The sequence below is a fragment of the Cygnus atratus genome, chromosome 20, assembly GCF_013377495.2.
Source record: "Cygnus atratus isolate AKBS03 ecotype Queensland, Australia chromosome 20, CAtr_DNAZoo_HiC_assembly, whole genome shotgun sequence".
Classification (NCBI taxonomy): domain Eukaryota; kingdom Metazoa; phylum Chordata; class Aves; order Anseriformes; family Anatidae; genus Cygnus; species Cygnus atratus.
The window spans coordinates 4,818-283,612 of record NC_066381.1 but is presented as its reverse complement, the minus strand read 5'-3'; the positions used below and the strand labels follow the sequence as shown (position 1 = coordinate 283,612).

Here is a 278,795-nt window from a genome sequence, read left to right as displayed (position 1 = left end):
GTGCTGCACTGTGGGTGTGCTGTCGTTTACAGCAGGAAACTGGTTGTGTTTTCTCAGCCATTTCCCAAGGATTTGGGGGCTGTTCCTGCCCAAGCAGAGTGCGGAGTGCAAAGGAGTTGGTCCGGTGTGCAAACCTGCTCCCATGCTGAACCTAGCTTGACTTGCAAGCTGTCCAGCTTCCCAGACAGTTATTCGCAAGAGGATTTAAATGACTTCCCTTCTCATCTGGGGCACTTTGTGCGTTCTTTGCACTGAGGTAAATGGCTGCCCACAAAGCAGAGCTGTAAGGATGTAGTCACTCCTATCTGTGAGAAAATACACAGAGCACCTCCATATCTAATCCTCAGCAGTACCCACACTCTGTTAACATCTCTGTCACAACGCTGCCCTCAAATCATCCCAGATACACCCACACCAGCCTCCACCACACGCCTGCCAGGGCAAAGCACATACTTCCCTGGAGGCAGTAGAGCAAAACAGACAAGCTGGCAGAACAGTTTTTTTTCATCAATACAACACAGTAAAAAAAAAGCTCATGCAGATAGTAGGGGCATTTTCACGACTATCTGATTTGAGCACAATCACTTTTTGCTTTGGGCATTTTTTGGGAAAACTGTTGCTAGATTTTTAACTTTATCTCCCAGATTCTGGATTATCGATGTTAAAAACAAACAGTCAAACAAACAAACAAAAACACCATGATTTTGGTACCAAAATTTGCAAGAAATTGAGTATGAGCTGTTAGGACTTCCAGGAAAGGCTGTCATTTTTCAGCCAGCCTGCGGCCAGTGGGGTCCCTGCTGCCTGTGGAACAAGGGGGTTCTGGTGGCTCTATGGGGACCTGCTTCTGGCCGCTGTTTCTGTGTACTTGGGAAGGTCAAGCAGTCTCGTGCCTGCAGGAGGACCTTCAGCTTAGCCTTTCCCCTCCTGCTACAGCCCATTTCCCTTCAAGCAGCTCTGCATTTCACCAAGTCATTCCTTCCCCCTCCTCTTGGCATTGATGGAGAGCAAAACACTCATTTTGCCATGAAAGTAGGGGCTGCAATGCTTAAACTTCTGGGCAGGCTAAATGAATCGTGGAACAAACAGGTGCTACTGGCTGAGCCAGAGGTGGTGCTGGCCAATGCCAGGGTTGGTCACAGGGCAAGCTCCACTCCCACCTCACCCCGTCACACAGAAACCCCTTTGCCAGTTGTGGGGTCCAGGTCCCCATTCCTCGAGCTCTGCAGGGCAGCAGGACACATGAACTGTGCCAAGGCGCACCAGGGCATCCCAAACCTTTCTCATGGCTCAGTGTGGTGTTTGCATCCATCTCCTTGGGACATAATTTCAGGAAAGGGTGGGGCCTCTTTCAAGGCAAACCAGTGAGCAAAGATCAGCGTGATAAGCTCCAAAACTGAAAGGATCGTTAATGGAAGAAAAAGGCAGTTAGTGGTGAGGCTCACAGGCATCCCCTTTCTGCCTCCACGTCCCATGGTGCTTGGTGGCTGTGGCCCCACCAGCCTCATGCGTGGCCAAGGCACCCAGCTGCAGCCCTAGGGCTTGGGGCCACAGTCTCTGGCTGCTCCTTTAAGCTGGCTGGTGGCATGGGCAGCACTAGCAAGGAGTGTGGCTGGGTAGCCTTGACCAGCAGGAACTGGCCACGTGCCCAGGAAACCCGTCCTTTCCATTGGCTCCTCTGCTTGGCACCACCGCACTGTTTGCCTTGTGCCACCGGGGAAAGTTCAAAATCCCTGGTGATAGTGGAGTGGCCAATGCATAGACAAGTCCTTAACTCTCTGCGGGCCAGAGCCATGGGGATGTGGGTCCTTCTCCAGCCCCCTGGGGCCGTGGGTCAGGGCTGGGTGAGTGGCCAGCAGCCGTGGCTCTCCCTGGGGAGGGTGTCCCCCTCCACCCCTGTGGCTCAGAGCTCTAGCTCCCAGACATGTTCCTACATCAGGCTCTGGAGTTGTGGGGCACCTCGGGGGTCCCTGCGCCTTCTCCCAGCCCCAGCCAGAAGGCACAGGCAGCGCTCACCTCCCATCCACAGAGCCAGTTGGGGACAGCGTGGAGCATTTTGCTATAGGTACTGCTGCCTGATTGGGACACCTGTATGTAACAGCAGTGATGTCTCCCTGTTGCCCAAAAAGCCACCTCGCTCCGTGGGGCAGAGGGACAGGAGCACCCTGCAGTCTTGGCCACCGTGTCTGGCAGTGGGTGGCTCTTGAGGGAAGCACCATGGGGATGTGGCTGTGTCGCCAGCTCTACTGCACTGAGCTCCTCCTTGCCAAGTCGCTCAGCCACAGAGGGAGGGAGCCTTGCGGGCAGGACAGAGACAGCCTCTGCCATGGGACCCAGCTGAGCCGAGACACAGGAAGCAGATTTCAAGGCACAGTTAATGCAGAATTGGCCAGAGTCTTCCTTAGAGGGTGCACAACGGAGGTTTCATGAGTTTGAATGGAAAGTGTGCTGCTGCTTAAAGCATTAGCAGGGCTTAACTCTCCTCCCCCAGCACCTCCCCGTGGACACCTGTCCCATTATCTGCAGGGTACGTCCAAGGAGATGCTGCAACAGGGGAATATGCCCCCACACACCCAAGCCCAGCCTTTACCTTTCCTCTTCTCTGCACATACAGGGAATAAGAGGGACCTGAAGCAGAACTGAGATTTTCAAGGGAGAAACTTTTAGCTGGAGAGGGACAGGAGGAAGTGCAGCTGTGGCCTTTCACATGCACTGTGCTCCGTGTGTGAATGCTGCCCATGGGGAGCAGCCCAGCCTTCATGAAGCTGTGAGTGAAGCTGTCATCACCCAGGGCCATGTGCTGGCAGGTGGGAGAGCAGGAAGAGGAGGAAAGGAAATATTCAGGATCCCAAACCTGTGACAGAGAGGCTGGCCAGAGGATCAGGAGAGCCAGGCAATAAGGCAAAGAGACCCCAGCCTCTCCCACAGGGCCCCATGGGGCAGCATGACTTTGGGAACCTTTGTGCAGTGCAGTTGGGTGCACAGGAGGGTGATGGGTCCCTCAGCTGGAAGGAAATGAGCTGCAGTGCTGGCTTCGTGAAAGGAAGCTTCCCACACTGCAGGCTGTATGAGGGACATCACCACCACCATGGAAAGCTGCACAACAAACACTGCTGCCTCCAGGAGCCTGGAAACATGGAAGGAGGGAGCCCAGGCCAGGCTGGGAGACAGGGTAAGGGGGTGCAGGGTGGCACCAGGTGTAGGGTTGGGTGGAAAATGAGCCCAGGGCAGTGCTAGGCTGAGGACAGGGCTGGTCCTGTCTCTGCCCCTCCTAGGGCAGAAGTGAGTGTCCCGTAATGTCCTCAGGCTGCATCTCCTTCTGTCCCCAGACCCACACAGACAGCTGTCCCTGCCTGCCTTGCTGCCCGTGCCTGACCCTGGCTGAAGTGGTTTCCAAACCTTGCCTGGAGTTAAAAAGAGGCTCAAAAATAGCAGTCCCAGTGCTGCGATGAGTCAAGAGCCACAGTAACACATGCTCCCAGTGACTTGGCTGGGTGGGCGACTTCCCTTCCTGGCCCCTGGGGCTAGAATACAGCTCGGGGAAGGTGGGGTCTCACCTTGGAGCAATGTTTAGAGTCTCAGTCAGTGAATTCTCTTGTATGCTGTGCTTTAATCCCAGGGGCTCCAGAAGCCTAATGTGGGTCTGCAAAGCTCCTGGCTTAGGTCTGTGCTGCTCTCAGTGAACAGGAGCTCAGGGTGCTCCTATGGTAATCCAATGGGTCCCTGGCAAGCAGCCTGCAACAGAGCTGTGAAGCTGAGCCACATGGCTTTGCCTGCTCCCGGACCTGCTGGCAGCCCTCAGTCTGTCTCAAGGCATGGCCTCCTTGTAAGGCCCCAAAATGGGAGGGCTCTAGCATGGTCCCCTTCAGCCTCTCTTTTGCCTGGCATTTTAGTGGAAAGCTGGTGTCGCCAAAGTGGAAGAATTTCAAGGGGCAGCGGCTGCTTTGCCGGGATAAAATCCGTCTCAACAATGCTATCTGGAGAGCGTGGTACATCCAGTGTGAGTATGGGGCCAGACCCTGCTGCCCATGTCGAGTGCCGGGCAATGCCATGTGGGATGGGGCTGATGCTGGGGCAGCAGAGCTGCAGCAGGTGCCCAGCCCTACGAGTGCACCGGCTCCCTCCCCTGTGCAGGGAGGGGGCTGTGGGCAAAGCGGCTGTTTTCCCATGGGCAGATGTGGAGCAGAGGAAGAACCCCATGTGTGGTTTCATCACCCCCCTGGAGGGATCTGAGGCTGACGAGCATCGAAAACCAGAGGTAGGGTGTGGGCCCTCATTGCTCCTGTAGCCAGGAGCAGGTTGGGGGTATGTGTGTGCAGCTGGGAGCTGGGGACATCGCAGGAGGTAGAGCCCCCATCCCAGCTTGCTGGCTTTGCAAGATTTGCTGGGGAAGGCATTTACGATGTGGCCCAAGGAAAACCATTCCCATCTGTGGGGTGCCTGGGGTAGGCAGGGGCTGGCTGTGGGGTGCCAGGCTGGGGGATCAGCCCCCAGGGTGCCACATGGCCATGATGCCCCAGTACTGTCCACTCCCACAGGCTGTCGTGCTGGAGGGCAATTACTGGAAACGCCGCATCGAGGTGGTAATGAGGGAGTACCACAAGTGGAGGATCTACTACAAGAAGCGGGTGAGTGGCCCTGTCCCTGCTGCTCCCTGCCCCAGTGCGACGATGGTGGGACAGGATGGCAGTGTCCCTGGTGCAGAGACGTGGCTGCCTGGGAGCTGGCCAATGGTTGCCCCCATGGTGATGGTGGAGGGGACTTGGCGGGGTCCCGTCCCTGGCTGCCTGTGGTGCTGTGGCGCACTCTGGCAGTCTGACCTGGGCTGGTTCTGCCTTGTCTTCTGTATGGCCCGGGGCTGGGCTTGGCAGTGCACCTGCAGTGCACGTGCTGGGGTGGGACGAGCAGGGCTCACTGCATCACCCCGGCTGGGCCGCGATTCGCTGGCAGCAGCGGCTCAGCCAGGCAGCACGTGCCTGCAGGCCGGCTGGCCCGGTGTCACCCTGGGAGTCATTCCCGGGCAGGATAATCTAGCGGTGGCCCGGGTGGCACCGGCCTTGGCCGCCCGCCATGCAGGGAGGAGCATGATGCCAGCCTCCTCCCCAGCCGCTCGCTCAGCCTGAAAAAGGCCGGGGTGCCGCGGGAGGCAGTGTGCAGGCAGCCTCACACCACCGCGCACCTCTCCACCAGCCCCGCTGCTGCCCTGTGCAGTAAAGGCAGATGTGAAGGGGTGGTGGCCAGGGCCAGACCCCAGAGCAGGCAGTGCGCGTGGTCCTGCTGGCTGGCAGGAGGTGACTGAGGGGCAGGGCCCGCTGCCCCCTCTGCCCTGCCCTGGATCTGCCCACACCCCAGCTGTCACCTTCTTCTCCTTCCAGCTCCGAAAGTCCAGCCGGGAGGGAGAGCTCTCCAGCCCAAAGCAGGTGAGTCTGCTGGGGAAGGATGGGCAGCGGGGAGAGGGGCACGATGTGGAGCCCTGTGCCAGGCAGCTCAGGAAAAGCACAGTTGAAAGCCCCCTGTCCCCGATGTCTGTGGTGGCCACTGAAGGGGAGGCAGTTGGGATGCTGATTCACCCTCCAGAAGCACCAGTGTGCCAGGCTGGAGGCCCTGGGATGAGGGAGGCTGCAGTTGTCTGGGAACTGCTGGGGCAGCAGCCAGGGAGGCAGGCATGGGCCCTGTCTGCAGGAGGTGCCCACCAGCTCCTTTGCTCCATCTCACCCAGGACGAGGATGCCTGGAGACCAACGGAGAAATGGTGCAACCAGCTCTTCTGCAATGTGGTGCCCATGCTGCTTGGGAACGAGGAAGAGGAGCTGGGGGGCAGGCAGCACTTCGACTTGGACACCTTCCTATCAGACATCTCTGACACACTCTTCACCATGACACAGACACCCAGCACCCACCAGGCGCTCCCAGAGGATGGTAGGTGCCCCAAGCCATGCTGGAAGTGGAAGAGGAGGTCCAGGCAGACAGCGTGCCCAAGGCACATGTCTGCCTCTTGGCTTCAAAGCGAGAGCTGCTGCCTTTGGCAGACAGGGCCCCCACCAGTGCTGGACAACCCCAACACTGCTGCTGCCCTGGAAGCACAGAGCTCCCAGTGGCTGCATGGGGGCCAGCCCATGCTGTCCAGGGCAAGATGGGCTGTGGTGCCACAGGTGGCTGCCAGGGAGGCCAGGACTCGCCTCGCACCAGACTCCATGGCAGCTATGCCAGTCTGGAACTGCTCCTCATTGTCCCTGCCTGGCCCGGTTCCAGGCAGCTCCTGCAGCACCAGCCAGTGCCAGCTCCTGCACCCGGATCAGCCGTTTTTTTCTCCTCTTTCTCGGAGGGTTGTGAGTGGATGAGGCCCCAGACGTGCTGGTGGGCAGGGTGGTGGGATAGGATGGCCCTGGAGGCTGGGTTCCTGCAGGAAGAGAACCCATCTGGCTGGCTTTGCTCTGCTGTGGGGCAAGGTGCAGCAATGCAGTGTGGCAATGGTGTGTTGGTTGTGGCAATAGGGCAGGTGCGAGGACAGCCCTGGGGGAGGGGGGACACGGGATGACTGGGGGTGCAGTGCCCTAATGCTGTATCTCTGTGCTCTTCCAGCATATATTGGGAATGCTGACATGATCCAGCCAGACTTGGCACCCCTGCAGCCCAGCCTGGATGATACCATGGAGATCTCAGGTAAGAGCCAGCCTGGATGCAGAACCACATCCATACAGCCCGGTGCACTGTGCACACCATGGCAGCCCAAAGTGGAGGTGAGAAGTCTGGCCAGGACCAAGAGCTTCTGGGGGCAGAAAGTGCTGACCATGGAAAGAGCAGCAAGAAAGGGCCGGGGTGCCCTGGTCCACCATAGCAGGTGAGGAAGAGCTTGACCAAGAGCTGGTAAAGGGGACTTCTACAAACAGAGGGTCTTGCCAGGTGTATGAAACCACCTGAATTTGGCTGCAGATGGAGGAAGGACAATTGTCCCCATAAGAAAGAGGAAACCTCTAGAGAGCAGGTTCTGTGCTGCCACGTCCCTCTCCTCACCCCTCTCTTGCTGGCCAGCCCCAGGCACAGCAGCCTGGGGGCTGCATTGGAGCTGGGCCCCTGTGATGGGCTGTGCTACATCCCTTGATGACATGTCACTGTCCCTGCCAGGTTGGCCCCAAAAAAACAAAACTGCCACTGGTGTCCAGGCCAGACAGCTGGGGCAACGGGGCTGCTGAGGAGGATGAGTGAGCAACGTCGGCCCTCTTCCTATGGGGCTGCCATCAGTGCTGCCAGTTGTGGTCTGCCTGTGACACGGTGCACTCCTTTGTAGCAGTACAGTGTCTGTGAGCACTAGAGCATCAGCTGGGACATGTCCTGGTCCCATCTGTGCTGTGCCATGTACCCATGGATCATGCGAGGGCCAGGCGCTGCTGGCACACACTGCACCAGAGACCATCTCTGCCCTTGAACGTGCTGAAGCCAGTAGCCTGGGAGCACTTTCTAGGGGGAGCAGCTGATGTGGCCTGGTGGCTGCAAGCCTCCCATGTAGCTGGCGGCCTCAGACAGCACCAGCATCTTTGGACTCCTTGGTGTGTCTCTCAGTGCCCTGTGAGTGGAGCCTGGCTGGGACTCCTGGAGCTCCGTGGCCAGCCTCCATTTCCCACTTCCCTCCACTGGAGGAAACAAAGCGGCTTGCGCCATACAGCTGTGGGCTGATGCAAGACCAGATGCTGACGGGGAGCAGGGGCAGCAGTAGGCACCCTCATGTGCTGGGGCAGGTGGTGGGATGCCCCAGGCGTGGACGGGTTGGGAGGGCTCTTGCCAGCCCTTCCAGCACATTCGCTCCATGTATCCCATTGGGGCGAGCCATGCTGGGAAGAGGGTCTGTCCTCACTGCTAGCCATTGGCGTCCTGTCCCTGGGTGACCCGGGTGGGCACCAGTCGCTGGGTGGTGAGACAGCTCTGAAGGGGTCAAAATAACACGTGCCATTCCACAGGGAGGTCCTGCATGGCATTGGAAGGCTGCACTGACCCCTTTTAAGCAGCACCTTGCAGCAGTGGTGTCATGGCAGCAGCCCCAGTGCCTCTCTTTCACGGGCCACACTGCCATCCATGCTGCTGTTGTGCACCCAGTGCGGCACAGCCTCATCAGCAGCAGGAATTGTCAAGTGGCACTACCCATCTGAAGCAACATATTTCTATGAGCAGTCAAATTGTCTTTCTTTTCCTGGGTAAGAGGCCTGCATTTTACTCCTGGGTGCTGCCTGCAAATGGGCTGGGTCTTACCGCAAGCCACTAAATGGCAGGAAAGCCTCCACACGAGGATGTGTGAGTGTGCCAGGCGGAGGTGTGGGAGCAGAGAGGAGTGCGCACCTCAGGCTGGGCTGGGAGTCTGCACTTGTTTTAGACAGCACAGCTGGGGTGTGCAGGGCCCTAAGTGTGACCACAGGGCCATGGGGTGAGTAGGGAGAGGACATGGTGGTCCTTTTCCAGGAAGGGAAGGCTGATGCTGAAAGCTGGGTGCTGGGTGCCAGAGTAGCAGGTGCCAGTCAGCTTAGGACCCAAGGCTGCTTTTGCAGTGTGTGTGATGGCTGATGGTGGCTCGAGAGCAGGGATCCCTCGGCAGCCTTGTGCAGAGCAGCATGGTGTAAGCATGCGGGGTGGGCACTGCAACAGCCTTGTTGGGGCTGTGCCCAGAGACCACACATCTCATGAACGAGGCAAGCGGAGCAGAGATGGGGGCTCAGGACTCCTGAAGGGTCACAGGGCTGTCACTGTGCCTGGTGCCTGTCACAGAGCTTGGTGCCTGTCAGTCAGCAAGTGCAAGCCAATCCCCAAATGAGGAACCACCTCATGTCCCCAGTGGGTGCCGGAGCATGGTGTGGGGCGGATGGAGAAGTCCTGATGGCAGAGGCAAGGGAGCAGCCTGGTGCGGTGCCCGAGCTCTGCTGGCACCGCGCTCCAGGTAGGACCCGCTCTGGGCACTGGGTTACAGGGGCCAGGTTGGCCAGCTCGTGGGGTGGCATCACCCTGCAGCACTGCAGGGCTCGCAGGGCGCCCAGGGCCGGTGCTGGAGGGTCCTGTATTTGGGAGCAGGCTCTGTAACCTGGATCCCTTTGTAGAGCAGCCCCAGGATTGAGAAGGATGCCAAAGGCTTAGTGTGCTGACTGCACAGGCTCTTGTCCCCCAAGCAGCGGTGTGCCCTGGTCACACTGCACAGCCCGGGAGCAGATTGGGTCGATGTGACAGTGGAGAGGAGCGTGGGCAAGAGCTGCAGGGTGGGTAAGGGGCAGGAGAAGGGGAGGACAGAATGCCCAGGAGGTTGCCAGCTGCTGTGCTGGGCAGGATTCACCATCCATCCCGGCAACACAGTGAGAGGCACAAGAGGAATCGAATCTGCAGTGCTGGGCACCAGAAATGCCTATAAATACACACAGCTGCAGTGCTGGTGGCAGGGGGCAGCTTGGCATGGGCACAGAGAAGGGCCAGGGGCAGCATGGAGCTGGGTGCTGCACCTTGGGGAATGCTGAGACCCTGCCTGGCCATGCCACAGCCCACACCAAGTGCTGGCCCTGGAGGGGCAGGAGTGGCTCTGCCATGCTCCCAGGCATTTGCCATGTCCCTGGCCTCAGTCCAGGTGGGACTGGGAACAGGGTCTGAGGAGGATGTGCTGCAGCCTCCGAGGACAGTGGGGCCATAAGGATCCGAGCACCTCAGAGGCCGTTTCCATCATGAGAGCTCTGGTGCCGACAGCAGCCAACTCTGTCTTGCAACAACCTGTAGCAGTGGGCTGGGAAGAAGTGGAGTGTCAATGTTGCTGCCCATCCCTGCAAGGGGCACGTAGACAAATGCTGTCCCCAGCCTGGGGTATGTGGGCTGCAGCTCCTCTCTGCAGGGCTCATGGGGAAGGGGCAGAGTCAAGGAGAGCAGAGCGCCTGCCCTGTGTCACACCAGTGTTACCCTCAGCCAGCAGTGTGCTGTGCGGTATGGCACTGCTGGGATTGCCACGGCATCCCTCTCTGCTGGCATTTCCTCCGCCAGTGTAGACTTGAAAGGGTCTCAGGCTCAGAGGTTTTGCCTCTCCCAGTGAGGACACTCCAGGCACTGGAGCCTGTGCCAGAGCCCAGAGGAGTCATTGCAGGCCTCCTGGTGCCCAGGGCACAGCTGGGCAGGCTGGGCAGCCAGGGTCAGCCTGGATGTTCTTGAACTGGCTCTGCTGTCAGCAGCATGAGGGCCTGAAGGCAGAGATGCCCATGTCAGCTGAGGATTTGGCCCTGTGCTGGAGCACAGCTGGGTGCTCCCCAGCAGAGACATGGGTGCTTGTGTACTGGACCAGCTGCTTGGATGCAGAACCTGTGCCACAGGCTGTCAGGCAGCTGCCTGCAAGCCCATCCAGTGCTCCTGCTCCACCTTACAGGGAAACGTACATCCAGCAGCCCCATCCCCACCCCACAGTCATTCTCACTGGAGAAAAACCCTCCTGGTGGTCGTGTTTGGTCCAGTGCTGGCACAGGCAATGGTAGCCCCAGCACAGAGCCGAGGTGTGTGTGGGGCTGATGTGCCCCTGGAGCTTGTTTCACAGGGGAGGTGATTGCCCCAGGCATAATGCCAGCGCTTTGTGCCGTGGCGTCTGGGCCTGCAGAAGAAGCAGGGTTGTGGGAAGGAGACAGGAAGGGAGAGGGAGTCGCAGCAAGGTCACGGGGCTCGGCTTCGGGAAGGCCATGGGATGTGGTTAGCCACAGGCTGCACGCAAGGCAGCACCAGACCAGAGAAGCAAATGCTTGCGCCGACCCCAGCAGGACTGTGTCGCGTGGCTCAGGGACAGTGCGACCTGATCCTCTGAGTTATGTTGTGTTGGCCACGAGACCAGCTCCACAGCTGCCCCACAGCCTGGGTGGCATGGTCCCTGCCACCAGGGCTGGCTCGGGAGGAGTGGGAAGGGCCCAAACCCCCTGGGAGTAGCTGGAGCACGCAGCTCTCAGCTGGGTGTCAGGGACAGGAACGGGGATGGGGTCCCCACCCCTGGGTGGCATCCCTGGGCGGGTTTTCCTGTCCCAGTGCCTGTGGCAAGGCTGGGCCTAGGCGCGTGAGTTGCTTCTTCCCTCTCACCATGTGAAACTCCAGTGTTTCACAACAAGGGCACTGGATTTGCCCATGGAGCCAGCAGCTGTCCTGGCCCCCCAAGGTGAAGGTGAAACAGGCAAATCTCCACCAGCACCAGGCATGGCGTCTCTCTCCAGTGTGCCCTGGGCTTGTCACCCCTCTCCAGGAGCAGTTCATGGCAGCAGGAGCACTCCTCTGGCCCCTCACTGCCCACCACCATCTCTCTACTTTGTCCCGCAGATATTTTCATCAGCCATCGGCCATTGCCTGCACAGACACATCTGGGCTACCAGGAGCCACCCTGCTTTGTGACTATGGCTGAGCCCCTCTATGGTGGCGGAGGGGCCATGCCTGCCAGCCCCGATGCCCTGCTCCCTCCCAGCACCCTCCTCCAGGTGAGCGTGACCCCAGCTCATGGCCCACAGCTGCCAGTGCCCAAGCCACCCCTCCTGACACGTCCCTATTTCCTGCAGCCTGGCGGTGCCTCCCAGCTCAGCCTCCATGGTGCCTTCCTCAGCTCCGAGCAACCCCCGCCACCATTGGCCCCCGAGCCCCCTGCTGCGGTGCCTGGCAGCCTCAGCCCCCAGCTCAAACACAAGCCCTTGCTGCAGTACAACTTCCCTGGCAAGTGCATTGGCATGGAGCCGCTCGGCCTCCCCTACACACCCCCTAACCCATCCCCTGGGCCCCCACTGCTGGGCCCAGAGCCCCCATTTTCCCCCGCCTCCGCCCCCCGCTCCAAGTTTCCCTACACTGCCTCACCCAGCCCCTCACTCCTCGCCCACCCCGTGTCCCCACTCTCCACACCATGCTTCGCCCAGCACACCCCAGGCATGGGCTATGCTGTGGACATGGTGCCCCCAGGGTACCCTGGCCCGGCTGCCCCCCAGCACCTGCCCCACACTGCACCAGGCAGCCCCAGGTTTGCAACCCCAAAAGGGCCGTCCCCTGGCGGGAGCGGGCGGTCGAAGGCAAAGGCTGGCAGCACCAAGGCAAAGAGGCTGCCAGGGCCCTCCGTACCGCCACACCTGGCCGTGCCCAACCCCTGCCTGACCCAGCTGCTGACCACAGGTGAGGGGCCGCAGGAGACCCTGGGGGGGTCGCAGGGTTGGGGTGAGTCGGTGGTGGGTGGGGGTGCTTGGGGGTGTTGGGAGAGGGAGGCCCTGCTTCCTCCCTGGGATTTGGATGCTGGGGATGCGGGACTGGGTGTGTGGCTGTCCCCACGGTGAGGCAGGGAGTGGGCAAGCAGCGCCAAGCCCAGAGGCAAGGACACATGGGTGGGCGCCCCCGCCCTCTGCTCCTGGGATGGAGACGGGGGCCAGTTGGCTCCAGGGCTTCACCACCAGCACTGGTGCAAAGTCCCCGTGTCCCCAGCTTGGTGTCTACAGCCTAGTTGGTGTGAAAGGGCTGAGGGGCCGGCTGTGTCCTGCCCACCCTGCTGCCCACATGTGTGATGGGACAGGTGCCATGGAGGATGTTTCGTCCGTTCCTTTGTTTGGCCAAAGCTTGCTGGGGGTATGTGACTGCACCGAGGCTCCCAGCTCACAACACATGAGGATTTAAGGGGCTGGCAGTAGCCTAGTGGTTGCACTGCTCGCCTCCCCTTTAGCTGCATGCTGGGGTCGCGGGTTCGAGCTACACCCTGCGATGCTTTGCGGGCTTCTTTTTTGTAGGGTGATGGTTGGACCAGATGATCTCGAAGGTCTTTTCCAACCTTAATGATTCTGTGATTCCATAATTCTATAGGATGTCCCCGATGCAGGGAGCAAAAGCACCTCTCTCCAGTGGGTGCTTCAGTCTTCCCTGGAGCAGACGGGCAGGGAAGGGGCTGCAGCAATGTTGGTGCTCAGGGCTGGCACCCCCATGGGGCAGGAAAAGGTCACCCAAGCACTGGCAGCCTGATACAGAAGCACCCTTCTGCTCCCCTCTCTCTTGCAGCCAAGCAGGAGCCAGCCCTGGATACCTCGCCTGCGCATGGTCCGGCACTCCTGCCTGCATCCCCTGTCTCCCCGGTAAGCACTTGCATACCCCTTTACCAGTTGCCCCCTCTTCCCCCTCCAGGTTGAGAATTGCCCTCCTGGTTGCTGGGGAATGGGTAGGGCCACCATATAGCAGGTGGAGAGAAGGGGGCTTCACAGGGTCCCCATTGCAAAATGGAGCTGGATGCAGATGGGGCATGTGGCTGGGGTGCCAGGGAGGCTTGGAGCAGCGCTGGGTGGGAGTCACCCAAGCATCTTTTCAGGTAAAAAAAACTGGGCAGATCTGGCAAACATCTCACTTGCAAGGCCCCTGCAGGTCCCCCTGCAGTGTTTGGCCATTAGTGCCGGGGCGCTGACCAACCAAAGGGGCCCTGTGCTGTGGGTGAGGTCTGGTCCCTGGCACACACAGGGCACTGGCCCCCAACCTCCTGCTTCCTTCTGCCTTCTCTCAGCAGCAGAGCAGTGTCCCTGACGTCCCTGCCGCCTTCCTGTCCAGAGTGGCCCAGCTGAGCCCAGGGCTGTCTCCTGGCTCCAGCCCTTCCCAGGCAGTGCCAGTGCCAGTGATGCTGGCGGGTGCTGCGCCAGGGCCGCTGCTGGTCCCCAAGGTGGAGCGGCTGTCCCCCACATCATCTTGTGGTGAGTCTGGGCACCCCAAGGAGCCCCACTGGGAGCTCCCCCAGGGCACCCTGTTTCCTGCAGGGAGCCTGGACCAAACACAAATTGCTTCTGGGAAAATTTAATTTCTGCTTTGATTCCAGCTGTTTGCAGTTACCCACCTGAGTAGGAATGACTTCTTTCTGCTGGGGAGGGCACAGACCTTTTTATCTGACTCTTTCTCCAGGAAAAAAAAAAAAAAAAGAGGAAAAGACAAAAGCAGAAAAATGTCAGAGTGTGGTTTTGAAAACCCAGAGCTTGGTTTCTGAGTGGGAAGCACCCTGCTTTCACCCACAGAAACCAGAGTGGGGGCTGGAAAACAGGCTCCCGTGTCATGTCCAGTTTCAGTTTGGTGCTGCAAATCACAGCCTTACAGCCCTCAGGACTCTATCCTGGTGGTTCCCACCCAAAGAAACATTGGGAATTTAAAATATCACTTACCAAATGTTCCCATTTTCTGAGCAGTTGTAAAGTGAATATGATTTGGAAAAAGACAGGACAAGACAAGGTTGGAAACCAGACCACCAGCTGAGGGGGTAGCTGCCCTGGAGCCAGAGCAATGCTGCAGATTGCTCCCCACTGCCCATCCCAGCACAGGACCCTGGTGTCAGCCCGTCTTCCCCAAGCATCCTCTTTTATTATCCAGGCAGTGACTGGCCCAAGCCCAGACAGGCCTCCTCGGGACCCACTGCAGGGCTGGGCACTGGCATCTCCCTGCATCACCCCACATCCCGCAGGGGCAGACCTGAGTCCAGCAAGGTATGGCAGGAGCAGGCGCTGCCTTCTCTACGGGGGCAGCATCTCCATGTGCACCCCCTGCCCTGCTGCCCAACCAAATTCACCCCCAGCCTCACTGCAAGCTTTGGGTCAGCCCATCTCTGATGTGGCAGGAGGCCCGGGGCCACCTCCGCTGCCAGGAGGTGCCTGACAGTGCTTGCCCACAGATAGAAAGCCGGCGTATCACACACATCTCCGCTGAGCAGAAGAGACGCTTCAACATCAAGCTGGGCTTTGACACACTGCACAGCCTGGTGAGCACGCTGAGCACCCAGCCCAGCATCAAGGTAAGCGTGCAGGGCAGAGCAGACCAGCTGGCCAGCTCTGGGCACGGGGCATCTCCTGGGGATGGTGTGCCCCCAGGCTGCACCAGCACGCGTGGAGTCATGCCCAGGTTGCCTCGGATCTGCAGCCTGTTGCAGAGACTTCCAAGGCTTGGCAGTGGGGCGCACAAGACCTCGTGCCTTTTGCTGCCTCAGCCCTGCTCCCCTGCAGGTCAGCAAGGCCACCACCTTGCAGAAGACAGCTGAGTACATCTGCAAGCTGCAGCAGGAGCGGGCAGCCCTCCAGGATGAGGCACAGCGGCTGCGGGAGCAGATCGAGGAGCTCAACAGCTCGATCAAGTAGGGGGGCACAGCCAGGGGAGGTGGGAGGGAGCTGCTACCTGTGTCGGGGCAGCCAGGCAGGGCAAGCGGCAATGCCACGGGGCAGCAGCCATAGCAAATCTTCTGAGCACCTCCATGGACCTCCATTTGCCTGTCCCCCCCCCCCCCCCCCCCCAAACCCTACCTGGGGGATTTGCTCAAGAAGTAGAGCTGTGTGGGACCAGTGTGTGGGCATATGCCCCATCACTACCCTGAGAGCAGGACAGTACCGACTCGAAATGTGCAGGGCTACTGAGCCCCGCTGAGAGCTGAGGGCCTGCTGGAGCCTCTCCCTGCAGGGTGGCTGCCACAACTCCCAGCCCCCTGACTGCAGACTCACAGTGCTGCTTGTGCACCACAGCCTGTGCCAGGAGCAGCTGCCAGCCACAGGGGTGCCCATCACGCGCCAGCGCTTTGACCAGATGCGCAGCATGTTCGACGAGTACGTCCGCTCCTCCACGCTGCAGAACTGGAAGTTCTGGATCGTATCCTTTGGGGCTGGTGCCTGTTCCTGGCTCTGCTCCCTCCACCAAACACCGGGTCCGCTGGTCTGCCCACTCAGCCCACTGCTGTGTCCCTCCGGCTCAAGAGGCTCTGGGGATGACACACGGTGGGAGCCCGCTGAGATGCTGTGGCTAAGGGGAAGCTTCTGTTACAAGGGAGTGAGCAGAGTAGGAATAAATGATCAGTCCTTGGGGAAAAGGGAAGTCACCGGTGGAGCTGAGCTCACTGTTGCCATGCAGGGAAGAGCTCCTGGTGGCCTGAGGAAAGGACCAGGCACAAACCCGGTGACATGAGGACTTCACCTTGGTGGCCAGTGTAGCACACCCTGGAAACCAAGGTGTGCCCATGCCTGGGACACAAGTCTGGACTCCACACAGTGGAAAGGATGAAGGGGGCCAAAGGCCAAGGAGTGGCGGACGGGATGGTCAAAGAGCTGGGCCAGCTTCTCCATGAATGGGGATTAGACACCCTGAGACCATCAAGCCTGCAGAGACCGTGAGGTCTGCCAACCCCCAGGTAGCAGAAGCAGCTAGGGCAAAGCAGAGCTGGTTCCTCACACGGACTAGGGGAGGGCTTTGTGGTTCCTTCCACACAGCAGTAGGGGTCCTCAGGCTGACATGGGCATGCTCATGGTGGAGGAGGTGCCTGCTGTGGATTACTACACACACATTCACCAGCCCCCAGCGTTGTTCCCTGAAGCTGGGTATAGCTTGGGGAGCACACGTGCTGGTGTCATGCTCTGCTTTTGGGCACCCGCAGAGGACACAGCGTGAGCCAACTCCTTGATCTGGTCTGGAAGAGCTGTCCTTTGATTTCGGCAGCTCCAGCTGTGACGCAGGTTGTGCAGCTCTCCTGCCGCCTGCCCTTGGCTGTGTGATGCAGGCCACGAGCTGGACCTGGCTCCCCGGGGCGCCCACATGCCAGAGCTGCGGTGCTGCAGCATCCGGCCTGGCGGGGTGGATGGGACCGGGGTGCTGGGCCCTCTCCTGGTCCACGGAACGGTCCTGCTGACGCTCGCATCCCTGCCGCCTGTGGGAGGATGCTGCCCACACCAGGAGCTGGTGGGTGGGAGGCCATGACCAAGCTGGCCCTTAACTCCTCCGCTCCCCTCAGTTCAGCATCATCATCCGGCCCCTCTTCGAGTCCTTCAACGGCATGGTGTCCACGGCCAGCGTGGAGAGCCTCACCCAGACATCTCTCGCCTGGCTGGACCAGCACTGCTCCCTCCCAGCGCTTCGGCCCAGTACGTAGCCCTGTCCCCAGCTGGCCAGGTGGCCCGCGCCGACCGGCTCCGCAGCTCCGGCGGGGAAAGCCGGAGGGAAAGCGGCCGGGGCACGCCGGGGCCGGGTCTGCGGCACCGGCCGCGGGCACCGACGAGCCCCTCGTCTCCCCGCAGCCGTCCTGAGCTCCCTGCGGCAGCTGAGCGTCTCCACCTCCATCCTCAGCGACCCGGCGCGCGTCCCCGAGCAGGCGACGCGGGCAGTGACCGGGCCGCCCCGCGGCAGCTCCTCGTAGCCGCCCCGGGGCCGCCGCGCGGGGCCAGCCTGAGCCGGGCGCCGGACGAACGCCCGCCGGCGGCAGCGGGGAGCCCCGGCAGGGCCGTGGGGGGGGGGGGAACGATATCCGCGTGCCGGGGAGATAAAGGAGCGCGCTGCCGCACAGCCCCGGGCCTCTTCCTGCCGCGGCAAGGGGCGGGGCGGGCGGCAAGGGGCGGGGCCGGGCGGTGGGCGGGGCCAGCCGGCGGGGCGGGGCCGGTCAGCGGGGCGGGAAGGGGCGGGGGCAGGCGGGGCGGAAGGGGCGGGGCTAACCAGCGGGGCGGGGAAGGGAAGGGACAGGGCGGGAAGGGGCGGGGCCAGTCAGCGGGGCGCGAAAAGGGGCGGGGCGCGAAAAGGGGCGGGGGCAGCCAGCGGGGAGCGAAAGGGGCGGGGTGGGAAGGGGCGGGGCCAGCCAGCGGGGAGCGAAAGGGGCGGGGCTATCAAGAGGGGTGGGGGCCAGCCAGCGCGGCGGGAAGGGGCGGGGCGCGCCTCAGCCGGTGTCACCGTCCGGCGCAGGCGCGCTGGGCCGTGCCACGAGGGAGGGAGGCGGGAGGATGGAGGCGGCGGCGGCGCTGGGGGGATGGGGGCCGCTGGGGGCCCTCGTCCTGGTTCTGGTCGCGGTCCCGCTGCTGGCGGCCGCTCTCCGCCGCGCCGCCCCGCGGGGGCTGCTCGCCGCGCCGCCGGCCGGTGAGTACCGCGGGGGGCCGGGCCGGGCCGGGCCGCGCCGCGCCGGGGCCGCGCCGCGCCGCGCTGCCTCCTGAGAGCCGCTCCCCGCTGATCCCCGCTCCCCCCAGGCCCCGGGGCGAGCAGCGCCGCCGCCGCCAGGCCGGAGGGCTTCAGGAAGGCGAAGCTGCCGGCGCGGGCCCGCAGGGACAAGCCGCAGCCGCACAGCTTCACGCACCGGCTCCTGGTCGCCGCCCTCAAGGTACCGTGCCGGCCGCGCTGCCAGGCGCCCCTCGCTCTCCTCCTCCTCCTCCTCCTCCTCCTCCTCCCCCCGACCGTGCGCTCTCTGCAGGGCCACAGCGGCTCCGTGTCCTGCCTGGACTTCAGCAGCAGCGGCAAGTACCTGGCGTCGTGTGCTGACGACCGCACCATCCGCCTGTGGAGCACCCGCGACTTCACAGCACGCGAGCACCGGTGTCTGCGGGCCAACGTGGAGCTGGACCACGCTGAGCTCGTCCGCTTCAGCCCAGACTGCAGGTGGGGCCGGGCCTCCCCGCACCTCATCCCTGCCGCCCAGCCCGGGGACCGCGGGCGGTGCTGCTGCTCCCCGAGGCCCCGCGGATGGAGCCGCCAGACACGCGACCCGAGCCCTGGTTGAAGTCAGGGCTGCATCACCTGGGCTGCAGGGAGGCTGTACCCCTGCAGGAGGTCTCGCAGGGTTTTGACGGTCCCACTGATACGTGGCTTCTCCTGAAAGCAGCTGGCACTTCAGCATGGTGCTTGGGCATATATCCCAGCGTCCAGCTTGCTGCCCCCATGGAAGGTGCTTGTTAAGGTCTCTGTCAGAAAGCCAGCTTGAACTGCTAGGCCTCTCTGGAGAACTGGGGAGGGAGCTCCAGCTGCCTGGGGAGGTTGCTTGAAAAGCCTGCCTTGGCGTTTTGCAAAGTGGCCTCCTTTAGAGAGAGGAAGGCATCTGGTTTCCAGGTGTTGTTTTCCATTCAGTGTTGTGATTGAGCTAACGCAGGGAGAACTTGGTACCCTCATAAAACAAAGCTTTTTATCTGTCACTGTATATCCCTTTCTCCAGGTGTCACTGAATGACCGACCTATTAACTTACCTCAGTTCAGCCTATCTATAAGGTAACTTGTTTCTTAATGGTTCAGAGTGACATGTCCTTCCACTTAGGGCATTCATTGTCTGGCTGGCGAATGGCGAGACTATTCGCGTCTACAAAATGACTAAGAAGGATGATGGCAACTTCACCTTCACTGCGACTTCTGAGGACTTCCCAAAGAAACACAAAGCTCCTGTCATCAATATAGGAATTGCAGAGACAGGTATGGTGATGACCATCTGCTCACTTGTCAAGGCTCTCCAGATCTGCTTTTTCCTTTAAAGCAATGGCTGCTGGGTTTAAAGTGTTAGGGTTTTTGGCTTAATTAAGACCCACTTGATTCTCTGTGGTCTTCTAGATGTTATTTTTTAGCCTTTGTTTACTAGTAAGTAAATTGGAAGACATAGATTGCAAAGAAACAATTTTCATGTAAACACAGAATTACCTCCCTGATATGCAGAGTCTTTTAATTTAGTTTTTCAAGGATACTGTTGCAAAGAGGTCTGGTCTCAATATTGAGAGCATTTCTGTTCTCTGGCTCACTTGTCTCTTTAACCAGTCAGAAATCTCCCTAGTAAGTTCATAGATCAGGAAGCATAGGATCTATCTTGGACTTCTAGGATTTTTCAGGCCAGAGCCTGGGGGGGAGTTTGTTAGCAGTGAGGGAATTGATGGGTGCTTTAGGCATGTGACAATGGACGGCTGAAAGTGGGTAGAGACAAGTTCTCCTCTACAATAGAAGAGCAGAGAAAATGTTAACTGAGGCCCTTGTTCAGCTGTGAAAGTGAAAATGGAAACTGCAGCAATTAAGTTGAAGGTTAATATGCAACTCCGGCTGTTGCCCAGACTGAGGTGAACAAGGAGGGGTAAGCATTGCAAGCAAAAGTCTGAAACGTTGACAGCACCAGTAATCAGGGACAATACTGGTGTGACTCTTATCAGCTACCTGTCTGTAATCCATGACTTGTAAGCTAGAGATACCTATTCAACTTGTGTTTTTTTGGGGGGGGAATCAAGTCTGCTGCATTTCTCTTGTGGTTCCAGTGTGGTACTGAGCTCTGCAAATGGGATCTGAAAGGTCCTGGGGTGAGAAGAACACAGGGTCTCATGAGTACCCATTGCCAGCTGACAGCTGCTGAAGCCACAGGTTTGAGCATTAAGGTATTAACCAGGAGCTGAGCCTTCTGACACTGCTTTTCACTCTGTGCCAGGAGATCAGCACTCGAATTCTGGTGCTACTTTTGGTTTTCTTGATTGTTCTGGTGCAGAGAGAGATTGCCCTGCTTAGGGACTGTCCTAGTCCTTTGGTAAGCCTGTGACAGCTTTAGGCCTAGATGCTCTCCTGATCTCTGTCTTTTTTCCCCAGGAAAGTTTATCATGACAGCTTCCAGTGATACTACCATCCTGATCTGGAACCTGAAAGGTGAAGTCCTTGCCAGCATTAACACTAACCAGATGAACAATGCCTATGCTGCAGTGTCACCCTGTGGGAGGTGAGGTGCACACAGGTATTCCAAGCTGTTCCTGCTGAGAAGTGGGAGGCCACAAGAATAAACAAGAACCTCGCCCCTTCTCAGGGGAAATGATCAGACCAGATCATCTGCAGCTTGCCATTACTATAATGCAGTTTTCTGAGGGTTCCACGTTATTTTATTTTTATTTTTTAAAAATGATTCCTGCCCCCAAGAGCAGTCCCTCCAGGAGTGCTGACTCCCACCTGCACGGTCTCAGACACTTGGTGGTTTGTCATTGCGTCTCAGGAACTGCTGTTCCCGTTAACCATCTCTTGAAGAGCTGAGGGAGAGAACAGCATTGGCTTTGGGTGGCAAAGCGGGTGGGCCAATGTAAACGATCTGTACAAAGCAAATAACATTTCTAGTGCACAGTTTTTAACCTTTTAAATGTTAATTACAAAATTAAAATCTTTATTACCTAAAGGTTGTTTATCAGGAAAATCTTGTTCTCAGCTCTGTCTCTAACCTGTTGCTGTAGCAAGACTGTTAGTATGCACTGAGTTAGGGGGTCAGAGCACTTAGATTTTTTTATTTTGTCCGAGTAGTTTCTCAATGTTAAGTCGTGGAGTTGCTGCTCTTGTCCGTGGTGGCCTTCCTTAGCGTTCCCTTTACTAGACTGCTTTCAGTGAAAACTTTTTCAGCAGACCAAAGCAAAGTTCTGAATGTAGGTGTCCAGACGGGATTGACTTCACAGAGCCCTTTCTTACGCGCCCCTCTGCGCAGGCACCCTGTAGGACTGCAAGTGGCCTCTGCCTCCCTCAGGAGGCCAGAGGAGAGCTCTGTGTGGCTGTGGCTATAGAGCTCCATGGCCCAGCCAAAATAACAAATTTGTAACAAATACCCTGTCTCACTGCTTTCTTCTACCCAGGTTTGTGGCATCATGTGGCTTTACCCCTGATGTAAAGGTGTGGGAAGTGTGCTTTGGCAAGAGTGGAGACTTCCGGGAAGTGACCAGGGCTTTTGAGTTGAAAGGCCACACTGCTGGCATACATTACTTCTCCTTCTCTAATGACTCGAGGCGGTAAGTTAGTGTTATTTCACTGCCTGAAATAGCACCATCAGAACACGTGTGCTCACCCCTTCCATGTGCCCGAGCAGCTCGTCCGAACAGGCTGCTGCCCTGCACAGTGTGGGGGAACTCTGCTGTGTGTGTGTGCTCCTGGGAGCACAGGGATTGCCTTGGGCCATCTTCGTCTTCCCCAAGGGTTTCCTCCTGGTGGGTGACCGTTGCTCTAGAAAGGAGGATGGAGTACACACGTGCGTACAGGCTCACACCGCCCAAAGGAGCGCTCTATCCACAAAGGAAAGGATTCCTTCTTTGCAGATGTGGAAGGGGAATAGGTGGTACCCATTTTTCCTTGCAGTCACATGTGGTTTATGTCCTGCCTGTAGGATGGCAACTGTTTCGAAGGATGGTACGTGGAAATTCTGGGACACAGATGTGGAATATAAGAAGCAACAAGATCCATACCTGCTTCTGACAGGGAAGTGTGAAGTAACAGAACCGTGTCACATTGCCCTGTCCCCTGACGCTCATGTCGCAGCCATCTCCTGTGGTACAAGCATTATTGTGTACAACACTCGAAGAGGAGAAGAGGAGGAGCGCTTTGTTGGTGTTCACGGACAGTACATAACAGACTTGGCTTTTGACACCAGCAGCCGCTACCTGGTGTCTTGCGGAGACCGGGCCATCCGGGTGTTCCACAACACTGCTGGCTACCGGGCGGTGGTGGAGGAGATGGAGACCATGCTGAAAAAAACTGCCAACAAAGCCACCCGAGAGAGACTGGAGCAGCAGATCGCCAGTGCCAGGAAGGCGCTGGCGGCGATCTACGGCAGGAAGCACTAGTCCTCTTTGCCCACGGGAGCGGCTTCCCGTTCTGTGCAGCTGCAGGGAGCAGCGTGCTGCGGCTGATTTTTAATAACGCTGAACGACTTGTAATAAACGAGCGCTCCGCCTGCTCACGCAGAGCCTTCCTTCTGTGCGGTCCGACTGGGGTAGCGCAGAGGTGGACGACGCCGGGCTGCCGTGGGGGGGGCGAGAGGCGGGCTCGAAGGGCCTCCCGCTGGCTCCGGCTGCTCGGTCCCGCCTAGCGGCGCCCAGCGCTTGCCGGGGGGGCCGTTCCCGCTCCGGAGGAGAGGCGGGGGCTGCGTGCCGGCAGCGGGGCGGGGACGAGGGGGCGCCTCGCCGCGGCGGGGGCCGGCCGCCGGGACGGCTCCGCGGGCACCGGGCTGCGGCCCCGCCCCGGGCCGGCCCCAGCGCAAGATGGCGGCGGCCGCCTCGCCCCACCCTCGCGCCTCCTCCTCACGCGCCGGCGGGCGGGGCGAGGCGCGCAGGCGCAGTGCGCGCCGCCGCGCTGAGGCCTCCCCCCTCCCTTCCCCCGGGCGCGGCGTGACGCGGCGACGCGCTGACGCGGCTCGCCGGCGGGGCGGGGCCCGCGCATGCGCAGGGGGCGGCGGCGGGTGCTGCGGAGCCGGGGCTGCCGGGGCTGCGGGCGCCATGTCGGGCCGCTCGGTGCGCGCCGAGACCCGCAGCCGCGCCAAGGATGACATCAAAAAAGTGATGGCGGCCATCGAGCGCGTCCGCAGATGGTGAGAGGCGGGGCGCGGGGGGGCGGGGGCGGGGCCTGCCGGCCCGCGGCCAATCACCGCGCCACACGGCCGTCGGCGGAGGCGCTCCGGGGGCCGGCCTCCAATCGGAGCGCCGCGCGGGGCGGCGGGCGGCGCGAGGGGAGCGGCGGCCAATCAGCGCGCTCGGCTGCGTGGGGGCGGGGGCCGGAAGCGCCGGCGACGGGCAGGCGGCGGGCCCAGGCGCCGGGGGGCGCTGACGGCCGCGTGGCGCAGGGAGAAGAAGTGGGTGACGGTGGGCGACACCTCGCTGCGCATCTTCAAGTGGGTGCCGGTGGCCGACAGCAAGGAGGTGAGCGCCGCCCCGCGGCACCCCCCCCGCCCCGCCCCCCTCGCGCCGCCCCCCCCGGCCCCGCAGGAGCCGCCCCGGCCGGGCTCTGCCGCCCCCCGCCCCGCCCCCTCCCCTCGCTGCCGCCGGGGCTGGGGGGGAGCGGGCCCGGGCCCGGGCCCGGGGGGCGGCCTCTGCGGGGCTCGCGCTGCAGCCCGGCCCCGTCGCCTCGTCCCTGTGCTTTTCTTTCTCTCCTCAAGAAAGAGAAATCCAAGTCCGGCGGCAGCGCTGCCCGAGAGCCCAACGGCTTCCCGGCTGACACCTCCGCCAACTCCTCGCTGCTCCTGGAGTTTCAAGGTGAGCCTGGCAGAGCCCGCGGCCCTGTCGAGCTGGGGCAAGGCTCGCAGGCCTTACAGCAGGGGGGCTGTCGCCGGGTTAGGCGTGCTGCCTGTCGGGAAGAGCAGCGTGCATCTTCAGCGCGGAGCTGTGCTGTGCCGCTCCTGGGCGGTGCCTGCTTGTCGTGGCTTTATCCCGGCCGGCAGCTCAGCACCACACAGCCGTTTGCTTACCCTCCCCCCTCCCTCTCTGGGATGGGGGAGAGAAACGGGAAAGTGAAGCCTGTGGGTTGAGATAAAGACAGTTTATAAGAACAGAAAAATAATAATATTGATAATAGTACTACTACTAATAATGTGTCCAAAACAAGTGGTGCACAATGCAATTGCTCACCACCCGCTGACCGATGCCCAGCCTAACCCCGAGCAGCCAGCCCCCCCACCCCGGCTAGCCACCCCTATATATTGTTCAGCATGCTGTCAGATGGTATGGAATACCCCTTTGGCCAGTTTGGGTCAGCTGTCCTGGGTCTGTCCCCTCCCAGCTCCTGCTGTACCCCTAGCCTGCCTGCTGGCAGGGCAGAGCGAGAAGCTGAAAAGTCCTTGGCTTGGTGTAAGCACTGCTCTGCAACAATTAAAACGTCAGCATGTTATCAGTGCTCTTCTCATCCTAATCCAAAACACAGCACCCTACCAGCTACTAGGAGGAAAATTAACTCTGTCCTAACTGAAACCAGGACATTGCTGAAACTGCTGGTTCTTGCCATCAAAAAGAATCATAATCAGCTGCTTCTGGAATCTCCCTGTGAGCAGTTTAACGGGGAACAGGAGGAGTGGGGATTCCTATTCCCACTTTGCAGTCCCTGCTGGGGAAAGATGAGTAGCTGCCTGCAGCTGAGGCCCCTGGTTACTGTAAGGGCTGGCACGGACTTTGGGATAAAAGCGCAGAGGATCTTTGGCTGCTGCCAGACTGAGGGAAGGCAGCGTGAGATGATAAAGGAGAGGTTTTCTGCGAATGTAACACTACACCTCCCTTGCTGCCGGATGTGCTGCAAGATGGGCTTCTTTCCTCTTCCCTGGTACTGTTAGTGTGCTCTGGCTGGGTTGGCGTGGGGATGCAGGGCTTTGCCTTTAGACCTGCTCAGACCTTTCCCTGTGGAGCAGCATCTCTCTCCTGCGGGTCACTGCTTGTGATCTAAGAGCGCTGTAGCAGCCACGAGCAATCTCTGATGGAGCTGATCAGCGCACGAGCCCACAGCTGGAGCAGAGTGTATGCCTGTCCCCAGCCAACACAATCAACCCTCGTTGTGGCTAAGGGACGTCGGGCATTGTGTTGGTGCTTCCAGTAGATGCAGTTAACAAGTTAGCAGTGCAGGTCTGCAGTTTAGCCCACATGGAACCACTTTACCTGGAAAAACAGGATTGCCTTCCCTTGTGGGGCAGGTGTGGAGTCTTGCTCTGCTGTTAGTTTGCTGCCTTGCAAATAGAAGCGGTACAAAACTCTGGTACAGAAGCAAGAGGCCTCCTGCCCTCAAACGCCCAGGTGCAGGTGCCCACCAGGAGCTGCAGACATGAGATTTGGCAGTGCAGAGCTTTGTGTCACCCTTGCACGTCGTGCTCGTTTTGTTTCTGAATAGCACCAGGTTGCTTTCCTCTGCCCTGCTCAGCCTTTCCGGTTCCCTGGGCAGAAGCTCCCTCTCCTGTGGGGCAGCTGTGGATCTGGCGCTGGTTGTGTCCCAGCGGGGAGTACTGCGTCAAGACGCTCGGACTGTTGCTGAGTGCCTTTGTGAACCCTTTGTGTGAATGCCGCTGACTGTTCTTCCGTTTGCATGAGCCCTCCATGGCCCTGGCTCTCAGTGCTGCCTTTGGCTGCTCGTGCTGCTGGATCAAGGCACTCTTCTTCACTAGGTGCTGTTTCTGCAGATGAGAACAGTAACCAGAGCTCCCTGTCGGATGTCTACCAGCTCAAGGTGGACAGCAGCCCCAACTCCAGCCCCAGTCCCCAGCAGAGTGAGTCCATGAGTCCTGCCCACACATCTGACTTCCGCACGGATGACTCGCAGCCACCCACGCTGGGGCAGGAGACTCTGGAAGGTGGGCTCTGGGACACCTGGGCATGGCTGCTGGGCTGGGAAGAGAGGAGGTGGCCAGCTGAGCCAGGGAGGCTGGGGAAGGCACTGCTGGAGGGCCTTGTGACAGGGCTTGCATCTTTCTTATAAGGCGGGTGACTGAGGCACCTCTGCTGGAGGTCTCCTTTCCTGGCTCAGTGGGCTGGGTACCGCTGTGCTTCTGGGCCTGCACTGTTGTTAACCCTTCTGTTCCCTCCAGAGCCATCCCTGCCTTCCTCGGAAGTTGCAGATGAGCCTCCCACTCTCACAAAGGAAGAACCGGTCCCCCTTGAGACTCAGGTAAGGGAAGGATTGAAACCGTGTCACAATGTGTACGCACCCAGCTTGCCCTGTCTTCCCAGGGTGCCTTTACTATTTCACTAGCTGTCTATTGTAGCAGAAACATCAAGACGTGTAGACTTGCTCTGCAGTCCCAAACCGCCCCCAGGAGCTCCCCAAACCTCCTGGCTTCCTGTGGTTTAGTTCAGGTTTCAGGGCCTAAACTGTGTGTGGAAAACGCGTGGAGATGGAGTAGAATAATGGTTGTAGCTGACTCCAGGGCCGGGGTGGATTCTCACTGCTGATGCCCAGGAGCTCATTAACAGCCTGGTTCCTGCTGAGGCTGCCTCTCAGAGGAAAGCTCAGGGCGTCCCCGCAGGGTGAGAGGCGGCCATGTCCAGCAGGTCAGCGTGGCCTCGTGGGCGCACTCGGCTCCTGTCACTGCTGGTGACCTCTGGCTCTTGCAGGTAACTGAAGAGGAGGAGGACTCTGGTGCGCCGCCTCTGAAGAGATTTTGTGCCGATCAGAACTCTGTGTGCCACACGGCCTCGGAGAGCTAGCCTGCCCGTCCCCGGGGAGAGCCTTCGCCAGCCCCTCGCAGAGCCGCCTGCCCTCCCCTGGGGGCCGGGGTGCTTCCCCCCAGCCTGCCCTTCCTGAGGGACAGGGCCCTCCTGCCACCTCGCTCTCCAGCCTGCCCTGCCCTCTGGGGCAGGAGCCTCCTGCCAGCCCCTGCAGAGGCAGCCTGCAAACGATTCCCCCGGCCAGCTGGGGCTGCCACCAGTACCTACAAATTTGCCTCTATTTATTGGCTCCCGCTCTCCCTGCTGACCTGTACTATAGCGGCGTGGGGTCTCTGCTGGGTGGTCTGCATGTACAGAGGGAGGGATCCTTGGGGCTCCCCAGTGTCCATCGCCCCTACGGCGCTGGCAGATGCTGTTTGCCTGTTTCTGGGTCTCGTGTCTGCCCTCCACACCAGCCGCTGCGTGCTGGGAACCAAAGAGCTGTGTTCCACCTGCACGAAGCGATTTGTCTGCTCCCTTGTGACCGTAGGCTGGGGCGTTCCTGCCGTAGGTGTAAAGTGCAATGGAGGGTGGGGGGAGAGCACCCTGGGAATAGAGACCGCAGCCCTTCATGCTGCTGGGCAGGGATCCCACGCTGGGACGCTGTGCAATAAGCTACTAGTTTAAGCCATTCGTATCGGAAGAGAGAGGAGCGCTACCACTGTGGAGGGCAGGTACTGAACGCATCGGTGCAGCCTGCCTCTGCTCTGCCGCCGGGCCCTCACAGAGCCCCTGCTGCCCTCTGCAGAGGCTGGGCGGGGGCTGGAGCGCAGAGAGGCTGGCAGGGGAGAGGGGCAGCCAGCGTGGCCATGTCCCGGCTGGGTCTGCACCCCGCTCCCCTCCTGCTGCCCTGCACCTTGTGGCTGGCAGAGCAGGGGGAGCTGCCCCCGAGGTACACCCTGTCCGGGCAAGATGTAGGAACCCCCAGGGAGCCCTCCCATGCCCATGTCCCTAAGCTCCCCGCACCAGCACCCTGGCCCACAGCACCGCGCCGGGCCTCCCCGCCGCCACTGCATGTCCTGCCGAGTCTGTCTGTGATCGAGCCTGGCGAAGCCGAAGGCGCGGCCGCGCGTGGAAGTGAAAAGATATTTTAGCACTGAATAGAATATTTTTAAAATTAAACTATTTGAAATAACAGTGCTGGGTGACTGTGGGGGCAGGTGGGAGAGGAGCGCTGGGGTGGGAGCCTGGGAATGGGTGGCGGGCAGCACCGGGATTTGCGTCCCCCCCCCCAGCCTCACGGGACAAGCTGGTGTGGAGCCCTCACTCCACCAAACTGGGACTGGCGCCCCCTTCCCACACCACGGCTTGCAGGCCTGCTGCCTATCGCCTGTCTAGTCAAGCCCGGTGCCCTATGTCAGGAGGTGGGCTGGTGGCCGTGGGGCGTGAAACCCAGTGGAGCACAGAGCCTGCCCTGCCCAAACCCGGTCCCAGCACATCCACATGGTGCTACCACCCCCACATGCAGCTGCGGGGGGCTCAACCGAGGGGCTCGGTGCGGAGGCAGCTCAGCTCTACCATTGCCAGCGCTGTGTGGTGCGTGCAGTTCCAGTGAGCTCGCGAGCTGCTCCTGCTCCACCAGCAGGCTCCAGTCTGTTCCTGCAAGCTGCGCCTAAATCCAGTGGTGTCCCGCGTGGCCCCACAAGACTGCCGCAGTCGTGTCACAAAACTTGTGGCGTTTACGTCAAATGGTGATGAGGAGGAGGTTCAAGGTTGCTCTTTAGTTACGACAGTGCTGGAGATAATTTTGGAAAGCCTGGAGAAACCAGTTCTTTACATGGACACTTAGAGCAGCCTTGTGCATAGTCAAAATGGCTGGGTTGTGTTTTGCGCGCAGCTTTAAGATAACATTTAGAGATGGATCATGGATATACTGAAATGGCCATGCAGGGCCAGGGCAGCTGGACTGTGATAATTCATCAAGGACACAGCTGGGGAGGGAGCGTTGTCTCACCCAGCCAAAGGTGCTGTGGTGCAGAGGCTTGCAGAGGAGACTGTCACCTCTACCTGTACGGTGACTGGCACGTTCAAGAGCCTTGCCTTCCCACGTAAGCCTTACCTTATGCAAAAGAGCCCAATAAATTAGGTTAATTAACATGATGTCCCTGGGTATCTTTGCAACAGTCTGTCTCTGATTTGTCTTTGTGCATTGCAAATAATGTTTTTTATTTTCCATTTATTAAATGTAGTGTATAAGCCTAAACTACGGGTGTATGGTTCCTTTTGTTACACTGCCTTGTATAATTGCCAAGTGTTTTTAACAATTTCTCATTTCAGGATCCTGATGGCCAGACAAGAAGGGCAGCTGCTGGTAGATTTGAAAACAAACCATCCTGATGTAGTTACAGATATTAGGAAAATAGTTTTAGGAGAGAGATCCAGAGGGAAGACTTCTTGCAATCAGAGAAGGCAAAGAGAGGAGCTTTCTAAAGCAGTGTGTGTATTGCTGAATTCAGGAGGAGTGAGGGTGGAGACAGAGGACAAGAATTACTGTTGCCAATAGCATGGTATTGGCCTGGACATAGAGCAGTGCCTCAGGGAGTGCATTGTCTGCACAGAGACTGGTGAATACTTCATGAAGATGCGGCAGCAGAGTCACTTTCTGTATGTTATTAAAATGCAGAGCTGTGGAGGTCCAGAGCAGAAAAGTGCATCCACAAAGCCACATATCTATAGCATGAGCACTGGTTTGTCCCACAGGTCTGTCATTTCCGTTTTGCCTGTTGCTCCAAGTGGAGCTGCTAGACTTCTCAGGCAAACGGAAAGCTGTGCCAATGAGAATGAGCGAAGCACTGAGAAAGTTCTGCTGGATTTTGATAGGGGAGCAAAGGAGACCGCTTTGAGCACTGAGGAGCACCACATGCAAGATGCCATTGCCAGGTTTTTAAGGAGAGAAAAACTGATGGGTTGGAAAGGTCCTGGATTTCAGTGAGACAACACACTGAATTTAAGAACTCTATAGAGAATGTCTTGGAATATATTAGCAAAAAACATCCAAAGTATGTCTCTGTCTTTGCAAACACTCAGGGTGGTTATTTTTTTTTTTTTTTGGAGCAGGTGACAGCAGAAAAGTGGAAGCCATAGTAAAATACAGAAAAAAGCTTTAGAAGAAACAATAGCTGATGAGATCAAAGCCCATCTGTCACTTCAGACATATCCTGAGCATTTATGACAAAGAATGCTTGCAGGACCACATATGTGCTGTGAGAACTGGTTTGTTCAGCCTGGAAAAGAGGAGGCTGAGGGGAGACCTCATCGCGGCCTACAGCTTCCTCACGAGGGGGAGTGGAGGGGCAGGCGCCGATCTATTCTCTTTAGTCACCAGTGATAGGACCCGTGGGAACATTGCCAAGCTGCGGCAGGGGAGGTTTAGGCTACACATCAGGAAGAGGTTCTTCACTGAGAGGGTTGTTGCACACTGGAACAGGCTCCTCAGGGAAGGAGTCACGGCACCAAGCCTGCCAGAGTTTAAGAAGCGTTTGGACTGGGCACTTAGTCACATGGTCTGAATTTTTGGGTAGACCTGTGTGGTGCCAGGAGTTGGACTCAGTGATCCTTGTGGGTCCCTTCCAACTCGGGATATTCTATGATTCTATTCTATGAGAGTTGAACCATTTGGCTGTGTTGTTTTCCGTGACAACCCTGAATCCTGGATTGTGACAGGTGACAGTCGAAAGACTGAGCAGGAAAAAAACAGATGGAGCTCGTGACAGCTGCAGATTCAGGTAAAAATTGTGGGAAGTCTGCATTTATGCTAGTGCCAACTTAATTTCTGCCTTGGTTTGTAAACATTTGGGAGTGAAAACCAACTTATTTTGGTCTGTGTTCTCACCAAACCTAGAGAAGGGGCTTTGCCGTGTAGCACAGTTCTGTGCACTAGTGGTCACTGTATTTTAAATGGTCCCCAACCTCAAACCATTCTTTGAAGCACTGCTCTCTGAACTGTCTCAGCAGGACTTTCTGAAGCACTCCCAACTGAAAGAAGACTTCCTAGGGATCCCATATACCTTTAAGTGAAGTTGACAGATTCAAAATTGCCTAGGAGCTTCCATTAATTCTTAATGAGAATTGCAAAAGACTTCTGAAACTAGCTTTGTCTGTTAAGATGCTTAGCAGGGAGTGAACTCCTGCCTGGTGGAAATCTGGCCACTTTATGTGCCTAAAATTATCTATTTTGGAAAAAAAAAAAAAAGTCCTTACTGGCGCTGAGCACCATGGAGTGAAATTCCCAGTGCTTGATGCACTAGTGAGGATTAATCTCCATACCCTGGCTTGGTCAGTGTAGATGCAACAACTTGCCACAAGCTGTTTGGTGCCAGCTGTAAAACAAAATAGTAATTTTAGCTGTAATGATTGTGTCAAATGACCTGCCTGCAACTTTTCTTCTCCTTTTCCACATAAAATACTAATAACATCTGTAATGATGTCAGCAACACTGAAGTAGCTACTAAAGCCTCTTCAGTGCTCTATTCAGAGATCGGCTGGAGGTAGCGGAAAGTCCTTTTAATTCTACAGCCCAGCAAGCACAATGCTCAGTACACAGCAGGTTGCAAACTGCTTCCCCTTTTGAGGTGCTCACACATTTCAGGTGTCAATTGAAACTCATTTTGCATACCCAGTGTGTCTCCATAGTTGTTAAGAGCCATGTTTTGAAGGAGCAGGGATGTAAGGCTCTGCTTGTTTTAATCATGTTGTCCCACTTCATTTTGAAACCTTTCCCTTTCAAAAGCTGTGTCCTGCATTTTCTTCCATCACCCCACAGCAAGACCTGTATGGTAGGTCCTACAGAACTTAATCTGTTATTTGATAGTCCACAGGTTTGGATAAGAATTTTTCAATTTTAAGACAAAACTGGCCCTTCTTTCCCTGTGGTTCCCTGTAACATGAATCTCCCACTTGTGTGTGCTCATGGCAGCAATGGCACAAGCAAAGAATACACTGGCCAAATGGCACCTCCGTCCCTAGCAGACCCCAGGCAGCTTCTCATGTTGTGCACAATCTATCCTGCACTCCTGGTCTGCACATAGATCTGAGACGTCTTGTCTCTGCAGGTGGTTGTTTCCTGGCAGTGATGATCAGAGCTGCACATCTTTGACCAAGGGATGCTGTTCGCAGCCCAGCACAGGATTATCCAGAGGCTCAGGTCTTTTATCAAAGGCAGCAACTCTGTCCTTGCTGCAGTCCCAGACCACTGAGAGAAGGAGGTTCAAAGGACAGAGTCAGGTAAAACACCAAGAGGGTGATGCTGATGGGAGAACAAAAAGCAAGGTCTTTAGGAGAGGTGTATCTACTGAAGAAACTCATGGTACATGCAGGTAATTCTGGTAGGATGCTGGTGTGCTGAACCGGCATTTCAGGTGTCTCTTACTTGTGCACTGGAGTCTCAACAAACTCATCCGATGTGGGCCTAGATCTTGCCTTTGAACGTTGTCGTCTATGCTTTGAGCCCTCTTCTACAGCAAATCAAGATCATGTTGCTTTGACACAATATTGTCATTCTTAACTATGTATGCTGCATTTTCTTGAGCAGGATTGAGAAGGGAGGTTTCAAAATATTAATTTTAGTTATTTAGTGTTGTGTTTTAAAAGTTCACATGGAAGAATGCTGACGGATATAACATATTTTTCCATCCAAGATGTTTCAAATCTGCATGAGGAACTTGCAAATAAACTGAGCTTGGCAAATGGTCCTCCATGTGAGAGAAGTGTATTCAAAAGCACACATCAAATGTGTGTCTGAACTCCAAGAATGCCCCTCTCCTGGTATGCCATTTATTCTGGACATTTTTTGGAATTCAAGATTGTATTTGACAGAGCTTCTAAGAAGATAATGCAGCATAAAATTTAGGATTTAAAAAAAAAAAAAACAACACAACCACTGTTGAGGTATTTAAATGTGAAAGTGCTCCAAGAATGTTGATTTCCCTATTTTTTCAGGTATTTCGATCTCTTCTCCCCCATTTTTTCCACTAACTATAATCACAACTATGAGAATATACCCAATGTCACAGGGGTTTAGGCACTGGCTGCCACCTGTTATGCTCAGAAATCTTCTCATGGGCAAAATGTAAACAGAAAAGAGAGAATAATTTATTTCTAGTAAGTGAGATTTCAATAGTCTCATCAAAGAATTATTATTAGTCTAGATCTAATAATTACAGATAAAGAAAGGGGCAATATATGAGTACCACTACACAAATAAATTCTCAATAATAATAGTTGCCTGCACTTTTCCTAATATCCAATTCTGCTCCGGCTGTTATGCTCAGCCTTCCTCTGCCACTCGGGGTCCTAATGTTACAACTTCAGTCTGCCAGGGGCTGTTATCACAAGTTGTCAGCATCCACAGTTCTTTCATCAGGAGTAAGTACGTAGTTGAGTAATGAGTTGAGTCTTTTGTCAGGACTAAGTACATGCCTTTTCCTCGTTCCAGGTTCCACTTGAGGTCACTTGCTGTTTGTTTACTAGGACACTTTTACACCTTGTTCTTTCTTCACTGGTCTGCAACTTCACCATTGCATCTGAATTTAGTAAGCCCAGTGTGTTTCACAAAAGTTTGATGCTTGTTCTTTATTATCCTTAGAAACAGTTTTGTTGAGCTCTGGGGCAGCTCTTCTTCATCTGGCAATCTGATAGCTGTTTCTGGCCTTGGGATCTCCTGTGCCCCATCTCTTGCCATCCTGCACCTGCGCTCAGCACCACATCCTGTATCCTGCTTCTCAAGGTATCTGCTTTCCTACCAGAGCTGTATTTCTCTACTCCATTATGGTACAGGCAGAAATATTTCATGGTACACATGAGATGCAGAACACTTGCTTGTTGTTAATGTCTGTATAAAGCCATGGTTGCACTGCATGAAGATAAACAGAGTGAAATAAACTATCCATAGCCACCTGGCTGTTAGAAAAATTGCTATTAGAAGTCCCCCGACCTGCTGTCAACACTCTTCCTAATGCAGCTCAGGATATCATTGGCCTTCTTGGCCACAAAGGCACAATGCTGGCTCATGGTTAACTTGCTGTCCACCAGGACTCCCAGGTCCTCCTCCGCAGGGCTGCTTTCCAGTAGGTCAGCTCCCAACCTGTAATGGTGCATGGGGTTATTCTGCCCTAGGTGCAGGAGCCTGCATTTGCCCTTGTTGAACTTAATGAGGTTCCTCTCCGGCCAATGCTCCAGCCTGTCCAAGTCCCTCTGAATGGCAGCACAGCCCTCTGGTGTGTCAGCCACTCCTCTCAGTTTTGTGTCATCCACATACTTGCTGAGGGTTAACTCTGTTCCATCATCCAAGTCATTGTGAATAAGTCGAACAGTACAGTCCTGTACCTCTAGGTTTGGTTGTTGAACAGTGTAGTGAGCTGGGAACTTTTTTTTTTTTAGTGATGTTTTTGTTTGTTTGTTTGTTTGTTTTGGTCCTTTTTTGTTTTGGTTTGGTTTGGTTTTGGCAAATTAGTCTTCAGATGGGTCAGCTGCACCTGATCATTCAGCTGCCCAAGTGCTAGAGATGGCATGAAAGTCAGCAGGAATGTACTTCCTGGGGAAGGAAGCACCGCAGGATCACGGACTGCATTAGGTTAAAAGGGACCTCTGGAGGTCATCCTGCCCAAACACCTGCTTAAGCAGGGACACCTGGACCCAGGACCTTGTCCAGATGGCTTCTGACCATCTCCAAGGAGACTCCACAGCCTCCACAACTGGCAGCCTGTTCCAGTGCTCTGTCAGCGGCACAGCACACAAGTGCTTCCTGATGATCAGAGGGAACATCTTGTGTTCCAGTTTGTGCCCGTTGCCTCTTGTCCTGGCATTGGGCACCACTGAAAAGAGTCTGGCTCTCTCAGCCTTTCTTCATACAAGAGATGTTCAACTTGGACTCAGTCCCACCAGGACCCCCAGGGCCTTCTCTGCCAGGATGCTTTCCAGCTGGGTGCCCCAGCCTGTACCGGGGCCTGGGCTTGTTCCTCCCCAGGGCAGGACTCTGCGCTTCTCCTTGCTGAACTGCAGGAGGTTCTTGTACCCATTTCTGCAGCCTGGCCAGGTCCTTTGCTCAACACCTCCATCATGCTCCTTGCTTGTTACCTGCTCACGTTTCTACTCACTCAAGCTGTTTAGAAACTGCAGTGAGTCATGTAGATTTCCCATCTAATTGGGACTATTGAAGTTAACAATCTGTTGCAATATTGTGTCTATGTTGACTGCCCAATTCTTAATGTCATGTCAAATTTGATAAAAGCAATATGGCTATTAAAAGTCCAATTGTGCAGAAACCTGTTGAGAATCTACCACATAATTATGTCTTTTCTTTCTGTCTCAGATGCCAACAGTTGCCAGAGCTTTGCCAAAGTTTTTCTTGTGACATGGTCCCTGTTACCACTTACTTTATTAGATTTTTAAAAGCTGAAAAAATAGTCGCATGATAATGCCATATTTGCCCAGGAAAAAAAAAAAAGGATATTTAGGATATTTTGCTGTGACTTTTGTACAATTGTATCAGTGTCTGTTATATTTTTTTTCTGATTTTGCATTCTCTAGTATTTGTAACGGCCAGCATTCCAGATCTGAAAATGTAAGGGCCTTACAATACCAGCAGGGACTGCTGAGAAATTTCTATAACAACTAGTCTGAGAAGGTGAGGTATCTGAATCCTATCAGGGTTTATACTTCAAACTATGTGTGTGTGTGTGGTGGTTTTACCTTGTTAGGCAGCTGAACTCCACCACAACCACTCTCTCACTCCCCCTCCTCAAAAGAGGAGGGGAAGAAGAAAAGGAAAGAAACAACTCACGGGTTGAGATAAGGATATTTTAATTAAAGGAAAAAATAATTATTAAGGAAAAATTATTATTAATTAAATAATTTAACTGAAGGGAAAAAAGGGAAAGGGGAAAAGGGGAAAAAAAAATCAACAAGCGAAGGCTGTGTGGAAGTGCAGAGGAAAGAAATTACTCTCTACTTCCCACAAACGAGCAATGCTTGACCACGTCCTTGAAGCAGGGCCTCAACGCACGTAGCCATTTTTTGGGAGGACAGACGTTTTCACAACAGGAGCCCACCCCTCCCCTCTTCTTCCTTTTTCCACGTTTTATTGCTGAGTCTGACATCATATGGTATGGAATATCCCTTTGGTTGACTTAGGTCAGCTGCCCTGGTGATGTTCCTTCCTTACCTCTTGCCCACCCCCAGCCTGCTGGCTCTCTGGGGGTTAGAGGGAGTCCTGACGCTGTGCCAGCACAGCTCAGCAGCAGACACAACACTGGTGTGATACCACTGCTGTTCTAGCTACAAGTGCAGAGCACAGCACTGTATGGGCTGCTGCAGGGAAAGTTAACTCCATCCCAGCCAGACCCGGTACAGCATGCCAGTTTGATGTGGCATGTGTCATGTCAGCATTGCAGCACATTTAAGCGAATATGCCCTCCTGCAGTATTTAAACTTACCTTGACCAAAGCATCCCAAGAGTAGCAGTGGGAAGCAACTCCTACCCCAGCAGGCCTGTACAGGGGAACCCCTCAGAAGTGGGGTCCTGGCTGGCAGAGGTGGGTTGCTGAGCTGGGCCCCGCGCTCAGGCATGCCAGGCTGGAAGGAGAGACATATCTGAAGAACTGTAGAATCATCGAATGGCTTGTTTTGGAAGGGACCTCAAAGATCACCTAGTTCCAACCCCCCTGCCATGGGCAGGGACGCCACCCACTAGATCAGGTTGCTCAGGGCCTCATCTAACCTGGCCTTGAACACCTCCAGGGATGGGGCATCCACAGCCTCTCTGGGCAGCCTGTGCCAGTGCCTCACCACCCTCTGAGTGAAAAATGTCCTTCTGACCTCTAATCTAAATCTCCCCTCTTTTAGTTTAAAACCATTCCCCCTTGTCCTGTCATTATCTACCTGAGTAAAGAGTCCTTCTCCATCCTTTTTATAAGACACCTTTAAGTACTGAAAAGCTGCAATGAGGTCACCCCCGGAGCCTTATCTTCTGTAGGCTGAACAGCCCCAGCTCTCTCAGCCTTTCCTCATAGGAGAGGTGCTCCAGCCCCTTGATCATCTTTGTGGCCCTCCCCTGGACCCGCTCTAACAGCCCCACATCCTTCTTGTGCTGGGGGCTCTATAGACCTGGATGCAGTACTCCAAGTGGGTCCTCACAGGTGCGGGGTAGAGAGGGGCAATCCCCTCCCTTGATCTGCTGCCCACTCCTCTTTTAATGCAGCCCAGGATGCAGTTGGCCTTCTGGGCTGCAAGCGTGCACTGCTGGCTCACGCTGAGCTTTTCATCCATCAGAACCCCCAGGTCCTTCTCTGTGGGGCTGTTCTCAGTGAGTTCTTCTCCTAGCCTGTTACTCATGTCCAGGATTGCCCCGTCCCAGGTGCATCACCCTGCATTTGGACTTGTTGAACCTTATTAGGTTCATGTGGGCCAACTTCTCCAGCCTGTCCAGGTCCCTTTGGATGGCATCCCTTCCTTCTATCGTATCAACTGCACCACTCAGTTTGGTGTCATCTGGAAACTTGCTGAGGGTGCACTCAATCCCACTGTCTATATCGTTGATAAATATACTAAACAGCACTGGTCCAAGGACAGACCCCTGAGGGACACCACTTGTCACCAGCCTCTGCTTGGACATAGAGCCATTGACCACCACTCTCTGCATGTGACCTTCAAGCCAACTCCTTATCCACTGAATGGTTCTCCCATCAAATCCATCTCTCTCCAATTTGGAGACCAGGATGTCCTGTGGGACCATGTCAAAGGCCTTGCAGAAGTCCAAGTAGATGACATTGATTGGTCTTTCTTTGTCAACTGATGCAGTCACTCCATCACAGAAAGCCACTAGATTGGTCAGGCACGATTTACCCTTGGTGAAGCTGTGCTGGCTGTCTCGGATCACCTCTTTGTCTTGCATGTGCCTTGACATTTTCCATGATCTTGCCAGGCACAGAGGTGAGGCTCACTGGTCTGTAGTTCCCCGGTTTCTCTTTTCCACCTTTTTTTAAAATGGGAGTGAAGCATGAGAGACCCAGTGAGTGGGCCTCTGGTTAAATCATAGGATGGGGAAAGGTGGCAGTGAGGCAAGAGGCTGCGACTCAGGTGAGACCACAGCAGCTGCCTTGTGGTAGGACAAGGAGTGGCAGTAGGCCTATGAGAAATAAAAAATAAACCCAAGGAAGACTTCAACAGGTTGCAGAGAGACCTGAAGCAGTGGTGTGCAACTTCTACAGGGTGCCAGGCAGTCTGGGAAAGGAGTCAGGCACCTGGACGCAAGTTGCTGCAAATGTACTGACATGCCAGGTCTGTTGGAGATGTGGTGGAGGCACAAGGACCAGCGAGATGCGTGACCGCAGCTGGCTGTGCTGCGCAGCATGATGTTGCATGTCGGAAAGTATTTGGAGTGTGAGCATGTCAGTGAGCAGCACAGCCCCACTGGTTGAAATCCCAAGGCACAGTGAGGGCAGTTTGAGCAAAGTTGCATCGAACTGTGCTGCAAACACTGACCTTTTATAAAAGCCTGAGCAATGTTTCATGTTCAGCTAGGCATGGAGCTGTGGAAGAAGGTGGCTACTTTGCAACGGGGGACATCACACTGCCAGCGCCCACAGCGTGCTTGGCCCCTGCCTTCTTGCAGGAGCAACACAGCCCCACATCCCCCTCTGCGCTGCTCCCCTTCAGAAAGTGGAACTACATCAAGTGAAGTTTGTTTAACAGGTGCTGTTAAAAGGGGGTCATTTAGCTATTAACTCCTTGCATGCTGTACGCACACTGCCCAGAGACCCGAGAAAAGGGCAGACCTGGTTGCCACAGACCAGGTGGGTTCCCGGGACGTTTCCACCAGATCCCACCACAAGCTATGCAGACAGGGCAGGCAGGAGGCTAGGCTGGGTGGTACTGGGTGGGGGGCTGCGAAACGGCAGGGACGTGTGGTGTGCTGGCAGCAGGGTGCAGCCCCAGCTCATATCAAGAGAGCGGCCCGCTGCTACGTGGCTGCGAGGCCCTAGCTGGCAGCACTGGTGTCCCCTTGAAGACGTCCGTTCCTTAGGGAAGCGGTGGGCAGGAGCAGGGAAACAAGCAGCGAGAGGCAAAGGTTCGCAGTCGGCTCCTCACAGCTCTCGGCCTTCAGCTCTGCGTATCAGGCTCCGCGGCGTGCAGGCCGTCTTCTCTGCCAGCATCGTGTTATAAATGAAGATACAACTCAATCTGAATTTAGTAATATTTATAAAAGGCAAGTAAACAGCGCTGGGTAAGCGTGGAGTCTACGCTCTACCAACACGCACGCACAACCGTCGAACTTTCTAAATATATAGAACATTGCTTTTACATATTCATAAGAAACCCGAGTACGCCTATACATATGTACAATCAGAAAAGGTATCAATTGAAACATAAACATGGCAAGTTTTCCGAATTCTGGCAAGTGTTTAACGAACAATCATTTAAGTCTATTACTATTAATGTCCATGACTGGGGGAGCATAGCTGGAGATGGTAATCCTGGTTGAAGTGCTCCCATATCTTCCATGACTTCATTAATTTTTCTCAGATTATATAACAGTCTCCATTTTCCATTCCTTTTCTTGATTACAAACACCGGAGAATTCCAGGGCTAGTCGTGGGAACAATATGTCTCGCTTTAAGTTGTTAAGCAACTCGGCCTTCGGGCCTTATGTATCCTACTCCTCCCGGATCGAAGGGTAACAGATCCGACCCCTGTTCAGGGCCTATAGGGCCTGGATCAAAAGACACGTCCAGGTCACCAGGGGGCGTAACAGCAAAGGCCTGCGATGGCAGTAGCGGCGGGGGGGGCCGATGGTGTAGCAGAAGGATCGGTGGACGAGCCTGCAGCTCCCTCACTATCTGGCAAACCACCCGTTTCTCATTGCGGTCGCACACGGCTCTTTAAGGCCTCAGAGATTGTTCGCCAGGTGCCGAGCAATCCCACCGCAACCTTGTCGTTTTCGGTAGCGGAGTCCCACACCTTGACCTCAATTTGGTCCCATGTTTCAGGATCATAAACTGTCTGATTGTTAATAAAGGGAATAAGCTGTAAGGTTACCAGGACAGTCTTTGTTTCTAAGGACATATGATTCCCCATAGCACGCAACTGCTTACCTTCGGCCAGCGAGGGGCAGTTGTGTGCGCGGGTCCGCTTCTCTCAGCTTGAGCTTCCTTCCAGCTCTGGTGCGCCTATTTCCAGCGACTTTCTATACGAGCTTCTTTGAGCGGTTTGCTGAGTTTGGCCGAACCCATCTTCATTAGGCGATCAATGTCCCTGTTCCTGTCCTGGTCGCTGTTCTGTTAGCCCGTCCCTGTTCCTGTTGTTCATGTCCCTGTTTGGTTTTTTCATGTCCCTGTTCGTTTTCTTCAGGTCCCTGTTCGGGTGCCATTTGTGGCGTAACGACCACACGGGCACCAGGGTTCTTTTAGGATCAGTAACTGCTACTACTTTATTGATGACAGAACTTCATCATATCGTGTTGCATCCCATATTGAGGACAGGCTCCCTTCTTACACCATTCGCCCCACAGCAGTCCTTTTCCACTAACCATTCATTGGTCAAACAACTTTGCCCGGCAACCAGCAAACCCCCAGCAACTTCCATGCCTTAACGGCAGGGAGAACAAGCAACCCCAGACGGCATGGCGTCTCCTGAATCACCCTTCTTTGTTCCCTCTAAACTCTTTACATTCCTGATGGCCTCATCGTTAAGAGTCCGATGTTATCACCAACCATGGGGCTTGTCGACCCCCACGGCCACACTCCCACATCTCCCCCTTCTTTATTAACATCAACCATCTTCTTGACACGAATTATTACTCCACATATCACAATCGCCAGCGGGCGGCTGCGGGGGCTTCGCGCTGGGGGGCCGCGGGGAGCCCCCGCACACGGCGGCTGCGGACACCTGGCCTGCGGCAGCAAGAGCGCCCCGAGGCCGAGCCGGGGGCCCGCGGAGACCCGGGCCCTGCCGCCCCCCGGCTGGGGCGGAGCCACGGCCGCTCGGCGCCCTCCGGCCGGGGGGAGGCGCTGCGGCCGCCGCTTCCCCGTGTCCATGGTGAGGGGCCATGGCGGAGCCGCTGTGGAGCGCCGAGGCGGGCGGCGCCGTGTACCGCTCCCGCGACCCCGTGCGCAACCTGCGCCTCCGGTGAGCGCCCGGCCCGGCGCGGCCCGGCCCGGCGCGGCCCGGCCCGGCCCGGCCCCCGGGGTTGCTCCCTCTCACTCTTCCTCCCTGTCCCCCCGCAGGGTCCGCATCCAGCGGGTCACGGCCGCCGGGCCCCTCCCGGCGCAGGCCTCGCCGCCGCCGCCGCCGCTGTCCGCACCGCGCGGCCCCGAGCTCCTGGCGCTGGCCGCCCGCGCCTCGCCCGGTAAGTGTGGAGCCCCGCGGGGCGGCGCTCCCGGGCGCTGCCGGTGGTGACCGACCCCCCCACCGCAGGTGCACGGCGGCCCCCGGACGAGGAAGAGGAGGCCGAGGTGGGGTGGCAGGAGAAGCTCTTCAGCCAGGTAGGTGCGCGGCGGCGGTTTCTCCGCGCTGTACCGACCGACGGCTCTCCTGTGTCCCGCCGCCGCCCCCGTGTCGGGGCGAGCGGGGCCCCAGCAGGGCGACAGCTTTCAGGCAGATGTAGAGAGCGATGAGGTCTCTCCTCAGCCTTTTCTTCTCCAGACTAAACGGCCCCAGTTCCCTCAGCCACTCCTCATGCGCCCTGTTTTCTAGTCCCATTGCAAGCTCTGTTGCTCTTCTCTGGATGTGTTCCAGCAACCCAGTATCCTTCTTGTAGTGGTCTTACCAGTGTAGGGGACTATCCCCTTGTTCGACTTGGTGATCTTGAAGGTCTTTTCTCCCTAGTCCTGATGGCTATGCTGTTTCTGATGCAGGCCAGGCTGCTGTTAGCCCTCTTGGCCACCTGGGCACACCGCCAGCCCCCCCAGGTCCTTTGCAGCCACCCTTCTCCAAGCCTGTATTGCTGCACTGCGTTGTTGTGACCCTGGTGCAGCACTTAGGTGTCTCCACAAATCTCGGCTGAAAAACTTTGGCCCTTGTCATAAGTGAGACCACGCAATTTTCTGGTCTATCAAAAATATTTTATTAATTAAGTAAGCAGGCACAAGCAAAACAGCACTGGGCGGCCAGGGAGTCTCTGCTCCGCCACGGCACGCAACTTCCCTTTTTTTCGCGTCGCTGTTTTATAGCATCCAAGTTCCGGCTTGTCAAGACCTGTTGAATCTCTTGAGGCTGCGCAGTCCATTGTTGGGGGTCGTCGCTCCTCTCTCAGTGTTCACGCGTTGTGCTCGTGCTCAGGAAAGGGGGTAGTGAAGCGGCAAACAGGATGCCTTGCGACCACAGAGTCTTTATTTCATCAAGGATGTTTGCCCAGCACCCCCTTCCCCACTATCTACTTTCTTAATCCTCCCCCTTAACAAGGCCATAAATTGTGAAACCTTATCTTCTCAGCAAATTCTCTGCATTCCTTTTAGAGACAATGAACAAACACCTGCTAATTTATCACAGCCCTGAGCTTGCTGATGAAATGCAGCTTTTACATTTTACCTGTGGTGTTCTCAGTTTGAGGTAGATCTTTATCAAAATGAGTCAGCCTGTCAAACTCACCTGGACCGACAGTACCACGAGGAGATCCTGAAACTGGAGAAGGCTGGGGGTCGGAAGAACTATCGCATCTTCACCTACACTGATCATGACCGATTCACCAACCTAGAGGAGGTACCAGCTTTTTGTTTTGCATAATCTGTACAGCAGTATCTGTCAACAACACTAGGCCCACTGCAGAGGGAATGTTTGTCATTTCTTGGCCATGGAGAAGCAAGCCACATATCTTGGGAGCAGGAGAACATACTGCTTCTGCAGGCAGCTTCACCTGGCATTCCAGACCCAGGATGAGGTCTCCCTGTTTCAGTGCAATGGGCAGGGACAGGTTGAAGGGACTTGGCGTTGTTAGAAAAACGCTGGCTTGTTACCAACCAAGGTGGGAAGTCTGGACACAGAATACAGAATTACAAGGCACAGGTTTATTCATGTGCATGGGGTGACTCATGCACAATGCTTTCTAGCAGTCTTGAATCATGCTGTCTTGATGGCCCAAGGATGGGAAGAGACCCCTTTATCCTGTTTACTGTTCAGCCTCACTGGCAGGAAATTGTGAGGGGCAGCATGACCCTGCCTGGAAAACTGGGGACATTTAGATGGATGATTCGTAATGTAGCTGAGTGAAACTTAAAACAGCTTCTGATCCAGTCATTCCTGGATTGATCTTGTAATAGTTGTGACCCCAAATGTGGGGTGTGAGGTTACAAGCATATTTTAGAGGGGCTTAGGGTGCTAGGATCTTGATTGTCTGCAGTTTTGCTTCTTTGATCATCCAAGTAGCAGAATAGCAAAGTACTTATCCCCAAGGTTGGGCTGTCTCTGGACCTTGTGATGAGCAGGTGTCTTTTAGTTTGCATACTGTATGAACAAGAAATTCCACTCATGAGCATAAAATGCAAACTAATATATATACATACACACCGTATGCATACCAATAAAGTTACCACACATTCCTATTACAAGGACCGATCAGTAAAATAGTTAGGGAGGGAAACTTTCATCACATCTGCACATAACTTGCTGGATGGAGTTCAGCTCTGCTTTTCCACAGGAGCAGTGAATCAACTACAGTCTTTTAGCAGTTTGTCCATGCCCGTGTGTGTGTAAACACCTGTTCTGTTCTCCAGGAGTGGAGATGTGTTTGAGAAAGAAGTCCTGCTGTATTTAGGCTGGTTCTATTCTGTTTCTCTCCTCCAGCACTGCCAGAAGGTAACTGACTCAGATCATGAGGTGCCGTCATATCTGGCAGAGAGGATGGCCAATGTGAGGAGGAGAAGACAAGACCGTAAGCCAATGTGAGTGCAAACTGCGGTTGGAGCTTGCTAATGCAGGTTTCCAGAGCAGCCTGGTCCATGGAGGTTGGTGGCTTGAGCTGTGTTGCACTCAGAATCTGGCAGTTTGACTCCTCATCATGGGAGAGTTCATTGCTGGCTACCACAGTGAGTTCTGTTGACAATAAGTTGTACTTGTGTTGTTGACAGAGAAGCGAATTCTCTGAAGTCAAAAATCATCACCTGGGAGCCCTCAGAAGAATTTATTAAGAACAATCATGTGATTAACACTCCTGTTCAGACTATGTACATCATGGGGGACTTGGGACCTTATGGGAAGTAAGTAAAATCCCCAAATGATCTTAATTTCCCAGAAACAAACCCATCTCCTCTCCTTACTCAAATCTGTTTCTCTCAGTAGTTAAGGGGAGTGAATTCAAAGAGCTCAGTAACTCAAGCTGCTGTTTTCTCTCTCTGCTTCTTTGGAGGTATGGAATGTATACCTCCAAAAGGCTTCTTAAACTAATGTAGGGAAATATCGGTATGTTTATTCCCTTCTATACCTCCATGTGCCTTTACCAGCTCTGCTGTTCCGGAGCAAGAAAGTGTCCATGTGCTCTATTTAGACTGTCTCTGTGTTTCTTGATGTCTTTCATTAGGCTTGGTCAAAGGGAATATGAACATGTTCTTTGTACAATCAAGGTGGATGGCAATGGGGTGATCACAGTGAAGCCTGACTTTACTGGCACCAAAGGAGCCTACTGGTGAGCGGGACAGGGCTGGTACCACGTTTGGGACTGGTATGGAGGGCTGAAATTGCTGTCTCCTGATTACCCCTTAGGCAGTGAGTCTGCACTTAAATTGAGGGCTATTATTTAGGTTTATTCCAAAGGTTTCTAAGACAGGGCTGTTGTTTCCTTGTGCTTGGTGTCACTGTGCGTATGATGTGTGGGGCTTTGGAGCCAGTCCCTAGGGATACAGGTTATGTGTACAATGGACAAAAGCAAGTCTCTCTGAGTTATTGATGCTGTCAGGCACTCAGGAATGAGGAGAGGACCGTTAGTGACATTTTGTTTCTGTTCAGGCCTTGATGAGGGGGATTGGTGTGTTATGATGGCGCAGCTGATAATATTGCTGGGTCTGTTTTCTGCATAATGGGGTTTTCCCCATGCATTTTGGGGTTCTGCAGGATTGAGCTGGATAGACAGAAGCGAGAACTGTGGAAATACACCATTGAGAATGCATCCGTCCAAGTGCAGCAAGAGGAGGAGGAACGTGAGCAGCGTGTGTTCAGAGATGTAAGGACTGACCTCTACTGATTATATTGGCTAGTCGTCCTGATTTGACCAAGGGAATAAAGACCTTCACGTAGACATAATCGTTAGTTCTACCAAATGAATGTCACTGGCAGTGAGTTTCATCATGTTCAGTGATATAAGAACTCCAATAAATAATCCCTAACTGCTTCATTCCTTAAACTAGGTTGAGGGCCTTGTCTATCTGCCACTGGTAAATTTGTGGTGGCTATTGACTGTAGTTGATACATGTAGTAAGAGCTAATGCAAGAAACCACCAATAGTGTCACCTGCCAGTGGTTTTCCTTCCCTTTCAAGCAGTGGGCAAACGCTTTCATTGGGTTTCCTCTTGCTGCCTGTATACTTCCTGAATGATTTCTCATTACTCATAATGTTCCAGGATACTTGAGATACTCTTTTTGTGCCTCGACCTTTTTTCTTTGTCTTTTTGCCTGTGGCAGTCTATAAAGATACTTAGTCTGTTTTCATTTTTACTTTTAATTTGTACAGTTCCTTATTGGTTTTGTGGCCAATTAGGAAATCCTGATCTAGATACACTAATCTCCCATTATGTCATTTAAGAACTGCTGATTCTTTGGAGCTTCTTTTTACTTCGTATTGACCTTTGATGAGGTTTCTTCTGAAGCTGGAGTTTCATGCAGTGCTAGCAGTTATGCATCTTTTGTTCTATTAAATTCTTTTATTCTCTGTATCTACTGTAAAAGCAAAAAACTGTTAGTTGAGCCTGTCAACAGTTTAAGTTGGTTTTAAGTTACATATCCATTACAATTTTTGCAGTAATATAAGTAAAAATCTATAATCAAAAAGACACTCTAATCCACTTGTTCTGTGTTTTCAGCTGTACAGTCGGCACAAGGAGTACCTCAGTGGTCTTGTAGGCTCAGAATTTGAGGTGGTGAGTACCAGCGGCACTCAGCAGGGACCTGGAGCCCTGCGGCCTTTGCAGGCTGTTCACCTGGTTCACATGGCTGCCATCTGTACCAGTCTCCAAAGATTGTGTCATTCTGGGGGTGTGTTGGCAGCTTTTACCTCATGGCCTCCTACTGAAAGGGTATGATTGCAATGGATAAGGGGCCTGCGAAGGTCCAACATGCATCTGTCAGACCGGTAGCAGAGCATGCTGAACGCTACAGTCTCAATGAGACTGCATCCATTGTTTGAAGGTCTTTGACTGTAATAAGACAGAAAGAGGATTTATATCTTTTGGGATAGGGATTGCTGTTAACTTCTTGAATATCAAATCTATGTCCCACTTTGTTCAAGTAAACAGCCCCTCCCAACCTTCAAACTCACTAAATTTTTCTTTTCTCACGCACAGTTTTCCTGCTCACTAAGTTACCTAGGCTGCAATTTTATTTTTTTTTTTTTGCTAAAGTCTTGTTTGCCAAAGTGGGAAAGTTGTTGTACTCTTTGCTGCGGTTAGTTAAGCGAAGTGTTTTTCAGTTTGTCGTATGGATTTTTGGCTTTGTTATTTCAGTTGTTGTTGGTTTTTTTTTTTCATACTCTTGAGCAAATGCAAGAACACTACAGCAGAACCAGGACTATGATTTTATGATTTCTGCAAGTGACTTCTCACTACATTTTTATATCCATCTAGAAATCTGTAGAAGATCTGCTTTACAGAGTAGTGAATTCCCGCAGTACAGGAATTTGGTCTTAGTAGGGAGCCTCTATCCAGAGGGACTGCTGACTTCTGGAAAGGATGAGAGGTTGATACAAGAAGTGATGACTTCTCCCTGACCAGCAAAGTGAAGCATTCAAGTACAAATGTCTGTAGGATATCAATGTGAGACCCTGCTAGGGGGGAACTGAATGAGGTTCCACCAGCGGTCGCTGAGCCCTTTATCTGCTTGTTTCTACAGACTCTTCCTGGTACATTGCGTCTTTTTGTGAATGGAGAAGTAGGTGAGTCCTCATTATGAACAGTAACTGTAGGGGCAAGTCTGGGTGTGCTGGGATGGCTGAACCAATAATCTAAAGATTATTGGTTCGCAACCTGGTCTAGAGTAGGTGATTCTCTCCCTAAAATTCTTTACTTACTCCCTCTTCTCCACTGCTTTTGCAGACTAACCCCTCAAGTGGCATTTACTGATTGGAGGTTTATAAATACTGCAGCTTTTCTAGGAAGACAGGGTTCTGAATAAAGGACAACAGATAGGGGAATTAACAGACATTATAGCAATTTTGTAGAATTATAGAATTATAGAATTTTGTGATCTCTCTAATCTGGTTAGTTATATGAGGATAGGCTAGTCTTGAGAAAGTCTTTTCTGAGGTCTTATTCTTTATACTTAAGAGACCCTGCCTTTTCCCAGCTTCTAGCAGTAACTGGTTGTGCTGAGGTTATTTGTGATGCCTCTCCCAAAAGTCTACAGTGCGTAATGGAGGAGTTAGTGTGGAAGCGAGCTGCTGAAATTCATTCTCTCTTCTCAGTTTCAGCTCAAGGCTATGAGTATGACAACCTCTATGTTCATTTCTTCCTGGAGCTGCCTGACCGTGAGTATTCATGCTTCCAGCCGTATCACAATGATTTAAGGAATAAAGCATGCTTAAGCTGGTCAGTCAGATCAGCTCTGCTAAAAGTTATTAAAAGGTAATGTAGGGTCTGAGATCTAAATAGAAGTCTTCAGAGCTAAAAGTGCAGAACTCGGTGGTTTGAACTAAACTGACATGTTTGAGTATGTCAGCATCTTCCCCTCTTGTCCATTCCAAATTTGGCTGGATTTGGTCCATGGACTTCTTAACCAGAGGTGATCGTGTCCAGCAAACTACCCCAGGTTCATTACTGATGCTGCAGAGAAGAGCCTTCCTGTCTTTTCTGCCTCAGCAATGACCTTGTCTGATTTCGCTGCCCAGCATTGTGTTTTCATGTTTTGCGTTGACACTAATGTATTCAGTTTTGACTGATAAATAAGGTTCCCAACACTAACATGCACATCCTACTATGTGTTTAATCCCCCTGAAGCTATGGCCCTGGCTCCCTTCTGGTTATACCCTGATATTTGCCTGAGGAGATGCTGCTTTTGCTTCTATGTACGTTTCGATAAGGTTCTACCATTGTCCAAAGGTGGAGTTGGTGCTCTCATACGTCCAGGGTGTTCTGGAGAGCACCTGGGACAAGATGGAGCAGGATGCACCTGGGGAAATTCAGTGTGGGGGAACATCTGGGTCTGACTTTCTCCTTTGAGCTGCTCTGGTATATGAATCATTCCTCTCACCCAAAGTATTCACCCCTGTGCTCACGTTCTCTTCTCCCAGACTGGTCAAGCCCCGCATTCCAGCAGCTATCAGGAGTGACACAGACCTGCACCACCAAGACAGTGGGCTGGGTAAGGACGCTTTCAGACCTGCAGAGCAGAGTTTGAACAGTCATTCTCTGAAGTGAAATGTATAACAAGTTACAGATTTATTCAACAAAGATTCTGGCACGATAGCTCCTTTCAAAAGCAGAGCATATTTGGAATCCTCCTCATTGTTGTTATACTTGACGTTTTTCATGGTTCCACTGTATTCAAATAAAACGTCAGAGCAGTTTCTGGAACCTTACTTTTTCCTTCCTTCTGGCTGATTGCCCTTGGATCTTTGATTTTTGTGTTCTCAAATGCTCAGAGTCAATGGAGAATTGTTCTGGCTTGCCCGAGACTGGAGTGCACAGTCTCAAAACTGATTTCTCAGAATCAACCTTTCTTCCAGCTCCTCTCTGAGAGACAGTAAAATCTGAATTTTATAAACTTTTAATGTATTAATGTAATCAAATTTTAATGTATTTTTATGTATTTTGTGTGAACTGATTTGCATATTAAAATCATTATCATACAACATTTTGGTAGGACTGTTGTTTGAGGTATTTTGCTTGGCTCCTGTATAGACTGTGGCATTCTGTAATAGTTATGCAAATAGCTGAATGATCATTTGAGGTGTTTTGCTCTTTTTCATTATTTTGATTATTTTTTTATTTTAGCCTGTTCTATCAACGTGGCAGTGGGGATTGTGTGCAGATCCATCGTGCAGTCAAGTGTTTCTTAGTGCGATGTGATTGATCTTGTCTGGACATCATTAGTTCTCTACCATTATTTCTTTTCTCCCTGCTTTCTGTACCCCCTGTGATACCAGTGATGGAACTGTCTTCTCCAGGAATCTGATTTCTGCCCCATTCCTTTTCTAGGATGATGTGGCGTACTTCTGCTACCCCTTCACTTTGGAGATGTTTTTCTCCCAAGAAAATGAATCAGAAGGTATGTCTCCTTGTTTCTCTGAAATATAAAGCTCTGACATCTCTTGGTTGCGGGGTAGGCATCATGCTGTTTGGCGTGTTGATGGTCCCTTGCCAAGGTGAAAGGACAGCTGTAAACAAAGGGAATCACAGAATCATAAAACTATAGAATCATAGAATATCCCTAGCTGGAAGTGGCCCACAAGTATTGTCCAACTCCACACAGGACCACCCAAAAATCAGACTGTATTTCTGACAGCATTGTCCAAATGCTTCTTGAACTCCAGCAGGCTTGGTGCCGTGACCACTTCAGGGAAATGTTGCTCAATCAGAAGATGTTCACCCCAGCACCGCATAACCTCGGGACACATACTAAATTTGCCCTCCCCAGCAATGCGTTAGTATTTGTATGTATTCATTGACGTTGCTCTGCTTCCAGGTTATAGTCAGCTTCAGCCATATGCAAAACTACTTGGGTCTTAGCTTGTCTGTCTCAAAATGCCTGGCATGCTGGTCTGCATTGCCGTGCACGTTGTACTGCACAGAGCGGTGGAAGAAATGGGCCTATTTTTGTCCACAGCTAAAACTACGTACTGAATCTTAAGTTAGTAGACACACTCAGTGACCTGTATAATCTTTGTATTGCCTATGTCACTTTGAAATTTCCATCTCTATTTTAAGCTGGATCTCTCTGCTGCCTTTTCCTACCGCTTCACTGCGTTTTCACTGTTTCCTCACCAACCTCTATGCTCTTTGTTTCGCAATCACCAGGGACAGCTTTACAGCATGCCTGCCACTTGAATCCAGTGTATGCATTGGATTTGAGAATTCAGCCAACACTTTGGATTGGAGTATTCAACATTAACAAACTTTCAGCCTGGGATAAATATGATGAGTTTGTTTCACCATGGAGAAAATAAATGAATGCTTGGAGGAATGTAGGACAATCCAAGTTAATAATCCCCCAACAATGATGAGAAAGGTCAGATAAAAAGGTTCCCATGTTTTGCATCAATTGTTTGCAGAAGAGTGTCTTGTCTGCACAAATGATAGAGAAACCAGTTTGGACTTCCTGTCAGAGACTCATCAAAACAGAATTTTCCCAAATTTGTAGCATCTTACCAATAATTCTGTTTTCATTCTCAAGTCTGAGGGTTCAGCTTTTATAGGGGAAAATAATCACCCATACATCTAGGTCTGTCATTTTAGGAGAAATACAGAAAGGGCTCTTTGCTAGTGGAGTTAGTCATTTAGTATTTTTTTCCCCTCTGTGATAATCTCTCTCTACGGCTTTTAAAAAGTTGCAATCTGCTCCCTTTCCTTGCAGACTGTCTCCCTCAATGGCCTGTTCTCTACTTTGAGGTTCTGTCCCTTGATTTCTGGCAGAGATACCGTGTTGAAGGGTATGGTTCCTTGGTGCTGCCAGCATCTCCAGGTAAAACATCCTTGGGACATTATGTTAAGTGTCTAGGGAAATGAGAGTTAAATGGTTCTCTTGGGCATGGGTGCATCCCGTCCTGGCGTTGCTTCACCTTTGCATACTGAAGGGAATAGCTAGCTGTCTGTGAGGCAGCAAAGAGAGATTTGATGTATCATGCACTGTTATGCCTTGTTGAGAAGCATCACATGTTGCTGTCCTTTCTCCTTCAGTGGTTCCTTTGCAAAATTGCATGTTATGATACTTTTGTGTAGTGCTGCATTCCCATCTTTATACTAGCAATAGGCCCCCTTTGTCCCAGATGGAATCTGAGGCTCACAACTAGTCTGACATTCTCATGTAGTAATAAGTAGATGCTCCTCATAGGCAAGGGTAATTTCAATGCTGTCTGTGTGACTGGGGCTTGCTTATTGGGAAGACACTAGGAATCAGTAGGTATCCATCTACTGTGATGACGTCTGTGACTTTACATTGTTGGTCATAGCTGCTAAATTGTTCTGTTGTCTAAATTGTCCTGTCCTGTGGTCAGGTCTCCACATACTCACCATCCCTACCTGGCGCCCTGTGGAGCTGGGGACTGTTGCTGAACTGAGGAGATTTTTCATTGGTGGATCTCCTGAGTTAGAGGACATGACCTATGTCAGGATACCAGCAACCTTCAAGGTAGGCTCAACTGCAGGACATTGCTCTTGCTGGGAAAAGGTGGATTATGCTCTTGGAACTGCAGAATCATAGATTATCCCAAGTTGGAAGGGACCCATGAGGATCACTGAGTCCAACTCCTGGCTCCACACAGAACTACCTGAAAATTAAGCCATATGTCTGAGAGCCTTGTGCAAGCACTTCTGGACCTCCGGCAGCTTTGGTGCCATGACCGCTTCCGTGGGGAGCCTGTTCCAGTGCCTGACAAGCCTCCTGGGGAAGAACCTTTTCCTGACAGCTCCTGTCTGAGCCTCTAGGCCTTTCACCATGTCTGTTGCCCTTCTTTGGGACCTCTGTAAGAGGCTGATGTCCTTCTTCTCTTGTGGCTCCCCAAGTGGCACACAGCCCTCAAGGTGAGGCTGCACCGGTGCAGAGTGGAGTGGGACAAGCACTCCCCTTGACTGGCTAGCTCTGCTGTGCTTACCACAGCCCAGGATGCTCTTGGCCCTTTTGGCTGCCAGGGCACACTGCTGACTCAGGTTCCACTTGTCGTTGACCATAACCCCCAGATCCTTTTGCATAGGGCTGATCTCCAGCCTCTCATTCACAGTCTGTACGTATATCCAGGGCTGCCCCATCCCAGGTGCAGAATCTGGCGTTTCTTGACTTCAGATGTCTGTGGACAGTTTGGACTGGAGTTGAACAGATAATCTGGTGGTCATGTCCCTCTGACTAAAGAAATGGATCCCCTTTGATACTTGTGAGCAAGACAAGAATGGGCAAACCCTGAGATAGAGCTCTCTGCCTTTTGAGGTGTGTGTAACCTAGAGAAGTGGTTGTATGTGGACCAAAGTCTTGCCTTGCCCCTGCTTGTGCTGTCCTTGTCTGAAAAGTGTCTGTCAGGTCACCTTTTTTTTTTTTTTTTTTACCAAGTATAGACATCTTCATGTGTTTTTGTAAGGAACATGGGCTGTACTGCACCTGGAAGTGAGTTGCCTGCAGTGATAAGCTGATGGGTGTGAAGCAGGCAGAAGTTCCGCATTCTTAAGATAGCTGAAGAGGTGCTTTCTGGTGTAATGAGCAAGTTAGTCTTAAGTGGCTTCGAGTGAGAGTAAGCAGCTGAAACCTTCCTTCAGCACTGCACTATCAGCTTGCTAGTGTTTACGTCCTACTCTCAGCACAGCCTGGTACTATCTGCCCTTCTCTCCTGCCTCACTTTCTGTGTGCAGCAGGACTGGAAGAGACTCTGTGCCTGCAGGAGTGCATGCTTCTGGTGGGGCATGCTCATTTTTGCCAGGGTCAGCCTGCTGCAACAGGTTGCAGGCTGCTGTTATGAGAACTTTTGCTGTCTTTGCAGGGAGAGCGTCTGAGCCGCTTTGGTTTTCGCACAGAGACAACAGGGAATGTCACGTTCCGGCTTTACTGCCTGCAGCAATCTAAGTGAGTGCTGCAGTGATTGCAAGCTCCATCTTGACAGCAGTGTTCTTCCAGCCCTGACTTCAAACTGTACTTTTGTGCAGAGCCTTTCTGGAAACCAGTGCCTCGAGGCATCGCATGCAGAGTGTACTGGACCGGCTTGGAGGCTTCAGCCAGCAGAGCTCTGTCTACAACGTTTTGGGTAGGGCTTTTAGTCTCATTCTGCCTGGGGAGCCTCGGGCTCACTTTTTGCCCCCTTTTTACAGAGTGGGCAGAGAGAATCCATTGCTGTGGGGTTGATTGTCCCCCACTGTGAGCTCTCTTGAGTCTGAGTCCATAGCAGAGGTTAAATGTTCTGACCTGAAATTGCCGGAAACTTGAGGAGGCATCAGCCCTCAGCAGGCAGGAGGGATAGTCACTCCATGAGGGCAAAGCCTAGGCTGGGTTGCCTGGTCTTTCCTGGCACAAAACATAGCTTGTGGCTGTGGTGCACAGGCTCTGTCTCTGATTCCATTATGCGCAGAGCAAAGACAGGGCTGGAAGTGAAGAGAGCAGCAAGATCCAGGTGCTTTGTTGGTGGTACTTAGTGAGACTCCTGTTCTGAGAGAGATGATGTTCACTGGGCGGACTCATCCGTCCTCTTCTCTGAGGCTGTCTGATGCATTCTGACTTGCTGTCACCTGCTGTGTTGCAGAGGCTTTCCAGAGGGCACGGCGCCGGATGCAGGAAGCACGTGAGAGCCTTCCCCAAGACCTCATCAGCACCTCTGTCTCCACTGTGCACCAGACACAAGAACCGTGATTGACCACCTCCACTGCCTCTAGCCTGGGAGCACTTAGCATCTTCTGTCTGATACAAGCTTCCCTGGTTCAGGAGGAGTCCCAAGGCCAGTGCCTGCAAGCTTTTTGAATCCCTTCTTTTGCAGCTTTCTCTGGATGGGGGCAAGAGTCTGCCTCACATCTAGATCCAGAGTCTTTGTGTTTCCATAGGTATCTGTGGAAGGCACCCTGTTTTTTCAAGGCGTTTTGTTACCAGGCCCTAACGGTACAGCCAATTGTTCACATTTCTGATGAGCAGACTAAAATGGGACATGGGACCTGTGAAACCTTTAACACCTTTTCAAGTATTGAATAGTAAGTGATTAGAAAACATTTCAAGTCTACTTGACTTGGTAAATTTACTTTTCTTCTTAAAGAAGAGGTTACTGTTGAAGGCAAGGCATGAATATTGTTTGGTATTTAATTAAATGAATAGTTGACTTCTTGAGAAATGCTGATAGTTGTTGTCAGCACTTGTAGCTATAGTTCAGTCTTCAGTAAAATGAATCTGTCCAACTGTGTTTTTAAGATTTATTCATTTCTAGAGAGAGAGGTCTCTGCCACCTGTAATGTATGAAATCAAAGCAAAGTGATGTATGACAGATTCAGAACTGGAGGAAAGGGTTACATTCTGTATTTCTTTGTGTCTGAAATTTCTGGCTCTTGTGTCTCTGTATCAATTAGCAGAAGGACTTTGAGAATACAACTGACAACACGCAGTCCCTTTAGCTCATAGCAGAACTTTGGCTGGAGCTGGACAGTTTGCAGACAATGAGAGCAGATTGTAATGTTTGCACGAGAGCTGAACTTTGAACTGTTCAAGCTATTCTTTTTAGCTGTGGTTCATTGTATCATCTCTGATTGCAATTCATTGCTTTGCTTGTTTTTTACCCAGGTTCTTCTCCTGTTCTTTTCTCAGCCTATTTCATTTCCCTATTTTTGTTCCTCTCTTAAATCCATGGGAGCGAAGCTACCTGCAGACTGACAGTGCTGCATAGATTTGTACACGAGTCACATCTCCACATGTTCTTCTACTCTGCTCCTGACAGAAGGGATAGGAAGAAAAATCTCAGGCTGAGATCATGGATGTATCTGTAAAGGTAGAATTCACAGGCAGAATAAGAAATAGGAACTGGCTTTCCTCTGCATGTTCCTCACTAGCAGGGGGTGTGAGACTCATGGTTGCAGCCATGTGTGTGACTGTTAGAACATCCCACTCCTTCCTCATGCCCCATTGGTATCCTCACCTCATGCTTTCCATTTTGATCTTGTATCAGCCTTCACTAGGAAAACCAAACTCCCCGGTTTGTTCGTCTTTGGTTTTTGTCATAATTTCTGGCAGAATCGTCTGGCAACTTGAAATGTACCTGGTAATTTCACTTACAAAAGAGGACTTTTGCTCATCTACCTTGCCTGCTACCCCTGCTTTTTCATGGAAGAAACTGCCAGAATGTATTACATAGCTTGGCCTATTAAGCAGAGCAGTGTCCTTGGCCTAGAGCTGGCTGATGGGTCTTGTGCATGAGTCAGATCTCCATTTACGCTTTTTGGTGTGATGTGGCAGATAAGGCATTATAGTTGTGAAGGCAAACACCCAGTTCTGTAATAGCAGAATCAAGGCTTGTCTGGGTGTATGCGCTATCACAGTCTTTAATGATATGGTCACATTTCACAGAGATTGATTCACTCAGTGCCCAGGATGAAAAGTGTTCAAGGAATTTGTAGCCGCTCACCTTCTTTTATTTATTTTTTTAATCACAGTTCACTTCATGACTCTGTATGTTTACTGCATGTTCATTGCATGTTTATAAGCAATACTTAATTTCCTTTAGGGTGTTTCTATTGTGCTTATCACTAATAGCTGAATCTCATGTATCTGAAGCATGTTTCAGGATTGAGTTACAAGGTAAGAGAATATGCATTTTAGCAGTTAAGTAATAAAACACTTATTTGAGTGAGATGATGCTGAAGGCTGATCCTGAGAGAATGGGCTCTTCTAATTGGGTGACCACTTCCCCATCTTGTGCTTGTTGCTCAGAGTGTTTATGTGGCAGGATTTGGTGGGTTGAATGTTAAGGTTACACAGAGATACAGTAAGGTTTACATAATGATACTAGTTTTGATAGTTAAAACTCTGACTAGTATAAAATTTTACAGAAACTCGAGAGCAAAATTTAATAATAAAAATCAGTTATAACCAAAGAAATATTCTTTGGAAGCAACACATAGTTAGCAGTGTTTCACCTTCATATTTGCAGCCTCCTTGGCCTGACAGAACAAACTGACTGATGCTTGTAAAAAAGCCTTCAGCAAGTGTTCTTTGAATATGCCCTTTTATAAATGAAATTATATAATTTCCATATACATGTATCTGTATGAAAATATCACTGATCTTTTAAACAAAACTGACACCTGGTGCAGGGTTTGTTCTCTGAGCTTGCCAAGATGCCTGGCCAGTTGGAATGGGGGTTGTGCATACACCAGGTGTGCACGGATTAAATAACAGATAGTAAATGGGGATAGATGGGAAGAAGGGGATGTCAGTGTTTTTCCTCCAATGGTGAAGGTTTTCCCAGAGGAGTCTCCCTAGAGTTTTCAATGGAGGGGCACCTCTGCAGTGACATTGAGTTGAAACTCAACAGGAGAAGAGAGGGGAAGGGACAGAAGTTGTGGGCACACAAGAGCTTGGGGCAACAGAGCAGCACGGTTAGTGGGACTGCCCCAGGCACTCGTGGCAGGGGAGCCTGGCAGGCTGCAGGATGCTGTGGACTGAAGACAGAGGCTGGAGGGCAGGCGGAGCAGCTGACACAGGCTGAGCAATGCTATGGTCTCTGCAGGTGACCTCTGTGTCCAGCAGTGAGACAGGTCTGTGCTGTCTGTGGTGCGTGGCCAGCGGTCCCCAGATCTGGTCACATCTGCTGCAGTTGGTTTCTCTTGAGCATCAATGTCTTCTGCCTACAGGACAGATTAGAGCTGTAATGTTCAGCACCAGCCAAACTTCCTCGTGGGCACCTGTTGGAGGCTGAATCCTGCAGCCTTAGCAGTGATGTGGTCTGCGTGGGGGCAGGAGCCAGCTGAGAGTCCCTGGGGGTCTACCAGGCTTTTCATTAAGTAAACTACGCAAAAAAAGGATAATTGAAGAAATGTTGGCTCGGTGGAAGAAAAGGCTGCCAGCAGCTGGCAGAGCTTGCAGGATGCACATCAGCAGCCCTTAGAAAACCCAAAATTGCAGTGTAAATAGAACAGAAGAGGCACACGTAGAAATTAGTCATTTGTGTGACTGGAGGAACAACTTTGCACAAAAGTCAGACCGCAAAAAGGGGTTTCACTCAACTGAGGAAGACTCATAACTTCAAACTACAGCCTTGCTAGCAAACCTCAAATACCCCTTTGTCTCAGCCCTGACCAACCGCTTGTGGTGGACCAGGGGCTACCGAAGTCTTCTGGTGTGGCTTGGGGGGTGGGCTGTGCTGCTCGCCTTCCTGCCCTGTTCAGCTGGAAGCCCAGTAGTAACAAGGAGCACTGAAGCAGGGAGGGGAATGTGCTGGCAGGCAGGGGATGTGCACCTCAGAGGTGCGTTTGGGAAGGACAGTGGGTTGGCATGTGAAGGGCTGTCGCCGGCTTTGGGGAAGAAGAAGCTGCAGCAGACACATCCTACAGGGATTTGTCTTGTCATTGCATGGTACGTGGGGAGGGAGAAGTATTTTTTATCTGCACTGTGGGGCTTATGTGATCTTTATTAAATGACTGCATGTTGCTTGTTGTCTCGGTATGTTTTCATTTTAGCCAGGGGCTTAAGGTATCAGATGAAAGCTTGCTGCAAGCCCTCTCCTGGCAGTGAGGTGAAGGAGTGGGCTGCTCTGCCTTCCACCCCCAGTTACCTTTTTATTATGCTTGTCTTCTTAAGGTACAGCCTGTATTCTCTAAAGTCAATATCAACATTTCAATACAAGAGTGCAGGTGAGAGTACAAAAGAGTACAAAATCACACTTCATTAGATTAATCAAAAATAAATGTATACTTATTTTCCTGTATCGAAATCATTGCTTGAGTTGGAATGAATTTCTTTTACTGCTTTGTTTCAAGCAGTTTTTTTTAAGTGAACCCTAGTGCTGTGTAGACCACAGGTACTTCCCTTTCTCTCATCCGTCAAGATCTTGTTCTAAAGTAACACAGAAAATCAGAAAGTCTGTGATTGTATCAGTCCTATAATTCATTCACAATTTCTTAAACGTTGAAAAAAAATGACTTCCAAAACAGTTGTGAGGATGTCTGTAGTATGTGAAAGAGAAACTTTTATTTGTGTTCTTTTATATTTTCCAGGTCTTTGAGAATGTGGGGATCAGCCTTTTGGGCAGGTAGGAAAGGTGGATTTTTATGATCCGCTCTGACCTTAGAAAGCCAGAAAGGTCAAGGTGGACACTGAGATCTAGTGCAGGCAAGATCACCTTAACTTAATATCAGCCTGAGATGTTTGTCCAACCTATTCTTTAAATGAAGATGGAGATGATGGAGGCTGTCGATCATCCCTCACAGATTTTTTTTTCTCTTGTGAATTTTCTGGTGCACAGCAATTGACGGTGTCAGCTTGTGGATGAGCTGAGCAAAGCCTGTTGTAAGGCTGCTGGTGGAGGTGTGCGGAGGAGGGAGCGTGCCTTTCCTACTCAGTGGTTATTGTTTCTCTGGGGTGTTCCCATCCCAGGTTGCCAATGAGTCTGTGATACATTGTTCTCTCTGCTGTAAATCTTGTGAGCACTGTGGTGCTCTCTCATGGCTCTGAAGACGGCATTGTGAGTCTGAGAGATCAGGCAAGCTGTTGACAAAAGTGAATGGCCATTTTTCTTGCTGCTGCTGGAAGCACACTGAGTCTGGCTTGCTGGATTCTCTCTAGTTCTGTTCACAACATTTTCCACCTTAACTGTACCTGCAAGGGCTGGATTCCCTCCACGTTCCTTGGTCACCTCTCCTCCATCCTTTCTCTTCTCCGGTACCATGTACATAGATACCTGTGTTTATTCCTTTCTGGAATGAGTAGTGGCTTTAAACTAAAAGAGGGAAGATTTAGATTACACGTAAGGAAAAAAATCTTTACTCTGAGGGTGGTGAGGCACTGGAACAGGTTGCCCAGAGAAGCTGTGGATACCCCATCCCTGGAAGTGCTCAAGACCAGGCTGGACAGGGCTTTGGGCAACCTGGCCTAGTGGGAGGTGTCCCTGCCCATGGCAGGGGATTGGTACTGGAATGGTCTTTAAGGTCCCTTCCAACCCAAACCATTCTGTGATTCTATGAAGGTTTGGCTCTGCTTTGTCTTTTCTCCCAGCTACCAACCCTTGCCCTGATTATTAGAAAAGCCGCTCTGACCCCTTCTTTTGCACCACTGAAGCACTTCCACCCTGTGAGAGCAGCGCTGAGCTGCTCTCACCATGACACCAGCCTCTGCCATCAGCGCCTTCCTGTGGTTCCTTGCCTTGCCTAGCGTGGATTGTGCAGAAACACTGAGACAGTGCAAGGTGTGCAGAACATCCAGGTGATGTGGATCTGGGATGCCCTACCAGCATTGGCTAGGCAAAACAGCAACCTGGGGAGGGATCCCTCAGGGGCATAGCTCTTCTCATGTCTGGCGCAACAGATAATCACATAAACCTTCCCTCAACCTCTGCAAGTCTTAGCACAGATTCTCTCCCCTCCTTACCTCCTCTCTGTTGTTGCTGAACTCTCCCACTCCTTCCGGGCTGGGCTGGACTCTTGCCCCAAAGGCAGTGTTAAGACAGGAATCTTGCTATCATAAAAGAGGATGGCAAAACATCCTCCTGTCGCTTGGGCATGTGAGACAGTAGACAGTTTTAGCTTTTCAAGTACAACTTTTTAATGACTGTTGGCATGGAGACAAGTGTCTGGTGTAATCTCTGTTCAAATTCTCTCTGCTCTCCTAGCATGGGGAGTGGGAACCCGCAGCTCATTGGCTGGATCCACTTGTGACTGCAGTCCTGTGTGCCTTTCTCTGCACTGCTCCTCCCCAGGATGTCCGTGCTGGCATGGGCGCACACAGGCAGCAGGGCACTGGTGTGACGCTTACAGTGCATGGGGCAGCAGGTGGTGCAGTGGCATATCTTAATCACCTCCTGCCTGCTCTTGGCCTGTGTTCTTGGCACTGAGTGAGTCTTGTTGGCTCCATCAGCACTGCTGTGCTCAGTGGCTTCAGTCTTTACCCTCACTGAGCAGCTTTCCAGTATGTTCCTTGACATACTACTTCTGGCAGCTGTTGCAGGACTTCTGTCCTTTGCCTCTGAAGACAGTAGTTCCCCTGAAGTGGCAGCAGTGACTGCAAGATGAATGAACAGCTTCAGCTGCTTTCTAAGTCTCAGCCAAGCTGCAAGTCCTGCAAGCCCCTGCTTCTGTCATGCAGACTCTGGATTTCAGTCTTGTCTGCACCTTCAGCCTTGCTCAGGGCCAACAGCTTCCTTTTCTGTGCATGCCTGCATGCTTTGGCGAGAATTTATCCTGCACCACCTTGTTGTGCACATCCAAGCTCATCACTCCCTTTGCAGTCACAATCCAGTCTCTCTCTATGGATACAAGTCCTCAGAAACAGCAAGATCAATCTTAGATCAGTCTCATACTTCAGCAGCCATCCTCCTGCAATCTTTGCTCAAAATACTGTAGTAATTTTTCATGTATGACGGGTATATGAGCTTCCTTGGGTTTCTGTGCTGCATTTTCAGTTGCTGTCAGCTGCCTGACTCACCTGAAAGCTCTTGAATACATCAAGTGCTGCAGAAGTAGGCACTGTTAGAATTAAGGGGGTGTCTGACTTCCTTTATTGTGGTCCCTGTTGCTTGTACAAATGAAGTGCTGCTTCTTCCATTTAGTCTTTGTGTCTCCAGGGCTCTTGGGAATCCAGTCCCCCCCACGTCTGAGTCTGAATTCCTGGGGTCAGATGCTGCTCTGAGAGGGTATTTGATAGGGGTTTGTTCTGTTGTCTCGGTTCCAGTTCTCGCTGCTCAACAGAACAAGTTCCTGTAGCATTCTCTCGTGCCACAGATGGGAGAGAGCTCTGCACCTGTTGTGGCATGTAGCACTGGAGGGAGGGTGCATGGTCCGCAGCTGGCTGGAAGGGAGAGGGATCTGCAGTTTTTAGTGGAGGGAGCCTCTGCTGGGCTGCACATGGGAAAGGATGCGTAGGAGACTGGAAGGGACTTGGTTACAGAGTGGGAATATTGGCTTCTATGATTCTCTGCGGAGCTTAAGAGAGGAGGGAAATGTTTATGTGGTATCCTCTTGATGAGACTTAGCTAAAAAGGGTGCTTCATGTGGAAGCTCAAAGGCTGTCGTGGAGGAAGATGGTGAGCTGTCTTGCTAGCAGGGGTCCCTGCTCTGACATCTTGAAGCTGGTACTGGAGATCTTTCGGGCAGCAGCAAGGTGGACAGAGCTGAGCCATGCAGTGCCATGAGATGACAGGCAAAATGAGCTGTTCAGCATTAGCTCTAGCAGGGAAAAGGACTCTGCAGTGTGATGACACACAAAGCATGGTCAGACCGATCCACGATCTCAGCTGGGACAAGCAGAGCATGGCATCCTGGCTTTTGTGAGAGGTGAGGATTGGGAGCTGGGTTTGGAAGGCTTTTGACCTGCCTCAGGGAGGAGTGAGCACAGGGCATGTGGAGTTGTCCCAGGAGCAGCCAATTCCCACAGCAGGAGGCAATGAGCTGCTAGCCGTGGGGGCGGTAGGGACAGGGAGGTGTGAGGCCTTGTGGTGAGCAGCGGAGAGCTGAGCTGCCACAGTGTGCAAGGACAGCAGGCATGGCTAGGCCGGCAAAGAGTCTGCATGCGCCAGCAGGCTGGGCTTTCTTTGCTGCGTTATGCTGGCTTTGTGTGTCCTTCCAACAGTGGGTGAGACCATCCTTCGTGTTAGAGCGATTGGCAGCAACTAGGCCTTTTGTGCCACCAGTGCATGAACACACAGTGAAGTGAGACCCTGCCCTAACAAGCTGCAGCAAATCAGTGCAGTACAAAAATTTGAGAGGTGCTGTAACAGCTGATTGGTACAAGGTAACACATATAGTTAAGCCCAACACTTAAGCTCCACCAGTATGAACTTTCCTTTCAGTGAGACCCTTGTTTCTGTGCTCCCAGCTGAGGTGTCTACGATTTTTCCTTGATTTTAGAGCTCTTGAAAGGTACATGGATGTCTGGTGACCCAAAGACAGACCCAGATGCCTGTTGCACTTCTTTCTAATTGACTGAAGAACTGTTTTTGGAGCTGGTAGGTGTATGTGATGGGAGCAAGAGCTTCAAATCCTCTGAGAGAAAAGCTGGTCCCTTTACCTGCAGGAACACCTTGACCAAGACTGTCCGAGCTCTCCACAGAAGCCAATGGGCCGCAGCACACTCTGAACGACACTGGTCCTCTCTTGGAGTGATCAGGGCCCCAGTATGCATGGAGCAGATCTGCCTATGGAGGGGAGAAGGCTGCCCCTGGCAGCATGGGCTCTGGGGGATGTGAGAAGGCACCAGCGGTGTGTCACAGCACGCACACCATGCTCAGAGCTGTAAGCGGGAATCCTCGGGGTGGCTGGACAAGGTGCTGAGGATGGAGCGCTGAGATAATTGCACCAGGAGTGCTTTCGGATGGGTGCACGTTCACTTAGAGCCCAGGTGGGAGCGAAGCAGCCAAGCTGCACAGGTTCCCCTCACATTGAACCTGTTTCATGTGCAGTCGGTGGATGAGTGAGTGGGTCTGCACTCACTGCTGCAGCTCCTCCCAGATGAGAAGGGAGCTTGTGTGGGCAAGTGTGAGCCTGGGGACTAAATTAGCATTGCTCTTCAGGGGGAGCTGCTGTCAGTAGAGACAGCTCCTTGACGGGCCTGCCCAGCCTCCCCAGGCACAGCTTGGGGGTGGCAGAGAGAGAAGACAAAAGAACAAGAAGGTGGGCTCCACAGCTCCGGCCATGGGGAGGGCTCACGGGGGTGATGGCAGAGGGGGCGATTTCTCTTTTAGAAATGCACAGTGCTCTTATCACTTGATTAAATTAAGCCTTGTTCCTGTTGAAGAGAACTCTCCCTGCTGGTAGGTTGTGTGATAAAGCTCCTCTGCATACCCACAGAGGAGCGCAGGGACCCCAAGTAACACCCTGCAGAGCTTCTCTCAGGCCCCTCAGAGGGGCTGCCAGCCCATCGGAGTCTATCTCCGGGAACCCAGAGGAGCACAGTGACACAAAGGCAGGCAGGAGCCCAAACTAGGGGCTCAGGAAGGGCTACCCTCTCCAGGCCCTGCCTGCAGAGCCTCGGCCCCAGGGCTAAGGCATGAAAGCACAAAGTGTTATTTCTGCCTGGGGGCATGGAATACAGGGGAAGAGCATGTGGACATTGTACAGAACATGTTATATGATGTTTAAGAGAGGAACCAAAGGTGGGGAAAGGGGTGGATCTGGATGATGTGGAGAATACCAAGAATGGGAAAGTAGAATATGGGGGCAAAAAAGGCTGGTTGCATGTGGACAGTTTACTGGTCAGAATGCTTGTCTGTCTGTGTTTTATGCCAGTGATCAGCACAGTCTGTCTTATTAAACTCCATTTCTAACTTTTTTTGGGTGAGGGCTCTCTGTTCTGTGTACACATATGCGTATGGGGTGCGAGCGCAGCAGCCAGGGTCAAATGCAGCGGCGAGGGCTGGTGCGTTGGCAGTGCAGCCCCTGGGGCACATGTGCCTGTGAGCACCCATGGGGATGTGGGTGGACCTGGGTGATGGGTGGGGTGGCCCTGAAGCAGGGGCCGATGGTGAGGGTAAGTGTGAGAGCTGTCTCCGGGGGACCAGCTGTTTGTCAGGTGTGTGTGGCCAGCCATGCACGTATGTATGCGCCGTGCATGCGTGTGCTCAGCAGGAATGCATGCTCAGCCTCACTGCTGGCTAGAGCAGGGGCATGGAGCTGCAGCAGCCTCACCACCAGCAGATGCTGGATCCAGCCCAGCTCCCTAACACCTGCTTTCTCCTGTCACTTCTCCTCCCGGGTCAGTCAGGCCTTCACCTGTGCCCCTGCCCCATGGTCAGGGCTCTGAATGTCCCCAGAGACTTGCAGAGCAGACAAGTCCTGGGACAGCCTGCTCTGTCTTGCTCCAGGCATGGAGCCGTGTTTGGGACTGGGAGCAGGGTGGGGTGAGATGGCTCACCTGACAGAGCAACACGGGCGTGATGGAGGCCCACTGTATATCTTGTCTGGTCAAAACTACCATTTTCCTAACTCAACAATCACTGTTTCTCTGGCACAGATTCCTGCCCAGCACTGGGTCCTTTCTCCCTGTTATTTATCTCATGCCCCTGGCTAAACTGCCAAACTGGCAACAGACCCAAATCCACAACACCAGGATGGGCAAAGCCCTCCTGCTAATGTCCCGGCAAGGTGCCAGGAGGGATGTAGCCAGAAACCAAGCACCTCTTGTCTGCCCTGCTGAGCTCCCAAGGCTCCTGGCTTGGGCGACAGGGCTGAGGGTTTTCCCGGGCCCTTACCAAAGCTGGGACAAAGCTGGCAGGAGAAGGGCTGCTGGCCAAGCCCTGCCATGGGCTCCTGAGCACCCTGCTCTCCTCCACACACCTGCAGGAGAAGCCTTGCAGGCTCTGGATGCAGCTGTGCGGAGCAGAGGCCTCACACCCCGGCAGCTCGTCAGAGGGCCCCGTGCAAAGGTCCCTTTGCCTCGTCACAGAGCCCGCTGCTAGGGGCCGGGCCCTGCCGCTCATGTCCCTGCTCCGGAGGCGCCCCACTCCGAGACGTGGAGGGGGACGGGCACCGAGCTGCGCGGCCCGGGGGCTGAGCCCGGTGCCCGTGGCCACGGCGTTGGAGCCGGACGGGCCCCGCTCGGCGCCTCCGCTGGGTTTCGTCGCGGCCGCCAGAGGGCGCCGCGCCCCAGCACTGCCTCGGGGGGCTCGGCCCGGCTCGGCCCCGAGCGCCGCCAGCGGGGCCTCGCGCTGGGCGCCGGGGCTCTCGGAGGCCCCGGGGGGGTCACGTCCCCTTGTCGGAGCTGAGGGCAGCGCTGAGCGGAAGCGGGCGGCAGGGAAGAACCGCAAGAATCCAGCAAGACCGAATTCACCTGACAAAAAAATCTGTGGTGCAACAGAAAAAAAAAAAAAAAAGAAAAAAAAAAAGCTCGAAATGGCTGCACGGGGCACAAGCCAGTGGGCAGCGATGTGCCCCTGTTGGGGTGGTGGGAGCACTGCAGGGGACCCCTTCTGTGTCCCCCGAGCACTTGCACAGCACGTGGCTCTTGCCTGAAGAAGGCTGCAGCCCCCGAAGAGCCACCACAGGAGCAGGCCTGTGGAGAGAACTCGTGCTGGAGCAGGGGGAGAGCTGAGGGAAGAAGGGGCAGCAGAGACAAAGGGTTATGAGCTGACTGTCACCCCCATTCCCCTGCACTGCCTGGGGGAGGGAGGTCGAAGAGTCAGGAGTGCGGTTGGGGAAGTCCACCTTCCCCAAGCCAAGTCAGTTTTGCCCGTGATGGTAGTGAGCGACCTCCACAAACGTACTGCAAGCTACCAGCTTTATAACCTTCATTTCTCCCCCTGCCCTGCCAAGAAGGGGGAATAGTGCAGTTCAGGGACTGTCTGTGTGAGGTCTCTGTCATGGCACTGACTCGTGATGAGTGGACATTTCCCAGGGAACAGGCGCAGAGTTTTGCTGGGACGATAATGCCTGGCTGACATATGGCTGCTGCAACACACAGAGGCTGTTCCTGTAGCGCTGCCTTTTGCCTGGGTGCCTCTGGAGCTTCTCCCTGGCAAAGGACTGCAGGCAGGAGCAGACCCAGGCATCCTCACTGCGTGTACCCCAGCACTCTGCTCGTCCCAGGAATCCTGGGGAGCTCTGTCCCCCCTCAGGCTGCTCCAGGGCCTCCTGTTGTGCCCCGCTGGCACAGCGAGGTGGGCGGCGGGCACAGGGGAGCCTCCTGACAGCGGCAAGGCCCCCCCCCCCCCCCCCAGCAGCCACCTGGCGCCGTTGCTTTGGGCCTGGGTCGCCTCACGGCTCCTCGAGAGCCCAGCTCCGGGGCCCCGGGGGCCCCTGCCCCACTGCCGTCCCAGCCCCCGCGGGCTGCCAAGCCCCTCCTGCGGGCGCCCCCCGGCACGACCCCTGCCCGCGTGCCCCGCTCCCAGCGTACCCCCACGCGTGGCACCCCGCAGCGCGACCCCCCTCCCGTGGGACCCCCCCCCCGCCCCGGCCGCTCCCAGCGCCCCGCGGGGCCGCTCCGCTCTGCCGGGCTGCGCGCATGTGCCGCGCCCGCCCCTCCCCCGAGCGGCGGCCGGGCTGAGCGGCGGCGGGGCGCGATGAAGGACCGGACCGGGGAGCTGCGCGCTGTAAGTGGGGGGCACGGGGCAGGACGGGGATCGCCTCGCCCCCGCTACCGGGCGGAGGCGCCGGCGGCGTTCTGGGCTCCCGGGGCCTGCGGAACCTGCGGAACCTGCGGAGCGCGGCCGCGATCCCCCCCCCCCCGTCTCCTCGCCCCGGGCCGTGTCTCTGCACCGGCGGGGGGGGCCCCGGCCCCACCCGCCCCGGGGCGAGCCGGGTGCCGGGGTTGCGGGGCACGGAGCGGAGCGGTCCCCGCGGGCCGGGCGGTGCGGCCGTTCTCCGAGGGCTCCCGCGGCGCCTCTGTCCGCCGCTGCCGGCTTCCCCTCGTTTCGGGCGTCGGTGCCCGGTGCTCGTTCGAGGCGCTCGTCCAGCGCCCGCCGCCGCCCCTGCGGCCCCGCTGCTCGCCGAAGGCTTTGGGCCGTCGCGGCCGCTGCGGGCCGGCAGCTCGCCTCGTGGTCCTGCCCCGTGCGGCAGCCGTTCGGGAGGCCGGGCGAGCTCCCGCAGCCGAAAAACGGCCGGCTTCCCGCTGGACTGGGGGTAGGGGGTGCGGGGTGCGGGGGCTGTCCCACGGTCCCTGCAGGCGGGGGCCTCTCCTTTCCTCGCGCGTTTTGCTTTTTCATCCCTCTCGCTCTGCTGATGTCATCTGGCCTGGGAAGAGCCTGGAGCTGCGCAGCCGTTCAGGTGTGGCTGCGCGGGCGGGTGACATGAGGCAGCACCCTTGTCGTGGAATGGGCACTCGTCCCCCGCGGCCGGGCACCGCATTGTGAGAGAGGAGGGAATGAGATGGGCCATGCGGCTGTGCCACTGCGCCAGGGTGACTTGAAACGGTATCAGAAATGCACTAGGAGCTTCAGCAAACGTGCACCTGGCAGGTCCTGTGCTCTAAAAATAGCCGTTCCCAGCTTGGCTGCTGCAGGTTGTGTGCTGTGCTGTACACCAGGGGTTTTGCTCGGCCTGGCAGGTCTCGTAGCTCCAGACAAAGATGCGTACTGGGGCTGAGCGTTGTCTGGAGAGACCTAGCTGAGGCCACCTGAAATGGGAGTCTGGCTTTGTCTGGAAGGCGCGAGGAATACGGAGCTCTCCTACCGGTGACGCTAGTGAGCGGAAGAGGGGGTGGCTGTAGATGCTTGAGGAGAAAGGGACTATAAAAAGAAAATCTGTACCCTTCCTGCTCGGCCTGGGTGCTTGGAAAGCACCCAAACAAGGGGCTCTTTCTCCATGAACAGCGCAGGTTGTGGAAACAGAATTGGAAAATAGGCTTTTTAATAATAATAGTGAAACCCAGCTCCGTGAGCGTCCTCTTGGCAGCCAGTGCTGGCTGAGAAGTGATGCTGTAGAGTATTTTAAAATCTCTCCATTTCTTTAGATATCTTAAAAAAAAAAAAAAAAAAAAAAAAAAAAAAAAGGCACATGCCGTTTTTTGCATCAGGAGATTTTTGCGTCTCTCCTGCAGATGATCCTTATTTGGCGGTAGCATGAAGTACCTCCAGCCGTAACACTGAAGGGTCTGCAGCCCTCACATGCAGGAGCTTTCCTGGGGCTGTTTCTGGCACCCGCTGGGGGGAGCGGGGAGGGGGACACACTGCCTGTGCCCATGCACTCAGAGGGGTCCGCATGGGGCTGTTGGGTGCAGTGCTCGGCTTGGGGTGTGTAGATGCCCCGGGGGTGTGTGCTGTGGCTGGCCCAGAGCCTGGCAGGGCTGCATGAGCAGGGCAGCACATGAGAAGCTCTGGTTTAGGGCCGTGCTGGCAGGAGGGGTGTGCTCCCGTATGGGACGTTGGGGCCCACTTTGTGCTAATGATCTGGTGCCTGGAGCCAGCCTTGTTAACAGCCTCAGACAGTTCCTTCCTGTTGTAATACAGCATCTAAATTCTGCCAGGGAGATGATTTAAAAGAAGAAAAAAGCTGTATTTTTTGGGGTTGAGGAAGGGATGCAGGGCTTTTGCTGCTGTGCAGAACATGAGCTTCCTATCTTAATGGGATTTTTAAAATCATGCTTGACATTCAACACGCTGATCTGTGTCTTTTCTGAACCTTTGGACCCTGATTGTTTTCAAACTCATTTTAGTGTATCTGGTGCTTGGGGGTGGCAGCACTCCCAGGCCTGCTCTGAACTGCCTTGGAACAGGGAAACTTACATTTGCAAAGTGTACCCTGCTATGGAGGAGGAACAACCTGCAGGCATGATTGTGGAAGATGACCAGCAGAGCTCTGTGCTCTTTGCAGGTGGTTGCCACATGCCATTGAGGCCAACAGGAGCAAACCTGTTTGCCCTGAGCCTGGATTTGGCCCTCTGCTTGACAAGCGCAGGTTAACACCTGCCCTGTGTGTCCTCCAGTAGTGTGTTGAAGTCCTGGCATGTGGGGTGTCCTCGGTGGCTGATGGCACAACCCTGTCTCCTGAGTACTCCCCAGCCTGTGCTGCACCAGCGCTGTGCTGCTTTGTTGGGTGTTTTTGGGGCTGTTTGGCAAGCCAGGTCCTCTCGTCGTGCTGTCACCTTGTTGTAGCTGGGATTTGTCCCTGTGTTACTGGGCAGGAAGAAATGCGCCCCGCCTTGCTGCATGAAGAGATTCAACGTGACATCTAGGTCAGCCCTAAAGACACTCTGGCATCCTGCAGGAGGTGCGTCTTCCCAGTGACAGAACTGCGTCTTCTCTGCAGCGGTGTTTGTTGGGGATCCCCCGCTGCTGGGGTGGGGAGCAGCTGCCTGTGATGGGGCCAGGCTGCTGCTGCGGAGGGGAGAAGGGGCCTTCAGATGCCACCGATATGAGCCTGAGCAGTGGTTGTTCAGGGGGGTAATGCCAGCACGCCAGGATGGCCTGTCACTGCCGCACAGTACGTCTGTGCTGGATGCACGAAGCTCTGCCGTCAGCAGGGCTCAACATCCAGGGTGCCGTGGGGCCCTGAGACCAGGGCTGGCGTGTGTGTGCAGGGCTTCAGGAGTCCCGTGGTGCACCATCCCACCGGGGAGGCGATGGGTCTACTAGGGTGTGAGGCCTTGCGATCTCTGGGGTGCAAGACAGGTCCAAATGGTAAAATGAATATGAGCAGTGTTTTGAGAGGGAGCAGGAGGAGGTGAGGGATAGCAAGCATCAGGCCATGAAGGTGGTGTTTGGGAATTCCTGGTCCCTGAGTGCCCCGTTTCTTGCTGAGTGTGGCTTGCTTCCCCTCTGTTGAAGTGGAGAGGTGGCTGCGCAAACCTGGTTGGGTGGGGGTCCCTGTCTCTTGACGAATGCCATGTACTCGGCACTACGTGCAGTTAAGAAATGTGTGTCTAGGTGATTTCAGGAGGACAGGACTCAGCTTTCAGCTTTTCATGCGGACAATTAGGTTTTCTAATATTTATAGATCTTTGATGACCATGTTAATTGTTAGCCTCTAACGGGGCTGGGAAGGACCATTTGTCAGTTGACAGATCCTTTCCCTGTTTCCTACCAGAAGGTGCTTGCCCGATGTCTTATGCAGTGGCCTGAGAAAGTGGTCCCTGAGATGCTGAAATGGATGCTGCTCAAAGAGCATGTTCAGGTGCTGAGTGGGGAGAGGTCTGGCTGGGAGGCCGCGCTTGTGGGATGTTGTCCAGGCTTGTCGGGTTTCCATGCCAGCAGAAGCTTCACCAATGTGACAAAGACCTTCTTTGGAGCAGCATCAGGAGAGAAGAGCAGCCTGTGCCTGGCTGAACCCTCACCCCAGAGGCAGAGGTATGGACCTCATGCACACGGCGTTTACCTGCTGGTGGGACTGTGTGTCTGTTTGGAACTGGGTGCACATGCAGAGGTTTGTAGGGCCAAAGCCTCAGTGGTTGCTTGTAGCCTGCAGCAGTACATGAAGTGAGTGTAAAGTTTCTGGTGATCTTCTGATTGGGTCTGAAGACCTACCTTCCTCAAGTGACATTCACTGAGAACAACCCCGTGGGAGGTAGAAGAGTTGCTTTTAATGTCTAGTGTTCGTTTCCCATCACGCCTCATTTCAGAGCCGAGGCATGTCCCAAACTGCGGCAGTCACTTCCCTGGCGCTGGCTGGCAGCGGAGGGAGTGCAGCCCTCGTTCCCAGCCTGCTGGCAGTGGCAGCAGTGGGACTTTGTGTGGCTGGGGACAGCACATCTCTGGGGGCTTCCATGTCAGTGGGACAGATGTGGGGATGTGGCCCGCTTGTACGTGTTTCTGTTCCACAGAACCGGGTTTGCCTTTCTCAGGAGATGTCCGTGCATTTGTATGATAGCATCCTTCCCACAACAGGATGGAAGCACCTCATTCCTGTCAATGTTGCATCCCTGTTTCATGTGTGGCCTCCTGCTTGTGGAAGCTGTGGGGAGGAGTACGTTAAAATAAAAGCAGAAAGCGAGGCCAGCTTCAGGTCTGGCTCTGCAGATCCACACTCTTTTCTTCTGCAGCAGCTAGAATCTGCAGCTCAGCCCCCCTGTATGCTTTGACTTGCAACCAGGCCTTGTGCCATCTCTTGTCATTGGTAATACAGCGATGCTCCTGCAGATGATTTTTCTCTTGCAGGCACAATGGTAAAGTCGACTGAAGTTGTTCTTTTTAGCAGGAGTTGTGTGCCTTTGATCTCTGTTTGGACAGGGAGACTTTTCCGTAGCACAGAATTGTCAAACTCCAGTATACAAAATTCACCATTGGCCCTGCGAATAGATATATTTGCTTATTTAAATACTGTCATCTTTTCCTTAATTTTTAATAACCCTAATAACCCTATTTTTTTTTTTTTTTTACTCCTCTTGGTTGCATGACATGCTTTCAAGCTCTTCTGTTCAACCAGAAGGATGATGTCAGTAATTCAGCTCCACTCTGTCCTTCACCCATGTGGGAGCCGGGGTTGTTGCATGGAGCGCAAGAGCCGTCTGCTCCATGTGACATCTGCAGCAGCCAAAGCTGCACAGGCTGGCTGCAGCTTTGTGGTGCAGCTGGGGCGGCAGGTGGTGGCCCTTCTGTGGGATCTGGAGGGAAGAAAGCTGCTCAGGAAAGGTGTGTACTGACTACCTTTGGGCCATGCCTGGCCCTGCCGTGTCCCTGCTGTGCTGCTGAGTCTGCAGCAGGGCAGCTGCTGCATTGGCTTGCTCGGGGGGTCTGCAGAACAGGAGGAGGCAAAGCACGGGTAGTCATTGTTCCTTGGGGTCTACTGGCTGTATGAGCAGGACTTGCTGAGGAACGACTGATGTGACACGAGCGAGCCCGCAGCAGTGCGTGCGCCACCGGACTTGGGTGCTGTCCTTTTGGAGCGTGCTTCTGCTCCCCAGCAGCTGTGGGATCCCACATGCAGGCCTGTCTCTGCTGCTACGACAGCCCTGCTTAGGGCAAGCCAAGGAACACCTGAAATCAAGAAGACCCTCTGATATGCTTTCCATGCTCTGGTATGCAAAGCCCGTGTTGAGACCCCAGTCTCTGGGTCATCTCTGGACAATGTTTCATGCCCCCTTTCTGGGAGGTCTGCAAAGAAGTGGGGGCACAGGAAGAAGGATGGAGGCACAGGGGGGTATGGAGGCTTCAAGGGACCTGCCTGTGCCCTGCCCTCGTGGGAGGCACAGCACAGCCAGCACAGGGCGTGCATCCCTTTCACATCTCCTAGTCCCCAGTGAGCATCGCACTGTCACTGTGGCCCCTATGGGTCACAAGGAGTGGCCACATCCAATGGGCAGCTGCAGCCTGAATCCCGAGGTGCTCATGCTGTGCAGGGCAGCAGCTGGCACTGTCCTTGGGGTGGGCTGAGGGCCCGTGGCAGAGGGGATGCCTTTTTCCCTGTCTCAGCCTCTGCTGGCACCATCCTTGGAGGGGCTGGAAAAGCAGGATGCTGAGCCCCGGGGTCCTGGGGGAGGGTGGCACTGTCTGCTTGAAAGCTCTGGTCGAGACTCTGGGGGCTTGGTGGTCCTGCTGAAGTCAGCTGGAGGTCAGAAATGTCCCTTGCCACCTGAAACTTGGTGCCACAATGTGAATGTGATGTGATCTTTTTGGGTTTCAGTAAAGCTTTTGACACAGTTTCCCATAGGATCCTACTGGACAAAATGTCCAGCATACAGCTAAACAAAAACATCATACCATGGGTGAGCAATTGGCTGACAAGCAGGGCTCAAAGGGTTGTGGTAAATGGGGCTGCATCAGGCTGGCTGCCAGTCACCAGTGGGGTCCCCCGAGGTTCCATTTTGGGGCCAGTTCTTTTCCATGTTTTCATAAATGATTTGGATGTAGGACTAGAAGGTGTTTTGAGCAAATTTGCCAATGACACTAAACTTGGAGGAGCTGTGGACTCTGTTGAGGGTGGAAAGGCCTTGCAGAGAGATCTGGACAGATTGGAGAGCTGGGTGATCACCAACCGCATGAAGCTTAACAAGAGCAAGTGCTGGGTCCTGCACCTGGGACGGGACAACCCTGGCTATACGTACAGACTGGGCGACGAGATGCTGGAGAGCAGCCCCGCAGAGAGGGATCTGGGGGTTGTGGTTGATAACAAGATGAACATGAGCCAGCAGTGTGCCCTGGCAGCCAGGAGGGCCAACCGTACCCTGGGGTGCATCAAGCACAGCATCGCTAGTCGGTCGAGGGAAGTGATTGTCCCCCTCTACTCTGCGCTGGTGCGGCCTCACCTTGAGCAGTGTGCAGTTCTGGGCACCGCAGTACAAAAAGGACGTGAAACTGTTGGAGAGTGTCCAGAGGAGGGCAACTAGGATGGTGAAGGGCCTAGAGGGGAAGACGTATGAGGAGCGGCTGAGGGCGCTTGGCCTGTTCAGCCTGGAAAAGAGGAGGCTGAGGGGAGACCTCATCGCAGCCTACAGCTTCCTCACGAGGGGGAGTGGAGGGGCAGGCGCCGATCTATTCTCTTTAGTCACCAGTGATAGGACCCGTGGGAACGGTGTCAAGCTGCGGCAGGGGAGGTTTAGGCTACACATCAGGAAGAGGTTCTTCACTGAGAGGGTTGTTGCACACTGGAACAGGCTCCCCAGGGACCAAGTCACGGCACCAAGCCTGCCAGAGTTTAAGAAGCGTTTGGGCTGTGCACTTAGTCACATGGTCTGAATTTTTGGGTAGACCTGTGTGGTGCCAGGAGTTGGACTCAGTGATCCTTGTGGGTCCCTTCCAACTTGGATATTCTATGAATGCAGAAAATGAGGCATTGCGTTTGCAAGCCATATATGTTTGCTGTGCAGTGGAGGTCTAAAATGGTTTGAGCCAAAGGGGTTTAGGCTAGTTCTCGTTGTTTTAATTGCAAGTGTCTTTGCCTTTGTGTGAGCTGCTCGGAAGCTATACGAATGTTTGTTTTGCTACGTATCTCCCAGTTAACAAGATTGCTCAGGAAATATGCAAAATTACCACTACAGGCAGAACATGTATGGTAGGGCTCATTAAACTATGATAAATTGTTACTTCCAGAAAATTATGTATATTAACAAAAAGGAGGAGAGTAAGCACAAGTGCAGGACCCAGGAAGACTGAGTGTGCCATGCTGCCCTGGCTTCAGATGGCCAGGGTTGTCACCTGAGTGAAAATGCGGGAATGGTCATGTGGATGTCCTCTGACTGCTGAGTCTGCATTATCATCCTTAAGGCAGATACATGGGGAGCGGGTGGCTCGGGAAACAGAAACAGAGCAATATCAGACTAGGCATAAGGCCAAGGAGAGCGTTTTTACTTAAAAGAAATACAAAGAGGCAACTCTGGAAGGGCAAGGGTTGGATGGCTCTCAGAGCAGCAGGGGCAATGTGCTGCAAACAGCCTGTGCATGTGCCATCAGCAAGCGGAATGGCTGGCTGTGGCTGCAAAGGATGAGCCCCTGGGGGTGGCACTGTGGGACAGGGGATGAGCCCACGGGCAAGGAAGCGCTGCTGGCTTTGCCTGGGGTGGGAGCCTGGAGCAGAGTGGTGGCAGCGAGCTGACGTTGGGCTCTTCTGTCTCGCTGCAGGTGGTGCTGTCTGAAGGGTGGGCACTTTCCCCCAGGTGGGAGCCAGTGTGTTTGCTGACAGCTGAGGATGGGCATGTGGCACATCTCACTGTAGCATCTGGGTAGTGCAGGTGTGAATCCACAGGCACCATCTACCACTCCTGCAGCAGGTGCTGCCTTTCTTTGCTAGACTTCTCTGCACCTTCCCTGTGCTACTGATTGTGAAAGCCAGCAAGTCACTTTGGGGAGAAAGCTTCTTTGAGGCCTCAAATTTGCGGGACTGACACTGGCCCTGTGCACAGTGCTTCAGGTGACAGGCTTCCCTGGTGAAGCATCCAGTGGCATCCAGGGGTTTGGTCTGTGATGAATGGGTTCGTTGTGGTGTACTTTAGTTTTGGCACCTATCTTGAACTGCATACCTGTGTTGTCCGTTAGGAATGCTATAAATAAATATTATTATTTGCTTCTTTTGCAAAACTAAACAGCAGCACAGCAAGCTCTGCCTTCCTCACAGCACCAGGCGAAGTTCAAAAAACATTTTGGCTTTCCTGCAATGCTTTTCTCTGTGAGGTGTTGAGTGAGCTGGGCAGCCTTGAGAGGAGCCCGCGTTGTCCTGCCTCATTCCAAATACCGCACTGCCGTCTCAGTCAACTCCAGCTGGGATGGATTGGCCTCACTGTGAGTGGGTTGTCTGCTGAGTAGGACACTGAGCAGTGCGACTCTTGGCGTCATCTTCTGGGAAAGCTGTGCGCTGCTGTACAGGGAAGTTGATTTAGCTGATTGGGTATGGTGTATTTTTAGGCAAACATCTTCCTTTAGGTGTCAGATCTCAGTTGCCAAGCTGCGGTATTATGGTACTGGCACTGCCAATGGAGAAAGGACAAACTTGTCCAGGTTCTTTTTGTAAACCAGGAGAAGTTGGTGGCAAACCTCTGCACTGGAGGTTAGATTTGTAGAGAGTGTGTTAAAGCTGATGCATTTCTGGTGGAGTGGCTTCAGCAGTAGCTTTAGGTGACTTGTGTGGCAGAGGTCACAGAATGGCTGAGGTTGGCAGGGACCTCTGGGTACTTCTGGTCCAACCCTGCTCAAGCAGGGCCACCCAGAGCACATTGTCAAGGACCACATCCAGGTGGCTTTTGAAGATCTTCAAGGATGAGATCCACAACCTCTTTTGGCAGCTTGGTCACTCGCACAGCACACAAATGCTTCCTGATGGTCAGACAGAGCCTATTCTGCCTCTGGTCCTGGCACTGGGCACCTCTGAAAGGAGCCTGGCTCTGTCCTCTTTGAACCCTCCCATCAGGTATTTATGGACATTGATGAGGTCCCCCTGACCTCCTGTCAAACCTGAGAGTGTGTCACGTTTTTAGAGACAATTCACCACGTGGATGAGTGAAGCCACCCAGCTCAGGGGGTTACCAAGTCCACGTCTGGGTTTCCCAGGTCCTCCATAAGGCAACAGGCTGTCCCCTCATCCTGGAGGCCTGTGCCCTCTCTGCTGCTGGGTGCAGGGATGGCAGCACAGCAAATGTGGGAGAGGAGGAGCCCTGTGAAAATGTTCCTGAGGGGCAACCCAGGCTACTCTTGGCTTTGAACCAAACTTGTGACAGTAATGAAGACACTGAGCTGGGTGTGACAGTCCGTTTTGTCTCGGAACCAGCTCTCCTGGTCATTTTTGCCATCCCACGTGCTGACCCTGTGGCTGTTGCCGTGCGCACGTGGGCACATCAAGGCTGTGCCACTGCCCATGACCTCACTGACCTGTTTCACAACCACAAGCGATGTGGTTTGGCTTTGCTGCTATTGGACTGTTGTTGCAGTCCTGACTGGGTTGAGAATTCCAAATTTCCTGCCCAGAATTATTTCTGAGGAGTTTAATGCTAACTTGTTCTTACACCAGTGTTTCCCTTTAACTGGGAGAGGTTTCTCCTCCCTGCCGCATTCTGTGCAGAAGCCATTGGGCTGTCTTTGCTGCCGCCGTTTGGCACGAGAGAACAGACTGAGGCTGCGTCACGTCAAAGTCTGCTGCAGGGCAGAAATAAGCTTTCTTCATGAGTCTTTCCCTTAATAGTGCAGTGGTTCAGTTTTTAGTGGATGTTTACAGGCTCAAGTTTATTTTCATAAGACCTAACTTAAAAAAAAAAAAATCATTTGTCCATGTTGTGTGAGTTTTCTGATGTTCACTGTTAGCCTCGGCGATTTCCCATCCTGCTGTGATGTCTGTTAGAAATTCTCTAGTATTAAATCTTCCTTTTTGTCTGCTTTTATTTTCAGATCTTCCATCAAGTCCTGTCAGACATGCAGTATGTGATGTACAAAACAAATGTTCATTTCGTTTTTCCAGAAGACATTTCATCTTTGCCTTCTGGGAGGACTGGTGTCTCTCCTGGATGATGCTTAAGCTTCCTTTACAATCTAGACAAAGGCACCAAAGAAATTCATTACCATGCTTATAGCCAGTGCAGTCTCATTTGATGGTTGTGGGTTTTATGGACTGCACTGATTTTCTCATCTCTCCTGGTGAAATGAACCAAGGGGGCTGTGGTGCCAGCTGCATCGCTGCCTCTGGCAGAGGCTTTGTTTCTTGCTTCACCTGCAGCTCCTGGTTGCAGGTCCAGCCCTGCAATCACTGATGAGCGTCACCAGAGCTCAGCCTCAAGGAGCTGCAGTGAGGAGGATGTCTTCCCTCAGCATCATGTCTGAGGGAAGCCATATGTCTGAGAGCCTTGTGCAAGCACTTCTGGACCTCCGGCAGCTTTGGTGCCGTGACCGCTTCCCTGGGGAGCCTGTTCCAGTGCCTGACAAGCCTCCGGGGGAGGAACCTTTTCCTGACAGCTCCTGTCTGAGCCTGCCCTGAGGCAGCTTCCTGCTGTTCCCTCAGGTCCTCTCACTGCGCACCAGAGAGAGGAGATCAGTGCCTGCCCCTCCGCTCCCCTTGGGGAGGAAGACGTAGGCCACCATGAGGTCACCCCTCTGCCTTCTCTTCTTTAAGCTGAACAAACCAAGCCACATCAAACTCTCTTCCTACTCTGTGCCCTCTAGGCCTTTCACCATGTCTGTTGCCCTTCTTTGGGACCTCTCTAAGAGGCTGATGTCCTTCTCTTGTGGCTCTCCCAAGTGGCACACAGCCCTCAAGGTGAGGCTGCAGCAGTGCAGAGTGGAGTGGGACAAGCACTCCCCTTGACTGGCTAGCTCTGCTGTGCTTACCACAGCCCAGGATACTCTTGGCCCTTTTGGCTGCCAGGGCACACTGCTGACTCAGGTTCCACTTGTCGTTGACCATAACCCCCAGATCCCTTTGCATAGGGCTGATCTCCAGCCTCTTGTCCCCCAGGTAAGATGCCTCTTTTCCCAGGGCATTGGCACATCTGGTTTGAGTTGGTCCCCACTGCTTTCAAAGGAGATTTCTTTTCAAAAAGCAGTTGCAGACATGGTGTCAGTCTGGAAAAAGTGGGTGTAATTTGTTAGGGTCAGTAACTGGACTTTCATCGTTAGTGTATGGGGGAGCAGTCAGCCAGTGCTCAGCAGAGAAACCTGAGTGTTGCAGATAGTTGCATCCCTGAGTAAACAAGGGAAAAACAGAAGCAAAGTTTTCCCTTTCTCCACTATTTGAGAATAAATCTGTGCCTGAGGGAGGGTCCCTGTGCAGAGTGAAGGTCCTTGGAACAGAAAGCACCTCTGAGCTGGCTGAGCTCATTACAGCTGTGTCCGAGTTCAGTCTGCTGTGGGGAACTGAAAGCATGTTCATGCCGTGACTGAGTCCTTCCTCTGAATTTTTAGTAGCTACATGATTTGGGATTTTCTTAAGCCTTTCTTTGTGGCATTATTAATTCAGGGTCAGGAAGTCATTATTGCAACATTCTCTTAGTTAATTATTCCCATGTAGCATAATAGTGTGCTGTAAGACCTTCCACAGGGCAGGATGTTAAAAAATTAATTTCAGCTGAGTTAAGACTTTCAGCTGTTTTTCACCCAGATTATTCTTTAGCCATGATTGCAAATATGTAAAGGCATGGATGCCTTTCCAGTAAATCATAGTGCTGTTCGTGTTCTGGGACTACAGAAGGAGTTTAGTGAGCTCAGCTCCTTGCCTGTGCAGGACTTGTGGCACCTTTATTCTCTCTGACATTTGTTCTCAATAGTTATATGGAATTTAACAATCCTGTTTTTAAAGCTGTTCTTAGAAGTTGACCAGTGCTCTGACAGAACGGTTGGGCTTTATGCCAAAGGTTGGTAACAATTCTACAGTAATGAAAATGAACAGCTAAGGACAAAACTCTTGGATATCTTGTTCTCCGTTTTACTGCTAGTGTGGAAATTTGAAATGCTTACTGACTTACGCAGATGTTGGTGAATGCTGAAGTCATGATAAATGCCTTGAAGTTTTATTCATCAAAAGTTGTTAGCCCAAAATATGGGCTGGTTTCAGTGAATACTGGAATTGGACACTGAATTACGGCCTATGCACTATAAAATATTCAGAGCTATAAAATATTCAGTTTATCATGCTGTCCAGTTGTACTATATGTAGTCTGCAAAAAAATATTAAGACCAAGTTGATAACTTAAGCTGTCATCTCAGGAGGTTTGGCTCTACAGGGCTCTCTCCCGCGGTGCAGGCCCTCCAGCCACCCTTGTCCTCAGCCTTGATACTGCCTCCCTGAAAATGCTTCTGAGCAGGGCTTCTCCCTCTGGACTCCTGGACTTTGAAGAAAGACTTGTTTTGGCTGTTGCAAAACTCTGATGGTCACTGTAAGGTGTGAAGGTAAATACAGCTTCTCATGGTGGCTATTTCATGTGTAGGAGGTGCATGGGTGGTTTGAACTTTGTTCATGTGGCGTTTCAGCAGCAGAGCTTCAATGACCTGCTGTTTTGCTGCTGAGCATTGCAGAGCTGTGCATGCAGCTAGGCTGGGATGTTTCCAGGCATCTGTATGCTTTAGTGTGTGGCCTGTAGGCTTTTAATATGTCTGAGGAGAGATTTTCTTGCATCTCATTGCTGAATTATTCTGACCTCATCCGTCTTAGCGACATGTGCAGCCATAAGCTGGAGCTGCACAGAGCTGAGCTATGGCAGGAGCTTGCTGGATGCAATACTCTGGGCTCTTGAACTTGGAAAGGGAAAAAGCCATGTGATTTTTAGACATGTGCATGCAACTCACTGGTCCATGCGGCAGTGCGTTCTAGGCTCCTTCTTGGTCAGGCTTCCCTCCAAAGAGTAGAGGGAAAGCACGCTGTGTTGTGCATCATGAAAGATGCTCTGGTTTTGGTACAGAAAGTGCATCTGCTTTATAAAGCAAGTATAGCCCAGATGGCTGAAATTTCTTAGTCTGGGCAGTTCAGTGCAGAGGTATCCTGTTGATGAAAATAGGTAGGCCCTGGAAGAATCGTAGAATATCCCAAGTTGGAAGGGACCCACAAGGATCATTGAGTCCAACTCCTGGCACCACACAGGTCTACCCAAAAATCAGAATTCAGACCATATGACTGAGAGCACAGTCCAAACGCTTCTTAAACTCCGAAAGGCTTGGTGCCGTGTCTACATCCCTGAGGAGCCTGTTCCAGTGTGCAACAACCCTCTCAGTGAAGAACCTCTTCTTGACAGCCAGCCTGAACCTCCCCTGCCGCAGCTTGGCAATGTTCCCACGGGTCCTATCACTGGTGACTAAAGAGAATAGATCGGCGCCTGCCCCTCCACTCCCCCTCGTGAGGAAGCTGTAGGCTGCGATGAGGTCTCCCCTCAGCCTCCTCTTTTCCAGGCTGAACAGGCCAAGCGCCCTCAGCCGCTCCTCATACGTCTTCCCCTCTAGGCCCTTCACCATCCTAGTTGCCCTCCTCTGGACACTCTCCAACAGTTTCACGTCCTTTTTGTACTGTGGTGCCCAGAACTGCACACTGCTCGAGGTGAGGCCGCACCAGCGCAGAGTAGAGGGGGACAATCACTTCCCTCGACCGACTAGCGATGCCGTGCTTGATGCACTCCAGGGTACGGTTGGCCCTCCTGGCTGCCAGGGCACACTGCTGGCTCATGTTCATCTTGTTATCAACCACAACCCCCAGATCCCTCTCTGCGGGGCTGCTCTCCAGCATCTCGTCGCCCAGTCTGTACGTATAGCCAGGGTTGTCCCGTCCCAGGTGCAGGACCCAGCACTTGCTCTTGTTAAGCTTCATGCGGTTGGTGATCGCCCAGCTCTCCAATCTGTCCAGATCTTTCTGCAAGGCCTTTCCACCCTCAACAGAGTCAACAGCTTCTCCCAGTTTAGTATTGTCAGCAAACTTACTCAAAACACCTTCTAGTCCTACATCCAAATCATTTATGAAAACATGGAAAAGAACTGGCCCCAAAATGGAACCTCGGGGGACCCCACTGGTGACTGGCGGCCAGCCAGCTGTAACCCCATTTACCACAACCCTTTGAGCCCTGCTTGTCAGCCAATTGCTCACCCATGGTATGATGTTTTTGTTTAGCTGTATGCTGGACATTTTGTCCAGTAGGATCCTATGGGAAACTGTCAAAAGCTTTACTGAAACCCAAAAAGATCACATCAGCTGGTTTCCCTTGATCGACTAGATGGGTGATCTTATCATAAAAGGAAATTAAATTTGTGAAGCACGAGGAAGAGAAGATGGAGACCAGCAGCCTGCATCTCTTAGGGATAAGCCCTTTTTTTTAGTTAACTTAAAGTCTGTAAAGTTTCTTATTCAACTTATTCATCAACGACCTGGATGAAGGAACAGAGTTTGCTGATAACACAAAGCTGGGAGGAGTGCGCAATACCCCAGAGGGCTGTGCTGCCATTCTGAGGTACCTCGATGGGCTGGAGGGCTGGGCTGAGAGGAACCTCATGAAGTTCAACAAAGGCAAGTGCAGGGCCCTGCACCTAGGGAGAAATAAACCCAAGCACCAGTACAGGCTGGGGGCTGACCTGCTGGAGAGCAGCTCTGCAGTGAGGGACCTGGGAGTTCTGGTGGACAGCAGGCTGACCGGGAGGCAGCAATGTGCCCTTGTGGCCAAAAAGGCCGATGGTATCCTGGTGTGCATTCAGAACAGTGTTGACAGCATGTCGAGGGAGGTGATCCTCCCCAGCTGCTCGGCCCTGGTGAGGCCACAGGTGGAGTATTGTGCCCAGTTCTGGGCTCCCTGGTATCAGGGGGACATAGAACTACTGGAGCGAGTCCAGAGGAGGGCTATGAAGGTGATCAGAGAGAGGACTGGAGCACCTGTCATACGAGGACAGGCTGAGAGAACTGGGTCTGTTTAGCCTGGAAAAGAGGAGACTGAGGGGAGACCTCATCAATGTGTATAAATATCTGAGGGGAGGGTGTCAAGAGGATGGAGCCGGTCTCTTCTCAGTTGTGCCCAGTGACAGGACGAGAGGCAATGGGCACAAACTGAAGCACAGGAGGTTCCGACTCAATATGAGGGGGCACTTCTTTACTGGGAAGGTGACAGAGCACTGGGACAGGTTGCCTAGAGAGGTTGTGGAGTCTCCTTCTCTGGAGATAATCAAAACCCACCTGGATGCCATCCTGTGCAAGGTGCTCTAGGTGATCCTGCTCAGCAGGGGGTTGGACCAGATGATCTTCAGAGGTCCCTTCAAACCCCATGCATTCTGGGATTCTGTAAAAGGGGGCAGCAGCTGTTGTGGCCTTTTTTTTTTTTTTTTTCCTTCCTTTGTGAAGCTTGCATTATCTCTGGTGGACACGAGGCAGCACATGGCATGGAACCCCACAGTCATGCAGGACTTGTGGTAGCAGGAGGCAGGGAAGGGGCTGGCTGCCTCCTGTGTGCTGCCTGGTGCAGGCATTTCCTAGGAAGAGTTTGGCTTGCAGGCTGGGGGTGCTGCTGATGGGGCTTATCAGATGATGGGGCTTGGCACAGTCCCTCAGGGTGCAGAGGTGGCCAGTGGTAGGTAGCCAAGCCACTGCCCTTGTGCAGCTCTATTGCCAGCTCCACAGATGGATCCAGGCGCAGTCAAATTGATCTGTAATGCTAACAGAATAGAGCAGGAGAAAAAGCTTGCACGTGCCTCTTGCAGAGATGAGACCTCGTTGCTGTCACGTCACATCTCTCCCTGCCTGTTGCCTGGGCCTCTTGATTTTCAGGGGAAGGCAGGCTTTGAGTCTTTCCAGTTGCCTTGCAGTTCTCTGCCATCTTTCAGAAAGTGTCTGCTGAAGGAATGAGGCTTGTTTGAATCAGAGGGATGTAATCCGCTTGATAACGAATTTATTAGCAGTGTGCCTATTACAAAACCCACAGAGCCAGGAAGCCTAGGGCTCTGGACGCCCTTCCCATCCCCTGCTCTGCTGTGAGGGTTTTGGTGTTGGCTCTGCCCCTCTTGGGTTTCAGTCCTCCCAGGCCAGTATTTAGCTGTCTGAGGCTGGCGTGGGTGCGAAGGGAAATCATTCAGCCTCCTGGAGCAGATGCTCGTGCTTCAGAGCACACTCACTGAGCCTGTCTGGCTCAGGGATCAGCCTTACTCCCTGGTTTCCATGTGCAAAGGCGGGCAGTGCCAGTGACCTTGTCACATAGAGGCTGTGGGGCTTCAGGGTCACTGCTAAGCGTGGCCTGCTAGCTGGCTAACTATATGAATTCACTTGGGCTCATCGTCTGCTGTCAGCTGATTTTAGAGCTGCCCTCACTGAAAGGCACTTAGGCTCACTGTGCTTCATTATGGCTCCTCTTCCTCTCTCCCTGTAAGCCACTGCAGAGCTGAGGTGACCACGGGCTGGCTGCCTGCCTGCAGCACGGAGTCAGGTCAGGAGAAGCACTCAGTTGGGATAAGCGGTGTCTGCAGTGGTAACCCTGTGCTGCCTGCACCAGCTTTGCCCTGCAGTGGTGCAGTGGCAGCCAGGCTTTTGTGGCTCTCAGAGGCAGGGTGGCTTCTGTCACTGGGTGCTGCAGATGTGTCCTGAGCTGGGCAGGCGTGGAGTTGGGCAGGTGGTTGTTACAGCAGGGCGAAGCAGCGGTGGCATGCACAGAGCACTTGTGTGGCTTTGGGAGCATGTGTTCCTTGCTTGAAGCTGGCAAGACTGGGCTTTTTAAGGCAATGAATTGTTTGTCACCGGTGGTGAGTGCAGCCTGCAGGTAGCTTTGACCTAGACCAGAGCTTTCCAGGTTACTGGCCATGGCTTTGAGAATCCGGGATGCCTGCACTAGGGGTCTGTTTGTGGCAGCTTTTGGTAAGAAACCAAAATGCTGTCATCTGCATGGATACATAGGTTTCTATGGGGAAGTTTCTTTGGTTCTGTTTTGGGCTGGAGGCAGTGGGGCAGGCAAACAGCTGGACATTGTGTATTAGACATGGCATAGCACCGAGGGTATTTCCAGTGATGTGGTTTGGACAGATGGTGCCCTTATCCAGCCTGCAGTGACTTCACAGTAGTGACACATGCCTTTCCTGCCATCAGGCTCCATCCTTGTAATTTCCTCTTTGCAGGGCCCCCAGCCGGGCTTTTGTGCCGCTTTCCATGTGCGCAGTAGGGCAGCACCTGGCCTAAATAACCACCACCATGCTGCGTATGCATCAACACTGTGGTGCAGGAGGGGAGAAGGTGATTTGAAAATAGAAGGGCCTTTAACAAGGCTGTGTGTGGCTTTGCCAGAAGCCCTCTCTTTGGGTTGTGTGTTGCTTTCGACCAGGATTTATGGGCCTAACAAATGGCAGGATCCAATGATCAGCAGGGTGCGATGAGAACAGGCAGGGACGTGGCCTCCTGTGTGCAATGAGCCAGGACCATTCCAGATATGGAAGAGATGGGCTAGCGGCAATGCGGAAATGGGAATCTAGGCAGGAGACACGTTAACCTTCAGTGTTTCCTCCTCTGTTAGTACCCTGTAGCCTGTGTGGTCGCATTGAAAGTCTGCATTTAAAATTAATGATAGGGAATGCTTTCCTCACAGGCTTCGGTAAAGGGCTAAAAATTCCTGAAAATTAAGATACTCTTGGAATGAAAACAAAAAAATGCGGAAGGGTTCAGAAGAAGCTGTGATGGAGATGAATTTCCCTGTGCGGATCTGTAGAAGCTTGCTCCTGCTCCCCAACGTACATGTCCTGATGGCCCTGGAAGGGTGGGTGCTCTGGACGGATGGTGGGTGCGCTGGGTATGCTTGGGAGTGGACAGGCTGTGGACAGGACACATGGCATCTGACAAAGCTGCCCAGTATGCAGAGCCTTCGGGTGCTGTGCACTGAGTCTGGGCTGCAGCATGTGACCCCCATGCTGCGAGGGAAATCTCCAGGCAGGACAACTAACTGTGGTGGTGGCACATCACGGTGTGGAGGGCCAGCAGGCTGTGCACTGGGAGGTGCAGGGATGAGCCAGCCCCATGGTAAAAAGCAGCTGGGTGCTTTGTGGCATGGAGGTGGAAAGACCCAGCCCAGCTGGAAAGAGCACAGAAAAGGAGTGGTAGGACTGGGGAAGGAAGGGGCTGAATGGTGCAGGAGGTTAACTGGAGTAACAACCCTATTTACTGTGAGAAAGCTCCACAAAACACTGTCCATCAGCATAACAACTGCACTGAGTTAATGAGGAAGAAACCCCATAGATGAAATCCTCTGTGCTGAGACTGTCTTGCTGCTAGCTGCAGTGGCCAACAGAGATGACCTTGCTGGCAGGAGAGTCTGGGCAGCATGGTGGGAAGCAGACTGCCACGAGCCTGGGGCGGTGTTGGCACTGGAGGCTGGGCTTCCTGACCAGGGGTGTGTTTTCTGCCACTTGGTGCTTGTGTCCGCTGGATCTGGTTGCATTTTGTATTTCTGAGATCCCTGGGGAGAGCGTAGATGGGAGCTTATGACCATTTGCGCTGCTTAGGATGACACCAGCACAAAGAAGGCAGAAAATGCGCTCATTTTTGTGTGCCCGGATGCAGATCTTCTGACAAACTGACCCTTGGTCTGTGTAGGAGTAAAGGGTATGAGACTGCCACTGCCTCTGTGTTGGGCTCTGGACTCCCCCAGCAGCCGGCTGTGCTGGCAGTGCAGTCTGTCTTAATTAAAGGCAGACAGTCGATGCTGAAAATGAAGCACGGCACAAACCAAGCAGGATTTCTAGTCACGTGTAAACCAAAATGCAAACATGGGTCCAAAGGATTTTGATAGCTTTAGGAGATAATGCTTTTTAACCTCCTCAGTTGCGAGCCCTTCTGCTCATGTGTGGGGAGCCTGAGTGCAGGTGGTACCTGCCAGCTCATGGGGTTGCTGCGGGGCCAGGGAAATGACTGCACATCTCGGGGAGCAAATGTAGGCATTGTTCTGGGTGCACGTCACTGGGGAGGAGGTGACTGCACAGTGCATGGAGGTGGAAGGGCTCTTGAGAGGCTGCTGCTGGGCATGGATGGTATTTGAAAAAGGAAAACGTGTTTATCTTTTTGTTTGCATTTTTCCATTTTTGGTTTTCAAGCAGTGGCAAGGCAGGGGCTAGCCGAGGCTGAGGTCTCAGGGTGGCCATTCCCCAGGGCTGCAGCAGGTCTGCAGACCTTGGCGTACAGCTGCAAGGGCTGTGCTGGCCCTGCTTGGAGCGTCAAATGAATGAATAATACAATCGGTGATGGAGCTGGGAAGCTTGAGGGTGGTACCCTTTAGTTTACTAATGAGGGTTTGGGGTGAGGTTGGAGCAGCAATAGCAGAGGGCTGGAGGGAGGAGAGGATGCCGGTGCCAATCCTGCTCAGAGGTGCTCAGTGTAGGTGGTCGTGGTCTGGCTGCTTGGTGGCATTGGGGTATCATAGAGCCCATGCCCAAATCCTGCTTCTGGACACAGGGCTGCGTGGTCGCTGCTGGATGTAGCCCCCATGCTGCACTGCTGCTCTGGCTGCTGGAGCCTTCTTCCCTCACCTCCAAGGGAGCTGGGCTAGCTTCTCCTGCAAGCCAGTCCTGTGCTGAGGCACAAGTGGTGCTGCTGATGGGTCGGGAGGAGGGCAGCTGCCCTCCATTGTGGGAACCAAACAGGTCCTGTATGGCAGCCAAATCTGAGGCAGAAAGCGTGGCACCGGCCGTGGCCTCAGCTCTGTAGCAACCCTGGGAGTGTGTCCCCAGGGAGCCCCAACTCGATGCTTGGCACCATGTGCCCCTTGGTGCTATCAGGATTGTCTTCTGTCACGTGGAGCAGGGCCTGATGCTTTTTGGCACTCTTTGGCTGCGCAGGCTTGGGTGCACCTGGCTCCATGGGGAGCTGTGACCACGTGCACAGTGCTGGGAACAGCAATGTCTTAGTGCGTGGAGTGGAGGAGGTTTGCACAGACCTCTACTCCCTGGTGCAAGAGCGAACTATTGAATTTTGAAAGTGGAAAAACTTCAGGGAAGAAGCTGGATACTGCTTGTTGCAAAGGGCATTACCTTGTGTGGGGGCTTCCGGGCTCTCACCAAGTCAAGATGGGGAAAGGCTTGCCTGGTAGCCAGGGCACGTGCAGGCAGCAGGCTGTAGACCTTGCTCTCTGGGTCCATACTTTTAGCACAATGGTGTATTTTTACAGCAAAGCAGCAGCACAGGGAAGAGTCCATGTCAAAGCAAGAGTGAGCTCTAGGTGCTCATCCTCAGCTTAATCTTGCCCAGCTCCATCAAAATCTAAATGGATTCACCCATTCCCATTCTGGTGGCTTTCACCATGTCCCAGGCTGACTGTGCCCGCAACTTGTGCCTGCCGAGCCTGGGGCATGAGGGCCCGGCTCTGGCTGCTGCAGGAAGGAGGTGTAGGAGTCCAGATGAACAGCTCTTGAATTCCAGGCTTCAGGGAATGGAATCACAGGCTGGTTGAGGCTGGAAGGAACCTCGGGAAATCATTTGGTCCAACCTAGGTCTGCCACCCAGAGCAGGTTGCACAGGACCATGTCCAGGTGGCTTTTGAAGATCTCCAAAGAGGGAGACTCCACAACTTCTCTGAGCAGCCTGTGCCAGTGCTTGATGACTCGCGGAATAAAGTGTTTCCTGATGCTCGGAGGGAACCTCTTGTGTTCCAGTTTGTGCACATTGCCTCTTGTCCTGGCACTGGGCACCACCAAAAGGAGCCTGGCTCCGTCCTCTTTGCACCTTCCCTTCAGGTATTTATGGACATTGATGAGGTCCCCCCCAGCCTGCTCTTCTTCAGGCTGCGCAGTCCCAGCTCTCTCAGTCTCTCCTTATAGCACAGGTGCTTCAGTCCCTTAATTATCTTTGTGGCCCTTCACAGGACTCTGTCCAGTAGTTCCATGTCTCACTTGTCCTGGGGGACTCAGAACTGGACACAGGTCTCTAGGTGCAACATTGAGTGGAGGGGAAGGATCACCTCCCTCCACCTGCTGGCAGCACTTTGGCTAATGCAGCCCAGAACACCACCAGCCTTCTTTGCCCAAGGGCACGCTGCTGGCTCGCGGTCAGCTTGGTGCCCACCAGGACCCCCAGGGCCTTCTCTGCCAGGCTGCTTTCCAGCTGGGTGCCCCAGCCTGTCCTGGGGTCTGGTCTTGTTCCTCCCCAGGGCAGGACTCTGCGCTTCCCCTTGCTGAACTGCAGGAGGTTCCTGTCACCCATTTCTCCAGCCTGGCCAGGTCCCTCTGGATGGCAGCACGGTCCTCTGGTGTATCTGCCACTTCTCCCAGTTCAGTGTCATCTGCAAATTTGCTGAGGGTACACACTCCTCCATTATTGAGACTGTTAATGAAGATGTCAAACAAGACTGGACCCAGTATGGACCCCTGGGAGTACACTGGTGGTTACTGGCCACCAGCTAGACCTTGTGCCACTGATCACTACCTTTTGTGCCTGGCCATTCAGCCAGTTTTCAACCCACCTCGTTGTCTGTCCTTCCAGCCCATACATCAACATAGACACTTGAGGATCTAATGGAGGAGTGTGAAAGGCCTTCCTAAAGTCTAGATAGACAATATCCACTGCTCTTCCATCATACGTCAGGCTGGTCATTTCATTATAGAAGCTTATCAGGTTGGTCAGGCATGACTACCCCTTTGTGAATCCATGCTCACTACTCCTGATGATTTTCTTCTCCTTCATGTGCCTGAAAATGGTTTCCAGGATTAGCTGTTTCATCACCTTTCCAGGGATTGAGGTGAGGGTGACTGGCTTGTGGTTATTGGGTGAAAATTTTTTTCCTAATATCTAACCTAAACCTCCCGTGGTGCAACTGGAGGCCATTTCTTCTTGTCCTATCACTTGTTGCTTGGGAGAAGAGACCAGTCACTACCTTGCTACAACCTGCTTTGAGGTAATTGTAGAGTGATAAGGTCTCCCCTGAGCCTCCTTTTCTCTAGGCTAAATAATCCCAGTTTCCTCAGTTACTTCTTATAAAACTTGTTCTCTAGACCCTTCACCAGCTTCCTTGCCTTTCTTTGGACATGATCCAGCATCTCAAAGTCCTGCTTTTAGGGAGGGGCCCAAAACTGAACACTGTATTTGAGATGTGGCCTCACCAGAGAAAAGTGTGGGGGACAGTCACTTCCTTAGTCCTGCTGGCCACACAATTTCTGATACAAGCCAGGATGCTGTTGGCCTTCTTGGCCACCTGAGCACACTGCTGGCTCATATTCAGCTGGCTATCAACCAATACCCCCGGGTCCCTTTCCACCAGACAGCTTTCCATCCACTCTTCCCCCAGCCTGTAGTGTTGCATGGGGTGGTTGTGCCCCAAGTGCAGGTCCTGGCACTTGGCCTTATTGAACCTCATACTGTTGGCCTCAGCCCATCATTCCAGCCTATCCAGGTGCCTCTGCAGACCCCTCCTACCCTTGAGCAGGTCAGCATTCCTGCCTAACTTGGTGTTGTCTGCAAGCTTACTGAGGATGCACTTGATTCCTGGGGATGGTTTTACCCAGCTGGGCAGCTGAACTCTACCACAACTGCTCTCTCACTCCCCCTCCTCAAAGCAAATGGGGGAGAAAATATGATGTAAAGGGCTCAAGAGTTGAGATAAAGACTGGGAAATCATTCAACAATTCTTATCATAGGCAAAACAGACTCAGCATAGGGAGATTAATATAATTTATTACCTATCACTAACAGATTAGAGCAGTGAGAAACTCAAAACAAACTAAGAACACCTTCCCCCCATCCACCCTCTTCTACATTCTCCCCTGAGTGATGCAGGGAAATGGGGAAGTGGGGGCTGAGGTCAGTCCTTGATGCTTTGTCTCCGTAGCTCCTTCACGGTCACTCTCTGCCCCTGCTCCACGTGGGATGCAGTCCTTCCCGAACTGAGCCTGCGGGGGCTGCCCACAGGCAGCAGCTCCTCAAGAACTGCTCCCACACGGCTCCGTACCATGGGGTCTATCCCCCAGGAGCAAACTGATCCAGCACGGGTCCCCCACGGGCGGCAGCTCCCCCCAGACCTCCTGCTCCTGCGTGGGCTCCTCTCCACGGGCTGCAGCTCCGGCCCGGGGCCTGCTCCTGCTGGGGCTCTCCATGGGCCGCAGCCTCCTCCAGGCCACATCCACCTGCTCCACCTGGGGCTCCTCCACGGGCTGCAGCGTGGAGATCTGCTCCATGTGGGACCCATGGGCTGCAGGGGGACAGCCTGCTCCACCAGGGGTCTCTCCACAGGCCGCAGGGGAACTTGTGCTGCGTGCCTGGAGCACCTCCTGCCCTCCTTCTTCACTGACCTTGGGGTCTGCAGGGCTGGTTCTCACTCTTATTCCTCCCAGCTGCTGTTGTGCAGCAGTTTTTTTTTTTTTCCTTTCTTAAATCTGCTCTCACAGAGGCACAACATTGCTTACTGGCTCAACTCTGGCCATCAGTGGGTCCCTTTTGGAGCTGGCTGGATACAAGGAAGCTTCTGGAGTCTTCTAACAGAGGCCACCCCTGCAGCCCCCTCTGCTATCAGAACCTTGCCACGTAAACCCAATGCAATCCCCTTGTCCAGATCATTGATAAATATATTAAACAATACTGGCCCCAGTACTGAGCCCTGGGGGACACTACACACTTCTTTGTACCCACAGAGTGAATATTGGGTTTGGGCTGCAGCATTCCTGTGTTTACTTGTCAAGATGAGATTTTCATGTGAATCTTGGTATCTCTCAGATCTTTATGTTTGTGAATATGCCTTTCATGAACTGGTTACCAAAGCAAAAGGTGCCGTGAGCAGTGGCAAGAGTGAAAGCTGGGGCCTTCTCTAGAAGTATCCACTCAAATCAGTCATCCTAGGTTGAAAAGATGATTTTAGGGGGAAAAAATAGGCAGTTCATCTGACATTATTCAGTGTAAGAGGAATTCTCCAGAGTCCTACTGTCTGTATTGGTTAGATCTCTGCAGATGTGGAGTGGCCGAAGGGTGTTGAGCTCCTGGGTAGCAGCTGACAAAATGTGTGACAGTTATTAGATGAATAAAGACAGGCCTCTGTTTTAGGTGGATAAAGAATTGGTTGGCTGGTCGCAGCCAAAGGGTTGTGGTCAACAGTTCTATGTCTGGGTGGGGGCCAGTCACAAGTAGTGTCCCTCAGGGGTCGGTCTTGGGTCCGGTGCTCTTTAACATCTTTGTCAATGACACAGACGGTGGATTTCTACGATTCTATGAATCGAGTGCACCCTCAGCAAGTTTGCAGATGACAGCAAGCTGAGCGGTGCAGTCGATACAATAGAGGGAAGGGATGCCATCCAGAGGGACCTGGACAGGCTTGAGAAGTGGGCCCATGATAACCTCATGAGGTTCAACAAGGCCAAGTGCAAGGTGTTGCACTTGGGCTGGGGCAATCCCAGGTATTTATATAGATTGGGAGAATAAGAACTTGAGAGCAGCCCTGCAGAGAAGGACTTGAGGGTCCTGATGAAGGAGAAGCTGGACATGAACCAGCAGTGCGCGCTTGCAGCCCGGAAGGCCAAGTATGTCCTGGGCTGCAGTAAAAAAGGGGTGGCCAACAGGGAGAGGGAGGTGATTGTTCCCCTCTACTCTTGCGAGACCCCACCTGGGGCCCCCAGCACAAGAAGGATGTGGAGCTCTTGGAACGGGTCCAGAGGAGGGCCACTAAGATGATCGGAGGGCTGAAGCACCTCTCCTATGCAGAAAGGTTGAGAGAACTGGGCTTGTTTAGCCTGGAGAAGAGAAGGCTCCGGGGAGACCTCATTGCGGCCTTCCAGCACTTGAAGGGAGCGTATAAACGGGAGGGGGAACGCCTGTTTACATGTGTTGATAGTGATAGGACAAGGGGGAATGGTTTTAAACTAAGACAGGGGAGATTTAGGTTGGAAATTAGGAGAAAGTTTTTCACTCAGAGGGTGGTGAGGCACTGGAACAGGCTGCCCAGGGAGGTTGTGGATGCCCCATCCCTGGAGGCATTCAAGGCCAGGGTGGATGCGACACTGGGCAGCCTGGTCAGGGTTGGCAACCCTGCCCAGAGCAGGGGGGTTGAAACTAGATGATCGTTAAGGTCCTTTTCAACCCAGGCCATTCTATGATTCTATGATCTTAAATTTTCTCTGTTCCACTGGCTGCTTCTCTCTAGTGAAGATAGAGTAAGAAGAAACTTTTCGACCCAATTATTTTCCATTTCCCTCTGTCATCTGTCTGCTTTAGATGATATCTTTTAAATGTCTCCTTACACAGGGGACATCAAGACTAATTTTTCTTCCCACTGCAAGCTTGTGTTCTCTGCCTTCCAGGGATGTGAGGTGACAGTGACACACATGCTGCTCCAGACAAGGACACCCCCTCACTTGTCTGCTGTGGTTTTACTAGTTCTGATGTATTTTCTGTTCTGTCCCTTCTTTCCTACATTCTAACATCCGTTGTGTTTTCTCATCACTGCTGTTTGTGGGGCCATTGTGCTCGTGCACAGCTGAGAATAGCTCAGTGAGCATATGAAGTTCTTCCTTCAGGTATGCTGTAAATGCGTAGGTATCGTAAATCTTCCTTGCTTGACTCAGAAGGCCAAGTGGTGGGACAGCCAGCTGCAGCAGTGCTTTTTACTGTACTGTTTTTGCTGCAGCTGGATGTTATCTACTCTTCTGGTCTCCCTGCAGTGCTCTGATGTGGTAGTGCCTCTCTCACTGGTGTTTGTCCCAGCTCATGGGAGCAAGTGAGCAAAGGTGAAGAGGAAGATGCACCCAAGATAATCTCCTGAAATGGGTCTGCAAGATTTGCAAGAAGCACTTGTTGATACTTCTTTCTGTCTTGTTGCAGGCGAAGGACAGTGATGATGATGATGAAGTCACCGTTAGTGTGGACCGGGACCGCTTCATGGATGAGTTCTTTGAACAGGTGAGAGTTTTGTTTTTCCAGTGCAGCTTTTACGCCAGTTCAAAACTTTCTGTAAATGCTGGAGCAGACTGTGTGTCTATGATATGGGTTCCCATGGCAGGCAAGCAGCAGTTGAGTGAGGGTATGGGTGTTCTGCCTTGATCGATGCCTCTCAGCTGGTGCTCAGGCTCTGGGTTCTCAGGGCTTACACTGAGAGCAGTGACTAGTGGGAGCCAGGCTTCCACACAGACCTGAGGCTGTTTTGTTGTGTTGTACCTAACCCAAGGGCTGCTTTGCTGCTCCACCTGCTCCTGTAGAAACCAACAGGGCAGCTGAGCCAATTAACCACCAAGTGGTAGCGTGGGAGCCTGTGGACACAGACTGCATTGTAGGAGGCTTTCTTGTTGCAGTGTGCATGCCTCTAGACTGTCATGAAATCAAACAGTTTTTAAAATCTCTCCTGAAAGCACCTCTGCAGAGTAAAAATTTCTGTATGGGACTGATGTAATTTTGTGCCTCTCATTACCAAACATGAGGTTGTTTTCTGGCATGTGGGTGGCTGTAAGATATTCATGTGGATTTTTAGCATACCTTTAGTATGACATGTGTGTAGGGGGTGTAAAAATGTATCTGTGCAGGCAATGGAGTGTGGAATGGAAAATATGACATGCAGATGGATGAAGATGAGCAAAGTGGTGGTGTGAGTCGAAGAAAAAGATAGAGTTGGAGTGTGTGCAGCCTGGCAGGCAGAGGGCACAAGTACAGGTTCTCTGTCTCCATGGTGCTGGCATGTTTTCTTATAGTGCAGGGAAAATGCCAGTATGGAGAGGCACAGTATCATTTGGCTTCCCTACTATTTGGGGTGAGGCTCAAAACAGACTTCTCAGCCCCTGGAGCTGGGTGACTGAGCCGGGAAGAATCCTGACTTATGTAACTTGAGCAACACACTCCATGCTGGAGATGCTGAGTCTGGAAATTCATAGATCTGATGCTCATTTAGGTATACCCTACAAGTTTCTCAGTGTATGACAAAGGATATGGGAAACACAGTCTATATTACCTTGCTCTGACTGCAAAGCTGGTTGCTGTGATATGGAAAGTTGTCTGATTTCACATCAGTCCTACACTTTAAGAATCCAGCTGGAAAATATTTTTCCAGGAGGATGTTTGCTGTGGTTCAGACATGCCATGGTTGTTTTCGGATAGGGTTTAATAATCATTCCCCTTTCCAAAAGTCCAGGCCTCTCACAGGATACCTGTCTTGTTCTTTTCTGTCTCCACAGGTAGAAGAAATTCGAGGGTTCATTGATAAAATCTCAGAGAACGTGGAGGAAGTGAAGAGGAAGCACAGTGCCATTCTTGCTTCGCCCAACCCTGATGAGAGTGAGTGAGCTGGGATCTGCTTGTGTCTCTGCAGGCCTTGGGCCTGTGTGTGGCTGCTCTGAGCGGTGCTGGTTGTGCGGTAGATAGATACGGGCAGAAATCCTCTTGTCTCTCTTGGCCTCTCCCGCGTAACCTCGCTTATTGGCTCAGCTTTGGCCGGCAGTGGGTCTCTTTTGGAGCTGGCTGGACACAGGGCAGCTTCTGGACTTTTCTCACAGAAGCCACCCCTGCAGCTCCCCCACTACCAAAATGTTGCCATGCAAACCCAATACATGAGGGAGGAATGGGACCTATGTGGAAAGGAGATGGAAGGACTGCTGATGGCTTTCTGACCTTGAGAGAGAAAGTGAGGTTTCAGAGTGGCTGGTGGAGACTTCCTGAAGGACAGGGCAGCGTAGAGGCTGAAAATAGCAAATGACAGTTTTGTAGCCAGGTGGTTGTTTTCTTACTCTGCCCAGACAAAGTGCTTGTTCTGCATTCCCTTCTGTATCAGTTACACATAACTGCAGGCAGAGCTGGACCTCTGGGCTGTCACAACTGCAGTGGAAGCTGCAGGAGGATCTCTGGGATGAGGAGCACTGCTGCCTCCTGCTCCCGGCAGCACTTCCAGCCCCAGGGCTGCTTGGGAAGGGCAAGTGGCGAAGGCATTGCTCGCAGCAGGAGTCTAGCACTGCCTGCATGACCCACAAATGGTACAGGCCTTTGATCCCACAGGTGTGCACTTGTGGCCCAGTCCCACCCATCCTGAAGGACATTTTGTTGCTGACTGGCCATGGAGTCTATCTCTTCCAGACCTACTAACGTATTGCTGTTTTCCTCCCCAGTCATTTGTTCTTGAGAAGAGCTTTGTTGCCAAGAATAGATGTCAAGAACTAATAAGGCGGCAAAATTTGTCTCTGGGCTCTAACTCTGGCAGAGTTAGAGCTGTTGGTGGTGAACTCCCTGACTCCAGGTGCAAGCAATGCACTTGCTGCCGGCTGAGTGTATTACTAGAGAAGAGATGCTGGGGCAGTTGTAGGAGACACTGGCTGGTGTGGGCAGCTGGCCTTTCTTTATACAGAGACCTTCCAGCCTTTGGTGTCTGCAAACCCCTCTGCTGGGGGACCAGATCTCTGTCTTGCCATCTACCCTCATCCCATCCACTTCTCTTCATTTTCCCAGTGCATTTCCATGTCTGCTTGCATCCTTCCAACTTCATCTTATTTCTAGTGGTCCCAGGAAGTTGTCTGTATGCTCGTTTTCTTATGTCCAGTCCTACTTCAAATTAGTTGAAATTACTAATTGCATGGAAGAACCTGGCCTTTCCTAAATCGTCTCTCTCTCCCCTATCCTGGCAGCTGCTCCTCAGCTAAATTTAATTTGGCCCAGCCTGGAAGTGATGGAATTTCTCAAGGCAATTCATGTGTCTCAGACTGTATCTCACCCATCCTGTAGGCTCCTTTGCTTTGCACTTGCACTGTAGGCGTTAGTGGTGTTTCTGTTTGGATGTTTTCATAAAGAGATGTCATTGCTGTGCTTCCAGCTGCTGGGCACATACAGCATGCATCAGTATGGCGTCTGCCCAGGGCTGAGCCATATCTCAGGCTGCAAAGGGCACTCATAGCCTGAAAGTATAATCTCTTTAAAAGTCTGAGATCTGCAGCGAACAAGATACTGTGACATTGGTGTGACTTCCAGAACCAGCAACATTGGGAGTGCTTCTGGTTTTGTTTTACAGCATTATTGTGCCTTGGTATTGCAGAAAATTCAGTATATAATGCCAAAAGCGATTTGGGCAGTAAAGGAGAGCTTCTACCTTGTTAAATAATCAGTTTTCTGTAATACTGTGGTGCATCGAGAAGGTACAGGTGGAACCTGTGTCTTAAATGGCCGTACTTAGGCAAACATGACCTCAGTGCTATGCTGTATGTGCTCTACTTTTTGCAGAAGGCTCAGGTGGCCAGGACTCTGCCTGAGACCTGGATGTGCCCACCTGCCCTGAGCTGGGTTGGAGGTGCTGGACTCGAGCCTTGTGTCTGTAGAAGGGCTCATCTCTTCCCTCCTGCTGATCTCTCTTCTGGCTGCACAGACTGTTCTCGGATCCACGTTGCCACTGCTGCCTGTGCTTATTTTGGTGCCCTGTGGGTGGGCATCTGTCTCACTTTGCCATCATTCCTGTGAGGTGGCAGCCCACCCGCCTGCAGCTCCAGCACGCTTATGCCCAGGGCAGAGTGGTTGTGGGGAGATGGGGAACATCTCCCAGCTCAGCAGCTCTGCGCTGCACGGCCAGTGGTTCTGCAGCTTCACGTCCAGGCTTGGGATGTGCTTGGAGAGGCCCTTGGAGCGGCCAAGGGGCTGTATTCCTCATTGGAGAGGGGCTGTTCTCCTGATTTGAATCAATTCCTGCTAAATCTGTTCCTAAAATCCTTCTCAGTGGGCTGCTGCATCTGTTGCTACTCCTGGTGCTTGAAGAAGCAGGCTGTTGCTGCTTTGGTCCTTTGTCTGGGCTGGTTCCCAGAAGAGGTGGCTTTGAACAGTAAGCCACCAAATGGAGAGGAATTAAATGATGTTTTTCTGGAGCAGTCAGGAAGGACTTCTCTGCCATTCATCTTCTCTGTGCACAGCTTTCCTCCTTGCTTCCACGCTCGTGATTCCTCAAGTGCTTTGTTATATAATAGATGCCGTTTGGTGAATGAATCGCCTCTGGGAACATAAATCTTCAAATGTGAAGGTCTTTCAGCCTGTCAGCTCAGCCCATCTCCGCAAACTTCAGAAGACCTGATAAATATTTCAAACCTCGAAGCAGGTCCATTACTTATCTGCAACAAGAACAGAAGGGGAGGTTCAGTTGCACGTACATTTACCTTCTGTTTTTATAGATTTAAGCTGTGTGAACTTGAGGTGGTGGCTTCAGACACCAGGGTGCAGTTCCCATGTGACTTTGTTCAGATTCTGTCTGCTGGAGGAGTTGGGAGTTATTTGGTCTCTAATTTCTAATAGAACTACTTCTGGCAGAGGGATGTTCCAGGTGGTCAAGGAGATTAATTGTAGTTGTTCACCTCTGTCTAACATGATGAAGCAAAGCTATCCAGTGCTAAAAAGGCAATTCTGGATTGTCTTGATGTCTAGGCTCTGGCTAGATTTCTCCAAACAGGCTCTGTGCTTTCACTGTCAGTATAACCTTGGGGCTCACCAGGTCCTTTTGCAACCAGGTCCTTTTGCAAGGTGTCACAGCTGGAAGCCTGCTTTGTGTGGAGGAGATGCTGCTGGGGCATTGCCCGGAGGAAGGAAGGCTACTGACTGTGGTTGGTTTTTGCTGGAGCTGCCCTCCCCTGGCGCTGCTTTCTGTGGCCCCTTAACTTCTGTCTCCACTGTGCAGTCATTTTTCTGGGGCATATGTTCCTGCTGGTGCCTGGTTCAGCCTGGGCAGAGGGGAGGTTTCCCTGAAGACCCTGAGCTGCAGTTGTGCTGTGTTATACAACAGGTTGGAGGCTTCAGGCTCGTGTGATGCTCCTTTGGGAAAAGAAGTGTGAGATGAAAAAAGGCACAGGGATTTCTGTGAAAAGCTTGGTTTTGTTCTCCTGTCCTCAGAGCTGTCTTTACTCCTCTGCCCTCTGTGCTGCTGCTTTTCCTGGCTTCCCTGGGGCTGGACATCAGAGCTACTGCAGACTTCATCAGTCCTTGGAAGTGGAGGCACGGAGCACCTGCAAAACAGGCACGGAACAAGGGACCTGGCAAAGGATGTCTGGGCACATTCTGCGCCCAGAAAGCAAATTGATGTGTCCCTGCTGCTCATTGTGCTGCCCTCACCCCTGCTCTGCCACCTCGCTGGTTCCTCCCCTGCCCTGGCTGCACCCTGCTCAGGCCTGGCGGTGCATGGCGTTTGGCATGGGCAGGGCTGTGGTGTTTGTGCTTGGTGACATAAAGGGGCATGGTAAAGGCAGCCTCAGCTCCTGAGCCTGCACTGGGGTTGGTGAGGTGTGGAGTGATCTGATGGACATGAAGGGACCCAGAGGATTGGACAGCATCCACTGGTGCAGGACTGGGGAAGGGGATGGGGCACAAATGTAGCCAGTGGCTGACAGGTTCCCCCCTCCAGAAGAGGGATTCTTCAGCCACATGCTGTTAAGCTGGGGGGGGGGGCTCTTCACTGCAGGGTGCTGGTGTGCTAAAGGTTGTCAGGCTTGGGGTGAGCCTGGGCAGGCTCCTGGAAGGCAAACCACCACGGTGTGGGGAGCCCAAGCCAAAACTGGCCAGGAATATGGCGAGGTATTTTCTGTGTGCGCACACTCTTCTCTCTTTAGCACATGCTTTTGGCTGATGTGAAAGAGGCCCTCCCCGTGCAGAGTGCTCGCCTGTGGAGAGCCAGGTGCAGCCCTTCCGTGGAGCAGGGCAGGGCTCAGCAGCGGAGCTGCCCTCTCGTCACAGTCCTCGTTTAACTGAGCCCTGCTGATCTGGGGAGGGGTTGTGGGGAGCCCCATCTTCCTCCTCTGTAGCACCCTCTCTTGCTTTCAGTGCAGTGGACACGGGGCCGTGGTGCCTGCTGCTCATGTGCCACGTCCTCCTGCGGCAGGTGAGAGGTGCCAGAGCTGGAAGCTGCATCACTTTGCTGTGCTGGCTGCGCTGCGTGTGGAAAGGGCTCAGGCACTGCTGGGCACGGTGTGAGAGGAGGTGCCATCTGCTGCCCTGGTTCTCAGCATCTTGCCTGCCTGTGTCCCCAGCTCCTCTTTCTCCTCTGAGCATGTCTGTGAGGGGGAAGGTGAGGGTGATGCCATGGGGAGCAGGATCCTGACCCTACTATCAGGAGGGCAGCAGGTTTGCTCCTGACATCCATCCTGTGGGATGAATGAGTTCCTGTATTTCATGTCTCACTTGTCATTTTCTACAGATAATTTCCAAGTTCCTGTTTTGCGCGGCTACAGGGGATTTTGCTGTGCATTTCCTAGCAACGGCTTGGCCAAGGGGGAGTGTGCTTCCCAAGTGTCAGGGCTGGGATAGCAAAGGACTTTGGCCCTTCTTCAGTGCTGCACAGGAGGACGTGTCAGCCTGGCATCAGCGGCAGTGGAAGGGTGCTGCTCTCCACAGACCTTCTGTGTTGGGTTGTGCTGTCCCCAGGCAGCTCTGGTGCAGAACCCAGGGCTGGGGTAGGTCAGGCTACAGCCCCTGTGCCTGCAGAGGGGAAGGCTACTGCGTTTTGGAGCAGTGGTGGGTGGGTAAAGTGACTCTTCTGCTGGTAATTGGACCTGTGTGAATCGCAGGACACAGGATGAAGCCTGAGCTGCTTCACTGGAAATGAGAAAATCAGGTAGCTCTGCGCACTGGGAGAGCAGGAGTGGTCCCCTCTACGATCCCTCTGCTCGGTGCTGGTGCAGCAGGGGACGGGCCAATGGTTCTGCCCAGAGCAGCAAATCTGGTGTGAAACGGAGAAGCGTGAGGGGTGACTGAAGGCAGGGAGGGGGTGCTCCTTTGCAAGCTGGAGTTGGTCCAGGAGCTCCACAGCAATGTGGACATGGGAGCACAGCTGGGCTGGTAGGGGAAGAGCAGGGCAGAGTGGCACAAAGTGATCCCTGAGACGTGTTCCTGCACCTGACCTCACTGATCCTATCTCTAAAAAGTGTCAGTGTAGGACAGGGTCCGGTCGAGCCCTCTGTTGGGTGCTCAGGAAGTGCCACCAGATCTTGTGCTGCTCTCCTGCTAGTCCTGCACAGCACCTGGCCCTGGGGGCTGCTTGCAGGCACCTGTTCTAAGCATGCTATTCTTTAGGTAGGGAATCCTGCAGATGTCTTCTGGTCCCTTGGAGGCACTGGGAAGCTGTATTTCTCTACGCTAAAGGCTGCAGAGTGGAGGCCAGGAGCTGCTGATGCATTTGGACAATGCTCTCAGAAATATGGTTTGATTTTTGGGTGGTTCCAAAAAATTTTGCTCTGGCTCAGAGGAAGCCTCCTTTCCTCTGAAGCAGAAAATCTTCCTGGAAATGCAACTCTGGTCACCTGGTTGCTGCAGAGTGGCTCCAGGGCCTTGCTCTGCCTTCTCTCGGACGTCCTGAGCAGAGCTGTGCTCATGATGCCCATGGTTATTATGGCACTACTGTAATAACCTGGCAGGAACCTCCTGCAGTTCAGCAAGGGGAAGCGCAGAGTCCTGCCCTGGGGAGGAACAAGACCAGACCCCAGGACAGGCTGGGGCACCCAGCTGGAAAGCAGCCTGGCAGAGAAGGCCCTGGGGGTCCTGGTGGGCACCAAGCTGACCGCGAGCCAGCAGCGTGCCCTTGGGCAAAGAAGGCTGGTGGTGTCCTGGGCTGCATTAGCCAAAGTGCTGCCAGCAGGTGGAGGGAGGTGACAAACTGGGGTACAAACTGGAGCACAGGAGGTTCCCTCTGAACATCAGAAAGCAATTCCTTGCAGTGAGGGTGCTGGAGCCTTCTCACAGGCTGCCCAGAGAGGTTGTAGAGTCTCCTCCTTGGAGATCTTCTAAAGCTGCCTAGATGTGGTCCTGGGCACCCTGCTCGGGGTTTTCCTGCTTGAGCAGGGGTTGGACCAGGTGGACCCAGACATCCCTGCCAACCATTCTATCATCCTGTGAACGCCCAGGGTTCCCTAAGGAAAGGGCTTTGCTCAGGTATTGTCTCTGGGTTGCTGCATCTTGTCTGTCTTGCGCAGAGATGCTTTTCATAATCCTTCTGTACATTTCTGCATTTCTCCAGCTCCATCTTGAACTAGTTTTGTTTCTTGTCCCAGTAATTCTTGTTGAAAGGCCATTCTAGGACTTAACCTCCAATGGTCAGGATCCATCTTCTCATTTCCAGCCTGAGTCTATTTATGATCAATTTAAATACATACGTCATCACAAGAACAAATATACTTAGCTTAAATAGCTGTTTGCCCTTCTGGCTTCATCCTGTCAGGTCTATGCAACAGTTTGCTCATTTTACAAGGGCTTTACACAATCCCTGCCTTTCTGGTCTCCCTCCTTCTGCTGGAGGTCTGTCCTTCTTGTCCCCTGGAGCTCAGTTTGCTGGAATGGAGCTTTTCCCCTCATACTACCAGAATGTCTGCGCAGTCTGGGATCAGACCTCTCAGCTGCCCTGAGCTCCTGTAGCTGGCTGTTCCATGACAGTCTCCATGCCCTCTCTCTTCTTTGCCCATGTAGCTTTTCTGTTTGTGTCCCCTTGATGTGCTATGTGTTAGTCCAGGTAAGATTGCCTTTTTACCATGCAGCTACTGTACAGCCCCCCTGCATGCCTAGGCTTTGTGATCACTGGTGCCTATTGTCTGCTCTGTCATCCTGAACAATGCTGGATGGTCTGCAGCACTGAGTGAATGCAGAGTAAATATCAATTAACTGTAGTCTGATTCATGGCAACAACAACAACAAAAAATCAGCTGCTCTGTAATTATTTTTGGCTTAATGTAGACCAGACAGTTAGCGGTCCTCCTGGAAGATGTGTTCTCATCGTCACAAGGTGCTTGCAGTAAAGATGGGGTGCTTTGGTGAAAGTGCTTCTGCTGAGAAAACTTACCTCCTTTGGGCTGTGCACCCTCTTGCACCCTGGGCCCTGTTACACTGCGCTTCTGCTTGTCAGCATCCTTGCAGGAAGTATGTTTTGGAGCAGAAGCCCGCCTGTACTGCCGGAGGCATTGGTGCCCTTGTGGTAGCATAGGAGAGCTCCCATGTCTCTGGCTCTGTGCTATTTGCAGCAGTGTAAGCAGTATCATAATGCTGCCCCTGGTTTTGTCACTTCCTGAGCAGTTTAATCTACATGTTACTTTATGCCCAGGTCCCCGGGGGTTTCAGGAGCCCTCCTGAAGTGCTTGGTGCTGTGCTGGGTGTTTACCTGCTGGGCAGCTGCAGGCAGGAATGTGCCACCTGGAAACCTGCAGGACTGTTCTGGTAGTTTTACTGTTGTGCTTTTTATTCTGCTTGTGTTTGTGCAAGACGTGCCGGGTCCCAGACTTGCCTGCATGACAGCAGGATCATGAGCTGGACTTCTTATGAAATGGAGTGGCTAAGGTAATCCAAGTGCTGGATTGGGCACAGATTGCTCCCCTTCTGTCCGAGTGAAATAATTTTACTTACAAGTACGGGGTGAACTGTGAGGCAGAGTGAGTAAGACGCAGGGCAGAGCCAGCAGATCAGCAGCCCTGGGAGTCAGAGGGGACAGGGCCATCACTGCCTTAGGCCCTGCTGCAGTGTTGCTGGCTGTCACACATTCATGTGCCCCTCCGCTGACTCCTCTTGTTTGTGTCCCAATTAACCGCTGCTCCCCACTCCACTTCTGCTCCTCTTTGGCTTAGCTTGTGCTTTCTCGTGCTTGCTGCTCCTTGAGCCAAGCTGTACTTTGGTGCCGCAGCAGGGTGAACAAGTGGTCCTGCGTGCATGGCGAGGCAGTCTGTGCTCCCCTGTGGCCCAAGCCCAGGTCTGATGTTTGGCATGAGGAGGCTGGAAATAGGGAAGAAGAAGCAAAGGGGAAGAAAAATGAGGGGGGATGCTGCGGCTGCACCTCTTGCAGTGCTCACCAGAGGAGTTCAGTCATCTTGCTCAGTAGGTTGGCTAGGCTGGGGCTATGGCCCACACAGCTGTCCTCCCCTGTCCCTGATGGACTCCGTTGGCATCCAGGCAGGTGTTGAGCTGGGGAGCAGTGCTAGTGTGAGCAGGCAGATGTCGGGTGACATGGGAGCACATGCTACAGTGGCACGGTTCCTGTGTGCATTCGTTGCAGGGGCCTGCAGGAGCAGCAGTTGCCCTTTCAGCTTGTGCCTAGGGTACTGAGTGCTTGTGCCTAGGGTACTGAGCAGCATGTAGATCCAGAGAGGACAGACCTGCTAATGGTGTTTGCTTTGACTCTGGCCCACGGTTGAGTTTCTCTTGTCTGCTTATAGCAGCCTGGATTCCCTCCCCCCCCGCTTCTGTACTTGATGTAGCTTGAAAATTACTGTTATTCCTTGTGCTTTTAGCTGTCAGGCTCAGAGCTGGTGGGGGAGGCAGATGAGAGGTACATCCCTGTGGTACGAGCTGTCCTGTCACCCAGAAGAACGGCTCTGTGCCTGGCAGTGTGCCCTTGCTGGGGGCTGCCACACTGCGGGCATCTGGGGGTGCTGCCTGTGCAGAGAGGAAAACGGAGTCCCCGGGGTGGGGCATGGTGCCCTCCAGAAGATCACATCCAAACCCAGCAGTGTATCCTTTGCAGCTAGATCTCAGCTTTCTCTTGCTAAATCTCCATTGTTTCGGTGCTGACAGACGGGGATAATCCATTATTTGCTGAAATGAGTTCAGTAGGACTGAGATGAGCAAGCCGTAAATCCTGTTACCGTGGATTACTTTGGCACTGCTGCGTGTTGCAGAGCTGGGGAGGCTTTGTGCTTTCTAGGCATGCCAAGAGCAGAAGTGCAGCCTGTGTCTGGCTGGTGCTTGTGGCTGCGGGGTTGTGTGGCATGGCCAGCCACCTTCACGGAGGAGGAGGAGGAAGAGGGTGGCCAGAGACCCTGGGATTGATCGCCCAGGTCCTCATTGTCACCTGTGGTTTGGCTTCATACCTGGGGATCGTGTGGCAGGTGCTGCTGCAGTGAGTGGCTCCTGCCATGGGGGATTACAAGAACTGGCTTTGCAAAGGGAGAACTGATTTGTTTAGACAGGAAGTCTGGGACAATAAAGTGGAAACTGCTGGAAACAGCTTCTGGAGGAATTGCTGGTAAAAACATGTCTGGGTTGGGGCAGCTGGAAAAGTAGCAGCTGTGTGTGTGTGTCTTTGTGCAGTCATTGCTCAGAAAAGAAAGGCCAAGGAGAGTGTACCCCCTCTGATGGATGAGAAGGGTACTCTTTACTCGGGTAGATAATGACAGGACAAGGGGGAATGGTTTTAAACTAAAAGAGGGGAGATTTAGATTAGAGGTCAGAAGGACATTTTTCACTCAGAGGGTGGTGAGGCACTGGCACAGGCTGCCCAGAGAGGCTGTGGATGCCCCATCCCTGGAGGTGTTCAAGGCCAGGTTAGATGAGGCCCTGAGCAACCTGATCTAGTGGGTGGCGTCCCTGCCCATGGCAGGGGGGTTGGAACCAGGTGATCTTTGAGGTCCCTTCCAAAACAAGCCATTCAATGATTCTATGGTTTCCTGCCTGCGGCATGTGGCTGGGTGACGTACGTGGTTATATTTCAGGTGGAGAGAGGGGGAGGAGAAGGAGTGGACTAAAGTGGAGATTTTAGGTGATAGGAGGGAGCAGGTGGACAAAGCAGGAAATCAGAGTGCTGAAGGACCCTGAGAGATTTTAAAGTATGGAGATACAGGAGGAATTGTAAAGTTGCCATTTCGAGCAATCTCAATCTGGTTTTCCAGCAGCAAAAAAGATGTCATTATTTGTAGTAAAAGAGAGATGTGTTCAGTAACTGTGTGTAGTGTGGGAGAAAGCCAGGCAATGCCTCATGTGGTGACCTCTGGTGCAGACCCAGGGTCACTCAGGAGGGTGCCTGAGAGCTGCAGAGGAGCCAGGTGGGTGACGAGGGCCCTGAGCAGGCTCCAAGGTGTTTTTCAGTGAGCAGCAGCAGTCTTCTACAAGAAGTCTTCTGGGTGAAGGGCGAGGAGAAGGGTTGGTAGTCACTGGACTGTCTCATCTTACATCCTCCCCTAGCAAAGGAAGGGGACTTAACTCAGACCAGGTGAAGGAGGATGCTGTAATTAATGCATTGAACTCGTCTATGGAAGACAGCTGTTCAGCCCCTTGTTTTTTCAAATAAGATGTGAGTTGGTGCTTGTGGAAGTTTTGATGTAGTAGGTCTCTAGAAGTTGTTGGATTTGCGGCCACTGGCATTTGGATGTGTGAAGTGCAAGGCTACCTGTTGGAAATGGGAGTCATTAAGCGATCAGACTGTGGCAGCTGTCGGCCAGTGGGCATCAGCATGGTGTGTGGTAGGCATCTGCCTCCATCGGTGGTTGGGACAACAATGCCAACACCTTCCTGAGCACCGCAGCGAGAGCACGTGGGTTTGGCCTGGGAGGAACGTGGGGAACGGGGCTCTGGCACAGAGTGATCTGGATGTAGTATGCAGCTGGTTTGTCAGATGTGCAGTAAGGAGTAGAGACCGTGGCTGTGAAATGGGAGACTTCATTTGAGGAAGGGTTGGCGTTTGCTAGAAGTGGCCCCTTTTACCACTTGGGCTGTAGCCGAGCTGCAGCAGTCAGAAATGGGGAGTTCCTGAGTCTGCTGTGATTTCTTCTGGCGTGAATGTGGCTGGAAAGCTGTGGCATCTCACTGAGCGGCCTGGTCCAGTGCTTGACTGTCCTCATGGTGAAAAGGATTCTTCCTGCATTTCTGCATGAATCCTACTTGCTGCAGTTTATGCCTGTTGTGCCCTCTCTGCTGGTTGTGTATGACTGTTAAAAGCCTGGCCTCATCTTCCTAAAGGCTTTGTAGGTGTTGGCGGGCTGCTGTTAGGTTCCCCGGGAGCCATCTCCTCGCCTAGTGAGCAAGCCCAGCTCCCTTCGTCCTCCAGGGCAATTACTCCAGTCTGTCACCACCATGGTCGCCCTTTGCTGAACTTGCTTTGCCTTATCAATGTCTTTTCTGTGTCATGGGGAACAGACCAGTCTAGATGGGGTCTAAATGCTGAGTAAAGGGGGAGAACTGTTTTCTGCTGGCCGTGCTCCTGCTTGCACAGCCTGGGCCATGGCTGATGTCCCCATTACCAGGGCACGTTGCAGGGCCATTCCCAGCCCAGTGCTGCCCAACCTGTAGCCACAGTCAGGACTCCCTGCGTGGGACCGGGCTTGGCACCTTCCCTGGCTGAATGTGCCATGGTTTGTGCTGATCCCATGGCATGGTGGTGGGGCTGCGCAGCACCTGGATATTCATGCAGAGGGACAGAAAGCCCAGAGCTCTGGAAAGGGCAAGTAAGAAGAATCCTGAAAACAGAGAGAATCTCTGCTCTCAACTTGGAGACCAAGAAGAGTATTTTATCCAGTGCTCAAAAATCGTATATGGAAGTGTGGCCTAATATTACAATGTGATAAAGATAAAAATGTTTTTAGAAGAAGGTTTGGAAAATAATCATGTTTGTTTTTTAGAAAGCAGTTAGCACTGTACTGAAGTGTGTCTGGTTGAATTGCTGCAGTAATCAAGTTTTTAAATTTTTCCAAATCTTCCCGGTGCTTGTTTTAGGAGAAAATATTCACATAGAAAATACCTCCTATTTTCCTCTAAACTTCCCCCAAAATCCTGTTAGTTTATTGCCTTGCAACACCACCTACCTTCAACATGTAACTTCTGCCGACTCTCCCGGCATGTTGCAGCAGCCCCCTCTCTCCTGGGTCTGTGGCTGCCATGCTCCTACTGCATGATTTTGATCCCGAGGGCTGCTGCCTGCACACCTGGTGCTCAGTGTGGCTGCCCTGCCCTGGGGTCTGGGTGCCCCAGGCTGCACGTCCTGCGCTGTGGGGTGGGTGCACTGGCAGCTGCACGGTGGTGGTTGGAAATAACAACTTTCCTGCAATCCAGGAAGGTGATTAATCACTGTGGGGGGTATTGCTGCCCATTTGCTGTTAATGGGAACCCTGCAGAGAGCTCAGTGGTGGGGGCCTGCCTCCAGGAAAGCGCCTGGGAGCTGTGAATCTGGAGCAGTCACTGCTCCCTGTGTGGACGTCCGCCAACCCTCCCGCAGGGTGCACGTGGATATCCACGCAGGTGTTTGTCAGCTCTGCTGCCTGCATGTTGGCCACATGGCGTGGGTGTCAGTGGGACATTAACTGGGTGCAGCTGCAACCTCTGAGCTGGGCATTGGTTTTGGCTGGGAGCTGTCCAAAAGCTTGACTAGGACCTGGGATTTATTTTGTTTCACTTGTCAGGCTGCTATGCTGTCTTCCAAGGTGCCTGGACTGGGTGGCTTGAGTTGCACCTTGCTTCTGTTCAGTTTTAGGTGTTGATATAGGGGATCCAGGAATGGGAGGAAGTCTTCCAGGCCTGGCAGGGAGGTGCTGGTCTGATGTGTGTCCCAGAGGCTGGAGCAGTGTCCCTGCCTTTCTGCCCTGGTGTGGAGATGGGCTCAACAAGACACCAGCTTATCTTGAGTCTGATGTACTGCTGGTGATGCTGACACTGTTTGCTCAGGGAATGCACAGTGAATGACAGGGACTGTTGTTGCTTTTTAAGTCTGGGGGTGAAAAGGTGCCAGGGAGCTTGTAGATGGGCAACAACTTCAGGTGTCAGGGCAGCTTCGGTCTGTAGACTGGAAAAAAACTGAGTTCTGCTATTGTGCCAGTGAGATCTGGGCCTGAGAGCTACAAGGGTAAGCATTTATCTCTTTCCTTTTTGTCGTAGCCTCAATGCATTGCAAACTGCCTATTCAGAACAGCTGTAGCTGTTTCCCCTGCACTGCTCTGGGCTGGAACCCTGGTGCCTGTGGCAAGGCTGTGGGTCATGGAAATCCAAGTTGCCAACTTAGATTTTGTTTAAAGTCAGTTTATTTTGTTAGAGCCCTTCAAAATCCTGCACCTGGCTATGAAAGAGAAGGTCCTGCAGGATGAAGTACGAGCAGGAGCTTGTAGCAGCTTCTCAGCAGCGTACTGTGATGTGCACCTGCCTGGCAAAGCAAGAGAAATCCTGCTTTAGACATCGACTTTCTGAATGTCTAGGGTTTAATTAAACCTCTGGAGGGCTCCAGACAGGGATGACTTTTTGTAAAAGCTCAACATGTTTGGGATTAACAGTGAATTAGTGGCTTGTTGGTTAAACATGCCGAGCTGTGGGCCTTGGTCTCTAAACCTCCCTCCCTTCGCTCTGGTGTGCCTTTAATTCCCTTCACGTGTCATGGGTCGGCTGTGCCCGTGCCTACATCTGTTCCCATCCCAGCAGCCTCCATACCAGTAGGTGTGCAAATCCCCTCGCTCTCCCTCTGGCAAGAGCTCTGCTTTGCTGTCACTTCACACCAGCGGTGATTTAGCAGCCGTGCTGGAAGCCATCCTGCCTAGGAGAGCACCTCTTTGGCCTCCAAGGTCGTGTCCAAGCCATTGCCAGACAGCAGTGGTGGCTGCAAGGGGTCTGCAGGGACCCCCCAGGTCCCTACCACACGCACGGTGCTCCCCAGGGCCCATTGGTGCGGCTGCAGCAGATGACGGAGCTCCCTCCCCTCCGGCCCTGCCGGCTGCCTCTTTGGAGGCTGATGCATTCTTCCAGTGAGGCAATGCCAGGCACAGTGTTGTTTTTATTCTTCTCATTAGCAGAGAGCAGAGCCTGCCTGTGGGGATGCAGGCTGTGCACTTCTGCTCTAACCCCAGTGCCCCCCCCCCTCCTAAAAGCAACCCCAGCAGCACCTGGAGTACTATGTCATATTGTGGGCCCCCCAGTACAAGAGAGGCTTGGATGTACTGGAAACAATCCAACAAAGGGCCACCAAGATGCGTGAAGGGATGCTTTCTGATGAGAAATCTGGAACTCTTCAGCCTAGAGAAGAGCAGGCCCAGTCCATAAATACACAAAGGGAGGATGCAAAGAGGACGGAGCCAGGCTCTTTTCAGTGCTGACCGGGACAAGAGGCAGTGGGCACAAAAAGGAGCGCTGTAGGCTCCCTCTGAGCATCAGGAAGCACTTGTGTGCTGTTTGGGTAGCAGAGCCTTGGTACAGGTTGCCCAGAGAGGTTGTGGAGTCTCCTCCTCGGAGATCTTCAGAAGGCGCCTGCATGTGGTCCTGGGCACCCTGCTCTGGGTGGCCTAATTGAGCCACCCTCAGCTGTTTTGTTGTTCTGTTATTCTGTAACTCTCTGGGTTCTGGCTGGAGAGGAAGGGTCTCACAGCTTCACATGTGCCCCCTGTTGATGTGCTTTTTGGCTGTGATGCCAGGCCAGCATCACCTGCGGAAGGTGGCTGATTTTGTAGGTGCTGGCCCTTGACTTTGTTACTTCAAGCTAGAGCAGAGCTGCAGAAAAGGGACCCTTAGGTATTTTTAAGTTAGTTCATTGAACAGGTTTAAATAACAGATATAAGGGCAGGGCTGGTTAAATGAGACACTGGGAAATGAAATACCAAGGGAAGACATTGCCATAATTTGGGACGGTTGCTGGGTATGAGCTAGAGATTATTCAGAAGAAGAAAAAAATTCTGTTTAACTTGTCATTTGGCTTATTCCCCTGCATTTTGCTGCTTAACTATTAGGGCTTGATCTCTGTTGGTGATTAATTGGTGCTCACTGGTGCATGTTGCAGGTTCTCTGCACCTTTGTGTGCAGGGGGCTGTGTGGAGATGTGACTCTGCACCCCAGACACCTCGTCATCATGCGGTGACAGCTCAATGGGATTGCTGGTCGACAGCCAGCTGAACATGAGCTGGCAGTGTGCCCAGATGGCCAAGAAGGTCAATGACATCCTAGCCTGCATCAGAAATAGCACAGTCAGCAGGATTAGGGAACTGATAGCCCCTTGTATGCAGCGCTGGCAAGCCCGTGCCTCAAATATTGTGTTCAGTTTGGTGCCCCTCTCTATAAGAAGGATATTGAGTTGCTTGAGCATGTGCAGAGAAGAGCAACAAAGCTGATGAAGGGACTAGAAAACAAGATGTATGAGGAGTGGCTGAGGGAACTGGGGTCATTTAGTCTGGAGAAGAAGAGGCTGAGGGGAGACCTCATCACTCTCTGCAACTGCCTAAAAGGAGGCTGCAGCAGGGAGGGTATTGCTCTCTTTTCTCAGGTGACAATTGATATGATGCAAGGCAATGGCCTCAAGTTGTACCAGGGAAGGTTTAGATTGGATATCAGGAAGAATTCCTTCATGGAAAAGGTGGTTAGGCATAGTAAGAGGCTGCCTAGGGAAGTGGTGGGTTCACTATCCCTGGAGGTATTTAAGAGATGTGTGGCTGTAGTGCTTAGGGACATAGTTTAGTGGTAGACCTGTAGGGTTAGATAATGGAAGGACTTGATGATCTTAAAGTTGTTTTCCAACCTAAATAATTCTATGATTCTAAGTGTTAATGTGGGTCTGGAAAAGCTGTTTTTTTGTGGGTAGTGCTCTGACAGTGCTGTGGGTGAGTACCTGCCAGTGATCACTGACTCGGGGGAATTCTATTTACTGTTTGCTAAATGGAAACGTTTCTCAAAATGAATAGTTTATGCTGGGTAGGTGCCTAGTTCAGCAGCAAAGAGATTTTACTTCCCAGCACCTGGCAGATGCTGATTCTTCTGTCATCCAAGTCCCACGGCCTGATTGCAGTAGAAATGGTGACGTGCAGCAGCGTGGCAGGGACTGGCTATCCAGCAGCTACAGACTCCAGCTCCATTATGCGTGAAGTACCTCCTGCTGCCTTCATCCCATTTCCTGGGCCAGCTGGAATGCAGGGCAAAGCAGGGAGACAGGTAGCATAGCAGGATACGCCATGTAGGCTGCTGTTGAAGCCTACAGCCCTGCAGCCTGGGAAGATGCATCTTGTTTGATTTTGCTGCCAGTTATATTGACGTGGTGTATGCTGTCAGGGTCTTACCAAATATTTCTGTCACTGCCATATTTCACCATTATGGTCTTTTCCATCACCAGAGGTCATAGCTTGCTTGGTATTGTTCTCTGTTGTTTTGGGGAACTCCCCAGATGCACCTCTTTTACTACCACTTCATCAGGTTTTTCATCCCAGTGCCCTGATTCTTCTTCAGGTGTGCCGGATACATGCCAATTAGCTGCTCCACTCTTCTCCTTATCCGGCTGCAAGTGGTCTCCCTGACCCATCCTCAGCATGGCTTTGTGCATGTCTTGTTACTCTCCTGTGCTTGCATCTGGTACAGCACAAATACATGAACGGGGAGAAGACAGAACAGACTCAATCGCAGAGTTTAAAAAAAGCAGCAAGCATGCATTCTATATCCGATACAAAAACAGCCAACCTCAACACAAAATGCAAGCTGAGAGTTAAAGCAGGTGGGTGGGGAGGAAGCTGGTGCCGGCGGAGTGGAGGGCTGGTGTGCAGCATGGTGCTGAGGTTGTTCTGCCTGGCAGGAAGAGAGGAGAGCAGCTTGGGCAAGGGGGGAGGAGAGGTGATGCCGCACCTTGAGCTCAGCGGCATGGCCAGGGTGTTCTGATACTCGAGGGATACTCTACTGCTGAGAGATTAGAGAGGTATGGTTGCTTTGGGAGAGGGTGTCTTCTCCTCAGCCCCTCATGCCAGTAACTGGGTTTTGCCACTAGCTTGGCTGTGTCTGGTGTGTGGTGAAGCTGAATAATCACTGGCATGATGCATTTGGTGCACAGGAGGAAATGCACTTATGTTTTTCAGAACGAAGCATCTGAGGGCTGTGGTGGTTTTGCTGGGGAGGGAGCAAGCTCTGTGCATGCTGCTTGTGCTCAGGCTGGTACATTCAGTGCATGCTGGATCTGGGGAATTTGCTCTTGTTGGTGAGTTCAGCTGAACTGTTGAGAGTTGCAGACCGCCCCTTTCCTAGCATGACTGCTGTCAGCATAGGCCGTAGAGGCATGCTTTCCTGCCCAGAATATCCAGGGTAGAGCAGCGAGTGGAAACCAGATGTGTGAGATGGATGGGGACTTCATTCTGGTGTTGAAAGCACCCCTGCATGGTTGTGGCTGTTGAAATCATGGCTATTGTAGGGGTTCCCTCAGAGCCCAGGGGTGCTGGAGGACTTGGCTCTACATCTGCTTTCATGAGCAGGCTTGTGGTGCTTGTTAGTTGATGGAGACTTTGGGTACATGGTTGGTTCTCATGACTAATGCCAGTTGTGTCACTGGGAGACAGCAGCCACATTTCAAATGGAAACAGTTGATGGGGTCCATATGAAAAAAGGCATCATGTGTCCTGGGTGTCACGGTGTGTAGGGCTTGGCTGCAGGGTTATTTGGAGTTTTCAAGCAGCTGCAGAACAGCTGGGCATGCTGTATGGCAGAGAGGTGATGAAGAGGTGACACCCCCACCTCATTCACCTCTGTTTTTCATCATTCTGTTGTTGGGAGCTCAGCTGGTGGGTTTCCCCCAGAGTGCAGTTCACAGAGTTGGGGATCAGCAGCTGGTAGCATCTGTCCCCTACTTCTCCAAGGGCCCAAAAACAAATGTTTTGGGCTCCAGACAAGAAGGTGATGTTCCTGGGGGAAGTGGGGCTGAGCCCCACGTGGCAGCCATGTGACACCACAGTGCAAGCAGGCAAGGAGCTCAAATCACACACCTGGATGTGGGAAACCAAATTCCTTTAAAAATCCCAGTCTGAGTTCTGAATTCACTAAGCAAATAAAGCTGAGTGGTGTGTGGAAAGACCACACCTGTGTGGGAGTAAGATGGAAGGGTTTCTGGACATACAGGCACAGGAGGTGACAGACTACGAGCATTGGAGCAGTGCAAAGGGGCTGGGAGATCTTGGTACAGGGTTATTTGGGGACTTTTTTTCTCATGGCATTACTACCATCCAGAAAATCTTATGAGTCGTAACTTCAGATTAAGCAAAAATAGAAGTCCTTTGACAAAATAAAATGCAAGTATCAATGGATTCAAAAAGCTTTGGGGAATCTGTGCACTGCTGATGGATGCAGATGCAGTTACTTCATATGGGAAGGGGATGAGCTATATCATTGCAGCAGGAACAGCAGGAACCCGAATCATTTGGGGTGGACTCCAGGTATGTGCACCCTGCTGAGAGCTGGCAGACGTGAGTTCCTGACAATTGTAGCTGGCAGCCCCGCAGCAAAACGTACATGCCTTGTGCCAGCATCCACATGTGGAGCCTGCAATATCGAAGTCTGTACATGCTACCTGAAATGCTAACATCAATTTACTAGTAAGCATATTTGATTTTAAGAAAATAGTTCCCATATGTTGGGAAAATGGGGAAAAATTCTTGTCAGTTCAGGCAGGATGGCTGTGGAGGCTCTGGCTGGACTGCACCAGGTTTCAAGGCTCTCTGATGAGAGCACAGCTTGTATGTGGCCCAGGCGCTTCCATTTCAGTGACCATGCTTCTCCTATGGCCCTGGAGACTTCCCCACCAGTCCTGCCTGCCAGAGCTCATCTGGGTCTGCTGAAGAGAATTGTTTTCTGAAGACAGGCAGCATAAATCTTGAGCTTACTTTTAATGCCAGCTTTGCCTGCTTAAGAGGTTTAAGCTTCTTGCAATCTCTTAGCATTGTTAATGAGTTTCCAGGACCCACAAAGGTGGAGCAGAACTCTGTTTTTGTAATTGAGTTATCAGATTATTAGCAAAAATGCAAATAAAAGAGCTGTTTTGGTTATAAGTTTTAAAAAAAAAAAAAAGGCAGCATCTGGAGAATCACTCTGTTGTGAGCACCACATAGTGGATAATGGTGGGTCAAGCAAGGCCAAGTAACTGTCAGGGAAAGAAGATAAAATGCAGCTGGAATATGGTCTCCTTTGATTTCAGGGCTGGGACTGTCCCATGGAAGGTTTTGTTTCTTAATCATATGAAGCTGTAGATGCTAGAAGCATTTATTGAATCACTTCATGAGTGTACCCTACTGGTAAAAGAGCTCATGAAGAGTTAATAGATGATTAATCAGCATTGAGGTAAATAGTTAGTCAAATGGTGTAGAATCCAATAGGTCAAAACTTGGCTGCTAATCTATAAATACTGGTGTATGCACAGTTGAAGAACATCTTGTACAGATATGTATTACTAGCCTTTGCGAACCACTTATTTGTGCACCTTTAATACAAAGAGTGATCCATCATTTGATTGTTCAGGTAACTGCCAGAGGATTTCATGACCTTTAGTGGTATATAGGTAGTAGCATTTTGACCTGTAAGTCCAAAATAACTCTGCATGGGAAGGTAAGTGCAGCTCCTGTCCCATTGACAAGTCTGGGAATGAGGAATAGAGGAGCTGAAGACCTCCCTGGTGTCTTAGCACTGGTGGCAGTGCCTGACAGCAGGCAGTATAAATGGGAGTGAGTTGGCTGTAGTGCTGATGGTTGTACAGCTCAGTCATCAGAAAGGGGAGTAGTGCAGCATGGAGATGGGATGCAAAATGGCACTGAGAGATTGTGCTTAACATTGGAAAGTGGTTCACGTGGGAGAAGCAGCTTTGCTTTGTGTTTTGAGCGCTCTTACGCTCCGATTTTTTTTTTAAACAGAATTCTAGGGGTTGGAAGGGACCTCAAGATCATTAGGTCCAACCCCCCTGCCAAAGCAGGTTCTCTAGAGCAGGTTGTCCAGACGGGCCTTGAATATCTCCAGAGAAGGAGACTCCACAACCTCTGTGGGCAGACTGTTCCAGTGCTCCGTCACTCTCACTGTGAAGAAGTTCTTTCGCATGTTGGCCCAGGACTTCCTGTCATCCATTTTGTGGTCATTGCCCCTTGTCCTGTCCCCACAAACCACTGAAAAGAGGTTGGCCAAATCCCACTGTCTCCCACACTTAAGGTATTTGTAAACATTGATAAGATCCCCTGTCAGTCTTCTTTTCTCAAGGCTGAACAGACCCAGGTCTCTCAGCCTTTCCTCATAGGGAAGATGCTCCAGGCCCCATATCATCTTTGTGGCCCTCCGCTGGACTCTTTCCAGGAGATCCCTGCCTTTTTTGTGCCAGGGAGCCCAGAACTGCACACAGTACTCCAGGTGAGGCCTGACCAAGGCAGAGTAGAAGGGGAGGATCGCCCCCTTTAACCTGCTGGCCACGCTCCTTTTTATGCACGCCAGGATCCCGTTGGCCTTCTTGGCCACGAGGGCACACTCATGGCCAACCTGTTGTCCACCAGGACTCCCAGGTCCTTCTCCGCAGAGCTCCTCTCCAGCAGGTCATCCCCCAGCAAATTTGATGGGGGATGGTCGAGGGGATTGCCTGGTACCCTGAGTGCCACGTCTATCCGTGTTATACCAACAGGTGAACAAGCCTCCATCCTGGATGAGGTGAAACTTCTTATCTTGGATGCAAAGGAGGGAGCTGCAGGATGAGCAAGCAGGCTATGAGTGCTGGTTATTTGTTACCTAGCATTCCTCCACTTTATAGTGAGGGATCTCCTTATCAGATTCACTCTCTGACGTAGAGAAAATCACAGGTATTCTGTCCCCTTGGTAAAACATGGATAGTCTCTATTTTGGGTGAGTATACATCTTGTGGAAGGATTTTTGTGTGCCCAGTTATCCATAGAGCATTTTCATTTTTTCCATGTGTCCCCAGTCTCCTTGTTCGCTCAGAGCTGGAGCTGCCAGGGGACGTGGTGACCTGATAGCTTCCTTCAGCATCTGCTGTCCAGAGCAGGAGGCTGTGCTGTCTCTCCTCTGTACCACTCAGCCCTTCTCTAGTGCTGTTACGTGAAATAATCACTCATTCCATGCCTGTGGTTGATGCTTTCAATATTGCTTGACTTTTAATACAACATAAAAAGGTTTAGACTTGCATTAATACTTTTTAAATTGTGCTAAACAGTACAATTGGGCTATAACTGGCTGGGTTGTGTTGCAGGATTTTAAGTTCAGTGTTTTATCTTTGGGTCTTAATTTCCACTTCAAAAATGATTGATCTTTAATCTCTTAATTTAAAGTGCCTTCTTAAAAGATGTAATAATAAAAAGGCTCTGAAAAAGAGGGCTTACGTCTCAGATAAAGAGCACCTGGGTTCAAGAAGGAGGTGACCCACTGAGGAGTCTCTGGAGCTGTGAGGGCAGCTGGGCAGCTCTGTATGTATTAGTGTTTTTTCAGAGCAAAGAAGCATAGATGGGAAGATGGTGCAGTTTGTTTCTCTGGTTGATTCAATTAATTGGTGGATAGAAAACCACAAGTTTCTTCTTAAAAGTTACTGGGTCAAAAGCAGAGTAGAGGCAGACTCACTGGGAGTTTTGGAATAATTTCTTTTTCTCCTGTGTTCCATTTGTACTTGGCTTACTAGAATGACCTCTGATGCCACTGTGCTCTTCCTGGCGGCAGGCTGCCACTATTCCCAGACAGTCAGGTCTTGTCTTTGAAACTTTTCCAGTGAAGAAGTAAGGCCAAAGCTGTGAAACTGGTGGTGCAAAGTCACTGATGAGAAACCAATAGCCAGTGCTGCTTTCACTAGTCCTTTACCTTTCATTTTCTTTTTTAGCATAGTGAGAAGGTTTTGAGAGGAGCTGGCAATGCTTGAACTTGAAGGGAAGCCTCCTTTTAGAGGACGAACAGTAGAAGTAGCCAAATTCTAAATCAGCTCTCTGCATGCCAGCAGCAAAGCCCTGTCATTGTGTGGTGGAGAGCATCTTCCCTGTTGTTCCTCAGCTTGGAAGGAGTACCACAATGTCTGCTTCATTTCTTGTTGTCCTATCTACAGTTTTTTGATGAAAGACAATTCAAAGCACATGCTGAATCCCAGGTTTTTGGGGCTAAGGCCTACCTTTATGCAGTGTCACCTGTAAAAGTATCAGCCTGTGATGATGGGAGGAGATGACACTATTGTGTCCTGGAGCGTGGCATCCTAAGCTGGGGAGTGCTCTTTGTGAAGCTTCTGGAAATGATGTAGTATTGTTTTTTCCACTAAGAGCTTAAAGTTTTTAAATCATGAAGAAAGGCCAGTACTGGCTTGTCCATGCCTTTATAGTGTCCTTTTTGATAAGCATGTTGGGTATGTGAGAAACCAGGATTTTTCTTTATAGGTGTAGAATTTTGGAAGAATGCAGCCGAGTGACTCATGAAGCTATTGCATGTTCATCCCAAGCCAGAAATTAGGACAGTTTTATGCAAGGCATGTTAACATCTCTTAAAATGTTACAGCTATAAGAAGTGCCTTATTCTTGACATCCATCTGGGTTCTTGCAAAGACTGTGCTTATAGTAATGGCACCATGTGTGGATTATATATCTCACTGTGACCGAAAGGAACCTGGAGCTCCCAGTTTGGGAGATAATTCTGTGTCTTGAGAGTACTGCAAGGGCTTTTAATAACTTATGATGCTACAGGAAAGCAGCCTGGTGGGAAAGCAATTTGAACGTAAGCAGAACCTCACCCACTTTATTTTCCTCTAAGTTTTAGGAAAATTCTGCTTAATTATTTATAGTCCCAGTTCTGAAGTGTGAGCACAGTAAGCCCAGGTGGCAAATACCGTCCGTCCAATCTTCTCTTCCTGTGTGAAGTGTGTAAGACTGGATTAAACTTGGGCGAAGTTTGCAAGGCTCAGAAACTTTTGCATCTGTCCTGTTTCCTCTCCTTAGAACTGCAGGAGCTGCCAGACTGTGATAATTCAGTCCTGTTTGTGTGCTTTGTTGTGTTTCTGCTTCACTGTTTCTATGTCTAGAGATATGATCATTAGTTTTAACATGGAAGCCATGTCAAGATTTAGCAGTGGAAGGATGCAGAATTTTTGCTCTTAACTGCAAATAAAATGAAGCAATATTTAAACCCACAACCATATTTTTTGATTGTCTTGCTGCTCAGTTTAATGTGAAAAAACACTATCTAAATGGAGCCATCAGTGTTTGTCATTGTAGCTCTGTTTCCATTGTCGACCTGTCTCTGTACCAGCTCTGAGCAGTGTGCTGCTCGCAGTGTCTGGGCATTAAGCCCTCAGGAGCTCCTGCTCTCCTACCAGACAAGCTCTCAGCCTCTTTCTTCAGCAGTGAGGGAACTACTAATTAACTTTGCAGCTGAAGGGATTCCCCTCAGAAGCTGCCTCAGCCCTCATCTGAACACACCACTGGTGGCACCGTGGTGATTGATGTGCTGGGAATGGCATCCCCTCAGCTCGTGGAAAAGTGGATACCAGCTGACTGTTTGGGAGCAACAGGAGGAACAGAGATCAATCTGTTTTTTGTAATTTAAGTAATTTGTTTTGGGAAAAAATGGATTCACTTGATGGAAGCAAGTTTTTGTGAACTACTGGTAGTGTCTCCTGGCAGATGGCTGTTTCAGCGTCCCTGCCTGTGGGGAGGGCTGGTGCTAAGGCATGAGCCTGCGCTGTTCCATTTCTAGCAAGAACATGGGGGGTGTGTGTGTTTGTAATGTTTGGCAGTCAGGATTAGTATTCAGACAGTAAGCTCTTCCTATTTCCATACTTTGAATTCAGTTAGACACCACATTAAGTTACATGAAGACCCTAACTCCTGAACTGTTCAAGTTTGCCTAATGTGTCACCTGGATTTTTGAGCAGCATATCCAATCCTGTCGTGGCTGGACCTGGGGCTTGGAAACCTCTAATGCATTACATGTGCCTGAGGGTTGTAATTAACAGCACTGGATGTGTGGAAATGTGAAATTGATCCTGCTTTGCATACAGGTAAAGCCACACGCCGGATGGTTGGAGCCCACCAGCACTGTTCTGGCTGTGCATCCTAAGCTCTTGTCCTGGCCATGGTTCACGACAGTGAGATGTGACTTCACCCTGATCCAGTGAAGGCCTCTGCCTGCTCTGCAGGCTCCTGGCCTTCCTGCCAAGCTGCTTCTGCTCTGCTGCAGGCTCACCCTTTGCCTGCCCATGGTGGGGTGTGTGAGGATGCTGCCACTACAGCCTGGGAGTGAAGGGGGTGAGGCTTGCACTTCCCCTGTTCCTCTTTGGTGCCTGTGTACAGCCTGGCCCTTGGCAGAGAGCCCACCTCGAGTGGACAGAAATAGCTTCTGCAGAAGCCATTGAAATGTTAAGAGCAAGCAGGCAAAGCCCATTATGGTGCCGTCCCAGTGTTGACAAAACACTGCTGCACACACTACAGCAGCAGTGAGCATCTTTAGCTGTCACATGGGGACGTAGTACCTGCTGAGGGCTTGTTATAAAGTTCTCACAGCATAACTTGGAGTGAGCACTGGGAAGGTGCTGAAAAAAAAGCTGCTTGCCCTTCCCTGCTGAGCAAGGGCCTCATCTCAGAGCCCGGTCCTCCCCAGCTGCGCATGGGAACACCTGGCCTTGTGCTTGAGTCTTTTCGTAGCGAGCATTAGTGGTGGGAAAGAGTCCTGGAGCTGGTTTCTCCATGCTGTCATGGTGTGGGTGAGCCTGTCTGGGGGTGGTGGTGCCCCTTTGGCCATCAGCGGGAGCAGAAGCAAGGCATCCTCAGCACCATGGGGACAGAAGGTCCTGCCTTATGTGGGGAGGAGGGAGATGCTGAGCAATGAGGAAGAGCTTTCTAAGTAGTTCTTAAAACTTTGCCGGCTCCCTATTATATCTAATAGAACTTGTAATAATTATAAGAGCAACTCTGCTTATCCCAGATAAGATACTGGGTGCACCAGATAGTCAACTGCTCTTATTGCTGGCATCTGTGTGTGTAAACACTATCGAAAGGCAGAGCCAACAGTAACTGTTACTGCTCTGGACAGTGTTTTGCTGTGAAACTGCTGAAAGGTTTTGCCCAAAAACATTACACATTCACCTGTGCAGAGCTGACTGGACACAGAGTGCTGCCGGATCAGTAACACCTTTCCTGCTGTCACATGCAGTGTCTTTGTTGAGCGTGGTACTGCATATTCCCGGTGCAGGCTATGGCCAGGAGGCTTAACCTTTTGATACAATACACAGAAAGAGGCAGCCAGTTGGTTTACCAGCCTTAGACAGCTAGTATCCAGATAAGAAAGCTCCCCGTGCTTGTGTCCACCAAGGTGCAGGCTGCCCCACTTACTGATCCTTATTTTCCAGCTCAGAGTCTAGTGCCAGCGGTGCTGCATGGCAGCAGCTGACACTTTGCAGTCATGTAACCTTATGAAAGACAATTGCTTTTCAAAGATGTCATGGAGTTGCAGAATAGCACAGCAGCTTAGCTTGTTCTGGTCTGATACAGCACAGGCTGGTACAGCTCCTTAATTTTGCAGAATCACAGAGCAGTTAAAGTTGGAAAGGACTGCTGGAGGTCATTTGCTCCAGTCACCTTCTCAAGGCTGGGTCACCTACAGCAGGTTGCTCAGGAGTATGTCCACATGGCATTTGTATATCTCCAAGAATGGAGGGTTTCTGTGCCAGTGCTTGGTACCCTTATAATAAAAAAAAAATCCTTGCAAAACCACAGGATGGTAGAAGTTGGCGGGGACCTCTGCTCCACCTCTGGAGAGTGTGGCAGGTCAAAAGCAAGAGACCAGAATCCTCCCATGCCAAAGGAGTTGGGTGATATGTGCTCCATGAAAGAGAAAGGGCCCCACATGGTAAAAGTGCAGGTTTGGTGATTACTTTGGTCCTGACCATGAGCTGTGGATCAAAGACTTTTGGGGACACAGATCTTCTTTATTAGGTGGACCATGTCCAGACGTGGCTAGTGTATGGTCTTCAGCAGAAGTTCACAGACCCAGTTCACAGGCTGGGATAAACACAAGAAGAGCATGTCCCTCCCTAACCATTGTACACAGGTGTCCCACATTCTGCAACCCATTCCCTGTCCCAGCACCAGGCAGGCAGTCCTGTGGCCCAGCTGAAGGTGGTATGTGTTGCGTTAAAGTAATTGGGAGTGATGCCCAATTAGCTGTTATAAGTCTGGTCACATTTAGGGTACTGAATTATCGCTATTACGGATTCACAATGTGATACACCCTCAGTCTAGTTGCATTCCGTGAACTACCATGGCCACACTTAGAAAGAGTTTGGTCGTGCTCAATGAGAACTAGAACACGGCTAGATTTAATGAGCAGTGCAATTTATTAAAGCAACAGGTACAAAGGTTCTTTGGATTGCTGGTGATAAATTCACTGTCTGCAAAATACACACGAATACCAGAAGTATGAGTAACACAGCCTGGCTATAAACGTGTTAAAAGGTATAAATGACTCTATAAAGATTTCTTAAGTTTCCCAGGGAGGCACTTGGTATAACCAAGTGTTCAAATATTACCCAAAGGCATCTCAGTGAGGGGAAGAGAGGCTCAGCCCGTCAACTGATCCCAGAAGTCGCGATGGTATCTTCCCTAACATCCTCTCTCTCTTAAGCTAATTTAAATTATTTTCTATCTTTTAGGTGGAGCTTGAGTGACTCTAATCATGCATATCTTGGTTACAATTGGTGCAAAATTTTCTCGCTTTTGTTTGAAGGTATAGACTTAGAGAAATTCAAAGTGCATGCTCAGGGAGGGATGATCGCATCTTGGAGGTGGGTAGGTTTTGGGATGGAGGTGTGTTTTGGTATTATAATGATGTTATAATGAGAAAAGTTCACTAAAGTACAGCCTTTTGTCAAAAACATGACAGGCCGTTGGCTCACGGTAGCAAATGTGCAGTTTATTGGTTTCGGTGTGCCCAAGAACAATCCCATCTTATCAAAGAGCCTGGCCACGGTGTCTCCACTCTGCTCCATGCTCCGTACTGTTCCTCTTAGAGTCATCACACCAAGTTCCCCCAGTGTGATTAACATCTAAGGTTGGAAGCCTAGGGAACTGTAGTGCAGCTACACTCTGCCCTGGAAGCTTCTTCAGTGTTTTACCTTTCCTTAAAAATGTGAATATCTGTTTAATTTCCAAGTCACCTCAGGCAATTATTCCACAGTATGGGAAACCTGGATTTTCCCAGACCTTGACCCCAAAAGGAGGGTATTGGACAACGGATTAAGTATCAACAGACCACAAGAAACAAGCCAGCCAAGCATTAGTTCTCCAGCTGGAGAACTTCTTCCAGAAAATTGGATTAACTAGATCTTTTGCTGGGTGTAGGCACATTTCAGACTGCCATGTGTATGGTCAGCTTTTCCATTGGCCAGGACCCATATGCAGCAATCAGCCAGCATCTTCTTACCTCCCTTAGGTGAAATCCTGCTTCCTAGCGTCAGTGACACTTGATTTTTTTTTCTTCTTGGTATATCATCATCTAGGAAATGTGGAAGTACTGCTGGGATACAGGGTCAATGTTGTGTTTGGAGGTGGGATCATGACCCCCTTCTGTACTCACTGTCTACCCTCAGCATGCTGCAGGCCATTTCTGTCCTCCTGCCACAGCACTGCATTGAACTTGTGGGTGGGCAGTTGTCTACCTGAATCCTGCTCAGTCACTGTTTCCCAAGAATAACACACCTTCAGTTCCCACACATACTGTCTTGTCATCATCTGCTGCCTTCCTTACTGGCTCTCTGTAATGTCCTCCAAAGGGATGACCAGATATAAGGTCCTGGAGTTGTATATGGGCATTAGATTACTGCCTTCCTTGGGAACCAGCTGAGATTTGTCCTTTTTCAGTATTGCTGTAATTGGTTTTTAGCTTGGTTTTGTCATTAATCAAGTGTGTTTTTAAATCATATATGTGAGGCAAGCACAGCTCTTCTGTGCCTCCTCTGTGAGTTGATGTGGGTGGATTTTCTTCCAGCCTTACAAGCTCTTAATGAAAACACTGACTTGAACTTGACCAAGGACTGACTCCTGAATGGAACTTGTTCATCATTTTTTCCCAATCTGACTCTGAATATTTAATTGTCTGCTCTCAGTGTCCAGTCTGGCAGTGCAGGTGTGGTATACCCATGTTGCCCTGCTTAGCCAAACTCCTTTGTACTACAGGAATATTAAAGACACTCTCCTCACTGCTTTTCCTTCCTTGCAAATTTTGCTTTGATTAAAAACTTATCCTGGGCCTAATTTTCCTTCCGAGTAGCGTTAAATCCAGCCCCACTGAAATAGGCTCAGCAACAGTGCCTTTTGTGCCTCTGTAACAGCTGGAGGTTTTCTTTCCTGAGCATTTTCTGGGTGCATTAACGCAGTCTTTCACTCGTAGTTGAGAGTTATGCCTTGCAGTCTTTAGAGGAAAGTGTTACTTTCCCTGTGAGAGCAGGTGCTGCTGCATTGCAGAACAGCATGTGCATCTGATAAGGAAGTGGAGGCAAGGACTGTGTGCTTTGTGCCCAGAGCAGCCAGAAATGTGGAAAAGGCTAACATGGAAAAAGGCTGTTGCTGGGTTAGAGCCTCTGGGAGGGTTTGGTGTCAGTTTGACAAGGAGGGCTGGGATGCACCACAACTATAGTGTATGAGGTGGGGGACCACAGCCATGTCCTGTGACACAGAGTGTTCAGGATGCCCAAGGCACGGCCACAGATGTTCAGAAAATGTCCCAGTATGAGGATTCCCCCAAGGGAGTACAAAACCTGCTATGTAAAAGTAGAAATGCCACCCTTGCATGGAGAAGAATGTCCGTTCCTTGGCAAGCTGGTGAGGAGAAGGGCTCCTGTGGTCATGCTGGGGTTAATGACATCCTGTGGGAGTGTGAGTTTTGGTCAGTGCTCTTGTGGGAGGATGTTTTTCTGCCAGAAGTGTGTGACTGCACGTCCTTGTCTGAGTCCCTCAGAAAGTGGCTGGTTGAGCAGGAGCCATGCAGGGGCTGTTGCTCTGGAGCATGGAGGTGTTGGGCTGCAGCCAGGACTTTTGGGTTGTTCATCAAAGCCTCTGTTCAGGTTGCACAGCCCCATGTAAGCAGGGGAACTGCTGGGAGACTGCAGGTACTTCACCTTATGCAGATGGCTTTGCTTGCACAGTAGTTAAATTTTAAAGAGATTTTTAAGTTTGCATGCAAATGATTAGGCAGGTAGCAGTGTTTGGCCAGCCAGCTGCCAACACCAGATGCTTGTGGCAAAGTGTGAAAGCTTGTAGGGCAGAACCTGATGTCATGCTCAGTAATTAGTGAAGAATGAGCAATGCTGCAAATGGGGAAGCAAATCTTGGCAAATAAAGAAATCTGGAGAGTTAAGTGGCAGGGGAGGGTGAATTCCAGCATGCACAGAAAGAGAGGCTGGGGAAGCCATAATTAAGGGAGACAGACTGCAACTCCTCTGCAGGAGCAAAATGAGTCTGATGTAACTTGCCTTTCTCTGAGAGCTGCTGAGCAAGGAGGGTACCGGAGCTTTGGAGCTGTGAGACAGGGAGCAAGTGAGTTTACTGTTATGCTGCTGAGTTGCTTCCTGGGTTTGCTGGGCACTGCAGTCCTGTTGCTTTTGGCATTCCCAGTTTTCTCCTGAGTCTGGTACTCCTTGTTGCTGTCATGCTGGTGGGTGTGTTGCGCGCAGACCATCTATCAAGGCAGGATTGGACCTCCTGCTCTGGGGAAGGGACCATGAAGGCTTTGGCTGTGGTGCCCACGATGACTGCCATGAGTTCCTTGTCAGAGGAACTTAGCCATGTTGAACCTCATGCCATTGGCCTCTGCCCATCGACTGAACTTGTCCAGTTCCCTCTGCAGGGCCTTCCTACCCTCCTGCAGGTCGACATTTCCCCCCAGCTTGGTGTCGTCACACTCAGTCCCCTCATCCAAATCATCAATATAGATATTAAAGAGGATGGGCCCCAACACCAACCCCTGGGGAACACCACTGGTGACCAGACACCAGCTGGATTTCACTCCAATCACCACTACTCTCTGGGCCCGGCGGTTCAGCCAGTTCTTAACCCAGCAAAGAGTGTACCTGTCCAAGCCATGGGCTGCCAGCTTCTCCAGGAGAATACTGTGGGAGACCGTGCCAAAGGCTTTGCTGAAGTCTAGGTAGACTACGTCAACGGGCTTTCCCTCATCCACCAGGTGGGTTACCTGGTCATAGAAGGAGATGAGGTTGGTCAGGCAGGACTTGTCTTTCATGTACCCATGCCGACTGGGCCTGATCTCCCGGTTGTCCCGCATATGCTGTGTGATTGCATTCAAGATGACCTGTTCGATCACCTTTCCTGGCACCAAGGTCAGACTGACGGGCATGTAGTTCCCTGGGTCACAGAATCACAGAATGGTTGAGGTTGGAAGGGACCTCCAGAGGTCATCTAGTCCAACCCCCCTGCTCAAGCAGGGTCACCTAGAGCATGTTACACAGGATCGCATCCAGGCGGGTTTTGAGTATCTCCAAAGTAGGAGACTCCACAACCTCTCTGGGCGACCTGTTCCAGTGCTCTGTCACCTGAACCATAAAAAAAAGTTCTACCTCATATGGCAATGAAACCTCCTGTAGTTCAATTTATACCCATTACCCATGGTCCCATCACTGGTCACCACCAAGAAGAGTTTGGCGCCATCCTCTTTACAATATCCCCTCAGGTATTTATAGAGGTTGATAGTATCCCCTCTCAATCTCCTCTTCTCTAGGCTAAACAGGCCCAGCTTGCTTAGTCTTTCATCATAGGACAGATGCTTCAATCCCTTAATCATCTTCATGGCTCTGCGCTAGAACCTCTCTAGATGTTCTATGTCCCTCTTGTACTGGGGAGCCCAGAACTGCACACAGTACTCCAGCTATGGCCTTGCCAGTGCTGAGTAGAGGGGGAGGATCACCACTCTCGACCTGCTGTCCACACTTCTCTTGATGCAGGCTGAGATCCCATTGGTCTTCTTGGCCGCAAGGGCACACTGCTGGCTCATAGTTAACTTGTTGTCCACCGCAACCCGCAGGTCCCTCCCTGCAGAGCTGCTCTTCAGCAGGTCAGCCCCCAACCTGTACTGGTGCTTGGGGTTATTTCTCCCCAGGTGCAGGACCCGGCACTTGCAGGGTTGAACCTCATGAGGATGAACCTCATGAGGTTCCTTTCTGCCCACCCTCCAGCCTATCCAGGCCCCTCCGAATGGCCGCGCAGGCCTCTGGTGTGTCAACCACTGTGACAAGCTTTGTATCATCTGCAAACTTGCTGAGGGTGCACTCTGTCCCTTCATCTAGGTCATTGATGAATTAGTTGAATAGCAGTGGACTGAGTACTTACCCCTGTGGGACATCACTAGCCACAGGCCTCCAACTACACTCGGCACCATTGAGCACAACCCTCTGAGCTCTGCCATCCAGACAATTCTTGATCCACCCCACTGTCCACTCATGGATCCCACACTTCTGGAGCTTGCCCAGGAGGATGTTATGGGAGACAGTATTGAAAGCCTTGCTGAAGTCAAGGCAGACAACATCCACGGCTCTCCTTTCATCCATCCAGCCAGTCATGTCATCATAGAAGGCTATCAGGTTGGTTAAACACGACTTTCCCTTGATGAATCCGTGTTGACTGCTTCTGATCACCTTCTTTTCCTCCATGTGCTTAGAGATATCCTCGAGCATGAGCTGCTCCATCACCTTTCCAGGGATGGAGGTGAGGCTGACTGACCTGTGGTTTCCTGTGTATTCCTTCTTGAAGACTGGAGTAATGTTGGCTTTCTTCCAGTCCTCAGACACCTCTCCTGTTCTCCAAGACCTTTCGAAGACGATAGAGAGAGGCTTAGAAATAACGCTCTCCAGTTCCCTCAGCACCTTCAGGTGCATCCCATTGGGGTCCATAGATCTGTGGGCATCTGGATTGTCTAAACAACCTCTAACCCAATCCTCTTCAACCAGGGGAAAGTCTTCCTCTTTTCAGGTTTTCTCTTGTTTCTGGGCTCAGTAGTGCATGGGGGCTAGCCTTAGCAGTGAAGACTTAAGCAAAGAAGGCATTCAGTAACTCCACCTTCTCTGTATCCACTGTCACCAAGGCACCCACCTCATTTAGCAGTGCACCCACATTTTCCATAGTCTTCCTTTTGTTGCTGATGTATTTGAAGAAGCCCTTCTTGTTATCCTTGATGTCTCTTGCTAAATTTAATTCTAACCAGGCCTTGGCCTTCCTCATTGCATCCCTGCATTCTCTGACAATCTGGCAATGTTTCTATATTCCACCCAAGTGGCCTGTCCCTTCTTCCACATCATGTACACTTGCTTCTTCTGTTTAAGTTTTCCCAAGAGCTCCTTCCCCACACACGCAGGTCTCCTGCCCCCCTTCTTCCCCCTTGACTTCTTTCTCATAGGGATGCTCTGATCCTGAGCTTGGAGGAAGTGGTGCTTGAATATTAGCTTGAACCCTTGTAGGGCCCTGTCCCAGTGGATTCCTCCAGTTAGGTCCCTGAAGAGGTCAAAGTTAGCTCTCTTGAAATCCAGGGTTGCAGTCCTACTTTTTGCCCTGCTTCCTCTTTGCAGGATCTTGAATGCCACCATCTCATGATCACTTCAGCCGAGACTGCCCTCATCCTTCACGTTTCCAACTAGACCATCTCTGTTAGTACCAGGTCCAACAGCGCCCCTCTCCTTGTTGGCTCACCTACCACCTGCGTCAAGAAGTTATCCGCAATGTTCTTCGGTAACCTCCTGGACTGTTTGTTCTGAGCTGTGTTGTCTCCCTGGCAAATATTGGGGTGGTTAAAATCCCCCCGAAGAACCAGGGCCTTCCACAGTGAGGCATCTTGCAGCTGCCTGTAGAAGGCCTCATCCACTTCCTCCTCCTGATTTGGTGGCCCATAGTAAGCACCCACCACAATGTCACCCCTGTTGGCCTGCCCTTTAATCCTCACCCACAGACTCTCGACTCGGGTCCTCCTTATGACCCTTCTTATAGAGGGGTGTCACTTATGGATGTCACTCAAATGTCCTTAAACAAAAAGAAAACTATCAGTGGTTCTAGTGCAGTATTAAATGAAAATGGTTGAATAATGCAGAAAGGATGGAAATGTAAGGGAAATACTTTTTTTTGGAATGTTTGAGATAACATGATATATGATGATGATTAAATTCTTACATTCTCACAGCAATTTGGATGGTTGCTAAACATTAGGTACCAAAAATAGGCCCTGCTGGATCTAATCTACCTGCAATCATTGATTAGAAAGCTTTCAAAGAGTTGAGTAAGATGGTGCCGCTGCCATTAGTGTTGATTTCCAATAAGTCTCTGAATGCCTGATAGGCACCAGGAGCTCAGAAGGTGGCACAGCATTAATTTGTTTTAAAAAAAGATAAATGGAATGAGCTGGGTAATTATTGACTGATTAACCTGACATTGCTCCTGGGCAAAATAATGGACTACTTGAAGTGGAATTCGATCAACAGAGAATTAAAGGAGGATAATACAATTACTGCAGTTCAGCAAGGCATTTTAAAAATAGATCTGATCAGCTTCACATGGTACCTTTGCCTGCTGAGGATCAGGTCAGCTCTACTCTGAGTCCTTATCCCACCACTGTCTACACTGTTTGAGGAAGGCTTGAAGGAGGCATCCACCCAGCTCGTGGACACGGAAGGAGCAGGTTGCTTATCCACCAGAGGAGTACTCCTGGAATGGCAAGTGCTAGCAGGGCTGGAGACCTCTGACAGACTCAGGTTTGTTGGATGGTTGCATTTGCAGACAGTGGGAGCAGCCATTCAGAGATGTTTGTTATCTTAAATCTTTCTGTCTTGATCCAGTGCCCCTGGAGGAGATGGCTTCTGCATGAGTCAGGATGAATTACTGCCTGTTGAATCCCCAGGATTGGCTGATGGCAAATGTCTGCCCTCCCCTGCACAGCACACACCAGACCAGTGCTTCTGTACAAAGCTGCTGCGGTTTCATCAGACTCATTATCTGCTTTAAGCCACATTTTGGGAGGGTCTCACCACTATGCAAATAGAATTATGATCTTCAGTTTGCATTGTACTCTACTCTCTAAACAGCAGGTCCTATGGAGCCACAGACCAGAGTACCTGGCTTGTGATGTGAAAGGCTTGGGTTGCCAGAGGCAAGCTGTGGCTCCAGTTTGCTTTGCTGTTAGACATGAACAGTTCTGCTGTGGCTGTCCTGTTAGGTGGCTCCACAAGTGGGACAGAGCTTGGGAGCCCTGGTGTTACATGGGTTGAATTCCAGCTCACACAAATGTCCAGACTGGGTTATGGCATTTGCACGGTTCCCCTTCACTTCTAGCTCTTCATCACCAGACAAAACCTGTTGCTTTTGTCTCTGAGTAATTGGAAAGAAAATCAAGTCCCACCACTTTCCCAAAAGGAGGAAATGCAGCAAGGCACTGAGCTGCACCATCTCACCAGGTGTTTCCTCCACCTTTTGCACAAAAAAAATGCTTTTTTTACAAGCAAAATTCAACCTCATAATTTGTGCTGCTGTATTATAAAAAAACAGCCAGAGTGATTGCTGATGAAACAAATAATGTGTAGCACATTCTGAGGTTAAAGAAGCATTGGGCACATGGCACCTGGGTCAGCTTTGGCCAGACTCTCACTTTGTCCTGAGATTTGACAAAAGCAGCAGGAGCAGCCAGAGGATAGCCATGCATGGGGACTCCCCAAGAGCTTTATGCAATGCGTTTCTGGGTGTGAGGCTGTGCATGGTTGCAGATCACAAAGCCCAGGTATTGATGCAGAACTACCCAGCGTCCTGGTCCTGACAGTGAACCCATGTGGACACTTCCATGCTTGCCGTGGCTGCAGTTGGGTGTTTGCTTGGCTGAATGGGCAGCCTGTGATGAGCAGGCTGAGTTTCCTGGGTGTGTGAAACAGGATTCATCAGCACTCATATTTTGAAAGGGTATTTTATTAGTGCAGTCCCACTGGTAAGTAGCTTTGAATTACCTAAAAATATCAGTTAAACAGCTCACCTGCTTCCTTCATTAGTGACTTAAAAAAAAAAAAAAGTCAAAGGCTACAATTTTAATCTGTTGCAGATTACATCCAAACACTGTTGGACAGTACAGGCAAGGTGTTCAGGATAGCACCTTTAGTTCCAGGGGATCTTTAAGAGCTTTTTAAACCTTTGTGCCCATCATTGCTGTTCTGCTTCCATGTAAAAACGTTGTGACATTTTGCACTGACGCTGAATCCCAGCAGCACCTCTCCTTGATGCATCTCAAGCAGTATTTGTCCCTCCTGTAACACTGGAAGTTAAAAATACTGGGGCTGTTGGTCCGTCATGATGGTAATGGACATCTATACTCTTGCTCATTGCTGGAGTGTCACTGCAGCTCACATCCTGGTTCTGCACCTCAGCAAGCAGCTGGAGCTCCTTTTATTGCTTCTGTGTGGAAGGACAGGCCCAGCTCTGCCCAGGGCTGCAGTCATGCAGCTGTCTCCTGCTCACTGTCTATTTTTGCATGTCTATTTTATGTGTCTAATTTTTACTTCTTGTTTTACTTAGCTTAAATAAATAAGTTGCAATATTAGACTTCAAACTCGGTTTCCAAGAAGGAACATTGGCCTTTGAAAACTTAAGGACTGCATAGGGTTTGTTGGTATCCCAAATCTCTTTGGGCAAATGGGACTTTATCTAGAAAGTCCTGAGCTGTATACAAATGCAGGGCATTTACTTCTGAGTTACTTCTCACTTGGCATATCGCCCTCTTGGTGCTTTCCCTGCCAAGCCAGGCTGACCGGCTGCCCACACTTAGTGCTCGGAGATGCTCCCGGTAGTGACCTGGAACATGCAGGAACTCAGGAGACCTTTCCTGGAGGTGGGGAGTGCAGCCCAGATGCTACTTGTGTCCTGTTCCCTTGCCATGCTGAATGCCACCGTGTCTCAGGTCATGCTGGCTCTGCTGCACCCACTCCAGGGGTGGGTTCTTGCAGTGCATGTCCGAGGCTGCTCTTTCTTCATGGGCTTGGCCCTTCCCATTGGGAGCGGGGCAGCCAGTACAAGAGGTTTGCTCATTCCACACAACTGCGTGAAGGCTTGTGGCTGAAACAGCCTTTCTAGCCAGTCTCCTGATGTTTTCATTTTTATTACTTTAAGGCCATGAAACACTATAGAAGAAGTTCCAGCCAGCTCTGTAGGTCCCCAGGGAGGATTCCATCTTGCTTGTGGCTTGTCCAGAGACCAGGTCACTTGTGTGGGCTGCCAAGCCATCGCCAGGTCCTGTGCTTCATCTTTGTTTGCACTCTGCAGAACTATCCAATGTTTTGCAAATGTAAATGCCAAGATAAGCAGGCACACCAAGGATAACCTGCAAGAAACGAAGGAAGAGTTTTAAGACAAGAGAGGTTAGTTTTTAAAAAAATGTCCTTGCGGGAACTGTGGTCAGGATTTTCTTTATTTTTTTATTGAAAGAGTTAAATCTTTACCAAAAAGATCCTTTTTTTTTCTGGCTTTGTTAGTTAACTGAGGTATGAGTTAGTTTAAAATTGTGCTTTTGTTGATTGCGTTGGTTGGTTGTCAGTAAAGAATTCCAGGTCACAAGAGGTGATGTTTCATTAATCCAAATAAGAAGCAAGTGAGGAAGCTCAGATGCCTGAGAACCATACTGTGTGTATGAAGTCACTGTTGGGGTGATGCTCAGAAGCGCTGCAGGTTCCCAGCACAAAGGTGAGTGGGTTTCAGTCACCCATGATTAACTTTGAAGGGAAGATCTGGTGCTGTGGTGCCCTTGCTGTGCCACTGCTGCTATTCAGATCACTTTTTTCCCCCTCCATTATCAATGAACTTCAGTGTCCAGTGCTTGGCTGTAGGCAGAAGTCCCCTGAGAGCATCCCCTGTGGGTGCCTCCTCTTGCCTCCCAGGGGGGACTAGGGACATGGCCCCATGCTGTTGGTGGCCATTGGACATCCCTCTTCCTGTGCTGTCCTCCAGGCCAGCAGGAGTTGGACTCAGTGATCTTTTGGGTCCCTTCCAACTTGGGATGTTCTGCTATTCCACCATTCAAGGAGCGGGACCTGGCCCTAGGGCAGCAGCTCTGACCTCTGGGATGTGTGTGGGGTGCAGGGAGCCCGGCCCTGCCATTGGGCAGCACACCTTGTCCCTTTGTGCTGTGCCTGCTGCTGCAGGATGGCCTTGGCCAGAGCAGTGGTGATGTTGTGGTAGTTCAGCATCCTGTTGCTGAATGTTACTCTCCATGAACAGTTCAATAGACTTGAGTGAGTCACTTAAACAGACGCCATCAATGTGAAAATAATTGTCTGGGGAGCCTGTGCCTGCCAGATCGCTAAGTAATCCTCACAAGTCTTGTGACTGGAAGCCATCCAGAAGGAGTGTTTTCTCTTTGCTGTTCTGTTGAAAATGTGTTGAGGAAAGGCAGCTTCAGCCTTGCCCACAAAAGTGCGCAACCCACTGTCCCGTGCCCCTCCACCTATCACCTGGCCCATCACCTGCCTGAGCTGCTGGTACTGTGGGTGCCCTGCAAGCTGATGGCATTACTGTGGCATGTCCCTCACCCCAGATCAACAGGGGAAGGGGAAAGTACTTGGCAGTGAATTACATGAAGTTGTTTCATAAGATCAAAGATGGATACAGGTGGGAAGCAACCCCTGGAGGTCCCTGGTCTCGTGCACCCCAGCAGGGCCATTAGGTCAGGTTTTTCAGGCCTATGTCCAGCCATGTGATGAATTGCTCTAAGGATGGACGTCCCATATCATCTCTGAGTCCAGACTGTGTTCACAATGACAATCTTTTCCAATCTCTTTGGAAATTCCCATGTCGCAGCATGTTCCATCACTGCTTGTCCTGTTCCATTGCACCTCCAAGGAGAGTCTGGTTCCAGCTTCTATCCTCCCTCCTGCTGGGCAGTTGCAGATAGCAGTGGGATCCCCCTTCATGTTCCTGTTTCCAGGTGAACAAATCCAGCTCTCAACTGTCCTTGTGTTCATGGCAGCCCTTGTCCAACAGCACTCCAGGGTCTTTGTCTACAGAGCTGCTTCCCTGTCACCTGGCCCCAGCCTGTCCTGGTATATGGAGTTACTTGGCTCAGGCTGGTTTGGTTATCACATACAGGTTCTTTTAAGAATGGGGAAAAAAAAAAAAAAAGTAGTCATTTAAATGAGAACTCAAACTGAAAATGTTCTCTTACTTTCCGTGCCTTTGAGCTTGATCTGTATCTAATATGTAATCATACCACTTTCTCCAATGAGGCTGCTGTGTTGGTTTGTTTAGAAATACCTGGAGCCTGGGAGAAGGTATTTGCAGACATGCTCATTTCCTCATTTTCCCAACACTGCTGAAGCTTAGCTCTGAGTCAGAAAAGTGTACAAGCATCGATAGGATGTGACCTTCCCCCAGCACATTCCCATCATCATGATTTTCTAATTATGCCTGTGACTGCCAGCTAGAAGCGTACAGCATCAGAGCCACCACAGTCATTGAAATGACTCAGTTAATGTGCCTAGACTCTATTAAAGAAATTTTTATTTAATTAAGTCTTGATCCCCTCAAAATCAAGAGGGAGTGGTAGGATAGCGGGATTTCTGAGAAATCATATCCGAATGGCAGGTAGTTTGTACTTTCTTTAGTATCTGCATCTTGAGACACTGTGATGTGCTGGTCTTGCAGCTGAATTTTGGGGTCAGCTGGTCTCATGGTCAGGTCAGGGTTATGACCCTGTTGAGCCAGCTTAACTGCCACAAGCCTGTGGATGAGCACAGAGAGGGACTCACTGCGTCTACTCTGCACCTACGTGCTGGTCCCATGCTGAGGTGGGTTGCTGTTGGAGTGCAGGAGGTTCTTGCCATGTGTCCTTTTTGCAGGTGTGTGGAGCAAACGTTTGTGCAGGCCGAGCATAGATGGGTACCTGTGTGCTGGGCACAGGAGGTGTGCGACCTGCTCCAGCTTTCCTGCGGTTCTTGCCTGGGTCTGGCAACTTCTGAAATACGGGACCATGAGTTGCACATCTCAGCTCCATCAAGGACACTCTGGTTTCTGGGAGAGGATCATGGTGGAGATCAAGGAGCTTTGTTCTGATCCAGGTTTGCCAAGCAGGGATGGTTGCTTGGAGATGCTGTGGCAATGCAGAGAAAAGTCGTACAAGACACAAGTGTCTAGAGACATTATAGTAATTGCACTGTTTTTAATGATGAGTTCAGAGCATTACTGCCTTTTCTGACATTTGCCCATAAGAGAGAGGATAGATGGTCCTGTGCCAAACCTCTTCCGTTAGTCAGGGCTTTCTCAGCTGATTTACTGCTCTCAAGCGTGTCATATGCTTTAGTTTCCTTCTCCTTGTACCCAAGTCAATATTCCTGACAGCCCAGGAGAGTCACTGCTGTAAAAGCCTTTGCAATCTTGGAGAGAAGGACCTGGAGATACACAGGGACTCAATGATGGGCTCCCATCACTTGATAGGGCTGTTCTCCCAGTGGGAGCCTGAAGCCGCATGCACAGTGCTTTGGCCTGGTCACACAGGAGGATGTGGGTATGTAGGGATGTAAATGAGTACAGAGAGAAAGGACTTGCTTGCACTTGTTTTTATTTGCGTCTGCTGTGTCCCTGCACACTGAAATACGAGAATTGTTTTACAGTCCTGCTGCTGTTGTGCTCCCCAGAGCCATTTCTGAGACACAGGCTGTGGGACTGGGAGTGTTTCCCAGCACTGTGCCACTGCAGCCCACAGATTTTTGCCAAAAGCAGTGAATTCAGGCTGGGGAGTGAATATGCACAAACTGGCTATTATTAAGACAGTGTCGATGATAGCTGCTGGCTGCAGGGCAGAAGAGAGCCTAGGCATGGCCGAGCTAAATCCCTATTGCTGAGCAAAGGGAAAGTGAGCACAGGAGCACCAGACTTTCCCTGAGGAAGACATAACCATTTATAATGGCCTGGGGAGGGCTTGCCAGCGTGGCAGAGCCCTAGGGAAATTGTCCCACACTGTGGCACTTTGAAGGGCTTTGGTGTGCAGCCAAGGTTTTCTCTTCACTGCAGGAACCAGCACTGTCACTTGTGTCTCTCTTCCATTTCACTTTCTGCACAGCCTGAGCATGTGGGAGTTTAGCCTGGTGTGCAGGCAGGAGTCCTGCAGTACGGCTCCTCTGTCCCCTGGTTTCCCTGACCAGCAGCTGGGTTATGGCCAGGCTCAGGACTTGGGAGGAGAATCTGTCTGGGTCCATGGAGTAGAGGTGCTCCACCAACTCTGCCAGCCAGGAAGGGGCAGTGCTGTCGGCTCCGGGCCCCATATACTATGGGACTGGGGAACAGATTTTAGCAGTGTCTACAACACACCCATGTTTGCTCTTTTCTTTCTCCTCAGAAACAAAGGAAGAGCTGGAAGAGCTGATGTCTGACATAAAAAAGACAGCGAACAAAGTGCGCTCCAAGCTAAAGAGTGAGTATTTGCCTGTGATGCTGCTATGGGGCACCAGGTAAGGGGGTATGCCCACTGCACTCCTGCCTTACAGCCTCTGGGCTGGCAGGTTCAGCACAGGGGGGGGGTACCATTGCTGCCCTCCTGTGCTCAGGATGCTTCCCTGCCTCCTGCTCTGTGTCCCCAGGGCCAGCACTGCCTACTCATCCCTCTTGTGCTGTAACATTCACTCCTCTCAGCTCTCTTAACCACACACAAACTCATCCTGACAGCAAGCGTAACCCCAAACCCCAGTGGGCACATGCTGCTCTTCTCTCCCCATGGTTCCAATCTCACCTGGAACATCTGATTTACCCTCCATTTTCTCCATTTACCAAGAAATTACTTTTGCTGGGGAGTGACCACATTCAGAATGAGCTGTGTGCTGAGTGTGGAAACAATATAGTTTTTGGGGATGTGCCATAACCAGAAATGCCTGTTGGCTTGGCTCAGCTTACCATGGGGCCTTGGCTGTCATCTCAAGCCTGTGCCAGCAGCAGCTGGTGTTTGTTGCAGGCCAAGGGAATTTTGGGGTGTTTTTCTCTAGGTAGGAAAGGGCAGGTTACAAACAGAGCCCTGTAGCAGCCCAGTCCTATCTGTGTGTGCTCAGGCAACCTGGGGAAGGGACAGCCAGAGGTGGCTTCTGCCTTTGCTTTGTGGGGATCATGTGGGAATGTGCATCACCTTCCCTTCTCTAGCATCCTCTAGCTACTTCTGTTTGCCTTTTATGAAGTCATGCTATTGAGTCTCTGTCCCAGGACATGTCCCAGGGACATGAGCACCCAGCAGGCTTATGCACAAGTCTCTGCTGCGGAGTCTCGGGCCAGCCCATGCCAGTATTGGCAGGCGGGCCATTGGGCTCTCCTGGTGAGCCTGGGCTCCAAGCACACCTGTGGCAAGGCCAAAGGGGTTGGGTTGCCAGGGCTGGTCTCGTCATCCCTTGCTTTTCCATCTGCAGTGCAGACTGCCTCACCAGTGGCAGCAGGACAGCTCTGCGCTGAGCAGTGGGGCCTCCTGCTATCCCAGCTGTGCTGCCATAGGGTCCCGATGCAGAGGCTCAGTGGGGCTGGTGGTGGGCGAGAAAGAAGCTGTGGGCCTGGGCAAGGTTGTCCCGTCTCATCAGCATGCTCCATTGTCTTGGTGTGTCTTCTGCCATGGGTGGCATGGGGACAGAGCGTGGTGTGACTCACAGTTTCTGCAGTCAGAAGAATCAATCTCTTTGACAAACAAAGAGAGGACGATGTGTCTGTCAACCCGCAGATGTCTGTGGTTGCACTGGAGCACTTGGCTGAGCCCATTTTGCTTAGGGAGCCTGAGTACCCGAGATCAGACCCCAGGGATGGTGGCATCTTGGGGCAGGAGGCAGGTTGCACTGGCAGGGCTCGGATTTGTTGGCACTGGTCTTGGGACCATGTGGGATTTGGAAGAGCTCATTGCAGGAGACTGGCTGTACCTGAAGGGCTGGGCAAGGAGCTGGTGCTTCCCCTGCACCAACAGCATTCTCCTTGATCCTGAGGTTTCGTGGGAGCCCTGCAGTCACAGAGGACTTGGATGCGGCTGGAGCTATTCGTCAGATTTGTCTCCACTAGTGTGACTGTGGCCTGTCTGGATGCCAGAAGGAGCACTTACACCTCTGTTATTCCCTTGCTCCCTCTGTCCTCCTGAGACGTGATCTCATCTAGACCCAGGATGGAAACTGAGGTACCAGCTTATGTGTTTTGCAGACCAGGGGATCCCTTCCAAAGAAGCAGGGCCCCTCTGGGTGGGGAGCCTCACAGTACTGAGATCTCTGGAGCCTAGGTGGGGACAGGGTGTAGTATGTCCTGCTGCAGTGATGCCTGCAAGCCCGCATCCAGAGTACCCAAGGAGCTCTCCCTGCGCAAAGTGACAGAACAGAGTTTCTTCAGGGGGGACTCTGGGAGGCGCCTCACTGCTGTCCCCTCCAAACAAAGCAGTGGCACCAGCTGCTGCTGCTGCTCTGGTTACTTCAGATTTCACAGCAGTCACTGGAAGAAGAGCTGAGCACTAATGGTTTCTTATGGGGACATACAACGTACTCTATAAATCACAGGTTTTTATGCTATTGCACCAAAAAAAAATCCTTTTCCATACATGTTTTGTTTTGTTTTGTTTTTAAGAGGCTTTGAGAGCCTGAAGAATTGCAGAACAGGCTCTGATTCCTGTTTCCTTCTTCCAGAAAAGACTCACCAGTATTGTATTTACCTGGAGAAGCAGACTGTTAGTCCTTGTGCCTTGTCCCAAATCACCTCATGGCAGGCATGATCAATGAAAGAAAACAGTCAGGAATGATCAAAAACACCATCTGCTGACAATGGATTGACTTCTTTAGGAGAGATATTGCTCATGCAGTGGCTAATTCTAATTACCAGCTTCTTGGGAAAATGTGATTTTATTAATTATTATAAATGTACAATGTTTGCCAATACTGTTCCTTGGCAACAGGGAATGATTTATGACAAATGCTGAGGAAGACCAATTGCTGATGAAACGTGCTGTGCAGGCAGCATCCAGTCACTCTCCGAGGCAGGGGTATGCATGTGAGAAGTGCCACGGCTGCCTGGTTGTGTGGGATGGAACCTTTCAAGATACCCCAGATACAGACACTTGTTCCAGAAGAGAATAGGAGGAAATGCAGGATTTGTGCTGATATTCTCTAGCACTTCCCTGGAGCACACTGTGCTGTATGACTCCCTCTGCAAGCACCACGATATGTTCCCTAGGCCCGCTCTTCCTTAGAAGCTTCGGTGCTGCTGCTGTCTGCAGAGTGGTGCTGCGGGGCCACCTGCACTGACCAGCACAGAAATGCCCACATTGCTGGTGGTGTCCATGATGCACTGGCTGGCCCTGGGGAGCCCCTGCTGCAGGAGGGACCTGTCCTGTGCCGGGCTTGCAGGTTGTGCTGCAGCATGGAAGGTGCCAGGGCCAGGCTTGGAGAGCTGTGGGGATGTCTACATCAGGAATGGGGCATTTCAGCCTAATTCAGGGAGTGCCACCAGCTCATGCTCGTCTACCAGGAGGCGTGTAGCTCTGTACACTGTGCCAGCCTGCTGGTGGGAGCTTTCTTCCAGGCTTTTTAACTCCCTGTAAAGATTGTAACATAGGAGCTATTGAATTAGCATGTTCTGGGCTGACCATGAGGGGATTTGCACTGCCTTGCTCTGTGGCAGACCTCCTACTGTGCAACACCATTCCCTCTCCCTGCCTGGGCCCCAGTGGGACACTGAGTTGGGCAGCGCTCCTACGTGCTGTTATTTGTGGTCTTCGGGTAAGTGAAAAATTAATCTCAGTTAGTTGTACTATGGCATAATTAAAAGGACAAATCTCTGCTTTGCTGAAGGGGAATGTTCAGCAAGATGAGGCCTGCTCTCCAGCCTGGGCATCGTGGTCTCTCCTGTGCAGGGCTGACCTGCTGTTTATAGGGCCCCTGGAGAAGTCTTGAGCTTTGGTATTTTGCAGAGACATTTTAACTCTGTATTTCCTCATCCTGCATAGCAGGGGAGAAGAGCACTGTGTTCCATTTTGTTTGAATACCAGAAAGTACAGAGATCAGAGCTGAGCATCACATCAGTTTTGCCGAAACCCTTGCTTACCAGCCTGGGAGTGACTAATGCTTTTGACAGCACTGAGTCGGTCCTGTGGCCAGGCACAGCTGTAATGCAGGTAAAGGACAGTGCCTGCCAGAGAGATGAGTGCCCTCATCTTCTGAGTCTTCATTAACACTTCCTGGCATGCCTTCTCTGATCTGCAGGTTGGGCTGCATGACCTCCTGAAGTCCATTTAAGGCTGAATTATTCTATAATTCTGAATAGTTCCCCTTCTGCTCCCCTCAAAGTCAAGAAATAGCCTAGAAGTAGCTTGGGAGACCTTGCAATAAAGCAGCCTTCTGGTACCTAAAGGAGGCCTATATGAAAGCTGGGGAGGGACACTGCCTGGCATGCCTGACCACATGTGCGGGTGAAGCTGCAGGAGCTGGTGGTGAAGAGGACTCATGTTGGTCAGAACGCCTGTGACACATGTATGCCCAGGTGCCTGGGCACAGTCCTGCACCCCGCCTAAGCCCCCGCCACTCCTATGGAGACAGAGTCATTGATTCCTCCTGCCTGAATGGATAATTGCTGAAAATGGAGGGAGCAGGTTAGAAGTGGAATGTGTGCATTGCATTAATGAAATGATGCTGTGCTGCCCAGCTAAACCAACAGGCTGGAGTCAGAAACTGGGGATTGCTCAGTGCCAAATGCTCCCCAGTTCACAAGCTTCCATCTTTTAAAATCACTTTGCCATACAATCTCTTTTTCTTCTCTAAACAGCGTAAAATAATCCATGTCTTTCTTCCCTAATCAGGTATTGAGCAGAGCATTGAACAAGAAGAAGGACTGAACAGGTCATCTGCTGACCTGAGGATAAGGAAAACTCAGGTGAGTTTCTGCCCTGGTGTCACCGGAGAGGGTTTTCACTTAGTCTAAAAAGATGGGTTATCTGCCAGAGTGCAAGCCTGCAGCCTGTTGGAAATGTTCTTCCCTGATGGGGCTGTGGTTGCTGCTCCACCTCTGTGTGGCCTTGCAGTCTGTGAAATGTTAGACTTGAAGGGCTGATGCAATTTTCCCTCTTGTTCCAGCGAAACCACCGATAACGTGCACCTTCTTTCAGTGGGCTTCTTAATAGGGTTATCCACGGATGTAGAGGTAGAGACTTGGTTTATTGCCAAAGCTTTTCCAGGGGAGTGACACAAAATTGTTCCCTGAGAACTGAACATGTTACATGAGATTAACATGCTGAATTGAGTTTTGTTAATGAGACTGAGGCATGAAGGGGTGCACCTCCCTTTCCTCCACCCAAGTAGGTCCCGAGGCTGCTTTATGCTCAGTTTTGATGAGGGGTCATGCTTCTCTTGCTTTTTGTCTGCAGCCAAGGGAGATGGGTAATGTTGGCTTTACAAGAGATGGGGGTTGAGGGACACAGGGCTCTGTAGGTCCAACAACATGCACTAGAAACTGGGAGTCACCGACCCTTCTCTGATCTGCAGGTTGGGCTGCATGACCTCCTGAAGTCCGTTTAAGGCTGAATTATTCTATAATTCTGAATAGTTCCCCTTCTGCTCCCCTCAAAGTCAAGAAATAGCCTAGAAGTAGCTTGGGAGACCTTGCAATAAAGCAGCCTTCTGGTACCTAAAGGAGGCCTATATGAAAGCTGGGGAGGGACTATCAGGGAGTGTAAGTGATAGGGGAAGGTGTAATGGCTTTAAACTAAGAGATGGTAGATTTTGATTAGGCATTAGGAAGAAATTCTTCACTGTGGGGGTGGTGAGGTACTGGCACAGGTTGCCCAGAGAAGCTGTGGATGCCGCATCCCTGGAAGTGTTCAAGGACAGGTTGTATTGGGCTTTGAGCAACCTGGTCTGGTGGGAGGTGTCCCTGCCCATGACAGGAGAGTTGGAATTAGATGATCCTTAAGGTCCCTTCCAACTCAAACCATTCTGTGATTCTATGAAATGTTTAATCAAAGATATGTTGGAGTGCCTCGTAGAGAGGCTTTTCTCTCACAAACAGCTGATTACAGAAGTGCTGAGGGAAAGGACGTAGTGGTGAACTGGGGGCAGGGGAGATGAGCAAGCATCACACCCCACTTGGACATCCTGCGGCATTTTCACAGGTCTCAAGTTAACACAGAAGCATTTGACCACTGATGACCTGAGGTCTCATAAGACAGGGTTATCGTTGGTCTCCAACTGCTTTTGAAGCCAGGGCTTTGGTTCCTAAATAACATGTACCGTTAGAAAATGGGACATACTTTTACAGATTTTGTGTGGAAGTTGAAGTTATGCAATTGTGCACTGTCTTGGATGTCCCATTATTGCAGGGTACATTGGGATGGAGGCAGGAGAGACCAAAGCCACGGCTCCAGTGGCTTTGTTGGATCAGCCAGTGGTGCAGATTTATCTGGATCAGGCATAGGTATGTGTTGGCATTTTGGCCCCAGCACATCTGCCAGCCTTAGTGCTGACCAGAGCTGCTATGCTCTGTCTGTGGCATGCGCGGGAGTGTAGGTGGTTCCTGGCACTGCACCTACTAGCACATTGTTAACTCCAGGTCTGTACATTATGTCTGTACATTGTTGGCTATGTCTTGAGTTCTAAAAGTTGAACTAGTTTAACTTGATGAAATGGCACTAGACAAAGACAAGATAAATTATCTCCAGAAAAAGTGTACAAAGCAAAAATGTATTTCATTTACAGATGGTGTAACTTGGCCATACTACTCAGTAATGGGCTGAAAATGTGGGCTAATTTGCGTGGGGAAGTGATTTCAAAAGAACATGATCTTTTATAACTTTGGATCCTCCATCTCCCAGAATGAAAGTTAGAGACTTGATTACATGAATCATTTAATGAGAGATTCTCCCGTCATTCACATATTGTCCTCTGTGGAGCAGCTCCCTGCTACACAAATCTTAACTAGAGCTGGACAAGCAAATAGAACCCTAATGCTTCAAGAGGAAAAAAAAAACGTGTGCCTGCCAGTAAATCATCCCTAACCTCATTTCTTCCTGATAAACATGTGAAAGCTTTCAAAGGTGACATGAGAAGAAATATTTTGGTGACGTGCTCGCTAATCTAAAAGAGCTAAGCCTCTTTTTCTGAGCTGTTCCTGCAGGTCCTGCTGTTGGGGGCTGGATTTCTCCATTTCTAGCTAAGGGGAGGCACTGAGCCCTTGAAGGCTGAGACTCCCATACCAGATCTCGGAGAGTTCACGCCAAATAGATGTTGACAGCACTGGGCTGCTTTTATTCAGCCTAGCCAACCTTGTGACAAGGGGTGGTGTGTGCAGTTCTGGATGCTTTTGACTTCAGTTGCTCCTCAGGCCTGCAAGGGCAATGATTCCCATTAGCCTGTGGGGAGGGTCCCCCTCTAGCAGCCCCCCCTCCATCAGCATATGGTCCTCTTCTCTGTGGGCAGCTGCCTTCGTGCTCCAGCTGCTGAGAAGCCCTGGATGCTCTTGTGGCAGGAGGCATCAAGCCCTTTTAGAGAGGCATTAGGTGTGCTCGATGTTGGCCTCCTAGCCCCAAGCCCCCCATGCCTGTTGTGCCCCAAGCCATGGGCACAGTGGGGAAGTGTGTCTGCAAGGGCTCTCTCAAGCATGGGGTATAACACGGTGTTGTGGCTTAACCCCAGCTGCCAGCTGAGCATCAAACAGCTGCTTGCTCACTTCACCCCAGTGGGATGGTGGGGGAAGAGAATTGGAAAGGCAATTTAGAAAACTTGTGGGTCAAGATAAAGACAGTTTAATAAGAAAAAGAAAAAAGAAAAAAAAAAAATGGAGAGGGAAGAAAAAACCTCAGCCAAACTAAAACAAGTGATGCAAATTGCAATTGCTCACCACCAGCCAACCAGTGCCCAGCCAGTCCCCAAGCAACAGTAGCCCTCCTGGCCAACTCCCCTAGCTTCATTGTTCAGCATGACGCCGTTAAGTTATGGAATACCCTTTTGGGCAGTTGGGGTCAGATGTCCTGGCTCTGTCCCCTCCCAGCTTCTTGTGTATCCCCAGCCTCCTCACTGGCAGAGCAGCATGAGAAGCTGAAAAGTCCTTGGCTTCATGTAAGCACTGCTCTGCAACAACTAAAACATTGGTGTGTTATCAGCACAGTTTTCGTTACAAATCCGAAAGCATAACACCTTACCAGCAACTATGAAGAAAATTAACTCTATCCCAACCAAACCAGCAAGCACGGTTTCTCCCTTCCTCATGCACTGAGCTACTGCTGCCTTTGGGGTGATCGTCCAGTAGACTCACAATGAAGGTGGGTTTATCTGGCCCTGCTGTGTAAGGGTTATCTGGGCCAGCCAGTTGAGTGTTTGAAGCCATGACTGACACCTGGGTGCTGCTGCACCCCAGCATTGGGTCTGACTTCAGCACTGCCCTCTCTAAAGCAGCCTGGTCTATAAAGCTACTGGCTGCTGGCTCATGTATGGGCTGAAAGCTTCACTTTTGGCCTCGACCCTGTAAACCACCTCTTGTGCAGCTGTCGCAGCGGTTGTGCTGGGGGAGGTGGGTCACTCCGAGGTGACCCCAGCTGCCTGCTCAGTCCACAAGTTCCCAGCTTCTTACATGTGGTTCTTGGTTGTAACTTCTCTGGAGTGTTTACTTGCTTGGTCCTTGCTACAGAGGACCAAGGATTCTTGTTGAAATGTTTACGCCTCAGAAAGCTGCACAAGCGCTTCTTTGTCCTCTCTGGCCCATAAGAACTCCTTACCTTCTTTGTGGGTAGTCCAGCATGCAGTATTTTGCTCCTCTCTGCCACTTTGCACTCGGATTGAGGTGAATTAGCCTGACACCTCTGTGCTCAAAGATTTGGGATCTAAGATACAAAGGGCTGTTGCTTCTGGTGCACACCTTCCCTCAGCAGAGACCATTTCAGTATACAGAAGCAGCCAATTGAATCTGGTCCTGGTAGGTGATCTGCATTGGTGAGTGATGAAAACAAGAGCAGCTCTGTGCCTTCCCAGTCATGTAGAAGTGGTGAGTCTGGTACTGCTGCTCAGGATTGCCAGCCTGTGTGTGGCAGCTGGGAACATACTCAGCAGATCCTGCTGTTGTTCAGGACCCCCCCACTCTGTCTGGGTTTGCTATACAGCATTGCACATGGCTTCCTGTAGAGACAGGTAATAGAAAAATTTAGATAATTTGAATGGAAGTGTGTACAGGTGGAAGCAGAAGAGGGAATGGTGGAAGAAGGGATTGGCATGGGTTGATGGCACCTAACCCAGAAGGTTATCAAGATGCCAGCACAGATGCATACAGCTTCTAAGAAAGCTTAGGGTAGGTAGCAAACCATTGGGCAGCTTACTCCAGAACAGATGAGAAGGACTTCTAAAGGTCCTGTACAATCTTAATCATTCCATAATTATGTATCGGCTGTGCTGCCTAAAGACCCTAAAGACCCAGCTTCTTAAAACGAACTTGCCCTGGGCTGAAACTTTGTCTTTAATTCCCCACCACACAGTGCTGCTGTGTAGTTTTTATTGTGGGTTGGCCAACACACTGGTGAGCATTCAGTGAAAGAGCACCTTACAAAATGGAGCCGTTGCTCTGGTAGTGCTTCTTCGGCATTTGCCTCTTCTTTGCTTCAGAGTGAGCTCTGGTACTTTGTTCTCTCTGGTCATACTGGCAAAACATGAATGAAAAAAAAAAAGATAGAGCAGACAAATGAGTCCTTGTTCCGCAGCAAAGGTCTTGTTTTAGCAAACCATTAAACTGGTAATGCAAATAGCAGCTGCCAGCACTGCTCTTCATTGCCTATGCATGGGGATCCAGGCACCTCTTGTGCCTCTCTCGCAGAGGTTTTACACACAAATATAAATCATACTTTCTCAAAGCCCTTTGCAGGGAAGCAAGAGGATTTGGGGCATTTCTACTTTTGAGCCCATAAAGCCACTTGTGTAGCCTGCTCCCCTATGCTGCAGTCAATGCCTAATCAATACTACAAGTGACATTAACTAATTCTGCAAAGGCAGCTTCCAGCACAGAGCCCAGCATCCTCCAGACCCTGCACAAGTGGTGAGAGGCTGTCATGGCTGAGCCTCAGGCAGTGGGGAAACTGTGCTGTGCAAAACAGATGCAAGAGAAAGGCTTGAAATGTGTCTCAAGAGCAAGTGGAAATGACAATTGCTGGGGCTTGCTTTTAGCAGGACATAGCAAAGCCAAAGCAAAGCAGAGTGAAGCAGTATACAGCAAAGCAGGACAGCATCTGTGTGCCATCTCTTCTCTCCTAACTTTGGGAGGGGCTCTGGCACAGGCACAGCTCTGCACAAACTGGGCAGTGTGTGCGGGGATGTCAGCAGGTCTCTTCCCAGAAAAAAAAAAACACCTCTTCTTTCACCACTCCAAAGACACTGCTGTTGCTGCGTGCTTCCAGCAGTGCTGTGAAACCACCACCACCAAGCTTTCTTCTCAGCTCTGGTCCATGATGCGACCTTCAGGAGTGGTTTGCCATCTCAAATACAGGTGTGGGTGGCAGTGGCAAGAGGGTGGAGACCAGGCATGTGGTACGTGGGTGTGCCCAAACAGCCCGCAGGAAAATAGGAGCACACGGCTGCACAGCCCCAGGGACCGGTCCCAAAGGTCGTTTTCCGGAAAAGGGTTAGCAGCAAAGCTGGGAGCTCTTAACCGCCATCTCCCTTCATCCCCTGGAAGGAACTGAAGAAATTTGGGTATCTTTTACCTCCTCTTGCTCTCCTGCATCCCAGTGCCTCCAGATATGGTGAGGCTTCCTTCCATCAAAGCCTGGTGGGGACCCAATGCAGGTTGAAAGCTCAGAGCCCCTGCACTGCCATGCTGAAGTGGATGATGTAGCACAATGCTCCGCTTCCGGGCTTGGGCTTGTGATCCAGGCAGTCTCTGACTGTTTGTCTTCTCACGGATGCTGACCCTGTGCTGGGACCCTGTGCACCGCAGTGTGTGTGTTCAGCACGTGCTCGGGATGGTGGAGGCTGGGAGCAGAGCTGGGCACAGAGCAGCGTCATCCTAGGGCTGCATTGCTGGCTTTGCTCGTCATCATGCGCTGCAGGTGAGTAGGGCTGACGGCTCTTGTGGGCCTGGCAAGTGGCACTGCTGGGCTGTGAGTGCCTGACGGATGAGCTGTGCCAGCACAACTGTTGTAGCTGTTCCCAGGGAAACAGTGTGAGGTGAGCTTATGGTAAGGCAGTGACTTGGCTCTGAGTTGAGAGTTATCTGCATTCCAGTTTGTTGTAGATTTTGGGATGATGCTTATCCCACTTTCCGTACAGGGCAGCTCCAGCATCTCCCCTGCTAATCATTTGTATTTGTAACTTTCTGGCTGGGTTATACAATTAGTGTGAAAACGTCCATGGCCCTTGATGGTGTTGCCCTGTTATTTGGTGCGCTGCTGTGCAATTTCAGATTTTTGGTGCTATGGGACAGATTCACTGCCCCGGGGAGTGTAGTGGAGATATTGCAGCTGGCACTGTCTGTGAGCAAGTGCAGGTGTCCTCCTTGGACTCAGCCATCCAGCAACAAGCCAATGGCCCAGCTAGAAATCTGCCATCTGGATTTGTTCCTGATCATGGGATCACAGTATATCAGTGAGAGGGGAATCAGGAGATCTCAGTCCCTGCCCCAGAGCCATGCCAGCCGTATCAGGTTACTCATGGCCTTGTCAGGCTGCATTCTTGGTATCTATAAGGATGGAGATGTCATGGGCATCAGGTCCATGGATCCTCTAGGCCCTCGTCCAGTGTTTGACCACTCTTGTGATGATTTCCAGTTAAATTTCCTATAGGAAATTTTGCAATTTCCTATATTCCAGCTTGGTCCATCACCTCTTGTCCTGCCACTGTGCACCTCCAAGAAGAGTCTGGCTCCATCTTCTCTCTTCCCAGGGGGATTCTAAGATCCCCCTGAGCTTTGACACCTCTAGCTGACCTAACCCGCTTCTCTCAGCCTGTCCTTATTTGTCCTGTGCTCCACCCTAGACCATCTCAGTGGCCTCAACTGTATTCACTCCCATGTGACTTCTCTAGGGAAGCCCCTCTCAGAACACAGCACTTTAGGTGTGGTCTCACAATCGACAGGTGGAAGGAGTAATCCCTGTCCTTGCCCTGCTGGCTGTCCTCCTGCTCACTGCTGACTCCTGGGCATGGTCTTTTCTCCATCAGGACTTCAGGGGCTTTTGTAAAGCTACTTTCTGGTCAGCTGGCCCCTAGCCCATCCTGCAGCATGCATTCCTGTCCCCAGTGCAGGACCCTGCATTTCCCTTTGAACTTCATGGGATTCCCATCAGCCCCTTTCTCCAGACTTTTGAGGTCCCCCTGAATGCCAGCTCTGCCTTCCAAATTCCCAATTTGATGTCTTCTGCAAATGTGCTGAAGATGCACTCTACTCTGTCATGCCAGCTTGGTGATGAAGCTTCTTAACATATAGTCCCCAGCATCACACATGGAGGGATTGTCATTAGGAACTGGCCACTTGTTGGACTTTGTATTGCTGTTCACAACCCTCTGAGTCTAGCTGTCCAATTTTCCATCCACCTTATCCAGCCCATCTCTTATCAAAATGGCTGTAAGTGTACTGTGGGAGTCTGTGCTAAAGGCCTTAAACTCATGATATACACCATTCTTTATTCTCCTCTCATCTGCACAGCCAGACATCTCATTGGAGAAGGCAACCAGGTTAGTACAGCATGATTTGCCCCTGGTAAATCTACACTGGCTGTTTCCAATTATCTTGTAGTCCTTCCAGGAGGACTCAGGGGAGGCCGAGCAGACTTGGGTTTCCCAGATTCTCTTACCAAAAGATTGGTCTAATGTTTACCTTTTGCCAATCCTCTGGAATCACCCATGGTCACTGCTGTCTTTGGAAGATGATGGAGAGGCCCTTTACAGTGACATGGGCCAGGTCCCATGGACCTGTGTATCTCCAGCTGGTGTAAGCTCTCCCATAGCCTACATCCTGCTCTGTGGGTAGTTCTTCATGTCTCTGGCTTCTGGTCAGAGGACTCTAGGAGGCCAAGAGGCCTGAGGCAAAAGAGCAAAATTAAACTTTTGCCTTGGCCATTTCCCTGGTCACTGGGGCTTCTTCAGGCTCACTGGTACTTTTGGCAGCCCATCTTGCCGTCCTGCACAACACTCACACTGTTCCAGCTGAGCTTTGGCTTTCCCAGCTCCTTGTTGGGCACTCAGCAGCATGTCTGTGCTCCCTGGAAGCTGGCCCTGCTCCCAGCTCTCTCCTAGTGTCTGAGATCCTGCCTGCCCTCAGTGCAGCTGGTGCTGCAGATTGCTGCCTGGGCTCAGCACAGCACAGTGGAACCATCCAGTGTCTGCACCTCCCTAGTGCAGGAAAGTGGGAAGGGGTTGCGTGCAGGGCCTGGCATGTGGCCAGGCTCACCTTCACTTGCTTATGCTATCTGGAGCCAAGGAAACCAGTAGGAACCAGATTGAAATTAATTTTAAATCATCAGTCTGTGAGAAAAATTTGCAATGGCTAAACCTACCAATGTGTTAAAACTGTCATTTTAAAACTCTTTTCCTGCCATACTGCCAGAGCAGCATGCTCTGATCTGTCTAGAATGAAGCCCAAAGAAGCTGCCCTGCTTCTGAAAAGTGCTTTTGTGTGTGGGAGTTGGGACAGGTTGAACTGGAGATCTGATTTAGATGTCTGGTACATTAAGTGTGATCCTTGTGTAGGTATTTCTGCAACAAGGGCTTTACTCGTTTGTACAGACTTTGCTGTGAGCAAATCACTGAGTAAAAGAAAAAATGAGGAGCTAGTTCACCCTTGTCAGCATGTTGTAAAGTAGGAGTAGTGGTGGTATCTAGGCATTAAGATTATGGACTTTTATTCTGGTTTTGCTGTTGTCATTGCCAGCCAAAAGAGCCTCATTGGACCTGGAACCTTCATAGGAACAGCTTTCTCTTACCCCGTCCATTGACGTGGGCTGGGGTACCCCTCTGCTGTTTGACTGCTTAAATTGTCTGGGCTATGTTGAAGCTATGAAGGCAGGGAAGACCTGTGAGGATGTGTACTAGCAGATCGGACAGGGCTGGTCCTCCAGCTGTGGTCCTGGGGCAGATGAGGGTGCTGGCCTCTTCCACAGGAGCATGAGTCTATCCTTGGCGCTGGCTCAATCACAGGATCACAGAATCACAGAAGCATCCAGGTTGGAAGAGACCTCCAAGATCACTGAGTCCAACCTCTGACCTAACACTAACAAGTCCTCCACTAAACCGCATCACTAAGCTCTACATCCAGATGCCTCTTAAAGACCTCCAGGGATGGTGACTCAACCACTTCCCTGGGCAGCCCATCCCAATGCCTAACAACACTTTCGGTAAAGAAGTTCTTCCTAATATCCAACCTAAACCTCCCCTGGAGCAACTTTAGCCCATTCCCCCTCGTCCTGTCACCAGGCACGTGGGAGAATAGACCAACCCCCACCTCGCTACAGCCTCCTTTAAGGTACCTGTAGAGAGCGATAAGGTCGCCCCTGAGCCTCGTCTTCTCCAGGCTGAACAATCCCACCTCCCTCAGCCGCTCCTCGTAAGACTTGTTCTCCAGACCCCTCACCAGCTTCGTCGCCCTTCTCTGGACTCACTTGAGCACCTCCATGTCCTTCTTGTAGTGAGGGGCCCAAAACTGAACACAGTACTCGAGGTGCAGCCTCACCAGAGCCGAGTACAGGGGGACAATCACTTCCATAGCCCTGCTGTCCACACTCTTTCTGATACAAGCCAGGATGCTGTTGGCCGCCTTGGCCACCTGAGCACACTGCTGGCTCATATTCAGCCGACTATCAACCAATGCTCCCAGGTCCTTCTCTGCCAGGCAGCATCTAACCACTCATCTCTCAGCCTGTAGCGCTGCTTGGGGTTGTTACGCCCCAGGTGCAGGACCCAGCACTTGGCCTTGTTGAACTTCATACAGTTGGCCTCAGCCCATCGGTCCAGCCTATCCAGATCCTCCTGCAGAGCCTTCCTACCCTCGAGCAGATTGACACATGCACCTAACTTGGTGTCATCTGCAAACTTACTGAGGGTGCACTTGATCCCCTCATCCAGATCATCGATAAAGATATTGAAGAGAACCGGCCCCAGTACTGAGCCCTGGGGGACTCCACTAGTGACCGGCCTCCAACTGGATTTGACTCTATTCACCACAACTCTTTGGGCCTGTCTACCCAGCCAGTTTCTAACCCAACGAAGCGTATGCCAGTCCAAGCCATGAGCAGCCAGTCTCTTGAGGAGAATGCTGTGGGAAATGGTGTCAAAAGCCTTACTGAAATCAAGGTAGACCACATCCACAGCCTTTCCCTCATCCACCAAGTGCGTCACTTTGTCATAGAAGTAGATGAGGTTTGTCAAGCAGGACCTGCCTTTCATAAACCCATGCTGACTGGGCCTGATCTCCTGGTTGCCCTGCAAGTGCCACATGATGACACTCAAGATAATCTGCTCCATGAGCTTCCCTGGCACTGAGGTCAAACTAACAGGCCTATAGTTCCCTGGGTCAACCTTCCGGCCCTTCTTGTAGATGGGCGTCACGTTTGCTAGCCACCAGTCAACTGGGACCTCCCCTGATAGCCAGGACTGCTGATAAATGATGGAAAGCGGCTTGGCCAGCTCCTCCACCAGTTCTCACAGTACCACTGGGTGGATCCCATCTGGCCCCATCGACTTGCGTACATCTAAGTGCTGTAGCAGGTCGCCAACCATTTCCTTGTGGATTGTGAGGGCCACGTTCTGCTCCCCATCCCCTTCCACCAGCTCAGGGTACTGGGTATCCTGATAACAACTAGTCTTGCCACTAAAGATTGAGGCAAAGAAGGCATTAAGCACCTCAGCCTTTTCCTCATCTCTTGTAACTAAGTCCCCCCCCTGCATCCAGTAAAGGATGTAGATTCTCCTTAGTTCTCCTTTTCATGTTAATGTATTTATAAAAACATTCTCTGTTATCTTTAACAGTAGTAGCCAGATTGAGCTCCAGATGAGCTTTAGCCTTTCTAATATTGTCCCTACACATCCTTGCAACATCCTTATAGTTCTCCTGAATGGCCCTCCCTCTTTTCCGAAGGTCATAAACCCTCTTTTTTTTCCTAAGCTCGAGCCACAACTCTCTGTTCAGCCAGGCCAGTCTTCTTCTGCGCCGGCTCATCTTTAGGCACGTGGGGACAGACCGCTCCTGAGCCTGTAAGATTTCCTTCTTGAGGAGTGCCCAGCCTTCCTGGACTCCTCTGCCCTTCAGGACTGCCTTCCAAGGGACTCTGCCAACCAGTGTCCTGAACAGCTCAAAGTCTGCCCTCCGGAAGTCTAAGACAGCAGTTTTACTGGTCCCCCTCCTGACTTCGCCAAGAATAGAGAACTCTACCATTTCGTGGTCACTGTGCCCAAGAGAGCTCCTGACCACCACATCTCCCACCAGTCCTTCTCTGTTTGTGAACAGAAGGTCTAGCGGGGCACCTCCCCTGGTAGGCTCACTAACCAGCTGCGTCAGGAAACTATCTTCCATGCTCTCCAGAATCCTCCTAGACTGCTTCCTCTGAGCTGTATTGCATGTCCAGGATATGTCTGGGAAGTTGAAGTCCCCCACGAGGACAAGAGCCGATGGCTGTCCCAAAGTCCACAAGCCCCAGCAAACTGGCCAGTAGGGCAGCCTGGCTCCTGAGCTGTTTCTGCGCTGTGGAAAAGATGTTTTCATGTTCTAAATTCATTATATTAACACCACCCTATTTGTCCCCACATCACATCAGTAGTTTGAATAAAGCACCCTGCCTATCTGAAAAAGATACACGTATTTTAGGGTCACAGGGAGTTGTGCAGCTCCTGAGGGTATCCCCAGCTCAGAAATATTGCCAGAGAGGCAGGTTCACAGAAATGGTGCCAGTATTTTCAGTGTTTCTGTAAGTATGAAAGTTATTTCAAGTTCATAGCGGAGTGAACACTAGTATTTTCACGCTTCCAAATGTCAGTATTTGTTATTCAGAATAGCTTTTGCTTTAATTGCTTTTGGGCTTGGTTTATCCAGCTGATGCAGTGGAAATTTTCACCTTGGTTGGACTAGTTCATACACTGTGAAAGAAACCCAGTTGGTGGAAACTGAGGAGGAGGAACTCTGCTTCCCCTGTATCCCCAGCGGGAGCTCTGGAGGAAGGCTGGGGTGCCCCACAGGAGTCCACACAGGAAGAGCACTTCAGAAATATCTTTCTCTTAAATAGAAAAAGTGTTATAGGACAAGGTCCTTGGTTTCAGTATATGCTTTGTGGGTGTTTTGTACCACTCCATAGGTACCCAGAGGCTGCTGGTTCCGCATGAGCTCTTTGGAAATCCATCTTGGTGGTTCAGCAAAGTGGGTTGCTTTCCCAGCATTTGAGGAGTAAATTGTTACTGGCCCTAGGTGAAACAACCCCATTTCATAATGTTACTTAGTATTTTCTGTTTAATGAATTTATTTCAAATGCAAGGTACATATTGATGTGCTTTTTATTTACTCTGAATATTCAAGCAGTTTTTATTTAATGACTAAAAGCCATTTAAAATGCTTTTTCTAGTGCATTTTTCATGAAACTCTGTGTTCTTTCAAAATCAAATGCATTTTATAGACGTGGGATGCCTGTGGGAATGTAAAATAACAATCTGACAGAATAAACACTAAGTTGAATAACTTAAGTAAAAGAGAGATGGTGTGGTATACTGATTAGCAGAAAGGAGTGTCATTCAACACCTAAAGCTGTATTTGGCTGCAGATCAACATATGTTGATAGCTTTCAGCTGAATGAGAATGAACTGGATTTTAGGAAAATGATTTTGAAAAGATTTTTTCACTTGGACTGTATATCACATCTTTGCAGGATTTCTAGCTATGACTTGAAGATGATCAGGAGCTGTTCTGACCTTGCTTCAGGCTGGGCACCTCAAGCAGAGGCTGCTTGCTGAAGCTGACACTGCCAGGGTCTTTTGTGTGAGGTTTTCTAGCAGAAGAGGAATAAGATGGGCTGAGCCTGAGGCTCTGCCATAAATGCTGACCTGCCTCTTGCTTAGAATAGCTGCAAAGCAAATGTAAGTGTATCTAAAGATGTCTCCAGTGCTGTGCCCAGGAGGTAGGGGTAGGGGTGCATTAGCCAGGGCTGCTCAGGACACATGGACACCTGGTAGGAGCATCTGAATGCATGTGTGCATCGTGCATGTTTGGCCTGTTGGAGTGACAGTGCAGGGAGTGCAGGGACATGCTGTATTGAAGCTGTCCTGCTCATGTACAGGCTTTGAAGCCTCCTCCAGCTGGGCAGAGCTCAGGTACAGCCCTTTGTTTCAGCTGTCCATGGTATGTAACTCACTGTGAACTTAGGCCATTCTGGTGGCTTGCCAAGAGTTCTTTGTTTTACCAAGAGTTCCTTCATCCTGTTAGTCACTCTCAGTTTTCTCTCTCCTTACATTCTTTCTCATCCTTTCTGGATATCTTGTTTTCCTGTCCCTTTTCTGTCTCCTCTTCTCCTTTCTCCCTCCACCGTTTTTCCACATCACCTGTTGCTCCTGCTCCTGGAGTCTGGCTGCATGAGCAGTCTGTGGGGGGGTGAGACTGGGATAACACAGTTCAGTGGTTTCCCACCTTGCACCATTGGCTTCCCACCTTGCACCATCCCATCTGGGTACCATTGGCTGGCCCCAGCTTGTAGATGTCTGTCGCCTGCAGGTGGGATGCTGACTGTTCAGGCTGTGCGGTATATGTGGCCAGTCCCATCAATCATAGAATCATAGAATATCCTGAGTTGGAAGGGACCCAGAAGGATCATTGAGTCCAACTCCTGGCACCACACGGGTCTACCCAAAAATTCAGGCCACATTACTAAGTGCACAGTCCAAACGCTTCTTAAACTCCAACATGCTGTTACTTCTGCTGCATGGCTGAAGAAGGGCATGAACAGTTCTTGCCTGACACAGCATCAAATTTGGCTTCCCTTAAGACTCATGCACGAGAAACTCAGGTTCTGGCATGTTGGGGAAAAGGCTTGTTGATGAAGTGCAAGTGTTTGGATGTTGGATGCATGTGGTGCTCTGTCCTGGCTTTCCTGGAATATCTTCTTCGCTGTTTGCTGTTCTCTTGTTGGTGGGCAGCTGTATCATATGGCACTCCCAGCACAGGTGGGTTCTGGGTGGGTGAAGGGGGGTGAGCTCCCACCCAGGGGCAGCACCAGCTTTGTGGGCAGGTGATGCTTTGCAGGGGTCAGTATGTTTGACTGGCTGTGGTTGGGATCTGGTTGCCTTTCCTTGGAAATGGAAAGCAGCCAAATACAATGAGGGTGCTCTGTGTGCAGGGGCTGACAGCTCTGCTGTGACATCAGCCCCAGGTGGGCAGGCAGCTCTGCAGGCAGCCATTCGATTTGGGATGTGCAGCCATCCCCCTGTGTCCCCATGGGACCAGCGCTCAGGATGAGCAGTTTATGTGCGGAGCTGGGCTTAGCTCGAGTACTGTGTTCAGTACAATGTTTGAGTACTCACCTCGAGTACTGTGTTCAGTTTTGAGCCCCTCACCACAAGAAGGACATGGAGGTGCTCAAGTGAGTCCAGAGAAGGGCAACGAAGCTGGTGAGGGGTCTGGAGAACAAGTCTTACGAGGAGCGGCTGAGGGAGCTGGGCTTGTTCAGCCTGGAGAAGAGGAGGCTCAGGGGCGACCTTATCGCTCTCTACAGGTACCTTAAAGGAGGCTGTAGCGAGGTGGGGGTTGGTCTATTCTCCCACGTGCCTGGTGACAGGACGAGGGGGAATGGGCTAAAGTTGCTCCAGGGGAGGTTTAGGTTGGATATTAGGAAGAACTTCTTTACCGAAAGTGTTGTTAGGCATTGGGATGGGCTGCCCAGGGAAGTGGTTGAGTCACCATCCCTGGAGGTCTTTAAGAGGCATCTGGATGTAGAGCTTAGTGATGCGGTTTAGTGGAGGACTTGTTAGTGTTAGGTCAGAGGTTGGACTCAGTGATCTTGGAGGTCTCTTCCAACCTGGATGATTCTGTTAGCTGCACTGCAGTGGCAGGCAGCTTGGTGGTGAGACCCACAACACAGGTCAGGTAAAAAGTCCCATGGTTTATGAATGGCTGGAGGGGTGTAAAGAGTTATTTCAGCTTATTTTAAGGCTTATGGAAGACAGAGAGGTAATCGGAGATAGGCAACATAGCTTCACAAAGGGCAAATCATGCCTGACTAACTTGGTGGCCTTCTATGACAGCATTGTGGGGCAAGGGAAGAGCAATCAATGTCATCTACCTTGACTTGTACAAAGGCTTTGATACAGTCCCACAGAACATCTTTGTGTCTAAACTGGCAACTGTAAGCTAACCGTATCCTGGGCCGCATCAAAAGAAGTATGACCAGCAGATCAAGGAGGTGATTCTCTCCCTCTGCTGTGGTCTCTTGAGACCCCAGCTGGAGTACTGTGTTCAGCTCTGGGGCCCCCAGCACAAGAAGGATGTGGAACTGTTGGAGCAAGTCCAGAGGAGGCCATGAGGATGATCACAGGCTGGAGCACTTCTATGGAGACAGGTTGGGAGAGCTCTCAGCAGAGAGAAGAGAAGGCTCCAGGGAGACCATATAGTGGTCTTCTGGTACCTAAAGGGGCCCTACAGGAAAGCTGGGGTGGGTCTCTTGGTCAGGGGGTGTAGCGACAGGACAAGGGGTAACAGTTTTAAATTGCAAGAGAGTAGATTTAGGTTAGATATAAGGAAGAAATTCTTTACTATGAGGGCGGTGAGGCACCGGAACAGGTTGCCCAGAGAAGCTGTGGATGCCCCATCCCTGGAAGTGCTCAAGGCCAGACTGGATGGGGCTTTGGGCAACCTGGCCTAGTGGGAGGTGTCCCTGCCCATGGCAGGTGGTTGGAACTGGATGGTCGTTAAGGCCCCTTCCAACCCAAACCATTCTATGATGCGATTTGTAAAGGCTCTGTTGTCTTTGAAATTCCTGAAGTGGATGGGTGGACAGAGTTTGGGGGAGGTTTGGGGGGCATGGGGAATGTCTGGGCCCTCCAGTATGGGGAGGGAAAACAGGACTGTCCTAGAGCATGCTGCATGCTTGCAGCCTAGCCTGCTTGGCCCAGCCCCAGTGCTCCACGCCAGCCTGACCAGTGGCTGGCCCCTGCCTGTGCCTGGGGAGGTGCAGCAGGCAGGAAAGGCTGGGCAGCAGCACTGCCCACTCCCAGCAGGACAGCCAAGTTCAGAACCGGGTGGGCGATGTTTTGTCTGTCTGCTGTGCTAGACCTGCTTCTCTACCAGCACATTACCCATTTCTTCTGACAGACCACTAAAATGTTCTCAGATCGGTGCTGCTGTAGGAACAGCCAGGGGCATGGGCTGGGTGGCACTGGGGTTCCAGCTCCAGTGCTGCTATCTGTTGGCAGATGTCCCCTGCCAGGTAGCTACCGTGGGATCAGCCCAGGCACCTGTGTTGGCCTCGAGGGGGCTGCTGCCTGCCACAACCCCCAGTGAACCCTGGAGGCTGAGAGAAAACCCTGGACTGGGGTGCAGGGTTCAGGGTCCATCCTAGCCTTGTCGTGCACTGTTGCCCGCCTTGAATTCTCTTGTAGTTTGAGAGCGGCCGCCAGGCTGGAAATGGTGTTTGGATGCTGGAAGCAGCCAGGTTCTGAACCTGCTCTGTTGCTCTTCCCTCTGCAGCACTCAACGCTGTCGCGCAAGTTCGTAGAAGTGATGTCTGAGTACAACGCCACACAGACTGACTACCGGGAGCGCTGCAAGGGCAGGATTCAGAGACAGCTGGAGATCAGTGAGTAAATGCAGTGGGGAGTACAGCTGGGCGGCCAGGGGCTGCACCCTGCACTATCTGTGGCAGAGCCAGAGGTGCCCGCACCTGCGCACACTTCTGTGTCCAAACCCAGGTACCCATGGGCTGTGCATGCACTCAGGAGTGGCTGGGATGTGCTCCTGCTACAGGGCAGACAAGTGACAGTCCCTTGTATTTTGCTGTGTTTCATTGTTAAAAATATAGTCAGTAATGCTGGTGTGCCCACCGGAGCTGAGGAACCAGTGATTCCCACACCTGTGCAGTCCCTACAGCCAACATGGCTGGGCACTTCTGCTGTTTGGGTTTTCATCACATCTGGATATGTGCTCATGCCCCACTGCAGGATGCTGCTCACTGCACACCCAGCACAGCTCTGAAGCACCCCAGATTGGCCAAGCATGCTGCTGCTGTGGGCAGTTAAGACAGCTGGCAGCAAGCCTCATGCACTGCTGGGCTCTGGCAGGAGCACATGAGGGCTGCAGGCAGTGAGGAGAGCCATCATCAGCCCAAGGGTTTTCAGCTTAATCATATCAAACTTATTTAGCTGCCCTGGTTAAGAAAGGCAAATAGCAGTGCCTTACTGGGGAGTTGGCTCCATCCATCTAGCGTCTGCACAAGGTGGGTGTTGTCCTGGATGCTGTCATTCCTCCCAATGGTGCAAGCAGACTGCAGTGCGTGGCACCTCTGCTCCAGGCACTGAGAGCATTGCTTTGCCTGCAGGGCTGGCAAGGTGTGCCTGCATCCTGCAAAGCACAAAAACTCCCAAGGTTTTCTTAAATGCTGCATGGAGACCGCAGAGAGCACAGAGAGAAATTTCTCTCTCTCTTGTTTGCAGCTAATTTTGAACTCCAACAGGCTTGTGGGAGTTCCTGACTCCCATGTATATCTGTGGCATCAGTCCCTGCCCAGGTAGCAGCAGTGCTTGACTTTCCTCTGGGCGGTTTTCATTTCAGGTATAATGAAATATATATAATAACAGACAAGTGAGCTCTTGAGATGTGGGCACTTTATGCTCTCAACATTTTCCCTTATAACAACCCTGACCCAGGATGGTGGTAGTTCTCTGCAGTGGTGGTGTCTTCTGGCTGAAGGTGGGCCCCAGGTGACACCTCTGAGGCCGTTAGCCACTGTGGCACTAGGATCTTGTTAAGATTTCACTGTGTAATTCAGAGCCCATCACTGAGGAGAAGTCTGTCTTTGCCCACAAAATGTGCTTTCCTAGTGATTATTCTGGGGAATCAGTGATACATGGTTAGCTTTAGAGAAATGTGGTCATCTTCCAGCAAAGAAGAACCTTAACACCACCATAATTAGGGAAATAAGCAGACAAGGGGGAAGTTAGGGCGAGTAGATACTGAAAGACATTTTGCAAATAATTTCATGGGCAGAGGCGTGTCATGAGTTTTTGTGATTAAAATGTAAAAGTCTGAAGCACAGTCCATTTTTTTCTCACAAACAAATGAGCGTTTTTTCCTTTCAAGACTCAGCATGAATAATAAGGTAGATCTCTGATCATGGTTTCCTTGAAGGTCACTTGTGGAAACGTCCCTCGTGAGCTGCAAATGCCTGTGAATCTGGATGCTAGTGGGGTATGGTAGCTTCTGTGGAAGGACAGAAGGAGACTTGACTGTGCAAATCTTTCCTCTGTTAAGATTATTCTTTATCATGTATAATGATAATATGAATATTTCACACCGGCTGAACAGAAGATTGATTGACGTGAGGCTCAACAAGAGCTTGACATTTAATGTAAAGCAGGATGATGAATGTGTGTCACTGCTCCAGCTGACTGTGACTCATTTGTTAGCTAATGTCATTCTGTAGGTGATACCCAGCCACAGGGGTGTCGTACAACATAACAGGAATTTAAAGTATCCCTATTCCTCCCTCTTAAGAGAGGAGATTTGAAAGGATTTAGCCAGGTCCTTAATCATCTGCAGAGAAACCGTGAAAGAATCCTGAAAGAAACTTTCCTCTTGTTTGTCAGGTTTTAGAAGGACTCTGCTGCTCTGTTTAAGTTATGCAGTGCTTGGCTGTGCTTTGTCTATCCTAACTGGGCTGACCTTTAGAGCTGGCAGAGCATTGACAGGGCACGAGGAAAAGGCTCACAGTGGTGCAGTTGTTGGGTGCAGAGGAGGTGTCCTAGTCAGTGACAGTGAGGAACCTGCCTTCCCTTTTGGGGCGGAGATGTAAGGCAGATGCATGTGGAGGATGGGGGTCTGTGCTGTGCACAGCCCAGTGCACAATCCTTTGCAAAAGCTTGGTTCCTCTGGCTGGTGACAGCAGAAAATCCCTGTTGGCAAAAAGAAGTGACAAGCTTACTGGGGTTTTGTCAGGAGTGCTGTCTGGACAGAGAGCTGTGCTTTTCCCTGCATGTAACAGCCAGCACCTTCCATCTCTGCTGAACTGAGCTCAGCTGGGAAGTGGTGGCTGCACAAATATCTATGAAATCCGTAGCTCTCGTTTCCGCTGATGGAAGTGCTGGGAGCTCTGACAGCAAAGTCAATAAATCACTAAGGTTCAGAAAGTATGAGAGCAGAGACTTTTCATCTGTTCTGGGGAGGCTTTCCGGCAGCTGGTGAGCTTCTCTGTCCTAACTGCTTCTACATCTTGCTCCGGAAATGGGATAGTCACTCCAGCTTCTTTTCCTGGTCTGATGTTTGTGACACACTTCTTCTGTACATGCCAGCCTTACGCCTCCTCTCCATGTGGTGCAGAGATGGTAGTGGGCATGCAGGGAGATAGCTCTCTGCTGAAGTGCTGCTGTCTGCAGAGGAATACTTTTCCTTTCTGGTGCTGGAAGTAGCATGGCTGGTGGAAGTGGCATGGCTGGATGGGACATGGTGATGGGTGAAGTTTGGGGACAGGGTCTGCAGGGACATCATGAGTGGGAAAAGCTCAGAATGTGCTTGTTGCAGAAGAAATGATGATGTAGGAAAACTGCCATGGCACTTTCATGGGCAATGGGTCATAGGCATGGGCAATGCTGTTTTGCACAAAGAGCAACTAACTGGTGAACCCTTGGGGCTCTTCACAGCCCCCTCAGGACCTCAGGACCTGCCTCTTTTCCTTGCGTAGGCACCTTGTGCATGCCAGAGGTTATGCCTCTGGTCCTTACTGTCACCTTGCACATGAAGTGTGTGCTGAGCCCCTGAGTCTGACTTGGTTAAGTGGGTATCCTCTCCTCTCACTGCTTCTGTTCTAGTCCTAACAGTTGTCCCCTTTTCCCCTACCCACTCACTCTGCTTCCAAGCACACCAAGACAGAGGACGTCATAGAGGGATGCAGTGTCCTCAGGTTGCTGAGTGCTGGACAGATCCTTGGTGGCTGTTCTTGCTCAATCATCTCTTGCTGGGATGTGCCTCCCCCCTGTGGCATCCCCGCGGATGCTACTTGGAGCCGTGCTTTCACTAGTGCTTTCTGGAGCCTGAGTGTCATTGCTGCATGCAACGGGAGGTGTTGCTCCTTTGTTTTCTCCTCTCCAGTTTGGCCATTATGAGGAATGACATCTTAAGTGATTAGGTTTTGATCCCAGAGAATTTGGATTTGAGGCCTGGAGGAGCTTTCTATGGCACTTGTGTATCTTTGATGCCATGGAGGTGCTGCACAGAGACTGTTTTTTATGAAAAATTGAGTTATGTGTGAGACTGAGGATCCAAAAATAAAGAATCCGTTGTCTCCAAAGGCACTGAGAGAACTAATCAGCCCCCACCCCACTATGTGAGACTGGGTTAACTGATGTGCAGAAGTGCAAGCTGTAGATGCTTCATGAACTGCCCATGATCTTGGACAGCCCGGGGCTGGTCCAGCCCAGGTGGCTCCTTTGAGTAGCCCCAACCAGCCCGAAAGGCCACGGTGCTCCCCGTGTGTGCCGGTGGGTCGGCAGGGCAGGAGTAGCTGCATGCATAGCACTGCGTGGGAGCCTGAACAGATTCACATGGGATTCCTGTGGCACTTCCGTCTCACAACTTACCACTCATTCGTCTACCCTACAAAGGTCCTCTTGGGTCAAAATGCCTACACAGCTCTGGAAGCTGGCACCTGCAGCCTTCCCTGTCAGAGCAAAAGGGGTCACAGAGCAGGGATCCAGGTAGCAGTTTGTGACATCCTGCTCAGGCTTTTACAGCTGAAGTCTGCACCCCTCAATACCACTGCTGCCAGTGCTAGACCTGTCTATGCTGGGGGACAGCCAAGTGAGCTGGGTCCCCAGCACTTGCTGCCTCTGCATGCACAGATAGACAGGACAGCATTATCCATCCCCGTGGGAGTTGTATAGATTTGTATCTACAGGGAGCATGGAAGTCTGATCCAGACAGAGGATCCCAGCCTCCAGGGAAGGTGTCTGGTTCTCTCTATGTGCAGCCTGAGCCCTAGTGTCATTCTGTGGGTGCTCGTGCAGCCTTGCTGCTGGGGAGGAGGGATGCTGTGAGCACAGCTGACTTGTTACAGTTAATGCAGCTGTGGCATGTTGGACTTCCAGAGGCACCTACCTGGAAGTCTTTCCTATTTATAGAGAGCGCGACGTGCAGAACTCTACAAACTGGTGTTTTGCATGGGCTGCGTGAACAGTGCCAGCTGCGGTACCAGCACCTTCCCCATGGAGCTTCCCCAAATCCCTGCACACCCCAGAGGGAGCTGCTCCTGCCCCCTCTCTGGGAAGCTAGTTGATCCATGTGGCCCTCGCAGGGCCACAGCCTCTGCAGTGCCATTGAGGGGAGTTTGGTGGCAGGTCTCCTTAATGGCTTCATGTCTCGGCCTGTCCCAGAGCTTCATGACCTGTCTTGTGCCATTCTCTCCTTTCCAGCTAAGGGCTGAGTTTGCTTCTCCCTCTGTTTCACAGTCCCCAGCAGTGCTCTATGCTGCTTTGTCTGTTGACAACTCTCAGAGGCTTTTCTCCTCAGGAAAGCTTTAATTTCTAAAGATGCCAAGTGAGAGGAAGATGCATTCTGGAGCTCTCTAGGGAGGCAGAGGACCAGTTGTCATGATTTTCCAGTATTTTGCCAAATTTCAGGGCATGGATTTTCTCCTGGGCTCTTCCCACTTTATAGGCACTTTCCATTGACTCAGCCCTTTCATTCCCATTTGTGGTTATGCAGTAATTTTGTGGTAATGTGGACGGACAATGGATCTATCAGGTATCTGACACACATTTATCTGGTTTTGTTGCTGTTGGAGATCTAACAATAGCCTTCCAAACCATGAAACCTAGCCAGAAGGCAGTGGACTTGCAGGACCCCAGAAGACTTCCCTGGAAGTCTTTGGCGAGTGTTATGCTGCATGGTGTGGGCAAGATGTAGCCTCCAGGCCTCATGCTTCGTCTTAACATTAAAGCAAACTTCCTGACCAGCTACATCCCTTGGTCAAGCCTGCACTGCCTGGCTCCTTGTTAACCCACATGATGTCTGTGCTCTCATTCTTTGCCTTGAATGCTTTGGGGCCTTTACCTGCCCTGTGCTTTGCAAGAGGGGAATGGGACAGCAAGGAGACAGTGAGAGACAGGGCAAAAACACATATCCTGCATTCTGTCCTGTCTCTGCCTGCAAGACGCGGCAACCCCTGGAGCTGATACTGCTGCTTGTCCTCAGGGCTTTCTTCAGGACTTGAATGGGACTGAGCAGTGGGTCCTTGAGACGCACCGTACTCAGCACACTCCTCTGTCACTGTGCCAGTGACTGCTCAGTGTTGAGCGTAATCAACATGAGGGTCAGTAAATTTGTGCTGTTCCAACCCTTGTTTTGCCTTCCTGGGTCCAGGGCAGCCATGAGCAAGGAGCCAATAGTAACCAGAGAAGCCAGCACGACTTTCTGCAAAACAAGCCCTGTTACATGACCCAATTCATCTTTCTGTTGCAGTAAAAGGAATGTATTAATTCAAACACAAGACAAGATCTGACAAAAGTCAGATGTTTTGATTAAGAAATTAGGTCCTGGCTCTGGGGTTGTGTGTCGGACACAGGCATCTCTGCAGGCTGAACCTGCATCATGCTTGTCACAAGCAGGCTCTGGATGATCTTCCGCCAAAGCTAGAAAAACGCTTGCAGAGCTTTTGTCCTCAGAGATGTCTTTTTGGAAGGCTTGATAACTTGCCCTAATTTATATGAATCTTCAGAAATCTCTGGCTGCCAGAAATTTTCCAGTTGCCAAAGCAAAAAAGCTTTTGGCTTGTTCTTTGGAGTTATGGAAAGTTTTGTTTGGAGGTAGTTTTGTTTGCAATTACAAAGACTTTTCTCTGATTGATGGCACTTGCACAACATGAAGAACCACCAGCAGCGGAACACAGGACTCAGCTTCGCCCACTGAGAGGGGCAGGATCAGCAACTCTGCTGCTTCCAGCTCTCCACACACTGCTCCGAGCTTCTTGTCCTCCAAGGCTGTTGGCAGCAGCCATTCCTTGCATCATGCTGCTGTCTCCTCTGCTGAACCAAGCCAGGGGCCTGGTTCAGGCAGAAAAGGACATTTAAAAAAATTATTTATTTATTTATTTATTTATTTGAGTTTCCTCCAATGGCGCAGGTTCTTCCATCAGTCATGGCGCATGGCAGTGGGACAGTCAGTGTGGCAGAAAGGGCCTGCGGGGCTGGGAAGGGGGTGTCATGGGTTGCCCTTGGTGGTTGTAAAACTTGAAGCAGTGACTGGAAACAGGCTGTGGAGCCCTTCCAGGAGCTTGTGGAAGGTGGGGATGAAGGGCACGTTGGCATTACACAACTCCTTCAGACCTGTGAGCGCACAGATTGCAGAGTTAAGCCCTGACCTGTAGTTACCGAACAGGCTTCACTGAGCTCACATTTGGTATAGAAAGATGTTGAATGCCTGGAGATCCTCTTATACTTCACCATTCACAGACCTGGGGATGAGGAGAGGTGGCAGATGCTGGCAGAGCAGCATGCAGAGGTGGTGGAGCCTCTTGCCAAGGCTCCCAGCCCTCCTGCAGGAGGATGGAAGGGGGTCGGAACATGTCAGCAGGAGTGGTGAAAGACTCTAGCAGAATGTGGTTTCCATGGGTAATTTCCATGAGAATTACATAGAAAAGATTTTGCTTCTTGGATTTGCCAGTCATGGTGTGAGCAGAGCTAGGAGGAGGACTTGTTCCCTTGCTGCAAAGCAGCAGCTTCTCAGGGCTTTGGGGGCCACTAGCAGTTCTTAGTCATCAAGACAAGCCTCACCCAGGACTTCCACCTCTGCCCACGGGTCCTGCAGCTGTATAGGATCAGGCCTGGGCCACCCAGTTCACATCTGAGATGTGTTGCAGATGTACCTGTCTCCAGCCCTGTCTCCTGGGACTTTGGATCTTTGTCTTAGTTGTGTCCCCAGTCCTTCTCTGGCCATGTCTCCTGGATAGACCTTAGCCCTACATTGTAGCTTTGTCTCCAGTCCTGTCTCCAGCCCCATTTCCTGCTGTTCCTGACAGGACTCTTTGGAGCTACCCCAGATCTGATTTCACAGCTTGCCTTGTCTGACACTGCTGCTGGACTCTGTTATCACCACTCAGCTTTCATGCTGTGGGATTGCACCCCAGTTGATGAGGGCCCCACGTGTGCTGGGGTCACCCCAGCTCCTGTCTCAGCCCCTGCCCTGGAGCAACCCCACTCCTGCTTCTCCAGCACAGCCCTGCGGAGGCTGCCAAGGCAGGATGGCATCCCAGCATTTCAGCAGTCCCCAGGTTTCTGAAGCCTTTGGAGTGCCTGTGACCACATTGCCCAGAACTTGGAGAAAACATTTCAAACCCACCATTTATGTAAGGGCTGTGGGCTTGTCCTTGCTGTTCATGCAGGGAGATGTAGGGACAGGGAACCATGCCTGCCCAAGCAACTCCAGGAACTGGGAACTGCTGGATGAGCTCATGCCAGTTCTGCTAAGGAACAACTTCTGCTGCAGGGTGGGGATCCCTGTTGTCTGGTTCTGGTTGCCTCTCTTTTTGGGGCTGCAGACCAAACATGGAGGAGCAGACTGCTGCTCCTCACCCTCTATGGTTCTTTATGCTTACGTCTTATGGGTGGAGCATTTCTTTGCTTTGTCATATGGTCCCTTTTCTTCCTCTTTGTAATCTTTCTTATACTTTTTAATCTTGATATCTAAGATCTGCTCAGTTTGTGATTTTGTCTCCTTGCAGTATGCAGTCAGATTTGAAGATTTACTCCATTAAGTGATGAGTTGTGGATTATGCTCCCCTTTGAGCCACTTGGCTCAGCTGAGTCCTTCCTCACCGCACCGCTGGGAGGGATGCAGGCTCCATTTTGGGCTCCTTGAGCCCATCGAATGCAACCTGTAACAGGTTGTCCAGAGAAGCTGTGGATGCCCCGTTCCTGGAGGTGTTCAAGACAAGGTTGGACGAGGCACTGGGCTACCTGATCTAGTCGGTAGCGTCCCTGCCCATGGCAAGGGGCTTGGAACTAGATGATCTGCAAAGTCGCTTCCAACCCAAGCTGTTCTATGTTTCTATGATTAGCTACTCCTGCCCGTCTGCCCCCATCTGCTCCTGGTCGCACCAACGGGATGTCCTCTGCCTTCTTTGCAGGTGTCAGCCCTGGTAAAAGCCTGCCCAGAGTGTTTGTCTCTGTTTAGCACTGCAATTTCATGGGTACTACCTGGCTATTAGAATCATAGAATCATATAAGACTGAAGTAACTTATGCTGGAGGACTGGTGTAATCTGCAGAATGACTACTATGTCTCACCTCTGTAGCTATGAAGAATATGTCTGTGGGGAGTGGGAGGCAACTGTGATCAAAGGATGAGAAAATTGCCCGCAAAGGAGCCATGGGGCCGAAAGTACCACAATGGGGCCAGGCGTACTGCCAAGAATGAGGGTGGGAGAAGGAATGAGTCTGATTTCTCTGTTAAACAGCTGCAGGGCTAAAACTCTGGCAGCCCTGAGGGCTAAAACACCCTTGGGGCATTAATGAGGCTTTGAGTAGCGGCAGTAGGGTGTGTCAGGGCAGCGAGCTCTGCTGAGCTGGATGTCTTTGTGGGCTTCGACTGTCCTGGGATAGGGTTCGTTGGGATAGCCCTGCAGTCCATCCTTGCTCTTGGATCGCTGCTCTCCCATCCCTCCTGGATGCTGTCTGGCCAGCATCCCTGTAGTGGCCCTCTGAGCTCTCAGGGCTAGAAGAGCAGCTCGGCTCTGCTTCTAGGAGATGCAACAGAGACAACAGAGCCCTGTGGTAGGGTTGCTGGACCTGTGGCCAGGACAGGAGCTCACAAGTGACCCATGTGTGTTGCTTGCAGCTGGCAGGACCACCACCAGTGAGGAGCTGGAGGACATGCTGGAGAGCGGCAACCCAGCCATCTTCTCCTCTGGGGTAAGCACCATGGGTCGGCCCTGCTTCAAGCCCAGCATGGTTAAAAGCCAAGCCAGCCCTTGTCCCTTGGGGAGTTGTCTGTTGAATGTGCTCCCAGCACAGGAATGACAAGTACTGCCCGTACTGCAGCAGGATGCTCAGGATGCTGCATTAGCAGGGACTATGTCCTGGCTGGAAGGGCAGCTCTCGGCTGGGGCAGGGCAGAGGGGAGGCTGCTGCAAACTGCCTGGCTGGGGTGGCTGGAGGCTCTCCCTGCTCCACGGTACTTGTGGGTTAGAGGCTATATGGCAGCCAAGCCTTTTACACTCTGGCACCAGCCACAACCCCAAGGAGGGTTGCCTTGCACCAAGGCCCTGCTCTGCCAAGATCCCTGCCATGCCCAGTGGCCTCATGGGCAGGCAGATGGTGCTGGCTTGCAATGTTCCCTCTGAGTCCAGCGCCAGCCTCCAAGGCTTTTGTGTGGCTCCATGGGGCCTGGCTATGGCCTCATGGTCGCTGTGAGGCCAAACCCCAGAGTGCTCTTCCAGGATCTTGCTCCATTTTCTCCATTGCCCCAGAAGATGCCTCTCATTTAAACCGTTCTCCTACCTCTCTTGGTTCCCCTGGTCCCAGAGGTGAGGGACAACATCTGGGGCACAGAAGCAGGACTGAGCATGTTTACTGGCCTTGTCTTCTTGCAGATCATTATGGATTCAAACATCACCAAGCAGGCACTGAATGAGATTGAGACACGGCACAGTGAGATCATCAAGCTGGAGAACAGCATCCGAGAGCTGCATGACATGTTCATGGACATGGCCATGCTGGTGGAGAGCCAGGTAGGGAGACCTGCAGCCCATAGCCCAGATGCCAGCTCACTGGGGGGGGTGGGAGGTGGCAGGGGAGAGGGGGAAAGGCTGGAGAGGAACTGATGTGCTCTGCCTGGACACTGAAAGGGCACTGGAGCAGACAGCTTGGGAGGGCAGCCCTGGGCCCATGAAAGCACCTCCATGCTGGTGTCCTTCCAAGGTGGGTGCTGAGGTAAAAACCTGCATCTGGCCACCTGGCACCTACACGGCTCTCAGCAGGGCTGAGGTGGGCTCTGCAGGGCTGGAGGTATCTGTCCTGTGCCCCAGAGCAGGAGCTGCTGTGTGCTCAGGGCGGGTGGTGAGGTGAATTGCCCTGGAGGAGGGCACCTGCTGGTGGCTGGCACCCAGGTGGGGATGGGTCCTTCTTCCCCAGAGCCTGAGCAGTGCTGGGGAGGCCCATGTGGGCTCACATGTGAGCACTGGGCCCCACTGACAGAGCCTGGGGAGCCCCAGGCTGTGCCACCAGCCTGCAGGGCATGGCCCTTCAGATGGGCATGCTCTTCGGTGTCTCTGCTCACCCCCCTTCTTGCCTGCCATGCTGTCGCGGCCGAGGAGACGTCAGTGGCAGGTAAAGCCCCACCTGGCCCTTGCCAGTGCTGCATGCTCGGCTCTGCATGGCTGCACTCTGCATGTCTGTGGCTCTTGTGTGGCACCAGGGCTGGCCCTTGGAAAATGGGTGAGGGTGGCTGTGGCATGGAGGTGTTTGTCTGGCCTGCCCTTGACCAGCTGGCAAACCTGGCCCTGTGTGTCTCCTCCGTTTTCCCTTGATGTCTGCAGGGCATTGGGTTGTCAGCTCCTGGGACAGGCTGGGACAGGTGGCCCAGGGTCACAAGATTTTGGCAGTGCCATCATGCAGCTCCCAAGAGAAGGGCCCTTGCATCTTCTGTCCCCTCTGGCTGGCCCCAGTGAGGTGGGAAGGGGGAGGAGGTACCAATCCATGCAGGGCCACCTCCACCTTGTTCAGAGACTCTAGGTCCTGTGTCCTATCCTCACATTCTTTGGGCTCCTTATGCCACTCTGCCAGCAGGAGTTGTCACCATTCCTGGGAGACCTGCTTGTCACAGCCTGTCACATGGCCATGTCCGGCTCCCCCACCGGGCCCACGGGTGGTGCAGCCTCCATGGTACACACACAGGTGGAGGCAAGGGGTGACAGGCCACTGAGACTGTCCCTGGCCCTGCCTGCTGCTGTGGCCTTGCCTGCAGCCAACACCCATGCTGTCACCCCACAGCCCAGCAGGTCAGGGCAGTGTGGGCACAGTTACCTGAGGGCACTGCATTGTGCTGGTCCCTGTGTGGGAAGGGGCACCACCATCCCTTACCAGCCTTCCCTGGGAGAACTGGAGGCATGAAGCAGCGAGGGAGGCTTGATGCACTCTAGGAGGATTTGCGGCCTCCTGCCCTGCTGTAACTGCTAGACCATGCCAGCATCCTGCAACACTCCGGGGTGGGGGGGTAGTCTCTGAGCTGCTGGCACAGGGAAGGCAGAGAGCAGAGGGGTACCAGACTCACAGCTGTGCTGGCAGCTGCCTACTCTGCCCTAGGAATGGCACCAGTGGGCAGGGGAAGCAGCAGCTTTAGGCACAGCACCCAGGCCAGCATATCACAGGCATGGGACAAGAGCAGCAGGGTGCCTGATGGTGCAGGGTGCTTCGACCAGGGTGGGAGGGTAACATCCCTGGGCTTGCAAGGCTTGTCCTCTCTGGTGCTGCCAGGTGTTAAAGCTCAGAAAAGAGCGTTGCAGAGTTACTGGCCATGATCCCCAGCTTTGCAGCCCAGATTCCCTCTGTGCCGTGCAGAAGGTCATTGGGGTTCAAGCCTCTGCCCACCCCTGGAAAGCCTGTTGTTCACATGAACCATCAGACAGTCTCCATCTGCTGTAGGACCCGGATGCTCCTGGTGGGCAGTAAAGAGGGGGCAGAAGGGAGAATGTTGGCTAGGTGAGGATGCCTCAGGCCATGTCTCCATATCCTGGAGGAGGAGTGGGGCAGGAGTCCCTGCAGGACCCAGTGGTCCAGACTGACCAGCCTCGCTTCAGGGGTCTCTGCTCTTGGCAGGGTGCTTGTGCAGATCTAAGTGCATGTCTGTGGCTTTCTGAGCACCCCACGTGGTGCTGCTGGTATGGTCTTTGCCCTCCCCTGCCATTCCTCCTGCTTCTCCAGTGTGTGGCACCGTGATGATGCAAATGCTGTTGTGGCTGTGATGCTCACCTGGGACATAAGACATGTGGCCACCAGGCCAGGACTGGGATGGGGAACCCACTTGACTCTTACTTGCCTCTCTGCTGGGGTGTGTACAGAGGTCCCAGCCCTCTTGGACAAAGCCTGTGGTCTGGACCCACACCCCAGGGTGTCCACTGCCTGTGTGCCTGCTACAGGCAGGTGACTATCCCTCTCTCTCCCATGCAGGGCCACTGGGCAGGGTGACGTCTGCACGGTGCCAGGGAGCAGCAGGGAAGGAAGGAGCTCACGTATGTGCACATGGGCGTGTGGGCTCTGTCCCTACTCTGCAGGGTGAGATGATTGACCGCATTGAGTACAACGTGGAACACTCTGTGGACTACGTGGAGCGGGCTGTGTCTGACACCAAAAAAGCAGTGAAGTACCAGAGCAAAGCCAGACGGGTGAGTCATGGCACTGGCTGGGTCTTACCTTCCCCTGCCTGCACTTCTGACACTGTCCATGGACCAGGTCCCAGCCTGGCACCCCTGCCTGCCTTGCTGCTCGCACAAAGGAGCAGGCGGCAAGGTGCAGCCTTGTGGGTACTCAAGCACTTCTTTACCCCACACTGCTGGGTGCAGCATGGGTCCTGCTGGTGACATGGACTGAGGCAGAGCTCTGTAAGGGGGCTCCTTGAGCACTGTCAACGAGCCATGGGGCAGGGGTGCTCATTGGTGGGAGGAGAAGGGACAGGGTGGATTCCATGGGCCAGGCTAGATGTGGGAGCCATGTCCCTTGCCAAAACAAGGTGGAGGTGGTAGAGAAAGGCATGGTACAGCTCTGACCCCAAGCGCAGTGCCAGATGCCCATCCCATTCCCCAAGCCTGGCCCTACCAGCATGCTCCTATGTCTCTGCAGCAGTCTAGCAGCTCAGGGGATCTAGTGGGCCACCAGGTTTGCCAGTCCCGTGCTGAAGAGGGAGCCTGGGTACCCAGCCATGCCCCAGCGATGGCCAGAGCCTGTCTGGCTCCCCTGGTGCTGATCAGAGCCCACCACAGACACACAGGGATGGGGCACATCGCAGGCCCCAGCTCTTGGGTCCAGCTTGCCCTTGGCACTCATGGTCCCCTCTCCCTTCTCTCCTTGCTGGTGCTGGAACACCTGAGCAGAAGAAGATCATGATCATTATCTGCTGTGTGATCCTGGGTATTGTCATTGCCTCCACCTTCGGCGGTATTTTCGGATAGACTCACCCCACGGGACTGTTTGTGATGGATGGAGCCGCGCGTGCCATGGGGCTGCAGCCACACGGGAGCGAACCACGCAGCCCCCGGAGCCTCCCAGCAGCATTTCAGTTTCTAATGCATGGTTGTTTGTGATGCTGTGTGTGCGGTGCATCTGTGTGGAGGGAGCACCAGCCTTGGGGTGCAGGCGGGGTGCAGGGGACAGTGATGGGCGTGAGGGGGACCATTGGGGAGAACCTGAGCTCTCATCACTGCACCAGCCTGAGAGGCTGGCTGGGACCAGGTGGGGACAGAGGTACCATTGGGCACTGCTGCTCTTCCTGTGCTAGGCAGTTTGTGTTAGTGACACCTGAAGATGAGACCAATGATGGGCAGAGTCCTCAGGAGCACAGAGCCCAGTCAACTTTCCCCAGCTTTTCCCATCACCTTCAGCCAGATCTCGTGTCTGTCAGCCACATCCGTGCTTGCAAAACACTTTTCCTCAGGCTGCTTCACTCATGGGGCACTTCCCCAGGGGTGCACTCTGCCAGGCTCTGCCCTCCCCATGCCCATGCCTGGCTGCAGGGCTCCATTCCTGCTGCTCTGCTAGTGGTGGAGCTGCCTGCTGCCCTGTGCAAGCCCTCGCCCCAGTGCAGGTGCCTCGGGCTGGATTTGCTGCTGCTGGCCAGTGGTGCTGCTTGGGGCCATTTCTGATGCTTAGGGATGGGGACAGTCACATGGCGGCTCAGTGCTGCACCTCAGTACTGGCCTGGCAGGGCAAGAGGCCACAGGTGGTTTGAGGCCCCCAAGTTTCACTGGCTGCTTGCCCTGCTCCAAATCCTCCATGTTCTGTTCTCAGCTCTGGCACACAGTGGCCCTGGCTCTTGCTGTCCCCAGGCCTGGGCTTAGGCTGTCAGAGTTTGAGGACAGCTCTGACACCCACAGCCCCAGGTGGTGCTTACCTGTGAGCAAGGCTTTACCCAGCCTGACTCCTCCACATATGCACCCTTGGGCTGGGGGCTGGAGGCAGGGGGGCTTTCTCCTGTCACAGTCCCAGGGAGCAGCAAAGGCTTGCATCCACACCCTGCAAGCTAAGAGCAGCAGCCTTCTTTCTCCTCCTTTCTGTCACCAGCTCCTGAGCAGGGCAGGGCCTGACCTCTCTTTCCATCTCTGCCACATCTGAGCATCTGCCTGCCACCTCCTCCTGGCACAGTGTCCTGCTGCCTGCTCTTCCCCAGGGCCAGCAGGGAGACACCTGTACACCGTGGGCTGCTGTGCCAGCACCTACGTGCCCCATGCTGTCAGCTGTATCTACTGCATGGATGCAGCCACTTCTGGGCTGGCCTTGAGCCTGCTGGCAGCTCAGCGGGGCCATGTTGCCACTATCCTGTTACTTCCATGCTGCTGCCTCAGTCCAACAGCAGGGGTCTGCCCTTGTATTCCTTGGGAGAGTCTGGTGCTCTGGCTGGCCCATGAAATGCCAAAGCACTGTGGAGGAGCCCGAGCAGGGTAGGTGCTGGTGCCAAGCTTGCAGACCTGCACCAGGGTGGAGGCTGGACATGAGCCCAGATGCTGGTAGCAGAAAATGGGCACTTGATGGCAGTGAGTACTCCAGCTGCAGGCAGCATGCTGCCTCACCGTTCCAACCAGGGGCAGCTGATCGCACCCCACCTCCATGTTCCCTGAGGGCTAAGGAGTGCAAGCTGGGGTGGAAGGGCGAGGGCAGGCCTGGTTGCAGCTGAGCCCTGCTCCCACCCGGCAATCTGCCATCCTGCCTGGCTGGTATAGCACTGCCACTGGCCTTGTGCAGCGTGCCCACAGGTGTAGGGTGCAGGGCAGCAGGCTGCAGCCAGGACACAGTCCTGCTTTCCCTGAGCACAGCCCTCCCTGTCACTATTACCAAAGGTCCCACAACACAACCCTGCTTGCATTCAGTCACTGTTGGGGAGCATGTCCAGCCCAGTCCCCCATCCTGCCCAGCCCAAGCCCTCAGCACCTGTGGCCATGAGAACATCCAAGACCACAGTCCCCTTCTTCCACAGTCCTGTGACATCTAATATTAGCTACACCACTGCAGCCTGTGTGTGCACAATGGCTTGGGGCACTGGGACCCCTGCAAGCAGAGGCAGGCAGGCTCTGGAGACCCCTCCAGGGTAGGAAGCAGGCACTGGCATAGCCCTTGCTGCGTGGGCATGTCTGGCTACAGGAGAGAGAGAGGTGGAGGTGATGTACAATGCCTGCTGCTTCTGCCCCAGTGCTGGTGCCTGCCACCGCAATCTGCACACTGCTGTGCTAAGCCAGTGAGAGCACTAGGCCCCCTCCTCTGGGAAGCAATAACACTTCTGGTAGGGCTACTCCTAGGCAGGCAGGCAAGAAAGTTCATCTCAGGCTCTGACCCCGCAGCAATGCCCACTGCTAGCACAAGGGGACTTTTTTTTTTCTTCCAAGAAATGGTTTCTGTGATACAAGCTCAGATGACGTCAGTGCCCACCCCCGTCAAGGCACAAAGCCAAGAACAGCAGTGGTGTGGTTACTGACACTTGCGCCTTGTCGATACCACCACTGCCAGCAGCAGGAGCCAGATGGCACTGTGATTTTGCCACTGGCGCTTTGCTGGGATCGTGCAGGCAGTGATGGCTGCATGCTCTGACATGATGGAGGCAGAGGAGCATGCTGCCTTCACTGCCCTGCGGGCTGTCTCTCACTGTCCTCGCTGTAAGGGGAGGGTGTTTTGGTGCAATAATTACCCCTGCACTATGGGAAGCCCCGTTCAGTTCCTTTTTACCTGCCTGTCATTGCATGTACAGACTGAATCACCAATAGTGTGGTTGTGCTTTGAGGAAACATTTCACTTTTTCTTTCTAGCCCCCAACCTCAGACCACTTATCCTTTGGGTTATGACACGTCTGTTCCAAGTGCCACCTGCCCTCCTAGCACCATGAGCATGTTGATGCAGTATTTTATGAGCAGTGTGGGGCACACACAGCTTGCACTTGAATTGGGGATTGGGGATTTATTTTTTTTAGTTGTTGTTTTTTTGTTTGTTTGTTTTTTAGTAAGTAATGTACTTGAAGGCTTTCCAAGCCCTCTGTGGAGTTGTACTGTTGCTGTACTGTGAGCTAAGTGTCCTTGTTTTCTATGTGGATTTTGACCCTGGCTTGCTCTGTCTCACTGGGCTGGATGACATTGTATTGTTGCCTCTTTTCTCCTTCACCCTTTCCGTCCCTGCTAATCTCCCTTCCTTCTCCCAAAGCTTTGGGTGCAAAACAGCTTCCCATTTTGTGGAATTTTTATGTAGAATAAACGTTTGTAACTGTAAAGCTCTGGGCTGGCACTTCTATTTAAAGGGAGGGGAGGAAGTGACAGGCAGCAAGGGTTGCACTTCAGAGATTCCAACACCCTCAGAGCATTAACGCATACAGGGTGGGCCTGATTTGAAGCGGATGCAGGAGGAATCACCGTAGGAAAATTCAGATAACACTTCTGCCATTCTGCCTAGAGGAAGACTGGCCCTCATGGGAGGCACACCTTTATACTGCCTGACTACCTGCCTGCAGGCAGAGGGGAAGCTGGCAGGAAACCTGTTTTCCACCTCAGCTCCCCTGCACTGAGGACACAACACAGGAGACCAGCAACACTTCTTACTTGTTGACTGTTTAGTGAAGAAGCTGGATATAATGTTCTGGCTCACCTGGAGCTCCAGATGGCTCACTGCCCCACTGGGAAGATAAGCAATGGCATGGCAGACACCAATCGGACAGAACTCTGTGCCACTCTGCCTTCAGAGAAAACAGGTCTGGCAGCTTTGCAGTTGGCAGTTCGGCTGCACCTGAGCCAGTCTACACCTGCAAGAGCCCCAGTGACCTGTTCCAACAAGTCCCAGGCCTGGGGTGCGCACCTGTGCCATTCACAGGAGGCTCACTGGAGAGGCCAACACACCATCTTCCATGTCAGCAGTGTCCACAGCAATTCAGAAGTGAGGTCGGCGCTTTCGACCTGTGTATTTTGTGTCTGCTCGTACCTCCCTGTGAAGAAAAGCAGAGAGCAACTCAGTGTGACACACAGGGAGGGGAAGGGAAGCTAGTTCACGGCAGGAGTTTGAATGGGTGACAGACAGCAAGCCAGCGTAGCACAGTCAACCTCAGCAGAGGCAGGACCCAGCTAAACTTACTTGCCCTGTCGTCGCCTGCGCTCTTTCTTCTCAAGAATCCAGTCCCGGCTTTTCTTCACAGACTTGCCCTTGGTGTTTCTGAACCGTGTCCTACAGAGACAGCAGACAGCAGCTGGGGAGGAACACTTTTGTGCCCTGGAAGATTTCCGCCCAGACCTAGGCATGCCTCATAAAAACAGCGGGTGCCTTTCCCCTCCCCAGGGATAAAAGGGGGCTCAGGAGCACTGTGGACAAGGCCCACACAGTCCAACTCCAGACACACAGGAGGAGGGAGGCTACCACCAACCACAGCTTTGAGCCAAGGGATACCTACCCTCCGCAGGCTGCAGCAGACCAGCACTCCCCTGTGCCACATCTGACATACCAGCAGCGTGCTTAAGCACAGCCACCTTCCCCTTGTCTGCTCTACTCTGAACAAAGCAGACAAAGCCTCTGGCTTCCCAACAAGTTGCCCGTTCTGCTATTGCCTTCCAAGATGAAGTACCCCCTGGACTAAGTGAGCAGAGCACAGCAGTGTAAGAGGCAGGAAAACATGGCAGCCACCAGCTGCTGGCAGCCATGACGATTTTCCTCTGTTTTTTATTCTCTGTCTCTCCCACTGGCTGCAGGGGGGGGCTCCTCCCTGCACCACTACTATAGGAGGAGACCTCGCCAGCAGGAGAAACCACACAGGGCACAGCTGTGCACAGTCAGACAAGCAAAGAACTTGACAGAGGATGGAAGGGAACACCAGGTTTCAAGCACAGCAGCCTGCCTCCCCGCCAAAAAAAAAATAAATAAATCAATGTTTGACATAACCAGAACTGTAAACAACCTCCCTTCCACCACCACTAACCCATGCTACAGTGCTGAGCTGAAGAGCTGAGTGCTGGACAGAAAGCGCACCTCAATCTGAATGCTCAGCTGAAGTTCCAGGGTGAGCATCAACAGCAGCTCCCTGATGCCATAGCAAAGCCCTCTAGTCAAACCAACCTGTTACACTCCTTGTGTCTGGGGCCCTTCAGTAAGATAAAGCAGTGCCCATCTGGGCTGCCAGTGGTCTTCCCAGTACCCCCAGTCCCTTCCCTCCCACCACTTCACACACAGCAGCACTGTGGTCCTCGATCAGCAAAACTGAGCACTTACATCCCCTGAAACTGGGGAGGACTTGAAACTTCACCCCACATACAATACCTCTCACTGGTGAACTTTGCCTGGTGTATCTCTTCTCCATCAGCACACTCAGTACCAAGGCCCTGAAAAGCAAAATTAGGAACTTTCACCTGGTGCAGACAGAGCTAGTGGTCACTGCCATCTAAATAAATTAAGGGAAACACAGTGCTCTATAAGGGGAGGGACTGGGACAGGAGTAAACTGATCTCCCAGAAACTGTGGCACAGAAACCAGACGAGAACAAAGAAACGTAAGAGTGAAGCCACATCTGCATATGCAGTTGTCTGGTGTGACTCCTGCTCACCCACAGCTCTTCCACATAACCCAGCAGCCAGGAAGGCATTTCTGCTGCTAGGCGGAGTTCCTCACCTTTGGTAACGTGCCAGAAGCCCCAACAAAGAGGCAGAGGAAGAACCTGAAGGGAAAAAAGTATGAGGAACATGAAGCTGAGATTCAGCATGTGATTCCCAGTCCCCAAGCAAGACTGGGATCTTCTATTATAGAGTCAGATCTAAACTGTCACCTCTGCCCAGGACTGAATCGTGGAAAAGAGAAAAACAGCTTGTAAAAATCACTGCTGAGGCTATGCCTCACCCCACACATTGCCCATTCACAGAAACATAGGACTCACTTCTTGGCTTTGGCGCTGTTGGGGTAATCTACCACCATTCCCCCAGTAAAGCCAGCTCTCATGGCTTGGGCCGTGATGAGCTCCAGCTAGAAAAATAAGCACATGCAAATGTCATTCACCCACAAGCAAAGCCCAAGAGACTTCTAGACTCAGTCACAGCTAACTGTGTATGCACAAGATGGGTCAACCCTGCTTCTATTAAACCCTACACCAAGCCCCTAGCTCTGCAGTTCCATCCAGGCAGCAGCCTGCTGTATTTTTTTTCTCCCTGCTCCTCCACCGTGCCTGCATTCAGTGGAGCAGCAGACTCTCCAGGAGAGATATACAAGGCTGGATTTTCCAGCCCTTGGGAATTACAGTACAGTGCTGACAAGTACAGCCCAGTCTTCAAACCCCGTCACATAGGCAAAAATCCAGCACAGCACATTTAGATCAAGTCCTGTCAATTTCTTTGATTTTAAGGCACAGCCCAAAACAAACTGTGAAGCAGCAGAAATTGTGTATGGCTTTCTTCTTATTGTTTTTTTCCTGGCTCTTGCAGAGCTTTATGGATGGCAGGAAGGACAGAGACACAGACCTGACGTGGGGCAATACCATGCATTCAAAGCCTCAAACAGCACACAGGTTTTCTGCCTTGCTCTGCCTGTTCCTCTTCCCCACCAAGTGATATCTTGTACCTGTTCTGAATTCTCAGGGTACAGCTGCAGGACGGCTCGGGATCCTTGGGCCTATGGGAAATAAAGTCAATCACAACCCTGTTAAGACAGGGTTCCCCTCTGGTCACCCAGTCCCTAGCCCCCAACTCCTAAAACCTCCTAGAGAACTCTCCCAGCAGAGCTGCTCAGACTGCAGAGTCAGCTTCTCCGCAGCACAGCAGGGCATGAAGCTAACAGCAGGGGTTACAGAAACACAGGGCACCATGCAAAAAGGAATGCAGACAGGAAATAGGTGCTCCTGCTAGTCTTATATTTCAGTAGCATTTACTTAAAAAGTCTTCCTAAAAGGCACCAGTGAGGACACAAAAATAGGCAGAGGCCTGAATGAGAGAGCCTGACACTTACCAAGGCGGTATAAAGAGTTGAGAAGAATTGATAAAGGCGTTTTGGAGGACTGTGCGACTTCTTATCAGCATTACAAAGCCACTGCACTGCGGAAATACTGAGAAAGAAAGCAAGACCCTCAAGACACCGAGCCATCAATTCTTTAGCAGAGCCCATAACCTCCCTTTGAACTCCCTTTCACTGTTAAACTTGTGTTAGGCATCAGGGAAACTAATTAGTTTTCCCCATGTAACTTTGCCTTCCACTTTGCAGTCAAGACACTACAGGAATCCCTCTTGAGACTCCCTAAGCTATGCCACAACCCAACATAGCACAGCAGTTATTCAGGCTTATTCAAGCACAACAAAAACACCAGACATCTCCCCCAGGCCAGGTGCTCAAATAATTCAATGCTTGGTTGGGGCCCTTGCATAGCCCACAAGCTGCCATACAGGTTTTGACAATGAGCAATCCCAAACTGATTCAGATCAGTAACAGACAGCCCCTGCTCCTGTCCAGTACCTTTATGAGGTATTCTCTAAGAAAAGTATTTCTTTCCCCTTCACCTCAAAATCAACCATCAAGCTCAGCTGTGAGGTCAATCCCTAGGTTAATGTCACAGGAATACTTTAGGTTTTCATCCTAGGTGCATGTCTCAACTCCCCTGACGTTATCTCCACCTTCACTTTATTTATTTCAATACTCTTCCCAGCTCACTACCACAAAACACAGACAAGCATCTCTTGGGAAACTGCTGCTTCTGACATCTAGAATCTCAGCAGCTTGTCCCAGAGAGCTGGAGTCAAGTTGGCATGGAGCAAACAGAGTGACAGATAAGGACAGTCACAGTCAACTGTCATGCAACATAAGCAGACCATGTATACAGTACAAAATATGTAGTTATGCAGAGTATCAAGAGAGCTTGGTTAGGTGCACAAACTCACCTGATACAGCCATCAAACATGCCAGGCCTGAAGGGAATGCCGTGACCCACATCTGCAAGAAGAAGGTCTCCTTCCACCTCTCTCTCCACAGCCACATCTGCACAGAACAGAGGACAGCTCATGGTACCAAGCTCACGCCTTCGGCAATCACCTCTGAGGTGAAGTGAGCACTAAAGGGGAGGAGGGGCCACTCACCCAACATTGCAGGGCTAATGTCCATGCCAATCCAGTAGTGCCCCTCTTCAGAGATAAAATCCCCGCTCAGCCCAGAGCCGCAGCTGAAGGGAGGAAAGGGTGGTAACAGATCACGGGCCTTGCCAGACAACGCTCTAGGACAGCCACCGCACAACAGCGACATCCCCCTCTGTTAGTCCGCAGCAGACACCAGCGCCATGCCGGGCTGAATCCCTGCAGGCCTGCGTGCTGCGCCCCGCCGCTGGGCCCCGCTCACCCCACGTCCAGGAGGAGGCACGGCCGGTCCTCGGGCAGCCCCAGCAGCTCCACGGCCCGCTCCGACATCTGCGCCTGAATCTCCCTCACCCGGGAGCTGCAAGGCAGGGCAAGGGAGGGCTCAGGAAGGGGCGCGCCGGGCCCGGGCCCCACAGCCGCTCCCTCAGCCCAGCCCAGCCCAGCCCGCCCCGCCGTACTTCTGCGTGTACTTCCGCGCCTCCACCTCATCGTAGAACTGCAACGAGAGAAGGAAGAGGGAGGCGTGAGGCCCGGCCCGGCCCCGGCCCCGGCCCCGGCCCCGGCCCGGCGCCGCCGCCTCACCAGCTCGGGCGGCCCACGGTGCTCGGGCCGCCGCCCGCCGCCCGCCATGCTGCCGCGCGCCGTCCCTGCCCCGACGTCACCGCCAGGCGCCGGCGCAGAGGGCGCCGCACCCAAGATGGCGGCGCGCGGGCGCTGAGGCGGCGCGGCCCGATGGAGCCGGCGGCGCTCGGTCGCCTGCGACGCCTCCTGCTCGCCGCGCCGGGCACCGGCCCGGCGCCGGGCCGCGCCGGGCACCGGGGATGCGGCGAGGCCTCGGGTCCGCGCCGCGACCTGTACGAGGTGCTGGGCGTCCCGCCCACGGCGACGCAGGCGCAGATCAAGACGGCGTACTACGAGCAGTCGTTCCGGTACCACCCCGACCGCAACGCGGGCAGCGCTGCCGCCGCCGAGCGCTTCGCCGCCGTCAGCGAGGCCTACCTGGTGCTGGGCAGCGCCGCGCTGCGCCGCAAGTACGACCGCGGCGTCCTCAGCCGCGAGGACGTGCGCGGCGCCCCCAAGCCCTCGGGCCGCCCGCCCGCCCCCAAGCCCCCGCCCGCCCGCGCCGCCGCCTCCGGCTCCCGCCGCGGGCCCGTCCCGCCGCCCTTCGACTTCGACGCCTTCTACCGCGCGCACTACGGGGAGCAGCTGGAGCGGGAGCGGGCGCTGCGGGCGCGGCGGGAGCAGCTGCGCCTCCGCCGGGAGGAGGCCGCGGCCCAAGGCCGCTTCCGACTCGTCTCTGACCTCTCGGTTGGGCTCCTCTTTTTCTTGGGCGTTGTCCTGCTCTACGGCCTCAAGTAAGGCATGGGCACCAGCCCAGCTCCACCGCTGCAACGGGACAATGGAGCTCACTGGTGGGCAGGGCCCCTGCACCCACGTCATGCCTGGGCTCAGCTCCTCGGGCTGTGCCATGGCCCTTCTGCCAGTGCGGTCTTCAGAGATAGTGTGCGACCAGCAGGCACTGTATGTGGGCTCAGCTCCTCAGACTGTGACCTGTCCCCTTTGCCGTGATCTTTAGAGACAGCGCGTGGCCACAGTACGTGGCTGTGATGTGTTACCTCTGCAGGTGTGACCTGCAGATACTGTATGACCACTGGATACCACATGTGGGCCCTTCTCCATAGGTTGCAGCGTGCCCCTTCTGCCAGTATGACCTGCAGATGTTGTGCCTGATGGGTTCGTGGACCTTGGTTTGTGGACTCTGACGTGTCTCCACCATCAGTGCTGCTCTTTGACCCTGGTGGGAACCACGTGTCTTCTCTTGAGCCGCAGTGGAGATTAAATGATTGACAATGGTGTTTGTGTGCTGTGTGTGTTCGTAGGGGATGCTCTTGCCGATGCTGACTAATGACTCCCTGTGGTTTTCCGTTAATCTGAAACTAGCCACCTCCATGCTTTCACACTTGTTACTATATATTTGGGGCATTTTGGGAGCATTGGTTTCCAGACTTCATCGTTGCCTTTGTCTCCATTCAGGATTTGCCTCACTCTGTGGCGAGTACAGAAATTTCAGCTTCAGCAGCCTTACAAGAATGAAACCTGGTCCTACAAGAATGAAACCATGTCCTAGTCAGCGTGTGACACCACCTAGAGATGCTGCCCAAAATACTTTGGTATTCAGAACAGTCTGTCCTGTCTAGGGCTTGCTAGGAACTTTGCACAAGACTATCTCGTATAGGCCTTTATGGCTGGAGCGGTACGCTTCTGGACACTGAGTGGTGTTATTTGTGTTTTACATGTGTCTAAGCATCATTTGCACAGAAGAGTATTTACCTATTTATGTACGGAGTGTTTTAGGAACATTTTAGGAAATGTTTAGGAAATTAATGTTTTAGGAAAGATTGTCTCTAAGAACTTCTGTGTTTCCTTTGGTGCAAGCTTCCCCTGTACTATTTGAAGAGAATGAAGCTTGCTATAACATGGTATTGCAATGCTTACCATGCCAGAGGTATTGTCTGCATTGCTTTGCACTATATTTGGTGGGCTTGGCTGCGCCTTCTGTGCAGAAGCTGAGCCCTCCCGTCTCACTGCAGTGACCCCGGGTTATGTTTTCTTCCAACATAAACTTGTGAAAGGAAAATGCCTAACATTTTACAGCTGTGGAGTTCCGTGATACTGAACTGAGCCTTACGCAGTAGCATGTCAGAGTGTAATGTATACCGGTGCAGGATATATGCTGCTATAGGAGACTTTTCTGCCTCTTCTGGAAATAATTTTACTAATTCCAACTGCAGGCGCTCAAAAGTGCTGCGTGTTTGGAGAAATTCAGCCTGGGAGCACATAGAGGGCTTTCCAGGATCCTCTTTGGTTGTTGTTCCCCCCCTATGTGGGATAATAGTCCTGAAACATCAACATGTCAAGGGCAGAGGGAGCTTGGTGTTCAAAATTGGTTATGAATTGAAAGCCTCTAGAGCTGTGGCTAGTGCCATCACTGATGCATTTTTGTGCTGTAAGGCAAGTTTCTTGAAAGACCAGAGGCTGTTTCCCAGTCAGAGTTTGGCCAGTCTCTTGCAGGCTGGAAGAGCTTGGCAACAGCCATGCGAAGCAGTGGGTACTGTACAGGAATACACCTCTAGTTCCTGGTATCATGGGTTGTAAGGTTTTCAAGGCAGCCCTGCCAAACACTTGTCTTCAAGACTGATCTTTGTCTCTGTGCGTAGTGCCGAGGCCCAGGGCTGTGGGCTGTTCCTGAGTCAAGCCCTGTATCCAGCCATGAACTGACTTGCAGGCAGGGAGTGGGTTGGTGCTGCACAGAACAGGAGGAACTGAGACTAGTTAGTGTGCTCCCTGCTTAACGCTGGGGATAGAGAAGCACTTCTATAAGCCATCTGACTCTCCTGCTCTGTGCCTGGTGCTTGTGTCTGAAATTGGAGGGTGAAGTATCCAGACACCAAAGCTGAGCTAATCTATGTACCGAACTGTGAGTGGCTTGGACAGTGTAAGAAAAGAGCAAAAACTCATGGGCTGAAATAAAGACAGTTTAATGGAGAAAAAACAAAAACAATAAGCAGTAATCAACAACAACAACAACAAATCACCAAATGATGCACAATTCAATTGCTCGCCATCTGCTGATGCCCAGCCATTCCCCAAGCAGTCCCCTAGCTTTATGGTTCAGCATGACGCTGTAAGTTATGAAATACCCTTTTGGCTGTCCTGGTTGTGACCCATCCCAGCTCCTTGTGCACCCCCAGCCTCCTCGCTGGCAGGGTAGTATGAGAAGCAGGCAAGTCCTTGGCTCGGTGTAAGTACTGCTCAGTAACAGCTAAAACATCGATGTGTTATCAACATTATTCTCAGACGTCCAGGATACAGTGCTATACCAGCTACTAAGAAGAAAATTAACTCTATCCTAGCTGAAACCAGGACACTGGTCTCCAGATCACCACCTCCATGCTGGTTGGGCCTGAGTGCTCTGCTGCTCCAGGAGGGATTTTGGATCAGGCACATACTGGCTGGAGGTAGTCCAGATTCACAGACCTACTGCGACCTCCCAGCACATGAAGTTTCTACACCTTCATTGTCTTGTGTTAATACTGTCATCATGTTTAATATTTCTCCTCTTTCCCAAGTTGTTTCCCTAATGGAAAGCTGCCAGGGGCAATTGGTTTTCCATTAGCCAAGTGAGCACAGTCCTTGTGGAGTACCTGTGCCACGAGTGTCAGAGGAAATCCATCAGTATCTAACTGTAACAGCAGTGGTGTAATGGCAAGGGATTGTGTGAGTTGCCAACATCAGAAGCTCAAGGTGGAAAAGGGGAGGAAACAGGACAAAAGCAGAGTTTAGCTGTTGCTACACTAAGTTGAATGAAAGCTCCAGGTAAACTGAGATAAGTCTGGATTAAGCCTGCCACCACCTGAGACCTTGCAAGGTCAGGGCATTGCCCAGAGAGGAGCAGGCTGTGTGAGCAGGGTCCCGAACAGCACCAAGGGGACAGCCCCAATGCTCACCTGCCCTGGAGTTGCTGGGCAGAGCTCTGTACCCTAGCCCTGCTGCTGCTGGGCCCCAGTGAAAGGTCCTGGGGAAGGGCTGCATGGTTGGCAGCACCTCCAGATGTAGGGACGGGTGAGGCAGCTTCCCTTCCCATCAGCAGCATCCCCTGCGGCAACTCCTCTGTTAATGGAGTTCCCTATTAACAGCCCTGCTGCCAGCTCGGCACCTGCTGTGCAGGGAGGCCCAGCTGGGGCAGTTTGTTGTGGCTATGCCACTTGCTGGCCAGCCCAATCCTGCTTTTTATCCTCCAGTGGAGCAGGGTTGTGGCTCAAAAGGTCTCTGGGAGGCTGACAGGGGTAGCCCTTCTCTGCCTGGTCTCCTGTCCCTCCCAGGCTGGGGCTGCTGCTCACCCACCTGGCTGGGGGGAGCAGAGAGGCCACACAGCCAGCAGGGCGTGCACTCCAGACAACCCTTCCCCAGTTTGGCACAGGAATGAATGTGGGGGCACATTCCACACACAGTAGCAGCTCTTCCTCTTCCCTGGAGCAAGTGGAGGCAAATCCCCTCTTCGCCTCCCCTCTGCCCCCCCCAAAAGGCCTCGTGGTGGGTGGTGGCCCCGTGGGGCATGGGTGCTGGTGAAAGTGTCACTGCACAGTAAGGAGAGGCACAGGAGCATCGTCCTCCCCAGCAGGGCCCTTGCTGCTTCTGTCAGTTCCTACCTGTTACCGATGCTCCCATCCTGTGGCTCTGTGCAGGACTTTGTCCTCCCAGGTCTGCTTGCGTAAGGGACTGGAGCTGCCAGAATGGCAAGGCGCTGCCTGTGTACTCTGGAAGCCAAGAGGCAGGCAGCCGATGGTGCTGTGCTCCCCAGAGGCGTGCATTGCACTAACCCTGTGTGTGCTTCCCATCAGGACCACTGCCCTGGCCCCAAGCTGGATAGACCCAGCTCCAGGTCTGGGGCTTGGAAGAATCTCCTCAGCGCAGGGAGTCATCTTGTGCCAGTCTGCCAGGGGGCCACTGGATGAAGAAAGGTAATGGACTACTGGGGTGCCAGGGCCTAGCCATGTCATCCCACTGAGTGGGGCCAGCACCCGGGGGTGCTGAAGGGCTCCTAGAGACAGAAAGACACCCAGGGCTGCTGCAACCCAGCAAAGGCTCCTGACTCACTGTGGTTTTGAACTGTTACCTTCAGTAAGATAGAGACATTCTGCCTCCCTGGACTTGGGAGAGGTAGCTGTGCACCTTGAGGATTCACACTCATAGGACCAGATTAGGCAGTCACTGTAAGGTGACTCAGTAGCTGCTTGGGCTAGGGCAGGTTGTTCTGGGGCTGCTGATAAACCCATGCAGCACTGTCTGGGAATGCCCAGTCTGGGGAGCCATGCAAGGCAGGGACTGGGTAGAAAGGCTGACCATTTGTGCCTGGCTGTTTTTTGGATGGCTTGGCTCCTCATTAATGGTCACATGTGCTCTAGTGCCCATCCCAGTGCTGATTGTGGTCCCATCTTGCAGGGAACTGACACAGCTTATAAGCGTTACTGACATTCGGCCCACACAGGTGCCTGGATCTGGGTTCTGGCATGCTCTATCCTCGTACTGTTTCCTTGGGGTGTTTTCCTCTTGAAAGTGCCTTTCCTGAAGAGCTGTGATGGCCTTCCTCTCCCAAGTGAGCATCCAGATCCCTAAGGAGAAGGCTTGTGCTTGCCCAGCAGCACCCCTCTTGTGTGCACATTCACAGCTCTCATAGCTCAACATGCACGTCACTTGGGCCCATGTCCCCATGCTTTTCCCACAGCTCCCAGTCATCTCAGGCAGCCTCCCATGCAGCCCCTGAAGGAGCCCGGATGGCTGTCTGGGGGGCTCCAGGACACTCTGCATCCCAGCCCCTGCCAGACACAGCCTTGAGGTGGTCCCACGTGGAGCTTGCTCCAGGAGAGGACTTGGCCAGTGGCCACAGTGAGGAGGATGAAGCAAAGACCAAAATTACCCTCTAAAAGATGCTGGTTTGGGCCAACAGGGTCCTCCAGGACAGGTTGTGCACATCCTCCCTGCCTGTGCCATGGGCAGTACTGCAAGAGAGCACCGGGCACTCAGCTCCATGCCCAAGGCACCCGCTGGGCCCTTTCCCTTCTCTGGGAGCTGGGTATGGGAACATTGCGCTTCAGTGGCTTCAGGTCCTGCCATGGCTGCACGAGGTGCAAATAATGGTCTGTGGGGTGAAAGCAACAGTGCAAACCCTATAGTGAGGGATAATGAGGCCGTAGCCAGGACCCTTGACCAATGTGTCCTGCACAGGGACTCTGGCCAGAGCCTGGGCACTGGCCTCGAGGAATAGCAACCTCTTGAGATCTGTAGCATGAACCCTCCTTACAGTAAAGCTGAGGGTTAAACTGGCCTCCTATGTGCTCCTACTCAGTCCCCTTATTTCCCTGGTCACATTAGTGTTGTGGGGCAAGCCAGAGCCTGACCAGCAGTCAGCCATGTCCTGGCACCATTTGTTGAAGGGATGAGCATAAACTGAGCATGGTGGGACCCTGGAAAGGAGGTGCTCTGCAAAACAACAAATATTCCAGCCACCACAGTCTTCTGGCCTGCCAATAAAGTGACAGCATTCATTTCGGTGGATGGTTCCTGATTTATCTTAGTCTTAAACCTGTTTGAACTGGTTAAATTGGATGACTGGCCTCAGTGCCACAGGTGAGGGTTGGGGTTTGGAGCATGGGGTGGGGTACCCTGGGTGAGGGTAGCAGTACTGCCCACCTCCTCCCTGGGTGCAGGAGCACTCATGGGACTCTGCAAGCTGCATGGTGAAGGGGGTGATCAAGCACTGCCAGCCTACAGTCCATATTTTGGAGTGCTTTGAAGCCAGAGCCCTGTGCTTCTTTGGATGATTTCTAAGCTGTCTGCACAACAGGGCTTCCTAGCTGGAGGGTAGATAGACAGCTGGGGAAAACAAACAAAAAACCCTGCAACCAGACAGCGACTGAAAGCATAAGAAGAGCCTGAAAACAAATCAAAGGCTAGAAACAGCATCAACACACCAGCACAAGAGACATCCCAGTACAGGGAGCAAGTAGACTGCCTGAGGGCTATCCTGCTTCCTCCCAGCTTTGTCTCACCATCCATTGCATGAGTTTAAGGAAAGACTCCCAGATGAGTCTCTGGGGAGCCAGGACTAGCGCAAGAGGGTGGATAGGGAGTGTGTACTAAAAATACTGCAGGGCTGGGGGGAGACCTGCACTTCCTGCACCCTCCCTGGGGCAGCCCTCACCATCCCCACAATGCCGATGGACTGGGCCAAGCACAAGGGCAATGCCTGTGCAAACCTGGCAAGTGTCACCCCCACAGCCACCTCCTCCCCACCCCTCCTGTACATCTGTTCACAGACAGGCCAACAGGGGAACACAGAGCATGGAAAAAAGTCTTTATTTAGAAAGCATGTGGCGCCCAGAGCTCCTGAGCCCTCTTCCCTGCCTCCTCCAACCCACCTGGGCTCTACTGACCCCCCACCCCCATCTCCCATCACTGTTCCTCTTGCTGTGGACATAGACATATCTTTCCCCCCAACAGCTCACCAAGTGCAGCATCTACTGCCTGGCCACACTTGCTACCCCACTGCATCCTCAGCCAAGCAGCTCCTTCTCCACAAGTACCCACCCCCTGTACCTGCCCAACAGCCACCACAGCCTCAGGGCCTTGTGGACACCCCTGCGTGCTCCCTGGCCAAGACCATGCAGCCCACAGGGCACAGCCCTGCCCCTGTTCTGTTACCGGTGTGGTGGCTCCTGCTTCTGGTGGCGTGGCAGCTGCTGCACGCAGAAAGGACGGGGGCTGAGCAGGGGTATGTGTCGGACAAGGCGCAGGGGCAAGCCCATAGGGGTGTCAGGGCAGGGGGCTGCTGGCTGCTTTCCCAGGGCTGGGAGATGGCGTTTCAGAGGTACAGCTGGCATGGCAAAGGGCACAACAGTCTCTGAGGGGATAAGACAGGCAGGCACGAAGTGATAGCAGAGATGGAGGTCTTTGGGGGTTGCTCCGCTCCACAGCGGGGCAAGGCGGACTGGCGCTGGGCTGACTTGGGCACCTGGGCGCCCCATGGGGCCTGCAGGGTCCCTGTCTGCCCTGCCTTTCTGCAGCAGCTCCTGCAGTTTCTCCAGCTGTACCCGGCAGATGTGAGAGCGTGTGCGGCTCTGGCAAAAGGATTCCAGAAAGGCATCAAGGGGCAGGTCTTGGGCCAGGAACTGCTCCATCTGTGCCTGCAGGACAGGCAGTGGGCAGTGTCAAGCAATGAGAGCTGCAGGACCATGGAGGGAGCCCAGGTGGCTGAGCCCCTGGACTGTTCTCCAGGGCCCTGCACACAGGAGGGCACAGGCCCCAGGCGAGGAAGGGGCAGTAGCACAGGGGCCTCATCTGACTCACCTCTGACTCTGCCTCGGAGGCATCCAGCTTGGCTTGGAGCTGGCCAAGGGCACTCTGTGGGCTCCACTTCTCCAGGTATGTCTCTGTGCCGGGAAAGGATGGAGCTGCCAACAAACCTCCCCCCACATGTCCCCACTGCTGGGATTGTGGTCTTTCCCACTCCCAAGCATGAGGGGAGCTCTCCCCCCCTCAACAAAAAGCCCCCAAACACATCCCTGGAGCAATCTGCACAGCAGAGCTTGCATCCCACCATGGCAGCTGAGCGCCAGTTAACACCTTACACCACTCCTGATCGCAACCAGGCCATATCCCCATGCATGTCTGAGGGTGCTGAGCCCACCCTGGCCTTCCTGTTAATGCAGCATTCTCTGGACATGCCAGCCAGCCCTGCACAGCTCTGCCTTACCCCCCACTCACCCAGGCGCTGCTGCTTGTCCCAGCACGCTTCTTGTATCTCCTGTAGCTCCTGGTACTTGATGGCTAAGGAAGCCTTCCCGTCCTCCAGCTGTGGGCGCAGGGACAGGTTCTCCCTGGCCAGGGTACTGTTTGATGCCAAACACATCTCCCGCTCCAGCTGCAGACTCTGAAACTACGGGGATGCAGGGTTCACACCGGGAGGCACAGCTGGAGCCACTCTGAGCCATGGAACCTCCCCCCATCCCCACCGTCTGCTCTGTCTCAAAAGGGGCACGTCCTAGGGAAAACTCATCCACAGCACAGGGCAGGTTACCTTGAAGGTTAGCAGAGCTCACTGAAAGGCCTCATTAGCTAATGAGGATGTCAGGAGAGAGGCACCCTCTCCTGCTGCACACACATCTTCCACCCATGGAAAGCAGAGAGCAGGCCAAGTGGAAGTATGGTGAAAACAGGCTTACATTAACTTAAAAATAACGTCTCCATTCCCGCCAAGCAGCACAGGACCCATGGGAGCCGAAGGGCACCCCTGGATTATTCCAGCCACCTTGGTGTGAGCTGGGGGAAGGCACCCAGGCGTGGGGGGTCGCAGCTGGGGGGCTCCAGGCGGGGAGCAGCTGCCCCAGGGCTGCGGCACATCCCTCGGCCGTTTCCTCCCTTGCTGCCGTTCCCCTGCAATCGCAGCTTTGCCTCAACAGGGAGAGCAGCGGAGGCAGAGGCTCTGACCGCGCTCAGGTTTTCGATGGGTGCGATGGCTGCTGCCCCCCCAACTCCCGGCGGCAGCAGCAGCAGCAGCACCAGAGCAGCCGCAGGTACACGCACAAAGCTTCCCCCGCGGCCGCCGTGACCGAGGCGGCGCGGCTGGGACGCCAGGCCGGCCAGTGCCCGGCCAAAGAGGGACGGGGTCCGGACCGCCCAGCCCCGCTCCTCGCACGGAGCTGCCGGAGGCCCCGAGCCCCGCCGAGCCCCTACCTTCCTGCTGAGGCGGGCGGCGCGCTGCAGCCGGGGCTCGTCCTGCAGCAACGCCCGCAGCTGCACCGTGCTCAGCGCCGCGAAGCAGCGCGGGGCCTCGGGGGGCGCCAGGGGCCGGGCCATGGGCCGGGCACGGTCGGGACCCCGCCGCCCGCCGCCGCCCGCGGCACCGGGAGCCGCGCGCCCGGAGCCCCGCCCCGCCCCGCCCGCCTTAACGGGGCCGCCGGGAGCGAGGCGCTTCCGCCGCGCGCTGTCCTGGGGTGCGGGCATGCTGCGCCCGCTGTGTGCTTCCTGCGCCGCACTGCGCCTCGCTGCGTGTATGCTGTAGGACCTGCTCTGTGCACCCTGCCCCCCGCTGTGTGCTTCCTGTACCCGCTACGCGCGTCCTGTACTGCACCCTCTGTGTGCATCCTGTGTTGCATTGCACCTCGCTGTGTGCATGCTGCACCTGCTGTCGGCATCCTGCACTGCGCCTGCTCTATGCATCCTTGTATTGGGTTTATGTGGCAAGGATTTTGTTGCGAGGGGGGGAGGGGAGGAGGGGAGATGGGGTGGAAAGGGGATGGCGGCAGGGATGGCCTCTGTGAGGAGTCCAGAAGCTGCTCCATGTTAGATAAGGGCCATTTTCAGCCATCTCCAAAAGGGACCCACCACTGGCTAGAGCCATGCCAATAAGCAAGGTTGTCTGTACCTCTTAGAGCAGATTTAAGAAAGGGAAAAAAAATGCTACACAGCAGCAGCTGGGAGAGAGAGGAGTGAAAAACACCCTGCAGCCACCAAGGTGAGTGCAGCGGGAGGGCAGGAGGTGCTCCAGGCACGCAGCACAAGTTCCCCTGCGGCCTGTGGAGAGGCCCCTGGTAGAGCAGGCTGTCCCCCTGCAGCCCATGGGTCCCACATGGAGCAGATCTCCACGCTGCAGCCCGTGGAGGAGCCCCCGGTGGAGCAGGTGGATGTGGCCTGGAGGAGGCTGCGGCCCATGGAGAGCCCCCGCAGGAGCAGGCCCCGGGCCGGAGCTGCAGCCCGTGGAGAGGAGCCCACGCAGGAGCAGGGGTCTGGGGGGAGCTGCCGCCCATGGGGGACCCGTGCTGGAGCAGTTTGCTCCTGGGGGATGGACCCCATGGTACGGAGCCGTGTGGGAGCAGTTCTTGAAGAGCTGCTGCCTGTGGGCAGCCCTCGCAGGCTCAGTTCGGGAAGGACTGCATCCCGTGGGAGGGACCCCGCGAGGAGCAGGGGCAGAGAGTGACTGCAAAGGAGAGGCAGAGACAAAGAGGCATGGTATACTGATTCTGTCAGGGATGGAGTTAACCGTCCCTGCAGCAGCCCTTATAGTGTTGTGCTCTGCACTTGTAGTGAGAACAGCACTGATATCACACCAATGTTTTGTCTGTTGCTGACCAGTGCTGGCACAACATCAAGACTTCTCCAAACCTTCCAAAGCCAGTAGGCCAGGGGTGGGCAAGAAGTGGGGAGGGGAGATCACCAGGTCAGCTGACCTAAACTGACCAAAGGGATATTCCATACTGTATGGTGTCACACTCAACAATAAAACGTGTGAAAGGAGAAGGAGAAAGGGGGCTCTTGTTGTGAAGACGTCTGTCCTTTCAAACAACCACTATGCCTATTGAGGCCCTGCTTCCCAGGACGTGGCCAAACATCACTCATTAATGGGAAGTAGAGAGGTGTGGTTTTTTTTGTTTGTTTGTTTATTTTCTGTGCTTCCACATATGGCTTTTGTTTTCTTTCTTTGTTTTTTCTTTTTTTTTTCCTTTTTTGTTCCCTTTTTGTTTTCCCCTTATTGGTCTCAGTGTGAACAAGAACCACCTGGTCACAGAGCCTAGCTGCAGTGTCTCCACTCCGCTCTACGCTCCATACTGTTCCTTAGAATCAGCACACCAGCTTCCACATATGGCCTTTGGGTTTTTTTTTCGTTTTTTTTTTCCTCTTTTTTTTTTCCCCTTTTTGTTTTCCCCTTAGTTAAATTATCCTTGTCTCAACCCGTGAGCATTGTTTTTCTTTCCATCATGCTTTCTTCTCCTTTTCTTCTGAGAGAGCGGTTGTGGTGGAGCTCAGCTGTCCAGCAAGGTAAAACCAATACACATGGACTGACCACAACCCCCATTCCCCATTCCCCTGCCCACTTGGGGGGAGGATGTAGAAAAGTGTGGTTGGGGGGGGAAGGTGTTTTAAGTTTGGTTTTAGATTCTCACTGCTCTAGTCTGTTAGTAATAAGCAATCAGTTACATTAATCTCCCTGTGCTGAGTCTATTTTGCCTGTGACGGTAGTTGTTGAGTGCTCTCCCTGTCCTTATCTAAACCCATTTACCTTTTTTCATCATATTTTCTCCCTCCATTCTTTTGAGGAGAAGGAGTGAGAGAGCAGTGTGGTGGAACTTGGCTGCCCATCAATGTGAAACCACCATACACCTGAGGCCAAGCAGTGGGCATTAAATGCTGTCTCCCACCAGATAGTTTCTCTGGAAATATTAGCCTTGACCAGGCTGACCCCAGGACAGAGCAATTCCTGCTCCAGTAGCAGCGCATGGCTCTCACTTCAGCTATGTTTTTTACTAACGTAGAACTTCTCTGGAATGCAATCCCCACCTCCTGTGAGTTCCTGGTGTGCTACTTTTCCCGCAGCTTCTGCACTGCAACATCTTTTACGTAAAGAGTAAGAGTAGGGCTATACAAGGAGAGTTTCCCAGCCTCCAGCATAGAAATGTCTGGAAACAGGTCTGATAAGGATTTGAGCAGTCAAGTTTCTGCCCCTGAATTTTTCTGAGCAGCAGAGATGAAGCATCAAGGACTGACTGCAGCCCGCATTCCCAGTTCCCCTGCCCCACTTGGAGGGAGGACACAGAAGAAGATGGATGGGGGGAAGGTGTTTTTAGTTTGAGTTTTTTTCTGCTTTAGCTTGTTAGTAGTAGGTAATCAATTACATTAATCTCCCTGTGTTGAGTCTGTTTTGCCTGTGACAACAATTGTTAAGTGATCTTCCTGTCCTTAACTCTTAAGCCCTTTTCATCGTATCTTCTCCCCCTTTCCCTTTGAGGGGGTGGGGTGCGTGTGTCTGTGTGTGTGTGTGTGTCTGTGTGTGTGAGAGAGAGATAGAGTGGCTGTTGGAGCTCAGCTGCCTCACTGAGTAACCACCACAATCCCACACCCTCTGTGTGCTTCCTGCACCCCTCTGTGTGCATCCTACACTGCACCCTGCCGCATGCTTCCTGCACCTGCTGTGTGCATCCTGCACTGCACCCTGCTGTGTGTGTCCTTCACTCCACTGTATGCTTCCTGCACCGCACCCCGTGTGCTTCCTGCACCCCACTGTGTGCTTCCTGCATATGCATGCACGTATGTATCCTGCACTACAGCACACTGTGCGGAACTTGCACTGCAATGCATAGCATCCTGCATCACACTGTGTGCATCCTGCTTGTCACTGCATTGGTCTTGCCCTGCACTGCATTTATACATCTTGTGCACATTCTGACACTGCTGCACCTGTCAGCTCAAGAGAGATTTACCCTGCCAGAGCAGAGCACCAAGGCACCCTGGCACTGGAGCTACTCTTGAACGCTTTTCTGCCTGCTGCTCTCCCCAGCATCCTCAGGCTCCAAGTTCTGGGAAGTATTTCTATGCATTGAGCCCTGACAGGGTTCTGGCTGCCCGCCTACCAGTGGCTCCTTGTCCCAGTCTGGCACAGAGCCTTGGTGCTGGTGGTCCAACCAGCCCTGCTTGGCGCCATTTGGGCTGCTAATGCACTGCCGCATTGACAGGGAACATCTCCGGGCCTGCAAGTCACACCAGCATCTCATGAGGTAACAGGCACCAAGTGCTGTTCCTGCAAGATCCTCCTGCCTGTGCACCCATGGGCGCAAAGCCCCCAGGGCACTGATTCCTTGAAGCAGACTGTCCAGGAAGAGGTCAGGGCAGTCTGGGAAGCCCTGTGCAAAAAGCTGTGTGTGTTGTAATGAAGATGCTGCTTTACAGATGTCTCTCCCCAGTTATGGCTAGGGAGGAGCTCCAGAATTTCCAACTGTCCTTTTAGCTGCTTTGTGCACAAAGAACACTCTATGGCAAGGGGAGGTGAGAAACCCAGCCTTGCTGATACTGAGAGAAAAAAGCCTACAAAGGGCTGTGGTTTCCTGTGTTTCATTCTCCTCCAACACATGCACCTCTGCAGAAGGTGCTCCTAGCCCCTCCACCTGCTTGTGCACTAGCTCAGTTCACAGCATCATTTCTGAGAGCTCCTGCAAAACTGGCAGCCAAGTTGCAAACATCCGTGGTGGGGAAACACTACCCTCCTATGGGAGGTGGCAGAAAAGGGGAGCTGTGCAGGTGGTGGCAGAGAGCCCAGCTATACAAAGATGGTACATGAAGGGTGCTCTCCCGTGCACCTCTGGTGGCTGGCCAGGTCCCCCCTCTGGAGCCGTCAGCTCTGTGCTGCTGGCATACACTGGGCCCTTCGCAGGTTCTGTGCTTTTTGTTGGACTGGGTGCAATACAGGGTGTAGTGCATGGGTTGCAATGTGTGGGGTAGCTTTTGGGGTAGTGTGTGGGGTGTAATATGTGCAGTGTAACATATGGGGCACAGTGTAGGGCAGCACATGGGTTGCAACATTGGGTGCTGTGTTTCGGGTACTGTGTGGGCTTGGTATATGTGATGTAGTGAGTGGGACTATAGGGGGTCCTACTCCTTGTCCATGTGTCCTCACCATCTGCACATCCCTGTACCAGCCCATGGCTCTGATCCCCTGTCCCCATCAGCCCCCCATGTCTCCATATGATGCTCCATGAGGAGCAGGGTCCAGGGGTTATGGTTAGGATCAGGATCAGGGTTTACGATTAGGGTCAGAATCAGGGTTTGGAGTTAGGGTTATGGTTTGTGGTGTAATTGCCTAAAGTAATAAGGAGAATAAAAAATAATATTCACATTTTACAGAAAATGTACAGCATTGAAGAGGCTTTCAGGGTAGGGCGTAGCTGCATTACCTGAGCGTTCCCTAGGCTTCCAACCTTAGATGCTATCACACTGGGGGAAACTGGTGTGCTGATTCTAAGGAACAGTATGGAGCGTAGAGCGGAGTGGAGACACTGCAGCTAGGCTCTGTGACCAGGTGGTTCTTGTTCACACTGAGACCAATAAGAGCAAGTGAAGAGAGAGCCAGCACTGCTGGTGCTGTGCTGCCTCAAAACAAAGCCAGAACCCTTTGTGAAGATGAAAGCGCTTCTTGAACAGTCTGTCCTGGCAACGCCATGGTGTCATGGGATGGAGGAGCTTCAGGGACCTTGTCCTGCAGCCTCACAGCATCAGCTCAGTCTGCACCTTTCCTGACAAAGGTTCATCTAAATTGATCTTTGGAATTTTGATATGATGAGCTACACTCTGCTCATTCCTGTAATAGGCTCTTCCCTCATTATAATCTGTCCTAATTCAACTAACTCCTAACATCTAACCTACCTTTCTTTTGCTTCCATTATGTTCAGTGCTTCTTGGTCACATCAGAAAGATGTACTTACATCTTTGAAATCATTTTTCTATAGGATCAAAGCATGACTGTGCAGACAGGCAGGTGCCATGACCAACTCATGACAGACACAGACTCCCAGCAGGATGAGGTCCTCATCACAGGGACATCACCACAGAATTTGACACTGGACTGTGAACATGGTGATGATATGTAAAGAGTTCTTTCATGTGCTACATCCCTTCTGAACCCTCCTGCACAGAGTTACAGGTCCTATATCTCAGTGTAACTAGTTTTAAATTCTCTTACATCCATTTCTGTGAGAAACACTCCAGACTTTTTCTCTCAATAAACCCCATTGCTCCAGTCCTAGCACCTGACATGGGATTTCTTTGGTCTCAGCGGGAGCACATCAGAGATGTAGAACAGACATTCATTAATGGAGAATAAGTTCAAGGAAGCAAATTTATTTGGCTGCTTTACCAGACACCACAGAGAGACACAGAGTGTATGGAATTTGTGGCACATAGCTTTTTTGCTTGTTGTGAATTCTGGAGGCAACTAATGATCACTGATGAAAAGTCATTCCAGGGTTCAGTGTCTTCCTCCAACAGGGAAGGTATATGCGGAATCCACAAATTTCACCTTTTTTTTTTTCCTTGATTATGAACATAATAAAAAGTAATCATTGGCAAGCACAAGGAAAGAGCTGAAGAAAGGGGAAGCCTGCACTCAGAGACAGAAAAAAGAAAGTGACATTTCAATAAAACCCTGATACTCTTAGGCTCTTCTCTCTGCTCCAGAGAGGCTCGAGATCTGCAGAGCCTTTGAGAGCACCCAGTGCATACAGGAGGGGGAAGAAGCACTAACAGTATGGAGCTGGTTTGATGAGGATAAGGGAAGATTTGCAGTCCCCTTTACACAGGCTACCCCATGTCATGCCACCCTTGAAATTCAGCCGTACAGAATAACATGCCGAGTACCACCACCCGCCCTCATAGCTGTAGGCACAGTTCTTACTGTAAGTATCCTGATCTCGATCTTTTGTGGAAAACTTCATGTTGTCATGCATAGTGTTGGGATTGTCTGAAGTCATGGCATCTCCCGCTGTCCCTGTGTAGGAGCCCAGCCTCAGCCGGTAGCCATGGGATTCATCTTCCACACTGAAGAGGTTGTAGTCTGCAAATTTGATGTTGTTTTTGGTGTCCCAGATGACAAATCTGACCTGGTAGACCTTCTGCTTGGCAATCTGATGAATGTACTCGGTGCCCAGCCAGTACTCGCTGCGCACGTTCCCAAAGCCGTATTTATAGGTGCTCCAGGACTCAGCCCAGGTGACAGCTGTGTCTTTCTGGTTCCTCTGGATGACCGTCCAGCCCCCATTTGTCACATTCATTTCACAGTACACCACGAGCTGGTGGAGTCCTTTTGGCTGGATGATGTAGACACCACTGCGGCTACCAGCAGGGATCTCGCTGCAGTCTTTGGGCCAGCCTGGGGCAGGAAACAGAGCTGGGTATTGCATTGCATTGCACACAATGAGACACTGAAAGCACCTGGTAATACTTTTTTACCTATATTTTATTGCACACACATTCCTGGGCTGTATTCCTGACATATTCCACAGGGGTAAATTAAAGTCTTGAAATAATCAAAAACATTGCTTTCAACCAGCACACAATACAACTTTGTCCAGGTCAGAGTCTCTGTCACCACATCACTGCAGTGCTGTGGTGATTCACCTGTAGCATGTTGGTGATATATCACCACAGAGATAAATGCAAATCTGGGTTCTAAAGCCACTTGCACGGAAGGATTAGAGATTTATAGTTATCTTAGAAAACCCAGAGTGTGGTCCAGACATCCATATTGCTCATAACAAAATCAGCCTTTGTGATTTCAATAGGACAAGTCCACTGGTTTTCTCTGGGCTTACCCAAGAGCTCTTTAGAGGTTTCCTGACTTATTTCATTTGATCAGTCTTTCCATTCCCTAGAGTGTCAGCCCCTTAAACAATGAAGCAATGCGTTCACCCACATAGCAGTACCAGTGGTTATTTCTACCCAGTGAAACCTTATCATGTGGTCATATGGACTGATGTTGACTTAGTGAGTTCTGTTAGGCAGTCAGTCCTTTTCTTACCCAGCCTTGTCATCAAATGAATGGCAAAAATAGGATAATAACCAAACGCCACAACCTGAAGGCAAATAATAAATCATGACTTTACAGTTTGGATCTTTAGATAGAAACTTCATGTTAAAATCCCTCATCACTAAGTCCAGGACATGGCTGGTGTTAGGGTCCATCTGAGATTATGAGCTGTGACGCTTCTGTAGCCTATCAGAAAATCAACATTTTTCCTGGGAGGAGCCTGTATACATGTAGGATGTGGACTGAGGTGGCTGAGAACTCTTCATGAGCCTCTAGGCTCTTAATAATGGTGGAATCTTGTGAGCAGATGTACTTCTTGAGAACAGACTTACCATGAGCCACTTGTGAATGAGGGGCAATGTCTCTGACCTGTCGAACATGTTTGTCATCCTTATCTGAATTAACAAGAACAGAGGAGACAGGAGTGAGTGTTGAGAGTACACATGTCAAATGCCTACTGGGAGAACGTAATCTTCTCCAGATGATATTCCCATTTTTTGGTTGTTGTTCCTCCTCACTCCAGAGGAGCATACCTTTACCACTTCAGATATCAGCCAGATGGTAGTTCAGGGCAATTTACCTCTACAAATACCTGACGGGACAATGTAAAGAGGATGGGGCCAAACTATTCTCAGTGGTGGCCAGTGATAGGACAAGGGGTAATGGGTATAAATTGAACTACAGGAGGTTTCATTGCCATATGAGGAAGAACTTCTTTACAGTTCGGGTGACAGAGCACTGGAACAGGCTGCCCAGAGAGGCTGTGGAGTCTCCTACTTCGGAGATATTCAAAACCCACCTGGATGCCATCCTATGTAATATGCTCTATGTGACCCTGCTTGAGCAAGGGGTTTGGAGTAGATGATCTTTGGAGGTCCCTTCCAATCTCAACCATTCTCTGTGATTCTGTAATTTACATGATGTTAGCATGGGGCAGATGCTTCCTTGATGAGAAGGGTTTGAGCACACTTTGTGTGGGAAGAACCTTAAATAGTGGTAGCAACAGTGGGAAGACAGTTGCTAATTTACAGTAGAAGCGGTTAGAAAGGGATTCAGGAAGAAGAGGGATTAGAGGGGAAAGAAATGTGAGAGATGACACAGGAAAACCAGTTCTGGTATCAGGAACTTTAAGAGGAGCTCTGCTCAGCTTGCTCAGAAAGGAATTTGAAGGGTGTTGCTGGAGGAGAGGATGGTTCACAGTGAAATAATGCAATTTGTTCACAAAGACACCTTGTGTGTATCCAATGATTGTTTAAAAATAGAGGCATGGATCACAGGCTTATGTGATCCATGCCCATCACAAACAAATAAATAAATAAATAAAAAATCCAGTCCCCTCTCTGAAACAGACATTTAACCCTACAGCTGCTGCTCTCTGACATCCTCAAATATCTGCTTCCTGCTTTCTCTCTCAGCTAGTGCTTTCGTATCCTCTCTCTCTCAGGAAATGTTTAACTTAATCCTCTTTCACAGTATATAAGCCCATTCCTTCTCTTGCTATACCCAGAGTACACTTCTTCCTGCAGCTAGACTGTATATTGCTAACACATCCTCCTCCATAGTCATCTGATTTTGGAGCTGGATGATTCAGTTCTTCAGTTTTCCCTGGCACAGTCTACCTGGTATATTTCTTACCCCCTTTCTGCAACTCTCACCAAATATCTCTTGAAACTCACCAGCAAATGTGGTGGTTGGCCTGAGCCTGTGTAGAGTGGAAAACACACTTGTAACATGGTTTTGTGCACTTTCTCAGCAGGGTATTTACTTTTACTACAGTGATACGAAGCTGTTCACTAACATTTGTTTGTAAGCCAAAGTCTGCCCCTCTTCTCTTCTGCCTTCACTTCCTGTCCATTTGGATTCATACCTCCACAAGTCAAAACTTTCAAATGTTAGCCTGTCTTATCTGGCATGTCTCCCTGCTTACCTAGCTTACATTCACACTGGTCATGTTTTTAGAGCACCATACCAGTGGTCTGAGTGAGAGATGAGGGCGAAGCTCAGAGCACACCTCTTTTTCTGTATTCAGACTTGCACTTCTCAGGGAAGCTTGCCAAGCGCTCAGTCATAGATGCTTTCCATGTTGGCATTTTCTTGACAGATGACCTTTGCAGTGAAGGCTGATGTGAAACCAGTGTTGAACACTTGGACCTTGTCCCTTTCTGCCAAAAACTCTTATTCCCTTGTAAGTGAACCAGCTCTTTCTGCTCACACAGCCACCCATTTTTTCTAGGAGGCTTCCTCATAGCTCCAATGCTCCCTGGTAGTCATAAATTACTCCATGCTGTCATCTGACTGGCCTATGTCAGTGACACTACTTACTACAGATTCTGACTGTTACTACAGACTCTGTTGTAACTTCACTCATTTCCTCTGCATTCAGTTCTCTCTTGAATTCCCTCTCTCTGCTGACCTTGTGATTTCCAGAGGTGGCTAATGTTCTTGCTGTCATCAAAACAGTGTGATTGTTTGGTTTAACACCTGTAACACTGCTTCAACACCTGTAACGCTACTTCTCCAAGGAAGCGCCCATTGTCCAGAGCACCCTTTCCTTGGTCTTCCTGCCAGGGAGATTGGACCTTCTTCTGTGATCCTGGGAACTCTGGGTTTTGGACTATTGGACTCACATATGGGCAGAAGAACTTAATGCCACACAGAAGATGAGACAGGCTACAATCAGAGGATGACATTGAGATTATCCTTGTTCCAGTAAAGTAGCCTAAATTGGTAGCAAATTGGTATTGTTTGTACATAGAGTAATATTTAGTCCTTCCTCCATGGCATAGGGGTGGGGTCAGGTTGGGGTGGAGAGCTATCTAGGATCTTACTGAACATGACCTTGTATGCCTCTCCCTGTTACAGTGGTATACTTACCAAGCTGGAAGGACTCTGGGTGAAGATTCATAATTTCATCCAGTGTGCCATTGCAGAGATGTAAGTTTTTTATGTCAAAGGCAAGAAGTGCTGCTGGAGCCAGCAGGGAGGTGCAAATCAGGAGACAAAGGTACCGGGTAGCTAAAATGGCAAGAAATTGAAAAAAAAAAAAAGAAGAAGAAAGGGCACATAACTCTTCCATGAATCCCACTTGACTCTTGCAGAGTAAAATACAAAAATAAATTTATTTGTAGAGCTCCCTCTTGGAGCTCAAAGTCCCAATTCACTACCTCAGATGAACTATCAAATACTCACTGACAGGAGTCATCAGCAGTGGCAGCTTATGTTGGTGATTTTTGAGACAGATAAAATGTGAAAACCTGGTCCAAACCGAAAGTAACTGTAATCAGAAATCCCTGTGAAAACCAAGTCTTGGGGCTAGAGATAACAAGTAGGGTGAGGATGGAAGGAGGTATCCTCTTTCCTCCCAGCTCCCACTCACATGTATTCTCTGGTGTGAACTGGGAGTACACTTGCCACCAGCCCAGGTTGGTGGGCAGTAAGAACCCAGATGTGTAGGAGGAGGCAGAAGAAACATGCAAGAGCCACTGCCTGGCTGTTGCAAATTATCTCCTTTATATATGGCTACTTCAAAAAGTCCACATGTAGCCATCTGACCCAGTTTGTTCTTGTTTGGAGAAGCTAGGGAAACCAGCACACTTTTTGTAATATTAAATCTAAATAAAACGACAGAAAATTTATCACGGTTCCTGAACAATGGGGCATTATGGAGATACCTACCCATAGGGAAAACAAATCCATGATATAATAGATATAGCTCACCCTGTCAGATTACTAGTATGATCCTTTACTGTTTGAACAGGAGCAGAACCAAACCTATCCCAGCACTGCCGTGGGATACCTAGGTTTGGCATGGTTCTTAGAGATGACTGAGAAGGAAAGCGTTCAAGCTGGGATTGCCAGACTGGAACTAGTATGTGTGATTGCAGCCATCCTAGACATAAACACCCCTTTCTGGGAATGCTGAGTTGTCTAAATGGTTTGTGCTGGATACAGTTCTACACCAGAGCTCTTTTAATCACTCTCCAGTCCAATTGATTTGTTTTTCAATTGCTATCTAACATTTAGTGTCTTGATGCATTTGTGTTTAGGGACCTGTTTAAAGATATCGTGTCTTTAGGCCGCCAGAGAAGCAATGTTCCTTCCACTGCTGGCCCATTCCTCCATAAATAGTCTTGAAAGGTCTGTCTAGGATGGAGATGCAAAGGAGAGGAACAGCCACTCCTGGGTGTTCTTCTGGGGACAGCAGTGTGCTTTCGAATCATCTAAACTCCAGATCTTGATACCTGTTCAATATTATATAAGAAGAATATCTAAAAAATAATAATCCATTTTCTGTGCTAGGGTATTTAATATTTTCTCTCTAGAACTGAAAATTACAAGGAATGTTTGGTAAATTTGCATCTTGTAAAATGGGCTATCTGGCAGTGCAAGGCTACATTGATACAGCGTGCACATAGCAGAAAATGCAGTCTTCTGCTCCAGTTCCCACCCCAGGGCACAGTGAGTCTGGGCAGACTAATGGACTTAGTGTTGCAATAGCCAGGGTGTGGGCAGAAGTGAGCCCTGCAGCAGACAAAGTGCTCTGGGATCCACAGCACATTCAGCAGCGTGGTGCCATTCCCTCCCAGCCCAGCCCACACTCACCCATGCTGTCTCTGAGGGGACCCTGCAGAGTGGGAAGCCAGGCAGGTTTGGCTTGGCTGGAGGGGTGTCCAGCCTGAAAGTTATAGGACTCGGCAGGTAAGGGGGTGGAGGCACGAGACCCAAACCACAGCACTTATGGTCTGGCTGGCAACAGCACCAGTGGTTTATGGCTTATTTGCTCTTCATCATTATGTAATATGTCCTCAAACAAAGAAGGCTGTGTTTTAAAAAGATGAAGATCTTTCTTCAGAGGCAAAGCTCTTAAGAGCTCATGAGGTAGTGCCTTGAACAACCTCAATTTACAATGTCTGCCTCCCCCCTCCTTCCCCCCACTTTCCTGCTTGAAGGGTTTCCCCAGGGAACAGTATCCTCTGAGCACCCTAAACATTTCAACTTGAAAGTAAATACCCAGATGACATTCCCCTCCTGGATGGAAATCAAATGTCAATGGGTAAATTGCTCTCTCCAGAGTAGGCATTGAGCTAAACAGCCATTGGGGACCCATTTAGATCCTCTGCTATGTTCAGCAAAGAGGTACTCAAGTGTTCCTGGCAAATTTTGCATTTTTTATCTAAGCACTGAACTTCAGAAAGTACTACTCCAGGTGTCTCCTGACATGCCTGCCACAACCACCCTGCCTCTTTTGTAACATGTGCTGTGTTTGTCCCTGGTACCACTGCCCCTGAAGCAGTCACAAGGGAGTTTTAGGAACTGTGACATGGCACTGATGTAAATGGTCTCAGTTCAAGCCTCTCTCTGCAAGTTACAGCATGTATTTCTTAAAGAAAATTCCAGTCCATCTTTTTTTCTAGGGATCAATACCTTAGAGAGAAGAGCAGGCAAAGGGGAGACCTTAACGCTGTCTACAACTACTTCATGAGATACAGAGAACACGGAGCCAGATTGTTCTTCTTGTGCATGGTGATGGGATGAGAAGCAATAGATCTAACTTGGAATATTGGAAATTCCAGTTAGAAATAGGGACTATTTTTAGCATGAAGTTGGTCAAACACTGGAACAGGTACCCAGGGAGGCTGTCAGATTTTCATCCTTGGAGGTTTTCAGTACTTGACTGGACAAGGATGTGAACTTTATAGATCTGCTTTGAGCAAGGTGGTTGGACTAGACCTCCAGAAGTCCCTTCCAACCTAAATTAATGTGTGACCCTGTGATTCTGTGGCTCTGCTTGGAGATGCATGGGGACAGGATGAGAGGCAATGGACAAAAGAGAAGGGAGGGAAATTAAAATTAGATTTAAAAAAAAGTATTATCCTGAGGCTGTACAAACACTGGGAAAAGCAAACAAACAAACAAAAAAACCCACTCGACATGACCCCAAGTAACCCATTATAAGTTTTCCCTGCTTTGGACTAGAGGTCAGACCAGCAACATTCAAAGTTTGTCCCACTCTTTGTTACCTCATGTTTCTCTAGTTCCCCGAAGAGGACTCCTTCCTCAGCCCCTATGTCCCTGTATTTCTTCACAAGTACAGCCATGGTGCCAGGCTTTGTGCAAGATACAGAGGTGGATGCAGCAGAACATGCGTTGTACTCCCAGGAAAAGGCACTTTATCAATGTGAAGAGCAACAGCAAACGCTAGGGAACACAGTCTGAGGGCCTGTGGAGCATGAGAGACTTGTACAAGCAGGTGTGATTTACCCTTTTAGGATTAACTGCTACTGGCATGGCCTTGAGCACATTAGTGTGCCCTAATGGCTCAGCATCCCCTGGCACTAACTCCACCTGGGACCTTCAGTTAGTTCAATCCATGCATCCATGAAGTCCCAGCTCAGCCCTGGGCCTTTAGTCCTGACCTGAAATACTTGCATGGGTACTGGGCTCCAGTCCTGTCTATGGCCTTGCTTTCTGGATGGATCTTATACCTATACTGTAGGTAGTTTGTCTCCTAGATTGACCACTCAGATCCATGTTGTAGCTTATCTCCAGACCTGTCTCTTGCCTTTTGTCCTTTTGTCCAATATCCTGGACCTGGTTAATCAACCAGGTTTGCTTTGCCTAGGGGTGTCACCAACACTCAGCTGTCTGCTGTGCTCAGCCCTTGCAACACAGAGCCCCTTTGGTGAGGGGACTGTTTTCTTGACTGAGCTCCTGACTTGCCTGCCCTTAAGGAGCAGCCAGCCTTTGCTTCTCCCAGAGATGTAGCTCATTCTCAAGTCCTGCACAGTGCTGTGTGCTCTCCCTCTCTGGAGCGCAGTGTTTGGATGTTGACCTCAGCTCTGCTTCCAACTTTTATCTTCTCAGAGTTTCTCTTGCATCTTTCTTAGAAACAGATCCCACTTCAGAGTGATTTAGAAAACCCTTGTTTTATAGCCTTGAAGACACCATTGACTGGAATATTTGAGCTAAAGTTACAACAGAGTTGTCTGTTATTTGCTGAGTTGCAGATAAGCTGTCCTGTTGACACACTGCTTCTTTGAAAGAAATACCATATGCATTCATCTGGCACAGCCTAGTGGAGCCTGCTATGCAGAGGAGCAGGGGAGGACTTTCTCTCCATGCCCCACGGGGCTCATGTTCCCTCTGCATTGGGCAATCCTGTTGTGAGCAGTAGTCCAAGCAGCAGCTCGCCAGCCAGCCCTGGCACAGGCACCCCAAGGCCTTGCATTTCTCACCTCCAATGGCCTCTGACACAAGGTGGCTCATGGGAGCCCCTAAGTCACCCACTTCCCTCCCCTGCCTACACAGAACGGAAGCATAGCCATTCTGCCTGGGGTCCTTCTTCTCAGGGTAACCTGGGCCTTCCTCCACCTATCGACTTGGAATTGCTGCTTTTATGCTTCTCTCAAACTAAAGCAGGCTAGGGGCAAGGGGATTGGGATGTTCAGACTTCCACTCTCTAACCAAGCAAGAAGGGGTGAGATGTAAGGGTGCAGGTGGAATTTGATCCAAGGAGCCCTTACCTCAGAGAGGGCTGGATGCCAGTGTCCATGCAGACCTGCAAGTTGCATTACTTGACATGGGTTCCTGCAGTATGGAAAGTTCAGTGGGAGCCCCAGCTTGATGGCTTGGTTTGCACACCGGGTTTAAAGCTGTGACAAGAAGACAATAGATCTGGTCTATACACTGCTGAAAACAGTGCCTGTCTGCCAGGAGAAGAAAGCAGAAGGGCCATATCTTTACACTCTTAGAATTGGCTTGACAAAGTGATGGAATTGTCTGCACCTTCTGGCATAAAAAGCAGCTCTCCCAAACCACCTGTTTTGAGAGCATTTTGCCACAGGGAGCAACCCTTGGTCAACATTACTGGGGCTGCGGGCTCTGAAGGGCCTTGCCAGGCCAAAGACAGGGTTTTGGAAGGAGAATGGAAAAGGGAACCACAGACACCTGTTTGTCACCTGGAGCCATGCCCTCTGCTTAGACCATGCAGATTGTGGTGCCTTGGGACATTGTGTATGCAATAACTTCTGGCTGCTGGACACTGGCTCCAGCCCAATGACTTAACTCATTGATCCTGAAACCTGCCAGTGGAGAGTTAGCAAGCAGGAAGGTCTCTTGAAGATGTGTACTTATTTTTCCAAGGTCACCTTTGGAACTGGACAAATGGAAACCTAACCTCCCCTCCCTTGATAGTCTGTGTCCTTAAAAAGCTGGCTCTCTCCACTTGAGTTTGATCATGGCTCTCCAGAAATTGCTCCAAGTGGGCAATTCACATGTAGTGTTTGTGTAGCTGAAAGAGTCAATAACTGAAATCCCTCCTTATGGAGGGGATTATTTTGTACTTCTCTGGATGGAAGGGCATGACTCCCTCCCTCCAGTGAGCTTACTTATGCTGTCATGGGATCTGAAAGCTGCTTGAGTCACAGTCTGTAAGTGTCTCCTAGTACCTCTACAAATAACAACTGTGACCACAAGTGGGTACAGTGCCTATAAAGTCACCATGCAAAGCTTGGCATGGGAGGCTGCATCACTGAGTTCCTGCTCTCTGCTCAGCTGTGCTTTTGTGATGGGTGAGTTACCTTCCCAGAGGCACACTGCATTCATATGTGGTGCTGGGCTCAAATGAGACCTGCACAGGGTGAGTATACAAAGGCGCAAGATGACTGTCAGGACAGCGACCATGATCTTGCTTGAGTGATGCAAGGCCAGGCACCATGGTAGCAGAAGGAATACAAAACCAAAGCACCAGACAACACACATTCATGGTGCCAGGTTATGCTTTTTCCAGGCTACCTGTGCCCTGTATTCCCCTGTCCTGTCAGGGGAGGTTAGTGTGGAGCCCTGAATTCCAACCTGTTTCTTTTCCTTCCTGGTCGATGCATGTGGCACTTATGGCTGCACAGGGGTCCTTCCCCAGGCATGACTGGCATCTCCCCCAGTACTGAGCTGGTGCAGGGCTTAGGGGTGTGCTGGTGGCCAGCAACAGAGGGCTTGGGCTCATGTCAGTGTGTGGGACCAGGAGACTTCCTCATGTCTGCTTGGGTGGTGGTACGTGTACAGTAGGACCCATCCTCTGGATCTGGGTCCTGTGATTCTGCCTTCTCTGGTCAGGGCTTTCTGGGGGACATTGGCAGGGGTTGGGAGGGCTGTCCAGGGATCCTGACAGTGCTGGGCCTTCCCATCCCCAGGGCTTCAGGCTGGGGCACGCCTGCTCCGCAGGAACCTTGTCCTTCTGCCTGTGGTGATGGTGATGCTTCTCCTCTGTGTGAGTGCAGGTCCAGCAGTACCCACTGCCAGCTCCCGGACTGGTAAGTATGGATGGACTAGACTGGGGGCAATGGCTGGGCACCAAGGCAGGAAAGTATCTGCTTGGCTCAGCACTGACCCATGGGTCTGCTAAGTGCCAGATAGGCCATCATGCAATCAGGCTTAGGCACAACACAACAACTCCTCATGCGCACTAACCCCTGGACCATATCTTGTAAGGTAAGAAGCCTGACACCCATTAAGCCACCCTAGAACCCTTGGTGGCTCCAGGCTGAAACCAAGGTGTCTCTGCCTAAACACTGTAACTTGGCAGGATTGCTCTGCAGTGCTTTTTTCTTTTTACACCTCAGCTCCATCAGAGATCCTCACAACATATTTATCTATCTATCTATCTGTCTATCTATCTATCCATCCATCCATCTGTCCATCCGTCCATCCATTTATTTTTGTAGCTCTTGTTGATTAGGAGTCTTCCCTTCCTTCCTGAAGGGAGGGTAACATTCCATGCAAGACCTTTGTGCCCAAGATAAGCAGAATTTCGCAGGCTGAATCTGAAGTACCCACAGAAAATTGCCCATCATCAGACACAAAACAATAAAAACAAATTAGATGGCAAACTAGTTTGGTAAGTTAATAATGACAGATCAGTCCTGCTAACAGATAAACTGCAACAAGCTGGGGGGAGACATCCCCACCAGATCCAGGTAAAACCTCTTAGTTCTTAGTCTTCTTTTGCAATGCCACGACCTCCAGGGAAAACATAAATTTTCATACATGTCCTCATCCAGTGGAGCATTTTGCACACTTCTGATCTTTGCAGGAACTGCAGCTCAATATATCAAGGGCTCAGTGTGCAGGTCAGCTATGCTTCTAAGATGTGACTGGTATCTGGAAGATTTTTTTCCCCCTCCCTTCTCGTCCAGATGCATCAGCAGGCTCCAAATGAAATATCAAGTCATGAGCAACAGATCCCAGGGCATATAATATCACTTTACTTTCTTAGAGGCCTTCAGTCTCCCTGTGGATGAGCCAGTGGAAGCACCTATGCAGAATAGACCACAGATAAAAACAGCCCTTTTTGTTCTGGGTCCTTACTCCCTGTTGTAGGAGCTCCTTGTTGCCCTGACAGACTCATATGGCCCTTCTCTTTCCCACCCTACTCTCTGTTTACCACAGCTGCTTTTGCAGGTTTCCCCGCAGACTGCAGCCATCTCCGCAAGACCAGTCCCAGTGGGGTGTATGTCATCCAGCCAGCAAAGTCTCCCCCACGGGTGGTGTGGTGTGACATGGACACCGAAGGCAAGGGATGGACTGTTGTCCAGAGAAACTCTCATGACACTGAGCTCACTTGGAAGCAGTCCTGGACCACCTACAAGTATGGCTTCGGGAATGTGCAGGGTGATCACTGGCTGGGCACCGAGTACCTGCACCTGCTCACACAGCAAGGCACCTACAAGGTCCGCTTCGTTGTGCGGAATAAAGCCAATGTTACCCATTATGCTGAATATGACATCTTCAGTGTGGAGAGCGAGGCCACTGGATACCCACTGAGGCTGGGTCGGTTTTCTGGTGATGGGGATGACTACCTGACCAGCTACTACCCCAAGAAGGGGGGAATACACGACAACATGAAGTTCAGCACAACCGACAGAGATCAGGACCAGTACAGTGGGAACTGTGCCAGCAGCTACGGGGGCTGGTGGTATGACAGATGCCAGAATGTCCTGCTCAATGCCAAAAACCACATCCTCTGGCCAGGATTCTGCGATAGTGGTGACTGTGCATCCTCCCTCATCCTGGTCAAACCCACAGATGTGTGTTATCTGTATTGAAGGGGCCAGCCTCCCAGGAGGCTGCAGGAGTGCCAGCAGTCCAGTGCCCTCTTCCTGTGCCTGCCAGCAGCTCTGTGCCAGCCCTCATGCTTGTCCTGCACTGCCTGCAGCTCCTGCACTGTAATCAGCTGAAACACCACAGCTCTGGGGCTCAGGAGCCATCCCCTGGAGCCCTGAGCATGTGGGCAGCTTTACCCAGTGCTACTGTGCTGGCCAGCATTGAAACAGGGGCACTGGTTTGGGGTGGATGAAGGGGAGAAGTGCAAGTTCCATTCCCTGTGCAATCGGTATATCCCTGCTTTGCTCAGACCCTGCTCACTCCTCAGGCCCCATCAGCCCCTCAGCTCTGCTAACCATGGTGAAAGAAATCAGCTACAATAAACCCTGGAGCCAGACTTCACTGCCTTCTGTCTCCCTGTTGCGTCAGAAATGTGCGTAAGTGTGCGTGTGGGGATGGTTTTGTCTAGTCCTTCAGTATGGTGGACCTGGGGGATAGTGGGTTCATTATGCACATGTATTGCCATAGATCCCCTCTTAGGCAAGGACATACACCTGCCTAAGGGATTCCAAATTTCCCTGGAACATAGAGAGCACACGTTCCCCAGGGCTAGCATGGTGGCTGCTCATTTCAAGATGATTTTTTCAGGCAGTGCTGGGCCAGGTCAGCTGTGGAGCTGATTTTCCTCCTCAGCTGAGCCAGTGAAGAGGTGGTGTGCTTTGCAGAGCTTTTGTGTTGATGTTTCTCTTTTTATGAAATGCTTGAATGTTCCTCAGTGAAAGGCCTGATGGCAATTCTCCCTGCTACTGACTCTCCCCAGCACCAGCCTGTAACATAAACTTTTGTCCCTCTGGTGTGGTTGTTGTACACAGCTAGGTACAGCTGTCATACCTAGCTGTTGTTCTGTCTGTGGTTTGGTTCTCAGGTCTCTGGATGCTTCCATTGACTTGTTCCAGCCACTGTGCACAGGACTGTGGCTGTAAGGCTATTATCAGTCAACAGGGCCAGCAAAACCCATAGTATCACAAAACCCTTGCCCCACATCTGCCCCTGTCCATGGCTGGGTGGTTGCTCCATGCTGGGAATGGGAAGACACACACACACACCCCCTGATTGGGTTGTGGAGCAGGTGATGGGCTCTCTGAGAGCATGAGGGCAGGACAGGTGGCATGGGTAAGTCAGTCCCATTGTACTGCAGAGGGTGAATGTGGCTATGGATCTCCTTTGCAATGGGGGAAAGTTTGAACTTAAGGCCTGAAAGAAGCCACTGTTCTCCTGTGTCTTTGAAATAAAAGCTGAGCTCTGGGAAGGTTTGCAGTTGTGAACTCTGAACAGCTTTGGACTCTCAGGCCAAGATCTCTGCATGAGTTCTCAGGGCAGCCAGCAGAGCTATGGCAGCACTGTTTCTGAGGTGGCAGCACAGGCAGCCTTAGCTGTCCTGGGGTCATCGGTGGGCCTGCAGCCCCCATGTATGGGAAGATGAACACATGAGGGTGGTGCTGGCTGAGAAAGAATCACAGAATCATAGAATTGCTTGGGTTGGAAGGGACCTTAAAGATCATCTAACTCCAACCCCACTGCCACAGGCAAGGATGCCACCCACTAGATCAAGTTGGTCAAGACCCCATCCAGCCTGGCCTTGAACACCTCCAGGGATGGGGCATCCACAACTTTTCTTGGCAACCTGTTCCAGTGCCTCACTACCCTTACAGTGAAGAATTTCCTCTTAATGTCTAGTAAAAATTTATCCTCTTTTTGTTTAAGCCATTCCCCCTTGTCCTATCATTATCCACCCAAGTAAAGAGTCCTTCTCCATCTTTTTATAAGACCTCTTTAAGTATTAAAAGGTCTCAATGAGGTCTTCCTGGAGCCTCGTCTTCTGCAGGCTGAATATGCCCAGCTCCCTCAGCCTTTCTTCACAGGAGAGGTGCTCCAGCCCTCTGATCATCTTTGTAGCCCTCCTCTGGACTTGCTCTAACAGGTCCACATCTTTCTTGTGCTTGGGCCCCAAACCTGGACATAGTACTCCAGGTGGGACCTCATGAGGGCAGAGTAGAGGGGGACAATCCCTTCCCTTGACTTGCTGCTGGCCACTCTTCTTTTGATGCAGCCCAGGATGCAGTTGGCCTTCTGGGCTGCAAGCACGCAATGCTGGCTCATGTTGAACTTTTTGTCCACCAGAACCCCCAAGTCCTTCTCTACAGGGCTGCTCTCAATGAGTTTTTTACCCAGTCTGTACTCCTGTCTGGGATTGCCCCAACCCAGCTGCAGCATCTTGTACTTACACTTGTTGAACTTACACTCATTCAGTTCACATGGGTCCACTTCTCCACCCTGTCTGGGTCCCTTTGAATGGCATCTATCTTTGAATGGCCTTCTATCGTATCAACTGCACCACTCAGCTTGGTGTCATTTGCAAACTTGCTGAGGGTGCACTCGATCCCATCATCTATGTCATTGATAAAGATATTTAAAAGCACCGGTCCCAAGACAGATCCCTGAGGGATGCTGCTCATCATCTGTCTCCACTTGGACATAGAGCCATTGACCACCACTCTCTGGGTGTGGCCATAGAGCCAATTCCTTATCTACCAGATGGTCCACCCATCAAATCCATCTCTCTCCAATTTAGAGACCAGGATGTCATGTGGGACTGTGTCAAAGGCTTTACAGAAGTCCAAGTAGATGTCATCGGTCGGTCTTCCCTTGTTGACTGATGCAGTCATTCCATCATAGAAGGCCAGCAAATTGGTCAAGCATGATTTACCCTTGGTGAAGTCATGCTGGCTGTCCCACATCACCTCCTTGTAGTGCCTTAACACTGCCTCCAGGAGGATTTGTTCCATGATCTTCCCAGGCACAGAGGTGAGGCTCACTGGTCTGTAGTTCCCCGGGTCTTTCTTTCTACCCTTTTAAAAAATGGAAGTGATGTTTCCCATTTTCAGTCACTGGTGACTTTGCCTGACTGCCATGATTTTTCAAATATGATGGAGAGTGGCTTGGTGACTACATCAGCCAATTCCCTCAGGACCCTGGGATGGATGTCATCAGGGCCCATAGACTTGTAGTTGTTAAGTTGCGTCAGGAGGTCCTGAACTTGCTCTTTGCTTGGAGTGGGAGGGACTCTGCTCCTCCAGACCTTCCTAGAGGTTCAGGGACATGAGACATGTGGGAAGCCTGACCACTAGTCAAGACTGAGGCAAAGAAGTTAAGTACTTCTCTCCACATCTGTTGTTACCAGTTCTCCGTCTTCATTTGTCAGGACCATCATTTACAAACCTTACAAGGCAAGATGATGCTGGCCTGGCAGCCCTGTTTAGGTCTCCAGGTCAACATGGGTATGGCTGAACTGAGATGGTGCTTCCTCCTACCCTCACCTCTAGCTGTTGGCCATGTGGTACTGCATCCCCTTTTTGAAAGATCCATACCTTGAAACTCAGCTCTCTTAAGTGCAAGTTTTATTTTTAATTCCCCATTTGAATCTTGTGAAAAATTTCCCTTTTGCTTTCTTACTGCACCAGGAGCCTCCTGGCAGAAGCAGGCATCAGATGAAGGACATTTTCACATGTCTGTGCAGGTTCTGAAAACAATTTTATTCTGCAAGATGAACACAGGCTACAGCAGATGTATGGCCTGCCTGGCCTCAGAGCACCTTAGGACAGGTTACTGAGTAATGAATGATATTTTTCTGCTTAAGTCAGTGGTCATCATGTCTAACTTCAAAGGAGAAAGAGAATGAGCCCTTGCTGGATCAGGATGGTTTTAGCACAGTTTTCTCCCCAGAAGCAGCATACTCGGAAACTGAACTGTTTATAAAGTCTTATTCTACTAATGATCCTAAAAATGCATCACAGGTGACAGGCCATAGATAAAGCAGGAAACATCACTACTTTTCAGGAGAAGAGGAAAAGAAAAGAGCTTTTGATATGCTGGAACACCCCTATTCACCCCCAGCCCCCCAGCCAACAAAGAGTGGCCCAGCAGAGCACTGATCTGGCCATGTCCAGTGCAGAAGAATGCTAGTGGTAAGGAGCTGGTTTGATGAGGATAAGGGAAGATTTGCAGTCCCCTTTACACAGGCTACCCCATGTCATGCCACCCTTGAAATTCAGCCGTACAGAATAACATGCCGAGTACCACCACCCACCCCCAGAGTGGGATGCACAGTTCTTTCTTGAAGTGTCTTGATCCATGTCTTTTGTGGAGAATTTCATGTTGTTGTGCACATTACTGGGATTGTCTGAGTCCATGGCATCCCCTGCTGTCCCTGTGTAGGAGCCCAGCCTCAGCCGGTAGCCATGGGACTCATCATCCAGACTGAAGAGGTTGTAGTCTGCAAATCTGATGTTGTTTGAGGCATCCCAGATGACAAATCTGACCTGGTAGACCTTCTGCTTGGTGATCTGATGGATGTACTCGGTGCCCAGCCAGTACTCACTGCGCACGTTCCCAAAGCCGTATTTATAGGTGCTCCAGGACTCAGCCCAGGTGACAGCTGTGTCTTTCTGGTTCCTCTGGATGACCGTCCAGCCCCCATTTGTCACATTCATTTCACAGTACACCATGATGGGGTGGAGGCCTGTGGGCTGGATTATGTAGATGCCACTGGGGCTGCCAGAGACAAGCTCGCTGCAGTCTTTGGGCCAACCTGGGATAGGAGAGAGAGTGCTTTAACAAAAACCTGTGCAAGAGAACAAGACCATGCTTCACCCTATGGCAGGATGGACGCATGGCCAGAATACCCTGGAGATGCTCAGCTGCCCCAGTCCTTAAAGGTCAATGTGCTTCGCTGGGGGGTGAGAGTGGGTTAACCTCAGCCCTTTGCTCCTTTTCCCTAACAGGATACCTAATAGAAAGGCCCTAGTCCCACTGGGCTACATTGGTATTAGGCCAGGAGACTGATAGGGACACTGGTGGGCTCCTCTGGGTCTCCTGAAAAAGAGGCTGTGTGGCTAAAACGGGTCATGCTGGGCAGGGAGGCGAAGAAGATCTTGCCCCTGCCAGCAACTTAGGGAACTGAGGAATGGCCCCTTCCAGCACACATACACCTTCATCAGCCTGCATGGTGCATGTGCACACAAACACACAGAGAGTACTGCAGCCTGCACTGGGTATGCTTCCTCACATCCACCGCCCTTTATCCTGGAGCAGGGTCAGGGCTAGGGATGATATAAGGCTCTTCTCCAGCCAGAGCTGGCAGTACATGAGCACGCAACACTGGATCCACCCTGTGCTGGCTGGTGTGATCTCCCCTTGTCTTCAACTCACTTGGTTTAGGATTGCACCCTCCCAGTGCAGTTAAGATTGTCCTGCAAAATGGGCAGAAATCTTCTCCTTAAAGAAGGAAAGCCTGGGGCTGATGCTGCCTCTCCGCATCCTGCCTACCCGTATATACTATGGACGAGTTTTATGGATCTGAGGCATTGTCACACACTTTCCCCCTTGTGTTACTTTATCAAGCAACCACTGGCTGAGAGCACTGGTTGTGCCAGCTGGGCTGGCCCAGACCAAAGAACTGAAATGGGATTGGTGAGAGCACTGTGAGGCCCATGGGATGCTACGTACTGGTTTTCTTCAGAGCACTTGCCGAAGTGTTGGAGAGAGTCATCTTGAAGATGTTTAGGGTTTGTATAGGCATGGAGAGACCTGGGGCAGCCAAGACCAGAACACAAGCAAGAGGTAGAAGGCACTGCAATACTAAAAAGGGAAAAGATGTAGAAAAGATGAAATGTGACCCTCCCTCCACAGAAGTGGTAAATCCCGTAGCTCCAGCACTGCACAGTGTATCATGACCATCTGAGATGCTGGAATGCACCAAGTATGCTTGTAGCATCAGACTGCTCTGTGCAAGCTGGAGAGCATGCCAAAAGGCCTAATCTCTTTTAACCAAGGGGTAAGTATCCTTGCCTTTTTTTCCTTCGCCAGCTCTCAAAAAGCCATGTATGAGACGGTCTCAGTTAGAGCAAAGCACCCAACAGCTGAACGAGCCAAGTTCTCACAGGGAAACATTCCTAGCCTCCAAAACAGGGAACTGGCTGGGTTGAGTCAGACAGCAGGGTGCTGGTATATGAAGGGATGTCAGGTGAGCAGTGCCCTAAGAGGGCACTGGTGCCACCATGCACCGATTTATGCAAGGCACAGTGCACAGAGTGTTTCCCTGTTGCTGGGCTGCCCTATTGCTGCTCCCAGCAAATGGGCTGCTCCCATTGATAGCAAGGTGTGCCCCCCTTCCCAGTCCCTCACTCACCCATGGCGTCGGTGTGGGAATGCCTTCTGAAGCACACAGATGTGGAGCTGCAGGTCTCACAGAGGCCTTTGTAGTGTCCTGTGCAGTGGGAGGGGTGAGTGGGTCCAACCCCTTCTCAGCTTCTTTTCTCCTGGAGGAGGAAATCAGACTTTTTTTTTTTTCCCCACTTAGAAAACACGACCTGAGAAGAAGGTGACTGTGGTTCTTGGTACATAGCTTTCTGAGCTGGAAAGAAAATAATACCTGTGCCAGTAAGAGTCCTTGGAATGTTCTCTTCTGTGAGTGCTTTGCTCCTTGGATGAAATTTCTGTTGGGAGCAGTGTATCTGGGAGCTTTGAAGAGTGCTGCTCAGTAAATAAGTGCTTGGGTGACAGTCATCATTCAGCATGGAAAGCAAACACTGAGGATGCCCCCACCCCCCACCATTTCAACAAAGGTACTGCCAAGTCAAGTGGTTCTTGTTTAATGTGCTTTTATCAGGCCCAGTTTAGCTCTTGGTGAGGAATTTTCAGCAGCCTCAAGGCTCCCAGAGTGACTGGCTGTTGTGGGACAGAGTTTTGAAGTGTCTGATGGTTTCTGCACTGCATGACAGCAGGCAGAGGGGTGTGGTGGAGGTGGTCAGGGGAAAGCAGGAGAGCCCTCTATTCCTCAGTGGGCAATGGTCCTGAGCTGCAAGGAGCCTGCTGAAAGAGACTGACTTAAAGGTTACTGTTGATTAGTCAAGACAGCTGTGGTCTCTGGAGCACTGGGTTTGGGAGACCAGTAATTCAGAATGGATGGCTACAGAGGAAAGCAAGCTTCTGCCCAGGAATGGAGAGAATCTGGGTGGAATGGAGAGCAGCACTGGGGTTCTGAGCATGTGCAGAGGGAAATGGGAGGGCGTGGTCTCAATGTGCAGAAAGGAAAGGAGAAAACCTGACCATGCACGGAGGGTAGTGGAGAAAATTTGGGCATGCACAGAGAAGAACGGAGGAGATCTAAAGGGGTGGGGGGTGGGGTGGGGGGTTGAACCTAGGTACTGAGTGCCTAAAGAGGGGATCTGAAAGTGTCCAGGGGGATCTGAAAGTTGTTGGAGGGCAATGGTGGGAATCTGAGGGCACTTGTCATGGAAAAGAGGGACATGAGCCTGCACTGAGGGGAGTGGGCAGTACTGAACACACAGTGAAAGGAACAGAGGAAATCTCATCATGAGGGGAGCAGAAGTGCATGCAGATGGAAATGGAGGAAACCTTACCATACAAGGGATCTGTTTGTGCAAGGATGACAACAGAGGGGTTCTAAGCAAGCGCGAGGAGGGAACTTGGAAGGATGTGAAGGTGGCTGGAAGGGAACGAAGGAGTTTTGACTGTGCATGGTGGGGAATTGGAGAGGTGTGGAAGGTCATGATGGGGAATGGAGGTCATCTAAAAATGTTGGAACTGAATGAATCTGAGGGTGAATGGAGTAAGATGGAGGGAATCTTAAGAGCACTCAGAAGGGAACAGAGGGAATTTGAGGGTATATGGTGCATGGTTTGAATTTGAGGGTACATGGTTTGGATGTAAGGCACTCAGAAATGACTGACAGGGACTGGAGCGTGCAAGGGGGAAGCAGAGAAGATCTGAGCATGCATGGATGGGAACTGTGGTATTCTGAGGCCTGGGTAAGGGAGCAGAGAGGAGCTATGAGCATTGAAAAGGGAATGGAGGCTAATTGAGGGCCCACAGAGGAGAACGGTGGAAACCTGAGCATGCACAGAGAATAATGGAAGAGACCACAATTGGGGGAATAGAGAGTGCCCTGAGGAAAAGGGAGGGGGATCTGGACATGTACAGGGGGAAATGGAGAGCATCTGACTGAACATGGAGATCAATGAATAGTTGTAATATTCTCTCTCATGCTCCCCAGGGTCTTTTATTTGTCATCTGGTGCAATGCAGAGGCTTCCATTTGGTCCTCTAAGATTCACCCCATTTACTTTGGCAGCACCCATCCAGAGGCCTCCATTTTCCTTCCTGCACATGTCAGACTCTCCTCCATTTGCCTTCTGGTGCAGCACAGAGCCCCCCCATTTTCTTTGCACTGCGTCCTAGTGGCCTCCATTTGCATTCCTTTTAATGCCAGAGTCCTCTGCCTGCCCTCAGGTGCTCTTCAATCCCTCCATTGCCTTCTCATGCACCCTGCTTCCCTCTGCAAAACTTATCATCCCAGAGGCCCTGGGAGGGACCTCTTTGTACAGGATGGAGGCCAAGCCAGCAGGTGCTATCAGGACCAGAACTGGGAGTAGGAGACGCAGCACAGACATAGCTGCTTCATAGCTGCTGTGTAGCACTGGTGGGGGGCCAGTGGCAAAGCCTCAGCTTAAAAGTGGCTTTCAAGGGAAAAAAGGGGCAGGCCCTCACATCTAGCTTTTCTTTTTTTTTCTTTTTTTTTTTTTTCAGAACAGCTTGTTTCAGTGAAGTAGCTGAGCTTGAACTTGGCCAGCTCAACACCTTAACTCAGACAAGTACACTCCTAGAAGGGGGAAAGGACTCAGGACACTGGCAGCAGCTCACCCTCACAACCAGTAGCATGGGAATCTTCAGAACAACCTGTGGTAGGGGGAGCAAACCCGGATGGCTACTGGGGCCAGCAACTGCCTTGGGATCTGGGTCTTCCCTTCCTACAGGGAAGCACAAGGTTCTCAACTGCCAGTCAATTACAGCTTTGTGTTTCCATAACTAGGACAGAAGGATAGATTCTCTGGGTGCTCAGGTGCCATGGTTACTCTAAGGTCTCTTGGGTTACTGCCTTCCCATGGGTCCTCCTCCCATCTGCAATAGTGAGAGTGGTTGGGTTAGGGTAAGGGTCTGGTTGCTCCAGGGAAATTCAGAAGCCACGAAACTATGGGAGGTCCTGGAGTTTACTAGAGGATTGTTTTGGAGGGTGTGACCATCCAGAAGGGTCAGAGGAAGGGGTGCTGTGAGGTGGCACCTTATAAGTGTGCTGTGAAAACTCATTGTCATGTGAAGCCTCATTGCTTCCATTTGGATAAAGTGTTTTCTGGCACTCCTCAAGTAAGGTTGGCTAAACCAAGCTGCTGAGGAGTGCATCTGCACAGGTATGTAGAAGGACAGTGTTCCTTTAAGGGTATCTGGTCAAGAACCTTGTTCATTACTGCAAGGGATAATAAGAAACGAAGGAGGCCATAAACAAGAACGTGCAAGAACCAAAATGTGACCAAGAAATGATAAGGGAGGCAGAGATGGAGACCAAGCCTAGTCAGTCATATTAATTGGTGAGGGCATGTGAAAGTATGAGAATGTGTATTCCAGCATGGTTATCTGATTGGAGACCCTGCCAATCAGGAAAGGAAAAAGGGGGGAAGCCAGAAACCAAAATATACCAAGACACAGACCCGACCAAGCAAACATGGAGACAGTGACAAGAAACAAAACTCTCAATCATACTGATTGATGGACTATAGAGAAACTATAGGCCCCACTTCGAGGAGAATCAAGCTAAGTCAGGGGGGCCTGGACTGGAAGTGGTTTGGGAATCAGTAGAGCTCAGCAAACCTGTGAGGGAATGTGCAAGGGTAAGGAGAGCAGGGAGGAACAAAGGTAGGTAGAAAACAGTATAAAAGGGGTTGGTTACATGTAATACAGGGCTGGTATGATTATCTGTATCAGTATGATTATCTGGCTGAGCCCTGCACCTGATCACCACAGTCTATATTAGCTTCTTATATTTTCTTATTAAATCTTGTCTTAATTCTCTTTCTCTGCATAATCACACTCTATCTCATGTGTTTGTGCTGCACGGTATAAGTGCAAGATAAGATGTGTGTGTGAGTGAACTATTAATAATGACTTTCTTGTCCTTCATGTGCCTGGACATGGTATCCAAGATTAGCTGCTCTACCAGCTTCCCAGGGATTGAGGTGAGGTTGACTAGCTTGTAGCTCCCCGGGGTTCTCCTTTCTGCCCTTCTTGAAGATAGGATTGATATTTACTTTCCTCCAGTTTTTGGAAACTTCTGCCAGTCACCTTTATCAATCAAAGTTTATCAAGAGTGGCCTCTCTATGACATCTGCCACTCCCCTCAGCACTCGTGCAGGCCTGCATTTTCCCTAGTCTTTTTTCTGTTCATGTACTGTAGAAATCTTTCTTGCTGCCCTTCATATCCCTTGATAGATTTAACTCCAAGCCAGCCTTGGCTTTTCTAATCCCATCCTTGAGTAATTGATTAGTATCTCTTTATTCCTTCAGGGTCACCAACTCCTTTCTCCTCTTGTACACTTCCTTTGTATGTCTGATTTCAGGCAGGTACTCCTTGCACATTTGTGCAAACTTTCCACTGCTTTTGCTTGATTTCCTTCTTGTTCATAGTAAAAAGAAAAGCATAATACAAACATATATAATAAAAGCATGTCCCCTGTTTTTATCTATGTTTTTGTTTGTGGGGTGAGGAATGTGGGCTGGTAGGAATCCACCTCTGTGGATTCCTCTGCTTTGGTTGGCAAGGGAGATGGTGCAGAGCATGGCGCAGCACCTCTGGGGTTGCAGGTACACCCTCTGATGCACTGACATCCTCTTCCCTAGAGTGGTAGCCAGGCCTGAGAGCTACCTCGGTCTCTTGGGAGGGTCCACCCTGACCAGCTCATCACTGAGAGCCTCAGTCAGTCCTAACCTTTGTGAGCCATGAGATACTGTTCGGCAAAGATTAGCAGGTCTGACAAATAAATACTCATACATAGTATTGCCTTCACACTCACCAGCTAAACTTCTTAACTTCACCAACAAACTCCTGGAGGTGGGGAAGGCACTCAGGACCCTGAATAAGGGCACTCCATGCCTAGCTTGCCCAGGTCCTGCTGTGCACTGCTGACTATGTGGGTGACAGATGGGGTGTCCCTCTCTGCCCTAGCTCTTGGGAAGAGGTCCCTGCACTCCCTCACCAAGAGTGGGTTTGCTTCACCTTATGAGGCCCAAAGCTCCTGGCTGATGCTCTTCTGTTGGTGTATCAGCACCCACAAGTCCTGGGGGTTCGTAGGTTTCAACACATCATACAGGCAGTCATCAATTAGTTCCTCAGTCTAACAGCAGCTGGTTTTGTGTTATCAGACACTTTACAGAAGCTCAGCATTATCTGTGACTGCTGTCTGCTGTGCTCTCACTGGGCAAATGTCCTTATTACCACTTCTGCCTTCAATGAAGAGGTAGCAACAGCTGCAAAAGGTATTAAAGAAAAAATGCAAAGAATCATAGAATGGTTTGGATTTGAAGGGACTTTAAAGATCATCTAATTCCAATCCCACTGCCATGGGCAGGATTACCTTCCACTATACCGGGTGCTCAAAGCGCTATCAAACTTGGCCTTGAACACTTCCAGGGATGGGGCATCCACAGCTTCTCTGGGCAACCTGTTCTCACAGTTTCTCACTGTACTGGTTCTGTCAGGGATGGAGTTAACCTTCCCTGTAGCGGCCCTTATAGTGTTGTGCTCTGCACTTGTAGTGAGAACAGCACTGATATCACACCAGTGTTTTGTCTGTTGCTGACCAGTGCTGGCACAACATCAAGACTTCTCCAAACCTTCCAAAGCCAGTAGGCCAGGGGTGGGCAAGAAGTGGGGAGGGGAGATCACCAGGTCAGCTGACCTAAACTGACCAAAGGGATATTCCATACTGTATGGTGTCACACTCAACAATAAAACGTGTGAAAGGAGAAGGAGAAAGGGGGCTCTTGTTATGAAGACGTCTGTCCTTTCAAACAACCACTATGCCTATTGAGGCCCTGCTTCCCAGGACGTGGCCAAAGATCACTCACTGATGAGAAGTAGTGATTTTTTTTTTTCTCTATTTGTGCTTCCACTTGGCCTTTGCTTGTTTCCCTCTCTCTTCCCCCCCCCCCCCCCCCCACTTTTCTTTTTAACTAAATTATCCTTATGTCAACCCACAAGCCTTTTTTAAAATTTCCATCATGCTTTCTTCTTCCTCTCTTCTTCTGAGGAGGGGGAATGACAGAGTGGTTGTGTTGGAGTTTAGTTACCCAGTAGGCTAAAACCACCACACTCACTGAGGGGAAGGAATTCGCAGGTGGCTTTGCGCTGTTTCACACATCCCTGTAATGAGGAAGTAAGTGGTAGAAACAAAAACTTGAGCAAGGTTGAGATAAATAACTTGGCTGCAAGGTTGAGATAAATAACTTGGCTGCAGTGTTAAAGATGAGCTTTGGGCAGTGGCCAATTGCTGGCTGGCTTGAGGCACATGTCTGAGGGTCTCTAACCAATTGTATGACAGATTTGGGCATGTGGACAGCGCATGGGGCTACGGGGAAAGTATATGTAGTGGAGAAAAATGGCAATAAAGGCCTTCTGGAGTCTGTGTCTTTCATCCCTTCAACTCACCACCGTTATAGTAAAGAATTTCCTCCTAATATCTAATCTAAATCTACCCTCTTATAGTTTAAAGCCATTACTCCTTGTCCTATCACTACACTCCCAAAGAGTCCCTCCCCAGCTTTCCTGTAGGCCCCCTTTAGGTACTGAACGACTGACATAAGGTCTCCCTGGAGCCTTTACTTCCCCAGAGTGAACAGCCCCAACTCCATCAGCTTGTCTTTGAAGGAGAGGTGCTCCAGCCCCTTGATCATTTTTTGTGGCCCTCTTCTAGACTCATTCTAATACTTCTGTGTCTTTCCTGTGCATGGGACCCCAGAGCTGTAAACAGTAACCTAGGTGAGGTCTCACAAGAGCAGAGCAGAGGGGGAGAATCACCTCCCTCGCCCTACTGGCCATGCTGCTTTTGATGCGGATCAGGGTACAGTTGGCTTTCTGGGCTGTAAGCACACATTGCCAGCTCATGTCAAGCTTCTCGTCAACCAACACTCCCAAGTCCTTTTCCTCAGAGCTGCTCTCAATCCATTCTCTGCCCAGCCTGTATTTGTGCTTGGGATTGCCCTGGCCCAGATGCAAGACCTTGCACTTGGCCTTGTTGAATCTCATGAGGCTCACACAGGCCCACCCCTCAGGCCTTACCAGGTCTCTCTGGATGGCATCCCGTCCCTTCCTTCCAGTGTCTCAACCACACCACACAGCTTGGTGTCATCGGCAAATTTGCTGAGGGTGCACTTGATCCCACTGCCCGTGCCACTGACAAAGATGTTAAACAGTGCCTGTCCCAATACTGACCACTCATTACTGATCTCTACTTGTACATTGAGCTGTTGACCGCAACTCTTTCAGTGTGACCATACAGACAATTCCTTACCCACTGAGTGGTCCATCCTTCAAATCCACGTCTCTCCAATTTAGAGACAAAGTTATCATGGGGGACAGTGTAAAATGTTTTGCACAAGTCCAGGTAGATGACATCAGTTGCTCTTCCCTTATTCACCAATGTTGGAACCTCATCATAGAAGGACACCATATTTGTCAGGTACAATCTGCCCTTAGTTGGCTGTCACCAATCACCTTCTTATTTTCCACGTACCTTAGCATAGTTTCCAGGAGGATCTGCTCCTTGATCTTGCCGGGCACAGAGATGAGACTGACTGGCCTGTAGTTCCCTGGGTCTTCCTTTCTTTCCATTTTAAAAATGGAGGTTTTGTTTTCCCTCTTCCAGTCAGTGAGAACTTCACTGGACTGCCATGACTTCTCAAATATGATGGATAGTGGCTTACCAATTACATATGCCAGCTCATTCAGGACTTGTGGATGTATCTCATCAGGTCCCATGTACTTGTGTACCCTTAGAATCACAGAATCACAGAATCACAGACTCATTTAGGTTGAAAGAGACCTCCAAGATCGCCTAGTCCAAGCTCTGACCTAACACTAACAAGTCCTCCACTAAACCATATCACTAAGCTCTACATCTAAACGTGTTTTAAAAGACCTCCAGGGATGGTGACTCAACCACTTCCCTGGGCAGCTCATTCCCATGCCTAACAACCCTTTCGATAAAGAAGTTCTTCCAAATATCCAACCTAAACCTCCCCTGGTGCAATTTTAGCCCATTCCCCCTCATCCTATCACTGGGCATGTGGGAGAATAGACCAACCCCCACCTCGCTACAGCCTCCTTTAAGGTACCTGTAGAGAGCGATAAGGTCGCCCCTGAACCTCCTCTTCTCCAGGCTAAACAACCCCAGCTCCCTCAGCTGCTCCTCTGCTGGGTCTGTCTGGGATGGAGTCACCTTTCCCTGCAGCAGCCCACACAGTGCTGTGCTCTGCACTCGTAGCTGGGACAGCATTGGTATCACTCCAGTGTTGTGTCTACTGCTGCATAGTACTGGCACAGCATCAGGACTCCCTCCAAGCCCCCAAGAGCCAGCAGGCCGGGGGTGGGCAAGTGATGGAGATGGGACATCGTCAGGGCAGCTGACCTAAACCAACCAAAGGGATATTCCATAACACATGATGTCACACTCAGCAATAAAAGGGGGACTCCCGTAGGGGAGGGGGCTGTCCTCCCGAACAACCATTACGCGTTTTGAGGCCCTGCTTCCCAGGATGTGGCCAAACATCGCTCGTTGATGGGAAGTAGAGAATAACTTTTTTTTCCCCTTTCTCTCTGTGCTTCCGCGCGGCCTCGTTTTTTTTTTTTTCCCCAACCCTTTTCCCTTTAATTAAATCATTCTGATCTCAAACCTCGAGCTCTTTGTGTCGTATTTTCTCCCCCTTCCTCTTTGAGGAGGGGGGAGTGAGAGGGCGGCCGTGGTGGAACTCGGCTGCCCACCTGAGTAAAAACCACTACAGTCCTTTTTGGTGCCCAATGTGGGGCTCGAGGGTTGAGATAACAGTAGAATTGATTAAAGTATTTACAACTAACATACTTGCTAGTCACAATGTTCGGTTTGCTGTTAATATTTTTCTGTGTGACTATGTTGTATGTAATCCGTCCTCTGTTCTCTTTTCTCCTCTATATCCAACCAGAAAATGTGTTAAAATCTGTGTTTGGTTTCTTTATCACACTGTGCTGTAACATACTGGCTTTCAGTTTCGCCTGGTACTCAGGCCCTGCATTGTTATCATTCTGGTCTCCTGGAGATTATCTTTTTGGAAATATTAAGAATTACACTGCCTTCTTTTTCTCCCCTAGAAGTCAATTTGTGAATAATATCAGGAGTGGTGCCTTCTTCTTCTCCCCCTGTGGGCTAATTGCAGCAGCCTTCGAGTATCTTGAATACCCTTGGTCGGACGTCATCCTCCTATTACTAGTTCTAGTGTTTTTCTTCCTCCCTAAGGTCAAACAATTCATTAAGAATATCATCCAAGAACCTGCCCCGAGACAAAGTAGTTGTGGGTGGCAAGGTGTGGGGGGGGCTATGGGCAGGTACCTGTCACGGTTGTCTCCTCCAATGGTTTTTCACTTCACCCCTGAACAAGTGCGAAATCCAAAAAAACTGGTAGAATGTTTGAGAGACATATGCCCTGACCCTGGCAATACCAGAGAACTCTGCCAGCTTGCTGCACTCTGCTGGGGTCTGGCTTACACCTACCAAATGGTAATTAACACTGCCCAGCACCCTCAAGGGGATGGGGAAGTTTCTGAATTCGATGATGAGGTAACACACACTGTGACCACCCCAGAGGACCAACCATCTATGGTATCAGTCGCCCCTATAGTCAAGACAAAACAATGGAAACAGAAGTCAGCTTGTTTAGTAAGTGAAGAAGCTCCCCCTAAGGAGGAGGGAGAAGAGGAAAAGGCAGGCAGCTCTAAAGCAGCGTCATCACAACAACATCAGGGAGAAGAGACGGAAATCATAAATGAATCAGAAACCACCTGATCTCTATCCTTGAGTGAGTTGTGAGAAATATGAAAGGATTTCAGTCGTCATCCAGGTGAGCACATCCTCACCTGGCTGCTTCAATGCTGGGACACTGGGGCCAATAGCCAACAACTAGAAGGCAATGAAGCCAAGCAGCTGGGATCCCTCTCTAGAGAAAGGATCATTGACAGAGTAATTGGAAGAGAGGCACAGTTTCTCAGCCTCTGGAGGCGACTCCCGGCAGCTGTGAAAGAAAGGTATCCCCACAAGGAAGATATCGTATATCAAGTAGGCAAGTGGACCACCATGGAGAAAGGTCTCCAGCAGCTGAGGGAATTAGCTGTGCTGGAGATGATTTATAGTAATTTGAACCATGAACAGACACCTAAAGACGCTGATGAAGTCCAGTGCACAGCATCCATGTGGCGGAATTTTGTACGGGCTGTACCCTTATCACATGCCAGCACACTGGCTCTGGTGACTCACTTCAGCTTCCAATACAGTTAGCTCTTGGGATCCCCCTGTCACTCCAGAGATACAGATGAGTTCTGCCCCTTGGTGGCCTGATGGCATTAGGGTACACTGTGCACCTGTGTCCACTAGAGTTTTATATTTCTGCGGTTCCAGTGTGCCAGGCCATCGAATCCACACAGTCCAGTAAATCCAGTTGTCCCTCTCCTCTACCTGGCCAGAGGCAGGGCCCCACTAGTCCTAGTTGGAGCATCTGTCAGTTCTTCCAAATGTGAAGCAGAGGTCTCTTCGTCAGGTTCAGGAGTAATACTAGGCCTTCTGCTTCCTCTGGGGGACTGCCTAACAGAAACTGGTGCAGCAATCCTCCTAGGGGCCTCTTTTCTTGCTGCTGTATCTTTCCGCAGTTCATTTTCTTAGCAGAAAAAAGAGGGTTTATAATCTTTGGAAAAAAGGGCGGGCCGCTGAGGAGGACTACAAGGATGTAGCGAGGCTGTGCAGGGAGAAAATTAGAAAGGCCAAAGCTCATCTGGAGCTCAACCTGGCTACTGCCGTTAAAGACAACAAAAAAATCCTTTTACAAATATATCAATGCGAAACGGAGGACTAAGGAGAATCTACATCCTTTACTGGATGCGAGGGGAAACCTAGTTACTAAGGATGAGGAAAAGGCTGAGGTGCTTAATGCCGCCTTTGCCTCAGTCTTTAGCGGCAATACCGGTTGTTCTCTGGATACCCAGTACCCTGAGCTGGTGGAAGGGGATGGGGAGCAGAATGTGGCCTTCGCTATTCATGAGGAAATGGTTGGCGACCTGCTAAGGAGCTTGGATGTGCGCAAGTCGATGGGGCCGGATGGGATCCACCCGAGGGTACTGAAAGAACTGGCGGAGGAGCTGGCCGAGCCGCTTTCCATCATTTATCGGCAGTCCTGGCTATCGGGGGAGGTCCCAGTTGACTGGCGGCTAGCCAATGTGACGCCCATCTATAAGAAGGGCCGGAGGGCAGACCCGGGGAACTATAGGCCTGTCAGTTTGACCTCAGTGCCAGGAAAGCTCATGGAGCAGATTATCTTGAGGGTCATCACGCGGCACTTGCAGGGCAAGCAGGCGATCAGGCCCAGTCAGCATGGGTTTATGAAAGGCAGGTCCTGCTTGACGAACCTGATCTCCTTCTATGACAAAGTGACGCGCTTGGTGGATGAGGGAAGGGCTGTGGATGTGGTTTACCTTGACCTCAGTAAGGCTTTTGACACCATTCCCCACAACATTCTCCTCAAGAAACTGGCTGCTCGGGGCTTGGACTGGCGTACGCTTCACTGGGTTAGAAACTGGCTGGATAGCCGGGCCCAGAGAGTTGTGGTGAATGGAGTCAAATCTGGTTGGAGGCTGGTCACAAGTGGTGTCCCCCAGGGCTCGGTACTGGGGCCGGTCCTCTTTAATATCTTTATCGATGATCTGGACGAGGGCGTCCAGTGCACCCTCAGTAAGTTTGCAGATGACACCAAGCTAAGTGCGTGTGTCGATCTGCTCGAGGGCAGGAAGGCTCTGCAGGAGGATCTGGATAGGCTGGAGCGATGGGCTGAGGTCAACTGTATGAAGTTCAACAAGGCCAAGTGCCGGGTCCTGCACCTGGGGCGCAACAACCCCAAGCAGAGCTACAGGCTGGGAGATGAGTGGCTGGAAAGCTGCCTGGCAGAGAAGGACCTGGGAGTATTGGTTGATAGTCGGCTGAATATGAGCCAGCAGTGTGCTCAGGTGGCCAAGAAGGCCAACAGCATCCTGGCCTGTATAAGAAGCAGTGTGGCCAGCAGGTCTAGGGAAGTGATTGTGCCCCTGTACTCGGCTCTGGTGAGGCCGCACCTCGAGTGCTGTGTTCAGTTTTGGGCCCCTCGCTACAGGAAGGACATGGATGTGCTCGAGCGAGTCCAGAGAAGGGCGACCAAGCTGGTGAGGGGTCTGGAGAATAAGTCTTATGAGGAGCGGCTGAGGGAGCTGGGCTTGTTCAGCCTGGAGAAGAGGAGGCTCAGGGGCGACCTTATCGCTCTCTACAGTTACCTTAAAGGAGGCTGTAGAGAGGTGGGGGTTGGTCTGTTCTCCCACGTGCCTGGTGACAGGACGAGGGGGAATGGGCGAAAGTTGCGACAGGGGAGTTTTAGGTTGGATGTTAGGAAGTACTTCTTTACCGAAAGGGTTATTAAGCATTGGAACGGGCTGCCCAGGGAGGTGGTGGAGTCACCATCCCTGGAGATCTTTAAAAGACGTTTAGATGTAGAGCTTAGCGATATGGTTTAGTGGAGTAGTTAGTGTTAGGTCGGAGGTTGGACTCGATGATCTTGAGGTCTCTTCCAACCTAGAAATCTGTGTCTGTGTCTGTGTCTGTCTATGTACCCAAGCAGCTAGGGCCGAGGTCGGTTCACCATCCCACTTCCTCATATCTTCCCCATGGTCACATAAATAAAACCAAAAGGTGCCCCGTGGTGTGCGTCCTGGATTCTCCCTTGCTTGAGCTGGAGAATGCTGGCACTTAATGGCTGAAAGATTCTTCCATCTAGATGAGGAGGAAGTTATGTGTTCTAACCGCTGGGACAGTTTCTCCACGGCTGAAATGTGGGCCCATACTAGGGGGGAGAGATTTTCTTCATATTTATGAAGCTGGTTGGACACAGCATCCACTGTTGGCCCCAACCCCTCATCCCAATTTATTGCTGCCAGTGTGCTGGCATGTGATAAGGGTGCAGCCCGTACAAACTTCCAGCCTCACAGTACTCACCAGAGCCGAGTACAAGGGGACAATCGCTTCCCTAGTCCTGCTGGCCACACTCTTTCTGATACAAGCCAGGATGCTGTTGGCCGTCTTGGCCACCTGAGCACACTGCTGGCTCATATTCAGCCGACTATCAACCAATACTCCCAGGTCCTTCTCTGCCAGGCAGCTTTCCAACCACTCATCTCTCAGCCTGTAGCGCTGCTTGGGGTTGTTACGCCCCAGGTGCAGGACCCGGCACTTGGCCTTGTTGAACTTCATACAGTTGGCCTCAGCCCATCGCTCCAGCCTATCCAGATCCTCCTGCAGAGCCTTCCTACCCTCGAGCAGATTGACACATGCACCTAACTTGGTGTCATCTGCAAACTTACTGAGGGTGCACTCGATCCCCTCATCCAGATCACTGATAAAGATATTGAAGAGGACTGGCCCTAATATTGAGCCCTGGGGGACTCCACGAGTGACCGGCCTCCAACTGGATTTAAATCCATTCACCACAACTCTTTGGGCCCGGCTACCCAGCCAGTTTTAACTCAACGAAGTATACACCAGTCCAAGCCACGAGCAGCCAGTTTCTTGAGAAGAATGCTGTGGGAAACGGTGTCAAAAACCTTACTGAAATCAAGGTAGACCACATCCACAGCCTTTCCCTCATCCACCAAGTGCGTCACTTTGTCATAGAAGTAGATGAGGTTTGTCAAGCAGGACTTGCCTTTCATAAACCCATGCTGACTGGGCCTGATCTCCTGGTTGCCCTGCAAGTGCCACATGATGACACTCAAGATAATCTGCTCCATGAGGTTCTCCAGCACCAAAGTCAAACTAACATGCCTATAGTTTCCTGGGTCTACCCTCTGACCCTTCTTGTAGATGGGCATCACGTTTGCTAGCCGCCAGTCGACTGGGACCTCCCCTGATAGCCAGGACTGCTGATAAATGATGGAAAGCGGCTTGGCCAGCTCTTCCACCAGTTCTCTCAGTACCCTCGGGTGGATCCCATCCGGCCCCATCAATTTGCATACATCCAAGTGCTGTAGCAGGTCGCCAACCATTTCCTCGTGGATTATGAGGGCCACATTCTGCTCCCCATCCCCTTCCACCAGCTCAGGGTACTGGGTATCCAGAGAATAACTGGTCTTGCTGCTAAAGACTGAGGCAAAGGCGGCATTAAGCACCTCAGCCTTTTCCTCATCTCTTGTAACTAAGTCCCCCCCTGCGTCCAGCAAATGATGGAGATTCTCCTTAGTCCTCCTTTTTGTGTTTATGTATTTATAAAAACATTTTTTGTTATCTTTAACAGCAGTAGTCAGGTTGAGCTCCAGATGAGCTTTGGCCTTTCTAATTTTGTCCCTGCACAGCCTTGCAACATCCTTATAGTCCTCTTGAATGACCCTCCCTCTTTTCCAAAGGTCATAAACCCTCTTTTTCTTCCTGAGCTCTAGCCACAGTTTTCTGTTCAGGTCTTCTTCCGCGCCGGCTCATCTTTGGGCACGTGGGGGCGGTCTGCTCCTGAGCCTTTAAGATTTCCTTCTTGAAGAGTGCCCAGCCTTCCTGGACTCCTCTGCACTCCACACTCTGGACTCCTCCTTAGGTTCCTTACCTGGTCTCAAACTTGATCTTCTCCTACAGTAGGCGGTTCTTCATTCTCCTAGTGCCTGCCTTTGCCTTCTGCATATGGTCCTGAGGTGTCCTGGAACCCTCTGTGGTTTCTGAGTATGCCTGGCATTCTCTTTTCCGTCAGTCAAAAGCAATATTTTGCTCTTCCTTGGGAAAAAAAGGCAGAAAAGCTGTTGAAAACTATCTGAAGCATTAGACCAGAAGCTGGTGATGTGATAACTGGATTTCATATTGAACCAAACTTCTTGTGAAGCAATACCTTTTCCAGAGTGCCTGTTCAGGTGAAGGGAGGGTGTTTGGAGTGGCTCAGCAATGTTGACAGGTTATCATGAGGACAATGAGCCCAAGCACAGGGCCAGGCTAACATGACATGCTGCTTCTGGGCCCTGAGACAGCAGCTGTGTGCCACCAAGGGCCTGCAACATGCCCTGTGCTGGCATGAAGATCCCTGCTCTGCACTGCATCCTCTATGCACAAACTGTGATTACTCACAGAGTGCTGGCACAGGCATACTGAGCCCTGATGGGATACAAATCTACCACAGAGGGGACTGGTTACTACATGGGCAGTTGTTCAGACAGTGTTGATCACTAATTGAGCTGCCTATTCATGTCTGCCAGAAAAGCGGTTGGCAATCAGGTGATGAGGAGCCTAGGCTGTCCTCTCTTCTCTCCATCCTCCCCACCACCCCACACCTTCAAGGCTGTGCCAGGAATCTTTGCATGTCAAGAGGCTGCTGTAATAATTCCTATGCCAGCTGTTAGGAAGCCAGAGGGGAAATTGATGTCTAATAACTAGAGCATTTCTGCCAACGTGATCCTTTCTTACATCACAAAAAGGAAATTCTTTGTTTAATACAGGCAAGAAAAAGGAGTATCTGCTGCCAGATGTCATGAAGCAGCTGCAGGATGCTGACAAAGGCATCAGCACATGAGCCCCCGTTGTACTCAGGAACATGTTCCCTCTCATGGGGCAGAAGAGGGTTGGTCCCATCACTTTGCAGCTGGCTGAGAAGCTTCTGACATCCTTTGATGGTGTGAGGGCAACAGGAGAGCTGAAGGCTCTGTCCGTGTGTATGTGGGCATGGTCATACCTGTGGTTTGTGCCTCCCACTGGAGACATCTCCCTGGGTGTTGTCAGAAATATTTTACCCCATGTTTCTCAGACTGCTCCCTGTCCTGCCCTGGTTGTGCCTTTGGTGTCCCTGTCTTTGGTGTCCTCTGCTGTGGGGCTGCAGCAAACCAGTCTTCTTTCTGCCCCCAGCTGCTCCATGACATGTTGAGTCCCTTCTATGCTTGCTGTGGCACGGGGCAGAGACAAGAAAAGAGCCTGAGAGGTCTGAGAGTACGGGAGAGCACATGCCCCATGGCTGTCTCTTCCTGTTACCCTCCATTTCTTGTGTATGTTCCTGTCATCAGTATTTAGGATCAGAATAGCCCCTTCACACTACCTGGCTGTCCATCTGAGGGAAAACAGTGATTGAAAAGATTGCAATTCCTTTTTTCCCCAGTCCACTTCTTAACAGCACAAGAAATAGGCAAGCATCACAAAAATACACTGAGTTCTTAATGGGAAGCATTATTATTATTATTATTAATAATAATAATAATAATCAGAAATATGAGATGCAGCCTCTAGGTGGCCCCATTGTGTTACCAGATAGCTGCAAGATGAGAAATTCCTCGTTCCTTGCTCAGGACTGCTGTGCTGTCAGTGTCCTGTGGCTTTGGAGGAATTCAGATGGGAATCCAGATGATGAAAGATTTTTTACTAATTATTTGAGACCGTAAGAATCAAAAGGATATGGGCATGCTCTTCTGAGTTTGTTGCCTGTTTTTTTCATATCTTTTTGGTAACTTTTTTTTATAAGATAAGCACCAAGTGTAACAAAGATATGTATGACTAGAGTCACTCAAGCTGCACCTGACTGATAAAAAATGATATAAATTAGCTTAAGGGAGAGAAGGTGTTGGGGAAGATATCATTGCGTAGGAAAAGGTATTATCTTGAAAGATATCTTCTGACTTCTGGGATCAGTTGACGGGCTGAGCCTCTCTTCCCCACATTGGGATGACTTTGGGTAAGATTTGAACACTTGGTTATACCAAGTGCCTCATCAGGAAACTTAGAAATCTCTATAGAGTTGCTTCATATCTTTTAACATGTTTGTAGCCAGGCTGTATTACTCATACTTTTGGTATTTGCACGTGGTTTTCAGACAGTGAATTTATCACTAGCAAACCAAAGAACCTGTATATCTGTTGCTTTAATAAATTGCACTGCTCATTAAATCTAGCCGTAACAGTCCTCATTGAACACAACCAAATTCTTTCTAAGTGTGGCCATGGTAGTTTATGGTATGTGACTAGACTGAGGGTGTATTACATTGTTTGTAAATTTGTAATCATGATAGTACAGTACCATGAATGCAACCAGACTTATAACAGCTAACAGGTAATAAATTATAATTTTGTAACAGAGTCAAGTTCTCTACCCCTCCACAGAGGAAAAGAGTGGAAATGACCCACGTGTCCTAGTGCAAGAAGAACAGCTCTAAATATTTTGATCCTCAGGATTTGATCCATGTGTCAAGCTCCTGTGGTGTAAATCCAAGTGAATCTGAACTCTCCTTGGGGTCCCTGTTGTCTGGGTCTTTGGGATGCCTGGGAGTCACAGGGGTCTGGGAGGCTCTGGAGGTTTCCGGAAACACCACCAAGAGGCCCTGGGAGGAGGAAGGAAGAATGGAGAAAGAGTAGGAGGCCCTGTATCACCATTTTCTGGGGGGTAAAGGGATCATGGGGCAGCTGGGGGTACTGGGAGCCACTGAGGTGTCTCAGGGTGAAAGTATGGGGTCTTGGGGGGTCTTGGGCAGCTGGGTCCCCCAAATGTAAATGGGGGGGGGGGGAGGGTCAAAGGGATTATGGGAGTTCTGGGGAAAATGGGTGAAAGTGACTGGGTCTCAGGGGCAATTAGGAAGACCTAAGTCTTGGGGAAGCAAGATGGCAAAGTGGTCTGAGGTAGTCCTGGGCAAGTAAGGAGTCCCAGAAAGGGCCTGAGGATGATGGGAGTTCCCGGGGAAAATATGAATGATGCCCTGTCAGTTTATGAGTCACGACAGTCTATGCCCACCCCACCCCCCCCCTTCTTCCTCACATTTGTAGGGATTCCTGCTTAGGGACTGGGAGCTCAAGGGGATGCAGGAATACCATGCTGGTCTGTGAGGGTCTCCAGAAGCATGGGGATTTTGAGGGTTGAGTTTATAAGGTCAGGAGTACTCACACCAGTAGCAGCACTAGCCCCATGAGGCCAAGTGCCAGCCCCAGCTCCAGTGACACTGTGGGCTGCAGGGGGGTACTGCTGTGGGGCCAGCGCAGCACAGCTCTGAAGTGGGCCTGGAGTCCCTTCTCTGCCTCCACACTTCCCCCTGATACTGTGGGGATGCAGGCACCTAGGGTCAAAGGGTACTCCTCCCCAGGAACCAGGTGCCCCGGCAGCCCCTACTCCAGTCATAGACATAACAGCCCCCACGGACGCAGGCATCTGAGGGTTCCTGCCCCACTCCATGTGCCCCATTGCCCCTGAGAAGAGCCAGGCATCGGCGAACACCTGCTCCACTCCAACCTCTCTACCATAGATCCAAATGTTCAGGCACCCGGCGCACACACACACCAATTCCTCTCCTGTTGACCCAGGTGTCTGGGGGTCCTGCTCCATCCCACACTGCTCGCTGCCCTTGGGGGACTCAGGTTTCTGTGCGCACCATTGAGGTAGAAGTACTTGCGGGCCAGGGTCTCAGATGGGGCCCCCAGGCGACAGGCAATGGTTCCTAGAGTGGGGTCCTGGAGGGTCAGACTGGGAGGTTCCCCCAAACTCTCCTGCAGTTCCTCGAACAGTGCTAGGTCCTGCGTGCGTATCTGGACATGGGGGAACATGTCAACATTGCCTCTTCCATCAGGATCATGCAATAGCACATGTGCTGTGCAAAGGCACCTGTGTCATGTGCATGCTTGTCATGTCCCCCTTATGCTCCTTGTGCCCTTTGTCTCATGCATGTGCATCGCACCTTGCCCCCCACATGCTCTTCGTGCCTTTGTGTGTACCACACAGGGATGCATAAGCATAACATATGCACAAGTTACTTCCTTCATGAGTGGACAGGAATCTGTACACACGGCTGCTCCACCTCCTGCTCACTCACCCTTCATATGGGTGCTAGCTTGCTTCCATCCTGTGCATATTCTCACACATAGCGCATTCATATCTACAGTATAAGCTATCTTATAGCGCATTCATATCTACAGTATAAGCAATACTTCCATCTATTGATAGTTCTCATGCCAAGCACAGAAGTGGTCTTGCTATGCCCACTCCTCTCATGAATGTCTATACATACTCCTGCACATGCATAAGCTACTCACATCCTTGGCAAACATCCAGGTAATGGGCAGGTCTGGAGGGACGGCAAAGGGCACATCACAGTGCAGAGTGGTGGCTTCATCTTCATGGACCCACACATCTTGAACTGGGAACATTGGCAGGCATGTTAACTCACATATGCTCATGCATTGACAGAAATGATTGCACTCCTTTATGAACGCACATGCTTATACATTCACAGTGGGCATGGGCTGGCATGCATCCTAGAACATTCTCATGCACTCATGATGGGCCTAGCAGGCATGCCCACATGTCAGAAAAGAAGGTTGTCCCAAGGGCCCTTGAGGCACCCAGCTCTGGGGTAGTTCTTAGCCCAGCCTGGATGATCTGGGTTGACAACGGCCCCCCTACCTGGGCAGTCCAGGGGGAACTGGCAGTCCACAAGGCGGCAGGTTGCACACTGGAAGATGCGGGCAGCTGGCTGGTACCCTGGGAGGGAGATGTTTGGTGGTCCCAGAGGGACAGGAGGTGTAATAGGGGAAAGGGGGTGGCAAGACAGAGGGATAGGCACTCACCACAGGGGGGGATGCAGGCTGGAGCTGGTGGGTGGAAGCATAGTTAAACTTGAGATCATTAGGGGTCCATATCCCTGTGATGAGCTCAGCCCTTGTCCAGCCCTGGTTTGGCAACCCTGGCGGCATCTCCAGGAAGGGTATGCCCAGGGTGGGGGTCCCAGGGGTGTAGATGTCCAGGGGAGGGGGAGTGTCAGTCCCTGGCATGGGATGGGTAGCAGGGGTAGATGGAATGGTAGATGGAATGGTAGATGGAAGCAGGGGTGGGAGTCCCAAGGTTCACCCAGGTGGGAGTCCTGAGTGGGAATCCCTGCTGGGCCCATACCTTCTTCCAGTTGGCTCAGCTTCACCCAGATTATATTGATGGCTTCCTGCAGAGACACCTCAAAAGGCTCTGGAGGCTCCCAGATGTCCAGGTGAGACAATGTTCCCCCCCAATCCCCCAATCTCAACCCCACACTCCTCCACCCCCAACTCCCCAGATTCCCTGTAAAACACACCTGGATCCAATATACCCATCCTGGAGTTTCATGCATCCCTAAATATCCCCTTAAAGCCCCAGACTCTCTATATGCTGAAGCTTGTATGCCCTCAGGATTCCCCAAATATCCCTTCACACCACCCCAGACCTCCATAAATCCTATATTCCCAGATCCCCATTCATGTCCTCCATATCCCCTCCCTCATGCCCCTAACCTCTCACGTCTCATCCCCATACAAGTTGCTGCTTACTTATTTCCTTCTGCTTCTCCAGAAAATGCAGGGCATCCATGATGATCTCCCGAAGTGCCTCACGCTGACCTGACCCTGAGACCAGTACAAGGCACTGGGACCTCTACAGGGTCAGGACTGGAGGTTCAGGGATGGAGGGTTCCACTAAGGGCTGGGATCCTGATCATGGTTTAGGGGTTCTGGGAAGGGTCAGGTATCCCTGGGGATCCCCAGTCTCTTGAATAGGGCTGGGAGTTGAAATTCCCTAGTGTGTTCCTGGTCAGGGCTGGGTGATCATCAGTGTTCCAGGCAAGGCTGGGAATCCCAGAGATACTTGGGGTCCAGGTCATAGTTGGGGGAGTGCCAGACAGAGTTGAAGGGTGCCAGAGCATGGTGACTGGGTTCCAGGTCAGGACTGGGGAGACCTTGGCATGGTTGAAGGTCTCCAGGATGCTTGTCTAAGTGGGGTCCCTCTTTAGGAAAGGGGTCACCAGCTACCAAGGGTCCTGTTCAGTGTCAGAGTGAGGGCCTTGGTTTATGGGGGAGTCCGCAGAGGGCTCTGGGATCCTGTTCAGGGTGGAGATCTCCACTGAGATGGTTGTTCCGAGGATGCCAGTCAGGATGGGGGTACCCAGGGAGGTGGGTGTCCCTGGGGGTCCCACCACGCACCTACAGTGACAGGAGCAAGTGGCACAGCAGCCTCAGCAAGCGCCTCCAGGCAGTGTTGCTGCTGGGGACCCTTGAAGGAGGTCCTGGTGATGTCATGGCAAAGACGGGTCCACTGCATGGGAGGCCCAAAGCAGAGCAGGCAGGGGCGAACCCCAGGAAGCCAGGGCACCAGGACTACCCACTGCCACAGGCCATGTTCCACTGGTTGGATGCCTGGGTGTCCAGGGAGCCTGGGGGCCAGCACCAGCAGGAGGGAAACCCACCACCCCATGTCCCCAAACCATAGCACCTATATGCCTAGGTCCTCGGGGAACAGGTGGGTTCCTAGATGGGGCCCAGCTGCTTGGGTCTCCAGGGAACACGAGGGTTCCTAGGCGGGGCCCTGGTGGTTGGGTCCCCTCCTTGGGGGAGGTCCCCTCCCATGGGGATTGGGGATACCCAGACATGTGGGTCCCCTGGGGTTTTGGGGATGCAGAAGGGGCTCCCAGTACCCTCATTTTGGTCTCCCCAAATTCTTCACCTTCATTCCACACCAATCATTTTATTTGGTACCCCCAAATTACCTGTATTTGAATGTCTAATTCCCCCCACCTCATCTCCTATAATCTTATCCGTTCAGCACCCTCAGTCCAGTCGCTGTCAGTCTCCAATTCCCATCCATTGAAAACCACTCAAGGGTCCTCCTTTTGGTTTCTCCTTATCCCATCCCACGAATACCTTCATACTCTTCTTTGCAATCACTGAAATAAGTATTCTTTGGGGTCACTGAAGTCCCTTATGCTGTCCCCATCCCTTTCCCTGTCTCTGGTCTTTGCTTGGAGGGGACTCAGGTGTCCCAGATGAAATTTGGCAGCCAAGATGAGGCACAGAGGTAGAGGGCCCAATGTAGAGGTAGATCAAGATGGAGGTCTGTGGCAGAAGGTTATGGGGACACCTGTATTCCTCTGCCCCATGCCCCAGTCCAGGCTGTCCTATGATACTTATTCCCTAGGACCAGGTTGATGCTGACCCTTTGGCAGCCAAAAAATGTTGCTATGCTGGTGAGCAGTGGGGTTGTCTTTGAAAGTGGGGGTGTCAGTCTGGGGAACTGGAGGGGAATTTGGTCTCCTGTAACCCCAGCTGGGATTTAGAGTTGCTCTGATGCCCGTATTGAGTTTACGTGGCAAGGTTTTGGTAGCGGGGAGCTGCAGGGCTGACCTCTGTGAGAAGAGCCCAGAAGCTGCGTCATATCAGCAAAAGGGACCCACTGCTGGCCAGAGTTGAGCCAATAAGTGATGTTGTTCATGCCTCTGTGAGACCATAGTTTAAAAAGGGAACAACAGCACAACAGCAGCTGGGAGAGTGAGGAGTGAGAAACATCCCTGCAGACCCCAAGGTCAGTGCAGCAGGAGGGCAGGAGGTGCTCCAGGCACACAGCAGAAGTTCCCCTGCGGCTTGTGCAGAGGCCCCTGGTGGAACAGGCTGTCCCCCTGCAGCCCATGGGTCCCACATGGAGCAGATCTTCACGCTGCAGCCCATGGAGGAGCCCCCGGTGGAGCAGGTGGATGTGGCCTGGAGGAGTCTGCGGCCCATGGAGAGCCCCCGCAGGAGCAGGCCCCGGGCCGGAGCTGCAGCCTGTGGAGAGGAGCCCACACAGGAGCAGGAGGTCTGGGGGGAGCTGCTGCCCGTGGGGGACCTGTGCTGGAGCAGTTTGCTCCTGACAGATGGCCCCCATGGTATGGAGCCATGTGGGAGCAGTTCTTGAAGAGCTGCTGCCTGTGGGCAGCCCCCGTAGGCTCAATTCAGGAAGGACGGCATCCTGTGGGAGGGACCCCATGCTGGAGCAGGAGTAGAGAGTGACCGTGAAGGAGCAGCAGAGATGAAGCATTAGGGACTGACTGCAGCCCCCATTCCCAGTACCCCTGCACCACTTGGGGGCGGACGTAGAGGAGGGTGGGTGGGGGCAAGGTGTTCTTAGTTTGTTTTGAGTTTCTCACTGCTCTAGCTTGTTAGTAATAGGTAATCAATTACATTAATCTCTCTATGCTGAGTCTGTTTTGCCCGTGACAATAATCGTTGTGTGACCTCCCTGTCCTTATCTCAACCCTTGAGCCCTTTGCATCATATTTCTCCCTCTTTCCCTTTGAGCAGGGGGAGTGAGAGAGCAGTTGTGGTAGAGCTCAGCTGCTCTGCTGAGTAAAACCACCACAATGCCTCATGAGATTTCATTTGCCCCTTCCCTGGAGGTGTTCAAGATCAGGTTGGACAAGACTCTTGGCTACCTGATCTAGTGGGTGGCATCCCTGCCAATGCTAGGGGGATTGGAACTAGATGGTCATTGAGGTCCCTTCCAACCCAAGCCATTCTATGGTTCTATGATCTCACTCCTACCGCTGATCTAACTGTGTGAGAGAAGAGAGCTCTGGTAGGCATCAGACACCACTTCTGGGGCTGCAGGCCCTAGACCTTTCCCTTCCCCTCCACTAGCCAGGGCGTGCTGGTACATCCAAGATTGTACCAGTACTCCCCATTTCATCCCAGTGTACCCTTATGAGTTGCACTGCACTTCCATGCACCCCAGTATTTTTCCTGGAGTACCAGGCAGAGTCTCTGGATACTGTATGGATACATAGGGACATAGTGCAAATGCTACAGCTGAATTGTTGCTGAATAGTTACTGAAGAGAGCTTGGGAGAGATCTTCTTGAACACAGGCCTGAAACTTGGTCCCTGTCTCTGAGCTGTCCTTTCCTGCCCCCCTCCCCAGGCTCAGATGCCAGTAATTGCAGATTTCACACCCTCTCATGGCAAGTCCTCGCCAGCCTGGGAACTTGGCTTACTTCCACTAAAAAAAGAAATAATTAAAGTTTTCTGTCATGGCTGGCAATGACCAGAGCTCTACCACTAGACCAGGAGAGGCTCTTCTTCTATAGATAAAGGGTTCAAAAGCTGTTCAGCTTCATATATGGGGAGAAGGCAGATAGAGTGCACAGGCCTTCTTCAGATCAAGTTTTCTTAGAGTATTTATGATGAAGTTTCAGTGCTGTCTGTGATAGGACTGACTTGCAGAAAATGGACTCCACAATCAGTAAGATTGTAAAGTAGGTATGTTTATTCAGCGCTGGGCAGCATGGGGGGTAGTCCCACCAAAATCGTGCGCACCTGACGCGGCAACTTGCCATGGTTATATGCAGCAAACAGTTACATATGCATGAAGTTTCACAATACTCCTATACATATTTATAACCTGTCCCCGCTTCATATTAAAATTAGTTCCAAGGAGTCATTTCCATAAACTCCTCCCATCTGCGCTTGCACAGTGTCTCCTGGTGGTGGTCCCCACTGAGGTTCCAAGGTCTTCTCTGCAAGAGACTTTACATACACATAACCTCCAGGTTGTTTGTTGTGCACTGGTCCATCTAACCCTCTACCCAGAGTCCCACTCACATGCTTTCCAATTTCATTGAGCTGTTTACCTAAGGCCACCATATAGGAGGTCATAATTTCATCCCCAGCTTGCATGGTGTGGTGGTTTTACCGTGCTAGGCAGCTGAACACCACAACCGCTCTCTCACTCCCCCTCCTTAGATGAGGAGGGGAAGAAGTAAAGGAAAGAACAACTCACGGGTTGAGATAAGGATAATTTAATTAAAGGGAAAAAAATAATAATTATTAAGGAAAGATTTAATTAATCAAACAATTTAACTAAAGGGAAAAAAAGGGAAAGGGGAAAAGGGGGGCGGGAAGGGAAAAAAACAAAACAAAACAAAACAAGTAAAGGCTATGTGGAAGTGCAGAGGAAAGCAACTATTCTCTACTTCCCACAAATGAGCGATGCTTGACCACGTCCTTGAAACAGGGCCTCAACGCATGTAACCGGCGTTTGGAAGGACAGATGTTTTCGCAACGAGAGCCCACCCCACCCCTCTTCTTCCTTTTTCCACCTTTTATTGCTGAGTGTGACATCATATGGTATGGAATATCCCTTTGGTTGGTTTAGGTCAGCTGCCCTGGTGATGTTTCTTTCTCTTTTTTGCCCACCCCCTAGGAGGGTTAGAGAGAGTCCTGATGCTGTGCCAGCACTGCTCAGCATCAGACACAACACTGGTGTGATACCACTGCTGTTCTAGCTACAAGTGCAGAGCACAGCACTGTATGGGCTGCTGCAGGGAAAGTTAACATCCCAGCCAGACCCAGTACAATGGATATTCCTCTTTGTATTCCATAGGGTCGTCCATATAAGATTTCAAAGGAGCTTAGCCCTTCCTTTGCCCTTGGTATACGCAAAAGAGTTAAAGGAAGAGACTGAGGGCAGACCAAATTTGCTTCTTGTCCCAGTTTCACAATTTGCTGTTTGATTAAGTGGTTCATTTTTTTTTTCTACTTGGCCACTCGACTGAGGGCGATATGTGGTATGAAGTTGCCAGTCTATACCCAAATGGCGGCTAATTTGTTGTACCACTTTTGCCCCCGTTAGAGGATATAGTTGCTGGAACTCCAAAATGAGTTATTATTTCTTGTATCTTAGTTACCTCCCGAGCCTTGGCTGTTCTGGTCAGGAATGCTTCTGGTCATCCTGAAAAGGTGTCAGTTAATACCAATAAATACTGATACCCCCCTTTTCTTGGGAGTTCGAAAAAAAATAATTTACCACTGTTTGGAGCTTGATTACTTTTATACCTGTCTAACAGTGGTATATAAATTAGGCCCTATCCATTTTCTATTTAAAAACTCTTATGCTACTTCAGCTCCCCAGCATACTTTGTTATGTTCTCCAATTACCATTCAATTTAATATGGTATCACAATTCTCCCATCGTTTATTTACGGTAAACCTGCAGGTAACATTTTCCGTTTACATCTTAGAATATTCTACTTCATTTTCTAAAGCTTTTGTTAATGCCTGGTTTTCTGTTCCTGGTACTAGTGCCACAATTTCACTCTCAGATGCCCATTCTGCCACCCCTTTGGCTCCTGCATCAGCCAATCTATTTCCCCTTTCAATATCAGTATCCCCTGCTTGATGTAACTTTAGTAGGCAGGTATACCGCTTGGAGTTACTTCAGTATCTCTTCTGCATGTTTAATTGAGGAAGATAAAATGCCCTGTGTGCATGCACCACACCAAAGGCATATTTTAAATCTGTCCAAATGTCTGCCAGCTCAAGAGCTCTTATCAAGACGATGATTTCCACCTTTTGGGCTGATGTTTGTTACTGCGTATCCTGTGAGGTGAAGTCCCTGGTGTACAAAGCTGCTGCCATCTACATACCAATCCTCCGCATCTTCTAGGGGTGTATCCTTTAAGTCTGGTCAGCTGGAGCATACCGTGTCCATGGTCTTGATGCAATCATGAATGGGTAATGAATGAGTAACTCTGTTACTAAGGAAAGAGGCTGGGTTCACAGTATTAGTAAGCTGTTTTCCATCCTCTATTTGGATTTTCCCATTCAAAGGCAAAGAGTTTCTGGCTTTCATTTGCCACGGGCAGGCAGAAAAAGGCATCCTTTAAATCTAGTACCGTGAACCAAACTTGACTGTTTTTCTCATTTTGTAATTCCAATCATTTTTGCCAATTTAAATTTCAAGCATTGCCTATTAGCCAATTGGTCCTGTTACATTTACAGACTCAGTGCTTTTCCAGAATCAGTTTTTGAATTAACACAAAGAAGCTCCTGTAACCAACAAAAAAATTCAAGCCTCTCTCTTCATTCCCTAGCTTTATTTCAACCAGTGGACCTGCTAGGGTAGATGCCCCAGCTCCCTGTCATTCCTGCCTGCAGCCTAAGACAATTTCTTTCTGATATCAGGGGCCGATTGCCCTAGAAAGAAGCTAGCCAATTGCCTCTGTTTGTTTTCTGAAGCCAGGTCCAAACTGTTTTGTTTGTTTGTTTGTTTGTTTTTGTTTTTTTGTTTTGTTTTTCCTTTGCTTTTCAAAGTTGGTCCAAAAATTCCATATGGATTTCTTTTGTACGTTGTTGGAACAGATTCTCAATTCCCCATTTAACCAGATTTTGGTATTTACATAACAGTTCATAATTTCTGGGGTGATTAGGGTCTCAGTGGGGGGTCAGTCAGGGGAATGCAATAGCGGACAGTTCCCTGAGTGGTCCCATTGGCAATCTGAGCTCACACATAAACTCAGGTTGTTTTACGAGTTAGCTGCTTTTCTGTTTCCATGACAACTCTCTTGGACCCATCATGAACCCTCTGCCCCAGAGGGCTCACACCCGTAATTTTGAGATCTCAGCCTTGGGTTGAGGCGGAACTATTAGCATTCCTACATCCTCTTTCCCTGCTCATTCAACTTCAAACAGCTCTGTCAAATACTACATACCACACCTTTAACACCTTAAACAACCCTTTTAACACTTCCTTTATCTTTCTCCAGCCTGTACTTTTCTAATGCCAACACCAAAGGCTCAGTCAGGGGCCAACTGAATTCCATACCTTTTCCCTCCAAGATGCTGAAACAACGTATCAGTATATAACATTTCATCCTATTTTCCTTCTCTCCTCAAAAACAATATTAATTGCAAGATAGTGTTATAGTCGATTGATCCATAAAGTGGCCATTTAGCTTATATAGTGTCCACCATTGATTGTGTGGTATATGGAGTAATAATTTGTATCAAGAAGATGGTTGATGTTAATAAAGAAGGGGGAGATGTGGGAGTGTGGCCGTGGGGGTCGACAAGCCCCATGGTTGGTGATAACATCGGACTCTTAACGATGAGGCCATCAGGAATGTAAAGAGTTTAGAGGGAACAAAGAAGGGTGATTCAGGAGACGCCATGCCGTCTGGGGTTGCTTGTTCTCCCTGCCGTTAAGGCATGGAAGTTGCTGGGGGTTTGCTGGTTGCCGGGCAAAGTTGTTTGACCAATGAATGGTTAGTGGAAAAGGACTGCTGTGGGGCGAATGGTGTAAGAAGGGAGCCTGTCCTCAATATGGGATGCAACACGATATGATGAAGTTCTGTCATCAATAAAGTAGTAGCAGTTACTGATCCTAAAAGAACCCTGGTGCCCGTGTGGTCGTTACGCCACAAATGGCACCCGAACAGGGACCTGAAGAAAACGAACAGGGACATGAAAAAACCAAACAGGGACATGAACAACAGGAACAGGGACGGGCTAACAGAACAGCGACCAGGACAGGAACAGGGACATTGATCGCCTAATGAAGATGGGTTCGGCCAAACTCAGCAAACCGCTCAAAGAAGCTCGTATAGAAAGTCGCTGGAAATAGGCGCACCAGAGCTGGAAGGAAGCTCAAGCTGAGAGAAGCGGACCCGCGCACACAACTGCCCCTCGCTGGCCGAAGGTAAGCAGTTGCGTGCTATGGGGAATCATATGTCCTTAGAAACAAAGACTGTCCTGGTAACCTTACAGCTTATTCCCTTTATTAACAATCAGACAGTTTATGATCCTGAAACATGGGACCAAATTGAGGTCAAGGTGTGGGACTCCGCTACTGAAAACGACAAGGTTGCGGTGGGATTGCTCGGCACCTGGCGAACAATCTCTGAGGCCTTAAAGAGCCGTGTGCGACCGCAATGAGAAACGGGTGGTTTGCCAGATAGTGAGGGAGCTGCAGGCTCGTCCACCGATCCTTCTGCTACACCATCGGCCCCCCCCGCCGCTACTGCCATCGCAGGCCTTTGCTGTTACGCCCCCTGGTGACCTGGACGTGTCTTTTGATCCAGGCCCTATAGGCCCTGAACAGGGGTCGGATCTGTTACCCTTCGATCCGGGAGGAATAGGATACATAAGGCCCGAAGGCCGAGTTGCTTAACAACTTAAAGCGAGACATATTGTTCCCACGACTAGCCCTGGAATTCTCCGGTGTTTGTAATCAAGAAAAGGAATGGAAAATGGAGACTGTTATATGATCTGAGAAAAATTAATGAAGTCATGGAAGATATGGGAGCACTTCAACCAGGATTACCATCTCCAGCTATGCTCCCCCAGTCATGGACATTAATAGTAATAGACTTAAATGATTGTTCGTTAAACACTTGCCAGAATTCGGAAAACTTTGCCATGTTTATGTTTCAATTGATACCTTTTCTGATTGTACATATGTATAGGCGTACTCGGGTTTCTTATGAATATGTAAAAGCAATGTTCTATATATTTAGAAAGTTCGACGGTTGTGCGTGCGTGTTGGTAGAGCGTAGACTCCACGCTCACCCAGCGCTGTTTACTTGCCTTTTATAAATATTACTAAATTCAGATTGAGTTGTATCTTCATTTATAACAATTGCAATACTTAATGAAAGTCCTCTTCCTTTCTGTGCCACCAGTTCTAACAATAACCCTCCAACGTGCCAATATGCACCCAAGGAGGCTTTCTTTAGAACGTCTTTGTTTTGGACATTACCCATTTCCTTGATTTCCCATTCCCTTTTATTTATTTATATTAGTTACTGTCCCTTTTTTCAATTTCCACGCAAACCTTTTTATTGCAGGTTTTTACTATCTTTTCCTAATCTTCTTCCCAAATGTCCCAATTCTCTGGGATTAAACTCTTCTTTCCACATACTAACTTTACTATTTCAGATTATTAATGAGCCCCGTTCCAATCATAAACCCACAGGACTTCGGGAAAACACCTGAAGCACTCAGCCTTCCATCTTCTAGACAAACAATACCACCTTTTTCACAAAATTTACATTTCAACAGGACCAAATTTCAAGCTGAATGCCAATTTTTCTCATGCACTTTGTTAGTAAACCCACACAAAACAAGGAATCGCTCCTATGTATCCATTAATATGGGGGTTTAAAAAGGTAACAAATTCGCTCTCCCCCTTCTTACCAAATTCCCAGGACTCAAGCCCAAACCACCAAAGAAGTGACTCTCTCCATTCTGCCACTTTGATAATTAGTCAGCCCCCCACCCTGATACTTGGGAAACCGACCAAACACCACAGCGAATATACCAAAACTTCTAAACCCTTACTTAGATAATGTTCCCGCCTTCCTCCTTGTCACACTCAAAACATTTAAGAACAAAAATAGGATTACAAGATGCACTGCTGGGCCCGTATATTGGGCACCACCAATCAACACTTGGATAAAACAGCACTTCCTTTTGATCTGTCATGCACTTCGTTCGTCTCTGGTCATTCCCCTCGTGGAGAATACGGAACTGCGGATCGGAACTCCGCACTCGCTTCGCAGCGATGCTATGTTTCACTCACACAGCACAGTCACGCAATCACACAGAGAGGCCCTTTGCATTTCTCGTTCATACCACAAGAATATATCATTTAAAACAATAACCAAACTTGTTTGTATCATTGCTGGCCGTGTTCCTTGTGGAGTAACTCACTTCACAACAATACTTTGTCTCAAACACATATACACTTAAACAAATGCTTTGAACATGAGATACCCAGACATCCACAAATAAGACATACAATTATTAACGCTCCAATTAATATCCCTCCAGCAGCTGCAAATATTACCCAGATAACCTTGTCACAATTTTGAGAGGCCCGCTTACCCTTCTCCTGCTTCTTATACAGTCATTAGCAGGTCCATCCTGGCTCCCAAAACTGGGATGCAGTGGTAACCTTGGATTTGCTCGGTCTACTCCCAAGATCACTAGCGGCCGCTCTATTGGTCAGCAAATCCCCCTTGACCACTCTATCAGTCAGCCGGTAAATCGTGCGTACCTGTTGCAGCAACTTGCCATGGTTATATGCAGCAAACAGTTACATATGCATGAAGTTTCACAGTACTCCTATGCATATTCATAACATGTCCCCGCTTCATATTAAAATTAGTTCCAAGGAGTCATTTCCATAAACTGCTCCCATCTGCGCTTGCGCAGTGTCTCCTGGTGGTGGTTGTCGGGGGTCGTGGGGATGAAGGTTGGTGACTCTTCCTCGTCACCACTAGTTGACCTCTTGTCTTTGCACAGACTCAGTTGCTCCTTGGCTCTTGTCCATCCACAGGACCAGTTTCTGCCAGTTTCTTAAGACAGGCTCACACTCTTATTAAGAGACTGACCTTGGTAAGGGGCCCAAGGCTTCTTGCTTTAGTTAATTTGCACAATGTACCATAGTTAGCAAAGACACTAAGTAGCATCCTAGTTTACCTCTACTTGATAAGATTCTCCTAACTCCCTCTCTCTGGATGCTGATCCTTTTGGCCTTTTGGGTTTGAGATGTATCTAATCCAAGGTACAGATGCCAAAGCCTCTTTCTCTGCATTCCACAAGGTCTGTCAAGAGAATATTCTTTTGTCCCTGCATGCTATAAGATTGGAAGGATAGGCACTGCCTGGGAGACAGAACCATTACCTATATGAGCAGGTTTTCATCAGGGAAGCTGTCTTTTTTTTTTTTTTTCCTTGTGTCCATATCAACCCTCTTCTACTTCATCCACCAATCTTTGGTTGACTCTTGGGACTGTCTTCCAAGTCTACTCTGATTGTTGTCATACACTGCAGCTACAACACTGGGGAGGAAGTCTCTCCTCTCTGACTGAGACCCTCTTACTCCTCACTTTTGCCAGCACTGGGATGTCAGACTGGCAATATTGAGGCTGTTCCCTGTGTTCTGCATCTACACCCGCTGTGAGATGGCCATGAAGATCTCTGTATTCTCTAACAGCTACGTGGCATTACACTGTGGGTATGCTAGGTCAGACTGATTACCTGAGTGATGTTAGCCAAGACATTGTTCTTCTGGGAACACTTTCAATTTATTGGAATATTCTGACCTATCTTCATTATAATAGTAAAAATCATACCCCTAGGCTGGGAGACCCCGGCCCTACAAGAGACCCTTCCTCTCTGAGGATGCTCAGAATGATTCTATTATGTCAGCTTTATGCTAATTAGGTAAGCAACTGGCTAGGGGATTGTACAAGCATGTAGATATACTGATAAGGGATTGTATAGAGAGTGGCACAGAAAATCCTTAGGTGTAGCAGCAATGTGGGAAAACACCTGGTACCCAGACTTGTGCCATTCTGAAATAAACAGTATCTCGACCTAGTGTGCAGATTGCCTCATTGAACACAGGGTAATGAATCCAAACTTTTTATCGGACAACAGAATGACAGGACCTTTAAATTACTTCCTAAAGGAAACCTCTTTTCTGGAGTATGAGTGACAAGGATTCTGCATACACTCACATCAGTAAAGTCACTAGTGGGTCCTGTACACTGATGGTCCTGATTTTTGAATCCCTTGGAGGGGTACCACCAGCAAGTACACAGCTCTTGGATTAGGGTTCTGAGTTCCAGAAAATGCCATGTCTCCAGGGGGTCCATAGGGCCATGGGTACAATTAATAATAATTTTGGTACAATTAAATAGGGGACTATCTGGTGGTGTCAGTCATGTACACTTTAACGGTTTTATTTTCTGTTTTATCCAAAGCTGTTTAAGTGACCAAGCCCACTCATGAGATCTGTTTCCCCTTCAGAGTTTGGGGCCAGCATGTCCATCAGGAATTTGAATACACCATTCAGTATCCCATTTACAACTATACTTAAATTGAAAGGGGTCTTGAGTTTTCAGTAAAGTAACCACTTAAACTCCAAGGATATTCCAGACAGGGGTGTGCCTCAACTCCACTTTTCACAGTTATGATGCTGCCATTACATATGCCATAGTCCTTCAGAACTTTTGCATTACAGGTTAGATTCCATAATTTGGGGATTAGTATTAAGACCATCTTAATTCCCTCATCAGCTGACATGGGAAGAGTTGTGCATACCCCTTGGTAGCAATAGTTCCATACTCACATAAATCCTTGTATTAAGTTCCATGCAAGGTTTGGAGACTCATTTCCTTTTCTCCTGCCAAGAAGGGCAAGGAGACAGGCCTCCCAAAACATCCTTCACTGTTACAGTATACAAAATTATACAGATGATACAATCATAAAGGCTTCTGTAACTGCCTACAAGATACACAAGGTAAGAGCAAAGCAGGTTTAGCAATTAATGTTAGCCAAAATCTCAGTTAAACGAGACAGGATTTTACATCCACAATGTGTGAATATAAACTTCTCTTGCACTATTTTCCCCATGCAAAGAACAAGAACAGGTAATAATGCAAACAATAATCCATTCAATAAACAAAATCCTTCCACCAGACTTCCCAGGTTGGAAGTGGGTAACCCATCCAGTAGTGTATATTGGATGGGTTAGTGTATATTGGATGGGTTAGTGTATATTGGATGGGAAGTGGGTAAGTCCATTCAATAGCGTATATCTTCTGCTATTGGGTGGTCGTGTCAGCCTCCGCAGGGAGCAGAGTCATAGTGTATTAGCTTCCCATTTCCCTCAGTCCTTCTGATATCCAACATGGATTTTGTTTCCCCAAACCAGTGAATCCCATGTAACTTCCATAATTAATTAATTCTAGCACTAGTTCCTCCCCAAGTGGTATGGAGGGTGCTTCCAAACAGGGAAGAAACCTAAATTCTGAGACCCAATGTAAAAGTCAGATTTGGTGATGACTGGAGGGGAGGGGAGATGAGGTGAGGTGAGGTGAGGTGAGGTGAGATGATGAGATGACATGAGATGAGATGAGGTGAGGCAAGTGGAAGTGAGGTGAGGTATAATGAATGAATAGCCACACAGCCCCCTGGTGTATCAGCCACACTGACAAGCTTTGCATCATCCGCAAACTTGCTAAGGGTGCACTCTCTCTCTTCATCCAGGTCACTGATGAATAAGTTGAATAGCACTGGACCCAGTGCTGACTCCTGGGGGACACCACTAGCCACAGGCCTCCAACTGGACTCAGCAATGTTGAGCACAACCATCTGAGCTCTGCCATCCAGAGAGTTCTCGGTCCACTCATGGATCACACATTTCCTGAGCTTGCTCAGGAGAATGTTATGGGAGACAGTGTTGAAAGCCTTGCTGAAGTCAAGGCAGACAACATCCACTGCTCTCCCCTCATCCATCTAGCCAGTCATCTCATTGAATAAAGCAATCAGGTTGGTTAAAAATGACTTCTCCTTGATGAATCTGTGTTGACTGCTCCTGATCACTTTCTTTTCCTCCACGTGCTTAGAATAGAATCATAGAGTCATTAAGGTTGGAAAAGACCTTCAAGATCATCTGGGCCAAATATCACCCTACCACCAATGTCACCCAATAAACCATGTCCCTATGCACCAGGTCCAACCTTTCCTTGAACATCCCCAGGGACAGTGACTCCACCACCTCCCAACCATTTCAATGCCTGACTACTCTTTCTGAGAAGAAATGTCTTGAAATTTCTAATCTAATCCTCCCCTGGTGCAACTTGAGGCCATTCCCTCTTGTCCTATCCATAGTTACCTGCGAGAAGAGGCCGACCCTGACCCCCAGCTCCCCACAACTTCCTTTCAGGAAGTAGCTGTAGAGAGCAATAAGGTCTCCCCTGAGCCCCCTCTTCCCCAGACTAAACAACCCCAGTTCCCTCAGCTGCTCCTCACAGGACTTGTGTTCCAGGCCCTTCACCAACACGTAGCCCTTCTCTGGATACACTCCATGGCCTCGATATCCTTCTTGTACTGAGGGGCCCAAAAGTGAACACAGTACTCGAGGTGCAGCCTCACCAGAGCAGAATACAAGGGGACAATCACCTCCCTGGTCCTTATGGCTATACTAGTCCTGACACAACCCAGGATTCTGTTGGCCTTCTTGGCCACCTGGGCGTACTGCAGTCTCATGTTCAGGGGAGCATCAACCAACACTCCCAGATACTTTTCTGCTGCACAGCTTTTGAGCCACTCTCCCCCAACCTGTAGCGCAGCATGGGGTTGTTGTGGCCAAAGTGCAGAACCCGGCACTTAGCCATGTTGAACCTCAACCCATTGGCCTCTGCCCATTGACCGAACCTGTCCAGGTCCCTCTAAAGGGCCTTCCTACCCTCTGGCAGATAGACACTTCCCCCCAGCTTGGTGTCTTCTGCAAACTTACTGAGGGTGCACTAAATTCCCTCATCCAAATCATCAATAAAGATATTAAAGAGGATGGGCCCTAACACTGATCCATGGGGAACACCACCGGTGACCAGTCACCAGCTGGATTTCACTCCGTTCACCACTACTCTGGGCCTGGCAGTCCAGCCAGTTTTTAACCTAGCAAAGGGTGTACCTGTCCAAGCCATGGGCTGCCACCTTCTCCAGGAAAAAACTATGGGAGACCATGTCAAAGGCCTTGCTGAAGTCTAGGTAGACTACGTCAACAGGCTTTCCCTCATCCACCAGGTGGGTCACCTGGTCATAGAAGGAGATGAGGTTGGTCAGGCAGGACTTGCCTTTCATGGACCCATGCTGACTGGGCCTTAACTTCCTCTTGTCCCGCATACGTTGTGTGATTGTATTCTAGATGACCTGTTCCATCACCTTTTCTGGCACCAAGGTCAGACTGACAGGCCTGTAGCTCCCTGGGTCCTCCTTATGACCCTTCTTATAGATGGGTGTCACATTAGCAAGTCTACAGTCATCTGGGATCTCCCCAGATGACCATGATTGCTGATAGATGATGGCCAATCAATCACATCTGCCCAGCAATTGGGCAGATTTGATTGCAGTGACCCAGCAGTCACGTCTGCCAACTCCCTCAGCAGCTTCAGGTGGATCCCATGGCCCCATGGACTTGTGACAGTCCAGACAGAGCAGCAGGTCTCTGATTCTTTCCACCTGAACTGTGTGGAGTTTCTTCTGCTCCCCTTCCCAGACTTCCAGGTCAGGAGGCTGAGTGCCCCGAGGATCAGTGGTCTGGCTAGTAAAGACAGATGCAGATCCTGACCCGGACCCAGAACTGAGCCCGAACCCTGGACATGGACACGAACCCAAGCATGAGCCCCGGACCCTGGCCAAGACCCAAGCCCGAGCCATGTACCCAGATGCGAGCTCAAGCCTCGGACTTGGACTCAGACCCAAGCCAAAGCCCTGGACCCGGACCCACACCTGCACTGGGACCCGAGCCCAAGTTTTGGACCCGGACCCAGACCCGAACCCCAGCTCTGGAACCTCGACCCCGGACCCTTGACCCCAGAGTTTCCACCCTGGAGCTGACACAGACCTGCAAACGCCAGGACAGACCCTGGACCTGGAGCTAACCCAGAGCCCGAAATCTGGACCCTTGACCCCAGACCCTCGACCCCGACATCCTGACCCTGGAGGTGACCCCAAGCCCCCAATCCCCGGAATGGACCCAAGACCCGAAGCCCCAACCCTGAGCTCCGAACCTGAACTCCCAACCCTGAGCCCTTGACCCCAGAGTTGACCCCGATCCCAGAGCTGACCCCCACCCCTTACCCCCAGAATAGACCCTAACCCCTGACCCCCGGAACAGACCCCAGACCTGGAGCTAATTCTGATCCCCAGCCCCAGGACCCAAGCCCAGAAAATCAACCCTGGACCCACAACCCCAAAGCTCCGACACCAGACCCTTGACCCTGGAGCCCCTGACCCAGAACAGACCCCGGAGCCCTCCCCCCCAGACCCGACCCTAAGCCCCGGACCTGAGCCCCAACCCCGAGCACCAATCCTGGGCCCCGGACCCTGGACCCTTGATTCTGGAGCCCTTGACCATGGACCCTTGACACTGTGCCCTCGACCCCGGAGCCCCTGACTGGGACCCAACCCTGGATCCGGATGCGACCCTGAGCCCTGGACCTGAGCCCCGGACACGGATCCAGATCTGGACCCGGACCCAAGCCCAAGCTTGAGTCCTGGACCCAGACCCGACCCGGAACACTGGACCTGGACCCGACCCCGGGCCCCAACCCTGAGCTCCTAAGGGAGCTGCCCCTGACCCCGTAGTTGACGCCAAGCCCCCAATCCCAGAGCGGACCCTGAGCCCCCAACCCACAGAACAGACCCTGGAGCCAGAGCCCAGACACTGAGCCATTGACCCTGGAGCAGACCCTGAGACCCCAGACCCCGCGGCGGACCCCGGGCGCCAACTCCCACCGAGGCCCCGGACCCCACGTTGGACCCTGGGCACCAACTCCCACCGAGCCCCTGGACCCCGTGGCGGACCCCAGGCGCCGACACATGGTGAGCCCCCAGACCCCACGGTGGACCCCAGGCGGTGACTCCCTCCGAGATCCTGGACACCGTGGCGGACCCCAGACGCCGTCTCCCGTTGAGCCTCTGGACACCACAGCGGAACACAGGCGCTGACTCCCGCTGAGCTCCCAGACCCCGTGGGGGACCTGGGCGCCGACTCCCGCCCAGGCCCCAGACTCCCTGGCGGACCCGGGGCGCCAACTCCCACCCAGGCCCTGGACCCCGCAGTGGACCCTGGGTGCTGACTCCCACCAAGCCCCAGGACCCCGCGGCGGGCCCCGGGTACTAACACCCGCCAAGCCCCCAGAACCCATGGTGGACCCTGGGTGCCGACTCCCACCAAGCCCATGGACCCTGCGGTGGACCCCGGGTGCCGACACCCGGTGAGCACCTGGACCCCGTGGCAGACCCTGGGAGTGGACTCCTGCTGAGCCCTCGGACCCCACGGGGGACTCTGGGCACCGAGTCCTGCCCAGGCCCTGGACCCCCTGGAGGATCCCAGTCGCCGATTCCTGCCCAGGTCCCCAGAACGCACAGCGGACCCTGATCTGGTCCCCAGATCTGTTCCCCATATCTGGTCCCCAGATCGGGTCCACAGATATATTTTTTCATCAGAAACATGATTCAACAGAGCTGTCAACTGTTTCTTTAGCTTTGAGGATGCTGAAATGGTCCCTGGCTTGAAAAGAACTGCTTCCCAGCCTGTCTCTAAAAATAGTTGCTTAGGGCTAAAATCTGAGTTTCCTTTCTGTTACGTGAACATCCAGAGAGACTCATCCTCCCTTCCCAGTTGACTTCGGTGCTGCCTAGTCTTAAGATTTTCAGTACTCAGTCATGTAGCCCAGACTCTTGTATTTTGAGAGGGATTGCACTCCCCTTACATAATATGGGAATCCCATTTTTCTGTCTCAAGGGTGAATGGTGTAAGGCACTTATAAATCATTGCAGATTGAGGTTGTTGTCAATTGCCATGTAAATTAAGGCCATGCAAGAACCTTCTACTGTTTCATCTTCCCTTTCATTTGTTGTCTGGTTACTACACAATATTACATATTCGGTGAAATGTCCTAAAAATGCATTACTTTTTAATTTTAACAACTTTTGTTTTTTCTTTCTCTTGGTCTGCCAGCAGCTGACAAGGTAGAAAGATGTGCTTTTCTCTTTCATTCTTGTGAAGTTAGAGGCAGTGCCGATTTAAACTGTGACTGAGGCTCTGCAATGGTGCAAGTCTATCCTACTACTTCAAATCCAGTGACGCAACCTGAGTTTACATTAATTAACTTTCAAGGATTCAAGCAATTTAAAGCTTTTGGACAATGACAATTATTTGAAAACATTCCTACAGGTTTATTTTCTTCATTTACATTTGGTTGCTATCTCCATCTCATTCAAAGCAGTCAGGACTGGTTTGCTTCTCTCTTCTCTGGAAATTTGCACTAGGAACCAGTGTTAGAATCAGAATCCTGATCTAAGAGTATGACGAACAATGTTGCACTCCAAGTTGGAAATTGGAGAGCAAAATGTTCATATATATGTAAGAATTGTGCGCAAACAGCTGATGACACTTTTTCTTACACCTTAACAGATGCTTACACCTTCTAACTTTCTACCTGAGAAGCAACAGGTAGTTTCTACATTTCCCTTGGGGATAGCGTACTCTTCTGTATTTTGCTTCTATACAAAGAGTTCAAAATTTTCAAGTCATGTTGTCAGTCATACAACCAAACAACCTTGCACGGCATTACATGTTCCCCCCCAGATAGATCAAGCCCTGAATGCAAGACCAGACAAGTAAACAATGCCAACATGTAAAACTAACTTGTAAATACATTACTTTTTGGCACTTTGTGGGGCTTAACTGTACTTCGGTGAGAAGAATGTCCTCTGGTGTGAACTGAAATTATACCTCTATGCCACAATTTCTAATATTTATTTATTTTATTTATTTTTTTTTTGGAGGGGGGAGAGGGGCAGAATTCCTTGTGGACACCTGAAGGAGTTGCAAAATAATAATAAAATTGAGGTGAAGGAAAAGCTCCTTCTCTGTTGTGGTTGTTGTTTTTGATTTCTTTTCCATACAGTCTTAAAATGAAGGTCCCCTTTTGTGGCCTTTGGCAGATTGTAAGCATGCCAGAACACTTCACATTACGTAGATCGTATTTGTCTGAAATGATAATATCATACCTATAGTCTGCTGCAGGCTGAAAAGTAGCCTATGTCTCAGGTACTGTTTTAGGCCTTTGCTTTTGTTACTACATCCTTGTAAGTCTTCAAAAGGGAAATGAAATTATCCTATTCAGAAGAAACACCATCCAGAAGAAACTTCAGTTGTGAGGGCCTGAATTCTTGCTGAAACCAAAGGCGAGTATAGAATCGTAGAATAGCCTGAGTTGGAACAGTCCCGTAAGGATCATCGATTCCAACTCCTGGCACCACACAGGTCTACCCCAAAATTCAGACCATGTGACTAAGTGCACAGTCGAAACGCTTCTTAAACTCTGGCAGGCTTGGTGCCTGGGTCTTGGCGGGCTTGGGCCCGCCGGGGTTCACCGGGGTGGGTCCAACGGGGCCCACGGGGGCCCGCCGGGGGTCACCGGGGTGGGTCCTCCGGGGCGCCCGGGGGCCGACCGGGGGTCACCGGGGTGGGTCCTCCGGTGTGCCTGGGGGCCCGCCAGGGGTCACGGGGAGCGGCCTCCGGGGTGCCCAGGGAATCGCCGGGGGTCACCGGGTTGGGTCCTCCAGGGCAACCGGGGGCTGGCTGGGGGTCTCTGGGGTGGGTCCTCCGGGGCCACCGGGCGCCTGCCGGGGGTCACCGGGGTGGGTCCTCTGGGGCGCCCGGGGTCCCGTCGGGGATCAACGGGGTGGGTCCTCCGGGGCGCCTGGGGGCCCACCGGGGGTCACCGGGGTGGGTCCTCCGGGGCGCCAGGGGGCCTGCCGGAGGTCAACGGGGTGGGTCCTCTGGGGCGCCCGGGGTCACCGGGGCGGGTCCTCCAGGGTGCTCGGTGGCCCGCCAGGGTTGAACGGGGTGGGTCCTCCATGCCCCCGGGGGCCCGCTGGGGGTCAATGGGGTGGGTCCTCTGGGGCGCCCAGGGGCCCGCCGGGTGTCAACGGGGTGGGTCCTCCGGGGCTCCCGGGGGCCCGCCGGTTGTCATGCAGCTCTTATTCACGTGATAAAATTGTTAGAGCATGTTTACTGATAGGATGGTAATGTTAGCTTGTGTGTTCTAGGTCCCTTAGGATTTTCACAGATTGCTTTCACTTGAATGCTGCCTAGTTCCTGAGAAAGGGGTTGTAGAGGAGAAAAAGCTTTCAATATTCAAAGCTGAAGCAAAAGCCTGGGCATTGTTGCTTCTAGAAACACCCCAGTTCTCTTGTCTGCACTCTGCATGGTGTTGAGCTGAAAATGAGATTAAAAATAAAAAAAGAAAAACACAGCTGCTGCTTGTCCTGCTCTCTGTCTACTTTGTTGTTTTTTGCCCCTCCCCTTTCCCAGGTGATTGGGTTTGGGTGGTGGGCGGGGCCAAATGGTATATGAGCCCCAGGCAAGGCATGAGGGAGCTCATTGTGCCTGGGCTGCTCTTAGGGGTAAGTGCTTTGTTTTTCCTTCTGTCAGTTGCAAGGTTCTTTGGGTGGGTTGGAGTGTGTGGACTGATGCGTACTGGTCTCTACTTGGAAATGCACATCTTTTAGAGGTGAGGGCTGGAAGGATCTGTTAGAGGAAAGCAATCTATATAGTAGGAGTAGGTGCCTTTATTGCATGCAGCTTTTCTTCAGGTGAGTAATTGTTAGAGCATGTTTAGGGCTAGGATGACAATGTTAGTTTGTGTGTTCTAGGTCCCTTAGGATTTTCACAGATTCCTGGGGCTTACTGTGAGTCTTGGCCTGTATGTCAAATATTATCCAAGTTCCAAGTGTGGTGGTGAAGTGATGGAGCAGGGTTTAGGAGAACTGGATCCTGGAAGCTCCCTGTGCAAGCATGTATCTGAAAAGAGCAGCAGTAGGCAGGTAAGGTGCAGTCTTTTTCAGGGTGAGGGACACTTTGTTATATTTCTGGTGTGGAGCTTTTGCCTGCGGTTTGACTGGCTGTAGAGTCTGTAGACCTTGCAGCCTTCTAGATGTTAAGTGCTTGGAGTTCATGTAATGGAGGGGTTGCCAGCTAACTTGTGTTTGGGAAATGGTGGGGTACGGTTCCTTTTTTTGGGGTTCTATCTTAATCTGTAGATATATCAAGGCATTTGCGTAACTGTCCAGAGAGGATTCACAAAGCTTCAGTATGCATGGCAAGGGCCTTGACTGCATAAGGGCAGTATGAGGAAGGGGCTGAGCAGGGTCACCTTTTTCATCTGTGAAGGGTAAGTCTGTGATTGTGGTGCTGCCTGGGTGAGAATCTCAGAGCTAATGAGCAGCTGAAGTAAAGGAGCTGGGAAGAGAGAGGTATTGCAGCAGGTACGCTGTGGCTGTGAGGTGCCTCAGGGTGTGCTTTTCTCTTGTCTCTGCGGGTGCCTAGTGCAGTCTTGGACAGGGAAATCCTCATGTCATGGAGCAGTGAGGGAAGGTGAGAGTGTTGTCAGCGAGGTCATCTCTTATTGGAAGTGAAGGGAAAGATGTTCAGGTGTTTCCCTCTGAGGGTCTGAGGTGAGGCTGTTTGGGCCAGAGGAGTGGTGTGGCAGGTGGTTGCTTGCAAGCACAGTGGTCACTTTGTCCTTTTGTGTTGCCAGGTGGCATGGGTGATGCTGTCTACTCCTTTTGAGCTTGGATCTAATTTCCAGGTACAGAGGCAAGTGGACTGCTGTTTTAAAAGGATAAAATGAAATATGGAGTCACTTCTGTTGTTGAGGGATGGGTGCTAATGCTGGCAGCTGAGTGTTTATCTTCTGACTGTTTTTCTTCAGGCGAAAATGCAGTGTGCAATACAGGATGTCATGACCCGAGCTGCCTCTGGAGTGACTCTGGTGAGCGATGAAGAGATGTAGTAGTCGCTTTTGGGGTGCGGTTGTCACTGCAGTTATTTTACTACATCAAATAGAGTAAAATTCCAGTTTGCCTTTTTGAGGTGCTGTAAGTGGCTAAAGAGAACAGATGGAAGCATCTGCTCTGTGGGGTAGGTAAGCTGCTGAGGTAAAGGAGGGGATGAGAGTAACTGTCCTAAGGGTGCTGTGGTTTTTGCTGCTGTGGTTGCTTTCTCTTCTGTTGATCAGGTGCCACAGGCAAGGTGGACTGTGATAGTCTTCAGAATCGGAGCAAAGCAGGTCACTTGAATGCTGCCTGGCCCCTGAGAAAGGGGTTGTAGAGGAGAAAAGCTTTCAATATTGAAAGCTGAAGCAAAAGCCTGGGCATTGTTGCTTCTAGAAACACCCCAGTTCTCTTGTCTGCACTCTGCATGGTGTTGAGCTGAAAATGAGATTAAAAATAAAAAAGAAAAACACAGCTGCTGCTTGTCCTGCTCTCTGTCTTTGTTGTTTTTTGCCCCTCCCCTTTCCCAGGTGATTGGGTTTGGGTGCTGGGCAGGGCCAAATGGTATATGAGCCCCAGGCAAGCCATGAGGGAGCTCATTCTGCCTGGGCTGCTCTTAGGGGTAAGTTTTTTTTTTTTTTTTTTTTTGCTTTAAGGTGATTCCTCTTATCGCATCCCTTGTGTAATTTACGACTCTCTGCTGATTATAGTAAATATAATTAATCCAATCCACATTGTTATTGATTGTTACCCACCAGAACAGTGACTCAAATGCTGCAGGAATTTGATTCCTTGCTTTATGTTCATTGGGAGCTCCTCTAGGCACTGCAATAAAATCTATGTACACTCTATCATCGAATGATACTCCTAGGCTTCTTTTACTACTTCTGGGTATTTGTGATGTTTCTTTTGCAAATGCCAGGGTGAAGGGTATAGCTAATTGAACAAGTGCACTAGTGCCCCCCCCAATTAGATGGTAGGGTGGACTGTAAGATCTTCCCTCCACAGTACCACCAGAGATCTGCCCTGGGGCTCTCAATTCCTGAGCAGTTTTCCATCAAGTCATTGGTAGCATTCAAGGTCCTCGTGCACAAGGCAAATTCTCCCAGATCCTTAGTGGCAGAGAATCAGTCTTCAGCATGTGGTTCTTTATGGTTATTGGTGGTGGATGCATGGTCTAATATGTCTGCAGCAAGGTGGACAGGCTCAATGCTTTCTTTCTTAAATCATACATAAAGATATCTTTGGCATGTATCCATCCATATTGTCTGAAACGAGTTGAGGAAAGAAGCTGGATGTACTTTGGGAATTTTGTTTTGAGGAGACTTATACTTAATTGAGCTGTGGCTGCCAAAATTACTTTCTAAAATGTATGTTAAAAATAAAAACCTGTGTCTCAGGTCTACATGTAACTGTTTTCTGCAGAACCTAACCTACTAGTGTGTCCTGCCAGAATATATGATACACCAGTTTTGCCTCTTCTGATGGGGTAAATTCATGTCTGCCATATATCCCTTATAAATATTAATTGGTATTACTGCAGGGATGAATTTGGCTGCTTAGTACAGGAACACAAGCCTGTTCATCTGAATAGATGTGCTTCCTTGAACACTGGCCAATGCCTAATGTCTGAAAGGCAAAAGAAACTTTTCCTAGCGAACTTGTTTAACAATATCATAGGTTCATGGGGAAAAAGAATGCATTTTCCTGTGCCCATTAGTATTACTAATGACTTTTTCAGATGCAGAATGGAAGCATAAATTTTTCAAAGGAAAATACAAGGTGAAAGCTTTTGTTCTGAGTTAAACTCTGTCTGAGAGAACAACTGGGAAGAACTGGAGGCAGCAATCTGAGGCAACAGTGAGAGGCTGGGCCCCTATAAATCAGTTGGACTTGAGGTAAAAACGCTTTGGGAACCAAAATACAGCCCTAAATGTCCTCTAGGGCTTCCTGTGCACCCACAGCATTTCCTGTGTAGAAAGGTAGTTTGTCCTTATGCATGGCAAACTCATGGACTGAGTTCATGAGACCTAAACGACTGCTTCTTAGAAGCTGCTTCTCAGTGTTTCATGCAAGTTCATACGTAATAGCTAGTTTAAACTAGAATTTCGAGGATTCACAATATTTCATATATCATTTTTCTGTGAATTTTATTTTTATACATACCTGATCAAAGAATATTCATGAAATACTGTATTCAGAGATTAATGGCAAAATAGTGAAGCCAGTGAATAATTTTAAGTAGAAAACTGCAATGGTAGTCATACATTCTGTAGTTTTGCACAGGGTAAAGCATGAGGATACTGCTGAAAACCTTATACAGTAACAGCAGCAGGTGACAGACTCTCAGAGGTGCCAGAGCACATCCGGAGTGGGGAAGGGGAAGTATTAAAGCACAGAAAACAGCTGTCTCAGGAAATCACACAGCAGATATAGGAGTTCATTTCCCAGAAGAGGGAAATAATAATATTAATTGAAATTTTTGAGATCTCTAATTTTCCAGTTTTTGAAAAATCAAGCTATTCAGCTAAGCTGTTGTCTTTTGTCTCCAAGACTGTGCCCTCACCAAATGAAAATTGAAACCTAAAAATGTCTAGGGAAGGGCAGAGGAAACAATGAATATATTATCATTTATTTTGTGGCATCTATAGGATCTAAACATCATCTCAGCTGCTGAAGATACAGTTTCCTAAACTCTAGCTCACTTTAAGCTCTGACATAAGCCTTTAACTATTTTGAGAGAAAAAACGGCCAAAAATGAACTACATGCTGCTAATATGTCTACGTGCATTCGAAGATACAGCTAAGTTGCCAGTATATTATATAAAGCAATACTATTCCTTTAATTGATACTTATTTTTATAGTGTCTTATTTCTGATTCTGATAGGGTCATTACTGGACTGACTCCAAAAAAAGGACCATCCTGCGATAAGAATGAGTAATTTTCTGGGTTATATGAGCCTGGAAATGGAGGAGAAGCACACCTTTGTTTTAGCAGACAAGTTAAGAATCATTGCAGAACTTCAGGGGCTTCCTTAAGTCATTCACAGTGACCCAAGCCTGACCATGCCAGGACCATCACTGGAGAGAATCAGCCAGGGTGCACGGGGGTCACTGGTGTTGGTCAGCTGGGGGGCACTCGGGGGCCTGCCAGGGATAACCAGGGGTTGATCACAGGGGCACCTCTGGGTCTGCTGGGGGTCACTGGGGGCTGTCCATTGGCGCATGGGGGGGGGGGGTGGTTCCAAAGAGCATCAGTGTGGGGTTGTCTGCCAGAGTGCTGGGGGTCACCGGGGGTGTCCACTGGGACACCCGAGGGGTGTCCACCAAGGCACCCATGGACTCACAGAGGGTCACTGGGGGTGAGAGTTGGGGTGCCTGTGGTCCCAACGGGGTGGGGGGGGGGGGGGGTGTCTGCTGGAGCACCCGGGGGCCTGCCGGGGGGTCACTGGAGAGGGGTCAGCTGGGGTGCCTGGGGGGGGTGTCCAGCTGGGTGCATGGGGGCCCGGAATGGGTTTACTAGGGGGTGTCCTGCAGGGCACCTGGGGCACCCAAAGGGGGTCACCCAAAGGGGGTCACTGGGGGTTATCCACTGGGGAATCTGGGGGTTCTAAATGGGTCACTGGGGGGTGGCCACCGGGTCAGCCGGGGTGCCAAAGGGTTCACAGGGGGTTGTCCGCCAGGGCACCTCAGGTGCCCAAACGGTGTCACCAGGAGGTTGTCTACCGGAGCACCTGGGTCACGCTGGAGGTCACCGGGGGGGGGTGTGTGTGAACTGGGGCATCTGGGATGTTGAGCCGGGGCACCTGGGGACCCAAAGGATGTCACCGGGGGTTGTCCACCGGGGCACCTGGGGGGTCCCAAGTGTGTCACTGGGTGGTGTTCACTGGGTCAGCCAGGGTCTCAAAGGGGTCCACAGGGGGTTGTCCACCAGGGCACCAGGGGGTCCCAAAGTGTGTCACCGGGTTGTGTTCACCGGGTCAGCCAGTGTCCCAAAGGGTTCACCGGGGGGTGTGCACTGGGGCACCTGGGGATCCCAAATACTGTCACCGGGGGTTCTCCTCCAGGGTACCTGTGGTGCCCCAAAGTGTGTCACCAGCTGGTGTCTGCCTGGGGGGTCACAAATACTGTCACCAGGGGTTGACCTCCGGGGCACTTGGGGGTCCCAAAGTGTGTCACTGGGTGGTGTCCACCGGGTCAGCCGGAGTCCCTAAGGGTTCACCGGGGGTTGGCCACCGGGGCACCTGGGGGACCCAAATACTGTCACTGGGGCTTGCCATCTGGGGCACTTGGGGGTCCCAAACTGTGTCACAGGGGCTGCGCACTGGGGCATCTGGGGGTCCCAAATGCTACCACCGGGGCATGTTGTCTGGGGCACCTGGGGGTCCCAAAGTGTGTCACCGGGTTGTGTTCACCCAGTCAGCCGGCATCCCAAAGGGTTCACAGGGGGGTGTGCACTGAGGCACCTGGGGGTCCCAAAGGGGGTCACCCAGAGGTTGTCCGATGGAGCACCTGGGTCACGCTGGAGGTCACTGGGGGTTGTGCACTGGGTCATCTGGGGTCCCAAATACTGTCACTGGGGGTTGTCCTCCGGGGCACTTGGGGGTCCCGAAGTGTGTCACAGCGGGTGTGCACTGGGGCACCTGGGGGTCCCAAAGTGTGTCACCAGGAAGTTGTCTGCTGGAGCACACAGTTCACACCGGAGGTCACCAGGGGCTGTGCACTGGGGGCACCTGGGTTTGTCCTCCAGGGCACCTGGGGGGTCTCAAAGCAGGTCATTGGGTGGTGTTCACCGGGTCAGCCGGGGTCCCAAACGGTTCACTGGGGGGTGTGCACTGGGGCACCTGGGGGTCCCAAATACTGTCACCGGGGGTTGTCCTCCGGGGCACCTGGGGGTCCCAAAGGGGGTCAATGGGATTTGTCCGCCGGAGCACTTAGGTCACACTGGAGGTCACCGGGGGGTATGCACTGGGGTATGCACTAGGGCATGCAGGGTTCACCGTGGGGGATTGCAGCCGGGGCACACGGGGGTACGGAACAAGGTCACCAGCGGTTTTCCACCAGGGACCCGGGGACCCAAAGGGTTCACCGCAGATTGTCTCCCGGGGCACCTGGAGGTCCGAAAGAGGGTCACCGGGTGGTGTCCACTGGGTTAGCGGGGGTGAACCAAAGGGTTCACAGGGGGTTGTCTGCCGGGGCACCTGAGGTGCCCAAAGGGCATCACCAGGAGGTTGTCTGACAGAGCACCTGGGTCACACTGGAGGTCACCAGGGGGGTGTGCACTGGGGCATCCAGGGACCCAAAGGGTGTCACCGGGGGTTGTCCACCAGGGCATCTGGTGGTCCAAAATATTGTCACTGGGGGTTGTCCTCTGGGGCACCTGGGGGTCCCAAAGGGGGTCATCGGTGGTGTTCATCGGGTCTGCCGGGGTCCGAAAGGGTTCACCGGGGGTTGTCCTCCAGGGCACCTGGGGGTCCCAAAGTGTGTCACCGGGGGGTGTGCACTGGGGCACCTGGGGGTCCCAAATATTGTCACCGAGGGTTGTCCTCCGGGGCACCTGGAGGGTCTCAAAGCGGGTCATTGGGTGGTGTTCACTGGGTCAGCCGGGGTCCCAAAGGGTTCACCGGGGGGTGTGGACTGGGGCATCTGGGGGTCCCAAATACTCGTCCGGGGCACCTGGTGGTCCCAAAGTGTGTCACCGGGTGGTGTTCACTGGGGCACCTGGGGCTCCCAAAGGGGATCACTAGGAAGTTGTCCGCCGGAGCACACAGTTCATGCCGGAGTTCACCGGGGGTGTGCACTGGGGGCACCTGGGGTTGTCCACCGGGGCACCTGGGGGTCCCAAATATTGTCACTGAGGGTTGTCCTCCGGGGCACATGGGGGGGTCTCAAAGCAGGTCATCGGGTGGTGTTCACCGGGCCACCTGGGGGTCCCAAACGGGTCACTAGGAGGTTGTCCGCATGAGCACCTGGGTCACACCGGAGGTCACCGTGGACTGTGCACTGTGGCATCTGGGGGTCCCATATACTGTCACCGGGGGTTGTCCTCCGGGGTATCTGGGGGACCCAATTACTGTCACCAGGAGTTGTCTTCCGGGGCACTTGGGGTCCCAAAGGGGGTCACCAGGAAGTTGTCCGCCGGAGGTCACCGGGGGGTGTGCACTGGGTCATCTGGGGGTCCCAAATACTGTTACCGGGGTTTGTCCTCCGGAGCACCCTGGTGAGGTCTGGGGTCAGCGGAGAGGTGGGCGCTGGGGTATACGGGGGCCACCGGGGATTGTCCGCCGCTGCACCCGTGGGCCAAGAGCTGGTCAACGGTTTTCAGAGTTGGGGTGCCAGGGGTTCCTTAAGGGTTCGCCTGGGATGTCTACCGGTATACCTTAGTGAAACCCCGGGAGCACAGTTGAAAGCACTAGTTAAACATGGGCGTGAGCCCGTGTGGTTGTCTGGACAAGAATCTGGGACCACCTCTTTGGGACTCCGTACGCCCCGGTACACAGCCCAGGTGACACCCGGGTTGACCCGGGTGCTCCGGTGTACAAACCCCTGTGACAGAATTTGGGACGCCCCAGGTGCCTCGGTGGACAAACCCAGTGACCCCGTTCCGGGCACCTGGGTGCCCTGGCTGACACCCCTGCTGACACCCGGCGCGTGCCCTGGGACTCCAGCTGACCAACACCAGTGACCCCGTTGGGGCCCCCGACGGGCCCCCGGGTGCTCCGGCAGACAACACCCAGTGACCACCTTTGGGACCCCCCAGGTACCCCTGTGGACCCCCGAGTGCCCTGGTGGACAACCCCCGGTGGCCCCCTTTGGGACCCTGGGTGCCCCGGTGGACAACCCTCGGTGACCCCCGGATGCCCCAGTGCACAGCCCCGGTGACCCCCGGCGCGCCCCTGGAGACCCCGGCTGACCAACACCAGTGACCCCTGCTGGACCCCCGGACGCCCCGGTGGACACCCCCCAGTGACCCCAGGCATGACCCGGGTGCTCCGGCGGACAACCCCCTGCTGACCTCCTTTGGGACCCCCCTGGTGGCCCGGCAGACACCCCCCGGTGACCCCCTTTGGGACCCCTGGTGCCCCGGTGGACAACCCCCGGTGACCCCTTTTGGGACCCCGGGTGCCCTGGCTGACACCCCTGCTGACCCCTGGCGGGCCCCCGGGTACCCCGGCTGACCAACACCAGTGATCCCCCGTTGGACCCCCAGGCGCCCCGGTGATCCCCTCCGGTGACCCACATCGGGCCCCCGGGTGCACCAGCGGACAACCCCCAGTGACCCCCTTTGGGACCCCCAGGTGACCCGGTAGACAGCCCCCATTGACCCCTTTGGGACCCCGGGTGCCCTGGTGGACAACCCCCGGTGACCCCGTTCCAGGCCCCCTGGTGCCCCGGCTGACATCCCCCGGTGACCCCCGGCGGGCCCCCAGGGACCCCGGCTGAACCTCCCCGGTGACCCCCTTTGGGACTGCGGGTGTCCTGGTGGAGAACCCCCGGTTACCTCTGGCGTGACCCGGGTGCTCCGGCGGACAACCCCCTGGTGACCCCCTTTGGGACCCCCCTGGTGCCCCCCTTTGGGACCCCCAGGTGTCCTGGTGGACAACCCCTGGTGGCCCCCTTTGGGACCCCGGGTGCCCCGGTGGACAACCCCCGGTGACCCCCGTTCCGGGCCCCCTGGTGCCCTGGCTGACCAACACCAGTGACCCCCGTTGGATCCCCTGGTGCCCGGTGGACACCCCCTGGTGACCCCCTTTGGGACCCCGGGCGCCCCGGTGGACACCCCCCTGGTGACCCCCGGCAGGCCCCCTAGTGCCCCGGTGGACAGTCCCTGGTTACCTCCTTTGGGACTCCAGGGGTCCCCGGTGGAAATGCCCCTGGTGACCCCTGTTGGGCTCCCGGGTGCCCCGGCTAACACCCCCCGGTGACCCCGTTCTGTGCCCCCAGGTGCCTCGGCTGACACCCCCGGTGAGCCCTGGCGGGCCCCTGGGCGATCCCCTCCGGTGACCCTCGTTGGGTCCACGTGCGACCCTGTGGATACTCCTGGGTGACCCCTGGGCGCCCCTGTGGACAACCCCTCCCGCGACCTGGTGGGTCGGGTGCCCTGGCTAACCAACCCCGGTGAGCCCCGTTGGACCCCCTGGTGCCCCGGATGATCCCCTCCGGTGACCCCCATCGGGCCCCTGGGTGCCACGGTGGACAGCTCCCTGGAGACACCCTGTGGGCCCACGGGCGCCCCGGTGGACATCCCCCCGGCGACCCCCGGCGGGCCCCTGGGTGCTCCGGCAGACAACTCCCCGGTGACCTCCTTTGGGACCCCGGGTGTCCTGGTGGACACCCCTCCGGTTACCCCATTCGGGGCCCCCCGGTGCCCCAGCTGACACCCTCCGGTGACCCCCGGTGGGCCCCCGGGGACCCCGGCTGAACCCCCCCGTTGACCCCTTTGGGCCCCCAGGCGCCCTGGTGGACACCCCCCAGTGACCCCAGGCGTGACCCGGGTGCCCCGGCTGCCCACCCACGGTGACCCCCGTTGGACCCCCTGGCGCCCCAGGTGATCCCCTCCGGTGACCTCCAGTGGGCCCCGGACGCCCCGGCTGACACCCCCTGGTGACCCCCGTCGGTCCCCCGGGCGATCCGGCGGACCCCCGCCGGCTACCCCCTGTGGGCCCCTCGGGGGGCCGCGGCGGACCCCACCTGGGGGTCCTTGACTCGCCAGGAGGAACGCACGGCAGCAGTGGAGTTACGTTGTGGCTTCACCAAGCGCGGAAACACTCCGTGACTGGCTGGGAGGAACACAGGGCGGGAGTGGCGTGCAGGGCTTGCCGGCACTCAGGGCAGAAGCGGCCGGGGCGGGCCGGGGCGGGCCGGGCCGCCGAGGCGCGGTGCCGCAACGAGGTTGGTGGTCGGTGCCGCCCCGGGGCGGGACGGGCCAGGACGGGACGGGAGCGGGCGAGGCGGCGGGCGGGCGGTCGCCACGCGGTCGGCGGCTTCTGCGGAAACAGCCCTTGTGCGGGGCGGGGGCGGCGCCGCGCTGGACTGGACCGGGCCGGGCGTGCGGCGGGGTCTGCACTGCGCGAGGCTTCGGGGGGCTGGGGGAGAGGGGGGCGGAGCGGCGGGGGGCGCAGAGAGGGCGGTGGCGGTGGCGGCGGCGGGGGGGGCGGTTGTGTGCGCTTGGCCGACTCCGCTCTGGGTTGGATGGACTGCTCCGTCCCGAGGCATGCTGGGAGCTGTAGTTCTGTGGTGCCGGGCGGCCACGTGGGCTCCGGGGCGCGCGGCCGGTCTTTCCCCGAGCCGGGGCCGGGCCGTGCGCGCCGGGAGGCGCAGGCTGCCGCTGGCTGTAAGTTTAAGCTTGGAAATAAAGGGGGAGTAGGGAAAGAAAAAAAGCAAAGCCTTACAGAGCCTCAGCTCCACTGAGGAACGAGTAACAGTCTGTTTGCTTCTGGAAGAACTTCCCACCGCTGAGGACAGATGGGGCGGACCCCAAAAGGTAGATGGGGTTGTGTGAGAGCTGGTGATAGTGCCAGCAGGACTTCACAGCTGACAAGAGACATCATTGGCTTTGATGTCAATCACAACGGAAAATGCTCGTTTCATCCAATTTGGGGAAGTCTATCAAACTCACAGACAGAAACAATATCAGTGAGACTCTGTTATGCAGTCGTGGTGAAAGCTTAGCATAGCGAAGACACAGTGTGTATTAGGTAAGGTGAAAAATGGAGTCACACCTCCCAGAAGTCCCAGTTTGTGGTCTTTAAGCTTTTTTTCTTGTTGGGGGAAGGGGGAGAGAGCCGAATATTATCCAGAAAGGTGCCCAAATCCATGCCTAAAAAGGTCAGCTGCTAAAGCTTTTATAAATGATCTTTGCACAGCAAGTTTCAGTTTTCGTGAAGCCAAATTGAGATAAATCTAAAAATTTCTATGGGTTTAAAAGAACGCTTACTAAAATATTCTTGTCATTCACAGTAATAATGGAGTGAGTGAACTTGTTCTACACAGTTGTTATAAATTAGTTCTGGTAGAAATCATTCCCGACACATCGTGGGTAAGGTAGATTGAATTTCAATTTATTTGAGCAATTCAGCAAGCAGCGATAAGTAAAACAGCGCTGGGCGGCCGGGGAGTCTCCTGCTCCGCCAACGGCGCACACCTAAGCCCGCCAGAGTCTTGATTTATAGCCTAGTAGTTCCGGGTTTAGTAGCACATCCTGGTGTCTTCTACGACTGCGCGGCCTGTTGCTAGGGGGTCTTCATCAGTCCTCTGGTGGTCGTGGGGATGAAGATCGTCGTCTTCCTCTGCGTTGGGGTCATGTCTTTGCTGCGGTATGTGTGTTCCCATGCAAGGAGGAATGCCATTTTGCCCTTATTTGGAGCTGGTTTCTATTGCAATTGTTAACTTAACAGGAAGTTCCCATACTTGTTTTTTTCCTTCAACAGGATATTGGGGGTATAAGCAGTCAACCGTTGAAACCCCCCTATCAGCAACATTTAATGAACAAACAAGGCTTTACCCATTACACAGTGACCCTATTTTATTTATTTATTTTTTTTGTATTCCAGCAAACGTGTACAATCCCAGGAGCGTAAGCACGGTCTTATGTAGCATTGTCATTCTGCCCCACCACTCTGATATCTAACAAAATAATACTTTCTGGATGTTGTCTATGAATTCTTTCCTTACTTATGCACGTGTCGCCTAGTTTGTCACAGAGCGTCGCTGAAGTACTGTTTTATTTGTATTTGTGAAGACAGCAGAATCAAAGATAGCAGCTTGGCGACTCCCACCGAGATGGTCTTTAGGATAAAACAGTGAAATTTCCAGCATATATTAAAAAGGCTGGAGGAATTAGCATAGCTTGCAGGAAAGTGTGCTGGAAAGAGATGATATTTGAGAGCAAGCGTGAAAATGTCGTCTCTTTACCAAGAATGATGAGAACTGATGCATCTGCCCTGTGTTTGGATAGGTGAGTGAGTTAAGAGGAGCTGAGCATAGAGTTTGCAGGGGAATTGGGAAATGAATGAGATAATTTAACCTCTTTTCCGTGCGTGTTTTTGTTTTGTTTTGTTTTAAATTCCCATACTTTTGTTATTATCCAGAATTTTTAATATAACTCTATTTTAACTGGTTTGGTTTTATGGATAGCAGCTAACTGTTAGAAAGAAATAAGATCCTGAAGTGTCCTTGGAGCTGCTAACTCTACCTCTTTATCTGTTCCCTAAGAAGACGCCCTGGATTTAAAGACGGTGTGTATTAAATGAAATATGAGAAGAAACAGCTTCCTCGGGCACCTGCACTCCTCTTTTTCAGCTCGTGCAGAAGGCTGACAGCTTGTCTCACTCTCAGTGCTGTCCCACCAGCTCAGCACCGCGTTTGGCCTGTTGCGATCTTCCCGATCCCCTCATTTCTGTGCTGCAATGCCACCATCCGCGAGAAGTCAGGTAGGATCTGAAGACCTTTAACACTGCTAAAGAATCAAACCTCAGCTGTCAATTTTAGCCCTTTGTATTCCAGACGTTTGCTTTGCTGGACGATGGTTTCATTTTTGGTTTTGTAATATGTTCTTTGTAGAGCTTATTATAAGCAGACAAGTAGGTAGCCTCCTTCCCTCGGTGGATCCGTGCGAGTTTTAGCTGAGCTCCGCACATCTGAGCGATTTCCCAGTGGCTGTTCTGGTCTTGACGTGTCTCTAAAACCTTTGTCCTCCTCGCCCCTCCTCTTTGTGTATTAACATGCACGTGTGCGCAAAAATTATGTACGCCGTGCATAAGATGCCCAGTGGTTATAGGGCATTTTCAGCATGTGAGAAACATTCTGTAGCCAACAACTTAGGCTCAGGCGAGGATCTCAGTGAAGTAGTAATTTATTCGCGAGTGCAATGGCGGGCGTCCCACAAGCAGGAGCGCACCTACTGGTTCCAAAACACAGTTTATATACTTTTTGATGACAGGACCTTCCCCTGTTTCCCCACTGAGTGGGTAATCCAGGTTCACAATCTGCCTGATGCTTCACAGACAATGCATGGCCTTCAGTTGCCGGCCTGTTAAATTTCAAATTTTTGACTTTTGACTTTTTTACTGTTTGAAGTGGTAATGTTTCTTCAGTTATCTGACTTGACTTAACACCGTGATTTTCACCTAATTGTTCTAAGGAGTCTGGTTGTCTGCATTTTACAAGGTCGCCTGCTAAGTTTTCTTATCACTGCAAGTATATCTCAATACCCCATTCCTTACCTTTAAACAATGTAACTCTGCAAAAACAACACTTTTATTCCCACAATTCCCCCCTTTTCTTTTTTTATAAATTGTTGATTTTTGCAAAACTTTTCTCTAAGGTGTAATTTGGTAGATAGCTTCCTCTTCTTCACCTTCTTTGCTTTCCATCTCCTCTAATATCATCACCTTATCTGAGTAAGGTGGTAGCTTCATGGTCATTTGTTTCAATAGTGCAGTTTCAATTAACCACTGTACTAGTCCTCTTACACAGGGGATAATGCAACAACCAACGGCTGTCAAAACTCCTGCTACTACGATCAAGGATGTAAATATGCCTAATTTTTCTGCCAATTCACTGGCAAGGATGGTAAACCCTTGCAATGCTCTAGTTACTATGCCATCCGGGGTAGTATTGTTGGGTATAAAAGTGCAACAATGGTTGCTTAGTATCACACACACACACCTCCTTTCTCCACAAGCATCATATCTAATGCTATTCTGTTTTTCCAAGCCATTTTGCTGGTGGCATCTAGTTGTTCAGCGATTCCTCTTATCGCATCCGTTGTATAATTTATGAATCTCTGCTGATTATAATAAATATAATTAATCCAATCCACATTCTTATTGATTGTTACCCACTCAAACGCTGCAGCAATTTGATTCCTAGCTTTATGTTCATCAGGAACTCCTCTAGGCACCCCAATAGAATCTATGTACACTCTATCATCAAATGATACTCCTAAGCTTCTTTTACTTCTTCTGGGTATTTGTGATGTTCCTCTTTCAAATGCCAGGGTGAAGAGTGTAGCTAATTGAACAAGTGCACAAGTGCCTCCCCAATTAGATGGTAGGGTGGACCGTAAGATCTTCCCTCCACAGTACCACCAGAGATCTGCCCTGGGGATCTCAAGTCTTGAGCAGTTTCCCATCAAGTCCTTGGTAGCATTCAAGGTCCTCGTGCACAAGGCAAATTCTCCCAGATGCCGGGTAGCACTCACACCCTGCTGTGAGAGGCAAGCTGTATGGTTACCTATAGCTGTAGAGAATGCAGGGGGAGCCATGATATTGCTATCATGCAAGGAAGGGAACAGCAAAGAGAGAGACTTACAGGCCTCATTTCCCCAGGCAGTCTTTTCTTGGTACAATGCAATCATACATCGCATCCCTTGGGAATCCTTGGTCCACCTCAATGGGCAGGGCACTATCTGGGCAATCGGTCATCCCGAGGCACAAGTATAGCAATTGCTATAGTTGAGACTCTGGACAGTATATTTGACCCATTCTATCCAGGCATTCACATCCCCATACCCTGTTTCAATCTCAAATGTTTGAACTGCCGCTTTTCAAAGAGGGCCTCCTGTTTTCTCTCCTGTTTTCTCCTTGAGTTTCTCCCTTTCTCTGATGGCAATAGAGGATCGTTTCCATACAGCTATTCTCAATCTGGCTGTTGGGTCTCTCCGAGTTATTTGTTCTCTCTGCTCAGTTGTCCTCGGGCATTTAAATCTCCACAAGCTAACACCTCACAAGCATCAAACATGACAGATTGCGGTACATAACCTTCTGTCACGTTCACCCATATTTTTACGGGGTATCCCGTCTCACTATTATCTGGTCATGCCTTTTCCAAGTTGCCAATTGACCATGGCTTTCTCTGAGGCCTACAATCAGTAGAAACAAAATTAATAATTGATTTTTCCCTGTCATTATTTTTAAACCTTAGGTTTCCAAATAATTATCAATACAAAGAATAACATGTACACTACTACTATAACAACCCCCCCTTGGGAGCACTTCAATTTGCTATAGGTCTGTCCTTTCTCTCAATCACAAGTCACACTCATTAGTTACCTGTGAAAATAAAAGGTTAGTTTACAAATGTAAGCTTTTATCCTGCTCAGAGTCCACTATGAGATTTTTCTCTTTGATTTCAGCTTCCAACAAGTCTTCTGTAGGAACAGTTTCCCAGGTACTAGGGTCGACAGATGCCTTCACTCGAGTATAGTGAGTCCAATCTTTTTCTGCAGTTCCTACGGCTGTTTCAGTGGTTAGTAATACTTGGAAGTGTCCTTCCCATTCAGGCTGGAGTTGATCCTTTCCAGGTCCAAATCAGGACCCAATTTCCCACGGGTCCAGAGATGACAAAGAAGAGGACAACCCCAGAATACAGTTCCTAAGAAAACTCTCTCGTTTCGAACTGTGGTATCTCATCCCTTCTGCCCAGATAGGGTAATCTGAACAGCATCTCATATGGTGAAATTCCTATATCCTTTCTTGGTGCTGTTTGAACCTGTAGGAGTGCTAAAGGTAAGCATTTTACCCAAGCAAGTTGGGTTTCTAACACTACTTTAGTTAATTGCTTCTTTAATGTCTGGTTCATTCGCTTTACCTTCCCAGAAGAGGAGGGGTGCCAAGGGGTGTAAAAATCCCACTCAATCTCTAAGGCCTGCATTAACCCTTGCAGTACTTGTGAAGTGAAATGACTTCCTTGATCTGAATCAATGTTTTCAGCTATCCCATATCTAGGGACTATTTGCTCCAGTGATACCTTAGCCACCGTGTTCGCAGTGGCAGATACCGAGGGGAAAGCTTACACCCATCCAGTCAATTAGGTCAATTAGGACAAACAAGTACTTAAGTCTCCCTGCTTTTGGTAACTCAGTAAAGTCTACCTGTATACTTTGGAAAGGTGGAATCCCTGGCTCCCGTCCCCCTCTAGGTGGGTTACGGATGACCTTTTTATTTACCTTTTGACATATGGTACATCCTCTGCATATTTGCTTCAATAAAGTGTATATTCCTACACAGACATACTTTTTTTAGCACACCATCACACATTGCTTGCACCTCCCAGTGACTCTCTTGATGTAAAACATCATATTTGCCTCATTGGTGCTTTATTCAGCATTTCTCTCCCATCAGGGAGTATCCATTTTCCCTCAGACTTCGTGGTTCCTGATTCCATAAAAAAATCTCTTAAAACTTTTTAGTTCTTTCTTAGTTTTCAACAATTCCCTGAGTCCTCCCTGGATTTATTCTCCGTTTTCCCTCAGACATTAGATGCCTTAAATACCTGACTTCTCTTTCTACATACTGTAATTTATTTTTCAATACTCCCAAGCTCTGCTTTCCCAGAAAGTTGAATAGCTTGTTAGTAGCTTTCTTCACGACTGTTTTCTCCTGTCCTGACAATAAATGATCATCCACATATTTGTAACAGTAATACCTCCTCGGGAGGTTGTAATTGCTCCAAAATCTGTTCTAGAACTTGCCCAAATAAATTGGTGGCCCTGTAAACCCGTGAGGTAAAACTGTCCATCTGTATTGTTGCTTCCACCCCCATTTCAGGGTCTTTCCAGTCAGAGGTGAATATATCTTTGCTCTCAGGGCCTGAGAGCACTCCATTAATAACACTGTTATTCCAGTCTAACAATTTACTATTTGAATGCCCAATTTCATCATCAAATCCCTTCCCAACAAGTTACTCCCTGCCTTGGGTACATACAATAATTGCCCAGTGATCATTTTATCCCCTAGTCTCAGCTTGGTATCCCCCAAAGGTGGCACTGCTATCCCAGCCCCTTCTACCTCCATCACTTTTTAGGGTTTCATTAGTTATTTAATCCCTGATCCTTTACAGGCCAGTAATGGCCTAGCTGCCCCAGTGTATTGGGTTCGATGGCAAGGTTCGGGGCGGGGGGGCTGCAGTGGCAGCCCCCACGAGGAGAATCCAGAAACCGCCCCGTGGCAGATAAGGGACAATTTCATGTGGCCCCAAAGGGGCCCACCGCTGCCCAGAGCCAAGCCATGAGCAACACAGTCTGTGCCTCTGTGAGAGCACATCCACGAAAACAAACAAAAACCTGCTGCTCAACAGCAGCTGGGAGAGCGAGGAGCGAGAAACCTCCCAGCAGACACCAAAGTCAGCACAAAAGGAGGGGGTGGAGGCTCTCCAGGCACGGGAGCCGAAGCCCCCTGCGGCCTGTGGAGAAGTCCCTGGTGGAGCAGGCTGCCCCCCCCCCCGGCCCCCCCCTTCTCGATACTTGGGAAACTGACCAAACACCACAGCAAATATACCAAAACTTCTAGACTGTTACTTAGATAATGCCTACATCCTCTTTCCCTGCTCATTCAACTTTCCTAACTCATTCAAAAAACAGCTCTGTCAAACATTACATACTGCACCTTTAACACCTTCAATAACCCTTTTTAACACTTCTTTTCATCTTTCTCCAGCCTGTACTTTCCCATTTTCCTTCTCTCCTCCTATTCCTATTTGAAGTGGCCAGCCTGGCCACACTTCAAAGCCTGTCCCTGAGCTTTCCTTGCCTGCCATTCCTTCATCTCTCTTCCTCTCCTTTCCATCCTGGCCCTGACTCCTCTTGAAAATTTTCTTCCTCTTTCTCCAACCCTCTGCCTCACTACCTGCTACACTGTCAATACCATTAGTTTTGCTCTCTGCTTTTCCTTCTCATCTCCCCTCCTGACATACACCTCCAGGGCCTCCTGCAGGAGGGCCCCCCCAGTGACTGTTCACTACATCCCCCCGCCTTCTGGAGCTTTTTCTGCATATCTTGCCAGGCTTTAATCACAAAATGAACTTTCAGGAGCCCTTGGGATACTGGGTCCTCGGCATTCATCCACGAGTACTTTCTCATTCTGACCCCAAGTCTCTCATATGATTTCTGTGTTGCGCATTATTATTATTCCAGCCATGATTGGCAAGTGGGTATTTCTGCCCTGCCGGTATTACCCCTGGTCCTGGAGGATGAGCTCTCTCTCCCATTTTTGTATAGCATCTCTCCTCCTGATCATTCCCATTTCTTTCCCTGTAAACAACATACTTATAGACATAATTCCTCCCCAAGAGTATAAATTAGGTCCTAGGAACTGGTCTAATAGTTCAGCTAGCCTGTTGGGGTCCTCAATTAAAGACTTCATCTCCTTCTTAAAACTCCTAACCTGTCTGCCGGTAAGGAGAGGGGGAAGTTCACCTAAAAGGATACACAGTTAGTGTTAGTACTGTTAGTATCAGGGAAGGCAAAATTCTCAGTATCTCTTCTACCTTGTTCTAATTCTTGCCAGAGCCTAGAGTATGCTCCTTCTCTAGGGACAGTGTTAATTACAATCCCTGTCTCCCTTCCTGGAGCGACTGCTGCTGCCACCGGTGCAGTATTAGGATTATAGGGAGCGTAACTTGGCTCATTCTCCGAAAAAGGAATCTTATTGTTTACATATAAATTTAAAGCCTGAATTTTCATCAGACCCGTATTTTGGCCAAAATACTGCTGTTTCCTTAATTGGTTCTTTTGTCCAGACTAATACACAATATTTAACCTTTTTTTTTTTCTTTTATCATCTCCTCTAATTTTGAGATTATTTTTCCAATTTCTTATCATTCTTCAGGAAGAACTTTCGGTAGGCACTCCCCCAGGGATATTTCCCTGTCCCCTGGAACTCATATTTCCCATTTTTCCTAGCCCTTGTTAGTGTGCTGCTACAGAAATTTCCCTCCTGCAGGGTACCACACACTAACGTTCCAATTCTGGAAAATGGGGGTGTACTGCCAAGCACTTCACCGTGCAAGGGGTACCGCACACCTATGAGTTTACCAGATTCCCTGGTGTACTTCCAAGCACTTCCCCGTGCAAGGATTACTGTACACCAAATTTCCCTGGTGTACTGCCAAGCACTTCCCTGTGCAAGGGCTTACCGTACACCAAATTTCCCGAGACTCTTCCTTTCTCTCCCTTATCTCACGCTTCGTCCGTCTCTGGCTGCGCCCCTCGCAGAGCTACGGAACCGCGGATCAGGACTCCACACTTGCTTCGTACAAAAGTACGTCTCAATCACACGTCACACAGAGTCTCACCCGACCCCCAAGGCAATATTTAATATTTATTACCTTGGTCTGTGCTCAGAGTTACCGGATCAATTCTTAAACCCGGAGTGCCTACCTTCTTCCCTTCCCCACTACTTCATGGATCCTGCCTCTTTAATCAGTCTCGGGCCCTCTGTCAGCTCTCCGCAGAACTGCCACCGTCGATGCACAGGACCGCTGAAATCAGCAGGGCATGCCTTCCTGCTGCTGCGGCGGTGGGGCTCCACAGTAGGTGACTGGATCCCGGACGAGCCCCCAAATTGTGAGAAACACTCCGTAGCCAATAACTTAGGCTCAGGTGAGGATCTCAGTGAAGTAGTAATTTATTCGCGAGTGCAATGGCGAGCGTCCCACAAGCAGGAGCGCACCTACTGGTTCCAAAACACAGTTTATATACTTTTTGATGACAGGACCTTCCCCTGTTTCCCCACTGAGTGGGTAATCCAGGTTCACAATCTGCCTGATGCTTCACAGACAATGCATGGCCTTCAGTTGCCGGCCTGTTAAATTTCAAATTTCTTTTGACTTTTTTACTGTTTGAAGTGGTAATGTTTCTTCAGTTATCTGACTTAACACCGTGATTTTCACCTAATTGTTCTAAGGAGTCTGGTTGTCTGCATTTTACAAGGTCGCCTGCTAAGTTTTCTTATCACTGCAAGCATATCTCAATACCCCATTCCTTACCTTTAAACAATGTAACTCTGCAAAAATAACATTTTTATTCCCACAAGCGTTTCACAGATAAGGCTCCATGTTTACTTAATCACTTAAGTGTAGTCCTGGCTTTAAGCGTAGGTGTGGCTAATGATTGTTACTCAAGTGGCTATAGAGTTCCAAACATTTGTTTGTTTATATATATATATATAGAGAGAGGTATATACATACACATACGTATACGTATGTATATATATAAATGAAACTGAGTCTGTGGAGTAAAGGACTTTTCCGCTTGTTGCATATGCTCACATATCAGCAGACTCATACGCGAGCTGATCCAAACTGGGTGCCAAGCTGTGCCTTTTTTGTCTCCTGGAATATGCAGTCTGTGCACCTCAGGTGTACCTGGTCTATTAACTATCTCTTACATTGTGCCACCCTGTTAATATCAGTGGATGTACCCAGCACCACCTTGGGGCTACACAAAACGTGGAAATTTCTGGTATGTTAATGTTACTCTGTTAACAAAACTGACGTACTAGCTGCTTGCTGTTTCTATTTGTTTTTCTTTTCAGTAGTCTTCCCAAAAGTTTTTGCGGACACGTGTATCTTTTCTGTTCTTCCAGGATTTGTTTGTCAGGAAAGATGACCATGAAATCCGAGGGCTGTGGACAACCATCTACCAGGTGGTTGTTGTGGATGCCTTCGGTCACGTCATTTGTCCTTTTAGCTCGCCCTTTCCTTTATCTTGAGTTGAATTTTTGTGCAGCGCTGTGTTTGCAGTGGTAACATTGTGGCCGAGGTGTTTTTGATTAAAACCGATCTTAACTGTAATAGTGAATTCACCAAGTGTGGCTTTGTATAATGACTCCCATGATCATAACATTTTTCTCCTTTGTCACAGAGAGGAGAAAAGCTCTTTCCAGCGAGATGGAGAAGGAATTAATTATACCTCTGCCTCATCCTCTGAGACCGGAAGACATGGAGTAACTGTAAGCTGCAATTCTCAGGAGACATACTAAGAGTCTTGGGTTCCTTTTCTGCCTGCCCCCCAAGGCCTTGGGCACGTAGGGTTCACCCTGGAAAGGGCACGTTGCTCAAGGCAGTTATTTCCTCCCTGAGACGACGTGGGGTGCGTTTTTCTGCCGTTTTCACTTGTGGTTTTCCACGTGGTTCGCACTGCTTCCCTTATTGAGAAAACAGTTTGGGAAGCTGTGTCTGCCATTCTCAGGATTTTCTGCCACCACCTGCTGGTGAAAAAAATCAGTAACACAGGTGGAGCCATGTAGGACTTCTCAGAGGTGAGCCTTCAACATACGGGGACCTCTAAACTCGTGCGCCGAGCATGCGAGACAAATGTCCATGGCATGAAAATCAAGGACGACTTCTCAGAGGTAAGCAGCTTTCCCTTTGTTTCCCCGTCCTCTCAGGAGCCCTCTTTACGATGCTTGTACACACTTCAGGCTCACAACACTCATTTTCTTCTCTACTTAGTATTCCTAGTTACTGCCTAACCTGCCCCCCCCCCCCGACTTTCCAAAGACCTATGTGCTCTGCACAGGTTCCTCCTGAGGTCCTACAGATCTTTTAAATCTGCTTAGTGTCCTTTCCGGCTTGTACTGTGCCACTATTTTTTCCCTGCTCCTTTTGAGAATGTCTGTACCCTTTTCAGATCTTGATTGGGTTGGCTTTTTTGGACCCATCTGCATAGCCTTTTGCTTTTTAGATAGTCTACTAAGGTACGTTACTTCTCTGGTGAGTTATTTTACTACATTGAATTGTATTTTTGTGGTTTGTAATCTGTTACGCTCCTAGATTATTTCTACCTATGTAAAGAAAGGTTTCAGCTAATTACAGTCAAAAACAGTTTTAGTTACCTACCTGGTCATATTGTCATTTCAATAATCAGAACTGAAGCAAAAGCACAGGAATTGTTGTTTCTAGTAACACTCCACACACTGTTGAGCTAAGCCAAATAAAAAATGTAGCTGCTGTTCTCTTTATCACTTCCTGTGCTTTGCCCCTCCTCTTTCCCAGGTGATTGGGGCAGGTTGCTGGGTGGGGCCTAATGGTATATGACCCACAGAGCTCATTCTGCCTGAGCTGCTCTTTGGGGGTAAGTGCTTTGTTTTTCCTTCAGTTAGTTGCAGGTTTTTTTTTTTTTTTTTTGGTGGGTCAGAGTCTATGGGTTGATGCATTTCTAAGTTGAAAGAGATAAGTACATCTATTTAAGGTAACATCTAGTAGGATCATTTAAAGTAAATTAATCTATACAGTAGTAGATGCCTTTATTGCATGCAGCTCTTCTTCAGGTGAGTGATTCTTATAGTATAAGTAATTCTTTTCCCATGTTTTGTTCACGATGCTTGTATCGTGCCTTTTTATATGTGTGTTTGGCCTGGAGCTGTCCTGCCTGGCAATTAGTGATGGTAGCTAGTCCATGATAAAATTAAAAACATGAAACAATTTGGTGGCTGCCAGGGTAACGTGCCTATTGCCGTGCAGGCGGACACCAGGTCCATGGCAGTTGCTAGCTGCTCCGTTTGAGCTCAGATCCACTTTCTAGGTGCAAAGGCAAGTAGACTGCTCTTCTGAACTTTTTAAATATAAGTTAACTTGTGGTGTTGAGGGGTGGGTGGTAATGCTGGCAGCAGAATGGTTATCTTTGGACTGTGTTTTCCTTTGTTCAAGCTGAAATGCAGTGCGCAATACAGAATGTCACGACCCGAGCTACCTCAGGCAAGTTAAGTGATAAACAGAGGTAGCTGTTATTTTTGGGGTGTGGTTGTCACTGCATTGAATTTATTACACAAAATACAGTAAAAATCTAGTTTGCCTTTAGAGGTGCTTTAGGTGGCTTGAGAGCAGATGGAAACATCTGCCTTGTGGGCTAGGTGAGTGGCTGAAGTAAAGGAGCAGATGAGAGTAACTGTCCTAGGGATGCTGTGGCTTTTGTTGCTGCGGTTGCTTTGTCTTCTGTTTATCAGGTGCCACAGGCAAGGTGGGCTGAGGTAGTCTTTAGAATAGGAGCAAAGCAGGTCACTTGAATGCTGCCTGGCCCCTGAGAAAGGGGTTGTAGAGGAGAAAAGCTTTCAATATTGAAAGCTGAAGCAAAAGCCTGGGGATTGTTGCTTCTAGAAACACCCCAGTTCTCTTGTCTGCACTCTCTGCATGGTGTTGAGCTGAAAACCAGATGAAAAAAAAAATTGAAAAACACAGCTGGTGCTTGTCCTGCTGCCTGTCTACTTTGTTGGTTTTTGCCCCTCCCCTTTCCCAGGTGATTGGGTTTGGGTGGTGGGCGGGGCCAAATGGTATATGAGCCCCAGGCAAGGCATGAGGGAGCTCATTGTGCCTGGGCTGCTCTTAGGGGTAAGTGCTTTGTTTTTCCTTCTGTCAGTTGCAGGGTTCTTTAGGTGGGTTGGAGTCTATGGACTGATGCGTTTCCAACTGGAGACCAGTACGCACTTCTTTTAGAGGTGAGGGCTGGAAGGATCTGTTAGAGGAAAGCAATCTATATAGTAGGAGTAGGTGCCTTTATTGCGTGCAGCTCTTCTTCAGGTGAGTAATTGTTAGAGCATGTTTACGGGTAGGATGACAATGTTAGTTTGTGTGTTTGCTTTGTGTGTTGTAGGTCCCTTAGGATTTTCACAGATTGATGGGGCTTACTGTGAGTCTTGGCCTGTATGTCAAATATTATCCAAGTTACAACTGTGGTGGTAAGGTGATGGAGCAGGGTTTAGGAGAACTGGATCCTGAAAGCTCCCTGTGCAAGCATGTATCTGAAAAAAGCAGCAGTAGGCAGGTAAGGTGTAGTCATTTTCAGGGTGAGGGACACTTTGTTATCTTTCTGGTGTGGAGCTTTTGCCTGCGGTTTGGCTGGCTGTAGAGTCTGTAGACCTTGCAGCCTTCTAGATGTGAAGTGCTTGGAATTGATGAAATAGAGGTATGTTTAGGAGGGGTTGCCGGCTAACTTGTGTTTGGGAAATGGTGGGGTACGGTTCCTTGACTGCATAAGCGCAGTGTTACCTAGAGAGTGAGCAGGATCACCTTTTTTCATTTGTGAAGGATGGGCCCATTTTCGCGCGGCGCCGCCCGGGCCCATTTTCGCGCGGCGCCGCCCGGGCCCATTTTCGCGCGGCGCCGCCCGGGCCCATTTTCGCGCGGCGCCGCCCGGGCCCATTTTCGCGCGGCGCCGCCCGGGCCCATTTTCGCGCGGCGCCGCCCGGGCCCATTTTCGCGCGGCGCCGCCCGGGCCCATTTTCGCGCTTCTTGACTTGCAGTCACAGCTTAAAGCGCAGATGTGTTTCAGATCTCATCTGTTTCCATCATCGCTGTTGCGGAAGTCATGTGGGCTTCATCAGGAGCTCTGACTTGGGAATTCATTTCCAAAGCATTTTTTTTAAGGGGTTTGCACTCCCCATCCTTCTGGTCTTAAAGGCAGGCTTTTTATGCCTCCATCATCCCAGTTCTGGCAGTTGCTTCCAGTCACAGGTCGTGACATTGGAGTCACTCCTTGGGTCTGCTGCAGAGCACCTGTTCTGGCTTGCTGTTGCCGTAGGGCTTCCCTCTGGGAGTCATTTTGTTTTGCACCTTGTGTTCTGTTTCGTTCGTAATGTTTGTAGTGTACCTGTGTGTGTGTTTGGCCTGGAGCTGTCCTGCCTGGCAGTTAGTGATGGTAGCTAACGTGGCAGTCCATCGGTGTACTAATACATTGTCCGGACTGTTTTGGCAAAGACATCCGGTCTGCCTCTGGGCACGTACTGAAGGGCAGCTGGCACAGAGTCATCTCTGTGGTGTTTGGCAGATGTGGAGGTGGAGACTTGAGCTGCTTGCGAGCAGCTATTTGCATAGTGCTTGAACAGTGTGCTGGAGGAGGTCTGTTGAATCTAGAAAGCTTGCAGATACAGGGTTTTGAATTCTTTATTTTTATCTCTTTCCCCTCCCCAGTAGAGGGTAAACCTTAGGAGGAACCGGTCACAGGAAAGAGCTCCTTCTGGAACTGTCAAGCACTCAGTAGGCAACCCGGTGACTGGCTTGATCTACTTTCCAGGTGCTGAGGCAAGGGGGCTGCTGTTTTGAAATGATAAAATTATAGATGGGGTCCCTTGTGTTGTTGAGGGATGGGTGCTAATGTTGGCATCTGAATGATTATCTTCTGACTGTTTTCATTTGTTAAAGTTGAAACACAGTGTACAACACGGGACTTCATGACCAGAGCTGCTTTTGGTAAGGTGAGCAATGAACAGATGTAGCAGTTATTTTAGGGGTGCGGTTGTCACTGCAGTTACTTAACTACACAAAATACAGGAAAAATCCTGTTTGTTTCAGAGGTGTTGTAGCTGGCTTAAGAGAGCAGATGGAAGCATCAGCCTTGAGGGCAGCTGAGGGGGTAGAGGTAAGGGAGCAGATAAGAGTAACTGTCCTAGCTGTGCTGTGGCTTTGGATGCTGCCGCGGCCTATGCTTTTCTTTTTCTTTCGCAGATGTCTCGCACAGACTCAGAGGGGCCAAGCTGCACTCTGAAGAGCAGCACAAGAAGGGTGGGCTGGTCATGAGCTGGGTTGGAGCAGAATGGCCAAGTAGCACCAGGTGACTGCAAAGGGTATCCATCTTGCTTCGCAGGTGCTATGGCAGGCTCTTCACAGAAGTGGCTGAGGATTTGAGAAGAGGTTACAGAGCATCAAGGAGCAGCACGTGCAGTGATGGCTTCCAAATGGTATGGTCGCTTTCTCTTCTGTTTATCAGGTGCCACAGGCAACGTGGGCTGTGACATTAGTCTTTAGAATTGGAGCAAAGCAGGTCACTTGAATGCCGCAGGGCATCTGAGAAGGGTGTTTTAACAGAAAAAGCTTGTCTGGCATGGCAGTGCCTGATTGCAGTGTGTTTCCACAGGTGAAGAGGTGCCTGAAGCCCCGTCCTGTCTAGCCTGCGCACATCTCGCTGAGAATGAAAGCTGCTTTCCAGTAATTCAGAAAGCCAAGTTACGTCTCAGCCTTGAGCATCTGGGGCCTGTGCTTTTGGGCCTGTCTATAGCATTTGGCATCTGCATTAGTACTTTTTTGGCATGTGTTTAGGCTTTTGGGGCCTGCGTCTTGGGGGGGGGTTGGGGCCAGTGTCTGGGGGGGGTGTGCAGCTGCTTGTACACCTTTGGGGCGTGCCTCTGGGGGGTGTTTGGTGGCTGTGTCTGGGGCGGGGGGTGTTGGGAGCTGCTTGTACACTGTAGGAGCCTGCCTCTTGGGGGTGGGGTTGGGGCCTGCCTCTGGGGGGCGGAGCTTGGGAGCTGCTTGTACACTGTAGGTGTCTGCGTTGGGAGGGGGAGTTTGGAGCTG

At 51.4% G+C, this 278,795-nt stretch overlaps 12 protein-coding genes and 1 long non-coding RNA gene across 15 annotated transcripts in view; 8 read left to right on the top strand and 5 right to left on the bottom strand.

Annotated features, from left to right (window-relative positions):
- Positions 1-17,160, top strand: part of MLXIPL (MLX interacting protein like) — a 22,125-nt gene extending 4,965 nt beyond the window's left edge. Inside the window, exons 2-17 of the mRNA XM_035559171.2 lie at positions 3,894-4,000; positions 4,176-4,258; positions 4,539-4,628; positions 5,376-5,420; positions 5,720-5,918; positions 6,582-6,662; positions 11,301-11,455; positions 11,534-12,131; positions 12,999-13,072; positions 13,495-13,675; positions 14,340-14,452; positions 14,638-14,757; positions 14,966-15,093; positions 15,476-15,599; positions 16,732-16,861; positions 17,015-17,160. Coding sequence (XP_035415064.1) covers positions 3,894-4,000; positions 4,176-4,258; positions 4,539-4,628; positions 5,376-5,420; positions 5,720-5,918; positions 6,582-6,662; positions 11,301-11,455; positions 11,534-12,131; positions 12,999-13,072; positions 13,495-13,675; positions 14,340-14,452; positions 14,638-14,757; positions 14,966-15,093; positions 15,476-15,599; positions 16,732-16,861; positions 17,015-17,133 — 2,347 coding nt within the window. The 3' untranslated portion in view covers positions 17,134-17,160. The remainder of the gene's footprint in view (positions 1-3,893; positions 4,001-4,175; positions 4,259-4,538; positions 4,629-5,375; positions 5,421-5,719; positions 5,919-6,581; positions 6,663-11,300; positions 11,456-11,533; positions 12,132-12,998; positions 13,073-13,494; positions 13,676-14,339; positions 14,453-14,637; positions 14,758-14,965; positions 15,094-15,475; positions 15,600-16,731; positions 16,862-17,014) is intronic.
- Positions 17,161-17,692: 532 nt separating this feature from the next.
- TBL2 (transducin beta like 2) lies at positions 17,693-22,410 on the top strand. Its single transcript, XM_035559208.2, has 7 exons — positions 17,693-17,840; positions 17,948-18,078; positions 18,169-18,353; positions 19,003-19,154; positions 20,298-20,424; positions 21,314-21,466; positions 21,838-22,410. The coding sequence occupies exons 1-7, from the start codon at positions 17,708-17,710 to the stop codon at positions 22,292-22,294; spliced, it is 1,338 nt and encodes a 445-aa protein (XP_035415101.1). The 5' UTR covers positions 17,693-17,707; the 3' UTR covers positions 22,295-22,410.
- Positions 22,411-22,874: 464 nt separating this feature from the next.
- Positions 22,875-27,760, top strand: BCL7B (BAF chromatin remodeling complex subunit BCL7B). 2 transcript variants are annotated; one of them, XM_035559174.2, is made up of 6 exons: positions 22,875-23,037; positions 23,290-23,365; positions 23,602-23,698; positions 25,600-25,770; positions 26,005-26,084; positions 26,531-27,760. In XM_035559174.2, the coding sequence occupies exons 1-6, from the start codon at positions 22,946-22,948 to the stop codon at positions 26,621-26,623; spliced, it is 609 nt and encodes a 202-aa protein (XP_035415067.1). In that variant the 5' UTR covers positions 22,875-22,945; the 3' UTR covers positions 26,624-27,760. The 2 variants fall into 2 exon arrangements, with proteins under 2 accessions (XP_035415067.1, XP_035415066.1); XM_035559173.2 differs by having other exon boundaries at positions 25,585-25,770.
- Positions 27,761-40,624: 12,864 nt separating this feature from the next.
- Positions 40,625-57,350, top strand: MKS1 (MKS transition zone complex subunit 1). 2 transcript variants are annotated; one of them, XM_035559203.2, is made up of 18 exons: positions 40,625-40,744; positions 40,843-40,964; positions 41,033-41,100; positions 42,161-42,316; positions 43,397-43,494; positions 43,681-43,809; positions 44,130-44,234; positions 44,660-44,768; positions 45,625-45,681; positions 46,649-46,691; positions 47,220-47,282; positions 48,045-48,115; positions 48,952-49,021; positions 50,327-50,434; positions 50,967-51,100; positions 52,437-52,519; positions 52,600-52,697; positions 53,190-57,349. In XM_035559203.2, exons 1-18 carry the CDS (start codon positions 40,665-40,667, stop codon positions 53,294-53,296), a joined length of 1,701 nt encoding a protein of 566 aa, XP_035415096.1. In that variant the 5' UTR covers positions 40,625-40,664; the 3' UTR covers positions 53,297-57,349. The 2 variants fall into 2 exon arrangements, with proteins under 2 accessions (XP_035415096.1, XP_035415097.1); XM_035559204.2 differs by lacking the exon at positions 50,327-50,434 and having other exon boundaries at positions 53,190-57,350.
- Positions 57,351-65,595: 8,245 nt separating this feature from the next.
- On the top strand, positions 65,596-171,965 carry STX1A (syntaxin 1A). Its single transcript, XM_050714738.1, has 10 exons — positions 65,596-65,654; positions 91,627-91,704; positions 92,967-93,066; positions 133,546-133,620; positions 138,001-138,074; positions 154,818-154,926; positions 164,168-164,241; positions 164,922-165,059; positions 167,601-167,711; positions 168,417-171,965. Exons 1-10 carry the CDS (start codon positions 65,625-65,627, stop codon positions 168,492-168,494), a joined length of 867 nt encoding a protein of 288 aa, XP_050570695.1. The 5' UTR covers positions 65,596-65,624; the 3' UTR covers positions 168,495-171,965.
- Positions 171,966-172,108: 143 nt separating this feature from the next.
- Positions 172,109-177,346, bottom strand: BUD23 (BUD23 rRNA methyltransferase and ribosome maturation factor). The gene is made up of 12 exons (XM_035559110.1): positions 177,180-177,346; positions 177,056-177,093; positions 176,860-176,955; positions 176,604-176,686; positions 176,409-176,505; positions 175,486-175,582; positions 175,102-175,152; positions 174,425-174,510; positions 174,163-174,208; positions 173,815-173,876; positions 172,642-172,731; positions 172,109-172,495 (listed from the first exon to the last, which is right to left on the bottom strand). The coding sequence occupies exons 1-12, from the start codon at positions 177,225-177,227 to the stop codon at positions 172,441-172,443; spliced, it is 849 nt and encodes a 282-aa protein (XP_035415003.1). The 5' UTR covers positions 177,228-177,346; the 3' UTR covers positions 172,109-172,440.
- On the top strand, positions 177,330-179,099 carry DNAJC30 (DnaJ heat shock protein family (Hsp40) member C30). Its single transcript, XM_035559046.1, has 2 exons — positions 177,330-177,952; positions 178,280-179,099. The coding sequence occupies exons 1-2, from the start codon at positions 177,330-177,332 to the stop codon at positions 178,326-178,328; spliced, it is 672 nt and encodes a 223-aa protein (XP_035414939.1). The 3' UTR covers positions 178,329-179,099.
- A 5,396-nt stretch (positions 179,100-184,495) lies between these two features.
- VPS37D (VPS37D subunit of ESCRT-I) lies at positions 184,496-187,041 on the bottom strand. The gene is made up of 4 exons (XM_035559109.2): positions 186,891-187,041; positions 185,922-186,093; positions 185,505-185,587; positions 184,496-185,341 (listed from the first exon to the last, which is right to left on the bottom strand). Exons 1-4 carry the CDS (start codon positions 187,011-187,013, stop codon positions 184,856-184,858), a joined length of 864 nt encoding a protein of 287 aa, XP_035415002.1. The 5' UTR covers positions 187,014-187,041; the 3' UTR covers positions 184,496-184,855.
- A 6,178-nt stretch (positions 187,042-193,219) lies between these two features.
- LOC118254063 (fibrinogen-like protein 1-like protein) lies at positions 193,220-199,111 on the bottom strand. Its single transcript, XM_050714807.1, has 4 exons — positions 199,108-199,111; positions 197,380-197,520; positions 194,838-194,900; positions 193,220-193,848 (listed from the first exon to the last, which is right to left on the bottom strand). Exons 1-4 carry the CDS (start codon positions 199,109-199,111, stop codon positions 193,220-193,222), a joined length of 837 nt encoding a protein of 278 aa, XP_050570764.1.
- Positions 199,112-200,436: 1,325 nt separating this feature from the next.
- Positions 200,437-205,701, top strand: LOC118254062 (fibrinogen-like protein 1-like protein). The gene is made up of 3 exons (XM_050714806.1): positions 200,437-200,446; positions 203,694-203,813; positions 204,949-205,701. The coding sequence occupies exons 1-3, from the start codon at positions 200,437-200,439 to the stop codon at positions 205,602-205,604; spliced, it is 786 nt and encodes a 261-aa protein (XP_050570763.1). The 3' UTR covers positions 205,605-205,701.
- Positions 205,702-209,621: 3,920 nt separating this feature from the next.
- Positions 209,622-211,853, bottom strand: LOC126913539 (fibrinogen-like protein 1-like protein). Its single transcript, XM_050714805.1, has 3 exons — positions 211,850-211,853; positions 211,168-211,299; positions 209,622-210,250 (listed from the first exon to the last, which is right to left on the bottom strand). Exons 1-3 carry the CDS (start codon positions 211,851-211,853, stop codon positions 209,622-209,624), a joined length of 765 nt encoding a protein of 254 aa, XP_050570762.1.
- Positions 211,854-229,102: 17,249 nt separating this feature from the next.
- On the bottom strand, positions 229,103-233,032 carry SPACA6 (sperm acrosome associated 6). Its single transcript, XM_050714804.1, has 9 exons — positions 232,762-233,032; positions 232,114-232,188; positions 231,707-231,775; positions 231,385-231,408; positions 231,221-231,298; positions 230,851-230,954; positions 230,193-230,346; positions 229,712-229,862; positions 229,103-229,154 (listed from the first exon to the last, which is right to left on the bottom strand). Exons 1-9 carry the CDS (start codon positions 233,030-233,032, stop codon positions 229,103-229,105), a joined length of 978 nt encoding a protein of 325 aa, XP_050570761.1.
- A 32,005-nt stretch (positions 233,033-265,037) lies between these two features.
- On the top strand, positions 265,038-278,511 carry LOC118254134 (uncharacterized). The gene is made up of 9 exons (XR_004780594.2): positions 265,038-265,159; positions 273,373-273,862; positions 274,141-274,207; positions 274,506-274,584; positions 277,416-277,518; positions 277,647-277,699; positions 277,797-277,863; positions 278,089-278,182; positions 278,359-278,511. It is a non-coding gene; the product is annotated as an uncharacterized LOC118254134 (long non-coding RNA).
- The last annotated feature ends 284 nt before the right edge of the window (positions 278,512-278,795 follow it).

Coding starts and splice junctions, on each gene's coding strand:
- BCL7B (XM_035559173.2), top strand. CDS start 22,946: ATGTCGGGCCGCTCGGTGCGCGCCGAGACCCGCAGCCGCGCCAAGGAT. Junction 25,771..26,004: donor GGGGCAGGAGACTCTGGAAG/GTGGGCTCTGGG, acceptor TGTTCCCTCCAG/AGCCATCCCTGCCTTCCTCG. Junction 26,085..26,530: donor CGGTCCCCCTTGAGACTCAG/GTAAGGGAAGGA, acceptor TGGCTCTTGCAG/GTAACTGAAGAGGAGGAGGA.
- STX1A (XM_050714738.1), top strand. CDS start 65,625: ATGAAGGACCGGACCGGGGAGCTGCGCGCT. Junction 91,705..92,966: donor TGGATGAGTTCTTTGAACAG/GTGAGAGTTTTG, acceptor CTGTCTCCACAG/GTAGAAGAAATTCGAGGGTT. Junction 93,067..133,545: donor TTCGCCCAACCCTGATGAGA/GTGAGTGAGCTG, acceptor CTTTCTCCTCAG/AAACAAAGGAAGAGCTGGAA.
- BUD23 (XM_035559110.1), bottom strand. CDS start 177,227: ATGGCGGGCGGCGGGCGGCGGCCCGAGCACCGTGGGCCGCCCGAGCTG. Junction 176,956..177,055: donor GCGCGGAAGTACACGCAGAA/GTACGGCGGGGC, acceptor CCTGCCTTGCAG/CTCCCGGGTGAGGGAGATTC. Junction 175,153..175,485: donor CAACTCTTTATACCGCCTTG/GTAAGTGTCAGG, acceptor TATTTCCCATAG/GCCCAAGGATCCCGAGCCGT.
- LOC118254063 (XM_050714807.1), bottom strand. Junction 194,901..197,379: donor CCCAGAGTCCTTCCAGCTTG/GTAAGTATACCA, acceptor TTGTTAATTCAG/ATAAGGATGACAAACATGTT. Junction 193,849..194,837: donor TCATTCACAAGTGGCTCATG/GTAAGTCTGTTC, acceptor TTCCTGCCCCAG/GCTGGCCCAAAGACTGCAGC.
- LOC118254062 (XM_050714806.1), top strand. Junction 203,814..204,948: donor CACTGCCAGCTCCCGGACTG/GTAAGTATGGAT, acceptor TGTTTACCACAG/CTGCTTTTGCAGGTTTCCCC.
- SPACA6 (XM_050714804.1), bottom strand. CDS start 233,032: ATGGGGTGGTGGGTTTCCCTCCTGCTGGTGCTGGCCCCCAGGCTCCCT. Junction 229,863..230,192: donor CAAGTACTTCTACCTCAATG/GTGCGCACAGAA, acceptor GCATCCCCACAG/TATCAGGGGGAAGTGTGGAG. Junction 229,155..229,711: donor GGGCTAGTGCTGCTACTGGT/GTGAGTACTCCT, acceptor TCCTCCTCCCAG/GGCCTCTTGGTGGTGTTTCC.
- DNAJC30 (XM_035559046.1), top strand. CDS start 177,330: ATGGAGCCGGCGGCGCTCGGTCGCCTGCGACGCCTCCTGCTCGCCGCG. Junction 177,953..178,279: donor GTCCTGCTCTACGGCCTCAA/GTAAGGCATGGG, acceptor CCTTCTCCATAG/GTTGCAGCGTGCCCCTTCTG.
- TBL2 (XM_035559208.2), top strand. CDS start 17,708: ATGGAGGCGGCGGCGGCGCTGGGGGGATGGGGGCCGCTGGGGGCCCTC. Junction 18,079..18,168: donor TCCTGGTCGCCGCCCTCAAG/GTACCGTGCCGG, acceptor CGCTCTCTGCAG/GGCCACAGCGGCTCCGTGTC. Junction 20,425..21,313: donor GCAGTGTCACCCTGTGGGAG/GTGAGGTGCACA, acceptor TCTTCTACCCAG/GTTTGTGGCATCATGTGGCT.
- LOC126913539 (XM_050714805.1), bottom strand. Junction 210,251..211,167: donor AAGTGCTCTGAAGAAAACCA/GTACGTAGCATC, acceptor CTCCTATCCCAG/GTTGGCCCAAAGACTGCAGC.
- VPS37D (XM_035559109.2), bottom strand. CDS start 187,013: ATGGCCCGGCCCCTGGCGCCCCCCGAGGCCCCGCGCTGCTTCGCGGCG. Junction 186,094..186,890: donor CCGCCCGCCTCAGCAGGAAG/GTAGGGGCTCGG, acceptor GCATCCCCGTAG/TTTCAGAGTCTGCAGCTGGA. Junction 185,342..185,504: donor CCTCCGAGGCAGAGTCAGAG/GTGAGTCAGATG, acceptor CCTGTCCTGCAG/GCACAGATGGAGCAGTTCCT.
- MKS1 (XM_035559203.2), top strand. CDS start 40,665: ATGGCGGAGCCGCTGTGGAGCGCCGAGGCGGGCGGCGCCGTGTACCGC. Junction 43,810..44,129: donor GACTTGGGACCTTATGGGAA/GTAAGTAAAATC, acceptor GTCTTTCATTAG/GCTTGGTCAAAGGGAATATG. Junction 51,101..52,436: donor GGATACCAGCAACCTTCAAG/GTAGGCTCAACT, acceptor CTGTCTTTGCAG/GGAGAGCGTCTGAGCCGCTT.